The sequence below is a fragment of the Antechinus flavipes genome, chromosome 1 (assembly GCF_016432865.1).
Source record: "Antechinus flavipes isolate AdamAnt ecotype Samford, QLD, Australia chromosome 1, AdamAnt_v2, whole genome shotgun sequence".
Lineage (NCBI taxonomy): Eukaryota > Metazoa > Chordata > Mammalia > Dasyuromorphia > Dasyuridae > Antechinus > Antechinus flavipes.
In genome coordinates this window covers 78,978,445-79,266,802 of record NC_067398.1, presented here as the reverse complement: position 1 = coordinate 79,266,802, position 288,358 = coordinate 78,978,445, and the positions used below count along the sequence as shown (strand labels likewise).

At 40.1% G+C, this 288,358-nt stretch overlaps 5 protein-coding genes and 3 non-coding genes across 15 annotated transcripts in view; 3 read left to right on the top strand and 5 right to left on the bottom strand.

The window, feature by feature from the left end:
• Positions 1-26,812: 26,812 nt before the first annotated feature.
• PRKCD (protein kinase C delta) lies at positions 26,813-86,814 on the top strand. 3 transcript variants are annotated; one of them, XM_051984771.1, is made up of 20 exons: positions 26,813-27,820; positions 33,646-33,765; positions 66,033-66,105; positions 69,194-69,331; positions 69,776-69,975; positions 71,020-71,080; positions 71,623-71,785; positions 71,950-71,981; positions 72,502-72,587; positions 73,086-73,215; positions 74,272-74,372; positions 75,088-75,184; positions 76,087-76,190; positions 76,817-76,990; positions 78,056-78,147; positions 79,931-79,993; positions 80,467-80,605; positions 81,505-81,693; positions 84,200-84,328; positions 86,140-86,814. In XM_051984771.1, the coding sequence occupies exons 4-20, from the start codon at positions 69,217-69,219 to the stop codon at positions 86,296-86,298; spliced, it is 2,034 nt and encodes a 677-aa protein (XP_051840731.1). In that variant the 5' UTR covers positions 26,813-27,820; positions 33,646-33,765; positions 66,033-66,105; positions 69,194-69,216; the 3' UTR covers positions 86,299-86,814. The 3 variants fall into 3 exon arrangements, with proteins under 3 accessions (XP_051840731.1, XP_051840724.1, XP_051840739.1); XM_051984764.1 differs by lacking the exon at positions 66,033-66,105; XM_051984779.1 differs by lacking the exons at positions 33,646-33,765; positions 66,033-66,105.
• Positions 86,815-107,248: 20,434 nt separating this feature from the next.
• On the top strand, positions 107,249-238,296 carry CCM2 (CCM2 scaffold protein). 2 transcript variants are annotated; one of them, XM_051984743.1, is made up of 10 exons: positions 107,249-107,357; positions 201,798-201,971; positions 211,380-211,463; positions 215,261-215,444; positions 219,368-219,504; positions 220,419-220,554; positions 226,743-226,800; positions 227,935-228,061; positions 229,869-230,007; positions 233,708-238,296. In XM_051984743.1, exons 1-10 carry the CDS (start codon positions 107,328-107,330, stop codon positions 233,986-233,988), a joined length of 1,350 nt encoding a protein of 449 aa, XP_051840703.1. In that variant the 5' UTR covers positions 107,249-107,327; the 3' UTR covers positions 233,989-238,296. The 2 variants fall into 2 exon arrangements, with proteins under 2 accessions (XP_051840703.1, XP_051840712.1); XM_051984752.1 differs by lacking the exon at positions 107,249-107,357 and adding an exon at positions 186,053-186,161.
• A 4,477-nt stretch (positions 238,297-242,773) lies between these two features.
• Positions 242,774-259,321, bottom strand: NACAD (NAC alpha domain containing). The gene is made up of 10 exons (XM_051970667.1): positions 259,169-259,321; positions 246,919-251,253; positions 245,876-246,805; positions 245,604-245,759; positions 245,102-245,190; positions 244,138-244,221; positions 243,694-243,840; positions 243,441-243,572; positions 243,189-243,311; positions 242,774-242,878 (listed from the first exon to the last, which is right to left on the bottom strand). Exons 1-10 carry the CDS (start codon positions 259,233-259,235, stop codon positions 242,864-242,866), a joined length of 6,078 nt encoding a protein of 2,025 aa, XP_051826627.1. The 5' UTR covers positions 259,236-259,321; the 3' UTR covers positions 242,774-242,863.
• Positions 259,322-265,100: 5,779 nt separating this feature from the next.
• On the bottom strand, positions 265,101-277,579 carry TBRG4 (transforming growth factor beta regulator 4). Of its 4 annotated transcripts, none has more exons than XM_051984712.1 (11): positions 277,501-277,579; positions 274,552-275,020; positions 272,277-272,600; positions 270,881-271,052; positions 270,355-270,512; positions 269,703-269,813; positions 269,116-269,260; positions 268,612-268,848; positions 267,985-268,096; positions 267,650-267,764; positions 265,101-265,525 (listed from the first exon to the last, which is right to left on the bottom strand). In XM_051984712.1, exons 2-11 carry the CDS (start codon positions 274,945-274,947, stop codon positions 265,424-265,426), a joined length of 1,872 nt encoding a protein of 623 aa, XP_051840672.1. In that variant the 5' UTR covers positions 274,948-275,020; positions 277,501-277,579; the 3' UTR covers positions 265,101-265,423. The 4 variants fall into 4 exon arrangements, with proteins under 4 accessions (XP_051840672.1, XP_051840664.1, XP_051840690.1 ...); XM_051984704.1 differs by having other exon boundaries at positions 277,457-277,574; XM_051984730.1 differs by having other exon boundaries at positions 274,552-274,972; positions 277,457-277,571.
• Positions 267,352-267,488, bottom strand: LOC127546103 (small nucleolar RNA SNORA5). The gene has a single exon (XR_007949963.1). It is a non-coding gene; the product is annotated as a small nucleolar RNA SNORA5 (small nucleolar RNA).
• Positions 268,354-268,490, bottom strand: LOC127546104 (small nucleolar RNA SNORA5). Its single transcript, XR_007949964.1, has one exon. It is a non-coding gene; the product is annotated as a small nucleolar RNA SNORA5 (small nucleolar RNA).
• Positions 271,329-271,465, bottom strand: LOC127546102 (small nucleolar RNA SNORA5). The gene has a single exon (XR_007949962.1). It is a non-coding gene; the product is annotated as a small nucleolar RNA SNORA5 (small nucleolar RNA).
• Positions 277,580-286,621: 9,042 nt separating the features above from the next.
• LOC127553733 (erythroid membrane-associated protein-like) overlaps positions 286,622-288,358 on the top strand; it is a 9,554-nt gene continuing 7,817 nt past the window's right edge. Inside the window, exon 1 of one of the 2 annotated variants that reach the window (XM_051984682.1) lies at positions 286,622-286,740. In XM_051984682.1, the coding sequence (XP_051840642.1) occupies positions 286,716-286,740 (25 nt within the window). In that variant the 5' untranslated portion in view covers positions 286,622-286,715. The remainder of the gene's footprint in view (positions 286,741-288,358) is intronic. The other variant, XM_051984691.1, reaches the window with a different exon arrangement.

The following is a 288,358-nucleotide window of genomic DNA, read 5'->3' as shown; positions in this document are numbered from 1 at the left end:
CTCAGAAAATCTGGGAGCCCATATTGGGCTTAGTTTTGGGGGAAAGCCAGTACAGAGCTAACCCCTGTAAGCTCCCAGATCTTTAAGCTTTAGTCTGTATAGGAAACATACCTAGGACTTTGGGAGCCAAGTCCTGGACTCTTGCCAATAAAATCTCCCATCTAGCTCCAGGAAATATCTATAACTTATTCAAAGTTTATTCAAACTTAAGCAGGTAACATAATATATCTCCTACTCAAACAAGTAATAAGGTACATCCCCTATCTGATGCTCCCTTATTTTAACAGGTATCCCAAGATGTCTTTAAATGGTGACCAACCACTTTACCCAGACAGATGATAAGCTTTGTCCCTTACAAGTGACTATATAATCTCAGCAGGTATTACAGCTTGTTCTTTACTTGTGGCCAGTTTATATGAAACAAGTAACACAACTTATTCCTTATCTGTAACCACCTAACCTGAACAGATGATACAATTTGTCTCTTAACTATACATGAATGGATAATGGATAATACAGTTTGTCCCTTACCTGCAACCACCTTACCTGAATAAATTACATAACTTTCTCCTTCCTGTGACCACTTAGGAATAGGAAATATATAACTTATCCTTGATTTTTAACTACTTTATTTGAAACAAATAACCCAGATTTCCATTTTATCTATAAGCATCTTATTAGAAACAAGTAGCACAGAATATCTTTTACCTAAACAAGCCATATAGTATGTCCCCTCCCTACCGCCACCTTGAGAGGTGACACAAGGTGTGCCTTAGCTGTAATCACCTTATCTGAGTAGGAGACATATATTGTCTCTTACCTCTGACTGCATTACCCCGAAACCGGCAATATAGCTTGACCCTTCCCTGTAAGCCATATTTCCTGAGCTGGTCCCTTACCTAGAGCTTATCTGCACAGCTAAGGGGGAGCATTTCGTGGTGGTTGTTTTGTTCAGTCATTTCAGTTGTGACTAATTCTTAAATTATCCCATTTGTGGTTTTCTTGGCAAAGATACTGATGTGGTTTGCCATTTTCTTCTCCAAATCATTTTATGGACGAGGAAACTGAGGCAAACTGAGGGTTAAGCAATTTGCCCAGAATCATACAACTTGTAAGTGTTTGAGAACAGATTTGAATTCAGAGAGTTGAGTCTTCCTGAGTCTAGCTAGGCCCTGTACTCTGTCCACTGTGCCACCTAGCTGCCTATCAATGTGAGCCTTTACTGTGTAACAAATCTTGTTTTTTCTACTTCCCAAACATCTCTAGCATCTATCCTCTCCTCACTATTCACACAAACACCACTTTTATACAGGTCCTCCTCACCTGTCACCTGAACTACTGCAATGGCCTTCTAATTAGTTTTTCTATTTCAAGTGCCTTGTCATTCCGTTCTACTCCACTCTCTCCTTATGTTTCCAAAGTATTTTCCTTAAGTATAAATATCATTCTTCTACTCACTAGATTCCAGTGGCTCCCAATTGCTTTTAGAATAAAATGCAAATTCCTCTGTTTAGCATTTTAAAAACCTGGCCCATACTTTTTCCCCCATCCTGAGGCAACTGGAGTTAAATGACTTGTCCAGGGTCACACAGCTAGGAAGTATTATGTGTCTGAGGTCAAAATTGAATTCAGGTCCTCCTGACTTCTGGGCTGGTGCTCTAACCACTACACTACCTAGCTACCCCTCCTATCTCACCTCCCCCCGCCCTCCCCATACATAGCTTTTCAACCATGTTACACATTACTCTTCTTTCTATATACTGTCCAAACTGGTCTTCTCTATGTCCTTCATTTTTGAAACTTTCATCTCCATGTCTTTGCCCTGAATGTGTTTCATGCTTGAAATGCATTTCTACCCTTCCAGATTCATTTTAATCAGACTCTTCTACATGAATCTTTTTTCAGTTTTCCCAAGTGCCTTCCCAATCCCTCTCTCCAGTGACTTTGTATTTATTTCTACATATTTATTCTCTATATGCTTATATGTATATATGTTGTTGTTCCTTGAAGAATGTAAATTCCTTGGGAACAAAAACTGTTTCATTATTGTCTTTTTATTCCCACTGCCTACCACAGGATCTGGCACATAGTAGGCACTTTATAAATTATTGTTGCTTGACTGTGTCTCTTTCAAGCCTCTTTTTCGCGTTAAGGGTCAGATATGGATTTAATAAAAAGTAATTAGCATTTTATAGGGACATAAATCAATAGCCTCTTTATCCTCTTCATGAGCAATTTCTCATGTTGAAATTTTGGGTGATCATGGGTGAATTTGCTCCAATTTAGAGATGATGAAAATGAATTTCCTGGTACTGTGAACCTAATGGATTAAGTTGGATTGAATTGAGTTTTGGTTTAAGACTCTTTTTTTAGGATTGATCCTGGGGACTAGGCTCTAGGCTGAAAGCTCTAGATTAAGCTAGATTGGGCTCTGGGCTGGCTGATTAAATCAGAATTAGGTAACTTCGGTGACTCCTGGCTATCAAGATCAATTTCTATCTACACCTCCATTCCAGAGCATGGATTTCTACGTTTTTTTAAAGTGAGTCAATTCATCAACCATATAACTAACCATCAGACTGACTAGCATTAAAAAATATTATTATTGTAAAGCTTATGTTTCTATAGTACTTTAAGATTCAAAGAGTACTTTCGGAATCCAAAAGATATGAACATCCAATAAAATGAATCAATTCACTTCTTAGCTATGTGACCCAGAGCAAGTCACTTAACTCCAACTACCTTACAAAAAAGAAAGAAAGGAAGGAAGAAAAGTGAGTTGCACAAAGTATAGGATTATAATGGTGAAACCATGTGAAAAATTGATGTAATCCCTATGTTCTATATCCTAAGGATTTTAATGGACTGTGAACTTGCCATCAGTTAATAATAGCCCAAAAGAAGCTCCTTCAGGCTTAAATTATATTAAGACAAATACATCTACATCAAGGAAGGATTTACGTTTTTTGTGCTGAGGCAAGTGAGGTTAAGTGACTTGCCCAGGGTCACACAGCTAGGAAGTGTTAAGTGTCTGAGACTAGATTTGAACTCAGGTCCTCCTGACTTCAGAGCTGATGCTCTATCCACTGCACCATATAGCTGCTCCAAGATACTTGTTATGTTAGTAAAAAACCTAGAAACAATTGGGCGACTGTCTATTAGATAATCAACAACTAAGGGCATTGTGGTTTGTGAATATAATATTATTATGCCATAAGAAAAGATCAATAGGAGCAACTCAGAAACAATGGAAAAATTTTTATGAACTAATACTGTAGCCTAAAGAAAGCTTAACTAGGAGAACATGATGTTTTATAAACTCAATAAAGTAAAATAAACACAGTAAAAAAACATCTGAATACAGATGTATATAATGATCAATCTTGATTGCAAGGAATTGATAATGAGACATATTTCCCTTCCCTCCTTTTAATAGAGAATGTGTGGCCTCCAGGTAAGGAATGCTGCATACACTGTCATTTGTGAGCAATATGTGTTTATTTTTATTAACTACTTTACTTGGCAATGAGGTTTAAAGGTGTATGGGAAGCTTCAGGGTAGTGACAGTGATTATAAAAATAAGGCATCAATAATAGATATGTTTATGTATATATACACCAAACCAAAGGTTGTCATCTGGCTTCCTTCTATTATGATCAGAGTGCATATGAACAATTGCTTTCAGCTCTGGGTACCACAGATAAACTGCCCAGAAGGATGATGAAAGAACTATGCCTTATTTGTGTATTCTGAATCCCCAAACCCATTGATATGGGCCTCTCTCCTCATTGACACATCTCAGTGCTCCTGGTCGGCATAAAGGGAAGGTGGAACTCTTGAGAGGGGGAGGAAAAAAAGGTTCACTTTTTGGGGGGTTTGAGGGTTTCTTCAGATTCTCCAGTTTTAGCAAGAAGATGGACAATGTCAACTCTATTTCAGGTTATCAAAGGAAAAGATTTGGGGAAGAAATTTACATCAGAAGAGCTGGTAGTCTCCATCATGTTCTTGTGCTCAGCTTGCTGAGACTGCAGAGAACCCAACTTTGGGCGAGATAAGAGGATTCTTTTAATTGAACTATTATCTTACTGCCAGTGTGAGAGCTCCTACACTCTATATTGCCTGGTATATATTCATCTATATGTACTTTCTCTGATTTCTATTTTGTTATGATTTGGATAAATGGATTTATTTGTTACATGGTTGTGTGTTTATTGTAGAAATGGTATTTGGTGGGGAAGAGTCAGGCTTTGGATATAAAGCTTGGGATCCTGCTTTTCCATTAATGAAAGAGCAATTAGTTGTTAGTTTGAATTTGAAAACCTTATCCCCCAGATTAACACCATTTAACAGGAACAGATATTTATAATTCTAGCCCAGTTCTCCCTTTCTGTGAAGAGTAAAATGGTCAAACTCTGGCCCCAGTCCCCTGGTTCTCCTCCTGGTCCTAATCCAAGTAGTCTCTCTTTGAGACTATTGTAAGGAAGAGAAAAAACACTAGAGATGTCTAGTCTGTTTCCCCTTAAGCCACACAACAGCTCCATGCTACAGGTAGGGTATAGCCCTCAAAACATTAGGATTGTTGAAGGAGATGGAGATGTTTAGTCTGTATAAATGAGGCTTCAGTGTGTATTAATAGCTGTATTAATGTATTTGAAGGACTGACTTACTTTTGGAAGAAGGATTTGACTTGTATTTAGGAGCAAAGGATAGAAATTATAGAAAGATTTTGGCTCAATACAAGAAAAATCTTTAAAATAAGAGCTATCTCAAAGTAAAATAGGCTATCTTAGGAGGGACTGAATTCCCCATCCCTGAAGGTCTTGTAGAGGCTGCATGATCATCTGTCAGGAATGCTCAGAGAGGATTCTTAATCAGATATATTTTAAGTTAAATGCCCTTTGAGATCCCTCTCATTTCCAAGATTCTAGGATTCTAGGACTGACAGAGGAGAGCTTTTTTCTAGGAACCATGGGATGTGTGACTAAATAGGAATACCTGGGAAGAATATCTGCCCTGGGTGGGGTGTTCCTCCAACAGAAAGAGAAAGTAGGAGCCTGAGCCCTTGGACATTCAGGTAGCTAAGCTTGAAGGAAAAACTGAGCCCAGGCTTATGTGAGCAGATGCAAGACACACAGAAGCTGTCTCTATTTCAAAGTAACTTTGGTTTCAGCACAGCCCTGCCCACCTCTGCTTGCCAGTGTTGTAACAGCTGTGATTAACCCAGCATTGGGAGCTCCCACCTCCATTCTGGGCCAGTTCCCTCCTCTCTCTACCTGCTGGGGGCACTTAGGGAAGCAGAGGCGGCTTCCGTCCTTTCCAATGCTGTCGAAGCAAACCCCCCAGCTCTGAAACACCAGCACAAGACAAGGTTCCCCTGCTGGAGAAATTAAAGGTGGAGCGGGGGCTGGGCTCTAGAGAGAACCTCATTTTGGTATGGAGAGTTCTAAATAAGGCCAAAGAAACTGATTCTTCAGGAGCCCAGCTGTGGGCTACAAAAGGGAGTGAAGCAGATTCTGGCAGGGTAGAAAGCAAGGACGAAGAATCAGTAGCTATTGTCAGGGTAATGGCTTCTATTCTCTCTGTCATTCTTGGAGGGAACTTGGCAGAAATGACTAGCTCTGATTCTGATTCCATCCTTGGAGAGACCAGAAAGGGAGGATCCTTTGAAGCCTGTGTCCTGGATCAGCACCCAGCATCCTTTTTGCTATTTAGATGATCCCCATGTCTTGGAGTGCCTTAAATCTTCCCCCATGATATGTCCCAGTTCCTGGTTCCCTTCAGTCTATAATTTTTCAGAAATTTCTAATAGAGGGCCAACTTCTGAAAGCTCCAGTGATGGATGCCCATCTATGAAAAACTGTGTTTTAAAGGGACCTTGTCCCAGGTTTGGGGGCTGGGAGTTCAGATTCATAGGTCTATCTTGGGAGTGCCCTTTCTCTCTTTATCCCATTTAGGACTTGAGTCTAGGACCTTAATTTTCTTTTCTTTTTTTTAATTAAAGCTTTTTGGTTTCAAAATATATACATGAATAATTTTCAACCTTCATTCTTAAGATCTCTTTGGGATACAAGCCAGTAGTAACACTGCTGGATCAAAGGTTTTGCACAGTTTGATAACTCTTTGGGCATAGTTCCAAATTTCTCTCCAGAATGGTTGAATCATTTCACAACTCTACCAACAATGTATTAGTGAACCAGTTTTCCCACATTCCCGCCAACATTTATCATTTTTTTTCCTGTAAGACCCTCATTTTCAGAGAGAAAGAGACATAAACATAATTAGCAAATGTTTTTTAGCACCTTTCACCCTCCTGCCCTCTGTTCCTGGCCCACCAGCAATTCACCCATTCCTGGGAGATATCTTTCTCATACACCCCTTGTCCCTAAAAGAAATTGGATCTGAGATCCAGAGGTAGATTTCTTTGGTAGCTTGCCCTCTCATTAACAAATGGAGAAACTGAGTCACAGAGAAGGGAAGGGGCTTGAACTCAGGTCTCTGGACTCCCAGCCCAAGGCTCTTTCCATTACACATTGCTTCCTTGTTTGGCTTTTCCTAAGGAAGAGGATGCTGCTAGGGAATAAGGCTTGGGACACTTTGGGGAATAACTCAATGACAGTGAATAAAATGCTGGAACTGGAGTCAAGAAGATTCTTCTTAAGTTGAAATGTAGCCTCAGATATTTACTGTGTGACTCTGGGTAAGTCACTTAACCCAGTTTGCCTCAGTTTCCTCATCTGTAAAAATAAACTGGAGAAGGAAATAGCAAACCACTTCAATATCTTTGCCAAGAAAACCCCAAATGAAGTCATGAAGAACTGCACAGGACTGAAAAAGCTTCAACAACAATAACCACCATAACAAAACACTGACCAGTGACCTGACATGCTCAGTCCAAGTAATGCTTCTGACCCAGCTCTGGGCTCCACAAAGAAATATAGAGCACCTCAATAAACATTCTCAACAGCCCAAATTGTTCCTTAACATCTCTAGAAATTGAAATATAGAAGAAGCTAAACATGGAGGGGACAGGAGATGAAGGTCATAGGATCCTTGAGCTAGAAGGGACCATCTAGTCTAAACCCCTTCATTTTGTAGATTAGGAAACTAATATCTGAAAGAAAATATTAACTATTGGGGATGGAGAACTAAGCATTGTGATGGTAGGGGCAGCTAAATGGTGCAGTTGTTAGAGTGCTGGTTCTGGAGTCAGAAGGATTTGAGTTCAAATTCAGCCCCAAACGTATGAATGTACTAGCTGTGTGACTCTGGACAAGTCACTTAACCCCAATTGTCTCATCAAAAACACAAAACAATAAACATTGTGATGGAGAATGATCATCCCCAGAATGATTACTAAATTTGAAGCCTGAATAATAACAATAAACATTTGGTTTTGTCGAGTCATTTAAATCATATCAGATTCTTGGTGAACCCATTTGGGATTTTCTTGGCAAAGATATTGAAGTGGTTTGCCATTTCCTTCTCCAAAACATTTGATAAGAACCTCTTATGTGCTAGCACCATGCCAGATGCCGGAGATATGAACACAAATTTGAAATATTCACTGCCTTCTGGGAATTTATATTCCCTCAAGGTAGCTAGATTCCATCATGCAGACAAATAAATACGAAATATGTGACAAAGAAATATAAGATAGGTATGGTCTGCTTGCTTTGCCCAATGTATAGATGCAGCTAACCAGTGACTTGGATAAATAACTTTGGCAGCTGGATCACCTTTCCAAGGAAGACAATTTTTTCCACCTTGAGGGGAGCAGAAAAAGGGCCAAAACTGGGTACCTTTCCTTGCTTATCTCTAAGAGGGATATTAGGCTAGAATGATATCTTTTTGCTTTCTCAAGTACTGGTAGTCTAGGGAAAAGGAAAGCTGATTCTCAATTTACTCTTGAGGAAAAAACACTTTGGTTTAGACTCACAAATGTAGCTCTTTTTTTACCATAACTTACAAAAAGGCTCACAATTAGTGAGTAGCAGGTAAACCCATTTATCTAAGGAAAAAAGCACGCAGGAATTGGAATTGGAGTTCTACAAATTAGAATATGCCAAAAAATACCCAAGAGTAACTCCTCTGCTGAGATCTAGGTTATATTTTAACTCTAAACAAGAGAAAGACCCTGATCTTACCTAAAGTGGGGAATGAATCCAGATAGAGAATAGGAGTTAAGTGTGTAAGGTCTCAAAAATAGCAGAAAGCTCCAGTCTATGAGATCCAGAAAGAGCTGAGTTTGGGTTCAGGCTAAGACAAGAAGAGGGAAGGAGATCAAAACTAGCTCCTTTCCTTCCAGATGGAAGAGTTGTGAAATTTGCCTATTTTTTAAACTTAAATATGAAAAAAAAATCTAATATTTCATACCCACTAGTGCCTGCAATTTGCCAGAGCCAGACAGGGTAGGGGGATAGTAGTAGTTTGTCTGTGTTTTTATCTGAATTTCAGTAACATGGGAATAGCTGGTTTTTAGTGATTGGAGACTGTAGGGATGGATTTTTGGAGGGCTAAGATGCTGAGAAGATACCAAGGGAAAAAAACCTCTGTTTCCTTCTTCCCCAGGAAATTCCCATTCCCAGCTGACCTCCCATATTGCTATCTTTATCTCATATATAATTCCTTTTTTTTTTTAATTTTGAAGTGCTTTTTAATAAGCCCTATAATCTAAGAGTTTAATGTATTTATTTCCTAACCCTAATAATTCTTTGGAGAATTTGATAAATAGCCTTATTCTTTTTTTAATAATATTTTTTCATCCTCAATTGTGCACAAAAACAATTTTAATTTTTTTTTAATTTGCATTCCAAATTCTCTCCTACTTTATGAGATAATTTACTTTGTTACACATGTGCAGTCATAGAAAACATATCACATATACTTTCAACACTCAGGTACAAAGAGAGGTATACCACATATTCAGAGAAACATATTACATTCCCACACATCCTTCAATGTCATTAAAATATGTAAGTACTTACTCATTTACTAACAACTACTCAGACACAATCATTTCTACCCCAACCTTCCAGTTGGTCTTTCATTCACTAAAATATACATATACATGTGAATTGGATGTGGGGGGGGGGCAGTAGGAGGGCAGAGAGCCCCTGTAAGATTTTAATTATGTTTGCATTTGAAAGGATCAGGAAAGCATTTAGCTATGATTTCCCCAGACTCTTGTATGTGGGAAAACAGAAAAGGCTTTGGGGTTTTGAAAATGGGGGAACCCCAATCAGAAGGCTGTTTGGCAGTTATTAGGCAAATAACTCTTGCCTGGTTTGTGACCTAATCGTTAGGGGTTGAAAATTGGGAAATATGTTAAATGTTTTCTATTGGCTAAGATGATATCTCTGATGATAACCCAAGGCCTGGATTAAAAAGAGGAATCTAAGAAAAGAGTAATTTATTTTCATTAACTAGCTCTGAGGACTAGCTCTGAGCTCTGGTCACTGGCACTGAGACTTTCTTGCCAGGGAAAAGAAAAATCTCCATCTTGATGACTCTGAGAGAACACACAAGGGACACCCCCCCAAACAAAAATTTTCTTTTTTTTACCTAAAAGATCTGAAGAAAACATAATGGCTTTAAGCTAGCACCCACTCTTACTTGATGAAAATAATAGTCAATAATTCAGCTTTCCTTATATTTGGGTCTCTTTTTGTGAATTCATTATGTGTGTTAATTCTTCTTAATGATGCTGTGGATATTTTGGGGAGAGTATATCCCAGTTTTATGAGGGAAAGTTCTTGTGCTACTTTTCTTTTCAAGCTATTGAATTCATTTCCTTTAAATATTGTGTGCTTTGGCTATCTGTTAAAGGCAAACAATGTCAATGGGAGTTTTATTTTTAGGGAAAGTGGACCTACAGAATATCTCAATTTGGGGTAGCTGACTGCTGGGAGATTTGCTAAGAGGCCGGGTGGGTCTCTTAGGAACTATACATATATCACTCCCCCTTCCCTTTTATTCTCAAAAAATACCTCTATCTATTATTATTTATGTCTTTTTGTCCTTTGAATCAATTCCTAATGTAAACCCTGCCACTGAATCTTTTATAACCAGGAAAAATCAGAGCAAATTCCAAACAATACGTGATAGTGTGTGCAAACATCATACACCCATAATACCTTGCCTCTCAATTGAAAGGAGGGAGAGATATTTTCCTCCTTTTTTTTTTTTTTTTTTTTGAACCAAGACTGGTCATTTTAATCTGAATTTGGCACTATTTTAATATAATTTTCTTTGACCTTATTGTAGTCATTGTGTTCTTTTATTAATTATTCTATTATTATTCTAACCCTGATCTTCACCTGATATTCTCATATTCTGCTTAAGATGAATGAGATTCACCATCTAAACCTAGTGGGGCAACATAGGGATAATCTGGGTTTGAAGGTAAGTCTCTCAGGAATGTAATCCTGAGCCTTTTCCAAGGAGAATGGAAGGAGACAAGTCCCTAGAAAGTGAGTACAAGAAAAGACTGAGGTTGTCCTAAATTCCCCAATGTTCTAGTTCTAGTTCTAGACCCAGAAGTTACCCATAGCTTTCCAAGAGATGCCATTTACCCAAGAATCTCCTTGTGACACCATTCTCCATAAATTGCTCTTATCCTGCCTCCCTAAGCAGACTCAATTATGATCAATCAAGTTTAAGTGCCTATGAAGTACAACTCAGTTCAATTCAACAAATTGTTTGTTATTGCCAGTGGTGAGCAAGGTACTGACAAGTTCTAGGAGTACAAAATCAACGATACAACAACAACAACAACTCCAGCCTTCCATGCAAACAGGTAAATCAATTAATTTGCAGAAGGAAAAGAACATCAGCAAACCGGGGGGATCCCTAAAGGCTTCTCATAAGAGGTGGGTCCAGAGATAAATCCAAGTTTGAAAAGTGAGATTATAAAGATTATAAAGGACAACCTGAGAACTCCTACTGAATCTTTTTTTTTTAGTCTAGGACCCAGGTATAAGACCAAATCTGGGTCTTCTGAGTTTTGGCATAAACTAGGAAAAGCCCCAAATTTGAGGCTTTGAAACTGGGTTGATATATATCCTTTCCCCCCAATTCCAACTGCTCAGCAAGTGGCCTGACCCAGAAACCAAAGGGCCCAGAGTTCAGGATCTGCTGTTTCCAGCCTTCACATCCTGCTATTAACCTTCTATGTGCTCTTGGAAGAGTTGGAATATTAGAATTCTACACTATCAGATCATATAGGGCTATAGAGACCATTGAATTTAATCCCTTAATTGTTAAAGATGGGGAAACTGAGGCCTAGAGTGGATCCCCTCGTTTTTACCTATGGGGTAAAGCCTGGAGAGAGATGCAAAAGGGCTTGTCAAATATATTTATCAGATGATAGTTCTAGAAGAGAACCCAAGTTTCCTGACTCCCAGTCAAGACTCTTCTCACTGCTCCCTTGCCTAGGCTCCTAGATCAATCTGAAAGTCACTGTTATCCAGTGACAAGAGTGTTGATCTTGGAATCACAGAACCTGAGTCTGAATTCTGGTTTTGTTTATTTACCACCTTTCAAAGCCTCGATTTCCTTATTTGTAAAATGACTGGATTGGGCTAAATGACTTCTAAAGTCCCTTCCAGCTCTAGATCTTTGATCCAAGGAAATGAAAATAATAAGCCGTGCCTATTTACCTCATAGGGCTGTTATGAGTATGGAATGAGATAATAGATGTCAAAGTCCTTTATAATTACAAGAGACTTGTGTAAGTGCACTATTATTCCTTGGGGGTTAGCCTTCTCCTCTCTAGGCTCCATTTTTTAAGATCTGAATGCTCCTGGGGTGAAGGGAGGAGCAGGGATAACAACATCAAGACCATCAGCAGCATCACTGTATTTTTATAGGCTATAAGGATCACAAAGCACTTTATATATGCATTATCTAATTTAATCCTCATAGCAGACTTATGAGGTAAGTACGATCTGCATTATTATCTTTGTTTTAGAGATGAGGAGATTGCGGCTCCTCAGGGATAAAGAGACTTGTTTAGAGTCACATAGTAGCCTCAGGACTGTCAGATCCCAACTCACCAAGTCCAATGGCCTTTCCGATACTGCCATTGAAAATGCTCTCCAATCTTGCTCCCATCTACCTGACTTTCCAGTCAATTTCAAATTACTTCTCTTCATTGCCTGGAACTCTTTGTTTGAGGCAAACCAGCCTCTTTACTAGCTGTTCCCTATACACAGCATTTCCTGAGTTTTGGCAGAGTGGTCCTTCATCCCTGAAATATTCTCCTTCATTTTTGCCCTTAGATTACCTCCCATTCAAGGCTTTTCCTGATTTTCTGGTTGCCGTTATAATTATTTCATACACATACATTTTCTGTTTACTTATCTACATAAATGTTAAATCATTCCAGTAGAATATAAACTCCTGGAGAGTCAGAATCATTTTATTTTTGTCTTTATGTTCCCTCCACCTAGACCCGTGTCTTTCACCTCACAGACACTTATTAAAAGCTTGTTGTATGTATAAATGAAGGAATGAGTATGAGGACAATTACAGATATGCAACAAAGAACACAATGGAGACCTGGATTTAGGAGCAACCTCAAGAAAGGAAAAAGCTGAGAGGATAGGGAAATCAGAAAGAGAGAGAGAGAGAGAGAGAGAGAGAGAGAGAGAGAGAGAGAGAGAGAGAGAGAGAGAGAGAGAGAGAGAGAGAGAGAGAGAGAGCCATACAGAGAGACCCAGACAGAGACAAAGAGACAGAGACAAAGGAAGAAACTTGATTCCATCCCCATATTCTTTCTAGATGTCTTCAGCCCTGCTGCTCTGCCTTGTTTGGAGTTGGGAGGGGGCTCTTTGTGTCTCCCCCCTCAAATCGGGGGTAATCTGAGTTCAAGGTTGTGTTTCTCCCCATATATTGAGCGCTCCTTGAGGGCAGAGCAGTTTTCCTACTGGGACTGGAGAGGTGAAATCTGAGGCTCCTACTCCCTAATCCACATTTCCTGCCCTGGGACACTGGGTCTTCAGGGGTCTGCCCTGCCATCAGGCTGGGCAAAATAACAAATTTCTTTGCCCTCCACAGGCTTCTGGCCCCAGTTCTTCAACTAGAATGCCTGACACTGGTTGGCTGAGAGCCCATAAATCTAGCCACAGACCCTGTTATTTGTGGCTATGTATTCCCTAGCCTCATTAGGAGCTTGCTGGGGCAGAAGGTAGGGTGGTTTGAGGACAGCCTTAGTGGGCAGGGGTCAGGCAGATCCTTGACCCTTACAGTTGCATGAGAGTTGGTAGGAGCCAGTAACCTTCCTCTTCCAACACATATTTTTGTTTGCTCTTTCTTGCTCCAGGCTTTGCAAAGTCATCACTCTTGCAAATCTCTACTGCCCAGAGGTCCCCTATTTAGTTTTCTCTGAATGTTGAAAAAGGAACCCTCAGGGCTTTGCTTCATTCTCCCTCACCAGCATCTCAAGTGAAAACTTACAATCTTTCCCAGAATAAACTAAAACTAGGTAGAGCCTTGGCTGGGATTGGGACAAAGTAGACTGCTTTGTTGACTCTATTTTGTGGAGACCCTATCCCATAAGTGAATAGGAGGCACTTCCTTATCCTCCTCAAAAAAGCTGATGCAAGAAAGCCTCTGAGAGCTAATTCAATTTCAATTGATCAAGGATGGACAGAAGCAGCTACACCCAAAGAAAGAACACTGAGAAATGAATATAAACTCTTTGCATTTTTGTTTTTCTTCCCAGATTATTTATACCTTCTGAATCCAATTCTCCCTGTGCAACAAGAGACCTGTTCGGTTCTGCACACACATATTGTATCTAGGTTATACTGTAACCTATTTAACATGTAAAGGACTGCTTGCTATCTGGGGGAGGGGGTGGAGGGAGGGAGGGGAAAAATCGGAGCAGAAGTGAGTGCAAGGGATAATGCTATAAAAAATTACCCTGGCATGTGTTCTGTCAATAAAAAGTTATTAAAAAAAAAAAAAAAAAGGAAAGCCTCTGAGCTTTATACCTTGTAAATCACTATAAAAAACTGAGCTGCCATTGATACTGTTGACTAGATTGGATTGAGCATCTTGAGCATTTTTTAAATGAATTTTTAAAAGTATTTTATTTTTCCAAATACATGCAAAGATAGTTTTCAATATTCACCTTCACAAATTCTTCTTGTATTCCAAATTTTTCTCCCTTTCTCCCTCTCTCCCCTCTCCCTAAGACAGCAAATAATACAATATACATTAAATATGTGCAATTCTTCTAAACATTTTTTCATATTCTCATGCTGCAAAAGGAAAATCAGATCAAAAGAGAAAAAAAACACAAGAAAGTTAAAAAAAACAAACAAGCAAGCAAACAAACAAACAACAACAAAAAGGTGAAACTGCTACGCTTGGATCCACATTCAGTATCTATAGTTCTCTCTCTGGTTGCAGATGGCTCTTTCCATCACAAATCTACTGAAATTGTCTTGTATGGCCTCATAGTTGAAAAGAGCCAGGTCCATCACAGTTGATCATTATATAATCTTGTTGTTGCTGCCTATAATGTATCTTGATTTTACTCACTTCACTTAGCATTACTTTATGTAAGTCTCTCCAGGCTTTTCTGAAATCATCCTGCTGATCATTTTTAATAAAACAATAATATTCCATTACATTCATATAGTGTAACTTATTCAGCCATTCTCCAACTGATGGGCAGCTGCTCAGTTTCCAGTCCTTGTCATTACAAAAATGGCTGCTACAAACATTTTTGCACACATGGGTCCTTTTCCCTTTTTTATGACCTCTTTGGAATACAGGCCCAGTAGAGATATTGCTGGATCAAAGAGTATGCACAGTTTGATAGTCCTCCGGGCCTAGTTTCAAATTAGCATATTGAGTATTGAGAAAGACTTAAAAGGCAGAATTAATGATCTTGAAGCCAGGAAGACCTGAGTTCCTGTTCTGCCTCAGTCAAATACTGGTTGTGGGATTCTGGACAAGTCACTTAGCTTCTCAGTATCTCAGAAAACTCTCTAAGATTGTAAGTTACAGAGAAGGCATAAATCTGCTTTGATAAAGGAAGTTTCTTCATCTGGAAGTATCCAATATCAATGAAATCACAGGTTCAGACTGGTCTTATCCCTTTTGAACCATGCTAAAAGTAAAGAGAGAAAGCAGTTGAAGAGACAATTCCCACCCCCTTCCCCCCCAAAAAAAAGGCTTCCAGAAAACTTTCTAACCAATATGCAAACAAATGCTACCCCACAAATCACAAATATAGCCCAAGGATAGAATCCTGAGAGCAGAGGTTAATTAAAGAAGTCTTGGATCAGCTGCCTCTTTCTCACCCAGTCATTTCCTTCTATGTTTGAGATTGAAGACATGTGGTCATTTAACCCTTTGTGACATTGGACAGGCTTGATAGATTGAGAAGCCTCAGGGAATTCCCTTACACTCCTAATCTGACAACAATGTATATGTCTTGCAGCCATTTCTGTATTAAATTCTACAGTTTTGCTTGGAAGCAGAAGTACTCAGTCCAGTTCAATCAGCTAAGCTTGAGAAAGATATGACTCGGCTCTCTCATCCCTGTCCATCCCATTGTCTCTTAAGATTTCATACCTCCCTAGATCTCTGGGATGCCTTGGAAGCTCAAATGAGAAGGCTGGCCTTATTAAATTCTAAAGTTCCTTCCACATCTAAATAATCTTGATTCCTGGTACACTAAATGGAAAGAACCTACCCGTACCAAGCCATTTGAATGGGAGAGGATATGATGAGGAGGAAGGTCAGGCAGGGGATGTCCCACTCAGGCAGAGTACATTAGTTTTATCACTAGAAATCAGGGCTGCTGAATCACTTCTGAAAACCACACTACTACTTTGGAATAGACCCCCAACAACAACAACATAGCTAATAGCCTTTCTGTAATGCTTTCATCTTAGAAAAAAAAAGTTTACAAATAATATTTCATTTGACCCTTACAACAACCCAGGAGGTATTTTTGTTTCCAATTTACTGATGAAGAAACTGAGGCAGACAGCTGATTAAGTGATTTGACCAGGGTCATATAGGTAGATCTGAGGTAAGATTTGAACTCATTTTTCTGATTCAAGGTCCAGTATTCTATCTATCTATAGAACCTTATAGCTTTTCCAAAATACACCTCAGTTTCCACCCGACCAGGGAGATGTTCAGGCGTTATCTGCTCCCAAGTCAACTAGTCTACCATTTTAACTCCACCTAATCCATCTCTGTCTCAAAGTCCAGGAAATAGAGCAAAGTCAATATTGGGTGTCTGGTATCCAACTTCCAACAAGTTTTAATGTCTGGAAATGGGCTTGAAGATATTGTCACTGGAAATTATGATGGACACCACTGGCCCCATCTCTAATAACCTTATTACCCTGAGATAAAGATCTAGGCTGGCTCTCAAAGCCTGGTCATTTTACAAACATCTTCATAACATTGTAAGGTAAGTAATCCAAATGTCATTTTTATATAGTTTATACATTTTATAGATTAAGAAACTAAATTTAGAATTTAAGGAACTTGCTAGTTAAATGTCAGAAAGAGAAACAAATCCAAGTATTCTAAACAGACTTGCATATTGGACTGAGAGTCCTGAATTCTAATCTAACCTCAACACTTAATTAACAATTTGATTTAGGTCTTATCCTCTCTGGATCTCAGTTTCCTCATATATAAAATTCGGATAAAAATACCTATTCTGGCCATTGTGTCCAGTTAGTCTTACAAGAGCAATTAAGATAATATACCGAGAAGTGCCTTGAAAAGTCTAAAGAACTCTTGGATGGCAGGGCCAATTAAATATGATTAATAGAACCTCATAACCTCCTCCCATGTCTTCAGTAGCACCTTTACCCCTGTTTCTCCCCCCCCCCCCCATCCCAATCATCACTTGCAAGGAAGGTAACCATCAGCCTAAGGACAAGGGTTAGATTGCAGAAGGAACTTCAGGAAAATAATTAAGAAATAGTGAACTCTCTTTCTTCAACAATTCTCCTTTAGGAAGTTCAGAAGCCGCCGGTGGACCTCCATCCCTGGGGCTAGTGACTTTTGATTCACATCCCTCTCCAGGAATCAGAAAGTGATTGAAGGAAAGGGAATGGGGATGGAGATTTCAAGGACGGAACTGAACCAGCACCCTGACTCCCCGCCAAGAAGCAGGGTCGCTTATTCTTTCTCCCACAGGTCCCAGGTCTTATTCCTTCCTTCTCTTCCTTAAATAGTGTCTTTGAAGAATGTGGGTCTGAGATTGAGACCCGAGACTTCTGGGAGAAAAGAGGAAGGAGGAGGAGGAGAAATGAGGGGGATAGAGGGAAAAGTCTCAGTTTCTCCATCTTTCCTTCTATCTCCTTCTGGGGATTCCTGGCTCTCGTCTTCTATGGCTCCGTTTCGGTCTGCCTCTCTTCAGCTTTAATTCTGCTTCTCTGAGACTCATGTCTCTCAGACTCCTTCAGTCCCTCGGCAGATCCGTCATCGCATTTAACCAGGGCGGAGTGGAGTGGCCAGGAGGGCAGAGGAGAGGAGGTGGTTACGGGTCTGCCCCGCCCCTCCCCCAGACCCGGGTCTCAGAGGGACGCCCCGTCATTCCGCCTCGCCTCATAAGTGACAGGTGAGAAGCCAGCAGCAGCTCGAGCCCCCAGGTAGTGTCCCAGGAATAGCACCCCAGCCTTTATAGCTCAGCTGGGTTGCGTCACCGAGAAGGATATGGGCCACTCCCTCGCCTTGGGCTAAAAATAGCCTCCAATGGGAGCTGGGGGCGGGGGGCTCTTTGGGCCTTGGGGAGGGCTTTGGATGCCTCTCTTAGCGCGGGACATTGGAGTGTGTGGGCGCATCGTTGTGTCTGTCTGCATACATAATACGGCTCACATCTATGTAGCCCCTAAGAGTTTCCAAAACTTTTTTACATGCATGATTTCATTCGATCTGTGAAGAAGACAGATCAGGAGTCATCCCCATTTTATAGATAAGGAAATGCAGACTTCTGAAGTGAAGTAATTTGTCCAAGTTTACACAGTGAGTCAGTAACAGCCGGAACTAGAACCCAAGACTCTTCAACATTTTTTTTAACTTACTTATTTGAAACATTCTTTTGAGTTCCTCATTCTCTCCCTCCCCCCCTTTCCCATCTACTGAGAAAGTAAGCAATATATCAATTATACATGTGAAATTATTGAAAACAGATTTTCATATTGTCCTTATTTTGAAAAAAAGCAAGAAAAATAAAGTGATTACATTATAACTTTATTATTATTGTTATTATTATAGCTTTTTATTTACAAGATATACGCATGGGTAATTTTTCAGCATTGACAATTGCAAAACCTTTTGTTCCAATTTTTCCCCTCCTTTTCACCCCCCTCCCTAGATGGCAGGTTGACCAATACATGTTAAATATGTTAAAATATAAATTAAATACAATGTAGATTACATTATAACTTAATCTGCATTCAAAGTTCTTCTATTCTCTCTTTCCGGAATCAAATTGCATTTTTTTCATCATGAGTCATTTGGAATTGCTTAGATCATTGTATCGATCAGAGTAGCAAATTATTTCACAGTTGACCATCATGACACTCTTACTGTTGCTGTGCACAAGAATCTCCCAGTTCTTCTCACTTCATTTTGTATCTAAACGACACCCCACCTTGTAATTTCCCATATTATAACAGCACTCCATCACAACCATATGTCACATTCAGCCATTCCCCAATTGCCAAGCATCACTTCAATTTCTAATTCTTTGCTGCCACAAAAAGAGATACCATATTTTTGTACATTCAAATTCTTTTCTTTTTTCCTCAATATCTTTGGGATGTAGACCTAGTAGTGATATAGCTGGAACCCAGGCCTCTTGATCCCAAGTCTAAATTCCTTTACTTTGTATCACTATGCCTTTGGGTAAATAGAAATCATGATAGACTGCAAAGAACCCTGGGCTGGGAACTGGATATTTTGAATCCTAGTCTGGCACTAAAGTTAGATAAATTTACAGAGGCAGAGTGACATGGATGAATGAATGTAATTTGAGAATCAGAAGACCCAGATTCAAATCCCACTTCTGATTCATGTAGGTGGGAAAGGGTTGGGAAAGGGGAGGTATAATTTTGTAAGCCTGGATCATTTGCATAAGGTTCTTTTCATTGGTGGAAAGGATACCAATAGTGTAATTGTGCACTTGCAATTGTTTAGCTTGAACCACACACTGTGCGACTTTGGGCAAATTGTTTGACATCCCTGAAGGGTCTCAACTAGTTGTTTACTGAGGTGGAGATCAAGATCTATGATCCTCTTATTTCTTCCTCTCCAGATCTATTCTGTCCATCATCACTTAAATCTACATCACAGTTTATTGAGCAATTTTCTTAAAATGACTAGTCCAAATGTTATTGCCCTCATTTTTCAGATGAGGAAAATGAACTTCAGAGACTCGACCTTTCCAAGGTCACACAGCTGGCAGAACTCCTGTGATCTTTCCATCAGCCTCTTATGGGCAGATGAAATCACTGAAGTTCTCATCTGGCTCCAGAATTTTTTGTTCTGGGGCCTGATAGTGTGTCTGTCTATCTTTAGGGGACCAGAGAGCAGGACTGTGAAGGGCAAAGACAGGGACAGGAGGGAGAAGAAGAGGCAAAGGGAGAAGGGGAGAGGCAGTGATTGAAACAGAGATAGAAGGGGAATAGAAAAACAGAGGGGGGCAGCAGCTGGAGAGCTGGGTGAAAGTCAGGTGAGAGAGGAATGGGTGGTTTCTGTACTGTGAAGTCACCCCCAAGCCTGGCTTCATTCAGCTGTGAGTCATCGGGACCAGAGCGGGTTTGTAGAGAGAAGGGGAGAGGGCAGGACTGGTAACTATGTCAGGATCCGCCCTGGAGATCCCCAGCTCCTTTTTAAATATGAAAGACCTTTGTCCCTGGCATAACTCCTGGGTGAGGGAGAAAGGAACCCAGGAATCAGTCCCTGGGCCATAGAGAGATAATGCCTGGGCAGCTGAATGTGAGTACAGGGATCATTTTCTGATAAGTAGGGCAGCCCCAGTGAACTCCCCAGTCTCTGTATGACCTTCCATGCTCTAATCAAACTTTTGTTCTTAAGAGGGAAGCACAGAGGTTTCTCAGAAATTCAAGGTTATAAGGAAGCAAATGTTCTAGGGCTGGACAATTAATCAGCAAGCATGTATTAAGGACCTACTACGTGTCAGGCACTGTTTGGGGGTGGGATGGAGATATAAAGAGTAGTCAGTCTCTGAGTTTCCATTCAATAGTGAGAGGCAACATGTCCATTTATATATATCTATGTATGTGTATGTATACATACATACATACATACTAAATATGTCTATATGTACATATATATCTATGTGTGTGTACTATATATGTGTACATACTATATATGTCTTTCTCTCTCTCTCTCTCCCTCTCTCTCTCTCTTTCTCTCTCTCTCTCTCTCTCTCTCTCTCTCTCTCTCTATATATATATATGTATATATATATATATATATATATATATATATATATGAAATATACGAAGTACATATGAGGAAACTTAAATTGGCAGTTGGCAGTATAGGGAGCGTCCTAAACTAAGAGTTCTTCTGGGAAGGAGAATCTCGGATTTGCTTTCCAAGGTCCCAAACCTCTCACTGTCAGGAAATCCTTCCTTAAGTATCCACCTTGCCTTTCTTGCTGGTTCACTGAATCATAGAATATAAGATTGAGACTTTTCAATGCAACCTTTTCTTTTAACAAATGGGGAATTGAGACTCAGAGAAATGGGGGGGAAACTTTCTCCTGATCACATCATGTGCTAGAGACAGTACTAAAATCATTGTCTGCAGATTCTGAGCCCATTCTGGAAATGGAATGCCTCTTTGGAGTATATTTGAGTTTTATGATCTCAGATAGTTTGTTTTATTGTATTTATCCATCAGCCAAGACCTCTCTCCTGGATCCTCCCAACCACCTATCTCTAACCTCGGTATTATGGCTGGGCGATTACTATCAGGTTGGCTTGAGATCAAGTATGAGGTATCATTTCAAGTTACAGATCTGTTTCTTCTCCCAGTGTCTGATTCGGCAGAGTTCTTTTCTCATTGTGGATCTAATCTGAGAATCCAGTTAATCCCTTTCTTCAGAGGGAAGTCAGGTGAGAGAGGAATGGGTGGTTTCTGTTACTGTGAAGTCATCCCCAGGCCTGGCTTCAGTTAGCCTTCCCTTCCTGTGATCACAGATGGGATCACAAAGGGAAGGGAAGAGATAGACTACCTTCATCATGGCCCTCTCACTAGCTGATTTCCAAATGCTATTTTCTCGGCATGGACTCTGGGAGCATCCCAGCACTGGTACATTAGCCATCTCATCCTTGACTATTCCACTTCCCCCAGGGATAGGGACAGAAAGATACATAATGAAAAGCAGACAGTTGGACATAGGGATAGGAATGCAACAAGTCAGAGATGAGATTAAAGACAGAAATTGGGATGGGAAAAGAGGCAGGAATAGAAATTCAATTCAAGAATGGGAACAAACATAAAAAAAGGAAAAGAGACCGAGAAATAACTAATGATGAGGAATGATTGACCCTGCCAACTCCATCTTGGAGCTAATCAAGATTAATTTTGGAGGATTAATCCAGAATTCCCTTGACTCTGGCTCTGAAGTGGAAAGCTGAACTGTGTGGGGACTGACATATAAGAAATGTGAAAGTTTCCACGCAGTTCAACTGTATGGAGGAAGAGTTGAAAGATTAATATTGATTTATTGGATTGGTAATAGGAATTGCTCTACCTGCCCCTTTAGCCTAGGACTACACCCATCTAAATTCCATTTCCTTTGCCTCAACCTTGACCCTGTCTTAGTCCAAGACTGGAGTTGGGGAATAAATGGGCATGGAGATGGGTTGGGCAGAGAATGATTGAGTCAAAGGATCTGTGTTTGAATCACCAATCTCCTACTTACTGCCTAGGTGATCCTCAGTTGGCTATTTAAATTCTTTGGGCTTCAGTTTCCACATCAGTAAAACATTGGAATTGAATTCTAAGATCCCTTCCACATCAAATCTATGATCCTATGATCTCATTTGATCCTCACAATTACCCTCTGAAGGCAGATATTACTGTCCCCATTTAATAGATGAGAAAATTGAGGCTCTGTAATTTGCCCATTATTGTACAATTGTAAGTAGCAGAGCTAGGAGTCCTCCCAATTCCAAATCCTCCCTTTCCACTTCAGGGTGCTTTTTCTAGCCAATTCCTCTCTTGTCTTCCAACACCTCACCCCCAATCTTAAAGGGAAAGTTATGATGAGGAGGAGTCCTCTGTCCAGAGAAGAGTTTTTGTTAATGGCCTCCCTCCAAATAATCAGAAAATGTTTGGGGCCCTCAGAAATCATCTAGGCTAATCTAAACTTGAACAGGAATTATAGGATTGTGGTTTCAAGTTGGAAGGGACCTCAGAAGTCATCAAGTACAACTAGAAATTGGGCCTGAGGAAGTACATAGTTGTTGTCTAAGGCAGAATTTTTTTTATTATAACTTTTTATTTACAAGATATATGCATGGCTAATTTTTCAGCATTGACAATTGCAAAACCTTTTGTTCCAATTTTTCCCCTCCTTCCCCCCACCCGCTCCCCAGATGGCAGGTAGACCAATACATGTTAAATATGTTAAAGTATATGTTAAATACAATATATGTACACATGGTCATACAGTTATTTTTGTTGCACAAAAAGAATCGGACTATGAAATAGTGTACAATTAACCTGTGAAGGAAATAAAAAATGCAGGTGGACAAAAATAGAGGGATTGGGAATTCTATGTAGTGGTTCATACTCATTTCCCAGAGTTCTTTCACTGGGTGTAGCTGGTTCAATTCATTACTGCTCTATTGGAATTGATTTGGTTCATCTCATTGTTGAAGAGGACCACATCTATCGGAATTGATCATCATATAGTATTGTTATTGAAGTATATAATGATCTCCTGGTCCTGCTCATTTCACTCAGCATCAGTTCATGTAAGTCTCTCCAGGCCTCTCTGAAATCATCCTGCTGGTCATTTCCTACAGAACAATAATATTCCATAACATTCATATCCCACAATTTATTCAGCCATTCTCCAATTGATGGGCATCCACTCAGTTTCCAGTTTCTTGCCACTACAAAGAGGGCTGTAAGGCAGGATTTGAATATAGGTCTTCCTGTCTGCAACTATACAACATCTTTGGCAAGTAATTATGTAGCCTCTAGTGTGAGAGGAAACCTGTGATCTCCCAAGGTAGCGAATTCTGCTTATGGATAGCTCTTTTTTTGAAATGTTTGTTTTTTCTTTATGATGACTTCAAATCTGTCTCTCTGTCGCTTCCAATCATTACTCTTAAATTTACTATCTAGGGCCAAGCAGAATGAGTCAAATATTTCTTCCCTATGAGAGATCTTAGAATATTTGGATTGCTACCATGTCTAATTTTCTCCAGGGTAAATTAAAACATCTAGTTTTCAACAAACCCATGCTATTTTTTCACCACCTGTTCTTCAAGGCTTCACTCATGATTCACCTTCTTCATGGAGCCTTCCCTCCTCAAACCCAACCAGTCCTTGATGATCTCTCCCTCCTCTAGACTCCTGAGATACTTTTAACTCTCATTTGACCCTTGCCATAGATTTCCCAGTAGCTATTTTTTAAACATGTCATGTTGTTCTCCATAGCTTATAAACTTCTTGATGGCAGAGAATGAATTTTACTTATTTCTGAATCTTTGGATATTTAGACCTAAAAAGTGCTCAGTAAATATTTATCGAGATTGTTGATGATAACAATGATAATGATTTAAATAAACAGCTCTCACTTTTATTGGGCTTTCCTCACAACAAGCTCTAAGAAATTGGTAAGGCAAATATTATCCTCAATTTATAGACACAAAACTGAGACACAGAGACTTGCCCAGGCTTATACATCTAGTGCCAGAGCAAGGACCCCTGTGATACAACTATAAGAACGGTACTGTCAAATGACTACAAAGGTCATCTTGCCCAGTCCTTGTTCTCCAAACAAGAGTAAGCCTCTCTTGAGAGAGTCCTCTCAGGAATCTTCTAGATCTCTACCAAGGATAAAGATCCTTAGAAAAATAAGTCAGTGGTTTCCATTTAAAATCTCCAGGAACAAGGGAGGCTGAAAGATCAAGTTACCTTATTTTCCAATGGATTATTATGGATCTACATCCCACACATGCTACTGACTGAGGAAAAGTTGCAGTCAAAGAAACCCTAGCCCCTAGTCACTTAAAAAACTGCACACACAATCCAAATCAGAGCTGCTATACTTGCACATGGAGCAGGGATATTGGGGGAGTGGTAGAATACAAATGAAGTAGGAAGGTGGCTCATTCCTTGTAAATTCTTGCTGTTTTCTAGATGTAAAGCTGTGGTTGCTAGGAGAGAACTGAGAGGAAGTCAGGAAGTCAGAGGGCATTCCAATAGGAAAGATCAAAAGGAAAAGAGACAATGCAAAAGAAGGAAAGACAAGCAGGGAGAAACCCTGAAGTTCCAGGCCAGTCCAATCCTCATTAAGAGACAAGTTTCCAGAACTTTTTCTAGAAAAGTCATAGTTACTCTGGGATAAGCACTATTATCCTCAAAATTTTCCAACTATGCTTTTCTCCTCTATGGCAAGAGGCCTGTGCCTTGGACAGAAGGAACAAGAAAAAGAGGGACATGGGAGAAAACCCTGTCTTGAGGTCCTTTTCCCAGAGGGAATGAGCTCCTGTACAGCTTAACCTACTCAGGGTTGACCTGATTGGCTCAAAGGAGTCATTCACTTTCATCTCTGGGTCTCTGAGATAGATTGGCCCTAGAGGTTTATGAGTACATATAAAATTTGAGTCCTGTTCTCTATGCCCATCTCAGGAATATCCTCACCCCAACAGACTGCACCCCCCTCAAAAAACAAATAAATGACAATTGGGAGATATCTGGACCTTCCTTAACTTTCTTGCTATGTCCTAGAGCCTCAAGGTAGTCCTGTGCCTTAAATATGGACTTGAATGCACTTGCCTGATGCCACCCATTCTTTGATCAGTATTTTGTCTTCTCTGAGTTTCAGTTCAGTCAATTAAACATAAGCATATTATTGAATATTTACTGTGTATCTAGCTCTTCAAGATAGGCACTCTGGGAGATGCAAGAAAATAAAATACAAAAGTGTGGTAAATAGTTCAGGAAGAAGTCTTTGGCCATGTCCTTTCCCCTCTTATTTGTAAAATGATTGGGTTGCTCTCCAAGGTTCTTTCCAATTTTAACATTCAATGATTTTATAATTCTCAGTTCATTGTGAACTGAATTCATGGAGGAGATGGGATTTGAAGAATGGACAAAAATTCCTTCCAGCATGAAGTTGGGATAAAATCTCTTCCATTCCTGTCTCCACATCTCTTTCCAGAATCACTGTCATTTAGTGTGAATTCTATTGATCCAGTTGGAGTTTGAGTGGTGGGGTTAGGAATGACAAATCCGGGAGGGCTGGAGTACTTCTCTCAGAGACAAGGTAGTGGATTCAGGAATCTTTTGGCACTCTGGAGGAGAGCAAACAACTTTGATACTCTTCATTCCCTCCCCATATCCTTAAAATTGAGATAAAACCACTCCCCCCAATTCTCAAGCAAATGGGAATAGATGTCCCCTACAGAGTCAGTGTCTGGGAGCAGAGTATGGAGAAGAAGGGGGGGGGAGAGGAGGGAGGGAGAGAGGAAAAGAGAGGGAAGGAGGGAGGGTGGGAGATGAGGCAGAGAGACAGAGACAGAGAATGAGAAAAAGAGAGAGGGGGCAAAAAATAGAGCGAGAGGAGAAGAGAGAGAGAGAAGAAAAAGAAAAAAGAGAGAGAGAGGAGAGAGAGAGAGAGAAAGAAACAGAGAGAGAGAGAGAGAGAAAGAAACAGAGAGACAGAGAGAGAGAGAAACAGAGAGAGAGAGAGAGAGAGAGAGAGAGAGAGAGAGAGAGAGAGAGAGAGAGAGAAAGAGAGAGAGAGAGAGAGAGAGAGAGAGAGAGAGAGAGAGAGAGAGAGAGGGAGTGGAGGTAAGTTGTGACTCTCCTTTCCCCACTAATTCACTCTTAAGTATCTGTACTGCTAAAGAGGGGAGAACGATTAGTAAGAGTGACAGAGATGGGGGACAGGGGGACTGGGGGAGAAGAGACCGACAGAAGAGAAATGGAACACAAACATATTCCAAGAGAAACACGGAGGGAAAAGATCTCTAAGATCCCTCACAGCTGTATGAGGTTACTTGAAGACAGAACAGAGGCTGTAATAGGAAAAAGAAAGTGGAAAGAAAGATGAGGAAACACTTCCACACACGGCTAGAAAAAACTGATAGAGACAAAAACTTGGAGGAGAATGGATAAGGATAGACTTAGAGAGTCACACCGAGAGACTGAAACCCCAAGGTTCGGGGAAAGGGGTGAAAGAAGACTTTCGGAACTGAGACAGAAGGACTCATCTTGGAGAAGCTAGATATTCTCTACCTCCCCCGGCCCCGCGCGCCCCCCGCCCTCCCCAAACACTTCTGCAAGAGACAGAAAGTACGAAAGGCAGCCAATAGGGGCGGAGCGGCAGCCGAGTTGCAGTTTGGGGGGGCCGAGAGAAAGGAGGGGCCAGGAGGGAGAGAGGGAAGGAGGGAGACCTCAGTTGAAGAACGGGAGGAGGGGAGGGGCAGGGAGAGCGGCGGGCTGCAGGCCGGCCTCGGAGGCGGCTCTGGGAGGCTGTGGGCGGAACTGGGCGGGCCGCCGGGGTTCCCAGCACCTGGGTGAGGTCTCGGCCGCCCCGCCCCCCACCCTGCACTTCCTTGTGTGACGGTACCCGGAGCAAGAGGCAACTGGAGCGGCGTTCGGGCCCCGGAACCGAGCGAGAGAGGGAGCTTCCCCTGCCCCAGAGCAGAGGGATTCTGGGGTTGTGAGATCCTTCCAACAGAAGCAAAGGGACACCTCTTCCCCACCAAGAGATCCACTTCCCCGCCCCTCTCCCTTCCCCTCCCCCCCGTAGCCGAGAGACGCCTGGGCCAAAAGATAGCTGACCACTGCTCCGTGCAGCAGAACCGAAGCACTCTCCGAGGGAAGAGACTCCTTGGACGGAGCGCCCCCACTCCTGGGGCGGAGAGAAACCCCAGAGACCTAGAGGTTCTCCCCCTCCAACTCCTAGGGTGGAGAGACCTCAGAGGACTGGGCGATCCTCCGCTCCCAGGGCGAAGTCACTGCAGTCCTAGCAAACCCCTCGCTCCCGAGGCAGAGATACCTCAGAGATTCAGCGATCTCCGCACTCACGGGCGGAGGAAGCCCCGAGACTGAGAGACTACCCCGATCTCCTAAGCGCCAAGTTCCAGAGGACTGAGAGATTCCCGCCCCCCTCCGAGAGCGCCGAGACGCACCCTTGGGGCCTCAACACTCCCCAGAGCCGAAAGCCGGAGACTTCGCCCTTGCGATCCCACCTACCCCCACTCCTCTCCGGAACTCTGGGAGTCTGGGGACTGCAAAACTCCCCTGAAACTAAGAGACAGATTCCTCCCCCTCTCCAGCTTCTCTCCACCTCCGGAACTAAGAGGAGAGCTTCTCCACCCCCGACTCTCCTCCAACCCCTCCCGCCTTCATCGTGTGAAGGCCGTGAGAAAGGACTGCAGAGACCCCTCCCCGAAAGCTGAGACAACCCCCCTACTCCAGAGCAGAGAGCTCTCTCAGACCACTTCGGCCCGTGGTGTCGGGGCTAGATCCTTCGCAGCCAAGAAAGGCAACTGGGCCTGGAGAGACCCCTCCTCAAGAGAGGCAACCCCCCTTTCTTGGCTACCCGAAGGTAAGGAGGCAGGAGAGGGGCTAAGAATCCCTCGCCCCCGGGATTGGGGGATTGGGAGAGGAACCTGGGTTTTTTCAGGGTAGTCAGGGCTACCGGTCTCTCGTCTCAGGACTTTGGGAGTCTCAGGGACCTTCCGAAAGTGAACTAAGTGAAAAGTATGGCCGATGGCCCCTTCTGCTGATTTGCTTTCTCAGCGATCATTCTTCAGGCTTTCTCAGTTGTCAGGTCTCTCCTTGTGTCTCTGTCGTTCTACCCTTGAACCCTGAAAATCTGTCTCTCTCACTAAGCTTCAAACTTGGTGAAGCTTGAAAAACTGCTTCATCGGGCATCCCCATCCCCTCTCCCCAAAATGTATCAATTTCCATATACGTCTTCGTAATCCCTTCATTGAACCCCAAATTCATCATCTCCCCCATTATTGTCCACCAAAAAGAATCATTCTATTCATCTTCTCCTCTGTTGTCCCTCACCCAGCTTCCCTCCTGTTCCATTATCTCCTAGTCCATCATCCCAGTATTCTGATGTTTCTTATTCTTTGTTGTCTAGTCTGTAGTTGTCTGTCCATCCCGAATCCATTGCCCTCCATGTGTCATACCCACATCCATTGACCCCCCTCACATATGTCCCTTTATCCATTGCCTTAATATTCATTGTCAAGTATTCATGTTGTTTCTCTTGCCACATTGGTTCATTTGTTGCCGGTTCTGTCCCTTTTCCTCCTAGGTTTCCCTTCCTTTCTCTCCTTTCTCTTTTGTATTCCCACTTTTCCTCAAGTGTCTCCTCTATCCTAGTATCCTTCCTTCTGCCCTCCTTCTGTCTGTCTAATGTCTTCCTATTCCTTACTCCTTTTACCGTCTGGCCAAAGAGGAGACTAACTACCATCTTTTTCCATCTCTTTCTATGCTCCTGGGGTCTTTTTCTTCTTTCAACCATTTCTTTCTCCTTTCTTTTTTTCTTTGCCTGTCTCTTAGTTTACCAGTTTTCCTGAACTTAAAGGGACAAATGTACCCATTTACCCCCATCTTAGATGGAACAGTAGATGTGGGGCTACTCCACTCTAGACTAGAAGAAAGGGGATTTCTGGAAGGGAAGCTTGGACACTTCTTGATTTAATGAGTGGCCTGTCTGTGTGTTTGGGGAAGGGTGTAGAAAATGAACCCACTTATTCCTACTTGTGGAAATCATTATCATGCACGACCCTTTCCATTTCCAAGTTCTGACTCTATTCTAAGAAATGGAGTTTCCATTTGGGGAGTGGAGAAAAAGGATTTGGCTCTTATTTGACCATCTTTTCCCTTCCCTTCCATGCCTTCCTCCTCTCTCTGGCTTCCTCCCCAGATTGGCAGTAATAGGACAGATTTGTGGCTAAGGAATTTGTCACCACCATCCACTTTAATTTTCTTGGGGGTCTCCTGGGGGTTCTTTCTGTGTAATGTCTTTATACGTCTCTAGCTCTAGATAGAATCTGCATTTTTCTCTGTGTTCTTTTGGTTTCCTTTCTCTATATTCTTTCTGTCTCTTTGGATTCTGTTATCCCTATCACTGTGACTCCTGTTGGGAATTTAGTTATCAGGGTAGTTAATCAGTGCAAACACTGAATGCAGAGTTTATCCATGTATCCACCTGATGTGTATACATGCATGTGTGTGTATGTGTATTTGTGTTTCTTTTTTTTTTTTTTTTTTTCCTAGATATGTCCCCAGACATTCTATAGCCAGCTATGATCATGATCATTGGGAGGTGGAGACCAGGTCATTTGGGCTTCCTTGTGATAGACGTAGTTTGAACCAGAATACCTACTGACAGGCCAGCAGAGGGCGAATAGGCAACTAAATGTGTGGGAGGCAGTGAACATAAATGTGACTGTGCGTGATTGAGTGACTGTTCCTGTGTGGGTATGTCTGGTTGTGTGTGTGAGTGTGCATGACTGTACGAATGCCTGCAGTATTAGTGTATGAGACTTACTCTCTGTGAGAGTGTGACTCCATGCTTTTTTCTGTGATTGAGTGTGTGTGAACCAGTGACACAGTGTGTCTGTATGTATGCACATGTGTTCTTCTTGCACTTCTGTGTGTTTACAATGCTTGGAGAAAGTGGCTTCTCCAATGGAGATTTGAGTTCCCTATTTCTGGCCTCTTTCCTGTATGGGAGGGAAGGATTAGAAAGGCTGGGGTCAGCCTCTCAGGATCATGCTCACACAATTCAATGCGCCTTAAACCTAGTGTAGGGGAAAGAGAGTTCACCCCAAACTCATTAAAACCTAGTTCACATCTTGTCCCTTCACATCTCCCATTCACTGGCTTCCTTCAAATCCCAGCAGCAATTCCACCTTTTCCTGGAAGTCTTTTCCACTTCCTCTTGATTCTAACAACTCCTCCCTATTGATTATTTCCAATTTCTCCTGTTTCTAAAGATTTGCTTGCTGTCCTATTAGATTGTGAGTTTTTTAAGAGTTGTTATTCTTGATTAGTATGTTTTACTCTTCATGACCCCACTTGGGGTTTTCTTGACAAAGATACTAGAATGGTTTCCATTTCCTTCTCCTGCTTATTTTACAGATGAGGAAACTGAGGCTAACCATTGACTTGCCCAAGCAAATAAGTGCCAGGCCAGATTTGAACTGCCTTCCTGACTCCAGACTCTGTGCTCTATCCATTAGGCCACCTAGTTATCCCTTTGAGGGAGAAATTATCCTTTTCCTTTCTGTATGTGCCCACCCACAACTTATCACAATATCTATGAAATATAGTAAGTTCTTAGTAAATGCTTTTTGATTGAAATCTGAACTGATAAAAAGGAGTTTCATCATGTATATGAAGTTGCAGATCTGGAGTAAAACCCCTACAACTTTTCAGGCACTACGCATAACTCTGGGAATAGTCAAAAATGAAAAACAAAACAGTCTTTCCTCTTGAAGAACTTAGACTCTACTGGGAGGAAACTTGCATGTAGATAAATAAATACAGTCATTTCCTGGGGGCTAGAGAACAGCTCTGCTGACTGGAGGGATTGTGAGAGGCCTCTGGTGGGAGGTAGAATTTGAGCTCGACCTTGAAGGGCGCTAGTGATTCCAAGTACATTCCAGGCTTGGGGGACAGCCTGTGCAAAGGCATTGAGGTGGAAGATGGAATGTTGAGTTAGTTTCCAGTTTAGCTGGAAAAAAAAGCCTTTGAGAGGAGCAGGGTGAAATCAGCCTGAAAAGGTAGGTTGGAGGCAGATTGTGACAGGTTTGAAAAGCCAAAGGGAAGAGTTTGTAATTCATCCTTTGGGTAATAGGGAACCAATGAAGCTTCTGGGGCAGGGAAGTCACATGGTCCAATTTACTCTTTAGAAATTCCAATTTGACAGCTCTGTGGAGGAGGGAATAGAGTCAGGGGAAAGACTGGAGACAGGGGAGCCAATTCATATTCTTGAAATAGTCTTGGGGTGATGAGCACCTGACTGAGGATGGCTGTACTGTGAATGGAGATAAGGAGACAGGAACAAAAAATGTAGGTGTCTTCAAGACTATAATTAGATAGGTATTGGGGTATAGGGAAAACCAGAGACATAAAATAAAATCTTTAGATAATACCCATTTGGTTCTAAGCTTGATTCTTTTCTCCCCTCTTTTCCTTTTGCCTCTATGACCCTAAGTCTCAGTTTCTAGTCCCTAATTCTCAAGTGTTGCTATCGACTGGAGTCAGCATGGTATGTGCACGGATTTGGGTTCAAATTTTAGCTCTCCCTTTTCCTATCTTGGTGAGGTTTTTTTTTGAGGGCTGTTCTTCTTGACCAGCATGGCTTTCTTGGCAAAGATACTGGAGTGATTTCTGTTTCCCTCTCTAGCTCATTTTACAGATTCAATACTGAGGCTAACAGGTTTAAGTGACTTGCCCAGGCTCACAGATCTAGTGAGTGTCAGGCCAGATTTAAATTGCCTTTCTGACTCTGTGCTCAGTGCTGTATCCACTGGATCACCTAATTAGCCCTTTGAAGTAGGGATAAGCAAGTGAGATCACTTGCCTCAGTTCCTTCATTTGCAAATTTAGAGAATTGACTATAGGCTCTTTCAGTTTCCTAATCTGTGTTTCCAGAATTTCTTTGCCTGAAGAATGATGGAGCGAAGTTAACCCCAGAAAGGGAAACTAGATGTCTGGATGATCCACACATTGAGTCATTGAGCCCTGGATAATAGAGAGTAGCTGATTCTGGGTTGATTCTGGGCTATGGCTGCAGGGGATTGACACAATTTAGCAAGAAGAGATAATTAGAATTTAAATTAAAAGTTAAAATAATTTAAAGGTTTTTTTTTTTTAAAGGGAGAAATATGAGTCAGTGAATACAGTTCTGGCCCTGGGATTGGATCTGTGACCTTTTGGACTAGGGCAAAGGGGATGGGTGAGCAAGTGTGTCTGTGGCTTGGGGATGGATGGCTATGATGATCAAGTCATAAGCTGGGGAGTGGCTCATTCAGTGCTTAGCATTCAACTGCCCTGTGTTCTCTCCTGGCCTGTTAGAGAGAAGGGATCCTGGTTTAGATGTCTTTGTCTTCCCCTTAGTGCCTAGAATAGGGTTTGAATATTCATTAAAGACTTGGCATCATAGAATAAACATCAGAATATAAAGGGATCTTAAAGACTGTGGAGTCAGGGGTTCTTAATTTGGGATCTATGAACTTGTTTTCTTATAAGACAGACAGACAGACAGAGAGAGATATATAGACAAATAGATTAATTATTTCAGTAGAATTGGTTTTTTTTTTTTTTTTTTGGTAATCTTATGTATTTTAATTTATGTATTTAAAAATATTTTGAGAAAGGGCCCTTAGGCTTCATTAAAAGGTAAAAAGGGTCCATGACAGAAAAAAAGTATAACTTTATCAAATTTGAGCTCTCCTATTTTACAAAGATGTATAAAATGTGCCAGAGACCATGCTCTTGAAGATATGCCAGAGACCACTCTTGAGGATATGCCAAGAGACCATGTCCTTGAACATTGCCATGTCCTTGGACGCAGGAGACAAAGAGCTAAGAAGATTAGCATACACCCTAAATTCCTGAAGATTAGATAATGCGAATTCCTGGGGTGACATCACCTGGAGTACCTCTCAGATCGGAACCTCAACCCCATGGCCAGTTTTGACACCGGACTTGTGTAAATTGGCCAGAGGGGCCACCGGTTGGGACTCCCAAGATTACCATGGGGACACACCACCTAATCAATCTCGTAATGGGGCTTGGGGATGCATGTCCCCTTGGCACCGTTCCGTCACCACTCAATTTCCTACATGGGGATCCTTTTCACGATTTAACCCATCAGTTTCCCAATATCAGGTTTCTTCCCAAATCCACCCATTTCCAACTTTCTCTTTCCTTCTGACTACATACTTAAACAATCTCCTTAAAGAACTTTCCTTCCAGATGCTCCTTTGGTAAAGTAGCAGAAGGCAGTGGGGGTGGGTGACTCCTTCCCCCACCTCTTCACCTACTCCCAAAAGTCTTTCTTACACCTATCTGATACCAATCGAACCTTTAATTTCCCTTGCAAATCAGTCCTTCTAGATCACCTGCATTCCTCTTTCCTTTTCCTATCAAAAACCTGTAAGATTCAACCCTATAGAGAATAATAAACCTCCAAAGATCCACACATGTCCAGCAAAAATGAGACAAAACAAGTAAATGACTTATTAAAGCTCACAGCAAATCAGTCATAGAATAAAGGCGAGAATAAGCCCACATTTCCCGGTTCCTAGTTTGATACCCCTTCTATCCCTCTACTTGTAGATCCAAAGCTATTTCTGAAGTGGTTATCTAACTCACCTTCTTTCTGTCTTGACTCTATAGGTCTGGTGGGGATTGGATGCCCTTTGGTCTCACATAGTGCCAGCCCAGTCTGTAATTTTCTAATTCCTCATAATCATAAGGACCTTGGACAAAGAGTGAGGCTGTAATCGGGAACAACAGGTAATGATAATCCAGGGGCTTCCTCAGTCCCTGAGTAGTTTTTTCTCAATATTTTTTTTTTTGACTCTTCCTCTAATGTAAAGCCCAATGCTCTGGGAATCTGTTATCTATTTCTGGAATATCGTTTTAGAGAGTTGGGCCTTAGGATTCCAGCTAAGGTCGAGGACTGGGATGGGTTTGGGATTGGAAGTCCTTTAACTTCCCAGTGTCACTTTCAGATACTTTATGCTTGACATATGGCTTCTTTGCTTGGTTCTGGCTGAGCTTCCTGCTCCTCAGGATTTCCAAACACTGGGGTTCTCAAACTTTATACTATTAAAAATTATTGAAAATCTGTCCAAAGTTTTTGCTTATGTGAGTTTATTTATTTATAGATATTTTCCATCACCTCTCTGATGTCATGGTCCTTTTTGAGAACAAAGGACAAACAACAATAATAACAATTAGAAATAAAAATTACTTTTGATTTTATAGACCCTCTGAAAAGGTTTCAGAGACCTCTAGGATTCTCTGGACTACACTCGGAGAACTACTGGTTTAGAGGAAGGAGTTTGTAGCCTAGAAAGGAGAAGGATGGAAAGTTGAAAGATAAAAAGAGATGGGTGGAAGAAATTGTTTGAGATGATATGTTACCTTTCAGTCTGTGTGCAAAACACTGCCCTCTTCATTGGTCAGTGACCCCCAAAATCTGCTTCTCTAACCATGTAGATGAAGGATGCTTTTGCAGGCTCCCTTTGCTGGGGAGGGAAGCTGAAGGGAAGGTTGTACTTTAGGGGATGCAAGAGTCAGAGTGTTGGAACCTTATCGTCTTAGGATCAGAAACTTTTACAGGTAGAAGAGAACATAGAGATCTATTTCTTACTGAACATAAAAGGAAATTAAAACCCAGCTAAGGGACTAACTTGCTTGAGGCCATGGAATGATTTAATGCCAAAGGAAACTTTCCAGCCCCTGTTTGCTGACTTTCCGAATGCCTATTAACTGATTTTGTGCTTCTCTGTTGTTATATCACCCAGTCCCTAGGCCAACCCATAATATAAGAAGTATGTAGAAGTAAACTGGAGGGGGTCACTGGGGTGGGATGGAATTTAAAAGAGACCCTGGGAAGGGTCACAGACTCTTATCTTTCCTTCTTTAGCTTATTATCATTGCTATAAATTCTGCCATTACCAATTCATTCTTGCCCTTTCCCGGGTGCTTTTGGGAAATACAAATTTAGTTTAATCCGCAGAAGTGTAGCATATCATATCACTAATAGCTCAGAGTGGGTGAATTTGTCAGAAGCTTTCATTCATTTATTTAACAAATATTTATCAAGTACCTCCTGTTTGCAAGATCCATTCGAGGAAGACATTTTCTATTGAGCTATGGTGCCTCTCCAATTTATAGCAAATTTCATGAGGAAGGGGTCCTAGAAAAGCAGAAAGATAGGGAAAAGGAAAGTAGGAGTTTTAAACTTGCTACTTTGCAGTTTTGCTTGGGACTGCCCCAGTTCTTTTTCTTCCAGGAAGTCCTTTATAACTAGTTCTGTCTTGTTCTGGTCTTTCTTTTTCCTCATTATCATCTCAACAGATATGGGGATATAGTTATATGCTAGTTACTAAACATTTTGAAGTATCTTTCACATATGGAAGTGGGACGCCCTGTGTTTAGGGCAACTTAGAGTGGGGATTTTGCTAGTTATGTCAACTTTCTGGAGCCTCAAACCTTTCCAAGTCTTAACTTATCCTCTCTATCACCCTTGTCTCTTCCTCCCACCCCCCAATCATACTTCGATCCCATGCTTCTTTTTAAGTCTGGAGTTCTTCCCCTGCTTCCCCAAGACATAGAAAATGATACTGTTACCCCAGAAAGAACACCCAGTACTGATTTGGGATCAGCCTACCTGAGTGCTTTGGACTAGATTCGATCCTGGCTCACTCTCAGCTAGTCCAGAAGTTCTGCTCTCTTGAGGTCACACAATAGGTGAGTTGTGAGACTCAAACCCATACCTCCTGATTCCTATTCCCCACAATCTTTCCAAAATATTTACTGTACTTCAGCCGGCACTTCTAGCACTACATCTCCCAAACTAGGACAATGTTGACACCTTTCTCATCATCAGAACAAAAGTTTACAGGGTGCTTTTGCCTCTCTCCCTCCTCTGCCCTCATTCTTTCCTGTCTTTTCCCTTCTCCCTTCATTACCCCCCTCCTTTCCTTCTTTTGTTCTTCTCACCTTCCCTGTTGAGCACTGGTACACTCCACCAAAACAAAATCAGAACAGTAGTCTGGGGATCCAGAGCCAGGGCTCCATTGACTTTCCCTGAAATCTAGGCCCTGAGCTGGGGTCCTGAGAATGTAGAGAGGGGACAATGTTAAATCTTAGAGGGCTTGGGAATGCTTAGACTTATAGCAGAACAGAACCTTCAGAAGAAGGGAGATTGAGAAGGCATAGTCTTGGGTCATAGTTTAATGGGCCTAGAGAGCCAGACAGGGAACTCCCCACTGGGAAGTCTTATTCTGGTGATTCAAGCACTGGGGGATGGGAAAAGGGGAGGCGTGGCTCTCCAGAGCCTAAGACTTGGAGGGGAGGGTTCTGCCCCACTTCACCCTTTACTTCTCCCTTTTGCTTTAAGGAGCTCAATCGTCAGCTTTTCTAAACAGAGCTGAAGGAAGGAGGGAAGAAAAGTACGTATGCAGGTCCAGCCTCAGATTTTCCTTTCTTTTCCTTTATCCCATGTGAATTTCATTATCTAATGAGGTTAATTAGCCTTGGGACAGTACCATTTCTGCTACCCCCTACCCAACACATCTATGCAGAATAAATATAACATGTCCGAAGATGTATACACACACACATAAATACATTCCTTATGTATATACTCATAGAGCATGTGCACAGTCAATCAAAAAGCATTTATTAAATGTCCATGATATATCAGGCACCATGCAGAGCACTGAGGGTAGAAAGAACAAAAATAAAATCATTCCTGCCACCAAGAAGTTTACATGTTACCCAGGGAGACACTGTGCATATGCATGTTTATATGAAGAATACATGTTTATGTTTATTATGTAATATAATTGCACATGCTCATACAGGTACATGTGTATATATGATGCATAAATGACATTATATATAATATATTAATATACAAAAGAAATACAAAATGCAAGGTGATTTTTGAAAGAATATTTATATACATATGAATGTATATATATTTTAAAAAGAGGTACATGAAGTAAAGGTAATTTTTGAGAGTGTATATATGTGTATGAATTTATGTAAGTATGAAAAAAATACAAGCTCAGGGTTATTTTTGGAAGGAAGCTAAGGGGATCAGAAAGATTTCATGTAGAAGGTGGTCCCTGAGCTGGCTTTTGAAGGAAGGTAGGGATTCTAAGTAGCAGAGATATATGGGACACACTCTAGGAATGGAGTTTGCTTATGCAAAAGAACAGATACTGAGATGAAATGCACTATGTGAGAAACAGTAGATATATTAAGGGGAATAATATTTAATGAGTCTCCTTATGTAGGGAGGTTGGAGCCAGGTTATGAAAGGAGATAAAGGTCAAATTGAAGAATTTATCTTTGATCCTCAATATAATAGGGAACCACTGGAAATTATTGAATGAAGATGTTGACATGGTCATCTTTGCTTTCAGTAAATCACTTTATCAGCTTAATGGAAGCTGGATTAGACAGGCAGACATCTGAGTCAAGGCTTTTACAGTAGGTCTGATAAGTGAAGATCTGAATTATGATGGATTAAGGGGAGGAGTTGGTTGTACAATATGAGTGTAAGAGCTAAGAAAGGCAAGGCACAAAATACACGCTTAACACAGTTGTATGATCATATATTCACACCTGCTTAGATAGGCACACAGGTTTGTCACACAGACAAAAATTCTGGGATGTTGAGGTCACATCAACTTGGTCTTAGAAGACTTTTCTGGGAACATTGTGTGTTTTGAGAGCATCTATGATACGTGGGAATGAGTCAGTTGGTGGATTTGCCAAGTGATGAGTTCTCTTGTACATTTTGTCTAGGAGTATTCTAGTTAGTGCTCCCACTAACTTTCTTTTTTAAAATATATTAAAAATCATTGAAAAGACATTTGGCATGCATATATTCTTTAAAAAATATTTTTTAATGATAAAGACCCTATTATTACATAGTTTTTAGATGCACTGCATGACAACCCATCATTTCTACTGGTTTGTGAGGTTTGCCATAATAACTATTCAACTTAGCAAGTCATTTAAATCTTTTTTTTAAAGCAGCAGTGTTCACAAAGAATACATCCATAATGATCAATGTCCGCTATATAAATAGGACAAAGCTGTCAAAAAGTTGTATGGGTAAAATGACTATTCAAGTCAAAAGTCATTATCTTTCTGAAAAGTTTGCTGTGAAAAGTCATCCCAGTCATTTGCTGGCCTTTGGACCTTGCTTTTCTTTATAACAGTTTATTGCTTACAACTTTAGTATGATAACCCGGGGAGTAATGTTGGTATTTTTATGATCTTTTGAGTTGTGCTAATACCTTTCCCATCCCCCATCCTACTCTTCCCAATTCTAGAAGGGATTTTATTTAAAAGATCAAGCTAGGTTTCATCAGATGCTTTTCTAGGGTCATCACTGCTATTTTCACCTAACCATTTTTTTGTCTAGACCTTAGCATTTATCGACTACTTTAAAAGTTGATAATTACATTTCAATAGAATTGGTTTCCTTTGTAATCCTATGTATCTAATTTTGTGTAAATAAATTTTCAGAAGAAGTTCATTGGCTTTACCAGACTAGACCACTCAGGGGTCCCTAACATGAAAATAGCAAAGAGTCCCTGGTCTGCTGCTAGATAAAAATGACCAGCACTTATAATTATTGGTGACAGTAACAGTGATCAAGTTTGCACTCTTCCCAGAATTCCTCAGCTACTCAATACTCAGAATTCCTGAGCTCCCTGGGTACTAGCTACCCTGCTATTGCAATTCTACAGTTTTAAAGGAGAGAAAACTCATCTTTCTACCCCGGATGAAAGTTACCTTGGACTGAATGGAAAGAAACCTTGTTGCTAAGTCAAAAGCCACAGTTTTTGCCTCTTCTGAAGCTGGGCTCAGGAACTAGGGCCAGGCCAGAGGGTGGGATTCATGCATTAAGTGGAGTAAGGAGTTGACAGAATCATATGCAGCAGATGGAGGGGTGCTTATGTGGTGGGGTGCAGAGAAAATTGGCCCTATAGAGAAGTTAGAACATCAGAGGTCTACTGGTTGAGTAAGCTTTTTTGGCTTTCAGGGTCTTCTTCCATGAAATTAAAGGGTTAGATTGGATCTCTTAAATCCTTTCAAGACCAGTCAGTCTGTGATCTAAAAAGCAGTTAACCTGAAGTGGCAGCTCCTCAGATTTGTTAAGACAGCTGGAAGTATGGAATATGATTTCAGGGCACAAGGTTCTCCCTCCCTGAGATGGGAGTCTCTAATAGAAACGGAGGACTATGGGAGGAGTGGGTGGCTTTGGTTTCAAGAAAGTAGGAGGGCTAACTCATGGACGATATTTCAACCTTCAGACCCTGGGCTAAAGCAAAGGTAGGGCAAGGGGCAAGGGAGGATGAGGAAAGAAGCATCAGCTGCAGACCTGGCTTGTTCCTTCCCTACCCATCCTTTCTGTAGGTGCTATCACGTAAATCCTCTTTGTGGGATGCACTTGGGTTTTTTGTGGGGAGGCCAGGGAGCAATAGTTCCCACACTTTCCCCACTAGTTTTAAGGTTTCTTTTCCTACCTTTTTGTAGTGTGTGTTTATAAAATGTTGTGTATGCGGGATAAGTGAGTGTGATAGGAGAGTTGTAGTGTGTATAAGACTTATTTGAGGTTTATGTGTCCACATCTCAGTGTTTGGTGCTTATCGGAAATGTATGTACTACATGTAGTATAAGGGTACATGTGTGAATGTTATATATGATCTGTGTATGTCATCAATGGTCTGTGTTTATGTATAAGGTATTTTGCGTGACATGTGAAGTATATGGGTACTAGTCTGTCATATGTGTATAATATATGTGGAGTGGAAAATTGTACAATAAATGAGGTATAAGTTGTATGTGAGGTGTGTGTGTGTATATATATATATACATATATATATATATTTGTAAAAAAATATATAGAGAGAGAGAGAGAGAAAGAGAGAGAGGTACTCAGTATTGTAATTGTGGGAGTGTGTTTAATATATGTGAGTGGAAGATTGTACAATAAATGAGGTATAAGTTGTATTGTATGTGAGGTGTGTGTGTATATATATATGTATATTTGTAAAAAAAAAAAATATATATATATATATAGAGAGAGAGAGAGAGAGAGAGAGAGAGAGGTACTCAGTATTGTGATTGTGGGAATGTGTTTAATATATGTGAGTGGAAGATTGTACAATAAATGAGGCATGAGTGGTATTGTTTGTGGGGTGTGTATATACAGCATGTAGCATATATCTCACAATGTGGAGTAGTAGGGTGATTGTGGGAGCTGTTGGTATTACGTGTGGCGTTGGACTGTGTGGATGTATGGCTTGGGACTATAGAGTGGGCGGTACATGCATGTGGTCCATGGGCATGTGTGACTCTGTGGTGTGGGGGGTACTATGTGTGTTGAGCGATATTGTGGGGGGGCATGTCTACAATGCATGAGCATGATGTGTGTTGTGTGGGTCTGTGAGGATGGGGGGGCGTGGGTGGTACGTGTGGTATTGTGTGGGATAGTCTCTGTGTTCAGGCAGAGGAGCCTTGTGCCTCAGGCTGCTGTGGAGGAGGCTGCCCCGCCGCCCCTTGCGGAGAAGGCCCCCCCATCAGCTGCAGCTGAGTACCGTTGGTGGCTGAAAGCTGGGAGGAAGTCTTGGGGAGTGTGGTTACCAGGCTGTTGGTGGCCCCTTTACCCACAGGAGAAAATGCATGGAGGCAGGTGTCAGCCACTGGCATTGATCTCTCTTATCCCGAGCTTTGTGGTAAGCCCTCTGGAGCTTGGCCAGGACTTTTTTGGAATCCCACTCAGGTGAGAGGTATAGGGAAGACCAGAGAGAAGGGCAAAATATGTTAAAGAATCCTTGAAGGTAAATAACTTTTTGGACATGTATACATATATTGTATTTAACTTATACTTTAACATATTTAACATGTATTGTTCAACCTGCCATCTAGGAGAGGGGGTGGGGGAAAGGAGGGAAAAAGTTGGAATGAAGAGATTTGCAATTGTCAATGCTGAAAAATTACTCATGCATATATCTTGTAAATAAAAAGCTATTTTTTAAAAAGCTGATTTACCACTTGCTGGGTTAAAAAAAAAAAAAAAAGAATCCTTGAAGGTTTCTCTAGGGTCATGAGTGAGACTGAATTTCCTGATTCCAACCCCTACTAAGGATGTGACTGAGTAAAGCATTTCTCCTTTTGAGGCTTCCATTATATCATCTGTAAAATAGGTTGATAATACTTTTTCTGCCTCTCTCAGAAGGCTGATGTAGGAAAGGGCTTAGTAAATCCCAGATGGATATAGAAATGTGAGTGGTCACTAGTATGACTATTAATATTACATGTCCTTGAGGTTATTAGAAAGCGATCTTTATCAGCACCTCAAGAAGACTTTCCAATTTACGCCCAGCCAGCTCCCCACTTTGGAAATACTGCTGAGAGGGAGTGGGGTATCTGGTGAATTTCCGGCCCATATAGTTCCCCTTGGGGCTGAACTAGGAAGTGGTTTACAAGATGGTCAGTTCCTCATCTTCCAGCCAGCTTGCTGGCTCAGTGCTTTGGAGGAGGGCAGAGGCTGTCCATTTGCCCCCCATCCCCTGCCATGCCAAGTAATGCTAGGAAGTAACAGGCCAGACCAATTAGCTATGGCAGTGTTGTAACTCACTATCCTGATCCCTTAGACTCCAGGAGCAGGGCACAATGGGAAGTGATCTGAACTGTCTATACAGATGAAACTTTTTTTTTTTTACTATAAAATTGTTTATTAGATAAGGGCAGGAATTTGGTGCCTCTGGGGATACCGTTCCCCAAAACTCGGATTTTTCACTCAGTTATGTGTAATTTCCTGGGGTCATGAATCATAAATGAGAATGTTAGCATTGGGAGGTACTTAGAGATCACAGAGTCTAAGTTTATTCATTTTATTGAGGTAGGAAGAACTTTGCCCAAATGACTTGCCTAAGATTACATAAGTTAAAACCCAGGTCCCTCATTCCCAGCCCCATGTTCATTCCACTTTGTTTTGTTTTTTTTTAATGGTGTATTTTATATCTTTCTTGTGAGGAATGTTCAGGGATGAGAGAATGTAGGATATCCATCCACAGGTTCTCCTTCTTTCTCTCTTCCCATCTTGTTTTCCCCAGGGGCAAACTTAGAACTAAAAATACAAATTGCTCCCAAAACAAGTGACTCTGAGAGCCAGTGCCTTGAGGCTAGTCCTCCTTCTTCCTCAGACCCCAATCAATCAATCATTTATTAAATGCTGTATTACTGTATTTTAGACAATATGCTAAGTGCTGGAGATACAAAAAGAGGCAAATAGCAGTCTCTGCTCCTAAGGAGCTTTCAATTTAATTGGGGGAGGGAGTATGGAACAATATGCCAACAAATATATGCAAAACAAGTTATATATAGGATGTAGGAAATTATTGATGGAGAGAAGGTACTAAAATTAAGAGGGACTAGAAAAAACTTCCTATAAAAGATGAGATTTTAGTTGGGACTTAAAGGAAGCCAGGGAAGGCAGTAAGTGGAGTTAAAGAGGGAGAGCATTCCAGGCATGAGGAGCAACCAGAGAAATTGTCAAGAATCGAGAGAGAGTATGTTTTATTCATGGAACAGCCAAGAGGCCAGATGGTAGGGTGTAAGGTGTTAAGAAAACTGGAAAGGTAGGAGGGAACTAGGTCTTGAAGGCTTTGAATGCCAAACAGCATTTTATATTTGATCCTGGAGGCAATAGAGCCCATTTCAGTTTATTGAAACTATCATTTTAGAAAAGTGATTTCAGTGGCTAAATGGAAGATGGCTTAAAGTAGAAAGAGACTTGAGGCAGGCAGCTATTTTTTTTAACTTTATTCAAATTCCTTTTTATTGGAACAAGACCTGTGATTTCATTGGTGTAAAGAACCCTCCCCAACCTTTTAAAAAATTTTTCTTTTCTTTATTTATTTCATTTTTAAAAAGCTTTTTATTTACAAAACATATGCATAGGTAATTTTTCAACATTGACTTTTGCAAAACTTTCTGTTTCAAATTTTTCCTTCTTTCCCCCATCCCCTCCCCAGATTCTAGGTAGTCCAATGCATGTTAAATATGTTAAAATATATGTTAAATCCAATATATGTATACACATTTATATAGTTGTCTTACTGCACAAGAAAAATTGGATCTAGGGGAAAAAACCTGAGAAGGAAAACAAAATGCAAGCAAACATCAACAGAAAGCGTGAAAATGCCATGTTGTGGTCCATACTCAGTTCCCGTGGTCCTCTCTCTGGGTATAGATGGCTCTCTTCATCACTGAACAAGTGGAACTGATTTGAATCATCTCATTGTTGAAAAGAGTCAGGTCCATCAGAATTGATCATCATATTGTGTTGTTGTTGCCATGTATAATGATCTCCTGATTCTGCTCATTTCACTCAGTATCAGTTCATGTAAGTCTCTCCAGGTCTTTCTGAAATCATCCTGCTGGTCATTTCTTACTGAACAATAATATTCCATAACATTCATATACCATAACTTATTCAGCCATTGTCCAACTGATGGGCATCCACTCAGTTTCAGTTTCTTGTCACTACAAAGAGGGCACATTGCACATATGAATCCCTATCCCTCCTCTAAGATTGCTTGGGGATATAGGCCCAGTAGAAACACTGCAAATTAAAGGGTATGCACAGTTTGATAACTTTTTGAGCATAGTTCCCTCTTGCTCTCTAGAATGGTTAGATCCATTCACAATTCTACCAACAGTGTATCAGTGTCCCTGTTTTCTTACATCCCCTCCAACATTTGTCATTATCTTTTCCTGCCACCTTAGCCAATCTGACAGGTGTATAGTCCACCAGTAGCTTTTGCAATAATTTAGATATGAGATGATGAGGGAGTTCACAGGGGGAAGTCGATGAGTTTCATTTTGGACAAATGGAATTTAAGACATCTACTAGACATCCAATTAGAGATGTGTGAAAGGTGAGATTGGTCAGCAATGGAATGGGAGCGGAAAAAACAAATCAGCATAGACATGGCAGTTTAATCCATGGGACCTGATAAGCTCGTCAAATGAAATAATGGAGCTGGAGAAGAGAAGAAGGCCCAGGTCAGAATCCTGAGGAACATTATATTTAGAGGATATGCTCTAGATGAGGATCCAGCAAAGGAGACAGGATAGGTAGGAGGAGAACCAGGAAAGAGCAGCAACTTGAAAACTAGAGAGAAGAGACTATTCAGACGTAGAGAGTGACTAGTTGTCAAAAGCAGAGAAGGCAAGGAGAATGAGGATTGAGAAAAGGTCGTTGAAATTGGCAACTAAGAGATCACTGGTAACTTTGAAGAGAGTTGTTTGAGTGGTGTGATAAACTCAGAACTTGGATTGTAAGGGTTAAAAGGAGAATGAAAATAGAGGAATCTGTTGTAGATAGCCTTTTCAAGGAGTTTAGCTATGAAGGGCAGAAAAGAAATAAGGTAATAATTAATGGGGATGGAAGGGTCAAAAGAGGGTTTTTTCCAGGATGGGGAAGACATGTTTGTGGGCAGTAGGGAATGAGCCAGTGCATAGAAAAAGATTAAAAATAAGTGAAAATATGGAGATGACAGAGGGGGTGATCTGTTGGAGAATGAAATGGATCACTTGCACAAGTAGATGGGTTAGCCTTGATCAGGAGGAAAGCCAATCCCCCCTCCCCCCAACTCTCATGCATTCTTTCTCAGCTTTTCTGTGACTGCCCACTTGTGAATGAATGAGAAATCATGTGTAAGCCTTTCCCATTTGCCAGTCATTCTGCTAAGCTCTAGAAATACGAACACACAACTATCACAATTTCTGTGCTCAAGGAACTTACTTTCTAATGAGGAAAGAACACACGTGGAAGCGTGAGATGTGGGCAGAGAGGAATATTTTGGTTGGAAAGTTTTAAGGATGGTGTGAGTAGATTAACATATCGGAACAATGGAACCATTTTTTGTTATGGCTCCAGAGATAGAGAGAACTAGGTAGTAGGAGTTTGCGGATTCACATGATTGGGAGGTAGATGGCAAGGAAATAGGCAGTAAAGTGAAGCATGGCTGGATGAGATGTATGAATCAGGAGCATAAAAGGGAAGGATCCAGGATGGGAGTTTCAGGGCTGACAGCATCTAGGTATAGTATTTGTCTGGTAAAAATAGTCCTGGCAGTGAGTAGCATTGTTTTAGGATCTGCTAGTCATATAGCTGAGAATAGGAAGGAAGAAAAGATGCATTTATGTAGTGTCTACTATGTGCCCAACTCTGTGCTAAGTGATTTACAAATATTATCTCATTTGACCTTCATAAGAATCTGGGAGGGAGGTGATATCATTATCCCCATTTTGTGATTGAGGAAACTGAGGCAGACTGGGGTTAAGTGACTTGATTACACACATAGGAGGTATCTAAGGCAAGATCTGACTTCCTGACTTTCTGGTTTTCCTGACTCCAGACTGATGGATTATTCACTATATACCACTGAGCTGTCTGTAGGATCCTAAAGGAAACTGTCTTTGCCTTTTGGAAGACTTTTGCTTGCTAGGTTTTAAGGAAATGGCAGGGCTGAGACCTGGGGACAAGGAGCTGAGTTGTGAGATAGGACTTGGGATTAGTAGATCATAGATTTAGAACTGCAAGGGACATTTAGAGGCTAGGCAGTCCCTTCATTTTACAGATAAATTGAGACTCAAAGACTTTTGGTGACTTGTCCAAGATCGTGCAACTGAGACATGATATAACCAGGATTCAAATCCAGTACTTCCCAATGTATTATCACCATTTGTCTCAGGAATATGGTGATCCATGTTTTTCCTACTTTTGAATACATAGAGTGACTTGAATAAAGCTTACCAGAGTTTGCCTAGCACAGGGTTTCTTAACCTTTTTCTGTGTCAGGGATTCTTTAGACAATTTGATGAATCTTGTGGGCCGCTTCTCATGTTAAGGTTTTTAAATGCATAAAATAAAGTATACAAGATTACAGAGGAAATTAATTATGTTGAAATATAGTTATCAAGATGCTAAAAAATACAAACACTAATTTGGAGACCTTGTGTTAAAAATTTCTGGCTTATTGGAAGTTATGAAGTTTCTTTATATAAGAAATAAGAATAATATGATTAGCATATCAATTCATTCCCTTTTGAGAATTTAACTCATATTTATATAGTTGGCTGTCCTAAACATTTTCAACTTCTAAACAGCCTTGTTTATATTCTTTATTTGCCTGGAGAATAAAACTTAAGTTACATATATCCATTGCAAATATAGTATCATTCCTATCAAAATAAATTAATAGGGCTCCAATTATTGAAATTTTACTGTTTCTAATCAACTAATTAATCACTATAGATTTATTCAGCACCTTCTATATGCCAGGTATTGGGTTAAGCTGGAGATAAAAAGACAAAAATGAAACCATTCCTGTTCTTTACTTTACTTTACTAGAAGAGTATATATATATATATATATATATATATATATATATATATAATGTGTATGTGTGATATATGATACATCTATATGCTAGAATCTATAAAGTATAAAGTTAAATACAGAGTAGTTTGCAGGGGAAGACGTAGCAGTTTGGGGAGATAAGGAAAGACTTCATTTGGAAGGAGGCTGAGTCTTGAAAGAAGAAATGGATTCTAAAAAGTTGAGGTAAGAAGGAAGTGTGTAAAGTTAGGTTAGGAGGGAATTGTTGTTGCAAAGGTGACAGAAATGATAGATGAAGCCTTTGTATAAGGATAGACAAGATGGCCAGTTTGACTAGACCATGGAGTTCAAGAAAGGGAGTGATCCAGAATGAGGCTGGAAAGGTAGGTTGAGATGAGGCCCTCACTTGTGAAACAGGAATTTCTGCTCAATCCTTGAGGCAATAGGGAGCCACTGAAGTTTCTCCAGTGTGGGGAATGACATGATCACATCTTTAGTTAAGGAAAACTGGTTTGGTATTTGTGTGGAAGATATGATGGTAAGAGCAGGGATTTTCAACAATTAAAAGATTATTGCAATAGTCTAGCCAAGAGGTGACAAGGGCCTAAACCAAGATTCTGGCTGCATGAGTAAAGAGAAGAAGATAGATTCAAGAGATATTTAGATAGAAATAGCAAGTGATAAAAGCTGTTTGGAAACTTGGGGTGAGAGAGAGTGAAGAGTCAAGACTAATATCCAAGTAAAGAAAGAACCTGGAGGAAACTAGAAGAATGGTGGTTTGATTAATGGAAAGAAGAAAGTTTGGAAATGGATGGGTTTGGGGAGGAAAAAAGAATTCCGTTTTGGTTATGCTGAATTTGAGGTGCTTATGGGCCATCCTGTTAGAATATTCAAAAGCAGATGATGATAATAACAAGAACTAGCATTTATATAGCACTTTGATTTGCAAAGTACTTTACATAGAATTATCACATTTGGTAATATGAGACAAGACCTTGAAGCACTGAAGCCAGATGTATGGATTTATACAAATACAATTATCCTTCCTCTTTGAGCCTTTCCCCTTTGTGGTTTCACTATTTCATGGATTAATATAAAAAATTAAATGGGAGTTTTGGGGAAGTTTTATAGACGCTGATATGCAAAGACCAGCAAACAACACAGAAAAAGTTCAGAAACTCCAAAATGCATAAATATATGTATGGTATTGTATAATATGAACATACTTTATCTTTTAATACCATGATAATTCAGACTTCTTCTCTGACACAAAAAGAGGGCCTTAATGTGTATTTTCTAAATATGGGGGGTGGGAAGTGCCTTACTTCTAGCTCCCACAATGTGGAAGGAATAACTATATTATATATCCTGAAGGTAGGAGAAAACAGAGAAAAAGGAATCCAATTGTGTTTCATGGTATTGTATAACATGAACATACTTTATCTTTTAATACCATGATAATTCAGACTTCTTCTCTGACACAAAAAGAGGGCCTTAATGTGTATTTTCTAAATATGGGGGGTGGGGAGTGCCTTACTTCTAGCTCCCACAATGTGGAAGGAATAACTGTATTATATATCCTGAAGGTAGGAGAAAACAGAGAAAAAGAAATCCAATTGTGTTTCCCATTTTTGGATCATGGAATCCATAAAATGAGGAAGTTTGACTAGATGTTTCCTTTCAGTTCTAAATCTCTGATCTTAAATGTTACTCTTTGGGCTCTGGATTAACGGTTCTGGGTAGAAGGGGAGGCAGCAAAAGACTGTGGAAGAAAGGTGAAGGTTAAAGTCAGGGAATATTCATAGTTTGGATCCACATTTGGGTCAGGGAAGTTGACAGGGTATGGATGAGGTTTGAAGGTAAGCCAGGGTTATGATCTTGGTTTTGCATACTGTATAGGATCAGCAAAGCATTATTGTTCAGAAAAAGGTTGGAGGTTTGGGCCTGGGTTAGGCCTAGGGGTTTGTATTAAGGCTGGAGGTTACTATCTGAGAAAGGTTAGGAGGTTCAGCTCTGATGGAGGCATCAAGTCAATAAACTAGAATTAGAGGTTAGTGTCTAAATGTGAGGACCCAGGAAAGAAGATTCTGTCCAAAGATGTTGGGGGCCCCTTGGGTACATGTATGGCATTGAGCTGTGTCTGAGTTTGTATTTCACAACATCTTCTGGAAGATTCTGAACACTTCTCTGCCCATGTTGGGTAAACAGAAGCAGCTGATCTGGGCAATGACCCATGGGCTGGGGATACTGTGAGCCCAGATCTGATTCCTTGGCCTGGCTCTCTGACAAGTATATGGTAGCTGTGGAAAAGGAGTGAGGGATGAAAGTTTTGGGGTAGAGGAGGGAAAATCTGGATTTTTTTTTATTGAAGTTTGGTCCCAAGAAGGCAAAGAGTAAATAGGGAATAGTTCTCCCATGAATTATATGAGGAGTTATTAGAATATGAGGGGTTATTATTTTTTAAAAGCCATGGAGGACTTCCTGGAAGAAGTGATTCTTAAGGTAGCAAGATAGTTGTGGATGTGTGGCAGCTCTATTTTATTTAGAAATATTTATGGGGGTTCTAATTTCATCCTCTAACTTTTGCCTAGTATCAGACTATACCTATTCCTCTCTTCATTAAATTCAAGTACAAATACAAGAATCCTCTCTTCTTTGCTTTAGCTCCTCTTTTCCTCTCCTATTATTCCTTTCTCCCCACCTAATGGGGGCTTGGTTTCACTCTGTAAATGGCTGATGGGAAAAAACCTGCATTTAGACATTTCCTGGAGAGAACCTGGAGTAATGGGGGATCCCTTTCTGCAGACTCCTTTCTTGTTAAATATTTCTCTTTTATGTATATCTCTCCCTGGGTGGGCCCTTCTTTCTCTCTGTCTAGACAGAGGAGGGTAAGCCTTCTATACAAGGATTCTTCTTACTCCCACTTCCACCCTCTGCTGGGCCCCCTCTTGGTCCTGAAAGTTGAAAGCAACTATCTTTTTTCCCTTCCCCTAGAATCCGGAAATTGTGGCTTTTGCCTCATTAGACTGGCTGGAGGTACCCTACATGGACCTTGTTCCATGCTATCGACTGGGGAGGGGGAAGAGCAAGGGAACAGCTCCCCATATCAGCTGTATCCGGGCCACTCCTTCGCCTTATGAGACAGGGCTTATTCCATATGGCATTACTTCTATCCTCCCATCCTCTTTTCTCTGCTCTAATTCCTCTCTTTTCTTTTTTCTTCATTCCTTTCTCCCCTCCTAATGGGAGCTCAGTTTTACTCTTTAAGTAGCTGATGTGAAAAAACATGCATTTGGACATTTCCTGAAGAGAACCTGGAGTAAATGGGGCCCCTTTCTGCAAAGGTGTCTCCATCTTGTTAAATATTTCTCCATCTATACATCTTTCTCCCTGGGCTGGCCCTTCTTTCTCTCTCTCTGTTTTTGACTCTTATTTCTGACTGTATATTTTATTTTCTCTATCTTTCTCTATGTCCCTGTATCTGAAACTCCCTCCATCTTTGTTTCTTTTTCTGTTTCTTTGTGTCTCCATCTCTCTCCCCTCCCATGACTTTCTGTGTACTATGTTTATAAACAGGGAGAACTTTAAGGCTTGAAGATTTCCTGGAGTCTTTCTATTTTCTCTTTCCTTGAAGGTGCTGGAGCTGTTGCTGTTTTAAAAGCCAGAGGAGGAAAGCAATGGGGGAGGGAGTAGCTGCCAGCATGGGCAGTGACTGCTCTTGATGGGCTGCTCTCCTTCCTAATTCCTTCCCTCTGTTGGCTCTGGAAAGGAATCTGTATGCCAAAAAGTGTGAGTGTGGGTGTCTGTGGAGGTCCATCTCTGTGTGTGTGTGTGTGTGTGTGTGTGTGTGTGTGTGTGTGTGTGTGTGTGTGTGTTACTGTATCCAGTGTGTCTATTCCTGTATGTACCTATTTGTGTGTATGTTACTGTATCCACAAATGTGTAAATTTGTATACATGTGTCTATCCCCACAAGTGCCTATTTGCATATGTGTTACTGTATCCAGGAATATATATATTTGTGTACACGTGTCTATCCCCACATGTACCCATTTGAGTATATATTACTATATTTATGAAAGTGTAAATTTGGGTACATGTGTCTATCTCTGCACTTGCCTATTTGCATTTGGAAATGGGTGGGTTTGGGGAGGAAACTGTGTAACTGGGTTACTGTATCCAGAAATATATATATTTGTTTTTTTTTTCCCTGATGCAATTGAGGTTAAGTTACTTGCTCAGGGTCACACAACTAGGAAGTGTTATGTTTTTGAGGTCAGATTTGAACTCAGGTCCTCCTGACTTCAGGGATGGTGCTCTATCCACTGTGCCACCTAGCTGCCCTAAATATATATATTTGTGCACATGTGTCTATTCCTGCACATGCCTATTTACATGTATGTTACTGTATCCATGAATATATATATTTGTGTACCTGTATCTCTCGCCACATGTGCCTGCTTATATTTGTATGTGTTACTGTATCCATGAATATGCATATTTGGGTACACATGTCTATCCCCACATGTGCTTATTTGTGTATTACTATATCCATGAATGTGTCTATTTGTATCTATGTGTCAAATCCACATGTGCCTATTTATGTTTATGTTACTATATCCATGAATGTATAAATTTGTGTACATGTATCTGTCCCCACATATGTTTATTTGTATACATGTTACTATTATCTATAAATGCGTATATTTGTGTACATATGCCTATTCCCACAAGTGCCTATTTGTGTGTTTATTACTATATCTATAAATGTATACATTTGTGTATATGTGTCTGTCCCCACACATATCTATTTGTATTTGTGTACATGTGCCTATTCCCACAAGTGCCTATTTGTGTGTTTATTACTATATCTATAAATGTATACATTTGTGTATATGTGTCTGTCCCCACACATGTCTATTTGTATACATGTTACTATTATCTATAAATGAATATATTTGTTTACACATGTCTATCCCCGCATGTGCCTATTTGTTTGTGTTACTGTATCCATGAATGTGTAAATGTATTTATATGTATCTATCCCCACAAGTGCCTATTTGTGTACATGTTACTACTATCTATAAATGTATATATTTGTTTACATGTGTCTATGCCCACCTGTGCCTATTTATATTTGTGTGTGTTACTGTATCCATGAACATGTATATTTGTTTACATGTGTCTATCCCCACACGTGCCTATTTGTGTTTGTGTGTATGTGTGTCTGTATGTTGACATCTGCATGACTTGGTTGGTGTGGCTCAGGGAAAAATCCACAGCAGCAGTTCCAATCCTGCAGTCCCAGCCTCTGGCCAGTTTTCTCCTGTTGCTCTCTAACAGAGGCTGTTTTGTACTTGGAGCCAGCACAGGGCTCCCTCCCATCATGAGAAGGGCTTTGTCCCCTGGGGGGTGGAGTAAAGAGGGGGTGGGTGTGCCCATCACAGAAGCTCCCAGGCTGGTCCAGGAGGCCCTGCTTGACCCTTTTGCCTGGGCTGTCAATGATGGCTAATCCCTTTGTCCTGCTCAGGTAGCCAGGATGTGGTGAATATTCTCAGGAGCCAGACTTTCTTGATCATTAGGTTTCCCACAAACTGGTCCTCTTTTCATCCTTCTTCCCTTCCTTCGCTGCTTCCTATCGCCATTCACTGGGCTCCTTTCCTGTTCTGTTTATGCAGTTAGTTTCTTGTGTCTCCTCCACCTGGATAAACCTATACCCATCCGTTAAGGCCCACCTTAAGCTCTCTCTGTCTCTTCTGGGAAATCTTCCCAGCTTTCTCCAGCCAGTCCTTCATCTGAACACATGTTATGGCCAGCATTCTCTTCTGTATTGTTCTTTACTGCTCTGTGTACCCTGGAGACTGACGTCAGGGTCCCAGATCCTGAGCTTCCTTGGGCCAGGACCTAGGTCTCATCTTCTCTGTCTTCCCTTAGATCTGTGTGCCCAGATCTCAATGACAGTTCTCAAAGACTAGCAGTTCTCAACATTTGGCCTGGGGAACTTTTCAGAAGACCTACAAGATCAAAATTATTCATAATAAACTAAGATATTTTAATTTCTAGAATGGTAAATATCTATGGATGAAACCCACATAAACAAAATTCTTTGAGGGGAGGGGGAATTTTTAGGCAGGTAAAGGAATCCTGAGTCCAAAAAGTTTGAGACCCGACTCTCTGAGACTATAATCTCCAAACCAGTTGCCGGCTAGCATCAGTCAGTTTATGTACAGCAAGTCCCTTGTACCATAAGATCACAAGTCCTGATTTTTAAAAATGTATTCATCATGTTTTTTACCTGCTTTTTGGGCTGTGAACACCATGAATGCAAGGATGTATCAATTATTTTTCACTCAATTCTTTCTGAATCCCTTAGGGATTTTCTTAGCAAAGATATTGGAGTGGTTTATCATGTCATTTTCCAGCTCATTTTACAAATGAGGAAACTGAAGCAAACAGAGTTAAGGGTCACACAACTACTAAGTGTCTGAGACCAAATTTGAACTCAGGGAAATGAGTCTTCCTGATTCCATATCTGGCATTCTATCCATTGTAACATCACTGCATATATTTTGTCTGAATGGGGACTTCTTAGCCTTTTTTGTGTCCTGGACCCCTTGGGTAGTGTCAGCTGAAGCCTATAGCCTATAGAATCCTTCTCAGAATCATGTTTTTAAATGCATAAAATAGCATAGGATTATAAATCACACCAATTATGTTGAAATATAATTATCAAAATATTAGAACCCCAGATTAACTCTCTCTGCCCTAGAAGGCATTTAATGAATGTTTGTTCCTTTCCCTATCCAGACTGGGATGTCCCCAAGGATTAATCTCTGTCTCCTCTGCTCTCCCATAGCATGGAGGGATTCAAGATTGGGCACATGAGGGATGGAGAGGAAGCCTCGGGAAAGATTTGTGGATTATAGATTATTAAAGCCCAGATCCTTGGATTTTAGAGGGATGGAGTTTCACTTCTTAGAGAGTCAATCTTCACCACAACCTCCTCTGCCTTCTCCTCCAAACCCAGCTATCTCATTTTTGGCATCATTGTAGAACTCCCAAGGTCTTTCTGATTGAAAACTGTCCCATGAAGCCCAGCTCCTCCACAGGGGCACCCAGCCAGGCAGCTTCCTCCATCTCCTGGGACTGGGCAGCTCCCACTTGACAACCCGCCCATCTGCTGGCTGCCTGCCGGGTTGGGTGTTGCAATTCTGTACAGGGAACTAGATGAAGCAGAACAGCCAGGAAAGGTTTCCTATTTCTGATGTGTCCTGTCCATACAGTGGAAGGGAGAGAGATCTTGTTATTCCCAGGAGCCCCTCCCTCCCATATTCATTCATCAGCTCTTTTCTGAGCACCTCCTTATAGTATGCCCAATCTTGCTAAAAGAGCCTGTTGGGAAGACTGAAGATCCAGCCTCAGCCTGGGAAGCTGACTTCCAGCTGGGGAGACAGAGAATGCCAACAAATTATAGTAACTAGAGCTCACCTTTCATGGTTGTCTATTGTTTGCAAAGAACTCAAAATCCAGGCAGTCTAGGATTAATTTCTGAGGTTTTGGATTTCATCCTAAGGGTCTAAAGGAAGGAGAAAGAGATTCTGGAGTCTTCTATTCTCCTTCTCTGTCCCTCCTTGCCATTCCCAGCACAATTGTGCTGCCCAGACTAGAGCAAATATTTGCTGGCTGTGTGAGGTGCCATTTTCCCTAGATGTGTGCATTTCTGAGCATTATATATATACACGTGATGTTATGTGCAAATATGTATGAATATATATTTTTAAATTTTATTTTGTTAACTATTTATCAATTACATGTAAAAATGTTTTTAACAATTTTTTTTTTAATTTTGAGTTCAAAATTCTCTACTTCCCTTATGTCCCTCCCTACTCCTGGAAAGGCAAGCAATTTTATTTCATTTGTACATGTATGGTTATGCAAAGCATATTGCTTGCCTTACTCATGTAAGAAAAAACACATACAAAATAAAATAATAAGGATAAAGAACTTTTTAAAAAGCATAGACATACATAAATATTTTATAGGCATGTGGGTGCATACATATATGTATTTATGTGTATACAACTGCCAGTTTTCCAAAGGAGGTTATGTGGGTGAATATGCTGATCAATACAGCAAACTTTATTTTATTTTAAAACAATAGATTTTATTGCTATCTTTAGTTTTTAAATCATCCATATTTCCCCACATATTCCTCTCTTCTGTCCAAAGAGCCATACATTTTAATAAGTTCTATTTATTTATTTGTTAGATTTTGAATTACAAATTATCTTCCTCAGTAACTTCTTTCTCCCAACTCTACATCAGAGAAAACCAACATTTGAAATAGATATGTGAAACTATACAATATCTACTTCCACATATCAGTTCTTTCTCTAGAGGTGGATAGCATTTTCCTTCATAAGTTCTTCATAGTTGATTGAATGATCATATTATTCAGAATAGCTTGGTCCTTCATAATTACTCTTTGAACAATATTGCTGTTACTGTTTATAGTGTTCTCTTGGATCTGTTCATCTTACTTTTTACAATTTCATATATCTTTCCACATTTTTCTAAAATCAACCTGTTCATCATTTTTTATAGCACAGTAGTAATGTTTCATCACAATCATATACTGCAACTTGTTCAACTATTCCATATTTGATGGGCAATTTATTCATTTTCCATTCTTTGCCACTACAAAGAGAATTGCTATAGAAATTTTAGAACACATAGGTTCTTTTTTTCCCTTTTTCTTTGGAAACAAACCTAAAAATGCTATTGCTAGGTCAAAGGCTATACATAGTTTTTTAAACTCTGGGCATAATTCCAAATTGGTCTCCAGAATGATTGGATCATTTTACAATTTTACCAGCAGTGTGTTGGTATCCCAAATTTTCCACATCTTCTCTAGAATTTACCACTTTTTCTATCATTTTAGCCAATTAGATAGGTGTGAGATAGAGTACTTCAAATTGGTCTCCAGAATGATTGTATCAGTTTACAGTTTTGCCAGCAATATGTTAGTGTCCCAATTTTTCCACATCCCTTCTATCATTTGTCCCTTTCCCTTTCTATCATTTTAGCAAATTGGATAGATGTGAAGTATTTAAGTTTGCATTTCTCTAAACAATAATGATTTAAAGTATTTTATTCTTTTTTTTAAAAATAACTTTTTATTGACAAAACCCATGCCAGGGTAATTTTTTACAGTATTATCCCTTGCACTCACTTCTGTTCCGATTTTTCCCCTCCCTCCCTCCACCCCCACCCCCAGATGGCAAGCAGTCCTTTACATGTTAAATAGGTTACAGTATATCCTAGAAATGTACAGAACCCAACAGTTCTCTTGTTGCACAGGGAGAATTGGATTCAGAAGGTATAAATAACCTGGCAAGAAAAACAAAAATGCAAGCAGTTTATATTCATTTCCCAGTGTCCTTTCTTTGGGTGTAGCTGCTTCTGTCCATCCTTGATCAATTGAAACTGAATTAGCTCTCTTTATAGACGAGATCCACTTCCATCAGAATACATCCTCAAACAGTATCATTGTTGAGGTATATAATGATCTCTTGGTTCTGCTCATTTCACTTAGCATCAGTTCATGTAAGTCTCGCCAGTTCTCTCTGTATTCATCCTGCTGGTCATTTCTTACAGAACAATAATATTCCATAATGTTCATATACCACAATTTACTCAACCATTCTCCAGTTGATGAGCTTCCATTCATTTTCCAGCTTCTAGCCACTACAAACAGGGCTGCCACAAACATTTTGGCACATATAGGTCCCTTTCCCTTCTTTAGTATCTCTTTGGGATATAAGCCCAGTAGGAACACTGCTGGATCAAAGGATATGCACAGTTTGATAACTTTTTGATCATAGTTCCAAATTGCTCTCCAGAATGGCTGAATGTGTTCACAATTCCACCAACAATGTATCAGTGTCCCTGTTTTCCCACATCCCCTCCGACATTCCGCATTATCTTTCCCTGTCATTCTAGCCAATCTGACAGGTATGTAGTGGTATCTCAGAGTTGTCTTAATTTGCATTTCTCTGATTAATAATGATTTGGAGCATATTTTCATATGGCTATAAATAGTTTTAATTTCTTCGTCTGAGAATTGTCTGTTCATATCCTTTGACCATTTATCAATTGGAGAATGGCTTGATTTCTTATAAATTAGAGTCAATTCTCTATATTTTGGAAATGAGGCCTTTATCAGAACCTTTGACTGTAAAAATGTTTTCCCAGTTTATTGTTTCCCTTCTAATCTTGTCTGCATTTGTTTTGTTTGTACAAAAACTTTTCAATTTGATATAATCAAAATTTTCTGTTTATCTTAATTCACCCAACAAGGAAATTGCAAACCACTCCAGTATCTTTGTCAAGAAAAACTCATAGATAGTGTTGTTCTTAGGGTCTTAAAGAGTTGTACTTGATTGAATAACTTGACTGAATAACAATACATTTTCCTCCTGGCCCGGTTAACTTTATTTTGCATCAGATCAGGCTTCTCTACTTTCATCATCTTTGTCCTTTTTTTAAGTGTTTATACTATATTCTCTATACTACTATAGTGCCCTCTACTACATTCACCTATTTGTGTGTTTAGTTGTTCCCCATTTGATGGGCATCTACTTTGTTTTCTCTGTGTTCTTTAGGATAACAAAAGAAAAGTCAATAAGTGTTTATTAAACACTAAACTATGTGCAGAGCATTGTGCTCATCTCTGAGGATACTTTGATATTTTTGTAGACTTGTCATGTTGTCAGGATGGGTACTCCTTCCAATTGGAGAGATTATACATCATTTGTACCCATTACTTGTGAGACTCTTCTTTATGCCCTTTCAGAAATCCTCCATAGGAAGTCCATTCTATGACTGGTCACTTTCCTCTAGATCTCTTGACATTGGGTGAATAGAGCACATATCCACTCGTTATCTGTTTGCTTGTGTTATGTACCATTTCATTGTATTTTGAGCAGTTCAAAGTTTTAATCCTTTGGGAATGGTAATATTTCATGTCTCAGAGCAATTAATAATAATAATTGATATTCATATACCACTTATTATGTGTAAGGCACTATGTTGAGCACTTTGTAACTATTATCTTATTTGAACCTCACAATACCACTCATTTTATAGGTGAGGAAACTCAGGCAAACAGGAGTTAAGTGAATTATACAGGGTCACAGAGCTAGTAGATATCTAGGGTGTGGATTTGAATTTAACCCTTCCTGACTCTGAGCCCAGCATTCTATCTACTATTTCACTAGCTGCCTAAACCCTCACTATACAAATATTGATATTAAAAAGTTAGGCCTTTCAATTTCAGTAGATTTGGGATGGAAAATGCCATCCACATCCACAGGGAGAAGGATGGAGACCAAATGTGGATCGAAACATAATTTTTTTTTACATTTTAATCATATTTTATTTTTCTAAATACATTCAAAGATAGTTTTCGACATTTATTTTTGCAAAACCTTATGTTCCAAATTTTTCTCCCTTCCTCCTTTCTACCCCCTCCCCAAGACAGCAAGCAATCTGTTATAGGTTAAACATATGCAATTCTTCTAAACATATTTACATATTCATCAGGCTGTGCAAAAAAAAAAAAAAATCAGATAAAAAGGGGGAAAAAACCATGAGAAAGGAGAAAAAATATCAAGCAGACAACAATAACAAAGGTGAAAATACTATGCTTTGATCCACAATCAGTCTCTATAGTTTTTCCTCTGGTTGTGAATGGCATAAATGTATTGGATTTGAAGCATAGTATTTTTACCCTTTTTTGCTGTTCTTGTCAAGGTGACCTTGACCTATGACAAAGACATCTGTTTCTATCATTCCTTTGGATCTCTTGCTATCTCCATGCATTTCCTTTATCTCTGTTTCTGTTTCCATTTCTAACTTTCTCTGGCCTCTTGTATTTATGTATCTATGTTCTGTTCTCTGTGCCCATCTATCTCTGTCCATACAATCTAGGACCTTTTAGGGAAGGGTTCATACTTTTTCTGGGCAAGGTCCCCAAGGAGCTGAGGAGAGTGGGTGGCTCTTTATGAGAACCTCCCATGGACTGTCAGAAGAACACATCCTTTCCAAGGAATTGTTTTCTGCCTGCCGGGAGAGAAAATCTAGGTTGCTTCTCCCCTTCCCACCAGACTAGCAAAGAGAGACAGACACAGAGAGCCATAGTCAGAGGTAGAGAGACAAAAGCAGAGGAAAAGGAGAAGAAAATCTAAGAGAAATGAAGACAAATAGAACAGGATGTTGAGAATCTCATAGAAAGGCACAACAGAGCCTGACATGGAAGAACATGGCCAGAAAGTCATATGCAGAGCCTGAGATAGGATCATAGAACTTGATAGGCACATAGAGACAGGACAAGAGAGAGTGATAGAGAAAAATAAAGTAAGATAGACACACATCAGGAAAAAAAAAGACAGAGGAAGAGTTTCTGAGCTTGATCTTCTGTAGAGATTCAGGACTTTCTGGCCTTTAGTCATTAAAACCAGAACTATAAAGAAAGGGCTATTGATGATGGACTTTGGGGTGAAAACTGAGTGGGGCCTAAATTATTCTGATTTCTGAAGTAAGGGGAACCTTCTGTCTTTTTTGCTCTTTGTTGGCTCTGTGTGAAAGGGATAGAAATGGAGGCGGATAGTTATTTAGTTAAGAGATAACTTAATAATCTGGGTGGAGTCTATTGGGCTGGCATTTAAGTTCCCACATAGATAGGGTTGTTAATGAATTGAGAAATGAAATTGTTATTTAAGGGTTCTAGGTTAGATTTGGTTAGAGAAGCTTTAGAAGGATCAGCACACAAAGCTCTTACTTTATTTTTTCTCTATCACTAAGAAGGATGGGGAAGGCAAGGAGAGGATTGTTATTATTATGCACATTTTAGGAGCTTCCTCCATTCTATAGATTGCCTTTCCCCTTGTGAATAAGACCAGGACTGCAATCTTAGGTTTTTGAAGTAGTAGAAAGTGGGTGCTAAGATTCCCTTCACCAAGGCTCTGGGACAGTCAAGTCAAAGGGCATATAGGCCACTGAGCTAAGGCTTGTTCAAGGGTCAGAAAGATCTAGAAGCCTAGGAATTGGGGTTTTGGGATCAGGGTGAAAATTATAGGACCAAAAAGGCTGATCCTGTTATATAAGAGCTATAGAAAAGGAAGCAATCTCATATTTAATGTCATCCCCTCATTTTTTCTGATGAGAAAACAACTATCTGAAGGTCACTCAGAGGTGGGATTTGAGCACATTTTCCCTGATTATAAAGCCTGTGTCTTTCCACTGTACCATACATCATCCCAGATGGCTTTTGAATACTGATTGCCTCAGACCCAGAGTACTTCATAAGTACAGAAGACTTGTAAAGATGCTTCTTTCTGATCACAAAGAACTAACTTGTCCTATTTCCTATAAGGAATAATTAATTGTATCTGTGTCCACCTTAGGATTTTAGAGAGTCTGCTTAACATTTCTCTCACCTCAGAGGTTAGCAGGACCAGTGGGCATTATTCCCATTTTACAAAGCCGGTGTCTTACCAAAGGCCAAATGAAAAGTTTATTATAGAGCCCAGTCTAGAACTCATTTGTGTAAATGGGTGGGTAGGGACTGTAACTGGGAAAGATGAGCTAAACAATGTGTACTTCCCTAAGCCATGTAACAGATGTTAGTACAGGCCAGGATGGGGAAAAGAGAAGGGGGTTTCCTAAAGAGCTAGCCACTGAACTCCATCTATCTTTCCCATCCAGAAGTGCTCCTAAGGGTGGAACTAGATACAGGCTTGAGAAGTCAAAATTCAAATCCTGGCTTTGACCTGCTGTGTTCCCTCAATTTCTCAGCCAATTTTCTTGTCACTAAAATGGATGCATTTATTCCCAAATTAGCAGCTTGAACTCTAGACTCGTTTCTGTCCTTGACTTGCTGAGCAGCCTGCTCTTTGAACCTGAATGTGGGCTACAGATGAAGAGTTGTAGAAAAAGGCAATTAGATGTTACTTCAAAACTCTCATGTTGAACAAGATAGGAGCAGAGATTCCACAGAAAAGCATCTGTGCTCGTGAGACTTTTCTAAAATATTAAATTGGGAAATGATATGGTTGATATGTAAATAAAATCAATCTAACACTGGGATAGATCATGAACCTTTGGCCCGTTCTCATCCTGTGCTATTTTTGTCCATGCCTTACTATAAATCCTCCATCAAAAGGACGTACCCTACTCAGGATTCTGGAGACCTTCCTCTGGTGAATGTTATGTATATGGCTACCTGTGAAACACTTGCACTGTCTATTTATTGTTGCTTATTCTTGCTCCACGACTGGCTCACCATCTCTTACCAGTCACATGTATCTGTGGGAATGTTGCTATTTTGTTGCTAAGTGGTTTCAGGAGTATTTGGTTCTCTGTGATCCCATTTGGGATTTTCTTTGCAAAGATTCTAGAGTAGTTTAATATTTCTTTTTCCAGCTCATTTTACAGATGAGGAAACTAAGACAAACTGGGTTAAGTGACTTACCCAAAGTTATACACTCAGTAAGAGCCTGAAGTCTCATTTGAGCTCAGGTCCATCTTACTCCAGGGCTGCCATTCTATTCACTGTACCTCCTAGTTACTCCTATATGTGTGTGTGTGTGTACATGAGACATTTATGTGTATATGTGTCTATGTATTGTATATGTATATGTATATATGTGCATGTTTATATATGTATATGCAAATACTTTTGATGATGTCTTTTAATATCACCCCACAAATGCAAATCAACCTTGATAATAGGCTTCAGCACAGTTTTTCCTGTGACTGAAATTTTTATTCTTCTGTGATTGTGATATGCTTTGCAGCCATATGGCATTATGAGGAGATATTAATGTTTTAAAAAATGTATTTTGTTGGCAAAGAGCAGATTGGAAACATTGCATATGGCAGCTAGGTGGTAAGTTGGATAGAGTGTTGGGCCCAGAGTTGAGAAGACCTAATCTAGCCTCAGTTATCAACTAGCTATATAAACCTGAATAAGTCATGTAACTACTGCCTGTCTCAGTTTCCTCATCTGTAAAATGGGAATAATAATAGCACCTACCTCACAAAGTGGTTGTAAGATATTTGTATTCCCCTTAATATTATGTCTGGCGCATAAATGCTCATTCTCTTCCCCTTTCTCTGTATATTTCTTCAAGTTTAGTTCAGCCTAATCTCCTCATATTTAGTTTGGGGCCTACTTGATTGCAGTACACATCTAAGATATATATACATATATACCAATGCACTAATTCATTGGACTGACATTCGATTGCATACTGGGCAATATGCATTTAATCACCTGGTTTTTCCTATGTGAATTTCAGTCAAGTCAGTAAACTTTTATTAAGCACCTATCATATTCCAGGAACTGTGCTATATCCTGGGAATAAGAGAAAGGCCAAGGATAATTTCTGTCTTTAAGGAGCTTACAGTCAATATTGTATCACAACAAACTTGGAAGATAGTTGCTATTGTTATTCTCATTTTACTTTTAAGGAAAATGAGGCAGCGAAGGTTAAACGCCGTGCCTAAGACCACCCAGCTAGAAAGTGTCTGAAGTGTGATTTGAATGCATGACTTCCTGATTTCAGGCCCAGCAATCTATGTACTTTGCCAGTAGGTAGGTGTGTTTTGAGTGGCCAAAAATGCCACTGATGAAGGCTTATAGAGTCCTGGGCCTCAACGAAGTCAGAACAATGGTACTCACAAGAGATTCTAGAAAACCTTTCTATCTATAAGGAATGAGGCAGTTTTCTGCATATATTTTGTAGAAGAAATCCTCCATAATCCTGATAACATCTTTGAAGAGCTCTGAAGTGTCTCTGCTTTATGCTTGTTATTTTAACAAATCTATTTCTCACTGACATTTTTCATTTTTATATCACTTTCGTTCTCAAATATATTCTCTCTCTCTCCACTCTCCAAGAACCATCCCTTAGAACAAGCATTTGTTTAAGAGAGATAAAAGGCTGTTCAGCAAATCATCAGCTGTGTCTGAATGTATATGCTGAAGATTTCATACCCAGAGCCTCCTTTTTTTTCGAAGATACTTTTTCTTTAGTCTCCTCTGAGCCATATTTAGTTATGATAAACAATGTTCAGTTTCATATTTTTTTACTTTCTGTTTACATTGTCTTAGTCATTATGTATGTGCTTTTCCTGTTTCTTTTATGGTCATTATTGATCCTCAAAGGATTGTTGGACGAATCTCTCTCTAGTTGCTTCTACCAAGGAAACTTCAATGACCTCAATATATGTGTGAGGGACATCTTTTTGAAGGAGACCCTTTAAGACTTTTGCTCTACTGAGTCAAATGCTTCTTTGTAAACAACCAACAATATTGTTGCAACCAACCACAATTAAACAGTGAGCCCTTGTATTCTCTGGGCTTCTTAGTCACTTAGATGACTATGTTGTCTGCTGGAGAGAATGGTCTATAAAAGCAGGCCCTGTTCCCTTCTCATATTTCCATTAAGGATGCTCTTGATACTTTGACCACACTAATAAAGATTTTATAGAGATGTGAAAAGTCGACATGTACCATCAATACTTACTGAGAAGTAGCTTTGGGGGAAGGGGTATATTAGAACTATCTAATTTTTCTATCTTATTGTGGTCTTTCCCTCTTGTAGATATTTTAAAAACCTATTTCTGGGTGCCTTTAAAACTATCATGTCTCCTCACTATATACTTTCTGGCCATTTTTTCCTGGTTTCATGTTCTTGAATATCATTTCTGCTTCTTCATTATAGCTTACCAGGGACTGAGATGTTTGACTCTAGATAAGGTGAGCCATTGATGAGATTGCTAAGGAAATATTGATGGGCCCATTCTGTTTCACTTATATGTGTTGTCCTTTCAATTTCATCTATAAAATTTCTTGAAATAACCTTTCATTGGGTCTCATATTAATTTTCTGCAGGCTAATTATATCTTCTGATTTCAGATGTCTTATGAGACAATATCTCTTATAATATTAGTCTTTTGTGTAAGGTGTTGTAAATGAATATGCACTCCAAAGTAGGGTGACCTTGGCAGCTCGCCTTCTCCCTTTCCTTTTAGCAATATTTTTATTTGATGATATCTCTAGGTTCTTTGGGATCCTTCATGTGACTCTTTTAACTATGTTTATAGTGATAATCAGTCAATATCTTTATCTTTATCCATTTCCTATTTTTCAGAAGAATCAGCAGTTTGTCCAGATAGATTAGGCTGAAGTTATAATTGCACATAGTATTTTCCCATCTTTAATCTTTCTTTTAATTTGATATTAATTTCTGCCTTTGTTAACAATGCACATAGACTACTGATTCTGAAATGACTGCAGTTATCAGCAACTAGCTATTTCCTGTCTGTTATGATATAATCATTTTTTCTCATCTATAAAATAAGGGGTGTGGCTTAGATGACCTTTAAGATCCTTCCCAGCACAGAATCTGTGATCCTATGAAGAACAGTTACATCATGTTATACCAGTTATCTAATATCTATCTACGTTAGCTATCTTGTCAGTTATAATAGAAATACTCTGTAAAACCTAATGTGGTTTAAACCTCAGTGATCTTGAGCATTAGCTCATATGACCATAGTTGAGCAAAGAAGAAGAAAGGGGAAAAAACGAAGAGAAAGATTTGTCAGTAGTTCTTTTTGGAAACATTCGTTATGGAAACGAAGTTCTTATAACAAAAGTATTGTCCCATTATCTTTGCCAAGAAAACCCCAAATGGGATCACAAAGAGTTGGACATGGTTGGAAGGACTAAACAACAACAATGACAACAAACATAATGAGGAGAGATGATCTAGTACTGTTCCATAAAGTTGTTTTGTTTTTCCTTGGATACACAACGAAATCACAATGAAATGAGTAAAGCTCACCTCCTTGAGGAGAACTGGAGGTTCATCCTTCCATTCAGATACAGCTTCCTTGGCTCTTTTGTTTCATTTCTAGTGAGTACAGGAGAATTAGGAGACAGTGAGATGATACAGTGAATAGAAGCCTGGATCTGGAGTTAGGAAAACCTGAGTTTCAAGCCTCAGATACTTGCCAATTCTATCACTCTGTACAAGTCGCTTAATATCAGTTTCCTCAAATGTAAAATAAGGATCATAACAATGTCATCCTCCTAGATTATTGTCAATGTCAATCATAGAGATAATATTTGTAAAGAGCTTAGCCCTTTAGAAGGCTAAGTTAGAATCTATATAAATCCTAGTTATCTCCCACCATTTCATAATGAAGTTATCATAGTGGGATTTCAAATTATCTATCGAAGATAGTTATTACAAATGATTTTGTTTGTTTGTTTTTGTTTTGTTCTGAAAATAGACTTCATTTCCTCCATTTTGTTTCCAATTTCCTTTACCTTTCTTTTTCTGGGAACTCTTCTTCCATAATCTAATATCCCCATATTTTATATTTTCTGTTCCTTTGCCTTCTGTGACCAGGTACATTTGGTAAGCGTCGGGCTTGATTTTCCTAGCTCTAGAATTCTTTGATTAATATTATAGCAAACTAAACTGCTTTGTCCTTGGAAGTGACTAGGCAGTACACTAGAGTTACTGGACTGTGACTCAGGGAAACAATGGGAGGGAGAGGAAAGGTGAATGAGGGAAGGGGACTCTGGGTCTACCCACCAATGCTGAAAAGACTGTAAGTTCATATTCATACTGTCAGCCTGGAGACCTCTTCATTAGATCCCAGTCAAAGGTGGTATGGTAGAGGGGGACATCTTTTATCCTTCCCCCTCCCCCATCTCTAACTTTCAGGCTGCTCTCATAAAATTTCTTTTCCCCTATGGGCTTTACTGAGGTCTTCCTCAGATGTCTCTGTGTGGCCTTGACGTGACCCTGGCTTCTCAAAGGCTATGTCAGCAGAAGGCAAGCCCTGACGGGTCCTACCAAACTGGAAAAGCTTTGGGAATTGGCCCAGAGAAGGACTGTTTGTGAGCCTCACTAAGTGCAAAGAGGCACCAAAGAAGATTTTTTGACCATGGCAGCTTGTAAAATTGCCTGTTGAACTGTGAAGAGGCTGGTCTTAGATTAGTTGGAGGGAATGCCCACACTGATGAAGTTATTGCTCCTGGAAGCATCTTTCTTCAAGGCTCTCCTGAGTATCTGCAACCTGATCCTGCCTCTATTATATATGGAGGAAAGTAGCCTGGATAAGTCAAAAAGCTTTATATTGAGGGTTTTTTTTTTTAAATTATTGCTTTTTTATTTTCAAAATATATGCAAAGATAGTTTTCAACATTCACCCTTACAAAACCTTGTATTCCAATTTTTTTTCCCTGCTTTCCTCCCACCCCCTCTTCTAGACAGCAAACAATCTATATATTGAGTTTTGAAATTAATATCCTAAGCAAAATTTAATTGAAATGGTTAGTTTTTCCTGAAGACAAGTGAGTTACAGGGTGAATGGAGAGCTATTCCCAGTTGAATTAGGTAGAGGGAAGAGGGACAAGGAAACCAGCCCAGGAAGAAAAACCATCAAGGGCTGATTGTAGTCTCTTCCTCCAGCCCTCACATCACATCAGAACTGCTCTTCATGTCTTGCTTGTTTTTTTCTTCCAGGATTGGGGGCTCTTGTATTGCTGGTCCATGATCTCACTCCAAGATTAGCAACCCCATCTTTGTCACCAAGTAGGTAAGGGCCATCAGTCTCCACAACTTGTCCCTGACTAGATTGACCCACTAACTTTCTAGTCTATCCATCATTATCATATCTCTTTAACCCCAATCTCAGCCTCCTGCGTCTCATCCTTTACTCCCCCAAGACAACATCTAACTGGACTCCGTATTGTATCTCCCTGGAGTCCACACTGGCCCTTTATAGTTCCTAGATCATTATGAGTCCCTAGATTCTCCTTTCTCCAAGATCCTCAAACTCCTTTTCTCACCCTTTCCAAAGGGCTTCCCAGCCCTCTGGCTTCTAAATCCTTTCTCCCACAATTGTGGGAGCAGAGGTAGCAACCAGATTTGGAACACCTTCAATTCTCTTCCCTGACTTCCAAAGGAGAAATATGTAATGAGAAAGTCAATCCCTACATCAAGAGTTCTTAAACTAGGATCCATATATAGATTTCAAGAGGTCTATGATTTGGATAGGAAATCTTTATTTTCCCTAAACTCTGACTGAAATTAAGTGTTTCCTTCAAGTATTTATAGCATTCTGAGATGGGGTCTATGGACTTTGTTAGACTGCCAAAGGGGTCCGCAACACGGAAAGGTTTAAGGCCCCCGTCCTAGAAGGAACAAGGCTATGTTTCCATTGCTTTCCTGAGTTCTAAGTCTTGATCAGTGGAGCTTTTGACTTTTTTCTTTCCTGGAATAAGAGCCTTTGGTTCTCTTATTGAGTTTGTTGCAAACTTAGAAGTCTCTTTATAGACACATGAAGTTACGTTGAACCAGCCCCAAACCCATTCCTCTTCCATCCTTACACCCATATATCCAAGGCTGAAGTCAACATTCTAGAAGCAGGAATCTCAAACTCACTCATTATTCACTAAGTTACCTAATTCATCAGCTAGCCAACAAGGTGGCTCAATAGGTAGAGTGCTGGGCTTGACTTAAGAATGATCTACTTAAAATCTGTTCTCAGAAAGTGTGATCCCTACCAATGAAGTTGTCATGAGTATCAAATAAGAATATTTTTAAAGTGCTTAGCATACCCTACCTCTATTTTTATATGTGAACTCTGTAAATCTCTAGGGGACAAGGGATTATATAACATGACTTGGCAATGGTAGTAAAGGGAAAGGGTTGTAAGCAGCTTAAACAGGAAAGAACTGTTTCTAAACTCTAGGTTCTAGTCCTAGCCCTATCTATCACTAATTTGCTGTATGACTTTCTCTGAGCTTTTATTCTGTAAAATGGGGACAGTTATCTTTACTTTCTTCTGTCATGGAGCTATTATGAAAATTTTGAGTAGGAAAAGCTGTTATAAGTCATGTAGACCTATCTCATTGATATGCATGTTGTGGACATAAGAGGACTTTAGGAAATACTGAGTGATGATGGATGATTGTGTCAGGGATCGTTACTATTATTTTTGTCTCCCAGATGAGGAGCTCAATCTGATCTCTGCTACACCAGTCAAGGAAAATAAGAATCCATCTTCCTATCCCCCCTGCCTGAAGCCACCTGTGTGACTTACCCTGAGTTTCCTAGCTAAAATTCCTCTCCCAAACTTCCTTAATCCTTCTCATGGGTATTGGGTCTTCCATAGGATTATGGGATCCAAGAATGTAAGAGATCATCTAGCCCACTCCCTTTATTTTACAGATGAAGAAATACAGGCAGAGACTTGTTCAAAGTGACACAGATGTGAGAGAAGACAGGAAAAATCAGACCTTCTCCATGGCCATCCCCTGATCTCAGAGAGAAAGGCTTGCATTTACAGCTTTGAGTTGTCTCATTTTAAGGAGCTGTCCCAGCATTCTGAGTGCTCTCTGGGCCATGCAGTTACACAATATCTTCCAGTTGTATGGCTCCTTGATTGTCAGTCTCCCTGGCAATGGCTTTGGACCAGCTCCTCTCTTCTCTTCCACCAATTACTCCCCCCACTTCTGCCATTGCCAACCTCTTCACCCTTTCCTGACTCAGTGAGATTGTATTGATAATAATAATAGTGATAGTAATTATTTACATTTATAGAACGCTTTTAAAAAAGTTTCGATAGTATTTTATTTTTCCAATTACATAAAGATAGTTTTCAACATTTATTTTAGTAAGTTTTTGAGTTCCCAATTTTTTTCGCCCTTCTTCCGAGCTGAAATAAGTTACACATGTACAATCATTTTAAATATATTTCCATATTAGTCATGTTGTGAAAGAAAAATCAGAACAAAAGGGAAAAACCATGAGAAAGAGAAAGCAAATAAAAAGGTGAAAATAGTATGGTTCGATCTGCATTCGGTTTCTACAGCTCCCTCTGTGGATACGGATGCCATTTTCCACCCAAAGTCTATTAGAATTGTCTTAGATCATTGCATTGCTGAGAAGAGCTTAGTCTATCATAACTGATCATTACATAATCTTTTATTACTGTGCAAGCTCTTTAAGGCTTGAAAGAATGCTTTCTCCACAGCATCTCTAGAAATTAAGCAGTACAACTATCTTTGCATGTATTTGGCAAAATAAAATACTATTAAGAAAATTGAAATAAAATAAAATAACTATAAAATGTTTTTAAAAAAGGAATTAGGCAATACAATTGTTTGTTGCTTATGATCACACAGCAGTCAAAGGCCTAAACTGGGGCTCCTGACCCCAAATCTAGAGCTCCACCTGCTCTGCCATGGCTGATTTTGGTCTTTGAATTCTTCATCTCCGAGCTAGAGAGCCTCCTGAGAGGCAATTTACATTTGAGGGAAATGGGAGGCAATGTGGCATTGTGGAAATAGAAGTGAACTTGAGTCAGAGGACCTGGGTTCAAATCTCTCTGCTTTGATCTTCATCACTTGCTTTGGGCTTTAATTTCCTCATTTCTAAAAAAAGGGAGAGATTAAACAAAACAGTACCCAAGGTATCTTTATAAGATCATTGTTTCTTTGGTGATTTCCCCTAAGGCCCACAGTTGGTTAGTGTCAGAGCTAGAATTAGAATCCAAGGCTTCAGATTTAAGGCTCTTTCCATTACACCACACACGTTTCCTTTTATCTTTACTCTCAGCCATAAATACACATTGCTTCTTTTCCTGTCCCTGTGGGCCAACCTTATTCTTTCTCTAACAGGTGTGTGACCAGTGTGATCAGCCATGGCCCCATTCCTACGCATCTCCTTCAATTCCTATGAGCTCGGATCCCTGCAGTCTCCTGAGGAAAACTGCCAACCGTTCTGTGCTGTCAAGATGAAGGAATCACTGACCACAGGTGAGAGGGAGCCTGAGCAGGAGCACCTCAGCTCGGGAGAAGCATTCGGTTCTGGGCCCTCACAAGTGTGGGATCCTGCAGTTGGAAGGGGATAGAGAGGGCCCCGGGGCCAGCCCTCCGGCCCCAGCATTCCTGGGTCCAGGAGACAGATGGGATAGAAGGAAGGGACAGGTCAGGATGGTGGTGGAGACCTTGCTGGGGGGGACTGGGCAGTGGTGGAGATCTTGCTGGGGGTGGGACTGGGCAGTGGTGGAGACCTTGCTGGGGGGGACTGGGCAGTGGTGGAGACCTTGCCTATAATGAGATTGTTCCTGGTGAATAACTGAGTGGAGTGAGTTATCCAGAACTAGTTTGGGGAACAGGGGAGATTCCTTCTTATGAGGGAGCAGTGAATGAAGATGCCCTATGCCCTGTGCCTCCCCCCCCCCACTATGTGTTCCTCAGAGAGAGGTAAGACGCTGGTCCAGAAGAAGCCCACCATGTACCCAGATTGGTCCTCCACGTTTGATGCTCACATCTATGAGGGCCGGGTCATCCAGATTGTCTTGATGAAGGCGGCCGAGGAACCCCTGTCGGAGGTGACCGTGGGTGTGTCGGTGCTGGCGGAGAGATGCAAGAAGAACAATGGCAAAGCCGAATTCTGGGTGAGGAGTTCTGCCCCGTGGTGATCGAGAATCGTGAGGAATGGGCACTCTGTGGATACTTGTGAATTAGGGGGCTTTCATGGGCATCCACAGAGTACCCATTCCTCACGATCCATGAGATCCATGTGGATGATGTGTTCTTGTGTCTGTGTGTTACGTGCATGTCGTGATAGCCGATAGGAGCCACGGGGCTTTGCTCTCCCCAAGCAGAGATGTCTCAACAGGAAAAGCCTTTATAACTGTCCGTTGCTCTGCCCCCAGTGAGACCTGCTTCAGGCAAGCTGGAACGGGGGAAGGGGCGATGTGAGACAGGACCTCCCCTCCCCTCAGCAGCTGAGGGCAGAGCCTGACTTCATACCGAGTATTTCTATTTCTGTACCTACTTCTGGTTGCCATAGTGGACAGAAAGAGTGTAGAAGAAGACAGTTGGGGAGGACAAAGAGGGAGAAAATAATGAGGACTCATTGGGGCGGGGGAACAAGTACCTTTGTCCAGAGTGGGGCCTGCAGGAGAGTCAGGAAGGGAAGGCTCCCTGGAGGAGGTGAGTGTCTTAGCCAAGCCTGTTGGTCTGCAGGTGTGAGCCTGACCAGTGTCCCGGGTCCAGAGGGTGTTTGGGGGGCCTTCTCTCTTCAGGCTGAGGGCCCACTGCCTCCGCTCCGGGCTGTTCCTCTCATTGAGCAGCTGGTGGGCGGGGGTGGGGAGTTTCCCTTCCTTCTCATTCTGTTCCTGGGTCCAGGCTGGGGTTAGAATCTTTCACTTCCCTAAATGTAACAATACCTCCTGGGGGATGGGGACCCTGCCTTCCACTTCCGAGACCCTTTTCTCCAGACTGGACGTCCCTCTGGGGGAAGATGTTTGATGGGGCTGCAGTCTGAGGGAACGGAATGGGGGAGGGGGTGGGGACCAGTGATTGGGTAGGACTCAGAATGCGGTGTCTGGATTGAGAAAGAGGCCGAGGGATGGAGGCCTGAGGGCCCCGGGCTGGCTGGCTTTGGGGACTCCTCCACCCCTCCTTACCCTCCCGCCTCCTGCTTGTCTCCTCAGCTGGACCTGCAGCCCCAGGCCAAGGTTCTCATGTCTGTCCAGTATTTCCTAGAAGACACAGGTAAGGGATGGCTAACCAGGGCCTCCCCCCGTGTGCCAGGGCCCTGCTGGAAGTGGTGTGGCGTGGGGGGTGGACGAAGAGGTCGAAGACGGAGCCCAGGGCAATGACAAACGCTGTTGTCACCCAGACTTACTGAGCTTACTGGTCCCGAGCCTCTAGGAGGACAGACCACCCCGTTTCCTCTTCAAGTTTGGCTCCGAGGGGGTGGGGCAGAAGCTTTTGGGGAACCAGTTGCTGTTGCCTACTATGAATTACCCAAGTGGACTTCCCTCACCCTTCCCTACCCCAGGACTTTGCACTGAAGTCTCCTCTGAGGCTGACTCTCTCCACCCACTCCCATCTCTCATTTTCCTATTCAGAAAACGTGAGTCCTCCTGTCCTTACCCCTCAGCCATTGGGTGACCTTCTCCTTCTGGTTTTCAAATGAGATTTAAGGAGAAATGCTCGCAGGGCCTGTCCTGGCTCTGCTGTGCTATAATTTAATGACTCTGGAATCTCCTGGCTAAGGTGAGAATGACTCTTCTGGCTCTCCCTCCCCCCAGATTGCAAGCAGTCCCTGAGGATGGAGGACGAGAGCAAATTCCCCACCATGAACCGGCGGGGGGCCATCAAGCAGGCCAAGATCCATTATATCAAGAACCACGAGTTCATTGCCACCTTCTTTGGCCAACCCACCTTTTGCTCAGTCTGCAAGGACTTTGTTTGGTGAGTTGGCAGGGAAGGCTCCCAGGGGGAGGGGGGAGTCTTGGTGAGGGGATGAGTTGGGGAGGAACTGGGAGGAGGGATTAGGGCAGCTCCTTGGAGGCTAGACTTCTAGGGGAGGTAGCAAAAGTCACCCCTCACCTGCTCTCTCTGGTCTGGTTTTTCAGGGGTCTTAACAAGCAAGGCTACAAATGCAGACGTAAGTATGAGTGTGTGGATGTGTGTATGAGTGTACGTGTGTGAAAGTGTAAGCTATGGAGAAAGGAAAAGGTGCTGCTGCCCAGTAGCCCTTCTGTAGCCCCCTTCCCCAGGGTCCCGGCTCCCCAGAGAGCCCTGCACTGTACTCCCCCCAACCTCCTTCCTCAGGATCTCATGCTCTCTACTCCTAGATGGGGTTTTCCATCCACCATGCTCCTCTCTCCCTCCATGGCCTTCTCATCCCCTATGTGTCCCCCCCACCCCAGTCATTATTTCTTCTTCCCTTCCACTCCCCCCGTCCCTCAGGGCTTCGTGGTAACCAGGCAGGCAGGAGTGGGGAGGGGAAAAGAATCAGTCCTTTGGGCCAGATGCCTCCCTGATGGTGTGGGAGGCCACTGGGGAGGCCAGGAGAAGGGGAAGCTTTGTGCCTGGGGGCTGGGCACTGTTGGGCGCCTGCTCACAGTCTCTGCCCCCTGCCCTGCATCTCTTCCCACCCCTTACCCTGGCCTTGCCTCCCCAAGAATGCAACGCGGCGATCCACAAGAAATGCATCGACAAGATCATCGGCCGGTGCACGGGCACGGCGGCCAATAGCAGGGACACCATGGTGAGATGTGGGGGGCAGGGTGGGACCATGGTGGGGGCGGGGCCAGGGAGGGGAGGGGGACAAACCAGGGACATCAGAGTGACCGCAGTGAGACCGCCGGGGAGGGGCCACTGATGCTTCGGATTAGGAATCCTCTAGGAATTCAGGGGCTCGGGGTTGTGGCCAGCACTCACATAGAACCTAGTCCTTTACAGCGGCTGCAGTGGGGGAGGCTCTGAATGGTGCTGGATGTCCCCGTCTGAGCCTTCATGGCCGGGAAACTGGCCCTCCTGGCGAGGGGCTGGTCCCAGCGGCCTCTGGGAGGTGGGCGTAGAGACGGCATGAGGTTTGGCTTTCTCCCACCCCCAGGGCCCAGTGCCATCCACACCTTCTTTTTCCCTGAAAGTAGCATGGATCAGGGCCTTTAAGCCCCCGATGGCTCTGACTGCCACAGGGTGGGGGGCAGAGGGCTGGGAGCAGGGGGCAGGGACTCACCGCGTGTTCCTCACCCTCTCCCAGTTCCAGAAGGAGCGCTTCCACATAGACATGCCGCATCGCTTCAAGGTGTACAACTACATGAGCCCCACCTTCTGCGATCACTGTGGGAGCCTGCTCTGGGGTCTGGTGAAACAGGGATTAAAGTGCGAAGGTTTGTGAGCAGGAGGCGAGGGTGGGTGGGGCGGGGGGAGGCAGGGGGTCCGAATCCCAAGCCCGTCCCTCTGACATCCAGGTAGAGAGGTCCGGGAAGTAATTACGCCACCCTCAGAGCTCTGAAAGGGGTCAGGGCTCTGCTCAGTGATGGCAGGTCCTGCCTGGGGAATCATCCACTGAGGTGCTGGTTGAAGCCATGGGCGTGAAAGAAACTGAAAAGGCCTGAGTGAGAGGAGAGATTTCAAAGCCAGAGCCTTGGGGAACATCCACATTGGGGAGTGAGGAAGTGTAGTGGGGAGCTGGTAGAAGTGGGAGGTGGGCTCTTGGAAGCTGTAGGTAGAGACATTCAAAAGAAAGGGGGTGCACTTACTCATTAGTTGCCAACCCTTTTCACTGAGATGATAGAGCGCTGGTCTTTGTGTCCAGAAAATCCAGTTCAAATTTTGCCTCAGATGTTTATCTTTCAGGCAAGTCACTTAACCCCTCTCCTTTTTTTCATCTGTAAAAAGGGGATAATAAAATGGCGCTTTCTTTACTGGGTTGTTTTGAGAATGGAATAATATAAGGGGATAATAATGGCACTTTCTTTATTGGATTGTTTTGAGGATGGATAATATAACATGTAAAGAAATTTGCAAATCTTAAAAGTGTTACATAAATATTAATTATTACAATTATTTTTCATTATGTAATGCTACCTCTTGGATAGAAGTAGGTCAGAGGGTATGTAAATTTCTCACCTGAAATCTCATTTCTTTGGGGAAGGAAGGAAATATGTATTTACTGATCACCTCAAGTAGGCCGGTCACCGTGTTAGCAACTTTACAGATTTATCTCATTTGACACTCACAACACTCCTGCATCTCTATTTTGCAGTTGAGAAAATTGAGGTAGACCGAGCTTAAGTGACTTGCCCAGTGTCACACTGTCAATAAGTATGTGAGACTAGATTTGAACTATAGAGCAGCTCTCTAGCCCTCTGGGGTCTCCAGAATGCGAATGCAGATGGGATTCAGGGAAGATTCCAAACTCCTGTATTTTCTTTCTCCCCTAGACTGTGGGATGAACGTACATCACAAATGTCAGAACAAAGTGGCAAATTTATGCGGCATCAACCAGAAGCTGTTAGCTGAAGCATTAAACCAAGTCAGCCAGGTATGGAGGGGAAAAGATCAGCCTCCGGGCTGTGGGGACTGAGCAGGGGAGAGGTTTTACTGCTAGGACAAAGGGAAGCTCTGACCAGTACTGATCAGATAAGGACAGATAATCCAAGAAAATCCAACCCCAATTTGCAGAATAGAAAATTTGGGATTTGGAGGATGTGTGTTAAGTTAAGACCAAAGCTTTCTTTATTCAAAGAACTCCCCAGAACATTTCAGGGCTCTGAAAAAGTTAAAAGAAGAATCTTGTAGAGGGGTGGGAAAAGTGCTCAGAAACTTAAATAAAAATCTTAGAAGGCAAGTCATTTAACCCCTCTCCTTTTTTTCATCTGTAAAAGGGGATAATAAAATGGCGCTTTCTTTACTGGGTTGTTTTGAGGATGGAATAATATAAGGGGATAATAATGGCACTTTCTTTATTGGATTGTTTTGAGGATCTACCAGAAGTGAAATGAACATATCCTGAGAAAAATGGGGCATCAGTGGGAAAATGGGATTTAGTGGAGCCTTTTCAGCCATATAACCATTGAATAAAATGGAATAAATCTGTTGAACTAACAGGGTTCCCCCCATGAGCAGCTTTGGAAAGTTGTCTTAGTCGTGGAGTCAGGGTTGTGGGGGACGAGGATCTGCTCTTCCCTCCAGCTGCTCCCTCCCCTCCTGGTGCTGTGGACCTGGCTCTAACTGCTGATTCTGCTCCCTTTCTCTAGAAGTCTTCCCGGAAGTCAGATACAGGGTCTCCGGACAATTTCGGCATCTATCAGGGCTTTGAGAAGAAAGCAGAAGCCTCTGGAGAAGATATGGCAGGTGAGTGTCAAAACATAGACTCCAATTCAGCTAACTTTTTTTTTTTGCTGAGACAAGTGGGGTTAAGTGACTTGCCCAGGGTCACACAGCTAGAAAGTGTTAAGTGTCTGAGGTCACATTTGAACTCAGGTCCTCCTGACTTCAGGGCTGGGGCTTTATCCACTGCACCACCTAGCTGCCCCCTTCAGCTAACATTTACTAAGCATTACTGAGTACAATGCAATTGGGATGCAAAGGCAAAAAAAGAAGCCATCCCTGCCAGTGAGGAACTTACATTCTTTTTGAAGGATACAACATATATCAATATATGTACAATATAGTATTATAAGTATGTACCAATAAATATACCCAAGAAAATTTGAGGAGGTAGAGACCATTGTTGGGGCGATCAAGAAAAGTTTCATAAAAGAAGTAATACCTGAACTTAAAGGAAACAAGAATTAGAGATGCAGAAATAAGGAAGAAAGCAAAGGGGATAAACATCTCTATAGCACCTAGAATGTGCCAGGCACTGTGCTAAGCACTTTACAATTATTATCTCATTTGGTCCTCATAGTAACTTTTATCACTGCTATTATCACTATTTTACAGATGAGGAAACTGAGGCAAGTGGGTTAAATTACTTATCTTAGGTAACAATAGTAGTATTTAGGTTGGATTTGAATTCAGGTCTTCCCTACCTGTGTTCTCTACCTGCCTCTGTCCAGATAGTTTATGGAAAGGTGTAGAGTTCAGAAAACTGTGAATAGTCTAATCCTATGGGGAGCAGCCAGGCTTGATGGGAGGCACCTTCTTAAGAGTCCCTTCGGGCACTTCTGAACCAAGTTAAATGCTGGTGGATGTTGGCGTGCGAATCGGGGTCTTGAGTGAAGATCTGAAGAGTTTACTTTCTGTTCCCACAGATAACGGGACCTACGGAAAGATCTGGGAAGGCAGCACGCCCTCCAAGTTCAACATAGACAACTTCACATTCCACAAAGTCCTGGGCAAGGGCAGCTTTGGGAAGGTGAGGGGCTAGAAGGGAGCTGAGAGATCCCTTTGTCCAAAAATGTCCCCAAGAGGCTGTACGTTGCAAAGCCAGCATGCTGGTCCCATGGTTAAAGCCCCAGGTTCTCCTTGGCAGTGGAAGGAGCCCCCATCTGCATATGGAGAACAAGGGGTTGATTAAATTAGCTAATTCTGGGGCTGCCGAGAGAAGTTAGAGTTTGAAGACGGGTAAGAGAAAAGGGGGAGCTGACAAAGACAACTTCCATGGGGTCATCTTCTCAGTCTTAGTTAGGGTAGAGAATTTGTGAGAAATGAGACACTAGTTAATACAGGAATCATCGGAGATCCATTAGAAATGATCCTCAGAAAATGTAATTGTGAGGCAGTGGGAAAATAGGATTGATTGATGCAATGTCCATCTACACACAGTTTTTTACGGATCTGGACAACTGTGTCATGAAGCGTTATGCATGTGTGTTGTTGGGAATGTGGGTCAGGTGTGGGCAGGGGTTTGGAGGGGATGATGGGAGAAGGGTCTACCGTCCCCCGCCCCCCTTTGGGACCAAGGTGAAATTGCAGACTGCAGGCTCCTCTGCCTCCTCTGTCCTGCTTCAGTTCCCTTGCCTCTCTTCCTTGGTGACTCAGGTGCTGCTGGCCGAGCTGAAGGGAAAAGGGGAGTTCTTCGCTGTGAAGGCTCTGAAGAAAGATGTCGTTCTGATAGACGATGATGTGGAATGCACCATGGTGGAGAAGCGAGTGCTGGCGCTCGCCTGGGAAAACCCGTTCCTGACGCATCTTTACTGTACCTTCCAAACCAAGGTACTTTCCCCAGTCATGTGTCCCGTCCTCTCCACTTAGCCTGCAGGATCCCCGTGCTTAGAGCCATGACTCCCCTTCAGGGAGGGACATCTCAGAACCAAGGATTTCTGAGTCTAGATGTGGATGACCGACCTGCCTTGGAGAGGTCTTTCCCCTCTCCGAGCCATCCTCGTCACTTTCCAACGCAAGAAACTTGTATGGTTTCCAGAACTGTGCTGGCAAATATTTAATAACCAGTTCTATGGAAATGGGAAGGGTGGGGAATATGTGTGTGTACACTTTTATATTTAATCAGTATTTCCTCCATCACTTTTTAAAGTCTAGACAGTCAACAAACTAATAAATCAACTGATTTATAGTTTGCTGATTTCCGAGATGTAAATTTTAACAACCAGCTCCTGTTCAGGCTGGCTCCAGCACACCGCTCTCTGAATGACTCCCTATTCCTTCTTGGATAAAATATAATCTCCTCCTCCTGGCATTGAAGTCCCTTCACAGTCTGACACAGTCCAGGCTTACTTCCATATTTCTCTCCTTCTCATACTCCATTCCTACCAGACTTGTTCCTAAACTTGGACAATCCACGTCACCTTCTTGTGTTGGCAAAGACTGTCCCCATGCCCAGACTGTTCTCCTTGCCTCTGCCTTTTCAGCTTCTTTCAAGGCTTCTCTCAAGTGCCACCTTCTCCAGGAAGCCTTCCTCAAGGCTTCCTACATCATCCTACACTTCCTGAAGCAGTAACCATATAGAAGGAAGAGTAACCAGCTTTCTTCCACAGGGTGTCCCAGAAGTTTCAGAGCAGTTTTATTTACTGTTGTATCCATCTCACTCCCTTCTTCCTCGGCTCCAGCAGAAGATAAGCTCATGAGGGGAAGGGACTATTTTTTGTCTTTTATCCCCAGTGCCTAGGGCATAGTTGACAAATAATAAGTTCAATCAACTTGTTTGTTTTTGTTGACTTGTTCAGCATTGCCCATAGGGGTACTCCATAGGTGATCTACCTACTGTCCCAATATGCTGGGCTGTGGCCCCTAGGTTCACCATCCTTTCTTTTTCCTGGCCAGGATCACCTGTTCTTTGTGATGGAATTCCTCAATGGAGGGGACCTGATGTTTCACATCCAGGATAAGGGACGCTTTGACCTGTACCGAGCCACGTGAGTGATGGGCCAGCCATTCCTGAATGATGGGAGAAAGATTCCCCTTGCTTAGTGGAAAACATTGCAGAGGTCCCAGATCCTTCATTGCCTGACCTTTCTCTCCGGGGAAGCCATTCTTACCCTGGTCTCAGTCGAAGGGATCAGGGTTAAGGGAGGAAAGAGTTTCACCAGATAAAGTATTCTTGATACCCTTCAGATCATCCCCTGTTAGAAGCCTCAGTAGACTGACAATGAGCCCATGAGCAGAACTATTGGCTTTATATGCTAGCCTTATCTCAAATTAACTGTGACCTTTAAGGGTCCCTTCCCATTCTGCTCCTTAGTTTCTTCATCTATTAAAAAAAAAAAAAGTGAGGTTGGGAGATTGGAAGAGTTGATCTTAGAATCCCTGATTTTCCTGCTCTGATGTCCTGTGTTTTTTTTTTTTTTTTCCTGGAGTTGCAGAGGAATGATAACTCCTTAGGTGCATAAAGGACCTTTTCCTTTCATGTTCATTCTCCTCCTGGATCCTCACACCAAGAGGGCATGCCAGAGATGATTATCCCCTTTTTACAGATGAGAAGAATGAGACGCAGAGAGACAATAATAACACCTTGCATTTATATAGCACTTTCACACAAATTATCGTATTTGATTACACAGTCACATATTAAGCTGGGACCAGGTTGAAACTAGAAGTTGGGCTTTGACTCCTGACTTTTGTCCAGAAATGTTTCTTTGGCACGAAATTTGGCTAGCCTCAGTGTCAGGTCCTGCTTTTGAGGAACTCAATCATCCAGTTTGTTTTAGAAGAGGAAAAAAAAGTCATCAATCTTAAGTTGGAATGGAACACTGAAGCAATTTTCTTTTGGGGAGAGAGAGTTTAGGATGGGATTGGCCCTTAGCCCAGCATGATTTCTGGGGTCCAGTCTGAGCTGTACTTCCATAAAACTTCTCTTGTGATGCTGTATGGATTCAAGCTTCACTTCCTCTCCATGGTTTTTGGTTGGCCTGGTAGTGACAGAAAGAGAGGGGTGTGAGTCCTGGGATGAAAGAGAGGCGAGATTCAGGCAGAAGTGGCAAATCTCTAAGCCAGTTCCTATCTTTTCCCATTCCCATGATGCCTGAAAGAGCCCCAACCTGCTCTTATAATCCTAATTTATCCCCCATAAACTTAACCCTCTCCCTTTGACCTTAAACCTCTGCTTAATATTCACAGTATTTCCTTTGCCGTGGCTCTATTCTGTGGGAGTAGAGCCCACTGCTTATGGTCAACTCCTGTCTTGCACCTAATTTTCCTGCCACGACCCCAACCCCAAACAGAGGATCCAGCATTTTCTGATGGCCCTCCTCTTGGCTTTAATCCTCTTCCAATAACGATAACTTCCTCCATAGCCTTAACACCTTTCCACTGACCTTGCCCACCGACCCCAGCCCACCCCCCACCACCTCCACTACTGGCCATCCTGCTCATGGCCTTAGCTGCTCCCTCCATATCCCTGACCTTTCCAGATGAGCCTAACCCACTGTGACTTTAAGCCTTCCAGTGGACTTAGCATCCCCATCACCATGACCAACCTCCCCGGGACCTTAATTCTATACACCATAGTCCTAACCCCTTGTTGCTTTTAACTCCATAGTTAACTCTCTGAAGGCCATCACTTCCTCCTTGGGGCTTTAATCCCCTGCATGCCCTGGACCATGTTTTTCTCTTTCACCAAGACCCTCAACAGCCCTGACACCCCTCGTAGTCCTTCCCACTTTCTCCGAGAGTGACCAGCTCTCTGCCTCCCTTGGACAGGTTTTACAGTGCTGAGATCCTGTGTGGTTTACAGTTCCTACACGGCAAAGGCATAATTTACAGGTGAGTCATGGGCTGGAAGTGGCCGGAGTGGGGGCTGGGGATGCAGGGCAGCTGGGAGACCCTTCCTAGCCAGGGGTTGCCACCTCCCCAGCTCGGAGTGCAGGGTTCTGCTAGCAGCAGATGCTTAATCAATCCTTGTTGAGGTGAGTTAAAGCCAGGGCAGACAGGCCAGGTCCAGCAGACCTTCCTGGAGGCCCAGGGACAAAGGCCCGTCCCCTTGAAGTAGGGAAAGGAGAAGGAATCCATTTAATCACTCTTCCTCTCTTCCATGACCCACATACTCCCCATAAGGAGAACTCCTTTCTCAGGTGTCCTCTGCCTGTCTGTCTCTCCTCGGCCTCTACTGCTCTGCTTGGGAAGAGAATTCGGACATCTCTGCCAAGGATAGAGAAGATGGGAAGCTGGGGACCTGATCTCCTCTGCTAGAGCAGGCTGGCTCACTGATCCCTTTCTTTAATCACACTCTCTCTCAGGGACCTCAAACTCGACAATGTGATGCTGGATAAAGACGGCCATATCAAGATCGCCGATTTTGGGATGTGCAAGGAGAATGTGGTGGGGGAGAACAGGGCCAGCACCTTTTGTGGTACACCAGACTACATTGCCCCCGAGGTGAGAGTGGGTCTGGGCAGTAGGCGTCCCTGCCCCAGCTAAGGAGGGGAACCTACTCTGTGACACTCAGAGCATCAGTTGGTTCAAGAAGGGGTCTTTCTTCCCCAGCTTTGGCCAGGCCCTAACAGGAAAGCCCCAGAACCATTGGAAGCCCATCCCCAGGACTGAGAGTTCCTCTGCCTGGGGATTTCTCAGCATCTGTCCTATCTGAGTCACCAGGGGGCCACGGGGAATACCAAATATTTGCACCTTTGACCAGCATTGCATACTATATATATATGGCCGGACTACATATCCCCACCCCCAAATGCTGGACTTAGTGTCCCAGAGCTGGAGAAGCAGCTGCCCTTTCTGTGTCCCTGACCAGCTCCAGGGCTCTGAATTGTCACCCAGTGGGATACCTGGACCTTTTGCCCCTTAGGTCATTCTGTAACCTTTCTCTCTGGGCCCCACATCTCCCTGCTCCACCAAATGGATAATTCAGCTTTGAGAAAGTGATTTGAATTCAGGGACAGGGGCAGAGGGATTAGTTTTCTGGTGCTTTAGCAGAGGAGGTAAAAATGCCTGAGATGGAGGAGGCCTTAGGAAGGATGATGTAGAAAAAAAGCTATTGATCTAGGAGTCCCAAGATATAAGTCCCAGCCCTGCCTCTGCCTCCAACTTGCTGAACTAAGTTCTTTTCTCTCCTCTGTCTGGGACTCAGTTTTCTTCTCTTTCCAATGAGGAGGCTGAACCATATGACCTCTTAGGGTCCCTTCTAGCTCCAAAGGGACTCAGGAGTCTCAGTGGGGACGACTGTGAATAAAAGGGAGTTAGCCCAGTATCCTCACTATTCCATGCCCATCCCAGAGGCAGTTCCTGCCCACCCTGGCCCCAGCCTTTCTACTTCGCCCCTACAGATCCTGCAGGGCTTGAAGTATACGTTCTCAGTGGATTGGTGGTCCTTTGGCGTCCTCCTGTATGAGATGCTTATTGGGCAGTCCCCCTTCCATGGCGATGATGAGGATGAACTCTTCGAGTCCATCCGTGTGGACACTCCCCACTATCCACGATGGATCACCAAGGAATCAAAAGACATCCTGGAGAAGGTATGGAGTCCCCGACTGATGGCAGGAGAGCATTGTCAGGGAGAAGGAAGAGCCTAGACAAGGATTGCAAGGTTGGGAGGAACATAATAGCTAATAAGAGCTAGCATTCACAATTTAAGGTAGATAGTGTTTTTTCTTTACAACATTCCTGAGAGGTGGATGTAATTATGATTTCCATTCTACAGGTAAGGAAACTGAGGCAGACAGATTATGTGACTTGCCCAAAAACACAAAGCTAGTCAGAATCTGAAGCTAGATTTGAGCTCAGACTTTCCTGACTTTTCCAGGACTCTAACAGAGCGAATTAGCTGTCCAGATCAATCAGTAAGCATATATTGAGCTCCTACTATGTGTCAGGCCTTGTGCTAAGCTCTGGGGGATACACAGAAAGGCAGAAGACAGTCCCCCACCTTCGAAGAGCTCACAATCCACAATCTTGGACGCTGCTCTCCAAGGCATGAAACTCATGAGAAAGGAGGAAAAGAAGCAGAAAGGGCCTGAATTCCCCTTCTTCCCTTTAAGGACAGCATCTGTTCTTGGTCACGGGCAGGAATTGGGGTTTGGACTCCTTCCAGAGGCATGACCCTCGGTCACTACATGCTCCTTAGAGCCGTGACTCTCTTCAAAATCCAAAGCCACTGAGCCGGGTTAGGGGGGAAGAGCGGCTGGGGTTGGGGCAGGGAAGGAGCTGCAGGAAAGGAGGAGAACGTTTATTTTGGAGCAAAGGAATCATCTCAAGAGCACTGGGGAGAGGGTGGGGTTAACCTACTTAAGAGAACAGTCTCTTCTTATAAGCCCTCAAACTCTTCCAAGACCGCATTTAATTGAAGACAAATAATGCCGTTGGTTCATAAGCATTCATTAAATCCGGTCTGTGAGACTGCCACCTGGATCGTCTTTGTTAGCCCTCATTCCATAAATATGGATGTATCGTGTATTCATATAAATTCCATAATAATAAAGCCACATGTCTTTAGAAATATTCCATTATTCCCAATGTCAGCCAGTTTGGCCTAGTCACCCCTGAAGTTAGTCTGTCTGAATGAATGACGTTTGGTTCTTCAACCACAATTGCTTTTTACTCATTGCCTGGAAGGATCATAGACTTCTGAGCTGGAAGGAGCCTTAGAAGTCATCTAGTTCTCCCGCCACCATTTTTTACAGATGAAGAAATCAAGACCCCGAAAGGTTAAGTCAGTGACTGGCCTAAGGTCACACAAGTTATTGGTAGAAGAGCCAGTGTTTGAGCTTGGGCTCCCAATGCCAAATCTAGATTCTTTCTGTGGGCATTTCATGCCATCTTTCTAATTACCAAGGTAGCCAGGTCCCTCCTGTGTGTTCAGGTACTGACATATACAGAGAAGCTCAAAGCACAAAGTGCCTGCCTTCAGAAAGCCCACAGTCTAAGTCAGGAGACAAGTCACCCACATATTACTCCCAGAATTAGTTACAGAGATGGATTAAGGATTCCAGACGATAAAGACGACAAGAGCTCAGAAGAAAAAGAAAATCACTTTTGTCTGGAGATGGTCAGTATCCTTGTTAGAGGATACAGATTTTGAGCTGAGCTCAATTCTTCTAAGGTAGAATTTATATGGGTAAAAAAATAAGGATGAGCATTATTATTATTTTAGTAAAGTTTTTTATTTATAAAACAAATGCATGAATAATTTTTCAGCAATGATCCTTGCAAAACCTTGTATTCTAAATTTCTCCTTCTTTCACCCTCTCCCCTAGATAGCAGGTAATCCAATACATGTTAAATATGTTAAAATATATGTTAAATCATATATCTACATATACATATACACACATTTATACAATTTTCTTACTGCACAAGAAAAATCAGATCAAGAAAGGAAAAAACTGAGAAAGAAAACAAAATGCAAGCAAACAACAGCAGAAAGAGTGAAAATACTATGTTGTGATCACATTGAGTCCCCATAGTCCTCTCTTTGGATGTAGATGGCTCTCTTCCTCACAAGATTATTGGAACTGATCTGAATCATCTCATTGTTGGAAAGAGCCACGTCCATCAGAATTGATCATCATATAATCTTGTTATTGACATGTAGAATGAACAAGGATGAGTTTTCTAAACTGGTGGGAATTACATCATACAAAATAGCGCACATTGAGTGCCTCTTCTCCTTCCGACCCCATCAATAGGATTATTTTGAAGATTATCTCACTTAGATGATGGATATAAAGGTCCTATGTAACCATGAAGCATTATAGAAAAATAAATGGAATCGTATTTCCAACAAGAACATCTTGACTCACTTAGGGGTGACCTTAGTCACCCCTGCACACCTGCTTCCAGATAAAGCTTCTATTTCTGGCTTCCATGGGGAAGATCATGGCTAGCTTCTTTGATGCAAATCTCACTCTGTCCATCACTTAAGTCCCCCAGTGATTGATTCTTGCAGTCTGTTCTCGGCATCCTTGCCTGAGCTTGAATTTATATAATTTTCTAATACAACTATGATGTTCTTTTGGGTTGCAGCTGTTTGAAAGGGATCCCACCAAGAGACTAGGAGTGACAGGTAATATCAAAGTTCATCCATTCTTCAAGACTATCAACTGGACTCTTCTGGAGAAGCGGGAAGTAGAGCCGCCCTTCAAGCCCAAAGTGGTAAGTGGGTCCACTGCCTTGTAGTTACTAGTAACTTGGAGTTACCATCTCCAGACTTGAGGTTTTCTTGCCTTCCCTCCATCCACCACTTCTTCTGTTTTTACCATCTCACCTCCAGTCTTCTCTGACTTTTCCCCCTCTGTCCCTCTGTTCTTTCTGGCTCTTCAACTGAGCAGGTTTCCTATCCCATCATTCAAGTAAACTCCATGAAGGCACCAACTATTTAATTTTTGTCATCATATCCCCAGACTTGGAATATAATAGGTGCTCCACGAATTGATTTGAATTAAATGAGAAGATAATTGGTGATTGAGTGCCCACTTGTACCTAACCTCAAGCCAGATCTTCTGGAGGATTCAAATTCACATAGAAATCAGATTCTTGTCTTTAAAGAGCTGACAGAGACCTAGGTGTGTAGTGGCTAGAGCATCAGCCCTGGAGTCAGGAGGAACTGAGTTCCTCAGACACTTAACACTTCATGGCTCTGTGACCCTGGTTAGTCCCTTAACTCTGAATGCTTCAGCAAACATACACACAAACTGACAGTCTTCCCTGGGAAGGGGGAGTGGGGCAGATATACATGAAAAGCCATATATATATTGCCAGAGTTTTATATCTCTGTGAGATGCACTACCACCACCACGGAGCCCCCTTCGAGATCCGTCGTTTTCCTTTCTCTGCTATTCCTTTTAATGTAGATTTAGCCTCCTAGGCAGGAGACAGAGTGGGGATCAATCAGATCCAAGCTGTTCTTCTGTGACATTGCCCTCTCCTTTTACAATCCTCTGTTCTGATACTTGGGCTTCCCAAAAGAATTAGGCAAGCCTTTCACTGCAGAGCAGTAGACCTTTATGTAGCCTGTTTGTAGCACCTGTTGTTTGATTTGAGACACCTTAGGGTGAGAGCGTAGAAGGGGAGATAAAAGGGATAGCAGTAGAGCCCCTGCTACCTCCCCTGCCCAAGTAGGATGTCAGCCACCACTTCCAAAGTTAGAACAGTAGCCATCCCCACAAAGGCACCGGGGCCAAGACAACTAGGAGTGGGACTTGATGGTGGGGGGAGGATGTAACCAGAGTTTGGCATGAGGCTTCAGGCAATGGCAGCAGGAGGTATGAGAAGTCACCCATTTGGATTTGGGTTTCTTACCACTCCTCTTGGAGTTAATAGATGGGACTCCCGGATCTATCATCCTTTCATACATGAGGGCATCTCTCAGGGATGCGGAAAAGACAAGGGGTTTTATGGGGAAGGGAAGGGCATCTCACATTTTGAGATTGGTTTTCCACCTTTGACATTACAAGGGGGGACAGCAGCGGAAGGTTTTATAACTAAAGGAGCAGATTATAACTAGTCCATCTAGTTAAAAAGTTATACCCAGAAAACTATAGAGGTTTTCTAGTCTTCCATATCTATTATTCTCTTAGGTACCTAGGCTCCTCTTTCCCTTTCTCTCCATTATATTCTACTTTTTTTTTAAGCTTTTTATTTTCAAAACATATGCACAGATAATTTTTAAACATTGATCCTTGCATGGCCTTATGTTCCAAATTTTCCCTTCCTTCCCACCATCCCCTCCCCTTGATGGCAAGCAATCCAATATATGTTATACATGTTAAAATATATGTTAAATCCAATATGTGTAAACACATATTGTTCTTCTCTTAGGAGAGATTCTAGGATCATGGCCATAGCCATGTTGGGGCTTATGGGAGGGGAAAGTACGTGGCCTTTTCCTGGCCAAACATCCTGCCTCCTGCTCACTCTGATTTCTCACATCCTTGACTCCTTTTCTTCATACCTCCCCATCACAGAAGTCAGCTGGTGATTTCAACAATTTTGATCGTGAGTTCCTAAGCGAGAAGGCCCGCCTATCCTTCAGCGACAAGAATCTCATCGATTCTATGGACCAGACAGCCTTTGCCGGCTTCTCCTTTGTCAACCCCAAATTTGAGCGGCTCTTGGAGAAATGAGTGTTTTGTGGAACCCTCTTCCCCCTTGGTCAGAAGCCCACCAGTGCTAGCTAGCTAGATGTACCGGTCCCCCAGGGTGAACAGGGCTAGGATCTCTCCAGGCCCCCTCTCAACCCTCTCCTGGGCCCCCATAATATGCAACAGTGTGATTGTAATTATTTCTCTAGCTGCTTCTATGCCCATAGGCAGCAGGTCTTTTGCATGATTGGGGTTTTAGGTACCTTCCTCTGTGAATCATGTGTGAATTTTCTGCTCCTCTCATTGAAGAGGGAGATTGTAAATCCCATGTTTTGTTACTTGAATGTAGTTATCTATTGAAAATATATATTATATATAAATATATATATATATATGAAAAGCTGTATATATTGCTCCATAGAGAAGAAACGTGTAAGGGAACTGGTGATATGTTAACTTTTTTTTTTTTTTATAAAAACACACAAACAAAATCCAAACATAAACCATAAGGCCTCTTGGTTCTATTATTTATGTCTCCAATAAAACAATGGAACAGTCTGTCTGCCCTTACAGTGTTCTTCTCCACAAATTCTTTGGCCACTGTTACATTCTGGAACCCACCTAAGGGACTCGGAGAGTTCCCTGCCCTTGTCTGGGCCAGCTGCACTCGGACCTTGGAGTTGAGTCAGCCTACCTGCCAGGTCCGGCATCTTCTCCACCAGCTGGACATACACTCTCTCGAGCCGTGCAAATGTTAGTGTGTGTGTGTGTGTGTGTGTGTGTTCTTACTAGATCTGGTTGGGAAGAAGAAAGCCGAGTTTAATTAGACATCATTCCCCGTCTTGTGTCCCCTACCATTCTCAGGCAGGGATTGTTTATGAGAGGCAAGGGACATGTCTGGATCTGCCCTCAGGGAGAGTATAGTCTGGAAAAAAACCAAATTGCCGGACTCTGTCCTAGGGAGGAAACAGAAAGAAGTGAAAGCCAAGGAAAAGCTCACAGTCTATCTAGGTTGTAGATTGGCAGAAATACAAGACTGGTGAAGAAAAAAAGAAAACTAAGAATAACTAGTACGATTTGCTAAGTGGCCAGTGAGTGGGATGCAGAGAGAGTTGTAATTCAGAGGAAACAGAGATCAGTGGGAACTGGATTGATCAGCAGAAGCTTTCTGGATGCCCCCAGACTTGAGCTGGCCCTTGGAAGAAGGATGAGATTTGGAAAGAAGGGAAGGAAGGAGCGTTTTAAAGAGAAAATATGAGGCAAGAGCTCAGAGTCCAGAATGTTTGCAATCTAGGGAGGGGGTAGAAGGGTGGAAGGGCCAGGAGGAGGGGGAGGTGGTGATGGCTCACTGAAGTGCTGGGTCCATGTAGGGGCAGAAGGGAAGTCCAAAGAAAGAAGGAGGCTCCAAGGCAGCTAACTACACTCTGGTCCAGTCTTCCTCATGACCAATCACATTAGTTGCCTAAAGTCCAGTGTTAGGTGTGGAGTCTGTCTCAGGACAGAGCCAGACGATTTCCCTTTTGGGTTTCTTTTGGGGGTCTGTCTCACACTCATCTGCTACCCCCCAAAAACTAGAGAATTGGGGAGCTTGTAAAGACCAGAAAGGAAGCCCCAAGACCCCTTGCATCCTGCCCCAAAGGACCACATTTTTCTTTTCCCGAGAAGACTCAAGGAGGAAAGCAGCCGCTGTCGGCAAAACTTTCAACATCTGGCAACCACAGAAGCTCATTTCCTGCAACCACATTTTTATGGGCTGAAGTACAAGTTTCCATGGCTGGAGTGAGCCAGAGCCTGGGAGTGTGAGGCAGCCAGTGGGGTGGAGGGCCGGCAGAGGACTGGTGACCAGAGCCAGCCCAGCCCAGGCACTCACCTGGTCAGCTGCAGGAAACCCCAGGGCCGAATGGGGGAGCAGGCTCCACTTTAACTGGGAGCCCTCTACAAGCTGCTGGTTTGTGCCTGAGACCTCAGCCCTGCCCCCTCAGCCAGCAGCAGCATCTCCACATGTCCCATCCAAGACCTGAATCCCAAAGGCCCTGTCCTAGCTCTAGGACATGGGGTAGCAATTGCAGTGGGGCTGGGGCTGGGGAGCAAAAAGGAAATTCCAGCTGTTGGAACCTACAGCCTGACTGGGGACTCCTGGGGGAAGGGGTTGAGAGGAAGTTTTTTTAGGTTTAATGCTGTCAGTGCCAATCAATGTCCAATAAAGAAAGCCTCAGGGGAGATGTGACCCTGAGGCTGATCCAGATTCATCTTGTCAGATTTCCCAGGGATGCAGTTTTCTAGATATGGAAGAGGAAGGACTGGCATGGAGTTAGTAGACATAAAAGGGGTTGGGGGGGGGGAATAATTACTTTTGGTGGTGGTCCCACCCATACTTGCCTTTGCCTGGTCTGGAGGCTTCTAGGAAGTCAGGGTCTGGTCCCCTCTTCCCATGTGGAGTTCTTCACACCCTGTTCCCCAACTGAGCTGGTGGTAGGGCCCACAATAAATCTGGGGCCCCCAAGGTCTGGGGGAAAGGACCGGCCATTAGTGCCAGTGGAGGAGGGCATTTAAGAGTGGCCCTCTGCCTTTGGACCTGGAATGTGAAGCCTGGGTTGTACCTGAGAACTGCAAGATGACTTGGTCATCTTGGGGGGACCAGGATAATAACGAGTTCATCCTTTCTGTCTCTGGTACTTGGAGGACTCCTTGGGGCACAGAGGAGATGGGTTGAGTTGAGACAGATACAAGCACAGAGATGTAGTTGGGAAGATCAAATACTAATAGCACAAAATGGAACTCTTGGGATAAATTGAACTAGAGGACACATCTTCCCTTCCCACCCCAACATGCACACTCTCCTTCCCCAACACAGTGGAGATAGAAAAAGACTCAGAGAAAAAGCAACTTATACAGACAGAGGCAAAGAGAGAGGATGTAGTTTGTGGGATAGGGAGGTGGGCCTTGGGCCAAGGCAGGCCACATTCCCCTCAGGCATACCCCTCACCGCCCCTTTCCCATCCTGGGGGGTGATCCAAGTGTGGCCCTGACCACAGAGGAGTATGACCTCTGGCACATAGCTAAGAGGCTAGATCTCTTCCTTTCTTTTCCAAAATGTGAAATTCCAAAAAGTCAATTACAAAGATAATAAAACACACATATCATATTTAATGGTCCTTTCCAGTTCTAAATCTATGACTCTAGAACGATTTGGGTGAGGAAGGGCAAGGATGACTATCCCAATTGTATTGGCCAGAGTTCCTTTCCAGTTCTAAATCTATGACTCTAGAACGATTTGGGGGAGGAAGGGCAAGGATGACTATCCCAATTTTATTGGCCAGAGTTCCTTTCCAGTTCTAAATCTATGACTCTAGAACGATTTGGGGGAGGAAGGGCAAGGATGACTATCCCAATTTTATTGGCCAGAGTTCCTTTCCAGTTCTAAATCTATGACTCTAGAACAATTTGGGGGAGGAAGGGCAAGGATGACTATCCCAATTTTATTGGCCAGAGTTCCTTTCCAGTTCTAAATCTATGACTCTAGAATGATTTGGGGGAGGAAGGGCAAGGATGACTATCCCAATTTTATTGGCCAGAGAAACTGAGGCCCAGCTGGGAGAAGTGAATTGTTCAAGATCATACAAATCTCAAGGGAGAAAAGACTTAGAGCTGGAAGGAATTTTAATCCATCTCCCTCATTTTGTGAATAATAAAGTCCCGTCCCAACATAGATCAGATTCACTCTCATTAACTTTTTTTTCCTCTGTAGTTCAGGAAAATTGGAGTAATCAGGGTAATGCAGGTGGTATAATGGCACTGATACAGTCCTGATTAGGGGCTAGAGATCCTGGGTATATTGGGCACAGAGAGTCCCTTAGTATCCAGGAGAAACAGCTGCATCTAGGAGTTGCCAAACCATCACCCCAGGCATTCTGACAAATCACCCACAATGGTCACCAGCCAATTTGGTCTAACCCAACCTTCTTCCCAAGCCACGAAGACTAGAGCTACGCCTGCCACTACACTGACTTCAGGAAATTCTTCTCATAGTTGGGCTCTAGTCCATGCTTTAATTTGGGGGAATATAGACATGGGGTGAGCATACCCGGGAAAGAATGTTATAAAAACAATGTGAGTACATCATCTTCCATGTCTGTGTTAATATCTGTTTCCTGGGGGTGGCAAAAAGGGCAGACACCAGGAGGACCTCAGATACTTTCTAATTCAAGGAATTTTCCAGTGATTTTCAGAGAACTGTAAATACTTCTCCTGTTTACTAAAAAAAACAGAACTGAAACATATTCAACTTCCCACAGTCACAGTGTCAGAGGACCCTCAGAAACCATTTTGTCCAACCACATCATTTTACAGAAGGGAAAATTGAGGTTTAGAAGCAAGAACATTGCAAAGATGAAGTGCCTTACCCCTGATTATAGAAGTTAGTTTAGTGCTGGTTCTAAACCCTAGTTCATCAGATTTTCTTTCTAGGGGCTCAAGAAAACTCATTTTATATCGCCAAATTAATTTTTCAGTGTCTCTGTAGCCCAAGAATGAAGTCTCCCCCCAACTCAGAAAGCCACCTAGCTGCTATTCTGTACCCAAGAGCCATTGCCAAAGTATAAGATGGAACCTCTCTGTGTACCCAGAATCCTCTGGGGAGGACACTGACACATTTTTACTAAGTCCTTAAAATCTTGGAACTTAGTTCAGTATCTGACATTTTCACAAATGCTGGTGCTGTTAGACCTTTCTCATTCCCATAATACTGAAAAGTCATCTAGGGACTATCAGTCACAAGCAAGTTTCCTTTGCATCTTTCATATCTCTGGTGTAATGTGTTCCTGAAATGCTGGCTGGGAAGGGAATTTCTGTAAACCACAACCTACTTTCCCCCTGATTATCATCATGAAATGGAGATGCATTTTCATGAGGGAAAATAATTGCCCATAAAACACTTACTAAAATAGCATCAGTGAAAATAATTTTAAAGAGAATCAATAAAAGATTTTTAAAATACTCAGAAAAACATTTTCAAATGAAATTGAATGTTGTATAATTATAATCACCAAGCTTAGACTTGGAAAAGACTTGAGAAAATGTATTTCCCTCTCTTTTCTGCACAGGTGGGGAATTGTGGATTCATAATATTGCATATTTTGGCAGACATGGTCAGTGTGTTGGTTTTGCTTTTTTTCCTTTTGTTTTTAAATCTCTGTTACAAGAGTTGTCTTGCTGGATGATAGAAGAAGGAGAGATCCTCAGAAATGAAGATATGTAAGAAACAAAAGACAATAAAAATAAGATAAAAATAAAATAAGCCATATATAGTCACATATATTTTTCAGCTTTACATCTCTTTGGGGGAAAAAAGAGATGTATTATGAACCACTAGTAATCATAATATATTTCAATATTTCATCCATGATCTTATTGACAAAGTCTATGAGTCTTTAAGAGCAGGGACTGTCTTTTGCCATTCTATCACTGGTCTCTAAAACAGTACTTAATACATAGTAAGAACTTACTAAATGTTTATTGTCTCACTGATACTGATCCTTTCTCCTGTGGTGCAGAACACAAGCCATCCACACCCTTTCATTATGTATGGTCTTGCTTGTTCATATTCTTTGTTTAATTCTAAGTTACTGATCAGTATGCTGAGTGAGGGTCTTTCTTGGTATCTCTTGATTTGATGGCATGTAGGATGGCCAACAATTATCCCTCAGATACTAATCATTATTTACTACCTGGTTATTTAAATGGAATCTGCCTCATTAGAAATACATACCTTGATTCAGACCAGTTCCAATGGTCTTGTGATGGAGAGAGCCATCGGCACCCAGAGAGAGGGAGTGTTTTCATTTTTTGTTGTTGATGTTTGCTTGCATTTTGTTTTCTTTCTCATTTTTTTCTCTTTTTGGTCTGATTTTTTGTGCAGCATGATAAATGTGGAAATATATATATTATATATATGAAGAATATACATACCCTTGAGAGTAGTGATTGCTTACCTTTTGACTTTATATCCTAGAGCTTACCATGCATTAGGCATGTTTTATAAATGTTTACTAAATGATAGCTGACCAATTGATTGACTATACAGTATACCTGTTTCATCTGCTCATATAGTACACCTGCCAGCATACTTTTTAAAGCCAAAAACCATTTTAATATTCCAGTAATATACCTTAAATGTATAACATTGATTATAAACAAATATACAACTTTTACACAAAACATTGTTATTATTATTATTTTTGGCAAGGCAATCAAAATTTAAGCAACTTGTCCAGGATCACACAGCTATTAAGTATCAAGTATATGAAAAAAGATTTTTACTCAGTTCCTCCAGATTTCAGGGTCAGAGCTTTATCCACTGTGCTACTTAGCTGCCCTTAGCATCCTTCTAAAGTATTAACTTGTGTGGTGCAGCTGAGGCAGGGCTAAAACAGGGAAAGACAATAGTATCCAAGATGCCTGGAAATTGGTGAATAAACATACTATGGAAGAAGAACTCCAATTCTGAGAGGAGTGTTGGCCACTAGGGCAGATTATGCCGATGGAATCGAGGAAGATGAAAGACTTTCACTTCATGTCTTAAGAAACTGTTCTGCTCTTTCAGAGCTATTCTTTAGTTAAATCTGTTAGCAGGTTGAGTAACTGAATACATAGATCTAAATTCCATGACAAGTTTCCAAAGACTTTTCCAATTGAATAAAGGTAAAAGCAAGCCAGTCAGAGGAAGTACTCTTAAAGCCAAGTTTGTGTCAGTCCCCGGATGATTGGAATATAGGCCCCATGGAGGATATGTTTGCTTTCCTCCTTCCCATTTCCTGGCACACGTGGTAATACTGTAAAGCAGGTTGTACACTTGGAAATGATGCTGCAGACCTTCCTCCTTCATGGCATTGAGAAGCATTTTGTACATTGTAAAGCTCCATTGCCCCATGGACAGAATCCTGGAGTTACAGGACCTCAGTTTGAATGTTGGTTCTGCACTTCCTTTCTGTCTCATCTTCGAGTTACTTCCCCCCGTCTGCTCTATAAAATGACGGGGTTGAATTGGATGACCTCCAAGGTTCCTTCCAGCTGAATCTTGGGATCCTAACTTATTCCCTTCACTTTACTAGACTGTAAACTCCCTGACGGCAAAAAGGGCCTTGTGTGTAACAGGCTCTCACAAATGTTTGACCAGTGAGCTCTAAACAAGGGAAGGATAAATAAGACCTTTACCAATATTCCTCATGGTGCTTGGGGAAGACTGCCTTGGAGGCCATGTACCGATGGAGAGGTGACTGTGCTCATTCCTGCCATTAGTCATCTCTAAAACATAAGGGTACCACTTACAGATATGCTTCATGGATGGATGGCGCTGTACTGATGAGAAGTGTTAGCTATCCTGCTTACTCCCCCCTCTTCTTTCTGAGGAGCTTGTTTACTCTTCCCTAAGCACTCTTCCTCAGCTCCTTCTCTGTCAGAGGGAAGGGTAGGGGTAGATGAGGGATCTCGAGGGCAGAAGTTCAGACTCCATACCAACCCAACAAGTCAGCATCCATGCAAACACTGCTGACTCATCCATTGCCCACTACATCCCAATATAAGCATTTTTTTCTGCCCTGGTAAGTTGTAAAAATGAATATAGTTTTCTCTTTTCAACATCAACTCTTAATCAGTAGATTGTGGGCAAAATATAACTGCTGTTTTGAAGTCTTCCTCTCTCTCCCCCTCCTTAGTGCTCCCCAAATGTCCCTCTCTTCTCCATTCTAGCAAAAACCCACATAGATCAGCAATGCAGCCTTTTTATAAGGATTGTCCTCTTAGTAAATAGAAAGATAAAGAGACTTTTAAAAGAGCAAATATAAAATAAGAATGGATGGGCTCAAGAATCCAAACTGGTTCTGTCAATGAAGCTCCTGCCTCCAAGTATAGAAAGAATCAATCACATCATATTGATCTTTGGAGACTGGCTATGATTGACATACACTGTCCTTTTCACACCTTTCCCCTTTTCTATTCCAAATAGATTCTTCTCCGATGTATTCTTTGCTTCTCCTTCCTCCAATCTTTTATTATGGGAAGAACTATCTTGTCAAAATCTATGGCAAATCTCTGGCTCTGGGCAAACTTTCTTGGAATGAAGAAGGGAAGGATCTGGGAGATTTTTCTCAGCCTCCCCCAGGTCAGCAGGTAGCCTTCTCTGTTGCTCTCATTGCCTTAGCAATACTAACTCAATGCTATGTAAAAAATAAGAATCTCTGTGTAAACCTTAGAGTGCTGTGTAGATGGCAATGATTTGGAGACCTTTGAGGGAGAATTTTTGCCTGGGGATCCTTCAAGGGATGGGCGGGACAGAGGGCTGAAGGGTAGGCCAGCCTACAAATGGTTGTTGTTGCTGTTCAGTCCTGCCTGACTCTTTGCGACCTCATTTGTAGTTTTCCTAATAAAGATACTGAAATAGTTTGCCATTTCCTTCCCTAGTTCATTTTACAGATGAGAAAACTGAAGCAATTACGTGACTTGTCCAAGGTCACACAGCTAGTAAGTGTCTGAAGTTGTATTTGAACTCAGATATTTCCGATTGCTCAGTGTTCTACCCATGTTTCCCCAATAATAAGACACTGTCTTATTATTTTTTTGGACAGAAAAACACCAGAGGGCTTATTTTCAGGGGAGGGCTTATTTTAATGAACATTGACAGCAATTTTAATAAACAGGTAAATGTGAACAAAAAAAAGTACCTTTATTCAATAATGATCATGTCATCTTCTTCAACAATATCGGCATAAGTGTCCATACCCTGAATTCCATCCTGGATGTCTTACGCCTCTATTTCCTTCAGAAGAAGTGGACCCAATCTGTCATGTCCAGCAATATAGCTCTCTTTAAATGAACATGTTTGTCCAGGTAACCTGCTCATAGTGCCTTGGCGACACAGCTGTCAGTAATTTTATCCCGACTTCTTCATCCAAGTCATGACTTCTTGCAGACAGGGCTTCACAAAGTTTCCACGCTGATTTCTTTCCATTCTATTTTCAATGTAGTCATTGACTTCCATGCGCAAATGGTCCTTGAATGGCTTGTTTATTGCAATATCAAGGGTCTGGAGATAGGCAGTCATTCCTGCAGGAATCATTACTTGATCTATTCTTCTCTCTTCAAGAAAGTTCTTCATTTCTTTAGCGCGGTGAGTACTGGCTGAGTTCTTCTTTTATCCTCCATGATGCCCCCTGAGTTCTTCTTCTATCCTCCATCATGCCCCCTGAGTTCTTCTTTTATCCTCCATCATGCCCCCTCACTCCCACTTACATACCGGGTTTTTATGTTGTCCTGCCTCAGCTCTCCTCCGCGGCACTGCTCTCAATGGCGCCAGCAAGCAAATCACTGGGGAAGAACAGGATGACGCACTCACTGCTGCAGCTCTGATTGGATGCAGCTTGGAGCGCAGCGTGCATTTCACCGGGGCGGGGGTGGGGGGGGTGGGGAGGTGCATACAGAGGGTACCGTAATGTAGTGTGTAGCGCAGGGGATCACCTTCACTACAGTAGCAATCTCAATAGGGCTTATTTTCGGAGGAGGGCTTATTTTAGAGGAATCTTACACAGTAAGGGGAGAGCTTATTTTCGGGATAGGTCTTATTATCGGGAAACACGGTATCTATTGAGCTACCTAACTTCTCCTGCCCCAGGTGTTAACATTTTCCAAAAGTATTTGTATTTTTAAAAAAGCATCCCAGAGAGGTAAAGAAAATCACTCTCTAAAGGTGGAATTTTAAATACTATGGCATCTGGGTGAGAGACAGATTTCTCAACAAGAGCAGCCAGCTAAAAAATTTTGTGTTCTCACCTATTTTACCTCCTAATGTCAGCTCTGACAGAAGGTTTATTGGGGGATAGAAGCAAGGACTGGGATAAAAAAAATAGCTGCTGAAAAGTCCACTCCTCAGTCACCTATCATATTGTGTAATAAGTCACTAAGAACAGCAAAAAGGTACTAGACTGTCCTGGTTTTCTTTGCCCAGATGCCGATGCATTAACAGGGAAAATGGGGGTGGGACATAGGAACTCGGGGTTGATTGTAGATTGAGAGGTGCTGCTTCCAAAGCTTGGGGGTAAAGAGGAGTAAGGAATAGAATTGTATTTTTGGTGGGGTGAGACAGGGACAAGTGGGATCCAAAATCCATTTAATGGAGAGTGCAGTACGACTGAGGAAGGATGTCCAGCACTGCATTTAACTGATTCTTAAATAAGAAACAAATTTGTGAATGAAAATTAATGGGACAGAGGAGACTTTAAAAAAATAAAAACAATCGCTTCTCGGCCTTTTGGCTAAGATCAAGTGTAAAAAAATAAAAACAAATCACAAAAAAAGTTCCTCTAAGATAGACCTCATCCTCCCTCCATAGGATCTGTTAGAGACAGGAGTAGTTCAAAATCTTGACTATTATTCTAGGGCATGGGAGGTTTCCCAGAGACCTTTTCCCTAGTCATCTGGATTAGATAAAGCCCAAATCATTTCCTGAATTTGTATAGCTTATCATGCTTTTAAACTAGATCCTTTTATAAGCATTGTCCGATCTTAGTCAGCAAGTATTTGCTGAACTCCTATTGTGTGCAAGGGTCTGTATGAACATTCTATGAATGGAAAAAGGGAGGTGGATAAAATCCTCAGAGTGTTTATAACCTACATAATAACAGTGTTAGGTAATTAGGGAAAGACTTTATTCTGCTTATTTGAAAGATGAAGAATTCTGGGACTCAGAGAATCAAAGAACCATAGTATGTCAATGTGAGAAAAAATCTTAGGGGAAAAATGAGTCCAACCTTATTTTATGGATGAAGAACCTGAGCACTAAAAACACGAAGGCATTTATTCAACTAGAGAGTACCTGAGCTAGTATTCAATCCAGGTTCTCTCACCCCTAAATCTGGTTGTTTTTTTTCTCCCCCTTTACATCATGGACTTTAGAGAGATTCTAATACTAGAATTTTACAGATAAGGAATTTATGCTTGGATGAGATCAATGCTATCATTGAAGTACTCATTCTTATCTGCCATACATATCATTCAGTATCGAAGGGTACTCTGAGGTAACCACTGCACTCTCTCTGGCTGTTGGAGAACTCATTGCTCCTCTCTTTTTAGCTCCAACCTTTATGGGTTTAATGATGGTTCTAGCCCTATCCTGCTAGTTCCTTCATTTTGTTACATCTTTGACTTGGGCTTCTTTGATTAATTTATCAAACATAAAAAAAAATTTAAAAACCACTAAAAATAAAGTAAAAACCAAATGCACCCCACTCATAAAACATGTTTCAGACCAGTCAGCAAACTGTCTTCTACAGGTGGGTCTAAAACCTAGAAGCTAAGTATTGCCCAGCCATTCCCACGGGGAACCAGTTAAGGAATCCATATAGGTTTTTTTTTTGGTTGGTTTTTTAAAAACTCATGGTAAAAACGGAGTAGAATTGTGCCCAGCCCTTTTCTGGGTCACCTCTTCAGGGTCACAAATAATTTGTTTTCTTCTTCAATTTTCTCCCATCTCTAGACACTAGAGAAAGGCATCAAGTGTGAAGATGAAACGCGAAGGGCATTTGATATAAAAGTAGTTGTCTATGCTTGTTCTAATATTATGCTACAAGGGGAAATGTGTGAAATGTCTTCATTGTGTTATTAAAAACAAAAAAGAATACAAGAGAGATATAACAGGCCAGCAAGAGGAGGGAGACAGGAAAGAGCAGTGTGCCCCACAGATTCTCCCAGAGGAGGTAGGGCAGCAAGCCCTGAGAGATATTAAAAGAAATTTGAGGGACACTCTAGAGATATGGAAAAGGAGGTATTGATATAAGACCAGGCCACATGCCCTCTTGTCAAGTATCCCAGAAGAGTTTCATTTGCTTATTAGTATTTATTATTATTAATCAATCCAATAATCATTCATTAAGCACTAACTATGTACCAAGAGCTGTGCTAAGTGCTGGAGATACAAAAAGAGGCAAAAAAAATCCCTGTCCTCAAGGAATTCATAATATCATAGGGGAGAAATTTATAATTGCTAACTACATATTAACCATAGTTATGTATTTATTACTATATATGTTATAATTATTAACTAGAGCTATCATTATTATAATACTTCACATTTAAGTAGCTTTTTATAGTTTAAAACATTTTTTTTAAACAAACATCCATATGAGGCAGGTAGGTTAGGGATTATTTTACTCCTCTTAAGAAACTCCACCCGAGTTTCCACAACTAATTAATGCCCAGAATTTGTGATTTGGGGTCTTTTGCACTTTCCTGGCCGGATGTTGCTTTCACCAACATGATAAATTAGGCTGTCCTTTTTGTCTGGGAAAGATCAGGAAGTCTGCTTCAGTTCTGGCTAACACCCAAGGTGAATAGCATGGCTTGGGCTGCCTCAGTCATGATTTGAAAGTAGCGAAGAGGTAAGCAGAGGCAGTACCATTATGCTGAGATGGGAATCCTTAGAATCCAGCGGGAGATTTAAATTCAATCCACCATTTTAGGTGGGTTCACAAAGCCACCAATAAAAGGCCAGTGGATCCAAACCTAACCTATTTTGAACACAAGATCAAGCCATATTAGGATAATAGACTCCCAGAAGCTGAAAAATAGCTCATTTTGAATGAACAGATTTGTTCAAGGTCACAGCAAATGGTAGAACCAGTAAGGTCCAGAGCCTCTTGATTCTCATTCATTCTTTCCCCGCATTAAACATAGTGTCAAATGACAGCAACTCTATTGCCTGCCCTGGGCCTATTGAAACTAGTCATCCTTCCAATCCCCCCCAAAATTCACCCCTTTGATGAAGCTTTTTGTGATCCTTCTGACATAATATTTCCTCACTCTGACTTCATCTCCCAAATGTAATCTAAGTTTGAAATACCTTGAGTTGTTTTTCCCTGCCAGACAAGGACAGAATATGAAATGGACTAGGAGCTGGATTGTCCATGATTCTTAAAGCAAATGGAATTGCTTAAGATTGTTTAATGTCATGCAACAGTAGGCCATTTAAAAAAGTCTTTACAGAAAACATGCCAAACATACCAGAGGTACAAAGAGACAATGAATTGGCAGCATGCAAGCTGCCATTGTGGCCGTGGTCCAGAGGTGACAGTGGGTGATGATGGAAATAAATGCCAGAGAGACCCTTGTGTGACAATCTTGCTAAAGCATCAGGTTCTGGGAGCCAACAAACTGGCTGGGCATGTAATGAATTGGAACAAAGGCTAGCACATGCTCTTTGAACTTTGTGATCAAATACTAAGGTGTGGTCCCCCCTCCCCCCAATGCGGTCTGTGAGCATCGGGTACAGAAAAATTGATGAAGTTGAGATTTCTGATGTTACTAGGAGGAAAGGGGGTGCCATAAAGCTAATGTTGCTAAGTTTTCTTCAGTTTTAGAAAATGTATATTTAATGCACATGTGAGTGAATAATTCAGATTTTGTAAAGTACGTAAGGGAACAGGAAGATGTCTCCTTTGGGAATGGAGGCACAAATCTAAATAGCTTAAGCTAACTTGTCAATTTTATTAGGAATCTAGTTATATTTCAGATAAAGATTGGGGGAAAGCGCGAAAAAGAAAGTCCAGGAGTCTTATACAAAGGGACTATCAAGTAGTTTAGGGCTTGGTCCGCCATCTGTTGGCAGATGTAAAAATTGCACATTAAGTAGCTATTCCATCTTCCTCATCTCCTAGGAGGCAAAGATATTTTCCCTTGACATTTCCTTAATTTGATTCAACATTTATTTAGCCATTACTAGATTATTGATAGGAAATGCTTTTGATAGGGACTTCAGTTGAATGCCCTTTGTGTATATGTATGCATACACACATATACATATACACATATTCATATACATATAAACATGCATAAATATATGTGGATTATGATCATTGTAATGAGGATAATGAGCTTGGTACAGAATTGAAAAGAAGGAATAAAAGCAGGACTTCTTTTTTTATACCTTTTTATTTACAAGATATATGCATGGGTAATTTTTCAGCATTGACCCTTGCAAAACCTTCTGTTTCAACTTTCCCCCTCCTCTCCTCACCCCCCTCCCCCAGATGGCAGGTAGACCAATATATGTAATGTTAAAGTATATGTTAAATACAATATATGTATACATGTCCATACAGTTATTTTGCTGCCAAGAAGACTTGGATTTTGAAATAATGTAAAATTAATCTGAGAAGGAAATCAAAAATGCAAGCGGACAAAAGCAAAGGGATTGGAAATGCTATGTAGTGGTTCACACTCATTTCCCATAGTTCTTTCCCTGGGTGTAGCTGGTTCAATTCATTACTGCTCTATTGGAACTGATTTGTTTCATCTCATTGCTGAGGATGGCCATGCCCATCAGAATCGATCATTATATAGTATTGTTGTCGAAGTATATAATGATCTCCTGGTCCTGCTCATTTCACTCAGCATCAGTTTGTATAAGTCTCTCCAGGCCTTTCTGAAATCATCCTGTTGGTCATTTCTTACAGAACAATAATGTTCCATGACATTCGTATACCACAATTTACCCAGCCATTCTCCAATTGATGGGCATCCACTCATTTTCCAGTTTCTAGCCACTACAAACAGGGCTGCCACAAACATTTTTGCACATGTGGGTTCCTTTTTCTTCTTTAAGATCTCTTGGGGATATAAGCCCAGTAGTAACACTGCTAGATCAAAAGGTATGCACAGTCTGATAACTTTTTGAGCATAGTTCCAAATTGCTCTCCAGAATGGCTGGATGTGTTCACAATTCCACTAATAATGTATCAGTGTCCCAGTTTTCCCACATCCCTTCCAACATTCCACATTATCTTTTCCTGTCATCCTAGCCAATCTGACAGGTATGTAGTGGTATCTCAGAGTTGTCTTAATTTATATTTCTCTGATTAATAATGACTTGGAGCATCTTTTCATATGACTAGAAATAGTTTCAATTTCTTCGTCTGAAAAATTATCTGTTCATATTCTTTGACAATTTATCAATTGGAGAATGCTTTGATTTCTTATAGAGTCAATTCTCTATATATTTTGGAAATGAGATCTTTATCAGAACCTTTGACTGTAAAAATGTTTTCCCAGTTTATTGTTTCCCTTCTAATCTTGTCTGCATTGGTTTTGTTTGTGCAAAAGCTTTTCAATTTGATATAATCAAAATTTTCTATTTTGTGATCAATAATAATCTCTAGTTCTTCTTTGGTCACAAATTCCTTCTCTTCCACAGGTCTGAGAGGTAAACTGTCCTATGTTCTTCTAATTTATTTATAATCTCATTCTTTATGCCTAGGTCATGAACCCATTTTGACTTTATCTTGATGTATGGTGTTAAGTGTGGGTCAATAAGGCAGGACTTCTTTTGAGAAACTGCAAAACTTTTTAAAAGTTTCCCACAAAAACAAAGGCACATCTTTTAAATACTAACATTTTGCCAGCATTTTCCCATGGCAAGGAGATCTAGAACATCACTTTTTTTAAAGTATGAAAGGCTATTATCACACAAAGAGCAATGGAAAGGCACAATTGTGAGCAAGCTACAATATATAGAATCAATAAGAAACTCTGAAGAAATGGAGAAAAGCATGGTAACAAAGAACTATATGAGAAGAAGAAAAGACAGGTCATGTGGCAAGAGCAAGGGACCATAGGTAGTAAGAAAGGGTGCTCTACTGGCATCCCTTCAGTATCCAGAGAAATTGAGGAAGGGTCCTTTCCTTCAAGATAATCCCAGAAATGAAGAACGAAGTGATTGTTTCCTCTCTTGCCTCAATCATAAACAGATATCAAATTGAAGATTTCAGAAGACAGTGTTGAAGGGTATACATGACCACAAAAAAGGAGAAAATCTTCCCGCTTTCTGGTGACCCAAACCACTTTGGCTTTGAAGGCAGCTCAAGTACTCCTCAATAAGTGCTACTAAAAGGCAGCTTGATCACTATTCTATTGTCAAGTTTCCTTTGACTACTGAGCCAGTTATGAAGAAGAGGGAGGACACTGTAATCCTGGGAGTCCTTGTGAATACCAAGGCCAACAAATACCAGATTAAATTTGCTGTAAAGATATAATTGTAGTCAAACTAAACACACTAATCCAGTATGAGAGAGATGAAGGCCTTGTTCCAACTTGATGCTTTAGATGTTGCCAACAAAACTGGAATCATCTGTACTATGTTTCACTAGTATTGTTCTACATACATGAAAATGTCTCCAGTATCAAGGAAGGTTACCACCAGCATGCTAGGTGGATCCTGTAAATCGAACATTATAAAGAACATGAACAAGAATCTCACAGGATGGGTGGGCATGGATGGACTACGATCTGCATTGTTGGAAGAAACCCCTAAATTGATGTGGGAAATGTCAGTGAGTACTGGAATATGCCTTTCCCAAACATCTTATCTTGAACTTGGGATAGCAAGAGGTTCTAGAAACTTTGGGGAGTTTATATGTGAGCCTTAGAATGTTTGTGTAATTATAGATCATTAAATCAATTTAAGGTTATCTACCTTAGCCCTGTAGGAATCCAGTGAAGCTGTAAAAAAATGCTTATGTGGCAACATTGAGCATTCCCCCTGCCTTTTTATTTTTCAAAGTTTTCTGGTAGAGTATTATGAGAGATCCCAGTTACTTTCCTTTATGGAACTAGTATACAACTTTGTTAAAAAATACTTTTGTATACCTTATTGAAGTATCAATGCATAGTCTTGTTAAAGTTGTTGTATATTTTACTCATGTGACATTTTCCAAATGGTGGCTACCCAAATATTAGGTGTTCAGTGGTGAGACCAGAACCTCATTAAAATTATTTAGAAAAAACACAAAGATTGTTATGATGAAGATTTTGAAGGGATATTTTAATATGTTATAGACTCTTTGAGAAGAATGGTATAAACTACTGGTCAAAGTATTCAAGACAGAAGACAGCTCCATCACTATTTTATGAGCTTCCTGGATCTGTGAGACATTCTCAGATCCTGAAAGAAATCAATGACAAAAGCAGAAATTGGAAATTAGTTTTTAAGCACAGTGCCTAACACATAGTAGGTACATATGGTCTGTTGAACTTCCCAGAGGTTGGTGAGAGTTGGATACAGTTTAAGAGGCCCTCTGAGAGCCAATAGAACACCCTTCTTTTTGGGTGGTCATCCAGTGATGATGTAGACATTAATTCAGCATGTGGTTCAAATTGGTATTTGTGCAGTATGGGCTAGGTAGGGAAGAGCCAATGACAATTAAGGTTATTTTCATGGAGAAATGGACCTTTATCTGGAAAGTCTTTGATACTAGACCTGACAAGACATAGATGTTAGACAAGTGTGGCATAATACTGGTGTAGAGAAATATAGGTTATTATATTAGAGATCCAGTGCTCTTGATTTTGTATGCACATTGAATTCTTAACAAATTGGACTCATGTCAGTCTCTCAGGAATATAAAAATACTCATCGGCAATCAACTTTAACCCCAAAGTGCCAACTGTGTTACATGAAGATGCATCTTTGCACAACATTTTGATGGGGTGAATAGACCCCAGCAAAAAGCCACATCTGGGTTGACACATCCAGGTAGGCCCCAGGGAAGATATTGACAGATTTACCTTGTTCCTAAGTGAGCCTTTGTAGAACTTCTTGCACCCACAGGATTATCTTGTATAAATAGAGCTATCTTGAACTGATGCCCATAGTTACTGTATACAATCAGGACACCATGCTAGAGATGTCAAAGCTAGGAGATTATTTTGTGTAAACATTTAATGACCAGTTGGCTTTCTGAGGCTAACAACTAGGACTCAACTTTGAGTCCTTTCCTGTAAAAGGTCCAATCTTTCTCTTTATAAACGACAAGTTCCAATAAAGAACTTAGACCATCTTATGGCACCATAATAAACTTTTTGCCCCTTGACTCAAAGATGCCCTGAGCCTGTGAATTCTTTCTGTATGATTCCCACCTTCATGACTTCTTATACCTCATTAATTTCAGGGATCAGATAGCAGATAGAATGTGACCAGTTATTGCAGAGATATGTCAAAGATTTCAGTTGTCACTCATCACATGTTCCCTGGCCACATATGTTCCCTATTTATCTTATGACTTCATATAGGTTAGCCATGTATTTTCCTGTGTGTATTCAAGGATGATCCCTACATATGTCCATTCTGAAGGTATGTGTATTTTTGAGGTTATATACCATGTTTATTGGGGAAATGTTTTATTGCTATTTTTTCACTTTTTTATTAGATGCTTTTGTTTTTAACTAATTAGGTCCTCTGGCTAATAAAAGTAAACATATTGATGGGAGATGGTTGTGAATGGGTGTAGAATTCATCTTCAGAGTACCTTGAAATTCTGATAACTGTTCTAGAATTCTATATTGGGATATCAATATTCTATATAGATTGGCTATACCAGATAGCTCCGTGAAGGTTCTCCAAGGCCAGTTTCCCTATAGTCTGTTTATATAAGGAGTATAGGACCATATGTTTGTCAAGGATGCTATAACAATTGGAAGGGATTTATCAAGTCTGCTGCAGAGTGATTCCTTTTTTTTGGCTATAACATCCTTTAAAACCATCCATTAGTTTACTGAAAGCTGTCATTTGGATTGGTTTGAATACACATACTAAATAAAAGTATTGAATACATAAAATAGCCACTAGGTGGAAGTGTTGTACAATTTAGGGATCTCATCCTGGGCTCATCAGTCTAAGAAGGCTACCTACAACTCTATTCTTAGGATCATACTTTTAGAGCTGGAAGGATATTCCCCTATATGATGAAACTGAGGTCTTAAGAAGTGTTTTTTGCCAAGATCTTAGAAAGGTTAATTATCTGTTCAATTAACTCCATTCATTTAAATCTTTAGTTATTCATGGGTATATACTTATGGGTAACCATAACCCTTTCATCATGCTGGTGAAACTTATGGACCCTTCTCAGAATGTTTGTAAGTGCATAAAATACAGAAGGTTATAGAGGAGACAAATTATAATAAAATAAAGTTATGATACTTGAAAAAAATTCACTTAAGGTTAAGAATTCTCCCTTGATTAATGGAAAGGCTACTGGAAATGAAATCACAAGACCTTTTGCTTTTCTAGGTGTACCGCTAAGAGGATTTACTTTTCTGGGTTATAGGTTCTTCACCTATAACATCCCCAGGAGCCAGAGAGCACAGGACCCAAGAGGCTACAAAGAAGCCTCAATTTCCTGTAGTTGTTAGTGACCATTGGTTATGGACTTTATAGGGGTGAAGGGGAGTGGGAAGAACCCTACCTCGTTTTTGCTAATCACTGGGAGCCAAAAAAATTAGAGAACTGGCTGATCAGATGTCAATCAGCCAATGTAGCCAAGAGCAAAAGGATGAAGCAATAAGGTATGTTGGAGAAAGGCGACTTGGGGCTGATTAGAAGCTCTCTGCCTTTACTGGGAGATTTACTGGAAACTACACCCACTGTTTCCTATTGCCCATCTGACTAGTTCCTTTCCAGTTTCCCCTCTGAAAGCACGAAAAAGAAAGTGAAAGATGAGGGCAAAAAGGAAGGAAAGAGGAACTCCTATCACTCTCTTGGCTGTGGTCGCTGAAGCCCGAAATTGGGAGCCAAAGTTTACTTATTAAATGTTTATTTGTGTGTCTCTGATAATTTATTCTATAAGGAAACTTCCTCATCACCAGCTTCTGGTTTCCTTGGTCCCGACTAAAATCCCACTTTCTTCAAGAAGCCTTTCCAAACTACTCTGTGATGTAATACTAGCTCCTTCCTTCTATGAGTATTTCCAATTTATCCTCTGAGTAGGGTTTCTTTTGCCTTTCCTGCACTTAGCGCAGCGGCTGGAAGCAGCAAGAGCTTTACAATGCTTTTCGACTGACTACGGGCCAAGCATGGGAAAAATGGGAAAAGAAGCTTACATTCTAATAGAAGATAGCACAATAATGTGTACACATATGCAGTTTGCAAAGCACTTTCCATGTCATCTTGCGTATTACGGAGACATAAATTTGCATAGTAAAGCAAACATATTTTCTGCATTGGCCAAAAAAAAAAAGTCTCATGGTGCACGGAGATGCTGCCGCTCCCGGAGTCGAACTCCCAAGCCATGAAAGACCCCAAAAGGCGTGCGAGCCTGCGGAGCCAACCGCAGCCAGCAGCGGACGCGCCAAGCCCGCCCCCCCGGAGGCCACCCACACACTCATCAACGGTCAGTTTTCCCCGAGGAAAGACGGGAGCTTGGAGCGGAGGGGGATGTGCTCGGGCCTCCTCAAACAACCCTGAAGGGAAGGGGCGGGTAGAGGCTGCTTGTGGAGGCCAAGAGTGCGAGAGTTTGAATGGGTAGCTAATGTTCCGAGCGCCCCGCTGGGATAGAAATCTGGGACGTAAACCTTGCGCCTGTACAGCCCATGCTAGACTCTTCTCTATACTGCGCCTGCGTTCTTCTCGTTCTCGTTCCCCTTCCCCCTCTTTCTCATCCTACGGCGCCGCCGCAGGCCCCGGCTGCGGGAGGACTGAGGTCAGTCCTCCTGGGCGCGCAGGGCCGGCTGGGAACTTCTACGCCCAAAAGATGGCGGTAGGCTTGAAAAGTTGGTCCCCGAGTTCGCCGCCGCCGTCGCCCCTGAGGAACCCTGCGCTCGCGCGGAAGGAAGGACCGCGCGCGCCCGGTTCGGGGCGGGGCGGGGGCACGAGCTGGCGCGCGCCTAAGGGGCGGGGAGCGCCGTCCAGGAGGAGTCCGATAGGACGGGGCCGTCAGACCCGGAAGTCGGGGGTGGAGTGGAGGGGGCGCGGTCTATCCCATTGCGGACCGGGGCGGAGACTGTCCCCGTTGAGCCCTAGGGGCCGGGCCGGGCCGGGCCGGAGAGGGCGGGGTTGGGGGGGGTGGGCGGTGACGGGCCGCGAGCACGGCGGCTGCGGCCGAGGAGGCGGAGGCGGCAGCGGCGGGAGCGGAGGCTGTGGCTGGTCTGTGGGAGCGGGAGGGGGCATGTAGCCGCCGTGGCGGGGGCGGGGGCGCCGAGCCGCGGCCGGGGTGCCCCTGGGGGGGGCCGCACGGTTGCCAGAACTACACACATGAGACATGGAGGAGGAGGGCAAGAAAGGGAAGAAGGTAAGAATCTCGACAGGGTCCTGAGGAGACCCAGAGAAAGGGGCTCCAAACCAGCAGAGGGGGCCGAGGTCCCCGGGAGAAGGGGAAAAGGGCCGGGGCGAGGGAACTCCAGGGAAGGGGTTTGAGGAGACCAAGGGAAGAATCTTGGGCTACTAAGCGGAGGGTCCTGGGGGACTTCTGGGAGAGCGTCCGGGAATCTAAAGGACCTAGGAGACTAAGGGGGAGGGGGAGAGGACCGAGGGAAGAGATTCTGGGGGTCTAAAAGAAGAAAGGGTCCTAGGAGACTCAGGAGGGGATCTTGGGGCATTCATGGAAGAATCCTGAGGGACTAAGTGAAAGGGTCTTGGGAAACTAAAAGGAGATGTCCTGAAGGTCTAAAGGAAGAAAAGGTCTTGGGAAAACCGAGGGAGGGAGGTCCTGAGGGTCTGAAGGAAGGAAGGGTCCCCTCCCCCAGCGTGGGGGGAGGAAAGGGGACTGGGATAGATCCTTCGTTGTTAGTGGGGAAGGTGGGGGAAATTTGGGTTTGGTGTTGTGGGAGACCTCCAGGGTTGGGTCGCCGTAGGAGGCGTGGGTCCACGTTGTGGGGAGGGGGAGCTGAGACGGAGCGCGCCTCGGGCATCCCGGACAGCGGCGAGCGCTCCGCCTGGGTGGTGTCGGGCTGTTTACTGAGGAGGTTCGCTCTGGGAGGACGGCCGAGATAGGCGAATCCCTTCGGATAGAGTAAGAAGAAGGCGCTCCGAAAAGCTGGGGGCTGATGGAGAAAAGCCTGTGTGGGCGCGGGTTCTCTGCGTGGCCCGGGAGAGGAAAGGATCCGGGAACAGTCCGACTTGGCCGCGCGTACCCGGAGGGAAGGGAAACTCGCCGGCTCGGAAGGCGTCTGGAGGCCCCCAAGTTCTGTGACTTAGTTAAAAAGCATTTCCTCGAAACACAGCAAATGCCTTACTCCGAGGCCCGCTGCTGTCTTTTACAAAGCCTTGAAATTAACCCCAAATGTTGGTCGGCTCTTTCCCAGTGTGTGTTAGCTACGTATGCTCCTGACCAAGGGAGGCGGAGGAAGTAGTGGTCCTAGGGGTAGCTGATTGTGAAGGAAAAGGGAACGAGTGGTGGGATTTAGAAAGTTCTTGTGAGTTTTGTGGTTCAGCCAAATGGGTAAAAGGTTAGCAGTGTTTCAAACGTTATTTTCCTGACCTTAGTTTGGGATTCAGGCCAGAGCAAAGGATTTGCACTTTATTCTATGTGACCTAATAACTTGTTAAATGTAACATATCTGGACAATCAGTTTGAGTGGAATTTGTAAGATTCTTTGGCAGTTGAGTTGGGAATACAGCTAATGATCCTAAGGTTCACCAGGGTCCTAGTTTTTGCAGTTTTAAAAGTTTACTTTAATCACAGACTTGAATCAAAAGGTAGAATAGCTCACTTTGTTCCTAAGAATAAAGGACCACCATCTATAGTAGCTTTTGACTATAAGTGAAAGATAGGTGTTAATAAAATGCATGTTTATTTTAATAAAAAACGATCTGAATTGTCTGCCTGCAGTTTTCATATTTCATATTTATCTATATATGCCGATGAATACACAAAGATTTAAAACAAAAATCAAGTTATCTCCCACATCCTTAGTTTTATTACTTAGTGCACATCTTACTGTAGAGTTTGTCTTTTTAATTAATTTTTGCCTCTGATAGAGGGTGGCCCACATAAGATAGGTCTCACTTGAATCTGTGTATAATATTGAGTGCTAGATATAATGTTCCTGATGTTTTCTTCTGTCTTTTTTTTTTTTTTTTTACTTTTGCAGCTAAGAAAATGTGTTGCAAATTACAGTTGAAATTTTTTTTTAATTATAGTTTGGCAGACAAAAGCCCCCAAAGACCTTTTCAAGTCACAGGTTTTCAACTCTAGAAGTAATTGAAAAACCACAGAGGAGAGATGACTGTCTAATAATGGCAGATCAACATGAAGTGAAAGAAGAGAATCAGTTCTAGGTTTGTTGTTTTTTGGATTGTTGCAGTAACACCTGTCACATAAAGGTTGTTAAAATTAACTTACAAGGGCAATGCTTTACTTACAGTAGCCATCATGTAGAAAGGTGGCAGCAAAGAGTGCTAGGAACACTGCTGAGGATGGGATGGGATTTTTCTTTAATATAATTGGTGTGCTGGTCCACAAATGGGTCAAGGTTAGAACATGGGGAGAATCTAAATGACAGCTAATGACAACAGCTAGCATTTAGATAACGTAAGATTTGCAAAGCACTTTACAAATATCCTCACAAGGGTTGCAGTTACAATTATTATCCCCATTTTGCAGATAAGAAAATTGTGGCCTTTATCAAATTGAGTGCATCCTTTGATCCAGAAGGGTCTCTACTGAGACTTATCCCCAAAAGATCATAAAGAAAAGGGATCCACATGTGTAATAATATTTGTAAAAGCTTCCAGAAACTGGAAACTGAATGGATGCCCATCAACTGGAGAATGGCTGAATAAGTTATGGTATATGAGTGATATGGTATATTATTGTTCTGTAAGAAACAATCAGCAAGATGATTTCAGAGAGGCCTGGAGAGACTTACACGAACTGATGAACTGATGCTGAGTGAAGTGAGTAGAACTAGCAATAGCAAGATTATATGATAATCAACTCTAATGGACATGGCTCTTTTCAACAATGAGGTGATTCAGGCCAATTCCAAAAGATCTGAAATGGAGAGAGCCATCTGTACCCAGAAAGAGAATGTGGGGACTCAATGTGAAACACAACATAGTAGTTTCACCTTTTTTTTTTTCTCATTTTTTTTTCCCATTTTGATCTGATTTTCTTGTGCAGCATGACAATTGTGGAAATATATAGAATTACACATGTTTAACATATTGGATTACTTGCTGTCTAGGGGAGGAGGAGGTGGGAGAAGGGAGGGAGAAAAATTTGGAACAAAACGTTTTGCAAGGATGAATGTTGAAAACTGTGTTTGCATATGTTTTGAAAATAAAAAGCTGTTATTTAAAGAAAAGAAAACTGGCCAGAAGGTTAAATGACCTGCCCAAGATCACTTAGCTAGTAATTATCTGAGGCTGCATTTGAATTTTGATCTTCCTGGTATCACGTCCATCACTTTACCCATTCTGCTACCCATTTGTCTCAGATTCCCTGTTCAAGCTGTATTATAATTAGTTTAGACCTCTGAGTAGTTGCTTACATAGTAAAACATTTCTCTCTAAGAAACAGACCGGAATATGTGATAGATGAGTGAAAAGTTGGCATATTTTGTCTTATACGCTAGACTTCATATGTTTCAGAGGAAGAGTAAGAAGGATCTTGTAGTCTAGAGAATGTCATCTTAGGAGGGAGAAGATATTCAAGAATGAAAAATAGTTGCAAAGAGAATAATTCTCTTGAAGAAAATTGGGAGTTGTCTGAAGAGACCAATGTGGATTTACAGAACTTACCAACTCTTTTAGATTTTCAGAAGATAATATACACAATATGCAAGCAAGGATGAGATACTAGAATGCATATTAAGGTATGACACGTTCCTATTAGAATAACACTGCTAAAGCTCCTAAGGACTTGAGGCTAACAAAGCGCTGAGGACAACTACGGTCTTTTAAAGTATACTGGAGAAAAGAAAGATAAATAAGGAATTGGACCACTTTTCAAGGTGCATAAGATGAAGATAGCTGACTACAGAGAGGTGGCATTTGTGCTCCCATTTTTCTTTGCTACAGAAAATGATCTTTTAGGAGGGAAAGGACAGAATATTGGGTTGAATTTCAGATGATGAAATTTTTAATAGGTACAAATGTAAAGTCTTATGCTTGGGTTCAAACAGTAAACTTCATAAAATTTGTGGAAAAGTGTAATTCATCAATAGTTTAAAAAATATCTGAAGATTTAATTAGACTCAAGGTTCAACATGAGTTAGAACTGTGAGATGGTCAGTCAAAAGGCTAAAATAATCTTTGGTCTCAAGAAGAGGGAATCAGATATATTCTAGGATGAGGAGGAAATAGTCCTGCTGTTCCTTACCTTGATCAGACTATGTCTACAATACTGTGTTTCACAATTCTGTGTACCACCTTTAGGAATTATTTTGGTAAATTGGAAATCTCCTGAAGAGAATGGGTAGAATGGTGAAGGGACTCGAGTCCATTTTATGAGGATTGGTTGAATCAATTAAGCATTTAACAAACCCCTGCTGTGTGCCAGGAATTATGCTAAGTGCTATAAATAAAAACAGAAGAAAAAAATGAAATCTTTATATAAGGAAATACATCTTTAAAATTTTTTAAACAATTTATTATTTTCCCAATTACATGTAAAGATGATTTTCAGCATTCATTTTTGTATGATTTTGAGTTCCAATTTTTTTTTCTTACCTCCTTTACCTCCCCCCTCCTCAAGACAGCAAGCAATCTGATATGTGTACATTCATTTTTAACATATTTCCATGTGAGTTATTTTGGGAAATAACAATCAGAACAAAAGAGAAAAAACACAAGAAAGGAAAAAAAACAAGAAAAAGAAAATACTATCCTGTGATCAGGATTCAGTCTCTCTGGATGAGGGTGGGATTTTTCATCCAAAGTTTATTGGATTTGCCTTGGATCACTGAATTACTGAAAAGAACTACGTCTGATTGTCGATTGTCGATTATTACACAGTCCTGCTGCATACAATATTTTCCTGATTCTGCTCATTTTTCAGACAACATCAGTTCATGTAAATACAGACTACTTAACTTCCACAAGTGGAATGGGCTACCCTCAGAATTAGTTGATTACTTACCCTTTGTAGGAAATGTTCAAGCTAATTGCTAATATTTATGTAGCACTTATTAAGTATTAGGTATTGTGCTAACTTTACAGTTATTATTTCATTTTATATAACAACCTTGGGTGGCAGGTGATATTATTATCCCCATTTTACAGATAAGGAAACTGAGGCAAACACGTTAGGTGACTTGCTCAGAGTCATACAGCTTGTGTCTGTGGCCAGATTTTAACTCTGATCTTCCTAACTTCAAGTATGGTACTCTATCCACTGCACTATTTTGTTTCCCCATGTAAAAAGATATGTAACTATTGGAATGATTGAAATATTATTCAATATTGAGATATTGAAATGTAAGTATTTCAATCCTGAAATTTTGAGATTTGTTATTGAGAAATAAGAGAACATATATAATAAAATGTTCTGGAGATTTGAAATTAAATAGTAAAACTTTAGTAATTGTGATATGAAGGCAATGATAAGACAAGGTTGAAATACTGATACCATGACTATTTTTCATGTAGTCAGAGAAAAGATTCAATGATCTCTCCTGAATGGTATTAGAATTTATTTTCACTTACTAGCAAGTTTTCTTGTTTTATTTTTATGTAGGCCAGATCATTTTGGGCCATGCTTATCAGAACCATGACACAGACCATTATATATTATTAATTCAATATAGCATGCTAAGGTTATTTTAGCAAAAGTTTTGCCTTACAAGTGTTAGTCAACCTGAAATCATCCCAGACTCTTGAAATTTGATCTTAGCCTTTTCTCAGAACTTGGTAGACTACTAGAGGTATTTAAAGCTAACACATGGAATCACACTTAAACAATAAAGTATTTTTTTAAAAAATTTTATTTATGTAGTATGAAAGCTTTTCAAGACTTGATATTGCTAATTACTGTAGCAATAAAAAATAAATACATATACATAAATATAAATTTTTTAAACTTTCTACTTTTTTGATTGTTGCTATAAGCTTCACATGTACATGCTGCAATATTTCTATCTTGCCTCTTTGCTTTTATTTATTTATTTATTTATTTTTGATTAAAACTTTTTATTTTCAAAACATATGCAGGGATAATTTTTCCTTTTTTTTCTTTTTTAAAAATTTTTCTTTTTCTTTTTTTTAATTTTTAATAGCTTTTTATTTACAAGTTATATGCATGGGTAATTTTACAGCATTGACAATTGCCAAACCTTTTGTTCCAATTTTTCCCCTCCTTCCCCCCACCCTCTCCCTTAGATGGCAGGATGACCAATACATGTTAAATATATTAAAGTATAAATTAAATACAAAATAAGTATACATGACCAAACTGTTATTTTGCTGTACAAAAAGAATCGGACTCTGAAATATTGTACAATTAGCCTGTGAAGGAAATCCAAAATGAAGGTAGGCAAAAATATAGGGATTGGGAATTCAATGTAATGGTTCTTAGTCATCTCCCAAAGTTCTTTCGCTGGGTATAGTTGGTTCAGTTCATTACTGTTCCATTGGAACTGATTTGGTTCATCTCATTGTTGAAGATGGCCAGGTCCATCAGAATTGATCGTCATATAATATTGTTGTTGAAGTATGTAATGACCTTCTGGTCCTGCTCATTTCACTCAGCATCAGTTCATGTGAATCTCTCCAGGCCTTTCTGAAATCATACTGCTGGTCATTTCTTACCGAACAATAATATTCCATAACATTCATATCCCACAATTTATTCAGCCATTCTCCAATTGATGGGCATCTACTCAGTTTCCAGTTTCTAGCCACTACAAAGAGAGCTGCCACAAACATTCTTGCACATACAGATCCCTTTCGCAGGGATAATTTTTCAACACTGACCCCTGCAAAACTTTGTGTTCCAAATTTTTCCCTCCTTCCCCTCATCCCCTTCCCTAGATGGCAAATAATCCAATATATATTAAACATGTTAAAATATATGTTAAATCCAATATATGTATACATTTATACAGTTATTTTGCTGCACAAGAAAAAATCAAAAAGGAAAAATGAAAAAGAAAACAAAATACAAGCAAACAACAAAAAGAGTGAAAATGCTATGTTACAAACCACAGTCAGTTCCCACAGTCCTTTTTCTAGGTGTAGATGGCTCTCTGTCTTCATCACAAGATCACTTTAACTGGTCTGAGTCACCTCATTGTTGAAAAGAGCCCTGTCCATCAGAATTGATCATGGTATAATTTTCTTGTTTACCTGTACAATGATCTCCTGGTTCTACTCATTTCACTTACCATCAGTTCATGTAAGTTTCTCCAGGCCTCTCTAAAATCATCTAAGCAATTATATTTTTTAAAAATGTAAAAAAAAAAAAAAAAAAAAGGAGGGGGTGCAGCTAGGTGGCACAGTGAATAGAGCACTGGCCCTGAAGTCAAGAGGACCTGAGTTCAAATTTGGCCTCAGACACTTAATACTTCCTAGCTATGTGACCCTGGGCAAGTCACTTAACCCCAACTGACTCAGCAAAAAAGTAATAAAAAAAAAAAAACTTTGTTAAATGGAATTGATCTTTAGGAGAAGGAGGAGGAGGAGGAAGATACAGGAAGAAATTTAGTAAATATAAAAACAAGACAAATTATTTTTTCAAAAATAGCTTATAGCTTCTGATCTCTGGTATTATGTTTACTTCAAAATTCTTCAGCAGAGGTTCTTAAACTTTATGTCACAGATTCCTTTGGCAATTTGGTGAATAGACTCCTCCATTCCAAATAAATGTTTTTATATGCATTCATATATTCTTTATATGCATAAATACATATGCATATAAATATGCATATATACTTTATATGCATCAAGTAGCAGTAGTAACTGATTTTGAATATTGTGGAGTAGGATCCCACTGCCTATATACTTTACTGCTTGTTTTCAGCTAAAACTAGAAACTCAAGTACAAATTGGAGGTCAAATGTCTTTTTGGGGTTTCTTTTCATGCCCAATAAACTGTCTCTTGAGCAGATTGGCTGACATTAGTTCACTTGCTTAGAAGATAGTGTCATAATATACTTTTCTAATATAAGCTCTCCCATATCTTAAATTAGCACAAGGCATATACAGAAAAAAAAAAAAAAAAAAGGAGGAACAAACAAAAAACAGTCCCTAACCTCAAGGAATTCACATTCTAGTGAAGGAGACATTCGAATAGCCAGGGATATGCAGTGTAAATGGGAGGTAATATCAGAGGGGAAGGGGGTGGTAAGGGAGGAGACTTGGGAAGGTAATCTGATTTGTCTTGAAAGCCAGGGGAACCAGGAAACAGGTGAGGGGTTATAGCCAGGGAAGAAGAATTAGGGGACTGTGTCCTACTTAAGAAATAGTAAGGGACTAATGTTTTTAAACTCTTAAGAGTAGATGGAGATGAATTAATATAGAAGAAAACTGGAAAAATAGCAAAGGGCCAGATTGTGAAGAATTTTTAAAGCCAAATAGTATTTTCTATTTGATCTTGGAGGTTTAGTAGGAAGCCAGTGGTATTTTTTTGAATGGGGGATAACTTGTATAGATCACCTTATCATTGATACTGGGAGACCCACTGAAAGACTGGTGTGAGGTAATTAAGATCTCACAGATAACTTTGCAATTTGAGATAAAGGGAAGGATTCAAAAGCCCTTGTGAAGGGAACAATGGCCAGATTTGGCAAATGTGTCATGAGATTGAGAGTTGAAGGTGGCATTAAGGTGGTAATGGTAATGCCCTTAATAGTAGTAAGGAAATTAAAAAATAGAGGAGATTTTTAGGGAGAAAGAGAATAAGTTCTGGATTTTGGATAATCTTAAGTATATGGTCAAAACAAGACTAGAACTTAATAGGCAAATCTCTACATCAGCAATTTTCTTATGCATTTTCTTTCAGTAAGCAAATCTATTTTTAAGATAGGGCAAAGACATGGAGATGGGGGGAAATATTTTAGTGTATAAGAAATAGCAGGTAAGATGAATACTGAAAAGATAGGAAGGAGCCAGGTTGTCAAGAATAAATGCCAATTAAAGGAGTTTAAATTTGATCCTAGAAGTAAACTATAGTTCATTGGATAAGTAGTGACACGCTCAGACCCACAATTTTAGATAATCATTTTGGCAGTTGTATGGAGAAACTTGCAACAGGGTGATCAGATTTGTCATTGATTGTAGAGTGACATTGGCAAATCGCTTAATCTTTTTGGACCTGTTGTTTTCTCATATTGAAATTGAGGATTTTAGCCCATTCAGCTCTGAAAATTGATAATTTTGTGAATTGAGGAGGGCTCTGAAGCCATCCTTGTGATGGTCATTTATTGTTGGCTCAAGACTTAGGATCAAAACCAAAGGTGATAAGATGTTCTTCTTGAACTTTAATTTTTCTCATTCATCTAAAAAAAATCAAATTAGAGAATTGGGGATTGTAGGTATTTTTTTTTAAATTGGAATTTATGGTTTTGGGTACTGGGGTAACAAGGTAGTGAACTGTGTAGGGAATAGAGAGTAGATATTCCTCTTTTGAATGTTAATGTAACTGCACATTATTAGAAAGGGTCTGTGCCCTTGGCATATTGCTTTTTTTGTTGTTGATTTTGCTGCCTTTATTCTTCCCTAGGTCCCTTTCTTGAATAGCTGTCACTGAGACTGAACAACATTTGTTCTTCAAATAGCAAGGTTGAACTTGTCAGTCTTGTCTTGGACACCTTTCCCCTTGCTAGGAAGCATTTAAGTAGGGGATAAAAGACAGGATTTTTTGATTAATTATATGGACCACAGCTAAAATTCAGGGTTTTTGTTTTGTTTTTCCTAAATGAAACTGACTTTTATTACTTCATTGTTATGGCAAGAATTAAATCTTATTTCATGTGAGTAATAAATGAATGAAATAAAGATCTCTTTCCGTTTGGATTATAGTAAGAATTTTGGAGTTTTAAGATGGAGGCAAGGAGTCATTTGCAAATGAAGGAGGCAAAAGAGATTTAGGAAGGATGAGAAGAGAACTTAAGTCTTCCTGTATTGTCACTACCGTTGAAAAAAATACAACAAAAAATTTCACAATTTGTCATAGGTCTCTTTTTACTGATGAATAAAATGTCCATTGTACAATATTTTTGGAGGAATAATTAAATAGCTTTTATTCAATTCACTGATGCTTACCCATGACATTTTATCTTCCATGTCAGCATCTTATTGCTTATCATGCTTCTTGTGTGTTCTAGGAGGTATGTTCAGGGACACATCTGCTGCTGTATATTCATAATGTATCCCCTAGCCAAAGGACTGGAGATCTGTGTCCCAGTTCTTATTCTGCTACGATATAATTATATAATCCAGGAAGAATCACTTTACTTTGCTAGGCCCTAATATGCTAAGTAGGAATTGAGTTAAGTAGTTACTGGAATCTGTCCCAGCTTTTGGGACTCTAGAATTGTTGTATTCTTTTAGATTTTAAAAATGTGTTTAAACTTTTGATGCAGTATAAACTGAGCAAGCTGATTTCAGAAAAGTCTGGAAAGGCATGAAGTGATGCTGAGTGAAATGAACTGAGCCAGGAGTACATTGTATACAGTAACAGTGAGATTATATAATGATCAACTATGATAGATTTGGGCTTTCTCAGCAATGCAATATTCTGAGACATTTCCAATAGACATGGGTTGCAAAATGCCATCCGCATCCAGAGAGAAACTATGAAGACTCTATGTGGTTCAAAACATTATTTTCACTTTTTTGTCTATTTGTTTTTTTCTTTCTCATGGTTTCCCCCCCCCCTTTTGGCATGATTTTTCTTTCATAACAAAATATGGAAATAAGTTTAAAAGGATTGTACATCTTTAACTATATCAGATAACTTATAACTTGCTATTTTGGAATGAGGAGCCGGAAGGAGAAAAAATTTGGAACATATAATAATCTTTAAAAATGAATGTTGAAAATTATCTTTATATGTATTTGGAAAAATAAAACACTCTTGAGAAAAAACCATAAAAAAGAAATATTTCTTGTTAATAAAAAAGATAAATTTAAAAACCAGACACCCTGACCACCCCCTTTCCCCCCAAATGGAAGGACAATATAGCTAGCATTTAATTACATGTTTCTTTATGGAGATTGAATACAAAAGTGCCCTAAGTGACTATTATAGAATTTTATAAAAATTTTGGATAAATAAGTTAGCTTAGACAAGTATAAATAAATTGCTTAATATCTAGGGAACAATATTTATTTCACTTAAAAGAATACTAAACACCTACCTTGCATAATCATAGGTGTTAAGTTTAAAAGACAAAAAATAGAGTAGTCGTCTCTACCTTCAAGCTTCCATTTTACTGGAGAAACTTATCAAGAAAAGTTTTGAAAAGGTTCTTTGTTGAGTTGCTTACATAAGACTTTCATTTTCTTTAGAGCTGCTAATTCGACTGTTTAAATGCTTTTAAAATTATTTATCATAATATGGAAATAGTTCATAATCATTCAATAATTCAGCATCTACTAAAGTCATCTGGCACAAAGTAATAAAAGCTTATCAATTGATTAACCAAAGAAAACACTTAACTTATGATAAGATCTGGAATAGATTTCAAGATCTGAGAAAGAAAAGTCATGAAAAAAATGATTTAGAACTGGAAAGGAACTTAAAGATTGTCTGATCCAAGCTCATGTTTTACAGATGAGGAAGCTGAGACATAGAGAGAGTAAATGACTTGTCTGAATTTATGTAGGTAGCAAGTATCAGAACTAGACAAAAGCCAGTGTCTTTGGACTCCAAATTTATTGCTCTCCTCATACCATTTTGGCTCTTTTGGCTCAATATGAGGAAAAAACTCAGCTGTCCTTGGAGCACCATATCACAGAAAATATTCGTGATCCCCCTGTTACAGAGGCTGAGATAAAGGATTAGATGAGCTAGTTCTAATTTCTGTTAAACATGAATGTTTGCTAAGTGTTTTCCTTTGTAGTAAGTTGGACAGGTTTTTATTTCACAGAGAAGAAAATTAGTGATTTGGAGGTGAAATAAAGTGGCTTGCCCATAGAATGTAAGAGCCAGAACTCAGACTCTCTTCCCTTGATTCCAAGATACAGGCTCCTCTTAACCTGTTTGATTCTTGTCCATATTTTTCTATTATCTTCTCCCTTGCCCTTTCCACCTTTTCCTCTGTCCTGAGCCTCCAGCCAATGACCTGGAGACTTTTCCTGTGAACTTTTGACATTTTGAGAGCCCCAATGAAGTGCTGAGTCCATCTCTCTTATCCCTCAATCATGCACATGAGCAGCTTTCCTAATGTTGATTCTTGAGCATAGGTTAACGTTGGATAAATTCTGTAACTCATTCATTCCCACCGTGGATCTTTTTGTGTTGCCTTTTTGGTCACCCATTATTTTAATTCTCCAGAGATGGTGTTCCAACATCTACATCAAACAAAATATTCTGTGAAGAATATTAGATTTAAATTTTGAGTCTTCAGTTTAGATCCCAAAGAACATATGGTGAAATATTTCCCTATTCTCAGTAGAGTTGAGGAACTCTAGGTGCAAACTTTTATTTCCTATCAAATATAATCATTTTATAGGTTGGTCTTACATATTTTTTTCCCTTTGTTATAAGAATGTTCAATCCAGGGAGGGTGGGTGGGGATGTTTTGACTGTATAATGGTTTAAAAAACAAAAGACATCAGTAAAATTTTCTGAAAAAGTAGTCTTTTTTCTAGGGAGCACTTTGAAATTGTTAAAAGTAATGCAAAATTTCCCAAATGTGGTCTACCCTTTTTTCTTCCTTCTTTTCAATTCTTGTTCCTACTCATTATCAGTTTGCATTGCTTTTATCATTGTACATCCTAACTCAATGAATTGAACATCTCATTGCTTGCCAGAAGTTGGATAGTAGATATTTTTCATCTTTTCAGTTTTTCTTATATGGAATGTTAGGCCATTCTCATTAATTAATGATCATGAGATTAACTGAAGGAACTCCTGTAAGTAAACGTTCTGGAATTGATTCTGTGCTCCCAATTATTATTTGTCAGTAATATCTGAGGACTTCACCAACTACAGGGAATTCCTATTCCCTTTGGACCCTGTATAATATACCTTTTCGGGTCTTTATGCTTTGATATTAATGATGTCATCAAACAGTTATTTCTGTGGTTGAATTCATCACAGAATATTGTATGACCTTAACATATGTATGAGAGACTGCTTGTTGGAGGAAAATTGGAAAGGTGCATCTACTCTAGCAAGTCAGATTTTTTTTTGCAACCAACAAACACATGTCTGGAATTTAAGTCACTAAAGATATCTTCAGAAGAGTATTATTGGTGTAAGTCTACCTGTTACCTTTTCATTTTCTTCAGTTATTCCCTGAGTAAGTTTGTGCATTTTCAAAGATGAAAAAGTAGGTATATGAGCTTATAGTTATTGATGTTGTCAATTGCCTTTTGAGTGTTTTTCCATTATTTGTGTTATCTTCTCTAGCCTAAAATCTGTATATAGAGAATATAGTACTTTAAAGATTGTCAACATTTTGTATACAAATGAATTTTGTTTAGCCTTTTAAAAAATGTCTAAAGAAGACTTATGCAGCTCTGAAGAGGACTATTATTTTGACACTGTTGTCTAATTTGAATAAACACATTGAAGTTTTTCAGGGCCTATGGTGTTTGGGATATTATAAGCCTGTGGCAGTGGGTACTATTCATGCTCATCATCCTCACTAATCTCACAAATTAGTTAAGTAGGACACATGAAGAAAAATAATATTACAAAATATTATTTAGTAAGTAATGTGATTAATAATAACAGTAATAATGGCTTATTTAAAGTTTATAAAGTACTTGGCAAATAGCTTGTTTGATCTTCACAATCTCATGAGGAAGGTATTTTATTGTCCCTATTTCACAAATGAAGAAAACTGAGGCTCACAGAGATTGAGACTTACCCTGGGTCATCTGTCTAAATAAATATCTGAGGTGGGATTGAGACAGATCTGTTAGGCTTTCAGACTCTAAATATTGTATCACAGGGGATGGTACAGGACTTCAGAGGAAAGAGTGACCAATGATGATTTAGGCAGTTTAAATACCAAATGAGTAATCTTAAATTGGAGAAAAGAAGATCAAAGAAGGTATTGGATTGGAAAGGAAGCCAGTAGATGATAGAAGGATAGAGCTCTTCAACATTGCCTTGTCAAAGAGAATACTCTGGAATGGCAAGGATAGAGTAAACGTAACTGGGTGGGGGTGGGGGTTAGAGAGGCAGCCTGGTACACTGGATAAAAAGTTGGCACCTGGAGTTAGGAAGTTTGGAATTCAAATTCTAACCCTGATGTTCTGGTTTATGATTCTTGGTAAGTCACCTAACTTCTCAGTACCCCAAACAACTAAATTGCAATGTGGCTCCTGATATTAAGAGAGGGTTCCACAAACCAATGAAATCACATCAAAGAAAAAAAAAATGAGGAAAGGATTAAAATTTGAGATAAGAGAATACCTAGCTACCTTTTGAGCTCCCTTCCCAGGTTCAGAATCTTGACAGAATGGATAAGCAGCCATTGCTAAACCACCTGGTCATCTTGGTTTCTGAAATAGAAGAAAAATGGGACAGATCTGGAGAAGGGTAGATATTTCAATTTTTAAAAAAAGAAAAAGTAACTTTATCTAAGCCATTGATTTTGATGTTAATTCCTGGCATAGTTTCATTAAAATTCTTGATTGTAAATATCTAGAAAAAGAAAAAAAGAATCGTTAAGAACCTAATATGGCTTCCATCAAAAAGAGATCAAGTCAGCCTGGAAACAGGGAGACCCAGTTAGAAAGCTGCTATCATAGTCCAGGTGAGAGATGAGAAGGACCTGAACTAGGTCTGTGAGTGGAGAAAAGGGGACAGCAGGAGAGATATTGTGGAAGTAAAACTGATATGATGTGACAGCTGACTTTTGGGGGAATTAAAAGAATGGTAAAAATAAAGGGTGATTCCTGAATTGGGAGATTAGGTTTATTTAGAGTGAGAGATAATTGAGTTTAGTTTCAAACATGTTAGCTTTGAAATCTCTCTGAGATGTGTTAAGTAAAGATATGCAGCAGGCTACTACCTGAAATAAAGAACTGATAAAGAGTTCAAATAGAGAACAAATGGAGAAATAGCGATTTCTGGAGTCCCTTCCACATTCCATTGCAGGGAAGTAAAACATTTCTTAAACAAATACACATAATCAAGCAAAGCAAATTCATTCAGTAACTATACAGAAAATGTATGTGCTTCATTTTTCATTCTAAATCCGTTACCTCTCACGGTTAACAGTTTTCATTAATGGGTCTCTGAAATCATAGTTATTGTAGTGATCATAGTTCTTACAGTTTTCAGAATTAGTTGTTGTTAGTATGCAAATTATTCCCTCAGTTGTGCTCATTTCATTCTTCATCAGTTTTCAAAAGTTCTCAAAATTGTCGTTTTGATTATATTTATTTTATAGCATAAATTGTTCACTGCATCAATTCATTTATTTTTGTATGCCTTTTGAAATCGTGTATTTCTTCATTTCGTAGAGCACAATAGTACTCCATCATATTCTTATACCACAGTCTTTTCAGACATTCCTCAATTGATGCTTACAGAAGATCCCCACAGTAGGATGTAAATTTTTTTAATTAAAGCTTTTTAATTTTCAAAACACATGAAATGGATACTTTTTCAATATTAACCCTTGCCAAACCTTGTGTTCCAATTTTTCCCTGCCTTCCCTCCATCCACTTCCCTAGAGTAATCCAATATATGTTAAATATAGTAAAAAAAAAATATATATATATATATATACATATATATATATAATCCCATATATGCATACATATTTATACAATTATCTTGAACAAGAAAATCAAAAAGGAAAAAAAACAAGAAAAAATAAAAATGCAAGCAAATAACAAAAAGAGTGAAAAATGCTAAGTTACGATCCACACTCAGTTCTCACAGCCCTCTCTCTAGGTTCTCTTCATCAGGAGATCATTGGAACTAGCCTGAGTCATAGGATGTAAATTCTTGGAGGGCAGAGACTTTCTTAGTTTTGTCTATATGTCCCTAATGCATAGGACAATACTTGGCTTGTGGTAGACACCTACTAAATTTTTTTTATTATTTTCCTCTTCCCTTTTTTTCTTTTAAAATGATCCTCCTCTTCAGTATACTACAGAAGTATCTTTCTGGAATTATCCTTACTTTGATGTTTTAATTCCTTCAGGTTTTATAGATTAAAGATACTAGCAAAGCTTCGGTATAAATATCTCCAGATTGGACATCTTGGAGTTTAATCACATGTGAATAATTTTTTCTCCCATAAGTTACATAGTATAATAGAGCAAACATTGTACTCTTAAAGTAAGAATTAGTTTAATATAAGCTGACACTTAGAGTTGTGTAATGTTGAGTAAGTTACATCCCTCCTCGAGTCTCATTTTCCTTATCTGTAAAATGATACTTTTCCAACCTACCTTATAGAATTATTGTGATGGAAATGTTATATACAGTTGAGTCCTTATTATCAATCAGCAAACATTTATTAAGCATATATTAATTTCCAGGCATTCTTCCAGGTTATGAGGATACAAATATAAACAAAATGAATTTGTTCCCTCAAGTTTATTGCAGAATCAGTGTGTATAATAAATATGAAGAAAATATAAGGGAGGGAGAAGATATTAGTACTTTGGAGAGATCAGGAAATGCTTCATGTTAAAACTGGGTGATGAGCTGCATTTTTTTTTAAAAAGAGTGGATTCAGTGAGGTAGAGGTGAAGAGAAATGCCTTCAAGGCCTGGAGGACAGCCAGTGCAAAAAAGCAACAAGATGAGAGATCTAAAATCTGTGTAAAGTCAGTTTGGTCATGTTGCTGAGTATTGTAGGAGTGTACAGTTGAGAATGGAAAGACAGATTGGGGCTAAGTTTGTGAAAGTCTTTAAAGAGCTTAAATACAGATTATATTTTATATTTTGTCCTAAAGCAATAAAAAGCTGTTGGAGTTTATTGAGTAGGGAATACCTTAGTAAGACTTGTGCTTTAGAAAAATCTTTTCCAGTGTGAGAATGAATTAGAGAGTGGAGAAACTTGAGGCAGGTATATCTGTTTAGGAGACTTTCAGTCTTCAAGGTGAGAGGCTGAAATTAAATTAGCATATATATATACAGCTGCATGTTTATATACAGTTAGTCCTGTTTTGTTCAAAGATACCATACAGCTGTGATTAGTAATCCTACCTTCATTTCTGGAAATATTGCAAATGATTAATAAATCAATTTTTATTTATAAAGAAACTGCATTTTCTCACATGTCAATCTTTGGAATTACTGGTGAGTGAAACTGGATTATTGATTTTTAAAACTTTTTATTGGTGTTGTTTCTTACATCATCGTAATTATCCCCAGGATTCTCCCTCCCAGAGATCTATTCCATATAACAAATAGTATTTTTTAAAGAGGAAAAAGAGTGCCCCTCCCCCACCCCTCAGATATTTGGAAAAGTATCAAAACATTTACAATATGTAACACCTGTGGACCTTCTACCTATATGAAAGGGTAGATCTCTTCATTTGAGTTATGCTTGATCTTTATAATTTTGTTACATTTGCATTAGATTTTTTGTATATGTCCAAAGATATGCCAATCAGGGCTGTCTCAAAGATTGTTGTGATTGTCTTTAATGATGCTTCACATTATTCTATACAAACTGGATAGTCTAGGAGAACTGACCTGATTATTAGTCTTCTGGGTTTTTGTTGTTTGTTTGTTTTTAGCAATTTCCGAGAATAAACTAGGATTCACATCACTTTGATATTCTAGATCTTTTGTTTTTTCCAAATAAGTCCTTTTATTTTACTGAGTTCTATAAAGTATTCTCTTAGTAATTTCATTATCATAACATTAAAAAGTGTAAAGTAACTTTGGTGTACATAGTATTGAGTTTTTGTTATATTGGTTTGGTTTAACCATAAGCATGAATATTCTTCCAGTTATTTAAATGGTTCTTTTTTTCATTAAGGAGCACTTTGTAATTGAATCTATAGAAGTCTCTCATGTGCTTTTGAAGATCAATCCCAGAAATTGTATACACTTTTTGGTTATTTGGAATGGGGTTTCTCTTACTATTTTTACTTATTGGATTTTATCATTATATAGAAATGCAATTACTTTTGAAGAATTATTTTCTAGCCCGCAATTTTGCTGATCCTATTAATTGTCTCAATGTCTTTGCTGGATTTTTCCAACTATATCCTTATATCATCAGCAAATAGATATAGTTTTATTTCCTCTTTATTACTATTCCTTTAACTTCTTTTTCTTATCTTATATTGCTGATGAATTTGGAACTGAAGATTGAGTAAAAACAATCATTAAAAATAAAAAGATTTTTAAAAAGTAAATATTTCTTTAATAAAGCTATTAACACAATACCTTACACATGGTGTTATATAGAAATTAGTTCTTTTTTTTTAGTTAACAGGCAGAATTTTCAAAAACAAAATTCTTAAATGTTGATATCCATAGGACTTTTCCCAAATTCCATATCCATAATCCCTCTTCTGTACTAGGAGGAGGGAAATGCATTTCATCATTGTTTCCCAGGATCAAAATTGGTCTCTATAATTAGTAGGTTGAATTCCTTAAAGTATTCTTGTTTACAACATTGTATTCATCATGTATATTGTTCTCTTCACTTCATTCTATATCAGTCTATGTGAATTCTCCCATGTTTCCATGAGTTCCTCATTCCATTTTTTCCTATAGCACAATAACATTTCATGTGCCAGTTTGTTTTGTCATTTCCCAATTGGTGATTCCACTTTTTCAGTCTTTTATTGTGCGAAAAATGCTTCCGTGAATATTTTGTTTTATATGGTTCCTTTCTTGATTAAATCTTTGACTTCCTTAGGGTGTTTGAGTCAGAGGAATAAACAGGTCAGTGAATTTTATCCATGGCTGCTCCAACATTGACATTGTTCATTACTTATCAACTTTGAGATAATTTGTTTTTAATTCTAGTACCTTTCACAAAACTTTCTAAAATACTAATACACTTCTGGAAAGGTAGTATGCTACACCTGTCTCTCTGCTTTTGGAACATGATGTTCTTTGGCTAGAATTGTGTTCCTTTGTTCTAGTCTCTATTGGTCATCAGTCAGGAATTTCTTGTTTTATTCTTGGTTTTTTTTCCTTCCTTTTTCTTTTCACTATTTTCCTAAGAAGCAAGTGATATTTGCTTATGAGTGAGTGGGCATTTATATTTTGACTTTTATAGGCTCCTCAGACAATAAAAAGAATACAAAAGATAGTGTTAGTTGAGACACTTTTAGGAGACTTATTGGAATGTTGTGAACTGAAATACTGAATGTTGTGACAGTATTTCAGTTCAGCCATAGGATGATGAGGTTCAGGGTTCCTGGAGGTCAGGGAACCAGATGAAGAAGTTCAGCTCCCCTCGGTTCAGGGAGCCAAATGATGAGATTTGGGGTTCCTGGTTGTTAGGGGGGTCAAATGAAGAGGTTCGGGGAACCAAATGAAGAGAGTAGTGTCAGGGTCCCCTTTGATTCCCCTAGCATTCGGCGCAGGGCGGGGTGTTGGGGGAACCCCTTTCTGGTGGCACAGAGGTCCTTCATAAAGGAATTTACAAACCCGAAAAGCTAGACTGGCAAAAAGAAGTTTATTATTGGCATTGAGAAATCAGCCTTTGCTATGCATGGAAAAAAAAGACTGAATTCCTTGGTGGCAGAGTCCTGACAGAAAGTAGAGTTTCCAGCAGAGAACTACCAACAGAGAGGTATAAAGTTTTGTTAGGGAAATAGATGAGAAAAAGATAAAGAGGGGATAACACTGAAAGAGAATATCATTTCAATGGGCTATGCAAGGGGAGAGAGGTTCCTTGGCATGGCATGGTATGGCATGGCATGGCATGGCATGTTAGGTCCTCTGCAAGGACTGAGCTTCAAGTTGCCTCTTTTAATTGAAGCCTTGCTCTTGATGGGGGCTGAGAGCAGTTTCAGCTGGAATCAGAATAGAAAATCTTGGAATTGAATGAGTGTCTCTGGATGAATTTCTAATTCAGTGGGGTTGGAATCTCTAGCTCAGTAGGAGTGGTACTCAACTAGCCCCACCTTGATATCAGAATGAAACCACTTTGTCTTGATTCCCTGGGGCTGGTCTCTCAGGGGAGAGCTTTTTCTGAGGGAGTTCCCAAGCTTTCCTCCCAAAGTCCGAAAGAGTGAAAGATTTTCTGGGCTCCCCTGATCAAGGACAGGTATAATGCTATTTCTTTTATGATGACCTTCAGCTGGCCTACTGAGAATCCTCAAAGACTTCTGTTTCAGAATATTGTAGAAAGCATAGGAGTAATAGAACATAACTCCTACTTTATTCTAATATACCTGATGTCAAAAAATGTGTTTATTTAGAAATGATCAGGCCACTGAGAAGATATCTTGCTAATTTGATAAATAACCTGAACCAGCTGGGGGAAATCTGAGGACCTGAACTGAGTTCTAGGGCAGTGCTGTCTGGGAGCAGTTTAAATAATGATTTGATATAACAATATTGACTGACATATATATCATGTTTTATATTTATAGTTGGGGATTACATTTAGAACAAGTACTTGGTTTTCAGTTTGCTTCAAGTTACCTTAATTGTTTTGAACTGGTTGTTTGCAGCTTATCAGTGAATAGAGAGCTTTATATGGTTGTTTTCTAAGCTGAGTTGTTCTCATAATCATCTTTGTCATTCACTCATTTTTAAGTTATTTCTGACTCTTCTTTACCCCCAATTGAGATTTTCATGGCAAAAATACTGAAGTTCACTTTACAGATGAGGAAACTTAGGAAACACAGTGAAGTGACTTGCCCAGGGTCACATAACTAGTGTCTGAAGCCAGATTCGAATTCAGGCTTTATGTCCAGTGCTCTTATTCACTGTGTCACCTAGTTTAATTATTTGGAGAGATTTAAATCCTATAAGGTATCTATTTCAATCACTTTGTGAACTAAGAGAAATCCATGAATCAGAATTTTAACTTGTATATATTTTCATTTCATATATTTAATTTTCATTTTAATTTGTCAAAAACAGTTTTAATGTATTTTCTGCTTCCAGTTTGTTAGAATATTAAGGTTTTTGTTTCCTTCCCCCTCCCTTCCCCCCTCCATCCTACCCCTAATTCCCATCCCCTTCAAGGTAGTAAGGGTTAAGTGAACTGTCCAGGGTCACACAGCTAGTAAGTGTCAAGTGTCTGAGGCTGAATTTGCACCCAGGTTTTCCTGATTCCAGGATCTGGGCTCTATCTAGTACAATATCTAGTATATGTTTTAATGTCCTTAGGGTTATTGTTTTTGAGAAGGCAAGTCTACATTGCTCATTATATCTGAAATATCCATAGATTGTGTGGAAAATGAAAAATTTTTAGTTCATATGGGAAAAAGTTGCTTTACAAACAAGTAAAAAAGTGTCTCTTTAATATATTCATGCTATGATATCATCAGGTCCTCCATTTTATGCTGTGAATGGAACACTGAGTTTGCACTGGAGAGATACAAAAGAGATATCAGATGTATTCCTTGATCTTAAGTATATATTCTGGGAAGATAAGACTAACATGCATAAAAAATTTAGGTAATGATACAAGATAGTTGTTTTTAATAGTGAATAGTGTGAGAGAAATTGTAATAGGAATCCAAATAAGGTAGAGCTGTGCAGGTTGGACAGTATTTGGGGAAAGTTTCAGAGCTAAGATCTGAAGTAAAAAGATCTAAGAGGTTAGGCAGCTGGATGTCATAGTAGAACCTGAGTTCAAATTCTACCTCAAACACTTAACACTTAATAGCTGTGTGACAATTATTCCTTTTGTAATTTCCTTGCAAAAAACAAACAAAAACTATCTAAGAGTGTGTAAACATTTTCTCATGAAGTATGCATTTATTTCAATTAGATCTTCATTACAGGTTTCCCAGATCTTTATGAATTTTCAGTTTGTTAATTAGAATATTAACGATTTTAATAACTTAGAGTTCTCTAGAAATTTAATAAGCTTGCCTTATGTATGTTGTGTGTTGTGTCATAAAAGTCAATTAAAAAAACCTTTTTTTTTTTTTTTTTTTTTAATGGAAATGGGACCAAGCAATAGATCATGTAACATACCAGTTAGGGATTAGAGGTTTCTCTTAAACTAACACTGGAGTATAATTGTTCATTCAGCAGTGAAGATTCCTAATAGCACTACTATTTAATTCATACTTCTTTATCTTTTCAAAGAAGTTCCTATAACAGATTTTTTTTTATCATATGCTCCAAACTGAAGGTCTATAAAGCTGTTGTGCCAACCTCATTGTTGTATAACTGTAAAACCTGGATAGTATACCAGCACCATGCCAGGAAACTGAATTGCTTCCATTTGAATTGTTTTAGAAGGATTCTGAAGATAATCTAGCAGAATAAGATACCAGACCCTGAGGTCCTGTCTTGAACTAAATTCCCAAGTATTCAAAATCTACTACAGAGTGTGCAACTTCGTTGGACTGACGACATTATTCTAATGCCAAATGTACGCTTGCCAAAAAGACTATTTTATGGAGAACTCACACAGGGCAATCACTAGCATGGTCAGAAAAAGCAGTACAACAACACTCTCAAGTTGCCCTTAAGAACTTGGAATTGATTTATGACATGGAAGACACTGGCATAGGACTGCTCAGCATGGCGTGCCCTCATCAAAGAAGGTGCTTTTATGATGAACAGAATAGAATTGAATTAGCTCAGAAGCAACATGAGATGGATCAAGTTAGAGAATCCACTCCAAATGTTCATAGGGACTATTTGTACTCAACCTGTGGAGGACATTCTGGGCTTGTATTGGTCTGATCAGCCACAGTCAGACATACTAACTTGACTCTAACATAGTGATGTCATTTGGTCCTCTTTGAGAACAAAGGACAACAACCAAAATTAAGTAAAAATTCATATAGATTGTGTTTATAGAAGCTCCTTAATCTATTAATTTAAGAATGGAAAAAACATCTACATATTTTAGGTGTGCAGAATATTTTCATAATCCTTTTATAGGCTAGTACAAATATTATTCTTAGATTATAAGTACAATAAGCCTCAGATTTTCAATTACCTAAGGTTCCACAGTTAATAAAACTAAGATTTGAATTCAGATCTTCTGATTCAAACAAATTTTTTCATTACATTATGCCACTCTTTGCCTATCAGAAACTGAAATTAGGTTAAATTGTCATCACTTGGTTCTTAGAGAACTCATATTGGTTCTTTGTTAGCACTGCCTCTTTGTCTAAGTGCTTATAATTATTTAATCTTTTCTAGAATTTGCTTAGAGGTTGGACTTCAATTTTCTTACAACCCTGTTCTATTCTTTCTACTTTGAAAATAATCCTTTGTCCTAAAGAAACAAAAACAAAGCAGGAGTTAATTTACTATTTTATTTTAACACTGTACTGTCTGCTTTAAGCAGTTGGCCTATCTCTTCTAAGTATTTTTTTGGCTCTAGATTTTGGGTTATGTGCGCTTTCTGATTTCTTTAAATAGCCTTTTAAAATTTGTATTCATCAGAATTCTCTTTATGGCTGAAATGGAGTCATTTCTTCATTTCAGTGAGTATTTCTTCCTCATTGTTATTTGTTCAGGATTGTGTTGTTTAAAAGAATCTCTTTTTATGGGTTCATATCATTTTTCTGAATTTCTTAAAATTACATTCCTAGATAATGTGCCCAACTATGTGCAGAGTTCCTATTTGTGGCTATAAAAAATTCTAAAACTATAAGTCACTTTCTCTTAACTTTACAGTCACCTTTATCAACTTCTCTAAACTTTATTGTTACCTAATTTTTTCCTTGATTAGAATTAATTCTAATCCTGTGCCATCCTGTGTTCTGAGGGGTGAAATTGTTATTGAGGCAAATAAAACATGTATCGGATTTTGTGACAAAATGGAGCAGCGTGAGATTTTTATCATTTGTCTTGATATTTGAAATTCATCATTAATGTCATATCTTATCCTGGTGTTGATATTGTATGTTTCAAAAAAAAAAAAAGTGTAATGCACATCCTTTACCTAGCTAGGATAGTTTGTAATCTGTTCCCATTACAACCCTTGGGTAGTAATTTCATGGGAACCAAGGGAGGAGAGCACTCATAAGTAGCAGCAAGTGCAACTGAGAGCAAATGAATAATGACTGCATAGAAATGGTGGTCTCAGATAGGTAATGGGCTGCAGTGATTTAAGCAGGTAGCAAACGTGAGAAGGGAAAAAATAAAGGTTGTAGACACAAGGAGTTTAATAATAAAAGGACAGATGGTAGGTAGAAGGGATAGCCAGACCAAGTGAAAATATTTTCAAGCTATATTATTTTAAAAGAACTAATAGGGGCAGTTAGATAGTGTAGTAGATAGGGTGCTGGCTTTGGAGTTAAGATGACCTGAGTTCAAATCTAGCCTCAGACACTTAACACTTCCTAGCTGTGTGACCCTGGGCAAGTCACTTAACCTCAATAGCCTCACAGAAAACCCCCCACCAAACGAACAGATAAAAAGAACTAATACAGAATGAAAGACTGAAGAAGCTGAAGATGGGTGGAGGTGTGACTGTGGTCACAAAAGTCAGGAAGAGGTGACATCTAAGATTGAGTTTTAGTAAAAAGGAGGGGATATTCTCCCTTGAAGATTTGGGGATCAGCACAAGGAAATAGGTGGGAAGACAGAAATGTCTTTAGAATAAAGAATTGGAAACAGAAAATTAATTATCTGATAAATCTAGTAATTTCAAAAGACTTTTGCTAACATTGCAGCATTGTTTTCCAACCAAGTAAACAGAAACAGAAAGCATGAGACTTGTCCAAAGTCATCTAGAATGTGCATGGTAAAACTGAAGACAGACAGGCATCTCCTCCCATTGTCTCTCAGGCATAAATAGTATTATAGAGTTTGGTCTGGATGTGGCCTTTTGGCTCAGTGGCCAGACCAGCTGCTTCCAGATATATATATATATATTTAATACAGAATACAGAGGGAGCTGTAAAATCTTTTGATATAAGCCTCTGTATTTTTGGCAGGAATGTAGGTCAGGAAGTGAAGAAAATTAACATGAGTATAGATGCCAAATTTATCTCAGCAGCCTGAACATGTGAGCTATGAAGGTAAAAACCTAGTCACTTTGCCTTTTATAAAACAAGCTACAGATGGTACATCCGAGGAGCTTTGTTCTTTCTCTACTTTTTGCCTTCTCCAATGATGACTATCCCAATGCAACTAAACTGGGAAATTACACAGGTAAGAGCGTTTGCCAATTTATTTCATAAGCCCAAAATATTTTAGTATTTTAGATTTTGGTAATTTGATAGATGTGAATGATATCATCACCAATGCTGATCTCAAAAAAAGTTGTTTTTGAAAGGTGTACAACAGAATATCATGGTCTCGTAGCCAGTCTGTTATTGAACCTTTCCAAACCATTGGATTCAGAAAAGAGAGTCTATTCCTTGAATTTTCGCTTGGTTATTAGAACTTACGCTTCCTTACCAGAGCCTACAGAAACATGAGACCAAAATTTCAGTGGAGGCTGACTCAAGGTAATTGTAGTAATCTATAGGTAATAGGTAGTCAGTGTTTGTTCCTTTATTCATCAAATATTTTCTGGATGCCTATGTACAGAGCACTCTGTAACTGTGGGGAATTAAAAAAGGATAAGGCATTGGGCCTGGCTTCTAGTAACCACTTTGTTTGTTGAGGAAATGGGCATATGCACAAGAAACTATAGCATAAAGTAATATACAGATACTCTCTGCTTGATGTCATTAATTGGTGGGATTGTTTTCCTCGCATTCATGGCATGTGTTCCCCAAACTCAAAGTAAGATTAAAGAATAGAGAAGCTTTTATTGGTCAGATGAAGAGGGAATAAGCAAGAGGAATAACCAGCTTATTTCAGGAACAGTCCCTACCACCAACAAGATGGCTTCGATTCTGATCGAAATTGCCACCTTTTTTTGGAGGGGGGGTGGGGCATTGAAAGTAACTAATTGCCACTTCCTTAAGAAGTCAACTTGTTTCCTAACTGAGCTTCTGGAAAAAATTTGGGAATAGAAGATGTAGCAAATGGTTTTAGATGTGCTATGTCCAGTTGCACCCTATAAGTCAAAGGCATGTTTTTGTATTGCAACAATCATTGTTATATGTGTTGAAATCTGTTTGGGAGGTTTGGGATTTTTTCATAGGGTTTTATGTTTTTTCCTCCTTAAGATAACAAAATCTTGTTGATAAGTACTTTGGGGTTGTAACAAGAAAAATTTAAGAGTCGTTGCACTAATCCTTTTTGTAGGACTTGAACACTAAAGGAAATGGTTACTCCCTCACAGCTGGCTTCCACATGGAAGTAGATCCCTGCTTTGTACCCATGGGATTAAGTGGAAAACCATACCAACCTGACTCAGGCGAAATTGAACTCTTCCAACATGAATCATTCTGAGTTTATGAGTAAGGATTATGTTCCATGCTAACCAAGGATTGTAGCACAGACAAGAGGCCAATCTGTTTCAGTTTTCATCTCTGCCAGAAGGGTAGCATTTTGTTTGGACCTTGCCAAGTAATGTACAAAGCAGGGGAGGAAGTTTTAGAGCATAGTTTCAGTAGACACTTTGTATTTTAATTTGTGGGTTAGAAATCTGTGGCTAACTTAAGAACTAGCAGAACACTGCATGATTAAAATTAGTCCAAAGGTGAAAACTGGAAAGTGTCTCTTGTGGCAAACTCTCTAGGAGTAATTGTATGTGGAAAAATTGCTGCATATATACTTATTATATGCTCTTTTGGATTGGCAAAGGCACTTGTGCACTTGCCAGAGAACCTGTACTTTTAAATCTGCTCCTAGGAATTTGTAGCCACAAATGACTTCATGATGTTGTCAGGTGTGGAGTTTGAAAAAAAAACTGGGGAACCCAGAGAGAAATGAAGTGAACCATTGGTTGGAGAGAATATGGTTTTTAAAAAAAATTGAGACAAGAGAAGTTGTCAGAATGTAAGAACTTACAGTCTAGTAGGAAAAACAGAACAAACACAAAGAAAATTAAATTAACAATTTGAGTTAAATGGCAAGAGAACAATATAAGCTTCCAACCTCATCATTCAACTGAAACTTCTTTCTCCATTTGTTACCATTGATTTCTTAATTGCCACATTTAATGTGGCCTTCGACATTGTCAGTCATTCTCTTCTCCTGAATAGTCTTTCCGCCATATATTTTTTGTGATATTGTTCCCTCCTGCATTGCCTCCTATTAGTCTCATCCATTCTGTCTCTGTCTCCTTTGCTGGATCTTATTCCAGGTCATGCCTATCATCAACCAAGGAGTTAGACCCTTAAGGATTTGGTTCTCTTCTCCCTCAATACTGTCTCACTTGGAGATCTCATCAATTTCTATGTATTACATCATCTCTATATAGGTGATTCCCACATTTATTTATCCAGCCCTGATGTATCCTCTCTCCAATCTAGTTCATCTTTCACAAATCTCTCAGATTTCATAGATATTTATTGAGCATCTGCTATGTATGGGATACTATGCTAAGTGCTAGAGATTTAAAATAGTGGGTAGGGGAGACATAGGATAGTATCTGTCCTCAAGAACTCCAATATTGGAGACAGCATTTGGAAATAAGCCAACACCAGGGAGTGGATTAGAAGATGAGGTGCAGAGTGGGGAAGATTACCTGGTGTGAGTTTTGGAGTTGTCATTTTACAGAATGAGAGTTTTGGGAGAAGTCCAGGGAAGCAGTTGGATGAGAAATGATCAGGAAAATTCCCTGGATGTTCTCCTTAAAAATGACCAGGAAAGAGCTCCCAGTCTTATCCCCTTTTCTTCCCCCTCCCCACTCCAACCAGAGGAAGAGAGGGGTCCTGGGGGGGGTAAAAGGTACTGAGGTGGAGTGAGCACTAGAGATAAAGAAGTCCAGAAAAAAAAACAGTGTGTGAAATGATCACATCAGAGTGCAGGTCTGACCTTGTCACTGTACCTGCTAAGTAAATTCCATTGGCTTCTTTTCATTGCCAAGATCCAAATGTTTTCTATCTTCTAAAGTCCTTTACCACCCAGCCCCTTCCTAACCTTTCCAGTCTTCTGACACTTTACTCTCCTCCATGTACTTACTCTATGATTCAGCAACACAGGACTTCTTTCTCTTTCTCATGCACCCAGCTCTGTGCCTTTCTGCTGGTTATCCCTCATGCCTGGAATGCTCTTTCTCCCCTCATCTCTGCCTTTTGGATTCCCTAGATGTCTCCAATACTTAGCTGAAATTCCATCTTTTGCAAGAAGATGATAATTGTTTATTGGTGGTTGTTTCACCTTTCACCAAGTGCCTTCCCTCTGTAATGACTGCCCCCATGGATAGATCCTGAAGGTATGTGTTTGTAAGTTATCTCCTCCATTGGAATGTGATCTCCTTAAAAATATTTTTGTCTTTTTTTTTTATCTTTGGTTTTCAGCACAGTGCCTATCCAATAGAGATAGATTGGGGTGGGGGGAAAAGGGAGAGTGATGTGAGGATGCTAAATTTAAAAGTAGAAGGATGAAACTAAATTGTGAAGGGCTTTCATTGCAAAACAAGAGTTTGTGTTTAGTTTTAGAGGCTATGGGATCGCTGAAACTTTTAGAGCAGATAAGCAGACAAACCTTATCATGCTTATCAGAGATAAGCAGATATCTCTGAGGGGGATTAATCAGAGAAGGGTAAAGAAGCCAGAGAGACCATTTATGAAGTTTTGGAATAATATGAGTGAGAGATCATGTAGGCTGAACTAGGGTAGCTGTAGTATGACTAGAGAGAAGAGAACAGGTATGGAAGTAGAATTGGCAACTAATTGAATATGGGAGGGGAAGGGGAAAAGAACATCAAGGATGATTTCAAAACATAAGTGACTGGTGCCCTTAAACAAAATACAAAAATTAGAAGCTCATGTTTCTGAGGAAGCAATGAATTATGCTTTGGACATGATGATTTTTGAGAAGCTTCTGGAATATCTAAATGGAAATTTCCAGCAAGAATTTGAAGATGTAGAATTCAGGAGAGAAATGAAGTCTGGAGATGTAAATTTAGAAATAATACATAAAAATGATCTATCAATCTGGGAGTTGGTGTGGTCACCATCAGAGAAGGAAAAAAAGAGAAGAGCCAGAACAGAGTCCTAAGATACACCCAAAATTGGAAGAAGTGGGACATGGATAATGATTTTGCAAAAGGATTCTGAGAAGGGGCAGCTAGGTGGCACAGTGAATAGAGCATCAACCCTGAAGTCAGGAGGACCTGAGTTCAAATGTGACCTCAGACACTTAACACTTTCTAGCTATATGACCCTGGGCAAGTCACTTAACCCCAATTGCCTCAGCAAAAAAAAAAAAGTATAGAATGAGAAACTATCGTAAGAAACTTCATCCACCTTGCTAATATAAAATAGCAAAGACGCTCACTGGCAATAGCAAAAGTGGTCTATCAGAAGAGCTAGTGCCCGTTCAACCAAACAAAAGATATAAGCCTCTCTTTGTGACCAAAAACACTTGTAATGGTAAGAATTTGAATCCAAAGGCAGCAAAAATGGAGGACTCCCCAAAGAAAGTTCTAGGATTGTGGGAAAACCCCATTGGAACCTTGGAAATTATAAAGAATGACATTGACTAGTGGAATGGCAGCAGCATTCAGACTGGGATACCTAAACCCTAGGAGTTCGGATTTCTCACTACACTACCCTAACTAAGATGCCATAAAATGTCCTGAAGATTCAGTGTTCTGAGCCTCAGAGACTCAGTCAGGATAACTAGCTTCAGAAAATAGAAATTATCTCAACCACCCAGATAAAAACCAAATAGGACCAACAAACCCACCCAAAAGCATAGTAGAGGGAAGAGCACAAAACCCTAATTCAGAGAAACGAAGCAAAAGATAAAAGTTCTAGAATAAGGAATTAGAAAAGAAATAACCTAAAAATCTTCATCACATACTTCCGGGAAATTAGAATACTCAAACAGAAATTAAATGATTTACTGAGACAGCAAGAAATGTTAGAACAAAATTAAAAAATTAAAATTAAAATCAGAAACAAAATTAAAAGATTAAAATCAGACTTGGAAAATGGGATGAGATATTTTAAGAATCATCAGGCTACCTGAAGAAATATGGTTTAAATTAAAAATAAAAAAGAGCCTGGACACTATCCAGAAACCACAAAATAAAAGTTTCCAAGATTTATTAGAACTGGAGGATAAAATGAAAATTTTTAAAAATTCATCAACAAAAAAAACAAGCAGGACATTGAAATATTTTTTAAAGTACAGTGGAGTACAGAAGGAAGCACAAACAAGCAAGATAATTTTGAAGATAATTTTAGCTGGTTGAATTTATTAAATAATTTTTATTAAAGTAAGCAACACAAAGTGTGTGTGTGTGTATGTGTGTGTGTGTTTATATATTTCTATATCCAACTTATGCTTGGATATTTTTGATTTAAAAAAAATTTTAAAGATCTTTTTAAAGCACAAGTAGTTTGAAGAGAAGAAAGAATGGAAGTAGGGAGACAAATTAGGAGTCTGGTATAATAGAGTCTCCTTGGGCCTTGAAATAGATAGTGTCTATGTGAGTCAAGAAAAAGGAACATAGGAAACATTGAATCAACAAGTCTTAGTTGCTAATTGGATTTGGAAGTTAAAGGAAAAGGAAGAGTCATGAATGTATCACTGTCAATTCTAAATTTTGAATCTAGGTAATTGGAAGAATGGTAATACTATCAACAGTAACAAGGAAGTTAAAAAGAGAAATGGAGAAAAGAGTTCTGTTTAGAGCATGTTGAGTTTAAGATATGCCTATGGTACATTCCTTTAGAAATGTCCAATACATAATTGGTGATGCAGGATTGGAGTTCACAAGAGCTGAAAATAGATTGATCTAATATAGTAGTCATCTGCATAGACATTTGATTCTCACCCATACTCTCCTCCTTTCCCAGACATAGATTGGCTTTAGGAAAGGGATTCTTAACCTTTTTTGTGTATGTCATAGATATCTTTAGCAGTCTGATGAAGGCTATGAATTCCTTTTCAGAATAAGATTTTAAATGCATAAAATAAAATGCATAGGACTACAAAGGAAACAAATTATATTAAAATAATTCATCAGATCATTTTAAAAAGCACGTCCACAAACCTAAGGTTAAGAACTCCCAGTCTAGGACTTTGACATTTTCCCTTCATTTAGGAGATCTTGAGTGTCTTACCCTGCTAAATCACTACTTCTTGTTTATTAATAAATAATGGACATAATTCTTTAGAATACTCATATTCTTTTCTTTTTCCTTAGGAAGGAATAGGCATAATAGTAATCTGCAGGGCTACTGAGTGGCTAAACTACTTTGCCAGGGAGTTGAGGAATAATAGCTCTGGGTCTTGAAGAGACTTCGGAACCTGTTTAAGTCCTTTACTTTTGAAATAAGGAAACTTGAGACAAAGGATCACACAGATAGTAATAAGTATTACTAGTGACAGAATTTAAACACCAAGTTCTCGTAACTCTTGAGCTAATTCTCTTTTTATTAAATCATTTTGCTTAATCAAAATATTTAGCAAGTGAGAAGTCTAGGAGCAAGAATTATCAATAGACACTTACTGAAAACCTCTTGGGTACAAGGGAAAGAAGGCTGAATTTGGAATAAGAGGACCTGGGATTAGTATCTTGACTCTGCCATTTACCTGTGTGATCTGGAACAAGTAATTTTCTCTCTAGTCCATAGTTTCCTCATCTGTAAAATGAAGAGATTTGACTTGCTGACCTCTTTGGTTCTTTTCAGGTCTTAACCTATGAAGTTGTGATTGCAGTAGAGACTGTGAGGAAAGTAAATGGACCCAGCTCTCAAGAAACTTATGAATAGGGTGGGCCTTAAAACATGTATAAGTCTTAGATAAGTAAAGGAATAAGAATAGTTCATATACATAAAAACTGTAGTAATCAAAAGTGGAGAAGCAGTAATGCCCACTCTATTTTGGAGGAAAGTATAATAGTATCCTATTTCTTTCATTCTTGCTTTTTTTTGACCCCCCTGTTATATGTTGGCCTTTTGAACAAGAAGATAGTACTAAAATACTAGTAACATACACCATTTACCCAGTAAAGCAATGATAAGACCAAGAATAGAGTGTGCAACACTTAAGTTCCTGTTTTGGATTCTAACCATGGGATTACATTCTTACCCTATTTTCCTTAACAAAAAAAATTTGTTTATTTTGGCATTCTATAATTATGTTTAGTTGTATGTAGAAAGTTAGGCCCCCAAAAAACCTTTTACATATCCCCTTCACTCTCGTATTGTTGGCCAACTCAGTTAAGCTGTATTAAAATAAAATACCACCACCATTGTAGGTGCAGAATAGACTTTTTGTTCTACTGAATAAAATGAATCTCTTTAATAAAAATGAAATATATGACAAATTTTACAAATTATTACAAGCAAAATTATTCTTCTATAATAATACAACAGTAATGATGTCATAAAAATCTAAAACTTGGCTTCATCCACTGAGATAAGAAACATGGGGGAAATATAGAGTGACCAGGCTTGGAGTCAAGAAAACAGCCTCACAAAAAACTTGAGTTCCTTGAAATTAAGTGAATGCCCATCAGTTGGAAAATGACTGAATAAGTTATGGTTTATGAATGTAATGGAATATTATTGTTCAATAAAAAATAATGAGCACGCTGATTTCAGAAAAGCCTTGAAAAAGTTACATGAACCGATGCTAAGTTCAGTGAGCAAAATTAAAAGAACATTGTACACAGTAACAACAAGATTATGTGAAGATCAACTGTAATGGACTTGGTTCATCTTAATAATTTGGTGTTCCAAGGCAATTTCAATAGGCTTGAGTTGGAAAATGCCATCTGAATTCTGAGAGAGAATTATGGAGAACAAATGTGGATTGGAACATAATATTTTTACTTTTTGTTTTTTCCCCTTTTTGGTCTAATTTTTCTTGTACCATATGAGAAATATAGAAATGCACATAACTGATCTATATAAGATAGCTTGCTGTCTTGGGGAGGGGGAAAGTAAGAAAGGGAAGGAGAAAGTGTGAAACACAAAAGTCTTACAAAAATGAATACTTAAAATTATCTTTACATGTATTTGGAAAAATAAATTATTATTGAAATTTTTAGAAATTAAAGTAAATTAAAATTTTAAAAAAGGCCGAGTTTGAATTTTGCCTCAGATACTTAATGTGATTTTAAGCCATTGAACTTCACTGATATTACCTTCCTCTTCTGTAAAATGAGGAAGTTAACGATGTCCTCTGAGGACACTTCCACCTCTAGATCTATGATATATAGATAATAACATATACATTATATGTGATAAATACTTGGAATTCTTAATAAAGGGAGCAGCCCTAATCTGCTAATTTCATTCAGATTACCCTTGACATTTTCCTCCGTGAAGAAAAACTCCCTAATATATATTTTAAAAAAAAAAAAACTTAATGAAAAATTTTTTAAGATTGAAATTGTAAATTCCAGTGTTGAGTTGTATGTTTATGTAAACAAAGAAATGCTAAGTATTTCATTATCCACTTAGGAAGAGAAGAGTAAACAACTTTTAGTGAGTCTTCAGACATCAAAAGACCTCAGGTGCCCCTAAATTCCATCATTGAGAATAGGGGTAGGGAAGGTGAGAGTTGTTGCTGGGTCACCCTTTTTAATCAAAAATATTTAAAAGTTAGTAGAATACTGTTCCTCTATTAGTATGGTGTCCCCACTGCAGTCTTTACCAGGCATTATGATGAATGTCTTTGAATGTCCTAATTTATCCACTTCTTGTTCAGAGCCATATTCAGTTATTCATAAAATAAAAACGTATTGAATGCCTCTTACAACCAAGACCTTGTACTAGAGGTAGAATATCTGCCTTCAGGGAGTTCACAATCCAGTAAAGGTGAATGGAGTGTTTATTCAGTAATTTATGGTTGTGAAGAGACTCAGAGATCATCCAATCTGACTCATTTTACACTTTAAGAAATTGAGGCCCCAAGAGGCTGTTACTTACCCAAGATCCATGCAACTAAGAAGTGGCAAATCCAGGGCATTTTTCTCTAAATCCAGGGCTGTTTCCATTATCACATCATCTTCTGTAAAAACTAACATAGAAAAGAGCATTTTCTCAATGCCATTTGTGGGACATAAAGTGCTATAATGCCTCATTGCCAGAGAGGTTTTTGTCCCTACTAAGAGAGTGGAAGGAAACTAGATTGACATATCTAGAGAGGGCCAAGGTACTTTTAATTTACACACATGTGCCAGATTTTTGTGATCTGTCATCTTAGATGCAGGCTAGTCAAAAACTTTCCCAAAACAAGCTTTTCCTAAAGTGGTAATTCTTGAGTGGATCTGCCTAACAGTAGTTAGGATTAAGTCCCAGCAAACAAGTTGCAGTTAATCATTGTTTTGTTACTCCCCAATAAGCTGCCACCAGGGAATTTGCTAGCAACTGACCTTCCAAAGAGACAAAGCAGATTCAGATTGTTGAAATCTCTCTGTCTGTTGACTGAACCACATGCTATTCAAGTTAAAAGGAGGAAATTATTAGGTGAAACTAAGACTTTAAAAAGTGGATATGAAGAGAATGTGTTTTATCAGCCTTTTAGAGCTTAACAGTTTAGAGGATGACTGAAAAGCTGCTCTCTTTTAAAAATGTTTCTTTTTTGCAAGCCTGAAAATTTTTTTTTAAAGGAAAAAGTCTGAAATGAGAATCCAGATCATTTCTGGAGATAAGAATCTTGCCTGTTGCTTTATGTCCCCACTTGTTGATTTCCTTTCTTGGTTTGTTAGGGTGGAGTTGAAAAGTGGCCCTTTTTTTCCTTCTTCAAATCCTGTCAGAGATACATAGGGAATTTGGAAACCAAGAATAGAGTGAATAAATTTCCTGAGAGCAGTTTTTTCCTCCCCCCTCCCACTCCTTTAAAAAAAAAATCTCTAGACAATTTGTGGGAAGGCTCTAGGCTTTTGGTTGCCTGGAATAGGCTAGGGTATTTCAGTAAGGATGAATGATTAGCAGCAAAGTCTTATGTTCTTTACCAGTTCTGGCCTGGCAACGAATTAAGGGCTTTGGGAATTCCTTTCTTGGTATATAGGATTATGGTTTCATTTTTTGTTATTGTTCAGCCAGTGGCCTGGTGTTGAAAGTATATTTCATGAAATAATTTTTGTCATATCTGGGATGTCCACCCCTAAGAATTCCAGCTAACTGGAACAAAATGCAATAGTTTAGAAAGGAGAGAGCTCAGGTATTTAGCTTGTAGGTTTTAGAACCTTTTGAGGGTCAGTTAGATACGGTCAGTGCTCCACCTGTTGGGGAAATCCCTTACCTCCTGGGCCTGATCTCCTCAGAGATAAACTTGAGGGTATTAGATCTTCCAGCTTTAAGATATTCCATCCACTGTTTTCAATATTTAAAAATTGCTTTTAAAATTTTTTAAAAATCAACCAAACAAAGGGCATATAAAATGTCTAGAATAATTTAAAATGAGAAAAAAAGTTAATTCCAATATAGAATTCCAACACGAAAGCCTAATCTAAGCAAGGGATTTAGGATGATGTCTTTTAGACTCTTTCCAAGCTTGGAGATTATGAAGGATCCTGGGAGTTATGGGAGGGAGAATGTAACAAAAGGGGGTTACTTTGGGCAAGTTACCCAACTTCTCTGGTCTTTAGTTTTTTTTATTTGGAAAAGAAAGTAATGTTCTCAATAACCTGTGAGGCTTCTTCCTATCCCAAACCTATCATCTTTTTAATGATTATTATGATTATTATGCCACTTGTATAAGGGGATTGTATAATTAGAGTTGAATTCTATGCTACTTGATTCTAATCTTAGCATTGTCACCTCTTATTTGGTTGAAAAATAAAAATGGAAGTGAATTTGTTGTTAAGAAGATAATACAGCTTTTGAAATTATTCTATTCCCTACTGACCAATTCACCACATATGTAAAATAGAAAATATATGTCTTATATGTCTTGTTAACATTTTAAATAATCGAGAAGCCATATATCTTTCATTGAAATTAAAATTTTAGCTGGTGGGATCCTTTTCCAGTGTTTTTAGGAAAAGTATTCCAGCATAAGACCTAAGTCCTAAAATTTTGTCTGATACCAGTTAAAAGCATGGAAAATTGTCATATTGATTTTACATGAATGAAATGTTAGAACAGAATGTTAGCTTGTGTTATGGAAACCATCTTATTCTGGATTTCTCAATCATGTATTCCAAAACTTTAAAATGGAGTAGTCACAGAAGTTATTTTCATGAACCTTTGCAGTTAGAATTATATGTTATGTTTGGAAGGCCATAAGGAAATTGCCACACCTCTTCTTCCTGTTCAATCTTTCCTCTTGTTTCCCTCCCTTTTCCCCTGTTCCTCAAGACATTAGATATATATTGCTTTGGAGTTTTTAGTTGATGTCATATTTTGGCTTATATGTCTTTATATTAGTTGGAGTTTTCTGTTCAGCTAGTACATTTTGTTGATGAAAGCATTTTCAAGATCTAAAAGGTAACCTAATTAAAAATGTAAATGCCATAAATGGTTTTTGGAATTATCTGGAGGTAGTATGGGCGAACCTACCTTTAATTTATTTGGTTCTGAAATAAATACCATTTTTCAGAAAACTTACATTGAAGGGGTAGTTAGATGGTCCAGTGAATAGAATACTCGCTCTGAAGTCAGGAAGGAGCTGAGTTCAAATGCAGCCTCAGACAGTTAACTCTTTCTAGCTGTGACACAGAGATCAGACCCCAATTGCCTTACATGCCCCCCAAAAAGAAAGAAAATATGCATTAACTTTTCTTCCCCTTCTGTGAAGTCCAGGACATGGTGAAAAAGTTTTTGTAGACACATTTAGTGTCCTTGGATTTTTAAAATATGCTGTCACACTACTGACATGGTTAGAGAGCTTACTTTCCTAATCATGTTCTCTTATCTCTTTTCCTTTCATTTTGTACAAATATGATGATAGGCGAAGCAAAGTTACATAAGGTCAGAATTGAGTGGTGTTTTATGGAACTAGTGAGAGTAGACAACATGGAGTGAATAGCGTGAATTTGGGCAGAGTGGGAGCTGGCAGCTGGGCTCAGCTGATCTGAGTCTGGATGAGTTAATGTTTGCATAGAGTATGGTTTCTAAAGTTATTACACATCTCCACTGGTTGACACAGCTTAGGTGGTATGTGCCTTTTAGTTCCTTTGAATTCAGTTCAAAGCTGACTAATCCCAAGTTCCTTCTTTTTTCACAAACTATGTGGAGTTCACCTTAGCTGTAGTAATCTCTCTTGTTGATAGCTTGATTCCAGCAAATACTGATAAGCATGAAGCATAAAATGAAGCACAAAATTATAATTTTTGTTACCTTTGGATGCATGACAAAAATTTGCTACCTTTATTTGCCTCTTTAAGAAAAATTTGTAAGTAATCCTTCCACTTAGCTGCACCTTCCATTTTCTTGTTTCATTCATATTGAGAATGTCAAGATTGACAAAATTCAGTTATTCCAGGAAGGTGCTTACTTATTTGGCCGAGGATATTTCAACTTTACAAGGATACCAACAGCTAAGTTATTATCGAGAGGCAGTCTAAAAGCTATTTAATTCTTAGCATTCTGCTGCCATCTCTGAAGAAGCAGAAGGGGGCTGCAGAGTATTGAGGACAACTTTGTATTTGTCTTTGTATCATGGATTGCTGTGGCCTGCTGGTGATGATCCTTTTCATACCTAACTAGTTCTTCTCCTTGGAAAGCTAACACTGCGTTATCTTGCTAGGACTGTACTTGAAGCCTCTCATGCATGGTAGAACCTGCCAGAGGTTGTACTTTTCCTGGCAGAATTTCTAAAAATCCAGGGTGATCTTCATGCTGCCTTGGAGCACTGGAGTAAGGTTTTGTGGAGGACTGTTTTTAAGTCTATACAAATAATGTGTTGTATGTCTTTTCACACTCTACAAATTCAAACAATATCTTACACATGGTAAAAGTTCAGTACTAGCAGTTGAGACTGGGAATGGTATTGCATATCTGTAGTCCTACTACTAGGAAAGATGAGGTCTATAGATTGGTAGCACTCTAGAGTTTTGAGCTAAAGTAGAATTAAAGTTGATTATGTGTCCTAATTAGGTCCAGCATTGATATGGCAAATCTGGGAGTGGAGGACCACTGCAGTGAATTGGCCTAGGTCAAGAAATAGTAAGCTCATAAACTTATTAATTCCTCATAAACCACTTGAACATGGGCAAATCACTTAACCCTGTTTGCCTCAGATTCCTTATTTGTAAAATCAGTTAGAGAAATAGCAAATCACTCTAGTATCTTTGCCAAGAAAACTCCAAATGGGATAGTGAAGAATTAGATATGAATAAAATGACTAAACAAGAAGTCAGAAAATGGATCGGAGTTAAATTTCTGTGGCAGTCATTAATGGGATCAAGTTGTGACTGATTTCCAGTCTAGACAAAATAGGAAGACAGACCAAAAAAAATACGAACAGCTGAATAAATTAATACATAGAATGTTCTCCAGAAGACTCAAGCCTATGTCTCCAGAAAATATAGTAAACACTGGACATAGCAAGCATTAAACAAAAGAATTAAAATTGTTAACAGATATAAGATCAATTTTAGACCATATTCTGTAACAGATCGTATCTTCATCATAACAGGATTGACTGAAAGGTGTAAAGGAGACTAGACCAACCAGGTATGTTTATTGTTTACTGATTACAAAGAAATATTTGAATCCCTGGAATAAAACTCAGTTTTAAAATTTTCTTCTCCAACTAGGTATCTCCATTGCATATTTTAACATTATGGTTCTTTGATACTTGCAACCACAAAGATAACTTTGTATAAGGATTCTATATAATTACCAGTATCGAGAGAAATAAAATAGAAAAACAAAACTTCCTTGACAGGGTAAATATGGAAGAGGGGTTCCTTAGAAATGATGTGGTACTCCTGCTATTTCTGGTTTATCAATGATATTTTATATATTTTTATCAAGATTCAAAGATCAATCCATTATCTTCAGTGATTGTCTATGATGTATGAGGGCATATAATAGATAAACAAATGAATATAGTCAGGATCATTTGAAGAGAAAGGATAGAACACTGATAATTGAGGATGGGAGTGAGACACTATAGATGGATTATAATTTAGTCCTAGAATTGAACATGAGGAAAAGAGAAGGCTGTTTTGTATAAGAGAAGCCATGTAGCCCTTCTAACCATCACAAGCTGCTTCCTATCAGAACATTCCAATTTTTTAGCATTAATATGTTCTTTGTGAAATTATGGGGTTGTGAAGTCTAGAGCATCAAAATCCCTGAAGATCTCAAATTATGAGTTGCGTAGAAAGATAGCAAGGAGATAGTGAATGTAAGATGCTCTAGTCCTTTGCTGTGACTTAATTAGATTATAATTAGATGAGCCTGAAATGTGAAGTAATAGGACTTTTATTTAGTGAATTTTAGGAAGAGTTGTATAGTTTAGTGATGCTCATAGTAGCAAAGAGGGAAAGACGAAGTAACAGGGACATACCACAGCTTCTACACTGGGACAGTAGTTGAAAGGAACCACATTGAACCAAGAGCCATTTTGTGGTGTTATATATTTAATTGATTGCCATGGTCTGATAGTTTTACATTGTGATCAACCTTCAGTTGATGAGCAATTCCATTTTTAAATAAAGACCAATCTTCAGGCAGCAATACAGTCTTTGATTGGTCCTGTACTTGGATCTATTCCAGTGTGGTAAAATCTGCCACAAGTTGTGTTTGTTTCCCTTAGCAGTATCTATAAAGAATCTAGAATACCTGCATTGAGGCATTAACCTAGGACTTTGAGTGAGTAGGGAGATTATAAAATAGCAATAATAGCTGACATTTTAATAGCACTTTTCTCACAACAACTCTTTGAGGTAAGCTACAAGTATTAGCATTCCCTTTTTAGAGATATGCAAACTGAGTCTCCACCAGCTGGAGTGCCTGTCTTCCTATCTGTGATCTTACAGCTTAGTGTTAGAGCCAGATTTTGAACAGAGCTCTCAGAGCTCCAAATTAGTCCCTGAACAAATTTCCTATGGTAGTTGTCTGAAGAATGACCTTGAGCATTCCTATTTACAAAAAAAAAAAAAAAAAAAATCCTGTTTCCTAAAGTATTGACATTCTTCCCACTTCTTTGTATATTTATAACTATCATAGATGCAAAAAGAAAAGGCAGTGGAGAAAACAGGTTATATGAATCTTTTATTTGGATTAAGAAATACCAGGACTATTCTAAAAATAGCTGCCAAGGGAAATTCCTTTCCTACTGTTCTAGAGGAAAGCCCAATCTTAATTGAAGGCAAAAAAATAAAAAGAAAAAATAGACATTTTTTTAGGCCAAATCTTTTTTTTTTTTTAACTTTTTAAAAATTTTATTTTAAATGTTTATCATCTTTTGTTTTTTATATTACCAGCATTTTCCAGTACAGGTCTCTGATACTCTTTCCAGAAAGCCATTTTTTTTTTTTAAATAATAAAGAATTTTAAAAGTCAGGGAAAATAAGTCAACAAAACTAACCAACATATTATCAAAGTCTAACATTATCTGCTGTGGCCTACATGCATAGGCCCCTACCTCTGTAAAGAAGGGAAGGAGTTGCTTTCTCATATCTCTTTGGAACCAAGCTTGGATATTATAATTTTGGCCTAGTTTAGCTTCACTTTGTTTTGTTATTCTTTCAATTTGTATTGTTCTGTTCTATCTTCTTTAGCTGCTTTTTCTTACTTCACTTTAAGTTCATTCTTCCCAGATTTCTCCTTCTATTCATCATATTCATTGTATCTGACAGTACAACAATATTCCATTTTACATTCATCTATTTTGTTAACAATTCTTTGCTATTAAAAAGCATTTTATAAATGTCTGTGTATATGGGACTTCTATCATTGTCTATGCTGGGGTGTGTTTTCTGAGAAATGGAATATCTAGGTCAAGATATATGAACAGTTTAGTTAATTTCTTCACATAATTCCAAATTGCTTTCCAGAATTGTTGGACTATTTCAGAGCTCTACTAATAGTGTGTTGTTATGCTTAACCCTTTCAAGTATTTCTCATCTTTTGCTATCTTTGACAATTTGTTGAGTGTGAGGTAGAACTTTTAAATTGTTTTGATTTACATTTCATTTTATTATTAGTGATTTTGAGGCATTTGATTAAATATAAAATCTTCTGTTTTGACTTTTAAGTAGCCTGTCATAAACCGGCCCTCTTTTTTACTTTTCCAGTCTTCTTACATTTTACTCCCTCTCTACATGTTTTATGATCTTGTCCATTTTTTATTAATGTGGGCCTTTAACATTAACATGTTATGTCATGGCCTAGTACATAAACTATAAACTCTTAGTCCTGGCATTCAAGGCCTTTCACTATCTGCTTACCCATTCTTCCCGGCACAGATTCTTATACACATCCCTCCTTTTTTTAAGTTAATGAATCTATAATTTTGCACATATTGGAAATTTCCAGTGAAGAATTTCTTCCCGTTTTATATATTGGAACACAGTCTTTTATAGAGTTTCCAGGAACACAGTGTTTAAATGACTTGTCCTGAGATTGAAATTCTTTTTTCTGGTGGTCTGCTCTTTCTATTACAGTGGTATCAAGCTCAACTGGAGCTCCTGTGGGGCTGCATATTGACTAGTTTTAAAATACAGTATTATCTATTCTGCTTCAGCATGGATTGATGATGGTCTGTTGAAAACACTATGAAAATGTCAAGATTTGGTTGCCCAGAGAAGTTCATCAGTATAGTATTTATTAACTTTATGATGGCCTGCTTGCCTGGACAGTGGACAGTGCTCTTGAGCTTTCCCAGTCACCAATGGAATGAAACAAAGCTGTATGCTTGCTCCCATGCTTTTTAGCATGATGTTTTCAGCCATGTTGTCAAACCCCTTCATAGAGGACGTGGAATCAAAGTCAGCTACTGCACTGATGGTAAATCCTTCAACTTGAAAAGGCTACAAGCCAAAACTAAAGTGGAGGGAATATTGGTACATGATTTTTTTGTTTGCAGATGATTGTGCATTCAATGAAGCCTTGGAAGCTAAGATGCAGCAAAGAATGGTTTGATTTTCTGTTGCTTTTGCTAATTTTTGCCTAACAAGTAACTTAGAAAACATAGGTACTCCATCAGCCAGCACCACATCATCCATATGTGGAGCCATTAGTTACAGCAAATGGCAAAGTTTTGAATGCTGTGGATAAGTTTACCTATCTTGGCAGTATACTTTCCAGGGATGTCCACATTGATAATGAAATCAACACACACATTGCCAGAGTTAGCTCAGTGTTTGAGAAGCTCCAAAAGAGAGTGTGGGAGAAGAGAAATATTAGACTGACTATCAAACTGAAGGTCTACAAAAGCCATTAATTGCTTGTGAAATCTGGATGGTTATCAGTGCCATGCCAGGAAACTGAATCATCTCCATTTGAATTGTCTTAGAAAGATTCTGAAACTCACTCTTGCAAAATAAGATTCAAGAAACTGAGGTTACTTTCTTAAACTAAATTCCCAGTCATTCCAACTTTATTTTGTTGGGTTGGCCACATTGTTTGAATGCCAAATGTACACTTGTCAAAGAGATTATTTTATGAAGAACTCAAACAGAGCAAGTGCTCACATGGTGGTCAGAAAAAGTGATACAAGAACACTCTCAAGGTTACTCTTAACAATTTTAGAATTGATTGTATGACATAGGAGACACTGGCACAGTAACACCTAGCATGCTGTGCCCTCATGATGTGTTCTGTGAGCAATGCAGAATTTAATTAGCTTAGAAGCAATATGAGATGCTCAAAATTAAAAAGTTCATCCTAAGACTTCATAGAGACTATTTGTGTCTGATCTATGACAGAGTATTCTGGGCCTGTTTTGGTCTGATCAGCCACGTTGGTCACACTGTAAATTGATTCTAACATAGTGATATCATTTTAGTCCTCTTCAAAAATGAAGGACAACAACCTATACAGTGAAAAGCTAGGTAAAGAAGAAACTCTCAACATTTCTTTCTCCTCCACTCCATAATTATGAATTGGGGATTTTGAAATATCTAAGATCAACTATTCATCACAGTGCTAGATATGATATATTATGTGTTCATTTTTCTTAAGGCAGCTTCATTTATGCCATAAGTATGCAGGGAAATTTTGTTATATCAAACTGAGAGGTTGCCCAAATTCTTTGATTATAACTGGAATTTGGTGGAATTTCAGTGTCTTGAAAAAAGTAGGCTATTTGCTTGCTTAAATTTTGTTGTTATATATATATTTTTGCTAAATTATATCAAAACTACTTTTTAAAAGATTTTGAATTGTAAATTTTTCTCTCCTCCCCCTTTTCTCAAAATGGTGGGCCATTCAATATAGGTTTTATATATGTTATGTAACACATTTCCATATTAGTCACAGTTATGAAAGAAGACACAGATCAAAAAGAAAAAGAAAAAAGCATGCTTTGATCTGCATTTGGAGTCCATCAGTTCTTTATCTCATGAGTCCTTGATACGTGTCTTGGATCCTTGTGTAGTGGAGAAGAACTAAATCATTAGTAGTTGATCATCATACAGTGTTGCTGATATTATGTACAATGTTTTCCTGGTTCTGTTCGTTTTACTTTGTATCAGTTTGTTACAATGCCTTTGAGATTTTTCTGAAATCTGCCTGTTCATCATTTCTTAATGTACAATAGTATTCCATTACATTCATATGCCACAGCTTGTTCCCGAACTGATGAGTATCTCCTTAATTTTAAACATTTTGTCACAAAATATTTTTAAAAGGGCTGCTATAAATATTTTTGCACATGTTAAGTCTTTTCCCCTTTTTTATGATCTCTTTGGGATTGGGATATAGTAGCGGTATTGCTGAATTAAAAGGTATGCATAGTTTAGTTGCCCTTTGCATATTTGCTTAAGTTTTGGAAATTTAATAGAGATATCAAAAACCATATAATCCAATCCTCTTGTTTTACAAATGAAGAAATCAAGGCCGAGAAAGAGATAAAAATGATTTGCCCAAAATTAGACTGTTAGAAAGGATTTTTCTCTCAGATTTAAAAGAGACAGGAGAATGGGGAAATGAAGAGAGGCAGAGGGAGAGAGGAGGAGAGCACACTCATCCTAGTTAGGCAAAATATCCATGTTATGTATCCTTGGAAATGTTAGTCCTTCCTTCTCTCTGCATGTGTACTCTGATTTCTTATTTCTTTCCCATTTGTACCATCATTGGGGGCCCTCCTCCTCCCAAAAGTATTTCCTCTGGAACTTTGAGTTTGAGAAGTAGATGTCATTCTCTTGGATTTGGTCTTTGGACTGGCACTCAGCCCTTTCCTTATGAAGCCAATAGACCAACCAGTTCCAGGAAAGGGCAGTTCAGTCTAAGGCCATTGAGCTGTTTTCAGCACTTGGTCTGTAATATTTTGAAACTAGAAAAAGTAACTTGACTTCTATGTTACTTTTTCCGGCTGCTGCTCATCAAATACTTTCTAAGGGCTGTGTGAGTGGCTGGGTTACTTTTTGTAGAAAGTGTATTTGTCCATAACATGTAAATAGCAATTCTTGTATTTATTTCAATTGTATTTTAGGAATGTTGGCTTATTTCCCCATAAACTTTTTCAAGAAAAGGCTGATTAAATCACTTATTACGGATGTTCTAAAGGGGAAGATGGACCACATGACCTCTAAGGTCCTGTTTCCAGCTCTTAAGCTAAATTTATTTATTTGTTGTTTGTTTTTTTTTATTTATTTTGGCTAATTATGTTTGTCTCATTTTTCTTATCTGTGAGATAAGTGAGTTGAATCATTGAAGCATCTCCAACTTTTTCTTAAGTTCTCTGGAACTTAAGAAAGTAATTGTGTGCATCTGGAGCTGAGGAGGAGGGAAGGAAATAGACTTGGGGAGAAGGAATTTGGACAGTGTCCTTCGAGGTCTACCAGTAGATATTAGTCTTTTTTCTTTTTCTTTTTCTGAAGCAATTCTGATCTCACAGCTAGAATTTATTTGATCTGAACTCAGATCTTCCTGACTTCCAGGCTGGTCCTCTATCCACTGTGCCACCTAGCTGCCCCTTAGATATCAGTCTTTTGACGAGTCCTGAATTAGTTTATCTAACTCCAAAATTTTATAATTTATGATCCACTGTATTTGCTTCATATCTCCTATCAAGAGGATAGTGATTAGTATAGAAGTGCATCTTAATTAACAGTACATTCTGAGAAAGGTGAACTTTATATATGTCAATCAAGAAACATTTATTAAGCACTTATTATTTGCCAGGCACTATGCTAAGAGGCAGAAGACAGCCCCTGTTCTTAATGTGCTTACAATATGATGGCAACAATAATTTTTTTATATATGCTTTAGACAACAACAAAATATATAATAAAACAACAAAGCAATCTACATACAGGATAAATAGGAAATAATTTAAGAGAGGGAAGACACTAGATTCAAGAGGAGTTGGGGAAAGCTTTCTGTATGATTTTAGTTGGAATTTAAAGCCAAAAAGGACAGGCATGGGGAAAAGCTTGAAAAAATGCCTGGAGTCAAGAGATAGAGTGTCTTGTTTATGGAACAACTAGAATTCTGGTGTCAATAATAAAAAGAGTATGTATTAGGGTATAAAATGTAAGAAGTTTGGGAAAATAGGAGGGAGCTAGGTTTTGAAGGGCTTTGAATACAGAACAGTACCTTGTATTTGATCCTGGAATTTATTGGGATGGATATTCACACTATGAGACCTTTCATTGAGAAAAATCACTTCAGTGACTAAATGGAGGATGGGTTGGAGTGAGGAGAGACTTGAGACAGGCAGAGTCCCACAGCAGCTATTTCAATAGTCCAGGCATTAGGTGATGTGAACTTGCACTAACAAGGGTAACTGTGTCAGAGGAGAGGAAGGAGCATGTCCAAGAAATGTTGCAGAGATGAACTTGACAGTTCTCAGCTGTAGATTGGATTTAGAGGGTGAAAGACGGTGAGAAGTTCAAGATGACCCTAAGTTGTGAGCCTGAAGGCCTGGAAGAATGGTATTGCCCTATACAATAATAGAGAAGTAGGAATTGGGAAAGCTTTAGGAAGAACGATAATGTTCCGTTTTAGACACTGGGTTTACATTATCTACTGTACATTTAGTTTAGGATGTCTGAAAGGCAGGTGAACATGTGAGATTGGGGCAGGATAGGCAGATTTGAGAATCATGAGATCACCAAGTGAAGTGTAGTATATAGGGAGAAGAGAAGAAGACCAGGACAGAACCCTAAGAGAAACCTAAGGTTAGAGGGTGGAAACTGGAGGAGGATCCAACAAAGGAGACCCAAAAGGATTAGATAGGTAGATGGAGAACTAGGGAGAGCATTGTCCCCAAAAAAACTTGCCCATGTGTATTTGAAATAAGAGGCATGTTGATAAATTGTTTACATGTTGGGGATAGAAAAAGCAAAAAGCAGTAAAGAACATGTAAATGTAATGGAATATTACTAAACTCTTAAGATATACCAACTATGAAGAATGTAAAGAAACTTGAAGAGACCCGTGTGAACTTGATACAAAGTGAAGACAACCTATATTTGAAAGATAAAGAAATCAAAACTAAACCCTTAATAATTATGAGCTTGTTTCTTCCCGAAGAAGTGTTTGGAGAATTTACATTACCTTCTTTTCTTTGCTGATGGGGGAATTATGGATTTAGAGCATTACATATAATATTAAAATTGGTTGATTTGCAGGTCAATTTTACAGAACTTTTTTTTTCCCATTAAGTAGTGACTGGATGAGAAAAGGGGGAAAGAATATATTGGGAAATAAAGAAGTATAAAAATAAATGGCAAGTTTTTAAAAATAATTGAGAGGCATGGAATGAATGAGAAAAATGGCAGCACCACCGAGGGATAAATAGGTGAAAGAATTGAGGGAACAATTTAAAGGGATTATTTAAGGTTAAAGGTGTTTGAACTAAAGTAAATAATAAGTTTAGGAGTAAAAGGAGGAGAGGCAGCTAGATGGTTAAAGTGGATAGAGTACTTACTATTCCTGGAGTCAGGAGGGCCTGAGCTCAAATCTGAACTCCAGTAGTTGTAATTTCCTGAGGAAATCATTTAACCCCAATTGGTTCCATTAAAGAAAAAATAATTTTCAAGCTAAAAAATGAGAAGATTAAAAATTTGGGATTCCCCGGGTTTGATTAATATATTTTCTTGATTAGCTATCCTGCTGTAGATTTTGTCCTACTAGCAATTTCTGTGCCTGGGGTGAAACTGCAGGAGGTGGTATTTGATAAGTTTCAAAGGTTTCTAAATTACTAAAGTATAGGGAAGGGATCCCAATGGTTCTTTGGTTTCACAAAATACCACAAGAGAGAAGTTCCCAACATTCAGGCCAGGTACTCTCAGGAGAAATGCATCCTAACAATAGATCCTGAACAGGCATACATGAAAGAGATCAGCACTTGAATGTATAATCTTCTTTTACAATTCTACTGTGAAGAAATGTGAGATGCTCAGAATTAGAGAAGCCATCCCAAATGTCCATAAGGACTATTTGTGTCCAGTCTCTGGCAGAGTATTCTGGGCTTGTATTGGTCTGATCAGCCAGTTGAACATACTGTAACTCGACTCAACATAGCTATGCCATTTTGGTCTTTGAGAACAGAGGACAAATACCAACAAGCATGTAAGATAGAAATGTTTTTTGTTGTTGTTGTTGTTGTTGTTGTTGTTTTTTTAAATTTCAAGTTCAGAAAAAAAAAAATTAAAAGAAAGAACAAAAACGTCCTCCAGAGTTTCCTAATTTATATGACCTTCCATCTCTACTGAGGAAATGGAAGAAACAAATCATGATGCCCTATAAATACCTCTGCCCACATCTTTAAGATCACTTTACAGATTCTATTTCCTCTAAAATTGAAGCTTAATTAACTTAATTAAGGATATTGTAGACCCTTAGAAGGAGAGACAATGCATATCAGTGATTTTATTGTACACTTGGTATACTGGATTCATAACAGTTATTGAACTTTAGAATTTAAAGTTTTGGGAAAGGTCAGCTCAGATGGGCGTGATTAATGAAAAAATTAATGGTATGTAGCCTAATAAATGCACAGGTAATCTTCAAATAGTAGTTTCTGTTTTGGTATGTTTGTGCAGCTGTATAGCAACCAGCAGGGGGTGGGAGTGTGATAAATATGAACAGGAATAAAAAACCAAAGTTTTATTCCTGTCTCCTTTCTCTTTGCCAGTTCTCTTATCCCCATCTGCCCCAGCCCCAGAATCTTGTAGGATTCCATAGTGCCCAGAATGAGAATGGCTAAAAAAACTTAGTAAACCACTGTGTCCTCATGAACTTGGCAGGGAACTAGCTTAGTGAGCTAAGCATGAGATTGGAAACAGCTGGCCTCCTTGGAGTCACAGACTTCTTTCCTGCTAGTTTACAAATTCATCTAAGGAGAGTACCATGCTCTTATTAGGGTGGGTGTCTCTTGAGCTTAACCTTTTAAAAATGTTTCTTTACTCGTTATTGACTTTGAATGCAAACTTCATAAGGCACTATCCTTGGGAAAAGGTTTTTCTTTCATAAAGAATTGATATAGGTGTCATTTTTCCCTCCTCCCTTAGTTATTATTCTTGACTCACAAATAAATTAGATTTCAGGGATAACACATGTTGTTCAGGATCTGGATGGAGAAAATTATGGGAATATTCTGAGTATTCTGTAGTTGGTTGCTTGCTTGCTTTTGTAATCTAAAATTTTCTTCTGGCCTTTTCTAGTAGATTAGGCAATATGGTTTTCATTTAGCTGGAGGACATTCTATATATTAATTTGTTCAGCTATTAATAATGATCCTTTACCACATATAAAACATTGGCACATTATAGGATGTGAAATGTGACATTTGAAAAGTTGAAGAGACATAATTGTTGGGCCATCAGTCATTTTATTTATCATACTGACGTTTTATTAATAAAAAGCATAATGATCATTTGTCTCTTGAGCCAAAGATAATCATGGCGGTAGGTTCACAATTTATGTGTCCTTGAAAAAGCAGTTATTTCTGAGGATCGCAATCAATTCTAATTGGTTAGCAATCAATGAGAAGAATTAATATTACAATGGGAGTTGAAATCATTCTAATGGGGGGAGTAGTGTAACTTCATTTCACTTACTTCTAAATTGCCCAGTCTTAGACAATCTATCAAAGAATTTATTCCCATCCAAACTTGAGTAGAATACAGTGGGCAGGAATTCACCTAGAGAAGATGGTCTAGGTGGGGTAAATTTTTGGCAGAGTTTAGTAATAGCCTTCAAAGATATGGGGACTTTGAACAAAGAAATGGGATAAGGAAAAATTTTGGATGTGCCTCCAAATTGTTTGTTAATATTAATTTCTCTCAGAAACATATGTGTAATAACATATTTACATAAAAGTCTAAAAGCAGTTCTCCATAATGCTTCCAGTGCTTCATAGTAGCATGTAGATCACCCTGGATTTTCAGAAATTGCCAGGAAAATGACAATCTCTGGCAGGTTCTATTATGTAGAAGAGGCATCAAGCATAGCCCCAGTAAGACCACACAGTATTTGCTTTTCAAGGACCATAGATATGAAGAGGTTTATCACCAGCAGCTGACCACAAGTTGCCCTCAGTTCTCTGCAGGAGCCTTCTGCTTTCTTCAGAGGTGTCAGCAGAGGATGCTAAGAATTACAGTTTTTAGACTATCTCTAGACAGTACCTTAGCTGTTGATACTCTTGTAAAGTTGTAAAATATTTGGCCATTGATAAATGAGTGAGTATAATTGTAGCTTATAGCCACACCCTTTGCAGAGGATAACTAGGTAAAGAAATTTGATGAAGAACTCAAGACTTCAAATTACAGTGACATATACTTTGATAACCCACTGACTTATAGAAGACTACTTATAGAAGTAGGAAATTAAGGTCAGTGAAAAAAATGTGTTGGAAACTCTGGTTCAGAATAGACATGAGAGAGGCCAAGGACTTACAGAACCTACACAGCATTCTTCTAACTATGCAACCTCAGTGTTTTCTTTGAAAAAAAAAAAAAGAAAGAAAGAAAGAAAAGAACTTGAAGGTATTGACTTTAAGGAACATGTAAGTAATATCACAAAAATAAAATTAATTAGAATTTAGTAAATAAGAAATGTTTCATTATTGATGTGGGACTCATTTTCCTATCAGCTGTTCTAACAAGTTGGGGCTGGCTGTATACCAAGAAAAAAAATAATACAAAACTAGAAGAAAAACTAAAAATGAAAGAAAAATAAGGCTTGAAATGAAAATTCTCCCAACCTCTTTAATCAATTATTCGCTCAAAAAATCGAGAATGGACAAAGGAAATTGGTAACAATATGACAATTTCATGCAGAAGTTTACCTAATGATCTCCCAATATAGTCATTAATTTACAAGAGCTTGAAATTGAATGGGATAAACTTAGTGAAGACCTCTCATAAGAATGTGGCCTCAGTCTATGCCCTAATTGTGACTTGAGACTTTGCAATCACAAGTTGAGCTACAGCTAAAAGCTGCAAGTGTTCTGCTCTCCCTCCCCCTTTCCCTCCTGTTAGCATTAAGTTGTTGATATGATAAGAGTGTGTCATTGGCTAATATTCTTTGTTTCTGGGGTAGATTTTGAGTTAGAATGTAAGCCTGATCTCCCTCAGCCGACAAGAGAAAAGGTCAGAAGGGGATCAGGGCTTCCATTTTAGGGTCTCTATAATCCTGTGTTTGCAGCTTGTACTTTGCATTCCTTTACTGATGACACTTTATCTGTTATTAAAGATCCTAATAAATCCTTTTCGCTTTTTATCTTGAGGGTCTCTGATTTTATTTTTGGTAAGGATTAGTGCCCCACACAAAATTTATACTTAGCAGACTCTTGTTAAGCAGAGAAATTTGTTAGCATTTAGGGTACAGAATCATTTATAAATCTTACTGAAAAGGATGTTGAAAGATTGACTAGTGTTACCTAAAACCAGCACGAAGGAATGGAAAGGGAAAAAAAAACAGTTTAAAACTTAGCAAGAGATTCAAATAGTCAATTCGAGGGCATTTGTAGATGAAATGAGAGGGAAGACAATAAATAGACAATTGATGGAAAAGATCTTGAACAAAGTCTTTTGACCATTTAAGGCCCTGAAACCACTACCTTTGGTCTCTAATGTTACAATTGTTGATGTGAAATAGAAAAGCTGCTTACCACAACAAAGATAAGAAAAGATCTGGATTTAAGTATACACAGAAGAGGTCCATGCTGGAGGCATCAGTTTTGAGGGCATTGAAGACTAAAGAATGTCTGAAGAAGGGAAAGATGCTTCAAAAGCAAAGAAAAACCTTGGACCTTAATTTATAATAATTTTTAAAAAGGCAACAGGAGGAAAAAAATCAATAACTGCAGATCCATATTCCCATTTTCCCATATGTATAAAAATATTATGAATATAATCCACATATCCCTTGAGGCCGTTGTTGATAAGGGTAGTAGCAGAGAATAGTCAGGCTTTTACTAGAGATATTACATAGTAGACAACATCTCTTATATTTAAATTGACCCAAAAAGGATCCTACTGAACTTATTACTTCTTTATTATTCTTTAAAAATTGATTTGACAGAATAAGATCACCTTAATTTTTTTTATGACAAGTTATCATTCATGAACATGTCAAAATTATGTCAGACTTCTTGAAAGATATACAGACAGACATAACATTGTTTTGGGCTCTGATCAATATAAGGCAAAGCATAAAATAGATATGTGCCTTCCAAAGATGATTACCATTGTCATGGAAGAGGCCCAACATAGAGTCCAAATTGAAGAAGAATTCCTTATGGTTTAGAAGAATTTCTTTGAAAGTTCCTGTTTATGTACATTTTTCCATTTCTAGTGTGTCCCAGAACATTGCAAGGCCTAAATGATATTTTTTTAAAAAACTAGACCTATGATTTCATTGGCATAAGGAACTGAGGAAATTGTAATTTCTTTGTATTAATGAAGATCAGTAACAACTCTTTGAAAGTTTCTTAACTGTCTATATAGAATGAAGAATGCTAGACTATGGTATTTGGTTGAGTGAAAGACAATAACCTTTATAGCTGGACTATCAGTTTATATCCCTTGAACAGATACAGAAAATAATGATTTGGGGACACAATTGAAATGGAAGAGCTGAAGGGAACCTTTGTCATTCAAGAGAGAGAGAGGTAAAGTGATTTCCTTGAGATCCTTGAGTAGCTACTGGTGAAGCTACAATTAGAACTCTGGTCTCTAGAAAGCTTGTGCAAAACACCTTTTCCCCCAGTAGTTTCAGATTTTTCCTAGACTAGACACATTTATTTAAAAAATCATTTTGGAAGAATAAATGGGATATAGTCTAATATTCAGAATACCATAGCATATTACAAAGTTTTGGTAAGATGAAAGAAATTGCTTTGATATGCTGGGTAAAATGGGTTATCACAGCAACTTTTCTCTTTTTAATAAATTTCCGTTACTAATTTTACTTTCTACCAATTCTGCTTTCTAGCTGTGATATATAGCTGAACTCTTCAAGTGAAATTATTTCCAGAAGAAGGCAAACAAGCCTCATTTGAGTTGTTTTTTGGCAGAAACTTTGCTTAGTTGCATGCGTATAGTCTAAATGTCTGCATATGCTAAGTTTAGAGCCTTAAAGGCCTGAATGAAATCTTGTTTTTAAGTGGTGACAAAAATAACCCATTTTCTAAATCTAAATGATATTCTAGCATTGGGAAGCATTTATCATGGGAAACAAAATGCAAGTTGCCATAGCCTCAGCCCTGTCTATATGCAAAGGAATGACTCTTCATGTTTCAAAAATTAGAAGACTATACACACAAACTTTTGAATGAGTTCTGTAAGAGCAAGAGTTATATCTCTTGCCATTATAGGATACAGTCTTTTGTTCATAGTTACTTAAATATTTGTTGAATGAATGAAGTAGAAGTGTAGACAGATTCCTTTGTTTCCTTTGGCACTTCGGCTTCATACCTAGATATGAAAAATGCTAAACTTGTCAACAATACTTAATAGAAAAGAATTGTGTATGCATCTTTCCTTTCTTCTTTCTTATCTTTCTATCACCTCTGTTTCCTGTAGTCAATCATGTTTTTCACTCTGTCCCTAAAAATGACACTAAGTAAATAAGACAGTTAAAACAATCTCTATTTCTGAAGTGAAATGATGTCATTTAACCTGTGAGGCTTCAAATAAGGAGAATGGCTTTGGAGGCATATTAAGCCTCTGCACTTCAGCTTCAGGTGGTCTTATGTTCAAATCTTAGTTCCTATTCTAATTGCTGTGTAATTGTAGGTAAAACTTCTCTGAGCCTCAATTTCCTGTAAAAAAAAAAATTTGTGAAATGGGGAATATTGTTGTTATTTGGCCATTTTTTGCAGTTGTGTCCAACTCTTTATGATCCCATTTAGAGTTTTCCTGACCAAGATATTGGAATGGTTTGCCATTTCCTTCTCCAGCATGTTTTACAGATGAGGGAACTCAGGCAAACTGAGTTAAATTACTTGACTACGGTCACACAGCTTTTTTGTGTCAGAGGCCAGATTTGAACACAGGAAGATGGGTCTTCCTTACTCCAAGCCCAGTGCTCTATCCACTGCACTGCCTAGCTGCCCCTCATAGGTAGTAGGAAGCCACGCAATCAAATCTACACAATAAGATTGGTTTTTTTTTTTTTATATAATACATGTGAAAAATGTGCTAAAGGAGAGAATAATGTGGAAGTAGAAAGATCTAGAAAGAAGCTATTTCCATTAAGATCCAATCTCTTATTAATAAGAGTTTAAAGGATATGAACAGAAATTACAGGCTATAATCAACCACATTAAAATATGTTCCAAATCACTAGTAATAAGAAAAATGCAAATTACCTCCTACATGCAAAATGACAAAGATGACAAAAATTGAAAATACCCTGGGCAGACAAGAACAAGAATATATTGTTGATGGAGTTGGGAAATGGTTTGACTATTCTAGATTTTAATATTGAATTATGTAAGAAAAATCACTCAACTGAACTGTCTTTATCCTGGCAATTCACTTCCTGAGCATATACCCTAAAGAAGTCTTCAAAAATAGAAACAAAAGTCTATGTACCAATATTCATAGCTGGAGCCATCATTTCATGAAAGACTCAAATAACCCATGCTTACTTCTCTCTTCTCTCGTTGGAGCTGCCTCTGTTCTTGAGCTCTTATCTCTAATTGATGAGCCCCTGGATAAATTTACCATTTCATGAAGTATCCATGCTCTTTCTCTCCTGAGTCCACTTCTGACTGGACGAATTTAGGGTTCTCATAGCTGTAATATGCAATCCTTTTAAAACTTCTTAATTAACTCACTGTCTCATTCATCATGCTTTCTGCCATGTTGTCTCCTCTTTACCCTGTCTCACACAAAGAAGTGGCAGGAGATTGTTTTTAACCCAGGTTAATTCCTCTAATTTACATAAGTAACTCCATTCCATTTGTCTGGATTATCTCCTCTTATCATTCCTGCACTCTCCATTACCTTCAGTCTCTCCAAGTATACTGGCTGCTTCACCACTGCCTGCAAATGAAAGTGTTTCTCTCCTGTCCTCAAAAAACTCACTTGTTCCATCCCCACTGTTATATCATATTTTTCTTGCCTTTTATGGCATGAAAAATTCTTGAAAAGGACCAGCTGTCTTCTTTTCTCGTATTCTCTCCTTAAATGTCTACAATATTATTTCCTACCCCCTTATTCCTCTAAAACTACTGTCTTAATTGTCATCCTTTTTGACCTCTCTTGAACTTCTGATATTGTCATTCAGTCTCTTCTCTTTGATTTGCTCTTCTCTCTAGAGAAGATGTATCTTCCCTTTCCTAGTTTTCCTTCTACATATCTGATTATTCTTTCTCAGACTTCTTTGCTATATCTTCACTAAGTCACAGCTATTAACTATGGGTGTTCCACAGGATTGTCCTGTGTCCTCTTCTCTCCTATACTGTTTGATTTTGTTGATCTTATCAGCTACCAGGAATTCAATTATTATCTCTATGTTGATGATTCATAAATCTATTTATGTAATCCTACACTCTCCTTTGACTTCCACTTGGGTATCTCCAACTACCTTCTAGATAACCGCTTTAAAAATACAAGATGTCCAAAACTGAATTCACTATCTTTCTCTCCCCCATGACCATTATCTTTCTACCCCCACCCTCCACACTTTCAAACTTACCTATTATCTTTTTGAAATTTAAAAAAGTCTTTTTCTTTTAGGTTATACATGCTTTTTTGCATATTTCTATATGGATCATATTGGAAGAGAAAAATCAGAACAAAAAGGAAAAGCCACAATAAAAAATTTGTTTCTAAAGATGAAAACATTATACTTTAATCTGCATTCAATCTTCATAGTTCTCCCTCTGGATGCGCATGATATTTTCCATCCAAAGTTTATTTTAATTGCCTTGGATCACTGAATTGCTCAGAAGAGCCAAATCTATTGGAGTTGATCATTACACTGTTGTTTGTGTACAATGTTTTCCTGGTTCTGTTAGCTTCACTCACACTCAGTTCATGTATGTTTTTCCAGGCTTTTCTGAAATCAACCTGTTTATCATTTCTTATAGAACAATAGTATTATGTTATTTTCATATACCACAACTTATTCAGCCATTCCCCAACTGATGGGCATATACCTGTTTTCCAGTTCTTTGCCACTACAAATAGAGCTGCTACAAACATTTTTTTGCACATATGATCTTTTTCTCTCTTTGTTATTATTCTTAAGGGCACCACCATCTCCTCAATCACTCAGGCTCCTGGCCAAGTTGTCATCATTGGTTTGTATCTCTCATCTTTCATATCCAATGTGAAACCAAGGGCTTTCAATTTTATTTTTATGGCATTTCTTGTATGTTACGGGGCAGTGAGATAATTAGTGGATAGAATGCTAGTCTTGGAGTCAGGAAAACTCATCTTTTTGATTTCAAATCTGACTTCAGACACTTACTAGCTGTGTGACCCTGAGCAAATCACTTAACACACTATTTGCCTCAATGAGCTAGAAAAGGAAATGACAAATAACTCTGGTATTTCTGCCAAGAAAACCCCAAATGGGGTCATGGAGTCAAACATGAATGAAGATAACTAGACAACTTTCTGTCTAATGATACTACCACCACAGTACCGGACCTTATCACCCTAGATTATCTAATTGGCCTTCTGATTAATCTCCTGCCACGTTTCTACCTATTCTAGATTGTCTAAAAGTGATCTTCCTAAAGCGTAGATCTGACCATGTCATCATTTCTGGCTTCTTTCCTCCCAGCCCCCACCAACTCAATAAATTCTAATATCTCCCTGTCATCTCCAGGGTCAAATATAAAATCTTTTGTTTGGTGCTCAGAATCCTTCTCATAACCAGTTCGCTCCTCTCACCTTTCCAGTCTTACTAGCACCTTATCCATCCCCACTTATTCCTTATTCCTCAGGCCATCAATACTGGCCACCTTGGTCTTCTTCACTTCATCTCTTATGTACAAACATTTCTTACCATTATCTTTACCTCCCAGTAAAAATCCCACCTTCTTACAGGAAGTCTTTTGGGATCTCCCTTAATTCTAATACTTTCCCTCTTGATTAATTTCAATTTATCATATGTGTGTGTGTGTGTGTGTGTGTATAACTTTTTTGTCCATAGTTATTTGCATATTGTCTTCCCCTAGTAGATTGTGAGCTCTTTCAGAACAAGGACTATCTTTTACCTTTCTTTGTGTCCCCTATGCCTAGTAGAGTCCCTAGCATATAGTAGGTGCTTAATAAATGTTCACTTCCTTCTCATGGTCAGCTTTGCCCCTGCCTTCTAATTCTCATTTTTGTGTGGTCTTTCATGTAAGTTCTTTGAGAGTAAGAGCTGTATTTCTGCTTATGTTTATATGTAACATCTGCTGCCATACCATGGCCCACACCTGCTTTAGCCAAGTTGATATTCTAGTCCATCAAAACACTTTCATATTTATAAAACAAGGTAAACTTAGTTTTCTGATTTTAAAAATGCATATCAGAAATTTATCGTGTATTGTTTCATCGATTCTTCTTTGTTTTGCATCAAATTTCCCCTGTACTCTTGTTCCTCCTCATTTTTCCTCCAAAGTGGGGCTAAAAGGAACATAATTATTGATTACAAATGAACAAGGACCTCCATGTTATTGTATCAACTGAAACTCTGTAGGATAATAAAGTTTTTTTTTTAAATAATAGCTTTTTGTTTTTAAAATATATGCAAAAATAGTTTTCAGCATTCATCTTTGCAAAACCTTGTGTTCCAGATTTTTCTCCCTGTTTTTCCCTTACCTTCTCAAACAGCAGACAATTCAATATATGTTAAAACATGTACAATTCTTTTATACATAGTTCCGCATTTATCATGCTAAACAAGAAAAAAATCAGATCAAAAAGGGGAAAAAGTGAGAAGAAAACAAAAAGCAAGCAAACAACAACAAAAAAGGTGAAAATACTGTGTTGTGGTCCACACTCAATTCCCCACAGTCCTCTTTCTGGATGCAGAAGTTTCTCTCTATCACAAGTCATTGGAATTGACCTGAAGCACCTCATTGTTGAAGAGAGCCAAATCCATCAGAGTAATCTTGTTGCTGTGTACAATATTCTCTTGATTCTATTCACTTCACTTAGCATCAGTTCAAATAAATCTCTCCAGACCTCTCTGAAATCATCCTGCTGATCGTTTCTTATAGAACAATAATTAATAAATATTTATTGAACATCTCATATGCCATGGACTATGCTAGGAAGTGCTTAATAAATGTTCACTTCCTTCTCATGGTCAGCTTTGCCCCTGCCTTCTAATTCTCATTTTTGTGTGGTCTTTCATGTAAGTTCTTTGAGAGTAAGAGCTGTATTTCTGCTTATGTTTATATGTAACATCTGCTGCCATACCATGGCCCACACCTGCTTTAGCCAAGTTGATATTCTAGTCCATCAAAACACTTTCATATTTATAAAACAAGGTAAACTTAGTTTTCTGATTTTAAAAATGCATATCAGAAATTTATCGTGTATTGTTTCATCGATTCTTCTTTGTTTTGCATCAAATTTCCCCTGTACTCTTGTTCCTCCTCATTTTTCCTCCAAAGTGGGGCTAAAAGGAACATAATTATTGATTACAAATGAACAAGGACCTCCATGTTATTGTATCAACTGAAACTCTGTAGGATAATAAAGTTTTTTTTTTAAATAATAGCTTTTTGTTTTTAAAATATATGCAAAAATAGTTTTCAGCATTCATCTTTGCAAAACCTTGTGTTCCAGATTTTTCTCCCTGTTTTTCCCTTACCTTCTCAAACAGCAGACAATTCAATATATGTTAAAACATGTACAATTCTTTTATACATAGTTCCGCATTTATCATGCTAAACAAGAAAAAAATCAGATCAAAAAGGGGAAAAAGTGAGAAGAAAACAAAAAGCAAGCAAACAACAACAAAAAAGGTGAAAATACTGTGTTGTGGTCCACACTCAATTCCCCACAGTCCTCTTTCTGGATGCAGAAGTTTCTCTCTATCACAAGTCATTGGAATTGACCTGAAGCACCTCATTGTTGAAGAGAGCCAAATCCATCAGAGTAATCTTGTTGCTGTGTACAATATTCTCTTGATTCTATTCACTTCACTTAGCATCAGTTCAAATAAATCTCTCCAGACCTCTCTGAAATCATCCTGCTGATCGTTTCTTATAGAACAATAATTAATAAATATTTATTGAACATCTCATATGCCATGGACTATGCTAGGAAGTGCTTAATAAATGTTCACTTCCTTCTCATGGTCAGCTTTGCCCCTGCCTTCTAATTCTCATTTTTGTGTGGTCTTTCATGTAAGTTCTTTGAGAGTAAGAGCTGTATTTCTGCTTATGTTTATATGTAACATCTGCTGCCATACCATGGCCCACACCTGCTTTAGCCAAGTTGATATTCTAGTCCATCAAAACACTTTCATATTTATAAAACAAGGTAAACTTAGTTTTCTGATTTTAAAAATGCATATCAGAAATTTATCGTGTATTGTTTCATCGATTCTTCTTTGTTTTGCATCAAATTTCCCCTGTACTCTTGTTCCTCCTCATTTTTCCTCCAAAGTGGGGCTAAAAGGAACATAATTATTGATTACAAATGAACAAGGACCTCCATGTTATTGTATCAACTGAAACTCTGTAGGATAATAAAGTTTTTTTTTTAAATAATAGCTTTTTGTTTTTAAAATATATGCAAAAATAGTTTTCAGCATTCATCTTTGCAAAACCTTGTGTTCCAGATTTTTCTCCCTGTTTTTCCCTTACCTTCTCAAACAGCAGACAATTCAATATATGTTAAAACATGTACAATTCTTTTATACATAGTTCCGCATTTATCATGCTAAACAAGAAAAAAATCAGATCAAAAAGGGGAAAAAGTGAGAAGAAAACAAAAAGCAAGCAAACAACAACAAAAAAGGTGAAAATACTGTGTTGTGGTCCACACTCAATTCCCCACAGTCCTCTTTCTGGATGCAGAAGTTTCTCTCTATCACAAGTCATTGGAATTGACCTGAAGCACCTCATTGTTGAAGAGAGCCAAATCCATCAGAGTAATCTTGTTGCTGTGTACAATATTCTCTTGATTCTATTCACTTCACTTAGCATCAGTTCAAATAAATCTCTCCAGACCTCTCTGAAATCATCCTGCTGATCGTTTCTTATAGAACAATAATTAATAAATATTTATTGAACATCTCATATGCCATGGACTATGCTAGGAAGTGCTTAATAAATAAGAAATGAAGACAAAACTAATGTGTGAAACTCAGACAAGTTCAAATATATATATCTGTATAAATATCAATTGGGAATGAAATGACTCATAGACTGTGATTATAAGAAGAGAACCTCGTGGCTATCAATATTAGCTGATGACTGTTTCCTAGTGTTACTATTGATTAATGATATTAGTAACAAATATTTGTTAATAATAGTTTGCATTTATATGATTCTTTAAGGTTTGCAAAGAACTTATTAACATATAGTATCTCATTTGATCTCATAATAGCCCTTTAAAGTGGGTGCTATTATTTCCATTTTACAATTGGGGAAACTTGAGACTGTGGTTAAATGATTTGTTGAGAGTCTCAAGTCTACTGTATTAAAGGCAAGAGTTTGCTCCCTTGGCAGTGTTTACAGTGAGCCTGGCTTATTGGTTATTTATATATGTACTTCAAGATAGAGGAAGGGGTGATAAATTCGAGTACAGTATGGAATGATTAGCTTATGATTTCATTTTTCTTACAAATCTGGTACTGATAAATCTCTTAGAATTGGGAGAGAGTTGATAAAGCTCTTTTAAAAAAAAACTACTTAACATTGTATATTCATAATTTAATCAGAGATTATATTTAGGAGGGATATTAATGCCAGACATTTTTTCGCCCTTATAATGATCTTGAAGTAGAAATAAGGCTACTAGATTAGGTCACCAGTGTTTTATCTTGCCCTTATTTCTTTTCTTCTTCTCTACTCCAATTGGTTCTTTCATTACTCTCCTTTTTGTTCTCTCAAGGGTAAACAGTAGCACTTGATGTATCTGCAACTTGGTAAGAATTGCTGTTTAAATGTAGTTATAGTCATTAACTTCTTAATTACAAGTGTTCTTTAACAAGTACCACATTTTTCATTCATTGGGAATGACAATATTAAAGAACAGTTTTTCTAATATCATATCTAAAGTTCCTTCTGTAGTATACTATAATTCAATCAAATCACATTAATCACTGTAAAACCTGTTACTTCTGTAAAATGGGATAATAATGCCAAAATCCCCCTTTCAGTGTCAAACAAGCTTAACTTAAATTAAGTACTTTGCTTACCTTAAAGTTCTATTTAAATGTTAGCTCTTATCATTTAAAAAAAAAAAAAAAAAAAAAAAAAAAAAAAAAAAACAGTTTAAAACTTAGCAAGAGATTCAAATAGTCAATTCGAGGGCATTTGTAGATGAAATGAGAGGGAAGACAATAAATAGACAATTGATGGAAAAGATCTTGAACAAAGTCTTTTGACCATTTAAGGCCCTGAAACCACTACCTTTGGTCTCTAATGTTACAATTGTTGATGTGAAATAGAAAAGCTGCTTACCACAACAAAGATAAGAAAAGATCTGGATTTAAGTATACACAGAAGAGGTCCATGCTGGAGGCATCAGTTTTGAGGGCATTGAAGACTAAAGAATGTCTGAAGAAGGGAAAGATGCTTCAAAAGCAAAGAAAAACCTTGGACCTTAATTTATAATAATTTTTAAAAAGGCAACAGGAGGAAAAAATCAATAACTGCAGATCCATATTCCCATTTTCCCATATGTATAAAAATATTATGAATATAATCCACATATCCCTTGAGGCCGTTGTTGATAAGGGTAGTAGCAGAGAATAGTCAGGCTTTTACTAGAGATATTACATAGTAGACAACATCTCTTATATTTAAATTGACCCAAAAAGGATCCTACTGAACTTATTACTTCTTTATTATTCTTTAAAAATTGATTTGACAGAATAAGATCACCTTAATTTTTTTATGACAAGTTATCATTCATGAACATGTCAAAATTATTTCAGACTTCTTGAAAGATATACAGACAGACATAACATTGTTTTGGGCTCTGATCAATATGAGGCAAAGCATAAAATAGATATGTGCCTTCCAAAGATGATTACCATTGTCATGGAAGAGGCCCAACATAAGAGTCCAAATTGAAGAAGAATTCCTTATGGTTTAGAAGAATTTCTTTGAAAGTTCCTGTTTATGTACATTTTTCCAGTTCTAGTGTGTCCCAGAACATTGCAAGGCCTAAATGATATTTTTTTAAAAAACTAGACCTATGATTTCATTGGCATAAGGAACTGAGGAAATTGTAATTTCTTTGTATTAATGAAGATCAGTAACAACTCTTTGAAAGTTTCTTAACTGTCTATATAGAATGAAGAATGCTAGACTATGGTATTTGGTTGAGTGAAAGACAATAACCTTTATAGCTGGACTATCAGTTTATATCCCTTGAACAGATACAGAAAATAATGATTTGGGGACACAATTGAAATGGAAGAGCTGAAGGGAACCTTTGTCATTCAAGAGAGAGAGAGGTAAAGTGATTTCCTTGAGATCCTTGAGTAGCTACTGGTGAAGCTACAATTAGAACTCTGATCTCTAGAAAGCTTGTGCAAAACACCTTTTCCCCCCAGTAGTTTCAGATTTTTCCTAGACTAGACACATTTATTTAAAAAATCATTTTGGAAGAATAAATGGGATATAGTCTAATATTCAGAAGACCATAGCATATTACAAAGTTTTGGTAAGATGAAAGAAATTGCTTTGATATGCTGGGTAAAATGGGTTATCACAGCAACTTTTCTCTTTTTAATAAATTTCGGTTACTAATTTTACTTTCTACCAATTCTGCTTTCTAGCTGTGATATATAGCTGAACTCTTCAAGTGAAATTATTTCCAGAAGAAGGCAAACAAGCCTCATTTGAGTTGTTTTTTGGCAGAAACTTTGCTTAGTTGCATGCGTATAGTCTAAATGTCTGCATATGCTAAGTTTAGAGCCTTAAAGGCCTGAATGAAATCTTGTTTTTAAGTGGTGACAAAAATAACCCATTTTCTAAATCTAAATGATATTCTAGCATTGGGAAGCATTTATCATGGGAAACAAAATGCAAGTTGCCATAGCCTCAGCCCTGTCTATATGCAAAGGAATGACTCTTCATGTTTCAAAAATTAGAAGACTATACACACAAACTTTTGAATGAGTTCTGTAAGAGCAAGAGTTATATCTCTTGCCATTATAGGATACAGTCTTTTGTTCATAGTTACTTAAATATTTGTTGAATGAATGAAGTAGAAGTGTAGACAGATTCCTTTGTTTCCTTTGGCACTTCGGCTTCATACCTAGATATGAAAAATGCTAAACTTGTCAACAATACTTAATAGAAAAGAATTGTGTATGCATCTTTCCTTTCTTCTTTCTTATCTTTCTATCACCTCTGTTTCCTGTAGTCAATCATGTTTTTCACTCTGTCCCTAAAAATGACACTAAGTAAATAAGACAGTTAAAACAATCTCTATTTCTGAAGTGAAATGATGTCATTTAACCTGTGAGGCTTCAAATAAGGAGAATGGCTTTGGAGGCATATTAAGCCTCTGCACTTCAGCTTCAGGTGATCTTATGTTCAAATCTTAGTTCCTATTCTAATTGCTGTGTAATTGTAGGTAAAACTTCTCTGAGCCTCAATTTCCTGTAAAAAAAAAAAATCTGTGAAATGGGGAATATTGTTGTTATTTGGCCATTTTTTGCAGTTGTGTCCAACTCTTTATGATCCCATTTAGAGTTTTCCTGACCAAGATATTGGAATGGTTTGCCATTTCCTTCTCCAGCATGTTTTACAGATGAGGGAACTCAGGCAAACTGAGTTAAATTACTTGACCACGGTCACACAGCTTTTTTGTGTCAGAGGCCAGATTTGAACACAGGAAGATGGGTCTTCCTTACTCCAAGCCCAGTGCTCTATCCACTGCACTGCCTAGCTGCCCCTCATAGGTAGTAGGAAGCCACGCAATCAAATCTACACAATAAGATTGGTTTTTTTTTTTATATATAATACATGTGAAAAATGTGCTAAAGGAGAGAATAATGTGGAAGTAGAAAGATCTAGAAAGAAGCTATTTCCATTAAGATCCAATCTCTTATTAATAAGAGTTTAAAGGATATGAACAGAAATTACAGGCTATAATCAACCACATTAAAATATGTTCCAAATCACTAGTAATAAGAAAAATGCAAATTACCTCCTACATGCAAAATGACAAAGATGACAAAAATTGAAAATACCCTGGGCAGACAAGAACAAGAATATATTGTTGATGGAGTTGGGAAATGGTTTGACTATTCTAGATTTTAATATTGAATTATGTAAGAAAAATCACTCAACTGAACTGTCTTTATCCTGGCAATTCACTTCCTGAGCATATACCCTAAAGAAGTCTTCAAAAATAGAAACAAAAGTCTATGTACCAATATTCATAGCTGGAGCCATCATTTCATGAAAGACTCAAATAACCCATGCTTACTTCTCTCTTCTCTCGTTGGAGCTGCCTCTGTTCTTGAGCTCTTATCTCTAATTGATGAGCCCCTGGATAAATTTACCATTTCATGAAGTATCCATGCTCTTTCTCTCCTGAGTCCACTTCTGACTGGACGAATTTAGGGTTCTCATAGCTGTAATATGCAATCCTTTTAAAACTTCTTAATTAACTCACTGTCTCATTCATCATGCTTTCTGCCATGTTGTCTCCTCTTTACCCTGTCTCACACAAAGAAGTGGCAGGAGATTGTTTTTAACCCAGGTTAATTCCTCTAATTTACATAAGTAACTCCATTCCATTTGTCTGGATTATCTCCTCTTATCATTCCTGCACTCTCCATTACCTTCAGTCTCTCCAAGTATACTGGCTGCTTCACCACTGCCTGCAAATGAAAGTGTTTCTCTCCTGTCCTCAAAAAACTCACTTGTTCCATCCCCACTGTTATATCATATTTTTCTTGCCTTTTATGGCATGAAAAATTCTTGAAAAGGACCAGCTGTCTTCTTTTCTCGTATTCTCTCCTTAAATGTCTACAATATTATTTCCTACCCCCTTATTCCTCTAAAACTACTGTCTTAATTGTCATCCTTTTTGACCTCTCTTGAACTTCTGATATTGTCATTCAGTCTCTTCTCTTTGATTTGCTCTTCTCTCTAGAGAAGATGTATCTTCCCTTTCCTAGTTTTCCTTCTACATATCTGATTATTCTTTCTCAGACTTCTTTGCTATATCTTCACTAAGTCACAGCTATTAACTATGGGTGTTCCACAGGATTGTCCTGTGTCCTCTTCTCTCCTATACTGTTTGATTTTGTTGATCTTATCAGCTACCAGGAATTCAATTATTATCTCTATGTTGATGATTCATAAATCTATTTATGTAATCCTACACTCTCCTTTGACTTCCACTTGGGTATCTCCAACTACCTTCTAGATAACCGCTTTAAAAATACAAGATGTCCAAAACTGAATTCACTATCTTTCTCTCCCCCATGACCATTATCTTTCTACCCCCACCCTCCACACTTTCAAACTTACCTATTATCTTTTTGAAATTTAAAAAAGTCTTTTTCTTTTAGGTTATACATGCTTTTTTGCATATTTCTATATGGATCATATTGGAAGAGAAAAATCAGAACAAAAAGGAAAAGCCACAATAAAAAATTTGTTTCTAAAGATGAAAACATTATACTTTAATCTGCATTCAATCTTCATAGTTCTCCCTCTGGATGCGCATGATATTTTCCATCCAAAGTTTATTTTAATTGCACTGAATTGCTCAGAAGAGCCAAATCTTTGTAGTTGATCATTACACTGTTGTTTGTGTACAATGTTTTCCTGGTTCTATTAGCTTCACTCACACTCAGTTCATGTATGTTTTTCCAGGCTTTTCTGAAATCAACCTGTTTATCATTTCATATAGAACAATAGTATTATGTTATTTTCATATACCACAACTTATTCAGCCATTCCCCAACTGATGGGCATATACCTGTTTTCCAGTTCTTTGCCACTACAAATAGAGCTGCTACAAACATTTTTTTTGCACATATAATCTTTTTCTCTCTTTGTTATTATTCTTAAGGGCACCACCATCTCCTCAATCACTCAGGCTCCTGGCCAAGTTGTCATCATTGGTTTGTATCTCTCATCTTTCATATCCAATGTGAAACCAAGGGCTTTCAATTTTATTTTTATGGCATTTCTTGTATGTTACGGGGCAGTGAGATAATTAGTGGATAGAATGCTAGTCTTGGAGTCAGGAAAACTCATCTTTTTGATTTCAAATCTGATTTCAGACACTTACTAGCTGTGTGACCCTGAGCAAATCACTTAACACACTATTTGCCTCAATGAGCTAGAAAAGGAAATGACAAATAACTCTGGTATTTCTGCCAAGAAAACCCCAAATGGGGTCATGGAGTCAAACATGAATGAAGATAACTAGACAACTTTCTGTCTAATGATACTACTACCACAGTACCAGACCTTATCACCCTAGATTATCTAATTGGCCTTCTGATTAATCTCCTGCCACGTTTCTACCTATTCTAGATTGTCTAAAAGTGATCTTCCTAAAGCGTAGATCTGACCATGTCATCATTTCTGGCTTCTTTCCTCCCAGCCCCCACCAACTCAATAAATTCTAATATCTCCCTGTCATCTCCAGGATCAAATATAAAATCTTTTGTTTGGTGCTCAGAATCCTTCTCATAACCAGTTCGCTCCTCTCACCTTTCCAGTCTTACTAGCACCTTATCCATCCCCACTTATTCCTTATTCCTCAGGCCATCAATACTGGCCACCTTGGTCTTCTTCACTTCATCTCTTATGTACAAACATTTCTTACCATTATCTTTACCTCCCAGTAAAAATCCCACCTTCTTACAGGAAGTCTTTTGGGATCTCCCTTAATTCTAATACTTTCCCTCTTGATTAATTTCAATTTATCATATATATGTGTGTGTGTGTGTGTGTGTGTGTGTGTGTGTGTGTGTGTGTATAACTTTTTTGTCCATAGTTATTTGCATATTGTCTTCCCCTAGTAGATTGTGAGCTCCTTCAGAACAAGGACTATCTTTTACCTTTCTTTGTGTCCCCTATGCCTAGTAGAGTCCCTAGCATATAGTAGGTGCTTAATAAATGTTCACTTCCTTCTCATGGGCAGCTTTGCCCCTGCCTTCTAATTCTCATTTTTGTGTGGTCTTTCATGTAAGTTCTTTGAGAGTAAGAGCTGTATTTCTGCTTATGTTTATATGTAACATCTGCTGCCATACCATGGCCCACACCTGCTTTAGCCAAGTTGATATTCTAGTCCATCAAAACACTTTCATATTTATAAAACAAGGTAAACTTAGTTTTCTGATTTTAAAAATGCATATCAGAAATTTATCGTGTATTGTTTCATCGATTCTTCTTTGTTTTGCATCAAATTTCCCCTGTACTCTTGTTCCTCCTCATTTTTCCTCCAAAGTGGGGCTAAAAGGAACATAATTATTGATTACAAATGAACAAGGACCTCCATGTTATTGTATCAACTGAAACTCTGTAGGATAATAAAGTTTTTTTTAAATAATAGCTTTTTGTTTTTAAAATATATGCAAAAATAGTTTTCAGCATTCATCTTTGCAAAACCTTGTGTTCCAGATTTTTCTCCCTGTTTTTCCCTTACCTTCTCAAACAGCAGACAATTCAATATATGTTAAAACATGTACAATTCTTTTATACATAGTTCCGCATTTATCATGCTAAACAAGAAAAAAATCAGATCAAAAAGGGGAAAAAGTGAGAAGAAAACAAAAAGCAAGCAAACAACAACAAAAAAGGTGAAAATACTGTGTTGTGGTCCACACTCAATTCCCCACAGTCCTCTTTCTGGATGCAGAAGTTTCTCTCTATCACAAGTCATTGGAATTGACCTGAAGCACCTCATTGTTGAAGAGAGCCAAATCCATCAGAGTAATCTTGTTGCTGTGTACAATATTCTCTTGATTCTATTCACTTCACTTAGCATCAGTTCAAATAAATCTCTCCAGACCTCTCTGAAATCATCCTGCTGATCATTTCTTATAGAACAATAATTAATAAATATTTATTGAACATCTCATATGCCATGGACTATGCTAGGAAGTGCTTAATAAATAAGAAATGAAGACAAAACTAATGTGTGAAACTCAGACAAGTTCAAATATATATATCTGTATAAATATCAATTGGGAATGAAATGACTCATAGACTGTGATTATAAGAAGAGAACCTCGTGGCTATCAATATTAGCTGATGACTGTTTCCTAGTGTTACTATTGATTAATGATATTAGTAACAAATATTTGTTAATAATAGTTTGCATTTATATGATTCTTTAAGGTTTGCAAAGAACTTATTAACATATAGTATCTCATTTGATCTCATAATAGCCCTTTAAAGTGGGTGCTATTATTTCCATTTTACAATTGGGGAAACTTGAGACTGTGGTTAAATGATTTGTTGAGAGTCTCAACTCTACTGTATTAAAGGCAAGAGTTTGCTCCCTTGGCAGTTTACAGTGAGCCTGGCTTATTGGTTATTTATATATGTACTTCAAGATAGAGGAAGGGGTGATAAATTCGAGTACAGTATGGAATGATTAGCTTATGATTTCATTTTTCTTACAAATCTGGTACTGATAAATCTCTTAGAATTGGGAGAGACTTGATAAAGCTCTTTTAAAAAAAACTACTTAACATTGTATATTCATAATTTAATCAGAGATTATATTTAGGAGGGATATTAATGCCAGACATTTTTTCGCCCTTATAATGATCTTGAAGTAGAAATAAGGCTACTAGATTAGGTCACCAGTGTTTTATCTTGCCCTTATTTCTTTTCTTCTTCTCTACTCCAATTGGTTCTTTCATTACTCTCCTTTTTGTTCTCTCAAGGGTAAACAGTAGCACTTGATGTATCTGCAACTTGGTAAGAATTGCTGTTTAAATGTAGTTATAGTCATTAACTTCTTAATTACAAGTGTTCTTTAACAAGTACCACATTTTTCATTCATTGGGAATGACAATATTAAAGAACAGTTTTTCTAATATCATATCTGAAGTTCCTTCTGTAGTATACTATAATTCAATCAAATCACATTAATCACTGTAAAACCTGTTACTTCTGTAAAATGGGATAATAATGCCAAAATCCCCCTTTCAGTGTCAAACAAGCTTAACTTAAATTAAGTACTTTGCTTACCTTAAAATTCTATTTAAATGTTAGCTCTTATCATTTAAAAAAAAAAAAGTTTTCCTGTGAGCCCTATTCCAGAGATTTCCATTAGTGAGCAACAGTTACTGAATGCCTGCTTTGTGAAGAATCTTGAGCAGAGAATGTCAAACTTATGTAGTTCTTTCTACTACTTATAGTGGTAGGGTAGTGCTAAGTATTCAAGAAATTCTTGTTCAGTATCTCAAGTGTAATCCACTTTCCTATCAACAATCCCCCAAGCTTCTATCCAAGGTCTTAATTGAATGTTGCTTCAGAGTTGATTGAGTAAAAGAACAAATATTTAGTGATCTTAACATACAAAACTGTATTTAGAATTTGATCTCTTTTCTTTTATGCCAAAGGATTTTTTTTATTTTTAATTTTCATTCCACCATGTTATGAAATGGGGGATACTTTTCTTTAAGGTGGTTCAGCACCCTTTTATATTTGGAGGAGTCTGTTTTTAAGGTTTATTGCTCCAGCAGTAAGACACTAATTTCATGCATTCTTTCTAGCTGAATGAGAGAAGAAAGGAAACTGAAAAAGATGACCCAAAGAGAGACATTTGGGGAAATTCCTTCAGAAGTGGGTCATAAAGTGTAAAATCACAGAAAGGATTTCTTGAGCTGAATTACCCACAGCCAAACTGAAGAAACTAAAGAAGGTGTTTTAACACTAAGCAGCTAAATACAACTATCAGAAAGCTTCTGAGTCCAAATCAAGATTCAGGATGAGTTACTAAGGTCAGCTCCCCGCCTTTTTAAAAATAAGTTGAAAATTTTTCTGAGTTCAGAAGCAGAATGGTATAGCAGATATCATGCTACATTCGGAATCAGGAGGATCTGGTTTCAAATTTCTCTTATGTATTCATAGGGAAGCAAGTCCCTTAATCTTCCTACGCCTTTTCTTATGAGCTGGGTCTGACTCAGGTCATTCATTTCCTTGGTGTTTATATTTGATATTGTTACTTACAGGACATACGATAGTTAACAGAAGATTTACTTAGTCATAGCAGTTGAAAATTCAGCTTCATAAGTTCCACTGTTAGCAAACATAATGTGGAAAAAGAATTAGGAAAAGAGAAAGAGAAATTCAGATATGTAGAAGAACCAAGACCAGTGGCACAGAACAGAGGCTTTAGGGAGATCAAGAGAGATGAGGTTTGAGAAAAGACCATTAGATTGGCAACTAAGAGATCGTGAGTAACTTTGGAGAGAACACTTTCTATTAAAGATGAGATTGGAAGCTAGTCTGTACAGTGATAATATTCCTGATTATAACTCTGGTCATGGTAAGATGCTGGAGTGCCTTCTCAACCATCAAAAGAGTATTATTATTTTATTGTCAGTTTTAGTATAATGGAGTTTTAATCTAATATTTTAAAAACCATCCATTTGTGCTTATATATGATAATTCTATCTATTTGGCCTCTTACTTTGATTTCCTCTCTTCCTTGGCAATGTCACTTAATTCTATAACTTTAGCTACCTTCTCTTTATATAAATAACTCTCAAATGTTTATCTCTAATCTTTACTTGTTTTGAAGCTTTAAATACATATCTTAAATATCTTAATCTAGGCCCTTATTCCTATCAAAATTACTTTCAACTAGGTCTTAAAGCTTTCCCTTCCCCTTCTAAGATTGATCTTCCTATGTACAGATCTTATCAAGTCACCACTTGGCTTAAAACTTTTCAATACTTCCTTGTTGCCTTCAAAATAAAATTTAAAATTCCAGCTCTAGAATTCAAAGCCTTCTATCATCTAGAATAATATACTATCCAACCTTATGCATCTTATCACCTTTTCCCCTCTTCATGTCCTGCTTTGCCCTACTTTTGTGCCTGTGTTCTCTTCCTCTCAGAATGTCTGACCTGTCTCCACACCTATCGTTTGTTTCCATACGGGGAAATCTTTCTTTCTTTCTTTTTTTTTTTTTCCTTTTTTTTTTTAACAGGTTGAAAGCATTTTACATTTATTATCTCATTTAATCCTTAGAAGAGCCTTTCAAAGTATGCTGTTGTTATTTTTGTTGTTCAGTTATTCTTGTTATTCATTTATTCTCAATAGAACAATTATTGTGACTATTGGTGACCATAGAATATCAGGCCCTTCTGTTATGCATTATGTCAGTGTCCATCTGTTTTATCCTCTCTCATACCCTTCTCATTTTAACTTCAATATTTCCCATCATCAGGCTTTATTTTATTTTATTTTTTAATGAGTTCTGTCTTCTCATTATGTGGACAAAGTACGTAAGTTTCATCTTCAGTAATTGTCCTTCCAAAGAATAGCCTGAATTACGTCTTTAAAGTAATGAATGATTTGATTTTTTGCCATCCTAGGGACTTTGTAAAGTTTTTTTTTTTTTTTCCCCCAGCACCATAGCTTGAAGGTGCTGATTCCACAGTGCTTTGCTTCCCTCATCATCCAACTCTCACAGCCATAAATATCAAATAGTTCGCACTTAAACCTACTATACTGACAAAAAAAATGTCCTTCCCCAAGATGGCGGAGAGGAAATACACTTCTGTGTAATCTCCGTGTTTTTCTCTCACTATTCATTTCATTTCATGCCTCTGAATTAATGCTCGACTGAAAAAAAACCATACAATTACTTACCAAGAGAAACCATCCTTGAGACTCGTCAAGAAAGGTCTGTTTTTGCGCGAGGGCGGGGACGGTATTTGGAAGCAGTCTGCGGGCAGCAGCGGCAACCAGAGCACAGGTGGCAGCTCAGAACCGGGTGGAGCGGAGAGGGGGTAGGACCGCAGCCGTCTCTGCGGGGAGAGCTTTGCTACAGGAGCAAGTCGGCAGCCCAGCAGAGAAGCTAGAAACACCGGGGGTGAAGAATACAATCCCAAGCAGCTGGAGTTTCTCGAGACCTGGCCACCCCTCCCCCACAGTGTCTTAGCCCGCTCGGATCTCAGAGCGCTCGGATCTCAGTGCGCAGGCGCCATAGCACAGTAGGACCTGTGCCTCACGAATACCCTGCCCCTCCCCCAAAGAAAGCAGCCTCCATTCAAGGGGTTTTTTTTCCTTCTGTTTCTTTGATAGTTTGTCTTTGATAAATAGACAGAATGAGCAAGAAACTGAAAAAGAATTTAACCCTGGACAGCTTTTATACAGATAAAGAGCAGACTCCAAACCCTGAGGAGACTAAAAACAAACAGTCCCCAGGTGAATCCCCGAAGGAAGAGACCTTATGTCCCTCAGCACAGATGAATCTCATGGAGGAAATTAAAAAGGCTCTCACAAGGGAGCTAGAAGAAAAATGGGAAAAGGAGAGGGAGGCTCTGAAAAAGGAGAGGGAGGCTTGGCAAAAGAGCCTGGAGAAGTCAGTTAAAGAGAGAGTGGATAAAGAAACCAAATCCTTGAAAAATAGGATTAGTGAACTGGAAACAGAAAACAGCTCTCTAAAAAACAAAATTGGCGAAATGGAAAAAAATTCCACAGAACAAAAGAACTTAATTGGACAATTAGAAAAAGATCTTAAAAAAGGGAGTGAAGAAAATACCTCACTGAAAATCAGGGTCGAACAATTGGAATTGAATGACTCGAGGAGACAAGAAGAATCAGTCAAGCAAATCCAAAAAAATCAAACAATGGAAAAGGATGTGAAATACCTTCTGGGGAAGACAACAGACCTGGAAAACAGATCCAGGAGAGACAACCTGAGAATCATCGGACTTCCAGAAAAGTATGATGAAAAAAAAAGCCTGAACACTATCTTCCAGGAAATTATCAAAGAGAACTGCCCAGAAGTCATAGAAACAGAAGGTAAAATAGACATTGAAAGAATTCATCGATCCCCTACTGAAAGGGATCCTAAAATCAAAACACCAAGGAATATAGTGGCCAAATGCCAGAACCCTCAGGCAAAGGAAAAAATACTGCAAGCGGCTAGAAAAACCCAATTCAAGTATCAAGGAGCCACAATAAGGATCACCCAGGATCTGGCAGCATCCACATTAAAGGATCGAAGGGCCTGGAATATGATATTCCGAAAGGCTAAGGAACTTGGTATGCAACCAAAAATAACTTACCCAGCGAGATTGAGCATCTTTTTCCAGGGAAGAAGATGGACATTCAACGAAATAAGCGAATTTCATCTATTTCTGATGAAAAAGCCAGAACTTAACAAAAAATTTGATCTACAAGCACAGAACTCAAGAGAAATCTAAAAAGGTAAAGATTAATCTTGGGAACTATATTTCGGCTGTAAAGATGTATAAAGAATACATGTATACCTTGTTCTAGAAACTAGTTGTGGAAAGGACATTGTACTAGAAAAAAGGGAAAGTGGGGGTACTACATTTCATGAAGAGGCAAAGAAAACCTAGTAAATCTGAGAGAAAGAATGGAGAGGAATGAAAATAGTGAGTATTTTACTGCTTTCAGAATTGGCAGTAAGAGAAGAATTTTAGACATATTCAATCTATGGTGAAACTTCTCCCACCTCATTGAAAAGTGAGAAGGGAAAAGTGAAAAAGGAAGGAATAAGCTAAGTGGAAGGGAATACGGTAACTGGGAGGGAAAGGGGTAAGTTGGGGGGGGGAACTCTAAGGGGGGGGAGGGATACTGAAAAAGGGAGGGCTGTGAGAAGCAAGGGGAGCTCACAAGCTTAATACTGGAAGGGGGTAAGGGAGGGGGTAAGGGAGTAAGAAGGGAGAAAAGCATAAACCGGGGTTAACAAGATGGCAAGTAATACAGAATTGGTCATTTTAACCATAAATGTGAACGGGTTAAACTCCTCTATAAAGAGGAAGCGGTTAGCAGAATGGATTAAAAGCCAGAATCCTACAATATGTTGTATACAGGAAACACACCTGAAGCGGGGTGATACATGCAGGTTAAAGGTAAAAGGTTGGAGCAAAATCTACTATGCTTCAGGTGAAGCCAAAAAAGCAGGGGTAGCCATCCTGATCTCAGATCAAGCTAAAGCAAAAATTGATCTAATCAAAAGAGATAAGGAAGGGCACTATATCTTGCTAAAGGGTAGAATGAATAATGAAGAAGTATCTATATTAAATATATATGCACCAAGTAGTGTAGCATCTAAATTCCTAAAAGAGAAATTAAGAGAGCTGCAAGAAGAAATAGACAGTAAAACTATAATAGTGGGAGATCTCAACCTTGCACTCTCAGAATTAGATAAATCAAACCACAAAATAAATAAGAAAGAAGTCAAAGAGATAAATAGAATACTAGAAAAATTAGATATGATAGATCTCTGGAGAAAATGTAATGGGGACAGAAAGGAGTACACCTTCTTTTCAGCAGTTCATGGAACTTATACAAAAATTGATCATATATTAGGACATAAAAACCTCAAACTCAAATGCAGTAAGGCAGAAATAGTGAATGCATCCTTTTCAGACCATGATGCATTGAAAATTACATTCAATAAAAAGCCACAGGAAAGTAGACCAAAAAATAATTGGAAACTAAATAATCTCATACTAAAGAATGATTGGGTGAAACAGCAAATTATAGACATAATTAATAACTTCATCCAAGAAAATGATAATAATGAGACATCATACCAAAATGTATGGGATGCAGCCAAAGCGGTAATAAGGGGAAATCTCATATCTCTAGAGGCCTATTTGTATAAAATAGAGAAAGAGAAGGTCAATGAATTGGGCTTGCAACTAAAAATGCTAGAAAAGGAACAAATTAAAAACCCCCAATCAAACACTAAACTTGAAATTCAAAAAATAAAAGGAGAGATCAATAAAATTGAAAGTAAAAAAACTATTGAATTGATTAATAAAACTAAGAGTTGGTTCTATGAAAAAACCAACAAAATAGACAAACCCTTAGTAAATCTGATTAAAAAAAGGAAAGAGGAAAATCAAATTGTTAGTCTTAAAAATGAAAAGGGAGAACTCACCACTAACGAAGAGGAAATTAGAGCAATAATTAGGAGTTACTTTGCCCAACTTTACGCCAATAAATTCGACAACTTAAATGAAATAGAAGAATACCTCCAAAAATATAGCTTACCTAAACTAACAGAGGAAGAAGTAAATATCCTAAACACTCCTATCTCAGAAAAAGAAATAGAACAAACTATCAATCAACTCCCTAAGAAAAAAACCCCAGGACCAGATGGATTTACATCTGAATTCTATCAAACATTTAAAGATCAATTAACTCCAATGCTAAATAAACTATTTGAAGAAGTAGGGATTGAAGGAGTCCTACCAAACTCCTTTTATGACACAGATATGGTACTGATACCTAAACCAGGTAGGCTGAAAACAGAGAAAGAAAATTATAGACCAATCTCCCTAATGAATATTGATGCTAAAATCTTAAATAAAATATTAGCAAAAAGATTACAGAAAATCATCCCCAGGATAATACACTATGACCAAGTAGGATTTATACCAGGAATGCAGGGCTGGTTCAATATTAGGAAAACTATTAACATAATTGACTATATCAACAACCAACCAAACAAAAACCATATGATCATTTCAATAGATGCAGAAAAAGCATTTGATAAAATCCAACAGCCATTCCTAATAAAAACACTTGAGAGCATAGGAATAAAAGGACTTTTCCTTAAAATAGTTAGGAGCATATATTTTAAACCTGCAGTAAGCATCATATGCAATGGGGAAAAACTGGAACCTTTCCCGGTAAGATCTGGAGTGAAGCAAGGTTGCCCACTATCACCATTATTATTCAATATTGTATTAGAAACACTGGCCTCTGCAATAAGAGTAGAGAAAGAGATTAAAGGAATTAGAGTAGGCAATGAGGAAACCAAACTATCACTCTTTGCAGATGATATGATGGTATACCTAGAAAACCCCAGAGATTCTACTAAAAAGCTATTAGAAATAATTCATAATTTTAGCAAAGTAGCAGGATACAAAATAAATCCCCATAAATCCTCAGCATTCTTATACACCACCAACAAAATCCAAGAGCAAGAGATACAAAGAGAAATTCCATTCAAAATAACTGTTGATAGCATAAAATATTTGGGAATCTACCTACCAAAGGAAAGTCAGGAATTATATGAGCAAAATTACAAAAAAGTTTTCACACAAATAAAGTCAGACTTAAATAATTGGAAAAATATTAAGTGCTCTTGGATAGGCCGAGCAAATATAATAAAGATGACAATACTCCCTAAACTAATCTATTTATTTAGTGCTATACCAATCAGACTTCCAAGAAAATATTTTAATGATTTAGAAAAAATAACAACAAAATTCATATGGAACAATAAAAAGTCGAGAATCTCAAGGGAATTAATGAAAAAAAAATCAAATGAAGGTGGTCTAGCTGTACCTGATCTAAAATTATATTATAAAGCAGCAGTCACCAAAACCATCTGGTATTGGCTTAGAAATAGATTAGTTGATCAGTGGAAAAGGTTAGGTTCACAAGACAGAATAGTCAACTATAGCAATCTAGTGTTTGACAAACCCAAAGATTCTAAATTTTGGGATAAGATTTCATTATTTGATAAAAACTGCTGGGATAACTGGAAATTAGTATGGCAGAAATTAGGCAAGGACCCACACTTAACACCACATACCAAGATAAGATCAAAATGGGTCCATGACCTAGGCATAAAGAACGAGATTATAAATAAATTAGAGGAACATAGGATAGTTTATCTCTCAGACTTGTGGAGGAGAAAGAAATTTGTGACCAAAGATGAACTAGAGACCATTACCAATCACAAAATAGAAAATTTTGATTATATCAAATTAAAAAGCCTTTGTACAAACAGAACGAATGCAAACAAGATTAGTAGGGAAGTAACTAACTGGGAAAACATCTTTACAATTAAAGGTTCTGATAAAGGCCTCATTTCCAAAATATATAGAGAACTGACTCAAATTTATAAAAAATCAAGCCATTCTCCAATTGATAAATGGTCAAAGGATATGAACAGACAATTTTCAGATGAAGAAATTGAAACTATTACCACTCACATGAAAGAGTGTTCCAAATCACTATTGATCAGAGAAATGCAAATTAAGACAACTCTGAGATATCACTACACTCCTGTCAGATTGGCTAAGATGACAGGAAAAAACAATGATGAATGTTGGAGGGGATGCGGGAAAACGGGGACATTGATGCATTGTTGGTGGAGTTGTGAACGAATCCAGCCATTCTGGAGAGCGATCTGGAATTATGCCCAAAAAGTTATCAAACTGTGCATACCCTTTGATCCAACAGTGTTTCTATTGGGCTTATACCCCAAAGAGATACTAAAAAAGGGAAGGGGACCTGTATGTGCCAAAATGTTTGTAGCAGCCCTGTTTGTAGTGGCTAGAAACTGGAAAATGAATGGATGCCCATCAATTGGAGAATGGCTGGGTAAATTGTGGTATATGAATGTTATGGAATATTATTGCTCTGTAAGGAATGACCAGCAGGATGAATACAGAGAGGCTTGGAGAGACCTACATGGACTGATGCTAAGTGAGATGAGCAGAACCAGGAGATCATTATACACTTCGACAATGATATTGTATGAGGATGTATTCTGATGGAAGTGGATTTCTCTGACAAAGAGACTTAACTGAGTTTCATTGGAGAAATGATGGACAGAAACAGCTACACCCAAAGAAGGAATACTGGGAAATGAATGTGAACTATTTGCATTTTTGATTTTCTTCCCGAGTTATTTTTACCTTCCGAATCCAATTCTCCCTGTGCAACAAGAGAACTGTTTGGTTCTGCAAATATGTATTGTATCTAGGATATACTGCAACATGTTTAGCATATATAGGACTGCTTGCCATCCTGGGGGGGGGGAGGAGGGAGGGAGGGGGAAAAAACGAAACATAAGTGATTGCAAGGGATAATGTCGTGTAGAAATTATCCTGGCATGGATTCTGTCAATGCGAAGTTATTATTAAATAAAATAAAATTTATTATTAAAAAAAAAAAAAAAAAAAAAAAAAAAAAAAAAAAAAAAAATGTCCTTCCCAAGAGTCATGAAAGATGGCGATTAGGAAAAACATAGCTTTGATTATATGGACTTTTGTTGCCAAGTTTTAGTTTGCTGTTCAGATTCTGAGGAGCAAGTGTCATTTAAGCTCACGCTTGCAATCACCATCTATGATAATATTTGAGTCGAAATCTTTCTTTTAAGGACAAACAGAATCCCTTTGCTGATTCCCCTCACCTCTATGGCTCATCTATGGAAGAGGTTTATTAAACTCTATTAAGTTCCTTTTGTATGCCAGGCATTGCCAGGTTATGGGAACCCATAGACAAAATTAAGATCTTTGCCCTCATGGAGTTTAATACCTATTTTTTATTCTCTAACTGTAATCTCAGAAGCAGAGGAGTTAGGAAAGAAAATGGAAATGGAACATTCTCTGTACTTGGCCCAGTAAGGGTTCTGAAATTGAGCATCCAGTATTAACCAGTCAGCAGTACACAATGTTAACTTGTTAAAAATCTACTCTAAGAACGCAGTCTAATCTGAATGAGATTTTTGATAGCACTTTTTTAGTGTTGATCCATATAATTCCTTTATATAAATGCACGAAAAACTTAAGCCTACCAAATCTATCAATAATACTACTAGTGATAGACGGGGAAAGACTAATAACAGAGCTACATATATTGAAGGCAATGATAAAAATGTCTATGTTTATGCAATTTGTTGTACACTTAGGCCTCTTTGGTTCCTGTCAGTGCTTATATGGGATTGCCTGGCGACGATGCTTTTCTGTTATGTGTGTGAGCAAGAATTGGGGGTTTTGTAGAAGGAAACTGTGGTTATTCTTCTTCCTGTTCGTTTACATGTTTTTGTCTGAGAGAAGGTTAAAATCTAGCTCTGTGTTTTTTTTTCATGAGAATAGAGAAAAACTCATAGTTAACCATTGGTAGAGTGGAAAGAACAGGAATTTTTTTCCAAAGAAGTTACCCTCCGATCACTTTTAGAAACCCAATGGGGAGTGAGGTAGGTGCAAATGAGAAACATAAAATATCCTTCACGTGTTTGGTTTTAAGGGATTATTTTTATACTCTCTAACTGAAAATTCATATTTAAATTTCAGGGGATTAGGTTGTTACAGTTGTGTTGGGAAGTTGGGCTAATCTTGGAGTCTCTTTTGCTTTGAAAATTTTTGATGATGATAGTAAATGAATCATTGTTTTCTGCACTAAACAGTATATTTTTCTATAGTGAAAATAATGAGTATGTAGTTTCAGTGGTTTGGACAGGTACTCTTTTATGATATTAGGAGTTTACAGATACTTTTTAAAAAAATTTACTCCATTTTATTATTGTTAATGGTATGGTATAGTTGATGGATAGAGAGCTTATATCTGCCCAGGGTTTTATGATAAGAAATTGAGGCAAAACATCAGGAAGCAGATTGCTTTTGGTTAAAACCAAAATTAACCAAATTCCATGTCATGGATGAGGTGACTCAGCTGCCTACAGGAAATTTAAAGCTATTATAAAATAGTTCTTGAATTTTTGCGACCCTGAAGGTATTATTAAAACTTTTTAAATGAATGTGGGCAGCACTCCTTTGCACATTGAAATCGGTAATTAGTAAATATTTGTTAATCGAATGTAAGGCATCCTACATTAGAATTTTGAGGTAGTTTAATCACTATGGCATAATATACCATCCAGAAAAAACTAAATTAAAACATAATCAGTAGAAAAAGCTTGTAATTTTAAGAATCATAGCATATCATGAAAGCCTATTATAATGAAGAGTAATACTAATAAAAACAGAAGGATAGTGTTACTCAGAATTTCAAAAGAAGAAAGTTGAAGAATTTTTTGATTGTCTGTGGCATGGTATAAAGGACAAAGTATCCTTCCTGGAAAACAGCTATTTTTGTTGTTTGCAGGTTTTGAAGTTCTATGTAACAACAACATTCTGATGATTAGGTTTTCTAGGTATAGTGCCTAATATGTTAGGTGCTTAGTATGAAAATTAGAGTCATAGATTGTTAGAATTTAAAGGGACCCCTCCAAATGACTAATCAACCCAACTCATTTTAAGATAAGGAAACAAGTCTATTTGCTGGTTGTTTGATTAACTTATTTCACTTTCAGAGCCAGTAGGCTTTGGCCAATATATTTGTATCTTTGAATTTTTGTGATTGCTATATTTTTGTAAATGCAACAAACTTTGTAAAATGTTATCTTTTGTTTTTATATCATATTCATTTTCTCAATATATTCTTCTCTCCCTCTTCTAGAGTTCTCATATGATCAATAATAATAAAAAGGAAAAAATAATTAAAAGTAATCAGCATATCAAACAAGTTCAACATTTTTATTCAGTCTTCTGCAAAGAAAGGAAGAAGGTCTCTTTTCTCTAAGGTTGTTTGGTTATTATAATTTCACATTGTTCACTTTTTATTATTTTTTTCAGTAAACATTTGCCGAAAGACTCTAATGCTAATTTGTCTACAGACACCGTGTAACCTTGGGTAAATTAGTTAATCTCTGTTTACCTCAGTTTCCTCAACTATAAAATGGAAATAATTATAGCACCTAATTCCCAGGATCATATCAAATGAGATAACACTCACTTAATGCCTAAATTGGCAGGATATCTAACACTATAGTAGGCATATGCATGCTTGTTGAATGAATAAGTGTGTATTCCATAGTACAGAGGTAGTTTTGAGTTCAAGGAATAGCTAATAGTACAGTTTAAGGTTGTCAGGAACCAGATTATGGAGGATCTTATTTGCCAGGTTAAGGAAATTAACAATTTGTGTTTATGCTATTGACAATTGAGAAGCCATAAAAGTTTTTGAGCAGGGGAGTAATATAGTCAGACCTATGCCTTAGAAAGTTTATTTTGGGGGTAGCTAGGTAGCATAGATAGAGCCTCAGCCTTGGAGGTATGAAGAACTGAGTTCATATGTGAACTCATCTACTTTATAGGCAAGTCACTTAACCCCATTCCCCTTCCTGCCACCACCCCCCCTCCAAAAAAAAAAAAAAAGGAAATTTATTTTGGTAGCTCTATGGAGAGTGGAAAGGCTGGAAGCAGGGAGCAATTCGGAGTTTATTAGCTTTCAAAGTGATACATCATAAGGGTCTATACTAGAGCAGTGGTTATGTGAGGGAAGAGAAGGGAGTGGATATAAAAAATGTTATGAAAGTAGAATCAATAAGGCTTAGTAATCAATTGGATAACCAGAGTAGGGGGAAGAAGAGTCAAGGATAGCTGAGGTGACAGACTCTTGGTGACTTGGAGAATAAATCCCACCCCCACCCCCAACAGAAATAAGAAAGTCTTGAAGGAGGGGCAAGATTTGTTTTTTTAGCTTTGGAATGGGGTGGAGGGAAGGAAGGGGACAAAATATTGTTGATTTGTTGAGTTTAAGTAGCTTATGGGATATCCAGGAGTAAGTATACTGCAGGTAATTGACTAGAGTTCAAGTAAGATTGGAACTGGATGTCTATATACATTTAAGAGTCACCTACTTAGAGATGTATCTTTGGAAGCAAAAGAAACCATTTAGAGAAGTAGACTGTTCAGAGCCTGAGGAAGTGCCAAGGGGATGGGAGCTGGGAGAGATGGATGGAAAATGAGCAGCCTAAGAGATTGAAAAAGAGGCTCAAACTGGTTGGAGGAAAATCCGGTAAGTGTCAAGGAAGCTAAGCATCTTCTGGGTGAAAGATGACCAATAGTTTCAAAAATTACAGAAAGGTCAAAGAGATTAAAGATGGAAAAAAAAGTCCATCAGATTGAATGGGTAAGAAGATCATTGGTAACTTTAGAACAGGTTCAGTTGAGTGGTAGAGTCAGAAGCCAAAAAACAAGATTTTTAAAATAAGCTAGGTACCCTCCTTCCATTTCTTTCTAGTTCCTTTTTTTTTTTGTGTATGTGTGTTGTCTTCCTCCATTAGACTAATAAGATCCTTAAGGTTAAGGACAGTCTTGACTTTCTTAGGATCCCCAGTGCTTAGCCTAGCATAAAGTAGGTGATTGATGAATGTTTGTTGACATTGACCTACCCCAGAGGATTCATCTTGCAGTGACCAATAGAGATACATTTTACAAAACTCTTTGTAAACTTTACTTAAAGCATAAGAGAAGTGATAGCTGCTGTTGTTTTCTTTTTAACAACCTAATTATCATTTCTGGAAATTTTAGCTATCTTTTAATTTGCTACCCTGGAAAACTTAACAAATGTTTCTTTCTTTCTTGAGTTGTAGGCTCCTTATGCTCTATCTCCTTTTTATTCTGTTTCCTGGAATTCCACTATAAACTGGAAGATTGGGGAGGGCGGGGAAGCTAACATCCCTCCCCCCCAAAAGAAACCCAGCATTGTATTAGAAGTACATGCTTTTGTACCTTGATTCATAGGTTCTCTGAGATCACTCAGGATTTATCACTTTCCCTGAGGACTTTTGTCTAATTGAGCTCCTTTCCTTTACTTTTCAGTTTTTTCACTTTTCAGTTCACCTTCCATTAAATTGCCAAAATAGACTTTCTCAGGCACGGATTTTAACCATGTCATTTTTTTCTGCTCAGAAACTTTCATTAACTCCCCCAATACAGATTCTTCAGCCTAGCATCTAACGACTCTTTTATATTCTATCCCTACCCCTGTTCCCCATTTCCCACCTCTTCCTTTCCCCTCCAGCCCATAATTCTCATTTGATCCAATCCTATCAGGAATATTTTTAAAAGAAAAAAAAATGATTTTTGTTTGAAGTTTCTAGCCTGGCTTTACAGATGGAGGAAATGCATGTTTGATAGGCCCTTTTTCCATGTTATTGATGGTCATGAATAGCATTAGTACCTATCAATGGATCCTTGGACAGTTTTGTCAATGTACTGTAGTCCTCTTGAGTGGGAGCTGTCTCATACCATCCACCATCTAGACTTGGATATAGTCATCTATATACTTCACTCTGTATGACCACAACCACCAGAATCAAAAGTTCAGAGTCCGAATTGGAGATCAGGCACAGCCCTCATCATTCAGGCAATTGCTGCCAGGAATTACAAAGTACATAAATTCCAAGACTTCCTTTGTCCTAATCCTAATCTCACCTCTTCTTATGTAGCCAGATCTTGCTCCTAAGGAGCTTCCATTCTTATATTCTTTTGGGAGAGAACTTCCCCCTGAGTATTCTTTGATGTCCTTGTGGGTTTCAATTTTCTAATTTAAGTTTCATTTCTCTAATTTAATTTTTATAACTGTGGAAACCAAATAAATGTTCATCCATTATTCACAACTTCCCAACAGACTTTTCACCAATCACCTTATGTTTACTCTTCCCCTCTTGCCCCTATTTAATTCCCCTTTCCATTTCTGAACATATTGAGATATATGAATGTAATGGAATAGTATTGCAGTAAAAGAAATAATGGTTATAAATTTAGACAAACAGGGAGTATCAATTTATTCCCCTATGGCTCTATTCATCATATTTATAACTTTCCAGACCAAAACACCCCTTTCTGAACATATTTCCCTATATTTGTTCTCTCCCCCATTGGACAGGCAGTCAATTAAAGCATTTATTAAACACTTACTGTGTGTCAGGCATATGTGCTAAGCACATAAAAGCTCTGCCTAGCTTGGAGGAGCTCACAATCTAATTGGAGAGACAACATGCAAACATCTTTTTATAAACACACTATATACAAGATAACCAATAGTGTAAAGTACAAGAATTAAGAGGAAAGCTTCCTGTAGAAAGTAAGAGGTTAGCTAGAAAGAAAGCCAAAGAAGCTAGGACATTGGAGATGCATAGGGAAAACAGCCAGTGAAAATTCCTGGAGCTGGGAGCAATGTCTTGTTCAAGGAACAGTAAAGAAATGAGTTTCGTAGGTAGCAGAAACCCTGTGTATGGGCTCTGAGCACAGGTTTAGTGCATAAAAAAATCTGTGAGCCCTGAGTAGCAAATTTATATAGTTGTAATTACCTGAGTGGGATGGATCAAGGGAATTTTATGGAAAGCAGAAAGGAAGGAAGAACAGATGGCTGGAAAGGAAAGATCTGTCTCTGTAGCTTTATATCCCAAGCTAGGATTTGCAAGTTAGCAAGTTAACACTGGGAGTAGAGCTAGATATCTCCATTGATTTTACAGTAGCTAGTTACTGACTTGCTTATGGTTAGTAAGAAAACTTAAGTGAAAAATTATTTTATCACAATACCTTATATTCAGTAGTTCTGTTTTTCAAGTATGTTTTACGTACTTAGGAATGTAGAAAGACACTTGTGATTCTTTTAAAGGAAGCTAGTCTGGCCCATCACTACCCATGATTGCTATTGCTATTATCAGCAGCAAGGATTTTTTAAAATTTATTTTTCAGAGTTTTATTGGTAGTTTCTGATTTCACAGATTATTTTTATTTTATTCTACCCTCAAAATAAACCTTTATTTATAGAAAAGAGTAGCTTTTTAAGTGAAACCTGCAGATTGCACATCTATACATATTTACACAACGTATACTGCATTCTATATTCATAACCCAGTCTCTTCACTAAGTCTCAACTGAAAATGTTTGTTTCTTCAGAATTTGACTTAGGGGCATGCTGGAGTCAGCTTATACCAGTCAGAAAGAGCTGATGGTTAAATTTTCATTATGAGCATTTACCATTTGGGAAATTGAAATCAAATCAACATTACCTGTGTTATATTCAATTTTTATTTACTTTATTAGGCATTTCCTAATTACATTCTAATTTAGTGGACCAAATTTAACACTTATGGCCTAGGCTTAAGAAAGTGATCAAAGAAAATGTTAATAATACAGATTAAAATTTGGTGTTAAATGTTTACTAAGCACATCCTTGGTTTGACTGGCAGCTTTTTAGTATTGCTACCAATCTTTGTATTGTCAGTGTGATTATTGATTCCTTTAGTTAAAATTTCTCCATTTAACATCACTTCATTATAAGTACTCATTTTTGAGGCAGCTAGATGACACAGTGGATAGAGTGCTCCTTGGAGTTTGGAAAACCTGAGTTCAAATTCAGACTTAGGCACTTGACATTTATTAGATGTGTGAGCTTAGATGAGTCATTTAACCCCATTGCCTCATCAATATTAATAATAATAATAATAATGTTTTCTTGTGTTTGTTTGAAATCTTAATTATTGTTTATTGTTAGCACAGTATTATTACCTTATATTTATACACCTCAATAATTCATATACCTCAACTACTTTTCTATTAATAGGTGCTCATTTAGTTTCCTGATTTTTGCAACTACAAAAAGTGTTTTTATGGATATTTTGTTATATATGGATCTTCTATTTCACTAACTTTCTTAAGGGGTATAAGACTACCTTTCCTTTGTTTTCTGGGGGGGGGTCTCACATTTAAAGTACTAATAGTCAGTGAATGTACAATAACTAATTCTTAGGCATCTAGTGTAGAGGGCCTTGGAGTCACAAAGACAGGTATCAAGTATCACCTTGGACACTTACCATCTCTGTGACCCTGGACAAGTGATTAATTTCACAGATTTTAAGTTGCAGAGGAAGAACTGACCAGCATTGATAAAGCAAATTTATCTATCTTTACCAACAAAATCAGAGTTGTAGTCTCTATCCTGCTTGTGTCATTGTAGAAGCAGGAGAGCATTCACTACACAGGACTGCGAGCTATTTTGTATTTTTCTTTTCTTATGGGTTGGCTTAGCCATATAATTCATCATTGAATGGCCATCCTGTTGTTAAGAAGATTCTCTTTGTGCTTTGCTAGGCTTATCCTCAGAAAGCAGACATAGTTTGTTACCAAAACTGTGCTTTCTAGGCCTTTTTAATATGAAATCTGCCAGAACTTGCTCCGGGAAGGAAAAGGAAACAAGCATTTATTAAGCATGTATTATGTGCCAGACACTATTCTAACAACTTGTCTCATTTGAACCTTACAATAATCCTAGGACATAGGTGCTGTGATTATCCTCATTTAATGACTTGCTTAAGATCACACAGCTAGTGTCTGAGGCTAACCTTGAATTTTGGTTTTCTTAATTCTAGGCTCAGTGCTTTTTATATTGTGCCACCTAGCTACCACTCTACTGGCATTACCTTTAAAAATCCAGGATTACCTCCAAGTCAAGATGAGACATTAGAACTTTTGGAGAAAGTTTTTTCTATTGTTCACCTTCCCAAAGGACTTTGTACCCTCCAAATGGATCTCTAGAAACTATGCTGTTTCTCCCTGATCTCTGAGAAGGAAAGAGATAGTTTGAGAAATATAAATAATATAAAAGAAAATGAGGTCAATAAAAATCAAAATGTAAGCTCCTTGAAAGCAAGCATTGTCTCATTTTTGTGTTTGTGTCCCTACTACTTAGCATGGTCCCAGGTACATATCAAATGCTTAATTGTTGGTTTTTCATTCATTCATTCATTTTTCATATACCAAGAACAAATTTCATAGAACATTTAATCATCTCTTTTTGTACTGTTCCATAGTGAGCATTTGTAAAAAGATCACTATGAAAATAATTGCAGATGATGTACTTTTTTTCTTTATTTTTTTGTTAACATTTTAAATTATCTCCTTTCCCACCCTGCATTAGATAAGGTTACCATTTGATTCATATCTATAAATATATATAAAACCATATTATGCATACTTCTATTTATCAGTTCTTTCTCCGGAAGTGGGCAGCATTTTTGTTAATAGGTCCTTTATAGGATCTCCTTGTTCTGAGTATTTATAGTACTCAGAATAACTTGGTTGTTCACAATTATTCTTTGAACAATATTGCTCCTACTGAATACAATTTTCTCTTTTTTTCTGCTCATTTCCCTTTTAAATATTTCATATGATTTTGTATTTTTAATCAATCTGCTCATTATTTCTTATAGCACAGTAGTATTCTATCACCATCATATAACCCGACTTGTTTCTTATTCCCCAGATTATGGTTATCACCTCAATTTCTAGGTCATAATCACCACAAAGAGACCCACTACAAATATTTTAGAACCTATAGGTTCTTGTCCTTTTCTCCCGATCACCTTGAGAAACAAACCTAATAGTGATATGGCTGGGTCAAAGGATATACAGTTTTATAATTCTTTGGACATAATTCCAGAATGCTTTCTGAAATGGTTGAATCGGTTCATAATTCCACTAACAATGTATTAATGGCCCAATTTTCCCCATCCCCTTCAACATGTCATCTTCCCCCTTTTATCATTTTAACCAATCTCCTTAGTGTGAAGTAGTCCCTCAAAAATTGTTTTACAAATTTGCATTTCTCTAATCAGTAATGACAGTGCATTTTTCTATATGACTATAGTTTTTTTTTATTAAAAACTATCTGTTCATGTCCTTTGACCATTTATCAATTGCAGAATGACTCATTTTTATAAATTTGACTCACTTTTCTATATATTTAAGATATGAGACTTTTATTTGAGAAACTGTATAAAATTTTTTTCTGCAATTTTTTGCTTTCCTTCTAATTTTGGCTACATTAATTTCATTTTTATAAAGTCCTTTTAATTTAATGTAATAAAAATTACCCATTTTATGTCCCACAATTGTCTCTTGTTCATAAATTCTCCTATCTATAAATTTGATGACTAATACCTTCTATGCTCTTTTGACTTACTTGTGATTATCTCCCTTTATATCTGTCATATATCCATTTTGACTTTATACTGGTAAATGGTGTAAGATATTGTTCTATACCGTTTGAATAAATGTGGGATGTAAAATACCATCCACATCCAGAGAGAAAACTGTGAAAATTGAATGTGGGCCGAAGCATATTTTTTTTGTTGTTGTTGTTTGTTTAATTGTTTTTTCTTTCTTGTGGATCCTTCTGTTTTGGTCTGATTTTTCTTGTACAACATGACAAATATGGAAATATTTTTAAAAGGATTGTACATGTATAATCTACATCAGATTTGGGGAGGGATAAAAAAAATTGGAATACAAAATCTTACAAAAATGAATGTTAAAAACTATTTTCACATGTATTTAGAAAACTAAAAGGGAAAAAAAAGATATTAGTCCATAACTAATTTCTGCAAGACTGCTACTTTCCAGTTTTCCATTTTTCCATTTTTTTTTACCAAAATGAGTTCTTATCAGTGTCATTAGACTCTTAAAAATAAAAAATGGACAGTGACATAAAACTACTATCATTTCCTTTAAAAGTGTAAATAATATAAATCAGACAATATAGTGAGACCAAAAGAACCAACGTGCTTCTTCAGCCAGGGAATATGTAGTCTCTTTGTCTGTTAGAGCGATAGGGAAAGCAAGGGCAAACATTGAGTTAGAACAAATTTATTTGTGAAATTTATCCAAAGGGTGGTAGAAGATTATGAACAGTATTATTTCTTAAAATGGTTGACCAAAAAACAAGTTTCCAAAAAGCTTACACAGAGACTCAATTAAGCAAAGTCATCTAAAGGTCATTTAGCAGTGAAGCTAGAAGAACAACAGAGAAAAAGTAGAGAAGATCCCCAAATGGACACTTCCAAGATAGCCAAGGTTGTACTTTATGAGGAAGTAGTACAAACAGCCAGAAAGAAAAGCTGGAAAAAGCAGAGCTGCAGGACTAGATCTAAGGACACTGAAAGAAGGATGGTTTGTACTTAAAACAGTAACAGTGTTGAGGATTGTAAAGGAAACCAACCAAGTTCAGCAACCCTTTATGTACCTCTCCAGAGAAAACTGGCAAACCATTCTTTAATTACAACTCCCTTTTATCTTCTGGTTTCATGTATGTAAATATTTGTATTTTTCAGTTCCCTAATAGTGTGCTGAGTCATTGGTCATAGGACAAAGCTCTCACATTTAGAGACCAGTAATTGAATTAATGCTTATTGATGTCTAAAAATCATGTGATTCTTGGCACATTATCCCTTTTTCCACTCCACCCCATCTCCTACCACTATAACTGCTAATGTGTAAGGGGACTGCTTAGAACTTGGGGCCATTTTGTATTTTTCTGCATTTCATGGATTACCATGCTTAAAAATTTTGTTTTCTAATTGTAAGCCTACTAATGATGACACTCAGAATGTAACTGGGCCCTTATAAATATCTAGACTAGCCTTTCCATTTTGAGTTCCAGAAATTTGTGCTCTCCTAGAGCCTTTGAGAACTCAGTTATTTGGTCTTCCTGCTTTAAATCTCTTCTTCACTCTAAACCATTTTCTCCATTCAGTTCCCAAAATAAGTTCTTTAGAGTACAAGCCTGACCACATTCCTCCCCATTCCATAATCTTCAATTGTCCCTATTAACTCCAAAATCAACTATAAATTCTTCTTATATTTAAAGCCTTTTGCAGCCTGATTTTTTTATATCTTTCCAGTCTTTTTACACTCTTCTCCCTTCAATATAGTCTATGATCCAGCAGCTCTGGAGTTCTTATTATTCCTTGTATATAATGCTATCTCTTTCAACTCCATGCATTTTCACTGGGTGTCCCCCATGTCTGAAATGGCCATTCTCCTCTTACCTCATGATTTTTACTACATTCTGCAGGAGTTCTTTCTAGCTCCTCCCATTGTCGCCCATTCTCTGAGATGACTTTACATTTATGCTCTATATTTCTTATATGTACATAATTGCTTAAATGTCTCCATTATTTGAATATAAGGTCTTTGAGGACAGGCAGGACTATCTTTCTTTACATCCATAACACTCAGAGCACACATGTTCAGTTGTTTTTCAGTCATGGCTGACTCTTCATGATCCTATTTAGGGTTTTTTCAGCAAAGTACTGGAATGGTTTGCCCATTTTTTTCTCCAGCTCCTTTTATAGATGAGGGACTGAGGCAAATAGGGTTAAGTGACTTGTCCAGAGTCACATAGCTAATAGTATCTGAGGCCAAATCTGAACTCAGCAATATGAGTTTTCTTGACTCCAAGCCCAGCACTTTATCTATTTTGCTACCTAGCTATCCTTTGAAGAAAGTGAGCCGTTAAGAAATGCTATTTGTGTCTATAGTAATTGAACAACTAAGAAGTGTCTTATAGGGAACAAACTGTAATTTCCTTGGGAGCAGTAATTTGAATGAGTGAATAAGGATATCTTATATAAAGAATAACTCAAGTCAGTTTAATCTGTTTTTTTTTTTTATCAGTGACAGTCCTGATAGAGGAGAAATTACTTTATTAAGCTTTATTAAAAATGTTATGGCAATCTGAGGAACTGGGGAAGTATAGTTTAAGCATTACAACATTTAAATGATTATTTATAACTTATAGATGGGAGGCAACTCTTCACAATTATGTATTATAATATGCATAGTCTTGAAATGTTTTATAAATATTAGTCATGATTCTCATCATTTTGCAATTAAATATTTACTGCTTTATAATATAACTATATAAGTTGCTTTAGGGTAGCTTATTGAAGTAGAAGGAAACATAGCTTACTTTTCTTTGAATCTCTTTAGTTGCCGTAGGATTTCATCAGTGTCTGAACATTGAGGAAAAGAGCAGATTAATGCAAGCTTTGTCATATTTCACCCTTTAGCAAGTTGCTTTAATAAACTTTTTCAGAAATGCTTTATATTCAATATTGGGAGTACCTTACAAAGATTATAGCCCCTGTAGAAATTTGTCTTCATCATATAATTTCAATGACATCTTAGCCAAGCCCCAGCAGAGACCCATATGAAATATTGTTCAATTTTCTACTCATTTGGCATGTACATAACATTGTTTCTATGGAATTTCTTCTAAAACTGTTTTCTTAGAATTAACTCAAAGATCTACTAAAAATGCTGGAATTCTATGATCATGAAAAATTCTCTTCTTAAATGAAGAAATCACTTCATTGAGAGAAAAGAATGATACAGCAATTATTCAAGAAAATTTATGATGGGATTAAAGGGGTCACCCTCCCCTTTCCAATAGTCTAGTTGAGGGGAAGGAGAAGAGTACATTTGCTACCTAAAGACCAAATCACAGTAGTTTCCACATAAGAGTCTTTATTAAACCTTCTGGCTTCTCCTTATAGTTTAGTATCACCATGATTCTTACAGGTTATGGACATTGATAGGCTTTTACACAACTAGCCTATTTTTTAATGTTTTAACAACTAGCTCTTCAGAAACAAACCAAAAAAAATGCCCCACAACTCACTTTTAAGTGTAAATATACACCAATATTTTCTCCATGGCTTCCTTGAGTATCAGTAATCAACAAAATAATAATTAAGCCCTGACTTGTAATGTTTGACATGTCTGCATTAGGTTAGATCTGGTTGTCAGCACAGTCCTATAAGACATCTTACTACTAAATGCTAATTTTTTTTCAGGTCCCCTCCTAAATAAATTATCTCAAAATTCATATCTATGTCACAATATGATGCCATTGAAAGCTTGGCTTTAATAAAAGGCTCTGTCTTCCAAATACAAGATAAATCTCAAGTTTGAAAACAAAAATTCAAGGACCAAATTGTCATTCCACTCCTGTCAAATAGCCTTACACTGTATGGGTTATGGCCAAGCAGACACTGAACCATTCAAGGCCACTGTCTGTTTGGCATGTAAATAAAACCCTGTATTTAGCATTGAAAGCCCCTCCAGACTATCTTCCAGGCAGAATGATGACTTCCTTGCTATCCCCTTTGCACAAGCTTGTTCCTTATTCCTCCTGTGACTGTGGTGAGGAGACTAAGAAAGGCAAAAAGTCCCAGCTTATAATGGAGGAGACAGCATGAAAAGACCACCCATACCCTGCATATACCCACACCACACCACCATCCTTGGCATCCCTAACCCGTGTCAAAACTCATCTCCCTTACTACTTCCTCTACAAAACACACTGCATCTTTCTAAATTCCCCTCCCCCACCCAAGTTACTTTGTAAATATTTTATATTGACTTATATGTGTAATTGTTTCTTCACAATAAAATGTAAACTTATTAAGGACTGGAATTACTTTCATTTTTGTCTTCATGAACTTCACGCCTAGTATCATAGTTCAAGTGTAATAAGTGTTAATTGAGTCGAACTCTCTGGAAATGAATAGGTCTCAGGAACAACTTCCATCTCCAGTAGGGCAACCTGATCAAGACATTTAGTTGGTTACTATCAGCAACATAAAAGCAGTGGTTGCTTAATAAATACTGTGTTGATCTTCCAGTTGAATAACCATCTCTAATAATTTTTCACAAAACAAATTTTGAACCAACAAATTAATAAACATTTCTTAACTGCTAATATAACAGAAGAGTCCATATTGTACATTATAGAGATGATTCCATCTTTTCAGCAGGGGGGAACTTAGTGATTTTAGAGTAGGAAAAGTAGGAATGGATATTCATCTAGACATAAATAAAAGTTCTGCCTCCTGAATGAAGAATTCAAAGAGTTATGGGGATATACATTAGTAGGAGCCACTTGTGGAATGCTAGCCAAGATGCTTCAGCAAAATTATTGGAAGTGATTATTCAATTGGTCAACCAATAAAGTATTTCCTAAGTATCTGAATGCCAAACAACAGGAATACAAAGACAAAAACCAAACTGCCCCTGTCCTCCAATTTAAATTCTACAGTAAGAGGAAAATAGTATGTATATAAACAATCAAAATGCATTTACTAAGCACTTAGAGTGTGCTGGAGATATAGTATCTGCTCTCAGGGACCTTCCCATTCGAATGGGAAAAATGATATAGCTAGCTAGCTAGAAGCTATATAGAGTAGATAGGAAGTAATCTGAGAAAGGAAGATACAGACAGCTGGGGAGGGCCAGACAAGAACCCTTGTAGAATGAGCTGATACTTGAAGGAAGCCAGGAAAGAGACCTGGGTGAGGAGGGAGAGCATCCAGGCATGAGGAGCAGCCAGTTCTAGGGCACAGAGTCTGAAGGCAGAGTTGTATTCATGGACCAACAAGTCAGCCAGGTCAACTGGATCACACAGAATTTATTGGAGAGTAAGTGTGAAAAAGCCTGGAAAAGTCAGAAGGAGCCAGTGCCAAAAAGAGGACTTTCTAACTTTCTCTTGGAGAGATTAGTTACATGTTAATGAGAGAGAGAGACAGAGAGATGGAGAGGGAGATGGAGATACATTAGGAGCTGGGGCCTAAGGAAGAGAATCTAGTCCTGAGTATGAGAAAAAACAGAGGTTACTACAGTGTACATAAAGAAGAAGAGCATTCCATGCATTGTGAACAGCTAGTGAAGAAAATGGAAAACAGAAATAGTGTATGATGAACATCAGGAAAGCTATTAGAGATACGACATAGATTGCATAAAGGAGAGAAACATGTCAAAATACTGGAATGAGTCAGATTGTGATAAACTTTAATTGCCAAAAGAGAAGTTTATTTACTCAATCTTACAAATATTAAGGTGCCAGTGGAGTTTATTATACAGTACAAAGGGTGACATGTACATGAGACCCATGTTTCAGGAAAATCACTATAGTTGTTTGGAAATTGGATTAGAGAATTAAGGAAAGACCAACTTAAAAAACAACAACAACACAAAGTGATTATGTAAATTAAAACCAAAAGGGCATATTTGAGAGACAGGGAAGATTAAAACAAGGTGAGGCAATTGATTTGGATATTTGGAGGTGAATGAGGAATTGAGGACTGATTACACCAAAGTTGAGGAGATGGGTGTCAGGGAAAAATAATGGTACTTTCTGTAATAATAAGGAGGTTCACAAGATAGTTTTGGGATAAGAGATAATGAGTTGTGTTTTCAATTTATTAAGTTTGAAATACTCAGTTTAAAGTCAGTTAGTGATGTGGGATTAGAACTCAGGAGAGAGTTTTAGGTTAGAAATAATAGAGATATAGCTATATGTAGATAGCCACATCTATGTATCTCACTTATGTGTATAGTACGTGTAATATGCATAGAGATGTAAATTGAACTGGAGTTGTTGAGATCTTTGGGAGAGAACATAGAGAAGAGAAAAAAGTGCTTTCTGAAATGCTTTCCTTGCCAGATTAATTCACATTTCTTGTGGTTTTCTAATGGTAAAAGGCTCTATTTGATCAGCTTTTTTTCCTTTATAGTGCCATTGAGAATGAAATACTTAGCCCTGTTCTGCAATGTTGTGTTTTGTTTTTTTTTTAATTCCCTTAGGCAACATTCACAGTTACATTTAGAGAGCTAAATGCTCATTTAGATAATGAATATGGAGTGAGAATGAAGTCTTGTCCTTGGTACATTCTGTTAATTTTCAAATAGTTGCAGTAGTTGGGCTATGTAAACTCTGCTTTCTCAGTATCTCCTAAATAAAATAGATGAGAAATAGAGTATATACTTTTGATCCCTCAGGGGAAAAAATAAAGCAAAACTTTTTTTCCTGCCTTCTTCGCAGCTATATTTCTTATACTTTGAAAACTGATTAATAAAAGCATGACCAGACAACTAAATAATAAGAACTATTTATTAACCCAAAGGCAGCACCAACAGCCTTGCATTTAATCTTAGCATTCTGTATGCTGAGGACCAAAAGTCAGTGTTATGTTGATTATAGACTCAATATTTTTTCCCAATAGCCTGGTGATTGCCTGTTCACAGTTAACTAGGGAATCCCCTAGTGTCAGTTTGAATTACTTATTCATTAATCTTATCTATGATAAAATAATTTTTAAATGTCAGAAAGCCAAACATTGCCCTCTTTTTTCCAACAGCCTGGAATTGTGTCGCCCTTTAAGCGAGTTTTTCTAAAAGGAGAAAAAGGTCGGGATAAAAAAGCCCATGAGAAGGTTACAGAAAGACGCCCTCTTCATACTGTGGTGCTATCTCTGCCTGATAGAGTTGAACCAGATATACTGTTGAATGACTATATTGAAAAGGAAGTGAAGGTAAGTAGTGATGGTAGAAACAGGAAAAAATGTTCATTTAATTTTTCACCCAGTCTATTTATGTGTGCAAGTGGACTTGTAAGATAAAAAACACTTTTTAACCTCAGTTGACCCTAGAATTTCATTGTCATCTAACTGCAAAATCACGCCCCATCAAAAAATTTGCTAATTATATAACTGTGATTATTCTTTCTCCCACTCCAAGTCAAAGGCTAAGTATATTATATTTTATCTCTCCCCCAGAGTTCTTTGGTAACTTCAAGTGGGGTTTGGTGGTGTCTGATGTCTGCCTTTGGCTCATCACCAATAATGCTCCCTCAATTTTGTGAGGGACCCTGATTCTCTTTAATTACTTAATAATCAAATTACTTTTTACAAAGGAATATTTACTTCCAAATTATAGAAATCCTAAGGGGCATAGTCCTCCTAACGTATCAGCCTCTGGTGAACAGAAAGGAATTCGTTTAACAGCTGAATTTAATTCTTATTTGGCATAGTCTCATTAAGTTCCAAGACGAGAACCCCACAACTTCTAGTATAGGGGTCCTCCGCTAAGGTCACCAAGGCTTGAACTCCCAGATCCTGGTACTCCTGACTGACCCCCAAACTGAAAAAGACAATTAAAACAAACCAAAACTAGAAATCTTTTTCACAGGGTCTAAAAGATGGGATATGGAGAGAAGATAGCCTTGCCCCTATATGCATATCAGAGCATAGTCAACTAATTAAAAGAATATTACTACTGAGAAATTTATACTTAAAAGGAAATTTTTATTAACAAGAGCTATTGCACTTAGAAAAGAAGCTTCATCTGTTCCCTTTGCCTTGTCTTACTTAATCTACAGATTTTTTTTAATAATCCATGTTCATATTTTTAGGATCGATATTATTTAATTGGTCATTTGTCCAATAAATATTTGTTAATCACCAACTAACCACAGCCATGTTTAGCTTGGCTTGCATTATAGACTTCTGAATTGATCATTTCTGTTGAATTTTATCACTGGTAGAGGTAATAGCTAGTAAATCACATTGTGGATATAAATTTAGAATACTCATTAATAGATTTTTAACTTCATTCTGTTTATGTTTTGCTTTTACTTCATCTTCAGTTGTCTATTAGACATTTCAAACTCGATGATCTAGAAAAGTCTTAAATTCATAAAATCTAGAACTTAACTCATCAACCTTTCCTCTCTAAACTCTTTTCTCTTCCAAACATTCCTATTTCTGTCTAGATGCTTTACTACCATCTTTCTATGCTGTCAGGATTGTAATTTTGATATTAACATCAACTCCTCATTCTCCCTCACCCCACATATGCAGTCAACTAGTTGCCAAACCCTATTATTTTTACCTATATAGCATCTTGATCAAGCCTTTTTTTCCACTTTCACAGCTACTCTTGTCTTCTTTGGCTTCCCAGAGCTTGAGAAAAAACTGAGGGATGGAGGGATTGGAGGTCATGGTGAGGATGCAATACAGGATTTGGAGTGAGAAGGCATAGGGAGAGGTAGAAAGATATTAGATTATAATAGATAAAGGGATTTCAGAGTTCATGAACATGATGAAAAAATTATTATATTTTAAAAAGAAAGAATAATAGAAGTTACACCATAAATCTGATGAGAATTTAGGAAAAACTCTTGCTGTTTTATTCCAATGTCCTATTAAAAAGCCACTTTCTGTGAGCATTATTTCCCCTAGGAAGATTCACCAATGTGCTCTTTGGGTTTCCCATTGCCACCGGTGCCATTCTGGATATTTCATACTCAGATTCAAGAGGCTTTCCCAGAGCTTCTTGATGGTTCTTGAACTCAGAGTTAATCATTAGCCTTTAATAGAAGTATAATGTTAACCTCTCAATTAGTATATTGTATAACACACAGACATTCTGTGATATGTGGACTTTGCCATTCCATCTAACAACAAAGAAGCCTAGTGGATCTCATATGATGGATCCTTAGGAAGTCCTACATATATTTAGCATCAAGAAGATAATGCCCAATCTTTAATTCTCTAGGGAGCCAGAGGAAACTGAAATCGAGAAATAGACAGGTTGGCAGAGGTAGTTTTAAGGTGAATGAATAGTCTCAGCTCTGAAATTCATTGCAGTTCATCCTGAGATTATAGATTGGTCCAAAGAAATCTAACAATCTGAGCAATGCAGTCAGCCATTCTTCAGACTAGCCTTCATTCTGTACTTAAGACCAGCCTTCCATTCCAGAGGCTCAGGTCCCCAGATGAATGAGAAATACTATGGAGTAATTTCCAGGGAACCAGGAATCATAGGAAATAGAAAAAGACGCGGAAATGAGTAAGTTATTAAGTATTTACTGTGTGCCAAGTGTTGTACTAAATGCTGGGGTTATGAAAAAAAAATTTTTTTTTAAATATAGCCTGCATCATTTGAAAGGAGGAAGCAGTATATAAGTAGGTACATGTATGATATAAACTGAGTAAATGGAAGGAAATCTGAAAAAGGAAGGCACTATCCCCTGAGAGGGACTAGGAAAAACCCACCACAGAGGGGAGAGATTTGAACTTAGTCTTGAAGGAAACCCTCACTTTCTTCTTTATGATCATCATGTCCCTCAAGACTTAGTACCATACTCAAAGATTGTATGTAAAGTTTAGCAAATAACAGTAATAATGGATAATTTTTCTACTGAAAGAGTGTGGAAGAAGTCAGAGACCTGACCAAACTAATGAGAAGGTTGGGTGGATGGGCTGTCTTTCTTGGGGGATGCACACAACATATGACAACCTGCCAAAGCAAATCAGATCTATCCCAGCCATTGCCCATTTCTGCTGATTCTCTTGGAATGAATAACATATCATAAAGGCAGGAAAAAACCTTAAATGTATCTCCACTGAATTTGAAATCCTGAGTTAGGAAATGAAAGGACTTGGGGCAAAATAGAGGATGGCAGAGATAGGTAATAGGTTCACCTTCCAATTGAAAGTTATCAAAGGGCATACATGAGCGCTGAACACCTGGTTACTTAGCATCAAAGAGCAGGATTTAGTTTAGTGGAATATCATTTGAATATCAAAAGGATGGTCTTCTAGCGAAGGGTAAAGTTCATAATAATGATGACAATTTCTTTTTGTAGAGAACTTTATTGTTTCAAAGTCCCTTATTTCATGCAGGCCTCACAGTGTATCTGTAAGATGGGTAGGACCCTTATAGAGGAAACCCAAGTCAAGAGCTAAATGGGTAATCCAGCATCAAATAACTAGATAGTGATAGAGGTCAGAGTTGACACCTGGTTTTGGAACTCTTCCATCCAGTGCATTTCCTTTTCTGCTGTACTTTTTCCCTAGTGCATCTTCTGAAAACTGGAAAGAATCTGTTTGGCAGTTATGACTATAGAGTAATAATGAATTGTAGAGAATTATATTACTAAAGAAATAACAATTGATACACATCTGATAACCACTGGTACATATAGATGAAAAAATACTTTTCATACAACTGTGACATGCACAAGGAGTACCAGTGTGCCAAGTTATTCCTCAGTAGATAAAGTCTAGCGCAGGTACTTAAGATGGACAGTGAGTTGAATCTAGAACTGAATAGGAGGAGAGCAGACTGAATCGTATTTGGAAAACTGTGGTGTGCTTTTAATAATCCCAAGCTACTTTCTGGCACAAAGACCCCATTTTTTTGTTATTGTTATTTTCTTTAAACACAAATGTCTTCCCATTGATGTGTGTTCATAAATCCTACAACATTACACAGAATTTCTGAAAAATCTGAAATGTAAGTAATCTTTAGCAACGGCAAATGCTAGTCATTAGCAGAGTACAAATTATTTCCAGTGACTACATATGTGCAAGAAGTAACAGAAAGACAATAGTTGAGGAAATATATGTTTGAGACAATTGTGTCAAGAGCTTGAGATAACATACGACTGATTTTTTAAAATTGCTATCTATAAAATGTTTAATAGATAGATAAATAAATAAACAAACAACTAACTAACTAGCCTAAAGGAAGATCTCCATCCTATTGAGATGCTCTTTGGAAGAATACCAACAAGCCAGGAGGCATGGATGAGTTGTGATATGCTTCTTTGGAGGGAACAGCAACACTGACAAGTTCATATTGAAGTAAAGAATTTTATGATGTGTAGTCTTGTTCATGGGTTCATGGCATAGATAGTTGAGAATGAAAAGGAAAATAATGAATTGAGTTGCTTTCCTGTGTCAACAATTGTAGTTTGTTTACAAATGATCCCTGTGATGGGTCTGCTTCTAATTTTATAATATTTCACCTAGGAGGCTGACTTTAGCTCCTACCTTACTGATTGTTGATTAGTTTTAAAACATTTGCTTTATTCAAATAAAATGTCATCCTGTATGTAGGCTATCTTCTGATAAATTATATCCCATATGTGAATCAATATTATTTATTAGTCACCTGATCATTAATTAATATTAAATGTATGTTCACAAAGATGATTGTCACTTGCATGAAGGAGACCTAGACCAGGTTAAAGGAAGAGAGAGATGCTCCAGCTGTGCCTATTTATAGAGGACTTGGTGCTGGGGTTCATGGACGGACAAGAGCTGCAGGTTTGCATGTCCACATAGATTTATATGAATTGATCCCCAGTACTAGTCTTCATTATCACTGTACTTTTCCAATACTTAGAAGATGAACTTGATTCCAACTAAAAGTTGCTGTCTCAGTGTCTTCATCTTCTCTCTCTTCTTCAAAATTTCCCAGCGTTCTAGAGTCAGCAGTGCTACAATTGGGAGGGATAGGCCAACCCCTCCTCCTACAAAAAAGGAAACCTAGACTTTGTCAGCAAGATTAGTGTGAGAGTGCCGGCCTCCAGGCCAGACTCCCTCAGCTTCAGTCCCCGGCATCCCTGCCACCCTGCTCTTCTCCATGTCAGAGTTAGAAATGAGTGAGTGGGGATGTGATGCAGTGGATGAAGCTCAAGACTTGGGACCAGAACGCCTGGCTCAGACCCCACCTTGCAGAGCTGCCATTTTCTAGTCTGTGAATATTCTATTGGTAAAACAGTAAGTCAGTTCTAAACATCCATTAATCCCATTATTGGGCATATATGACAAGGAGGTAAAAGAAGTATTTTCATATATACCAAGATATTTCTAATAATATATTTTGTATTAGCAAAAAAGAGTGGAGACGAGACTGGAAAAAAATCAGTTACAGTTCAGTAGAGAGCAATTCAACAAACTACATGAGCATAAAGGAACTATAGAAACATAGATTTAGAGGCTGGGAAGGGCCTTTATATTGTCTAGGCGGTCTCCTTTAACTCAGACCCAAATAGACAAGGGTCTTGCTTGAAGGCTTGACATGGGGATACACTGGAAAGTTGTGTTGTAAAAAGATAAGTGGTATTCTATAAAACTTAAATCCTGGGGATCTCTTATTTTCTACTGAACCACATTTTTTTTGAGTATATTATAATACATATAGATCATCTAGTACAAACTATTTTATAGATCATGGCATTTTTCAGTTTGGTTCTATTGTTCTTTCTTTTAAAAAAAAAATTAAATGTTAGTTTTTCAATCAGTGAAAATCTACCTTTTCTGCTTTCCATTTATTTCCTCCTCCCCATTGAAAAAGAAAGAAAAACAAAATCTCTATTACAAATCTAGATAGCCATAAATATGTTTGTATGTATGTGTACATACCACCACATATTCAAACAAAATAAATTCCTGAACTGGCCAGTCCAAAAAAAAAAAGGTTCAATCTGTGCTCTAAGTACATCATTTCTCTTATCAGAAGATAGGGAACATGTTTATTTTCATGTTTATACTCCATTACTGTCCATCATTCATTCCAACCAAACTGAACTGTTATTTGTTATTTTTCACATTCATCCTGTACTTTTATTCATCCTGCATTTTCAAGGCCTGTGTATATGTTATTTCTCTTTTCTTGACCTTTATTTCTGAATTTCTATCTCTCCTTTAAAGCTTAGTTGAAATTTTACTTTCTCCATGTCTTTTTTTCTGATCTCCCAGCAGAAGTTCTTTTCCTTGTAATTCTCTTATGGCATACATCTCTGAATCTATTGGCCATTTAAGACTTAGCTAAAATTTTACTTCTCTACTAAAGCCTTTCTTCACACATTCAGTTAGAAGTAATTTCTTGCAACTCTCTTATGGTACCTGTTAGATCAGTCTGCCTTATTTTATAGTTGCACTAATATCATCTCCCCAGTAAAGATTTTTTTTAATTACTTGAAAAGCTATCCAAATCCACTTATATCTTATTGATTTCTAAAGATAGCTCTCTTCCCTCCCCCCAACTTAATGAGCCATCTCCTGTACAGAAGATAAAAAGAAAAATAATTCAGTTAAACTAACTAAATCTGACAGTAAATACAATGTCCAACCAAGCTTTAATAAAAACTCCTTAGGAACAAAGACTGGCTTATTCATTTTTATGTTGCCTGTCTCTAGAAAGGATTTTCAGACAGAGGGCAGTGTTGAGACATATGATATAACATATAAACCCTGATGGTATCATTAAGGATACGATATGTTGGTCATGTGGCAAGACAAGGAATAAATAACAAGTGGACAATCACATTGCTCCTCAAGTAGTCTTTAAGTGCTGGGAGAAAGCAAGAAAGGTTGAGAAAGCAAGAAAGGTTCCTTAGCACAATGCCTTTCACATAATAGGTACTTAATAACTGTTTCTTGACAGACCATTTGACAAGTGGAAGACCCGGGCAAGAGTTGAATAAGCTGGGCAAAAATAAATCGATTGTGAACTGCATTGCTGGAGGAGACTTCTAAATTAATGAAATCTCAGTATTATTGTGAATGTCTTTCAAGCCCTTTTAATTTAACTCTTATCAAGTTGGTATTTTCTGTAAGCTAATTAACAATTTCTTGATTTATTCATTTAAAATTTGAGTGCCTTCTTTACAAAAGAGACCATCTTTGGTATTATGGGGGATGTAAAAATGAATAAAATGTGGTAAGCCCTTATAGCTTAAAGATAATAAAGAGGAGATAAGGTAAATGAGACTATAGCCAGAAAATAGTTCAAAATAAAATATGCAAAGAAATTCTTGAAGTAGTTAGTGTGTTCTTTTTATTTTATGTTACTCTGAACGTGGCAAACATCAACAAGGATGAACATTATCTTAATTTAGAAGAGAATTGTATGAAACAGAAAAAAAGAAGAGTATTGTATATGAAACCATAAATCTCTATAATTCCACTCACAAGAATTTTTTTTAACTATTCCTTTTGAGCATAGTTCAACAAAACAAGTCCATAAAAGGAGTATATTTTAAATTATAGGCATCATTCTATAGCTCTGCTCTATTCTCTCTCTGTCAAGACTTGATATTTTCCTTATCAACCTTCTGGAGTCATCAGTCACTTCATTGATGAAAGTTCTTGACTCTTTCAACGTTTCTGTGAATTATATTTTGTCATTTCTGTCCCCATTTCACTGCTTCCATATGCTGTACTTTGTTCAGCTGAAGCCAATTGATAGTTAGCCGTCTTCCCTCCCTCCCCACAAAGTATTGGCTACTATAAAAAACACTATTATGAATATTTTTGAACAAATCCATTCTTTTTCTCTTTGCTCTCTTCAGGTTATTTCTCTGCTTAGTGAGTTGGAGTATAATTCCAACTTGCTTCCCAAAATTTTTCCCCCAGTTTACTCTTTCCCCTCTAATTTTAATCACAATAACTTTGTGTGAAAACTTTTCTATTTTGTGCAGTCACAGAATTTGAGTTAAAGCAGCCATCTAATCCTAAGCATATACAAAAGGAATCCTTGCTGCAACACATCAGTGTCTAGCCACTGCTCAAAGTATCTGCTATGTGCCAGGTACTGTGCTAATAAGCAGTTTATCAGTATTCTTACAATAGCTTTATGACATAGGTGCTATTGTTATCTTCATTTTACAGAAGAGAAAATTGAGGCAGACAGAGGTGAAGTGGCTAGCACCTGTTTGGGATCAGATTTAAACCTGTTTTTCTGACTCCTCAGCCAAGTATTCTATCCTTTGTACCCCCTGAGCACAGCACCCCCAGAAGCCCTCCAGTCACTTTTTTGGTATTGAGGTATGATGAGGACAGAGTGCTGTATGGGATTATCACTTCGCTCCTCCAAAGTGCAATGAATGAATCAAAGAAAGAACTGTTATAGTACTAGTGGAAAATGACTAAAGATATAGAAGGTATCTAACCTTCACATATTTAGAATCTTATTCCCTCTTCATCCCTGCTGATCAGAGCTTTGATTTCCTTCTAGGCTTAACTCTCCTCCCAGTTTCTCCATGAAGCTTTCCCTCCCCCATTGTTAGTACTTTGTCTCAAATTACTTGCTATATTCTTTTTGATTGTTGCTGAGGTAATTGGGATTAAAGGACTTGCCCAGGGTCACACAGCTAGGAAGTGTTAAGTGTCTGAGACCAAATTTGAATTTGCGTTCTCCTGACTTCAGGGCTGGTGCTCTATCCACTGCACCACCTAGCTGCCCCTACCTGCTATATTCTTAAAAGCCCATATGGGATAAACAGATTTAAAGCCAAAATATTTCATTTGTGTTATATAGAAGGCACAGGACCCACATAGGGCTTTTCCTTTAATAAACACTTAATGCATGTCTGTTGAAATGAATAAAATTGTTCTGAGACTCAACAATAAAGACATTGGTGTAATCTTTGAGTCAAATTAGCAGTGAAAACCAAGAAGAACAGCACACTACTGGGGTCTGGTGCCTGGCAGAACTTACCACCGTGTTTGAAGACAAGGTGTGAGCACCTACTTAATTTTGGTTTGGGGGGGGGGGGTTAACTGGTTTTTGAATCGACTTTTCTTCAGCACATAGATTTTAAGGAAATGTCACTAACTTCAGTGTCATCAAGAACAAAAGAAAGAAAAGTAATAGTGATAATATTTTCCTTCCCCCCCATAATCCAGTAAGGTGCTTTGTAAATCTTAAAAGTGCTACATAAATGTCAATTTCCTAGCCAGAATCACTCTGGACCAACATCTAAATATTGTCAAACTGTACAGATGCAAAATTGAAATATAGCATTATTTCTTTCTCAGTTTTTTTTCCCTTCTTGATCCGATTACGTATGCATATATTGGATTTAACATTTTAACATATTTATTGTTATTTCATTGTTCACATAGAATTTTGGTAGATACACTATGTGTCATTCCTAGGTCTAAGAATGCTTTGTTAATTTATTGAATTGAAGATAATTCTCTTTTCCCTTTTTTGTCCATTACCAAATCCTGCTATTGTATTGTTTTAATAATGAATTGCATTTTTGTGCCATTAAGAAGCTCTTTTTAGTTATTTGTAGAAGGAGATGTTATATGTGTTCTTAATATTATAAGGTGTAAAAGAAGTTCCTTTTTCTGTTTCAGTATTTAGGCCAATTAACATCAGTCCCAGGCTACCTGAATCCCTCCAGTAGGACTGAAATTCTACATTTCATAGATAATGCAAAGGTGAGTACCATCCTACTATAATTTTTTTTTATTTGTTTTTGGTTTTTAAAATTTATTAGTTTTCAACATTTATAATATTTTGATTTCCAAGTTTTTTCCCTCTACTCTCAAGGTGTCAATCAATCTGATGTAGAAATATGTATAATCATTTATTAAAGAATAATTGGAACAAAAGGGAAAAGTAACAAGAAAAAAAGAAACACCAGAAAAGTGAAAATCACATGTTTCAGTCTACATTGAGACTCCATAGTTCTTTCTCTGGATGTAGATAGCATTTTCTATCATAAGTTTTTTGGAAATGTCTTAGATCATTATATTACTGAAGAGAGCAAAGTCTGTCTATACAGTGTTGCTATTACTGTCTTATTATAATCTTTGATTCACCCGACTAGAGGATAGATAACCTACCATATATACTCGAGTATAAGCCCAATTTTTGGGCAGAAATCCCCTCGGCTTATACTCGAGTCACTAGATAAAACACGTGTAAATATCCCTTTGAATGCCCCCCTGCTATGTAGTGTACAGCATGAGTGCCGACTGTGATTCTACAGGGCCAGCTGTTGCTACGGTGATGTGGCTGTTCCTGTAGTATCACAGTCAGTAACCGGACTGTATACTAATGCTGGTAACCGCTCTACATACGTATACCGGCCCCCGCTCTCCTCCTCTGCGGGCACCGGTGCGCTACCTAAACCTACTGATATAATAAGTTTTCCCAGATTTTTGGATTAAAATTAGGGGCCTCGGCTTATATTCGGGTCAGCTTATACTCGAGTATATACGGTAATTTAGAATCATCAAGAATAAACTATTAGTAATTGCTAACATGGAAACTTTGATCTTCAGAAGAGATTTAAAAAGATTTATGCATATTTTGCACAATAAATGTACTTGTTAGTTAACTGTGGTCAAGTTGAAGAGGTGCAGTGATGTCAGAGCTCATCATATGTGTCACATGTGATAACTCTACAAAATCCAAATTCTTTCTCCTTCTCTTTATTCCCTCCCCAAACTTAAAAAAAATTTTTTTTGATGTAATACCAACCTTGGCAAATTTAACCTTTTTAGGCTTTAGTTTCCTCATCTGATGGATGAATGAAAAGAATAGATGAGTTGTAATTTCCCTTGCATCTCTAAATGCTGTGATCTTTTGGTTCTATTCTAAAAATTATCCTATTAATTTGTAAAGGCTAAAAGTACAAAAATTACAAATCACCCTTAGCCTGTAAAATGCCATATGAACTCCTCATTGATATTTAATAAAATTAAAGTTGTTTTAATTTAACACATAGCTAGTATTCAAATATAGAAATACATATATTTTTCCATTGTGAAGTATGAATGAAATAATGAATTTATCAACATATATTTAAATTATTTTGCTTTATGACTTTAAAAAATAGATTGCTACACTACCTGAGGCAGAAACGGGCTTGGGATGAGAATGGTCCTTTGATGTCCACTGTCCACAGTAGGAAGAGTTATAACCCAACTTTTTATTTCTTCTTATAGCAGTTCAAAGTGTAGTGACTTATGCCTAATGTAATGTAGACTAAGGAAATAAGTTAACCATTTGCAACATTCTACATGTCCCCCAGTTCCCCAATATAATTTGTTAGAAAAAAATCCCCAGTAACAGCTTCATTATGTCAAGTATATTATACCTACTATGACCCTAAGAAAAGAAACCCATGACTATATTAGAACTTATACCCAAATGAATTTTATTCTTCAAAATAGCCACTTTGGGAGGCGACATATATGCCATAGATGCTGCCATTACTCATTGCTCTCAGCACTAGTTTAGTAAACATACAAGAAAATTAGTTCCTTTTCTTTGTAGTCATTATATGATCTAATATAAATAAATAAGTTTATTTCTATTAGAATATATAAAATATTATTTATTGTTATAATTATATATTATTATGTATAATTATAATAAATAATATGTAAGTATTATAAGTATTATTAGATAAATATAAATAATAAATCATTATATGATTTAACCTTTCTAGGCTTCAGTTTCCTCACCTGATGAATGATTTTAGTGTCTGCCATATGTGAGACACTGTGCTAGGAAAGTGGTGATACAAAGATATTGCAAAAACCCTGATATGTGTGTGTGTGTGTGTGTGTGTATGAGAGAAAGAGAAGAGGAGGATAGAGGTGGAGAGAGAGAATGTTTATATACACATATGTATGTGTATTTATTTTTAAGCTATTATACAGAATGGACTGTTACACATGAAAAGGTGCTCTAAATCACTATTGATCAGAGAAATGCAAACTAAGACAGCTCTGATATACTACCACAAACCTCTCAGATTGGCTAGGATGACAGGAAAAGATAATGCTTAATGTTGGAAAGGATATGGGAAAACTGGAATACTAATACCATTGTTGGTGGAACTGTGAGTGATCCAACCATTCTGGAGAGCAATTTGGAACTGTGCTCAAAAGGTTATTATACAGTGCGTACCCTTTGATCTAGCAGTATTTCTACTGGGTTTATATCCCAAAGAGATCTTAAAGCAGGGAAAGGGACCCACAAAAGTGTTTGTGGCAGCTCTTTTTATAGTGTCAAGAAACTGGAAACTGAATAGATGCCCATCAGTTGGAGAATGGCTGAATAAGTTATGGTATATGAATGCTATAGAATATTATTGTTCTGTAAGAAGTAACCAACAGAATGATTTCAGAGAGGCCTGGAGAGACTTACATGAACTGATGCTGAGTGAAATGAGCAGGACCAGGAGATCATTATATACTTCAACAACAATATGATGATCAATTCTGATGGACGTGGCCCTCTTCAGCAATGAGATGAACCAAATCAGTTCCATTTGTTCAATAATGAATAGAATCAGCTGTGAATGTTATAGAATATTATTGTTCTGTAAGAAGTAACCAACAGAATGATTTCAGAGAGGCCTGGAGAGACTTACATGAACTGATGCTAAGTGAAATGAGCACAACCAGGAAATCATTATACATGGCAACAAGAAGACTATATGACAATCAATTCTGATGGACATGACTCTCTTCAACAATGAGATGAGTCAAACCAGTTCTATTTGTTCAGTGATGAAAAAAGCCATCTACACCCAGAGAAAGGACTGTGAGACCTAAGTTTGATTCACAACATAGCATTTTCACTTTTTTTGTTGTTGTTTGCTTGCATTTTATTTTGCTTCTTTTTTTTTTTTCTGGTTTAATTTGATTTTTCTTGTGAAGCAAGATAATTGTAAAAATATGTATGCATATATTGAATTTAACATATTTCTACCATGTTTAGCATATATTGCACTACTTGCCATCTCGGGGATGGGGGAAAAGGAGGAGAAATTGGAACACAAGGTTTTGCAAGGGCTAATGTTGAATAATTGTCCACGCATATGTTTTGGAAAAAAAAGACTTTAATAAAGGGTGGAAAAATAAAAAGAATGGACTGGACTGTTAAAAGTCTAGGGAAAAAGCCTGGTCCCAAATTACTTTTCTGTTTGAAAAAAATCAAATGTTCTTTAACAATTGATATAATGGCCACATTTGTGCAAAAACAAGAAGTGAAAAAAAATGTTTTGACTATTGCTTTCTTCAGGGGAATACTTTGAAAAGAAATTCATTTGGATGTAGAAGTTCTTATTAAGTTTGTTGAAAAAGATCAAGTTACAAGAATTTATAATGTCACCTTTTACACATAGAGTTCTTCCTTGGAGAAGAAGTTCAGATTTTTTAGCCTACTCCCAAGACGAAGAAGCTCCATTTTCTGACGGCCCTTGGTTTTCTTTCAGAGGGCCCATCAGCTTCCTGGGCAGTTGACCCAGGAACATGATGCTGTGATCAGTCTCTCTGCCTACAACGTAAAGCTCGTGTGGCGAGATGGAGAAGACATCATACTCAGGGTTCCCATCCATGACATTGCAGCAGTTTCCTATATCCGGGATGACTCATCGCACCTAGTGGTGCTGAAAACAGGTACTTTCAGAACCAGGTTTAAATAGTGATCCTTGGGCAAAATCCTTCTGTTTCTCCCACTATTCTTTGTCCTCTCATGTGCACATCAAAGCTTAACACTTAAGAAATGTTAACACTACACTGATGGCTTTCAAGGTACTCTTTTGAGGGTTTATTATAACTGTGAAAACTTAGACTGCTATCAAAATAATAACCTTATTTGCCTATACTGGGACACTGACAGGTCTTATTCTGTCCTTATATAGCATAGTAAATATCCTTACATAAGCACCACATTTCAGCTGTCTGCCTTCTGTAGACCCTAACCACTATTTGAATTTAAGATAAAAGCAGTTTTATTAAATAATATGTTTTTACATTGTTTATTTAGAGTTCTAAATTTATGTTGGTGGAAGTAACTAGACCCTCCTTCTGGACCAATTAACTCTATGCTAGGCTGAGATTACCCTTGATACTTATTTCTTTGAATCAAAAGATTAATGTGGCTTTAAACCAGTGAGTTTGAACTTGTCAGGTCATAACAGTGCCAGCATACAATGCAAAAAGAAAATCATTTTATATGTTTAGGATGACATACAGTTCTGTCCCTTAGTTAATTTCTTTAAAATTTGAGATTTGCTATTCATTTGGGACACAAAGGCTTTTGTTACAATGAGTCACCTCATGGCATACTATTTTGAGCTGTATATATGTTTGTATGTCACTAGTTTATATGGTCATAGGAGAATAATCCAGCTTGATTATTCATCTATCTATGGTGAATCCAATTGTGGTCTTAAGCCACAGGATAAAGTTGGGATGGTTTATGGAATCAACCACTAGAAATTGCAGCCCTGTAATTTGGCCTTTATGTTCTGTACATCAAATGTACTTTTTGTTCTTGGTCTTTGTCATATTTTCTATGGTGGAAGATGGCCTACTTTCTCCTTCATTAACTTGTCCCTCCCAAACTCCCTTCTCTTTCTATCCATTTTCTGTAAGAATAAGCCTTAGGGAATGCTTTTCATTTAACAATAAGGGCATCTTCTCTCTTCCATTTTATTATCCCTCTCCATAAAGTCATTCTACATTTTTAAACACCATATGTTCTTGGAGACCATATCTTAAAATGGATTACTAAATGATAAGACTCTGGCCATACATATTCACTTATTACCTAAAGAATGAAGGTGGCAAAAACAAAACAAAATTGAGGTACAGTTCTTTTAGACAATATCAGATGCACAAGTGACAACAAAAAATTTGGAGATTATGATCAGGTTTAAGCTTCTTCACTAGTTTTGGTTAATATGCTAATTCACATCTTACTATACTCCATGATTACGTGTAAATGACAAGACACCATCATTGTTTGATTATGGCTTCAAGGATAGAGGCTTCCTCATAATAAGTTGTAGATAGAAATACATTCTTGAGTTCTACAAAACCATTTTATTAAGGCATGAGGATTTATGACACCAGCAGAACTACAACAGAATCTCTGCATCAGAAGCTGCAGAACCTGATCCATCACTAAACAAAGTTATGAAATACCTTCTCCTCTGTGCCAGGAGTTTGGCAAGGTGCTATGAATATGCAGAATAGCCCTTGCACTCCAGTGGAGGAGAGAGTGTGCATATATGGAGATATATACAAAGCCCCATTCAAAGTAATGAAGTTGGACTGGGGGGTGGGGGATAGAAGGGAGGGAGGAGGGGGAGGCACAAGCCCTGGGAGAACCAGGAAAGGTTCCACGTCGAAGGTGGGCCTGGCGCTGAATCTTCAGAGAAGCCAGGACTCTTAAGAGGCAGTGAGGGGACTGTATCCCAGGCGTGGAGGATACTGATTGCAAACATAGGGATTGGAAGGATAGTAGGAGCCTCAGCTTCTCATGAAGGCCTGGAGAAAAGGCCTGGGTTCTGCTTCAGGTTGTCTGAGGTGATGGACAGGACATGTAATTCAAGGTATCTAGTACTCAGCAGATTAAGGTTCATTATCTCAATCTAAGAGTCCTGCTGGGGCTTGATTGGACCTCTGGTGTGGAGCACTCCTAATTGAGGAAAGTCCCTCTTTCCAGGGCTTATCTGTGATTTCTCTGTAAGCTGTTGTCTTTATTAAAGAGTTGCCAAGGATGTGGAGGGAAGCTGAGAGACTTGCTTAAGATCACACTGATGGTATGGATTAGAGATCTGAAACCAGCTATGAATCCACTACCCCATGCTGCCTTTCTGACATCTGTGCATAAAGATGATTCTAGAACCCATGAGAAAGGTGATAAGGTCGCCAGGTGTCGGAGACAGAGTAGAAAGAGAAGATGATCTTATAGATTGTGCCACAGTTTTGTATGAATTCTCTATAATCTGCTGTTGTTTCCGTCTTCTATTTGTCTTCCTCTTTTTCTTCCTTATTTGGAATAATTCTCTGAGTGTCTTCAGAGTTTCATTCTCAAGAGTTTTTTATTTCTTCTGGGCTAACTTCCTATGTAGAGTTTTAGTCCATAGAACTACCTATCTACCTATTTTCTGAGTTTTTTGAAATTTGTTCTCCAAGAATCCAGGACACCTGTCAAGTTTGACAACCCCCCCCCCCCTTTCTTCTCTTCCCAGGTGGAGAAAGAACTTGCCTTCAAGGTTCCCAGCATTATCCATTTAGCAACAACATCTATCTTGTCAGTAAGAATCAGAACCAGAACAGCAATTTCCTTTCCTTGCTTCCATCTTTTGTTTTAAGTTGGTAACATAGAGGAGTTTGTTTTAATGGTAGGAGTAGAAGAAGGAAGGGGAAATGACCCAGCTTTGTCTAGTTCTAGGCAGAGATTTAGGAATCTTTGGTTCTGGTTCTCTTCCTAGTTCTATCCCTGTTCCTGCTTCTGGTTTTACTTGAGTTTTCAAGAGAGTAACAAATAAACTCTTTTCTGGTGTCTAGTTCCAGCTCTTAGTTTATTCTGAATACATCATTGGTCTTGTTTCTGATAAAACGTAAACTCCTTGAAGGAAAGAACCATTTTATATAGACCATGTCTGTAGCATTTAGCATAGTTACTTGTACAATGGCTACATAATGTTTATTGAATGGATTTGGATTGAATTGTTTCCCTTGATTATCAATATGATAAATATTAATAAAAATGTTTTCAAGTTTACAAAGCAGTATACAAACATCTCCTTTGAGCCTCTCAAAAATCCTGTGAGATAACTTTACTGTGATGCCCATTTTATGGATGAGAAACCATTCCCCCTTTCTGGAAACTTCATCAGATTCCCTGTTGTCTGCAGAATAAATGTAAATTCCTCTACCATAGAAAGTTCTTCATAATCCAGCTCTACATCAAAGGTGTTAGACATGCAGCCTGCTTGTGCCTGTAGCCAAATCAGATTAAAATGTAACCATATTTAACAAAATGAATTAAAATACAATAAAATGTGGATCATATTAATATATCGTTTTCTAAGACAGTATGTAGTCTGTGGGATCCTTATGTACGATTGGTTCAGTGCTCCACCCACACCCTGATTCTATTTGAGTTTGACAGCATTTCTTCAGGTAGATGACAAGTTATTCCTCCTCATTGTATTCAATCTTGTCTGTTTTTTGTCCTCCTTAATACAACCTCCATCTTCTGCATAGGCTATTCTTCAGTCCTGGAAGGTCTCTCTCCTCTCTTGTACTTTTGGACTTTGTGGATCCTTGAAGTGTTTATTGATTTCCTCTATTGTTAGTATTTTCTTATCAAATTGTTTTTATTTTGCCAGTATCTTGTAGTCACCTACTAGAATTTAAGCTCCTTGAAGGCAGACCTATTTTTGTATTGGTTTTCTCGTCAGTGATCCAAAGGCCTCAGAACCTAGTTCCAGAGAAGAGTTTCAGCCTATTCTTAGGAACAGTGCTTGTGCCTTTTTCCTCCCACTCTGTTCATTAATCCTGTATTATCTATGTGTTCCCAGCTCAGGACCCTGGAATCTCCCCCAGCCAGAGCCTATGTGCAGAAGGCTCTAAAACGCTCACCTCTGGCTCTCTGTCTGAAAGCGGAGTGGTACCCGTTGAAGCGTGCTGCTTGGTAATCCTGGCCACCGAGAACAAAGTAAGAGGGGAGCGAACCAGGAGCTCCTTTGGTATCCTTATCCTGGGGCACGGACAGCTCATCATTAGAAAAGTCACAAGTCAGAGAGCAGTCTCTGCATGATGCCGGGGGTAATTTTTTAATTCCTCAGGCAGTTGGCTGTTCTCTTTTACTCCTCTCTCAGGATACCCTCTTGTTGAGTAGTTGGCTGTCAGTTGTTTTGAGCAGAGAATGGTTCTTACCCAAACAAGCCTTTACTCTAAGCTTTGTGATTCAGAGTTTGACCTCTATGATGCAGGCTAAATTCAGTTTAAGACTAAGGTGAAATATGACTGGCTCCTCTTCTCATTGACCTCTGCTGATAGCCAAAGCCTGAATAAGCAACTAAAAGCTAGGATTTTTGAAGAAGATTCCAATCAGATCAGCACATATTTAGTAATAAATTCTGGGCATGGTGGAAAATACAAAGAGGTAGAAAGCGTGATCCTCACTTCCTAAAGACACCTCAGTCTATGGGAGTTAATGAGACATAAAAGTATAAAATGACATTAAAAGATTCAAACAGTTTAAGACACTAATAGATGAGCTGTCACAAAACAGATTAATGAGAGAATTATGTAGATAATAATTGATGTAAGCACAGAGCCCACCTTAGGAAGGCTTCATCCAAAAGGTATTAGAGGAACCTCCCCTGAGTGGTAGGCAGGTAGGAAAGAGCATGCAGGGAAGGTGTGCTGCTTAGAGGACAGCGAGCATATTTGTTTGGGTGGAACAGAGATGGTCTTAGGAAGGAGTTTTGGGGCCAGACTGGAGAAGCCAGGGGACAATCCGAGTGGCCATCACCCCTGACACCGTCTGCGTATGGCACTGTTCATAGCATCGTGCGTGATTGGGAAGGGAGCCAATTGAAGTTACCATCTCTGCCCTGTTTGCAGGTGGCTGCAGAAGAACTCTGCTCCCTGCTCAGCCAAGTCTTCCAGATTGTTTACACAGAGTCCACCATAGACTTCTTAGATCGGGCAATATTCGATGGGGCCTCTACACCCACTCGCCAACTGTCCCTGCACAGCGGTAGGTAGCCAGATTCGGAGGGATGACACCTGGGGGGAAGGGGGGGGGAGGGAGTTGGCGGTTGGCCCAGGGGTTCTTAATCCTCAGGGTGGGACCTGACTTCTCAGCAAGTGTTCCCTGTTCCGCTTCAGACCTTCCTAAAGATACCATCTATCTTAGCACTAGGGTGAATAGAAGACTGCAGCAGAAGAGAAGCGGGGCCATTCTGTCAGCATGCTAAAGGGAGCTCTCTCAGCCTATTGGGTTTCATCTAACCAGGGCAGAAACAAAAAAGAATGGATGGAGAAGTAATGAAGGAAAATCATCAAGCACCTAATATGTGGTCAGCAGTACAGATACAGAAGTTACACAGTTCTTCTTGAAGAGTTTATATTCTAACAGCAGGAACTAATAATTAGAGTCTTACCTGGAAAGATAGAGGTTTTGTTAAAAAGGCAGGAGATAGTTGATTAATCATCTCTGTCCCAGCAGCAATGGTAGTATTGCTTTGATTGTTGCTTCCAGAGGCAAGGGGAATTTGCCTACCAGGGATAAAAAGATTATAGAGTATCTGCTTTCCTGTTTAAGGGGATGTGAGTATGGGAAGCTAGGAGAGAAGCGGAGGTAAAAGGGGATATAGCTATCCTTCATAGGCTGCAAAAAGACTTAGGCAACCTAATTCATTCCAGGAAAGATATTCAGACCATAAAAGTTCACTTTTACATAGCACCTTAAAGTTTGCAAAGCACTTTGCAATTATTTCACTTTATATTCACTTAAAATCCTGGGGAGTCAATAAGGGACTGAGATGTGACTGGCCCAGGGTCCCACAGTTAGAAAGTATCTGAGACTGGATTTGAATTCAGATCTTCCTGACTCTTAGTTACCATTATTTTCCCAAATAGTTGGATAGTCACTTTTGCCAGTTTGATGACAGTGAGATGAAATCTCAAAGTTGTTTTAATTGGAATTTCTTCATTATTAGTGACTTAGGTCATTTTTCCATACGGTCATAGATGGCTTATAATTCTTCTTTTGAAAACTTCCATAACCTTTGATGACTTATCTACTGGGCAAATTACTGAAATAAAATTATTAAAATTTTGAATCAGGGACAGTGCTTTCCTTTTGGTACATTCAGAAACTAAAGTGTTTTTTTCCATCATTCGTGTGAGCTTAGGTGAATTTGGAATTGGAGTAAACTGAGTTCAGATCCTGCTTCAGACAGTTACAAGCTGTGTGTGAATGGGCAAATCACTTAATCTCTGTTATCAACAGTTTCCTTCATCAGGTTAAAAAAGGGATAAAAATAGCAGCTACCTCACGTTGTTATTGAGAAACAAAGACTATAACAAGTAGAGTCTTTTGCCAACCTTAATTTGTTCTTTAAATCTTGGCTGGATTTTTTGTTTGTTTTTAAAAACAAATCCCAGTGACAGTAACCCCTGAATTTGAAGTTCTTATCCAAGCTCTATAAAAATATAAACTCACATGCTTTATAGACAGAGGCACAGCTTTATAAAGTATTAAAAGACCAAGCTAGACATCACAGAAGCTCAGGTCTGTTCATTTATCACCTATTTAAAGATTATCAGACATAGCTAAGGTTGTTTAAAATACATCATTAATTTTATTTGTTACAAAAAAGAGTTCGTTTGGGCTTAGAGGTGGGAATAGCAAAGGGGAAATGACCATAGTATAAAAACAAAAAGGCAAAAATAAAGTTTTGAAAAATCAATGAGCAACTAGCATTTTTTTAAACTAAAAATTTGTGTGCTGTGCACTGTTCTAGGAGCTGGGATTTATATTTGCATACAAAGATTGAGACAATCCCTACTCTTACATTCTAATGAGGAAACCATCTAGATTTTTCTCTGTCTATAAGTCTATCCATCTATCTTTGTATCTGTAGCTAATATTAGCTACATCTATTTCAGTCTATTTATATCTATGTTGTTTTCTTATTAGAACATATTCAGAATTTTCCTATATATACACACACATTACAAGGTTGTTGGAAAGGGAAATAAGTTTATTTATATGTCCAAAACATTTCAGATAAATTTTCTATAAATGTTATCTTCTAGACCTACAAGTTTCTCAAAGTATTCATTATCTGCCTCACACTCTTACTCTTGCCAGTAGAGGTCTGTCAAGGTATTGAACTGAGTGATAAAAACAAAATACAGCTTCAGCTCAGTTGATGAGCATTCATTTTGTTTTTACTTGTTTGCTATCACAAAAAGTTCTGGGTAGAATATTTCATTATACACGTGGCGTATTTATCCTTGAACTCAATTCGGATGCCACTAAGGAGGGGAGATGACTGGATTAAAAGGTATGAATTTTCCTGCATCATACTAAATTGTTTTCCAACTCTATCAGGAGTCATCTTTGCCAGCTTTTTCTGAGATGAAATCTCTAGAGTTCTTTTAACTTACATTTCTCTTATTATTAGTGATTAGAACCTTTTTTCAATATGGTCACAAATAGTTTACAATTCTTTGTAAAATCTCACATCCTTTGGCAGTCTGTTGGGGAGTAGCTCAGTCTTTAAGTGAACTACTTATATAGATTGGATAGCAAACTTTTTTCCTACTTAATTTTAACTTTTCACTTTTGTTTATTTTGGTTGTATTGATTTTGTTTGTACAAAAGATTTTTCTTTAATGTATACATTAAAAGTTGAATGTCTTGTTTTTTGTGTTGCCTGATTTGGTTATGAAGTTTCTCTCTTCCCTCTCTCCCTCAATTTTTTTTTTTAATGATGTGATGTTTTATAATCAGATAAATTAATCATTTAGAGCTTGTTGTGGCATATGATTGAAGATATTGAACTAAACTTATTTTCTGCTCTGCTGACTTTCATTTTTCCTATCAGTTGAATAGTACCACAGTAGTTAGTTTTCTTGAGTTTATCAAATACTGTGGTATTGAATTCATTTATTTCTGGATCTTACCTAGTCTATTGGATTAATTACTTGCAGGAGTTTCATCTGGAGTGGGAAATATGAAGTTATTGCAAACTCAAGAGATATCTTCTATCTTGAGTTAGCTAAAATCAAGAAGCAAGCCCTTTTGAAATTTCTTCTACGAAGCCCAAGATTTCTGACCTATTTTCTTTTGCAAATTCCAGATTATAAAAAACTGTGGGCAATTAGGTGGTGCAGTGGATAGAGCACCAGCCCTAAAGTCAGGAGGACCTGAGTTCAAATCTGGTCTCAGACACTTAATACATCCTCGCTGTGTGACCCTGAACAAGTCACTTAACCCCAATTACTTCAGCAAAAAACAAGCAAACAAAAACAAAAAAAACTGGAAGGTTGTTTTAATTTTACTTTTCTCCTATAAAATGATAACTAACTTATCAAAAAAAACTTACTACTTAAAAATTTTAGATTGTGATTCAATTTTTGTTTGTTCTTTAAATGATGGAATTCCTAATAAGTATTCTTAGTGAACTTCTTTCTTCTGTCCAAATTCTTTTGTAACTTTACCTTAGCTTTTCCCTTCATGTTCTCACGTATATTATTTATGCTGTTTTTCTTGCCCACACTATACATTGATGTCTTTATTGGACTTCTCTGACACTTCCTCAAAGGCCCCAATCAAGAGATAGCTCCTCCTTGAAGCTTGACCGACATTTTATTATCTAAAATTCCTCTGGATTTCTCTAATCAGCACTTAAAATTTGTCGTGTACAACCTAATACTAAACTATATTCCTTTGTGGAGGAATGTGAGTCCTATCTCAGTTATCACTAAGCATTTGTTAAGAGCCTTCTATGTGCCACGCATTGAACTTATACTGACTCTACAAATATAAAAGTGAAGTAGTCCGTCCCCCCCCCCCCTTATATTTTGTCTGGTGGGACAGCAGGTTCACATAAAAATATACTTGAAGTAAATGGAAAGTGATTTTTTTTTATTCATCAGTCTTTATTAAAATATTTTCTTACTTAGCTCAAGTTCATGCAACTTAATGAACAAAGATCAAAGGCTACAAATAGATCGTTTACTTTTAAAACTTGAACTTCTCAGTATGCTTAATTTTTTTTAATTAAAGGTTTTTGTTTACAAAACAGATGCATGAGTAATTTTTCCAACATTGACCCTTGAAAAAACCTTTTGTTCCAAATTTTTCTCTCCTTCCACCTAGCTGACAATCCATGTTAAATATGTGGAAATACATGTTAGAACCAATTTATGTGTACATATTTATACAGTTATCTTGTTGCACAAGAAAAATCAGATCAAGAAGGAAGGAAAAGAAAAACTGAGAACACAAAGTGCAAGTAAATGACAACAGAGAGAGTGAAAATGCTATGTTGTATTCCACACTCTGTCCCCATGGTTATCTCTCTAGGTATAGATAGTTCTCTTTATTACTAAACAAGTGGAACTGGTTTGAATCCTCTCATTGTTGAAAAACGTCATGTCCATCAGAATTGATCATTGTATAATCTTCTGCCATGTACAATGACCTCCTGTTCTGCTCATTTCATTTAGTGTCAGTTCATGTAGGTCTCTCCTGGTCTCTTTGAAATCATCCTGCTGGTCATTTCTTACAGAACAATAGTATTCCATAGCATTCATATACCACAATTTATTCAGCCATTCTCCAATTGATGGGCAACCACTCAGTTGTGGAAGGTGATTTTTGAAAGGGAGAGTACTGGAAGCTGTGGGGGTCTGAACAAAGATTTCTTATAGAAGGTGGCTAAGTCTTATGGGAAAATAGAGATTCTAAGAGGTAGAAGTAAGAAGGGAGCACACTCTAGGTATGGATGGTAGGAAATAAAGTGTCACTTATGAGGAACAGTTGTGAACTGGGTCTAACCATTTGGAGCAATTTGGAACTATAAAACTCTGTATATGCTTTGATCCAATAATAATTCTATTGGTAAGTCAGTACCCCAAAGAGACAAAAGAAAAAGGGAAAGGACCTATATGTGCAAAAATATTTATAGCTGCTCCTTTTGTGGTGACAAAGATTTGGAGCCTGAGGAGGTGCCTATCAAATTGGGGAATGGCTAAATAAGTTGGGATATATAATTGTGATGGAATTACTATATTGCTATAAGATACGATGAGGGAGGGGCAGTTAGATGGTGCAGTAGATAGAGTGCTATCCCCGAAGTCAAAAGGACCCGAGTTCAAATCTGGCCTTAGACACTAAATATTTCCTAGCTATGTGACTCTGGGCACTTAACCCCAATTGCTTCAGAAAAAAAAAAAAAGGAAAAAAAGAAATGAGGGAAATTATTTCAGAAAAACCTGAGAAGTAAAGTGAGCAGAACCAGAAGATCATTGTACACAGTATAAACGGCAGAATTATAACCATGATCAATTGTGAGTAGTTTAGTTATTTTATCAATACAGTGATCCAAGACAAATCCAAAGGACCCATGATGAAAAATGTAGTCCATCTCCATAGAGCTAACTGATGAACTCTGGTGCAGATTGAAGCATACTTGTTAAACTTTGTTTTTCTTGCCTTTTTTTTTTTTTTTTTTTTTTTTTTTTTGCAACATGGCTAATATGGAAATTCTTTTGTATGACTCCACATGTATAATTGATATATTGCTTGTATTCTCAATGGATGGGGGAGGGGCTGGAGGAAAGGCAAGTTTGGACCTTAAAATGTAAAAATGAATAAATAAATGATTGAGGCAGAAATTGTGGGCTTGGGCCAGGTTGTGAAATATCTTGGATACCACAAAGGAGAATTTATATTTGATCCTAGAGTTTATTGAGTAAGGCAGTGATGTGGTCAGACTTAGGTCCTTCCCTGCACAACTTTGTACCCTCCACAGAGCGTGGTAGAGTGACTTGTAGGTAATAGACACTCAATAAGTATTTGTTGCAATCATGTCAGTTGAAGTTTGTTAGCTATATACAAGGCACTGGTCTAGACCCAGGGGCAACAAAGCCAAAAATGAAGCAGCCCCTTCCACCAAGGGGCTTACGGCTTGTGGTCTGTTGGATAGGGCAGACATACCATTTGCACAGTTCAGTATATTCAAGATAATATTTGGAGGAAGAAAAGGGGGTGGGGGGTACAGAGAGGGAATTGGGGAGAAACACCCCAAGGAAAGACATCTCTTTAGCATAAAGCTAAGTACTCCAAGATCCATCCAGGACTTACTGACAACTTGAGAAGTACATTCTCAGACCCAGCTTTAAAAGTTTATTCCATTTTCCTTGCAGATGACTCTTCTACGAAAGTGGACATGAAAGAGGCCTACGAAAGTGAAGCAAGTCCTTTGTGAGTAGATACTATACCCCAAATTCTGTACTGACCCTTGGAAGCGATGCCAGGCCAGGGCCATCTGGCAGTGGGGATGCTCTTCTTCGCGCCTTTTCCAAGCGTTCTCCTGATACATTGTTGGTTGAACAAACTTAGGGCAGAATTTAACAGCCTACATCATGTGCCATCTCTCATGCCTAAAGATGACATCATTTATCTGCTGCCATTAGGCTATATATTCTTAACTGTCTCCAAGAGCAGCCACTTTCTCCCCAATCTGCCCCTTCCCCCCCCCCCCATGTTCATGCCATCCTGGGCCAGCACTCTGGGTCCTTTCAGCCAAGAATGCTCCTACCTGAAGACAGCCATCTTCCCTGTTACCATCCTAAAAGTTAGATCTATCATGAAGTTGCAAAAGTCTCTGGTATGTAAAGTTACCCAAACCCGTTTGGAATCCAAAGGAGCATTTTTACCCTGTCAGGTGCACTCTGGCCTGACACAAATAGCCAGTGTGCCTGCTTTGTGGCATGGCAGCCGGCTGTGGGCCCTTCCCGCTGCATGAACCTACGCAGATGCCCCATCCCCAGCCCACACGTGCCCCGAATAGCTCGATAGCTCATGTTCAGAGCCTGATGAAGGTGGCGAGGCTCCGAATGGGGTGAGAGGAGGCGTGGATGCCGAGCCCACGCACAGGGTCAAGGCGACTGGTTCCAAAGTAGTGTTCTTAATCCACAAGCCCCAACACTGAATGTTGCACATTGCCCCCAAGTTAAGAGAGCCTTTTCTTGGAGTTTAAGGACCATTCCTGTCTTACTTTCACTTTATTCTCCTTCACACCTCTCAGGTTTTAGCCATGCTGGACAGCTGCTCTTGGCTGGCCTGGGGACACTCACATAGGCCATCTTCCACGCTGGGCGTGAGTGTTTGTGTCTCTGCCTGGCCAGAGAGCGGCTTGCTCCTCTCTGCGCTCATACACAGACAGGCACAGCTTCTCTTTCCTTACCCAGCTCTAAGCACCTGCAGGCAGAAAGTTTTCCCCTGTTTCTATCTGACATGCACCGTGCCTTCCAAAGCACCCTAGATATTTGTTAAGTTTAATCAGCTCATTAAGCGCCAGACTTTGATCACATGTATATGTTGTTGCCGTTTCAGCTTGGTTTTGAATACAGGGGGCACCTCATCCTCTTCCTTCACACAGCCATCTCCTCACATCAAGACGGTCAGCGAGAGCGAGCTGAGCACCACAGCCTCCGAACTGCTGCAGGATTACATGATGACGGTACGCCTCTACTCCGAATCCCCCTCCCCCTGGGACCAGGGCAGCCTTGTTAATGCTCAGTCACGTTGGGGTTCAGGCAAAAGATGCAAAGCAAACAGTCGGAGGTGTTTAAAGGTGAAACACAGCCCGACCCTCATCGGCCTTGTCTGCCAAGACACAGGGGCCAGGGTTAGAGTGGGGGATGGGATGAGCTCAAGAAGTATGGCTGTCCTTCTTCAGGACACAGAGCTTCCTCACAGAAGAACGTTGTGGCTGATTGGCTTAGTTGGGCAATAGATCATTGCCTTCTGGAGGAACTGACCATTGACAGCTAGGTTCAGGGAGTAGAAGATAAAAAAGAAGAGAGATAATTTGAAGGGTAGGGAAACAGAGTTAATGAAAATAGCATAAATTAGCTAGAAAGAACACTACATAAAAGAAGGCTTTATTCTGAATATTCTGAATTTCATCACCTTATCACAACTAAAACAGAATCCTTGTCCCTAATTAATGCAGGGGTAAAAATAGTTACTGATGAGTTAGAGTGAGTACCAAGTCATACCCCAAATTTCTCATTTCATTCATTTTACTGCCAGACTAAATGAAAAATAGTAAGTTTCGGGTTGGGGAGTAGAGAGGAGTTGTTGGAACTGGTTGCACTTTGGCAATTTCAATATTTATAAATCTGGTCTAGCAAATCCATCAGTCCATACTTGACCAGAGAAGTCTGAGGCCTTGTGGTAAAGATGGACTTTTGCCTGAGGATAAAACAGGTTGACATCTCGGGATTTGGTGGATGCCCCCCACCTCACTACTTTTTCTCCATTCTTTCTGTACTCTGTAAGAAAAGCTGACCTTGAAAGATTTCTTCTTCTAGAGACATGTAGTGCAAACATCAAAACAGGAGCTAAGAATGTACAACCATGTTTGTTTTGCTGTAAGACTTAAGGGCACAAAACAGTGAATACAGAAATATTATGTTGGGAATAATGATACCCAGTTTACCTATTAATTTCTCTTCTTTTTTCCTGTGTGACCTTGGGCAGCATCCTCTCTAGATCTTAGCTTCCTTCTCTGTAAAATGGAGGCCTTCCCCTTCTGATCTATAGCTGTGCTGCCATGATTCTATAAACCAGTTTTCTGTTAGCCCCCAAATTCATTTCATCTGACTTGTGTGTTCTCACCATTTTTCCAATGAAATTCACTGGTCATTCTCCCATTAATGATAAAAGTTCTAGCACCTTCTACAAAATGATTTACTCCAATGGAAAGCCAAGCCTTTGGCTTTCTCCTCTATTTCCCAAGCGAGGCCCTTTCCCCAAGGATTCTACTTGCTTAACCAGGGAAGCATTGAGGGTCGAGAGAGATTGGCACCATCTCAAGTCAACTTTCAGTTTACATGAATGAAAGAAAAAGCATGTGCTTAGCACTCGGGCCAAGTCTGGGAAATTTTGCCTCTTTGTCCCCATATTTTGTCCTGGTCTGACAATGACACGGATTTTCTTGTGGTTCTTTTTTGGGTGCAATTTCCAAGTAGTTCAGTTATAAGGTGAGGAAAAAGGGAGAGGGAAATTGGAGTCATTTCTGATATATTCTGAGGTTTAGTACTTCCTTAGAAATAAATAGTATTTAGGACCTTATTTTTCTCTTCTTCTACATAATTTTTTTTAGTAAAAAAGTCATCTTCATGTATCTCCAGACTTCCTGACTTAGCTCTAATTGTCATGGTGTTGACAAGACACCATAAGCATTTAATTGGGTAATCACAGTTTTGCTTCTCTCTAGTGGTGACTAATGGCACTGGTCTTTGGTTATGTTCTCTTGGCAGCTGAGAACCAAGCTGTCATCCCAGGAGATTCAGCAGTTTGCCATGCTGCTGCATGAGTACCGAAATGGGGCCTCTATTCATGAGTTTTGCATCAACCTACGGCAACTTTATGGAGATAGCAGGAAGTTCCTGTTGCTAGGTGAGCTGGAAAGGCTTTTTATGTAAATGGTAACAATAGAGTGTGTATGTCTGTGTCTGTGTCTGTTGTCCCATGGTCCTGCCTAACCTTTTTCAAAGAGTCAAGAAGTTTGGCCATCGAATGATAAATTTTTCAGCCTCAGTAATTCATGAAAGGGTCTTTCCCAGGAAGATTCAGAGGTTGGGAAGAGGAAGTTCCTGGTTGGGAGGGGAAGAGAGGAGGGCAGGCAGAGAGATTGTGATCCTGAGCCAATAGCTGTCTCTCCATGTGTCTCACTTGCCAGCCAGTCTTGGTTGATGGGATGGAATCATTTCTATAGGACAAGAGTTCCAAACCTGGGAAATATTTTAAACCTCATTTGTGAGGCAAGCTATCTTAAGAATGGGTAGAAACAAGTCCTCTATGGACTCTCCAATGTATCTTCCTCCCAAATTTAGCTGCCCGTTTTTAAAAAGTAAAAGATGCTTTCCATTTAAATAATACTGTTACCTTTTCTACTTATTTCATTCATCTGTGCAATCCCTCTAGGAGATACTTGGGTCACACATTTAATAATCCCACTTTATAGATGAAGAAACTGAAGCTCTTAGAACTTAGTGCCTTGCCAAAGGTCAATGGAACTCATCTTCTGAGTTAGATTTGGAATCTGCATCTTGGAACTCTCAGGTTGTCTTTCCTCATGGAATTTGGCTCATGGAATATCAGGGCATTGCTTGGCTGCAGACATGCTTACCATTATGGAATTAAGTAGCACTCAAACTAGTCTTGTTACTTGTTGATATTTTTCAGCATTAAGAAATTATTGTCTTGTAGTGGGAATAAGAAGTAAAGCTCCATATTAGGAGCCTTAGCTTGAGTCCCAGTTCTACCACTGATTACCTCAGGAAACTTCTTAATCTCTCAGTTTCCTAACTTATGAAATGGGTTTAAAGTAGAACAGCTTTGCAAAGAGAGTCAGCAATTGATTACGTGCCTAAGCCCAAGAACCTGTTTTTGCTAAGCTCAGCAAGATCCATCACCAGAAGTTAGCCATTGGTGATCACTGGGTCTCACAAAATAGGCCACCTACTCTTGGAGAGTTTGTTGTCTGTCATTGCCTATGAACAGCCCCTATGAGCAGCTCCACGGAGCATGGAACTGTTACTGCTGATAGGTCTGCCTGGAGACCTCTGGGGCCCTCAGTATCTCTCTGGGGTCCCAGCCTCTGCAGAGGGAAGCAGCACTGATCGTTAGCTCCAGCTCAGGGAAAAAGGGTCTCAACGGTAGCAAAGAAGGGGGAAAGAACTCTGAACACCCAGCCACATGAGTGACCAGAAGTCTTCAAGACCAGGTTAATCTGGCACCTAATCAGAGCCTTGGGGATCATATAATCTCAGCAATATCTAGCTCTGTATTGTGTGCCACTCTCTGCTACCCAGACCATAGCCTCTATCAGACATCCAAGGCATTTCCAGTGATATGTATCAATAGGAGTAGATCTCCATACTGTGAAACCTTTTGATTTTTTATAAAGATCAAGGCACCCCCTTCTTCAAGAAACCTCCTTCCAACTACTCTAGCCTATGTAAAGTATTTCTTTCTTGGAAATCTCTTGCCATTTGTATCTGTATCATCTTGATTCTATATTTTTATATTGTTTTCTATTTCAAATGTTTTATTGCCTGTTATGAGTCACTAAGATTCTGAGCTTCTTGAGCCCACCTTCCTTCTTCCCAAATATTTAACACTTCCTAAATACTTAACATGGCTGAACACATAGTAGGCATAATAAATATTTCTTGAGTTAAATTCCTAGGAGTGTCCAAGAAGACCAGAGATACACCTAAACCTAATTTCTATGGAAAGTGAAAAAATAGATCCTACCAGGGAAGTCAGCTCTTAGAAGTGAATTAGTAATGAAGAAGGTCTCACAGGGACCTGGGATTAAAAAATGAGCCACCTGGATAAAATTAAGGGGCACCACATAAGTGGGCCTGAAAAGGTTTTGCTATTTTTTCAGATGTTCAGCAATCAGTTTATTAAGTTTTCCTACTTTGAGCAATCTTACCTGGTACATTTAAATCTGACTTATTTTTCAAATTTTGATTTTCACTCCACTACTCCAGAATCATCTACTGTTTAAAGTAAGATGTACCTGTAATCATTTCAGTGGTATCTATACTCTAATTAATTAGACTCTGCTTAGCTTAGTAATGGTACTGTTTTAACCATCAGAGGGAGCTCTTGTTCCCATAATACAATAGAAATTCTGTGGAAATGCAACTTGAGCTAAAAGTAAAATAAGTAATCAGGCCAGAACCTCACCTTTGCAGATTTCATGCTCTCTTGCAAATTAATGGAACTTTTCACCAATATTAATACACTAACAGATCATGGAAAAGGGGTGATTGTTTTTGCATATCTATTTCTTTGTTCAGTGAATCATGAAATGGGAGGGAATGGTAGGGGGGGCGCGTAGATGTCTTGCAGTCATGGGTGGGAGCAGTTCCCACTTGACTTGTTTTTTAGCAGCATATCCCAAGCCCATGTTGAGGCTGGGCTTGTAGATGGTAACAGAACTAGGGTGTTTCACCAAGATATGGCAATGAAGCTCTAACTAGTTTTGTATAAGATTGACCTCTTGCTAGATGCTACTTTAACAGATGGTGATTGGTAGCTTGTGGTAAGAGACTCTGTGGCCCCCAAAGCAGCCAGCTCCCTTCCTCTCAGCCTTTCTTTCTCCACCTGGTGTTTAGCATCTTTGATAGAAACCACCACAACCTAGGCTAATATGGCAGAGGGCAAAGTGGAGGAAATATGGACCTGCCCTAGGATGGTGGAAGGGTTTAGAGTTAACCCCTGAGGCCATGCACATGCCAGAATGACCCCTCTCTTTCCTAGTCTGTAAAATGAAAATCAGCTTTATCAAGACATTGAGAATTATTAGTAATATTTTGCCCAGTCTGTAAGATACCTCTTAAAGAAACCCAGAGTAAGGTCTCATATCCAGTAGCCAGGTGTGATATTTCAATCACAGTAGGGTTTGGATCACAGACCCTGGGTCCTTTGCCCAAGGGTCCTTACTTCCGCAGACAAGTACACTAACCTAGAGAAAGGGCGCAGTGTCCTGGAAACTATTGGACCAGGAGTCCAGAGACCTGGGTTCAGATGCCAGCTCTGGGATTAGGCACAAGGCCCTGCCTTTCTTTGAGCCTCATTTGTCTTGTTTGAGCTGATGAAGGTAACCACCTTCCTCACCAGATTTGTCTGAGAAAAGCTCTTTGTGGAGCATGATGGGTCATATAGCCAGGAGCAATGATTACTGAGTTGTTGGGAGGGAAACTGTGACTGCCAGATACCCTCCAGTATTGCTAAGTTAAGGGAGTTTGGCTCTGCCTTGTGCCTGCGGAGCTCGACTTTGGGCCTGACCCTCCCTCTCGGGCCTCAATTTTATCATCTGTAAAGCCAGTGGGACTAAGTAACCCTTCCGATTCTAAATCCTTTGAAATCCTGGTTCCTCTCCTCCCCCTTGTCACAGACTTACTTCTGTTTTCCATTCCTCTTGGGATGTTCACATTCTGTCCTGTCCCTCCCTAGGTGCACCTGTCTCCTACAGTGCTAGAGACAGGACAGTGGCTCAGAGGTAGAAGTTCTGAAGCACTAGTGAGTGTTACTCGTCCTTCCCATTTCCCCCCACTTCATTCTGTCCATTCTATGCCAGGTCTGAGGCCTTTCATCCCAGAAAAAGACAACCAACATTTTGAGAACTTTTTGGAAACGATCGGAGTCAAGGATGGCCGGGGCATCATCACCGACAGCTTTGGAAGGTACCGGCGGGCAATGAGCACCACATCCAATTCGACCACCAATGGGAATGGAGCCGCAGGCAGCTCAGATGACCAGTCTGCGCCATCCGAAGGGGATGAATGGGACCGCATGATCTCTGATATCAGCAATGACATTGAGGCCCTTGGCTGCAGCATGGACCAGGACTCTTCATGAGAAAAAAGCCTGGAGGAGGGGAGGAGAAACAGCTCTCATGCCTACAAGGGACCTTCCCCTCCTTCTGGCTCTCCCTCCCCCGTAGCTGTCGTCCCAATCCTCAGAAAAGGTTCTAGGGGACCAGCCGTCATGTTGAATCCCTTGTTTCCTTCACTGTTGGTGGGAATCAGGAGGGTGTCATTAGATAGCATGGATGAGCTAGGACCCTTCTACTGTGAAGAAATGAATTTGTGCCAGGATTGGGGGCCAGGAATATGGGAGAGCTTTGCAGTTGTCCAAACTGTCCATGTTCCTTGCTCCCACCCTCTACCCAGAAGGTGCCTGGGTGGAAGTGTGTCAACCAAGGTATGGCAGAAGGATGGGGAAAGGAGCTGACTTTGTGAAGAAGTGGCTCACTTTGGTTCCTCTGGACAGTTTACCGTTTTGCACATGATGTTCCTGTTGTAACTCTCAGAGACCTTTTTTGAAAAATGAAGTTTATCACAATGTGAATAATTTAAACCTCTTGTTGTCAGACACATTTCTAGTCTAAATGGGGAGATTGTATGTGCCAAGAGAAGTACATTTTAGGTATAGGCATTTCCCATTTTAAATGGTTGCCCAGGGCTATCTGGAGTATGGCACTGGGGAGTTTTCACTGACTTCTGCCCCCATCAGTCCGCAGCACTAATAAGATCTCATGTGCCAAAGAGGGGAGAATGCTGTTATCTCTGTTCCCTGAGAATATCCCAGCCCCATTTATTTATGCCTAGGAGACACCTGTTCCTGGAGAATAGGGGCTTGGTCAGGGTGGGGCCAGGAGAGAGCTTATTTGGTGGTGGGGCAGTCTCCACTCCCTTCTTTGGCACAGCAGTTCCCTGGAGGCCCTGCTGCTTCCTGGAGTGGGCAGGAGAAGGCGTGGGAGGGATAGGAGGGCTCTAAGGAAGTGCTGGATTTCAGTGCAAGGAGCTCCTCGGGCTGGCTTGTTCTGGTTGTTCCTTATTAGGACTGGGGGTGAGATGGTGGCAGTCCATAGGATCGGTGGTCAGGGTTCTCTGAGGGACAAGGAGATAGAAGGAAGTGGAAGACCAAATCACCTTCAGTTAACTGGGTGGCTTTACCTTTGCATGAGGTATATAATATAATGTATATGTAGTGTAAATATGCTCTTATAAATACACCTATTTTTTTAATCCATATGCCATACTGATACCTGCTTGGGAAGCCAGCCTTCCCAGGGTGGTAGGACTTGCTGTTCTCCTGGAGTAATAGCCTATTCCTTAATTTATACTAGGGTTATATTTTTTACTCATTTTTAGATAAAGCTTCCCGAGAATTTGCTAAGGGACAGTCACAGCTCTCTTTTCATTCTAGGGTAAAGCTCTTAGTGCATAGCAGTCTTCTCCGATGCTTTCCCAGGAAGATTCAGTCCAGCAACTCCTTGCGACTCCCTTGTGCTTTTTTCCATGTATTTCTCCCCCTCCACCCCCCCCCCCCAATCATCTCACCATACTCCTTCTTCACTGTCTCATTCTCCTGCTTTTGTTCTCTTTGCCCTGGCCTCCCCCTCCCTTTTACATGTGAGCATCGGTGAGGGCCTGGCCGGCCATCTCTAACCTTTGTGCATGTTAGGTAGCTGTGAAGGAGGCTCACAGTTTCTACTTCTGTGCCTCGTTGCTCTGTATCTGTGTGGATGGCCTTCGCCCAGGCTAGCACCCAGTCCCCAGCCCAGACCTTTACCATTTGAAGTAGCATTTTTGGACATAGGATCGGGGATTGAGAGCTGGACGGGGCCTTCAGGGTCATCTGATCAGTCTCTTCCTCAGTAAAATGAAGCACTTGAAGACCACAAAAGTTAAATGGCTTGTCCAAAGTTACCTACTCAGTGAGTAGCCAGAGACTAAGGACCACAGGCTCCAGATCCAGCATTATTTCTGCTTCACCACACAGCCTCCCCGCCATAATCCGATGAATCCAGTGGATCCTGGGCTCTCGGACGGGCCAAAGTAAAACCGGCCCGAGATAAAGGTTCATTCTTCTTGGGGAGGGGAAAGGGTCATCATGCCAGGGCTGAATCTCAAAAGCTAAGCCAAGGTAGCAGTGTGGATATTTTTCATTTTGATTCCCCTGTTTGGAGGGGCAGGATTACTGAGAACTCATGGGTATGTGCTAACTCCTCCCCATTCTTTGCCTCCTCTCATAGACCTTCCTCCCTTCCTTATCCTGGGGCCTCTCATTGATAACTACAATCTCAAGCACTTCCTGTTTAACCATGAGCTTCTTTCCCCAAGATGGAAAGCTTCTCTGCCTATTCATCTCAGTCCCTGTGGTAGTTCTCAGGTAAATTTCACAGAGAAGGTAGATAAATATGAAATCTAGATTTAAATTGAAAACTCTACCTTGGTGTGGGCTGCACATTTCAGCACTATTTTATCTATGCATCCCCACTAACTTCCTGTCTCCTAGGAGTGCTCCTCACTCAGCAGTTGCAGTGGTACCTCTGGCACTGACCCAGAATTTTCACTTCCACAGGGAAAGTGGTAATGGTGCCTAAAGTTCAGGAGAGGAGTCAGCTCTGAAGGGAGGAGAGAGGAAGAATCATAATCCATTAAACTACCTAATCTTTCTGGAAACATCTTAGATTCAGCCTTCTCTGAGTCAGATAGGAACCATTACTCAGGCTCATCCTTGCCTGAGCTACAGAGATTTAAAATCCCAAAGCCCTTCCTGTGGTTGGGGAGGAAGAATACAGAGTAGCAACAAATACCCCCAAAGCTCCATCTGGACTTAAGCTCTTTAGAGATTTCCAGCATGGCTGTCCTAGGGGTGCCAATTACATTATCTTTCCCTTTCTGTATTATACACCTCAAGGTTTTGGGGGTTGGGATGGGGAGGGGGCAGTGGCAAATGTTCTTCACAGTGAATTGGGCATTTGATTCCGTTGTCTGCAGTTGCCAGTAAGAAGTTACCAGTGCCATTAGCTCCAACCTAGTTACTAGCTAAGATCCTTTAGCCAGACTAGAGTCCCTGTGATCAATTGTTTCTGTCATACAGAATAATGGGCAAGGGGACAGTTCCTTCCTTCTGCCCAAAGCTAGAGCCTAACAGCTCTTAACACAGAGTTGAGCTAAATCCTTTTTGACCGTGCATATGCAATGCTCTCCTAGGGCACTGAAACTCAGAGAGAATGAAAGTAGGAGGGTGGGGACAAAGAATCTTGCCCTTCTGGAGATTCTGCTCCCCCCACGGCTTGAGGCAAAGCTGGATGAGATCTCTCCCACTTTAAGCAAAATATGAAAAGCCAATTTGACAATGAATAAATTAGAGCATGGCTGTTCACTTTAGAGAGGATTCCTCTTATTAGTAAGCTTCCCTGGTGCATTTAAGATAGGATATAATTCACAGAAATTGGATTAACACAAAGTTCATAGCACCTAGCATAGTGCTGGTCACATGGTAGATGCTTTGATATATACTTTTGGGGTGGTTGGTTATTTGGAGTGATCAACTCATTGGGGGTGTAAATGAGGGTACCTGTGTTGCTGGTGGATCCTTACCAAAACCCCAGCTTGCTAGGGGCTTCCCCAAAACTTTGGCCATTAGAATTGTTAGTGCCTTTGACGTCACCGCACTGGAATTAGTATACGTTCAGCTGACAAAGCTCAGGCCGTGACAGGTTGGAGATGATTTTCCAGAACTGACTTCAGGGACTTGCCTGTTACACCTGTAGCCTTTTTTCATGTGCCGAGCGACGTGACTCAAGAAGAGCTGCAGTATTTTTGTATTGGTGGCCATGGATTACTGGTCACTGAGCACAGAGTTCTCTGAATACTGGGCTATTTGAATAATTGTCTTCCTCTCTCCCCACCGCCATGTCCTTCCCTGGCCCAGCCTTGACCAGGACTCAGTAAGTTTTTGAAACTGAAATTTGTCCCCAGTGCCATGCCTGGGGAGTGAAAGGGGGTGGGGGGAGGGTGGGGATTGGATGGGAGAGATGCCTTTATTTTTTATATGGTCTCTAGATTTATATACAAAGGTAATTTGCCCTGTGGGCTTCTGGGAATGGGGACAAATCAGGGCCCTAGAGTTTGAAAGTACTTCAATCTCCCCAAGTGGGCTTCATGCTGGTGGGGCTGAGAGGCCTTTGGCCTCTGACACAGTCACCTGAGCCATTAGACATGTCCTTGAGCTTTTGTGTGGGGTTGTGGGAGGTGGGGGGCAGCTGTGTGTATGACATGATGTTCCTCACCTCATTTGTACACGGTTTTGTATGTATGCTTTCTGTATGGAGTATTTGTTACAGGTAAATATATTCCAGCACCCAACCTAGCCCTGCTTCTTTTCCTGAAGTCCCATCCCGCCATTGTCGTCCAAGAAGTGACCTTTGGGTTGTGGTGTGTAGGCCACCAGTCTATAACGGGAACAGTCCTTCACAGTTGTTCCGTCCACCCCCTCATTGGTAAAAGGAGGCCATTGAGGCCCAGTGACTTCATCCCTAAGGTCCCACCAGGTAGTAAGCTGAAGGGCCAGAATTGGAGCCCCAAAACTGAAATCCAGTAGATCCAAGTAGGGTCCTACCCAATCTGGACTTAAATCAAGGGGGAATACAAAGGCTCAGTAGAGGGAAGAGAATGGGACCATAATTTAGTTCTCTGGTAGGGATACCCGGGAAGACACTCTCAAGAGTTGGGAACGGGGGCCTCAGAATCCTAGCCCAATTGGTAAATAAACACGAACCCCTCTTAAAACATGCCCTCAAAACAGGTTTTTTCAGTTTTTATTTCCAGACTTCCCATAAAGGAAACCTACTTTTTCCAACTTCCCTTGGATAATTGTTAGGACAGGTTTGTTTGTTTTTTTTCCACCTAGTCTAAACTTTTCTCTCTGCAATTCACCTGTGTCTGCCCTCTGGTCAAGAAGAATAAGACTAATTAGTTGACAGACCTTCAAGTACTTGAACATAACTTCCAGGATTTTAAATATCCCCAGTTCTTCCCATTGATCGTGACATGACAAAATGTACAGGCTCCAACTCTCTTGGGGATCTTGAGTTTATCACTCTTGCTTTTTAAAGCATGACACCTAAAATTGGACACCTCTTGATGTGTTCTGGTCAGAGCAGAGTCCAACGACCCTCGTTAAGGTACCATGTAGTCTGTAGTCCACTCACAATCCCAGGTCTTTTTCAGATGAAATATCAAATAGATCTAGAGACTGACTTTAATAGTTCTGGGTTCAGCTTTACATGCATTGTATCTTACTTGATTCTCCTCAAAGTTCTACCCTAGCAAGATCTTTTGGGAACCTGATTCTGATTCAACCTTTCTAGCTTTGATTTGTTAAACATGCTGGCTATGTCTTTATCCAAGACATTAGGAAATAAAATCATTTAACAGCATGGGGCCAACCACAAATGCTTTGGGGCATTCCCCTGGAAATCGCTATTCAAATAGCTTGCAAATATACCTGATCATACATATGCTCACTTGGCCCACATTTTTCTACCTTTCCCCAGAAATAGTATGTGAGTCTTTATCAAATGCCTCACTAATATCTTGGTAAGTCTAAAGGATTCCCTGGTCCATCAGACTAATAACTCTATCAGGGGGAAAAAAGGAAGTTACCATTAGACACACAGGACATACTTTTTTTTTTTTTTTTTTTTTTTGGATATTTTTCTTCACCTTCCTTTCCAAAGTCATTCTTTTACTCTCCCTTTCCAGTAAGTCAGCCATCCCTTAGCAATAAACAATTGAAAAGAAGGGGGAGGGGGGATGAAACTGTGCCTATCAAGTGTGACAATATACAGTGTCTCAAACCCATATTTCCTCAATTTTTTAGAGAAGGGGGTGCATTTCCCAACACTTTTTTGGGACCACACTTGAGAATAGCCTTCTCTAGGTGAAGCCGTGTGTGGGTTTGGGGTTTGGTTTTTTTTGGCGATCACAGCTTCTTTTCCTAGATGTCTAGAATACATCGTAGAACTTTTCCTAGGACTCAGTTACTTAGAGGTTTCTTTTTTTGAAAATCAAAAAAATTCACCTTGTTACAGTCTAACCCCAACTCTCCTATTTTTCCAAGAGCTTTCCAAGTCACCTACTGTATCTCAATAATCGCATCTTTCACTTTTGTAGCTAGTGAGATAGGGGACAGAGCTCTGCAGTTAGGAAGACCCAAATTCAAATCTAGTCTTAGGCACAAAGTAGGTGTGAGACACAGATTTAATCTGCCTCAGTCTCCTCATCTATAAAATGGGGTAATTGTCTCCTAAATAATTGTGAGGATACAAGTGCTAATTTTCTAAAATACTTTACATGAATGCTAACTATAATATTATAGGGGCCTAGTGAAAAGCTTATTAAAGGCAGGAAGGCACTGCTTTCTTGCTCTCTTTTTACTTAGTATTAACTTCCTACTCACTTTGTTTAGTCCTTTCCAGTTCTTAGTCATAGAAAACAATCAAATTTATAAGTTTGGTATAACTTCTGTTGCCTGTTATGCCATCTACTCTGGCCGAAGTTCTTCTTTTCCCCAGGATAGCTTTTCCTAACTCTCTCCCCTTTAAATTATCTTTAGCATTCCTTATCAATCTCAACTCATCCTGAACTTTAACCCTCCTGACTCTCAGCTTCCCGGATTGTCCCATACTTTAGTATTAATTTTCCTCGGTATGTTATGGCGCTCTGAGCAGCCACATCTCCGTTGTTACTCCTTTTCCTCCATATTAGAATTATTTCTCTGTCTTCAGTTTCTTTCTTAAAAGCATCCCATTCTTCCTGAACTGACTTTCCCTGTAGAATTTTAATTGATGGAATCTTGCTTGTTCTTTCTCTGAATCCTTTGAATTTGCCTACCTAAAATATAGAGGACATATTAGGTCATGTGCACTTTCTTCTCAGAGTTCTAGGGTCTTGGTCAGATTTTGCCTAGTATCTCCTCTGTCAAAAATCCTAAGATGGAATAGTCAATTCCCCGACACTGCTCACAGGAACTGATTCCTCCTTGTTGGCAAGGATCAGTTCCAGAATAGGGTTTCCTTTATTCAGCCCTCTACATACTGTAGGATTAAATGATCATAAATACAAGTCAAGAAATATTGGTGATTCGACTTTTTGGCAGAGTGAGTTCCAGCAGATGTCTAGATAATTTAAGTCCTTCCTCATTATTATAGCAAGCCTTGTGCCAGCCTTGTGGTCCTATTCCAGAATTCATCTATTTCTCCTCTGACTAGAAGTGCTTTTCCCTCTTTTCCCCCAAAGTTTGCCAGTCTCTGAAGTGAGCCAGTAATATGTCGTTCCCTGACTGAGAGGACAAAGAGCTGACAGTCCTCAGATCTCACATCTTTCCACTGTTCTTTCCTTAACAATCTCCCCCCCCCAAAAAAAAAAATTGCCTAACTCTGAACTGGATCTGTCATGAAAGTCTCCCACCTCTGACTTGGAAGGATCCTCACACCATGCACCTAAATTCTAGTGATTAAAGCAATCATCATGCTTTAAATATCCTAAGCTTTGTACCTGCTGCTGCCCACTAACTAGGGATGGATGACTGGCCGCATTTTCACTGACCCCGAGTTTCCTCCTGTGCAAGATGAAGGGGATTGAACTCCCTACTAGCTGATCTTTTTGACTCTGACTTCTGAGCCAGGGATTGAGCTAGGTTAAAAGTTCTAATAGTTTCCCCATGGGTTTGTGGGAAGAAATAAAAACTCTGGGGGGAGGGGGGAGAGTTGATCAAAAGAAAAAGGAAGACAACAGACACTCCAGTCCTGCCTGGGTCCTGAAGTTCCAGGAAGACTGCAGTACAGTAGAACACACCTGCCTTGCAGGCAGGATTTAAGGGTTAAAATAGTACATTGATTGAAAATATAGGCCACATTTCCCCTTCCCCCCTTCTAGCTTTTGTAAAACCTAACTCTAAATGGTGTTAGTATAGATGGAGAGATTTTTTTTTCACGTGATAATTTTAGCCATATGGTCTGCAGTGGGTCTATATATATTTCCCCAGGGTCTAGAAAAGGAGAGATTCTCTCCCTCGCTCCTGGGCCCCTACTGGTCATCTGCGGATAGAAGCCCTAGGATGTCCTCCCGGCTTTGAAGGGAATCCATGCTCCCAGAAGGCTGGCTTCTGCCCTTAGCTCAGCCCTAAAGGAAATGACCTGTGAATGAGCATTAGCACCTGCCAAGGCAGGGTGGGACCGGGGAAGGGAGAGGCCTCCTCCTAAAAGCCTGCTTCAGGAAGCTCGTTCCCGTCACCAGCCCCCCTCAGACCCAAGCCTTCCAGCCGGGAAAAGCCTTTTTTGCTCCTTGCAAGAGGAGCAGAAAGATGTTAAGACAGTTTCTGTGAAGCCAGACCCTACCTGATTTCCCCTCATGCCCACACCCACCTTTGCCCGTGGGCCAACGGAGATCTCCATAGCGAGTTCTCCAAGAGTCGGCCCAGGATTCAGGGGGAGTAATTTGCCCGGACAGCCTTGGGAGGAAAGGAGCTTTGCCCTCACCTTCCTCTCCTGCCCACCTACTCCGCAAGTTCAGGGAGCGAGGGGAGGGGAAAGACCCACGGGGGAGGCAAGCCCCAGACGCCCCATTACGCCCATAGCCCCGCTAGTCCTCCTCGGGCCTAAGCCCCCCCTCGCCCCTCAGCCGGGAGGAGGGCTTCCTCCTAAAGTCGGAGCAGCAGGCCCGGCTCCGAGTCCAAGCTGCGCCACGGGCCGGTGTCCCGGAGCCAGACCCCGCCCCTCTTCTGGAAAGGCGCCCCCCGGGGAACTCTTGGGCGGGGCCGGGGGAAAGGAAGAGCCACTGCCGCGGGGAGTGAATACAGGTTTATTGAGCAGCATTAAGTTGAGGGATGCAGGGGCAAAGGGGAGTGGGGTGGAGCTGGCCGGGCAGGGCAGTGGCTACATGGTCAGCTCCTACGAGAAAGGGACAAAAAAGAGACATCAGGGCTGGGGGCTGCAAGCCTCGTGACGCCGCAGCCCCTCCTGTCTCCCCCCACCCGGAACAGAGCTGCCTGCCAGACCGGGCCTTTCGCGGAGCAGCGGCACCAAGGGGGAGGAGGCAGCCGCGGTCAGGGGAGGAAAAAGCCCTCCAAAAGCAGAGGCCGGGACCTCAGCCGGCCCGACATGCTGCCAACGGGGCGGGGGCGGGGGCGGGGAAGGGCAGAAGCTGGGGCTAGCCCACGGCCTGAGCTCTGGGCTCGGCCTCCGCTGCATCCATGCTCACCATAATGGCATTGACGATGTCGTTATTGTTGTGTCTCAGCGCCCGGACGGCCTTGGCTCGAGACACGTTGGCCTGCGCCATCACCAGCTCGATGTCGCGCACCTCCAGCCCGGTCTCGTCCACCTGGCGACAAGCGGGAGCGGCTGGGCCCGTGGCCGGGGGGCCGCCGCGACTCCCCCAGATCCGCCCACCCCCGCGTCTCCGGGACGGCCGAGACCCTCCGAATGGCCCGGCGGCCCCCCGGCCCCTCACCTCCTCCTCCTCCTCGCTCTCCTCCTTGATGCTGAGGCCGGGCGCCGTCTCTGTGATGATGGGCGAGGGCTCAGCCGGCACTTTAAACTTCTCGGCTGCTGCCTTGTGCACTTGCTGGGATAAGTCCTCGATCTGCGGGCCGGACGGGGCGGGTAAGAGGGAGGCCCAGACTGCCCATCCTCCGCCTTTCTGGGCCCGAGGACCAGCTCCGCGGCCCCGGCCCGGACCCCCCCTCTCCCCCGCCCAGGCTGACCTTAGCCTCCCCGAAGACTATGTAGATGTCTGACGCCGGACTTTTGAAGACATCAGGCTTGGAGATGACAAAGAGGATGTTCTTGGACTTCCGGATGGTGATTCGGGTGACTCCGTGGATCTGCCGAAGGCCCAGCTTTGACATGGCCTGGTGAGGGAGAGGGCGTGAAGGGCGAGTGTAGGAGTCTGGGGCACAAACCCCCACCCTCCGCCTCCTGGGGAAGGAAATCCTGCTCCGGAGGCCAAGAAGAATCATTAACCCCGAAAGGGGAGGAATTTTCCTTCCATAGAAGTTAAACAAGAGCCCCCAAATGGACTGGTTTGATTTCCTTCATGCTGTTTGTAGACCCGGACCTGACCATTTGGCAGAGGAGATTTACAAGTTCCTGGGGCTTAGGGCAATGCCCGGCCTCCAGAACCCCCCCACCCCCTCTCCCCAGCTCACCTTTCGGGCCTTCTTCTCGCTCCGACTCTGCTTGGCTTTATTGGCTGTCTCCTCGCCACTTCCCACGGAGTGAGCCAGCTGAGCCTGCGGATGGGACGGAACCAGAACTGGATCAACACTGCAGCCTGTTTTTTGACATCCAGGCCTTGGGTACCATATAAAATGTCAAGAGGAGGCCGGATGCAGACCAATGGAGGAGTCCAGAGGCCAATTTCTCACAACAGAAGCCCCCAGGGAAGAAACAGGAGGGCTGAAGGAAAAAAAACCAACAACCCAAAAACCCCTCCCTTCACAATGGTTATTGCCCAATTTTCCACCAGACCCTAATTGCTTCAGGACTCCGATTGGAGAGTCAAATTAAGAAAAGGCCTCCAGGGTCATGGAGTGTCTAGTCTGTTGTTTTTGTTTTTTGAGGGGGAGAGGATGAGGAAAGTCAGTGCTTGTCCAGAAGGAACTCCACAGGTTGAAGAGGGCTTGACTTAAGAATCCGAAGGCTCAGGTTTGACGTTTGGATGCCCCCATGGATGGAATACTGGACTAGGAGTCTAGAAGGCCCGAGTGCAGACACTAGCTGTGTGACTCTAAGCAAGTCATTGGATTTCTGGCTGCCTCAGTTTCCTAAACTATAAATAACAGTTCCTACTTCGAAGGGTTATTGGGAGGATTCAATAGATAACAATATGGGTTAAAAGTCCTCCAAAGCCGCTATTCACCACAGTGACTTTAGGCAAACAGCACAAGCCCTCCAATCAAAGTTTTCTTAAGTAGATGGGGAATAAAGCCAGAATTAGGTACTTCAGTGGGTAATTGAAAAAGAAAAGTGCTATGTAAACTTTAAAGCAATAAAAAAGAATTTAAGTTGTTCTGGTTATTCTATCTACCTAGAAAGAGAAGTCTCAGAGGGAACATCCAGAGATAAGCCCATTTTCAAGAGTGATTAAGATGGAAGGGGAGAGAAGGATACCTGAGATGGTGCAGTCTGTGGTTCAGTGCTATCTGGGTCCTCCAAATCGGGAAGAGACTCCCCATTACTCTCAGAATCATTGCGGGATGCTGGGGGTGAGGAAAGGTTAAAGATCAGAAAGAGTACAAAAAAGACTGCCTTCTTGTCCGAATAAGAAAAGCCCCCTCCCCTTTTCTAAGGGTGTCGCTTCTTCCTCCTCAATCTCTAGGCTCCCAGATGGACCCTTGGGGCACAAACTGTCTGGGAGTTTGCCTGTGACCTCATGGCTGGTGGAAGGGACAGGGCTCCTCGAGGGCTTCCTCTGGCCCAGGATCCCATGGCAGAGCCCCGGCCTCCTGCTGTGCTAAGCAGAGAATCCTGGCCAGCCGGGATGCCTCTGGCCTGTTTCTCACTTGGGCAAGCTCCGGGCCTCAGCTTGCTCGGCCTGTTTTACCTAAGGGGTGGGTCACTGTGAGACTCCCCGGGAAGGCCCCACCATCTCCCCCGGCCGAAGGACACTCACCGCTGCGGTGGGGGAGCGCCCCGGGCGCAGGGCGCAGGGCCGAGTCGGCTGCCAGCCGCAGCTCCTCCAGTTCTGTGCATCGGGAAAGGGGTTCTGCCTCGCTCGAGGAGCTCGAGTGGGACTGCACCAAGGCCCGCGCCGCTGGCCGCTTGGAACCTGGGGAATTGACAGTGGGGGATGGAAAGGCCGGAGCGGAGAGCCAGCCTCCCTCCTAGAGATGTCCCGTTCTCAGCTCCCTGCCCCGGCGCCCCTGCCCGCCACCCCCCGCTCACCTTCTCTGCTCCGCCGGGGCCCGGGGGGAGAGGTCGCATCTCCCGTACTGCACTCCTCCCGCCGAGCAGCAGCCGGCCCTCCTCTGGGGAGAGTGGGGGCCCAGAGCCCTGGGCCAGGGGCAGGGCCTGGAGGCACTTGGCTGGGAGTGGGGGGGTGGGGAACCACCTGAGGGGCAGACCCCGCCGCGGGAGCCTGCCCTGCCCAGAGCCCCCTGGAACACGGGCTTGAGATCACCTCAGCAGACCCTCCTGGGGCCTGGTCTTTGGCATAGGGGACCACTTTTGAGGTTGGTGTTCTGGGGGACACTAGGGCTTGACCTCTGGGGGACCGGTGCCGGGGAGAGCCTGCTTTCCGTGCTGCTACTGTGCCCAGGTCTGAGGGGCACAAGGCCAGTGGGGGGGTGTTCCCTGAGACAGCCTGGGTCGAGGAAGAGGCCGCTCCCTCCACCCTACCCCCTTCTTGCTTCTGGGCCACGGGAAGTGGGGGGCCCTTATTGCTTGAGGCCTCTGGGCTAGAAGGGGACTGGGGAGCCAGTGCGCTGGGCGTTAGAAGGGGGGCAGAAGAGGTCTGGGGCTCCCTGAAGGGGGGCACAGGAGCAGCAGAGCGGGGCTGCGATTTCCCCACTTTGTGGTTCGGGCCAGCTGCCGGCTTGGGCGGCTTCTCCCTGCCCAGGGGGCTGCGAGGCAAGGGCCTCTTCTCCCCGGAGGGACCTTCTGGCTCTTCGGGGGAACAGTCAGCTGAAGACAAAACAGAGGAAGGAGCTCTCTCCGCCAGATGTTTGGGGCCTCGAGACTGGTCAGTGTCCACCAGGGGCAGAGGAGCAACAGCCAAAGTCCCTCGGGCGGGGGCGTGAAGGGGAGGTCGGACGGCGCCTTGGGGGATGAAGAACTGGGTCCCTCCTCTCCGGGGCTGAGGAGGGGGGCCCGTTCAGTGAACTGCCTCAGGTTAGCCTTCAGCCGGGAGCCTTTCCCTGGGGCACCGCGGGGCCCCTTGGCTCTAAGCACAGGCTCAGGGGCTCCCCTGGCTTCTGGGATCTGCTCACGGGGTAAAGGCTCCTGAGCCAGCCCCTCTGGGCACTTTTCCTCCAGATTAGATGGGGCCTCTGCCAGTAACTCCTCTGGAACATCCATGTGCTCCAGACTAGCTCCAGAATTGGGCTCTGGAGAGCCAGTCTCCTCGGAGGGTTGGAGAGCATCCGGTGACCCCGAGACATTGTCCGTCGTGGTGGGAGAGGCTGGGGGATGCTCTGAGCTCTCGTCCTCAGCAGCAGGGCCCTCGCGCTCCAGAGGGCATGGAGGACTCGGAGGGGTGCGCTCCGGGGAGCCGGGGGGACGCCCTTCCCCACTGAGGCCCCTTGGCGGGGCATCCTCGGAGCCTTTAGAAACGACCGCATAGCTCTGCTCCGCCAGAGGCTCCCAGCCTTCACTCTTAGCGGCCGGCCCTGCCTGCCCCGCAACGCCTCGGCCTTGGCCGTCGGCCGGCTCCCGAGCCTCTGGTGGAGCTTCTCTCTGGGGGCTCAGCGGTTCAGCTCCCTCCTCTGCGCTGGCACCGGCAGCAAGAGCCCCCCGCGCGTCCAGCCCTGCAGTTGGATCTTGGGGGCGCTCTGGTTTCTCGCCCTCCTCCTGCCTCACCGCAGGGAGGGTCTCCGCTGTTGGCAGGGGGCTCTCCGCCCGAGACATCCCCAGGCCTAAGGTGACGCCCGCCTCTTGTGGAGGGTGAGGGGGCATTGCTGCAGCAGTGGGTTCTGGGCTCACTTCTTGTGATGTCTGAGACGTCACAGCATGGGGTTCTGCACCTGCTGCTTGTAGGACCGGAGGGGTCACTGGCCCAGCAATGTGGTCTAAACCTACTGCTTCTTGTGTGGTCTCACATGGCATCGTGGCAGAGGGTCCCTCTTCTCGTCGGGTCTGAGGTGCGTTCTTGGCAACGGGTCCTAGGTCTCCCTCTTCTTGTCGGGTCTGAGGTGCGTTCTTGGCAACGGGTTCTAGGTCTCCCTCTTCTCGTCGGGTCTGAGGTGCGTTCTTGGCAACGGGTTCTAGGTCTCCCTCTTCTTGTTGGGTCTGAGGTGCGTTCTTGGCAACAGATTCTAGGTCTCCCTCTTCTCGTTGGGTCTGAGGTGCATTCTTGGCAATGGGTTCTAGGTCTACTGTTTCTTGTTGGGTTTGAGATGCATTCTTGGCAATGGGTTCTAGATCTCCCTCTTCTTGTCGGGGCTGAGGTGCGTTCTTGGCAACAGGTTTTAGGACTACTGTTTCTTGTAGGGTCTGAGATGTGTTTGTGGCAATGGGTTCTAGGACTGCAACTTCTTGTTGGATCTGAGAAGCATTTCTGGCAATGGGTTCTAGGTTTACTGTTTCTGGTAGGGTCTGAGATATTTTTGTGGCAATGGGTTCTAGGCCTACTGTTTTTTGTAGGGTCTGAGATGTGTTCTTGGCAATGTATTGTAGGTCTACATTTTCCTGTTCGTTCTGAGATGTCTTCACAATCATGGATTCTAGATCTGCTGCTTCTTGTGTGGTCCGAGACATCAACGTGGCAATGGGATCTAATCCTACAGTTTCTTTTAGGGTATGAGATGTCTTCATGGCAGTGGGTTCTAGGTCTATTGTTTCTTGTTGGATCTGGGATATCCTCATGGCCATGGATTCTAGATGTGCTGCTTCTTGTTGGGTCTGAGATACCCTTGTGACCATGGATTCTAGATCTGCTGCTTCCTGTATAGTCTGAGATGTCCTCATGGCAAAGAGTTCTAGATCTGCTGCTTCCTGTGTGGTCTGAGATGTCCTTGTGGTCATGGGTTTTAGAGCTGCTGCTTCATGTATGGTCTGGGATATTTTCATGGCCATGGGTTCTGGATGTGCTGCTTCTTGTAGGGTCTGGGATGTTTTTATAGCCATGGGTTTTAGATCTGTTGCTTCTTGTTGGGTCTGGAATGTCCTTGTGACCATGGGTTCTAGATTTCCTTCCTGTTGGGAATGGGAGGAACCTGTGGCCATGCATTCTAGATCTGCTGTTTCTTGTAGGTTCTGCAATGTTATCATGGTAATGGGTTCAAGATTTGCTGCTTCTTGTATGGTCTGAGATGTTTCTGTGGAAATGGGTTCTAGGTCTGCTCCTTCATGTGGGGTCTGAGGGGTCACTAACAGTGCAGTGGGTTCTAGGTCTGCTCCTTGTGGGATTTGAGGGGTCACTGACACTGTAGTGGGTTCTAGGTCTGCTCCTTGTGGGGTCCGAGAGGTCACTGGCACCACAGTGGGTTCTAGGGCTCCTCCTTGTGCAGTCTGAGGGGTCACTGACACTGCAGTGGGTTCTAAGTCTGCTCCTTGTGGGATCTGAGAGGTCACTGACACCACAGTGGGTTCTAGGGTTCCTCCTTGTGCAGTCTGAGGGGTCACTGGCAGTGCAGTGGGTTCTAGGTCTGCTCCTTGCAGGATCTGAGGGGTCACTGACACCACAGTGGGTTCTAGGTCTGCTCCTTGCGGGATTTGAGAGGTCACTGACACCGCAGTGGGTTCCAGGTTTGCTCCTTGTGGGATCCGAAGGGTCACTGATACTGCAGTGGGTTCCAGGTCTGCTTCTTGTGGGATCCGAGGGGTCACTGGCACAGCAGTGAGTTCCAGATCTGCTTCTTGCGGGATTTGAGGGGTCATTGGCACTGCAGTGGGTTCTAGGGTTCCTCCTTGTGGGGTTTGAGAGGTCACTGACACCGCAGTGGGTTCTAGGGTTCCTCCTTGTGGGGTCTGAGAGGTCACTGACACCGCAGTGGGTTCTAGGTCTGCTCCTTGTGGGGTTTGAGAGGTCACTGACACCGCAGTGGGTTCTAGGTCTGCTCCTTGTGGGGTTTGAGAGGTCACTGACACCGCAGTGGGTTCCAGGTCTGCTCCTTGTGGGGTTTGAGAGGTCACTGACACCGCAGTGGGTTCTAGGGTTCCTCCTTGTGGGGTCCGAGAGGTCACTGACACCGCAGTGGGTTCTGGGTCTGCTCCTTGTGGGGTCCGAGGGGTCGAGGCCATGGCAGCAGGCTCTCCCCCTGAGCTGAGCCCTGGGCCCTGGGCCGGGAGTGGGGCAGGTGCCGCCTCCTCCTTGCCCGTGAAGCCGTCCCCAGCCTCCGGGGAGCCGAACCAGAGAGGGCCCGGGGGCTGAGCGTGGGGCTCCTCGCTGTAGAGCCGCTCGTCCTCCTCCCCGGCGTAGGAGGCCGAGTCGGAGTCAGAAGAGGCGGCCGACGTGTCGTCCCGGAAGGCGAAGGCCTCGTCCACCCCCTCGTTGATGGAGGTCTCGGACAGGGACTGCAGGAAGGAGGCCGAGGTGCTGTCGTCCTCCCCTTCGCTCTCTGGGCTCGGCGCTTCCTCCTGGGGCAGCGCCATGATCTCCACGGCATCGGCCTCGAAGATCAGACTGCCCCGGAAAGGCAGCAAGGTGGCCGGGATCATGGGGTCGCCGCCCGGAAAGCCGAGGCCCGGGAAGGCGTCCCCCCCCTGCCCCGGGCTCCAGGAGGAGCCGCTGTCCCCAGAGAGGCTGGACTCGGAGGAGGGCAGGTCCCGAGGGCCCGCCGGCAGGAGCTCCGTGTTGTCCGAGTCGGAGGCCCCCCCGAGGGAGCTCTCCTGGCCCCCCTCCTCGTTGGGGCAGAGGAGGGAGAAGTCCCCGCTCTCGGGGGCGTCCAGCCCCTCGGTCTCCACGAGCAGGTTGGGGGAGCAGGACGGGGATGTGCTGAAGCTGCTGGAGGAGGCCCAGCTGCCCCCCTCGGCGGTGATGTAGGAGCCCGAGGGGGAAGTGGGTGGGGAGCCCAGGAGGTCCGCCTCGGCGTCGCTGAGCTCCTCGCTCAGGCAGAGAGAGTGTGTGAACAGGTAGGAGCAGGCCAGCTTGGTGGGGGTGGAGGGGGCTGTGAAGTAAGGGTCCGGGTCCGGGCGGGGGGAAGGCACAGGGAGGTCGCCCTGAGAGAGCAGCTCGGGGGGTGGGCTGGGGCCAGCCCGCTTGCCCTCCAAGTCCCTGAGCTCTGAATCCGTCCCCGTCAGGGGCGCGGCGGCCGGCGGCTCCTTGGGCAGCTCCGGGGGGGCCCGCTGGGGCCCGCTGCTGCTTGTTTCTTCGCCCATCACCACCCGAGGCTCCAGACTCTGCAGGATGAGGGGCTCCTCGGGGAGTCCTTTTGGGGGCCCCACCACGGGGCTGCACTCTCCCAAGGCAGTTCGGCCGGAACTAGCGCTGCCCGCTCCGGCGTCCGAGCTGGCCCCCTCTGGCTGCGGCCGGTCGCCGCGCTTGGCGGGGAGGAAGGCCAGGGGGAGAGGGGCCGGCCCTGGAGTCAGGTCCCCCCGCATGGGCAGCTCCTCGGGCGTGGGCAGGTCCCCACTGGGTGTAGAGGCAGCAGCATCCTGGGGTTCGGCTGTGGAAAAGAGAAACGAGATGTGAGGAAGGGAAGACACTGGGGAAAGGACCAAGAGGAGGGCCTCGAGCCGTGGCTTCTCAGAGCCCAGGCCCCAGAACGGCGCGGCCAGGATTCCCGCGCCATTAGCAGGCGGCGGCAGCCCGGACAGGCCCTTTGTCGCCCCAAACCCCGGGCTTCTCCTGGGCAAGGGGAGGAAATGTTTCTGGAATGACGGACAGAAACAATTCTCGTTGGGCGGCACTTCCAGGAGCGGCTCTCGCCACAGCTTTCAGAGGGAGGTAGTTCCCCTCAAAAAACATTCCTGTAGGGAGCCCCGTGAGGTGGCGAGGGGCTGGCTGTTACCCAGGAAGCCGCAGACCCGGAGAGCCCTATGCTACCTGCAGTCACCCAGAGAGCGTCCTGAGTCTAACTCAGGTCTGACGCCGAGCCTAGCACTTTATCCCCGAAGAAACAGCTGGGCTGGGACACACGGTTCCCAAGGCGTCGGGGACAGACTGCAAGGTTCTCACCTGTTCTCTATCCTAATTTTTATACGATATCATATATATATATATAGGATATGTAAACATATACCCAATAATCCTGTTATTTCCAGGTTATATCGACCACCTGGATGCAGAAAAGCATTGTGCACGCGCGCCAGGTCTTTTGCAGCTGACAGAGTACAAGGCCTGGGCCAAGGTGAGGAACCAAGGTTCTGGTTCTGGTCCTCCTCCCCCTGAGGCTCTGCGGCTCTCAGCAGTCTGCAGGCCAGAGGGCCCAGCCGGGAGGAAAGCCTCGGAGAAAGGAAGGAAGGAGGGGAGTCTGGAATCCCGTCCTGCCCCTACCTCCGTGTCTGACCTTTACGCTGGGTCAGGGGCCTTGGCAGAACACGACCGCTGGCACTGGATGCTCTGAAAAAGCTCCTTTCTGGTTTTCCCCCCTATTTCTTAGGATCCCATCGGAATGTGTGATCCAAACCATATAGACAGCCCTGTGCTCTGACCCCCCAAAGTCCTAAGGGCTCCCCTTCCTTCTAAACCGAAGCTGCTGCTGTAGCTTCATCCCTTTAAAAAAAAAAAAAAAAGCCCAAGCTCCCGTCTCAAATAACAGCTGCAATCTCTCAGCTCTTCCCTTCCCCCCACAAACCAGGAGAAAAGGGGGAGGGGGAGGCAACCTAGCTGGGCTTCCATCCCTTCCATCTCCCTCCCACTTCCCCAGTCTTCGGAGCTCTGCTCTAGCATGGGGAGGGGGAGGGGAGGGGGGGGAGGAAGTGGCCAGCTCTCCTAAGCTCCCTCTGCCCTCGGGAAAGGTTAGGAACAATCAGAGGCTTCTCCAGGGGTCAGATACCCAGGGAGAGAGGAGGGAAGAGGCCCAGGGTCCCCTCTTCTTCCCCTTGCCCTCCCCTCCCCCTCTGAGCATCTGCTTTATTGTAACCTCACTAGGGGACAAAGAACAGAGGCTGGAACTTAGAATCTTGGAATTGGGGGAAGGACCTTAAAAATCACTTAGGCTCACTGGGTCCTAAATGAAGAGCATCTGAAAAGGGATCTTCGAGGTCCAGCCCCCTCGTTTCACCAGATGAGGAAACCCAAGGTCCAAAGTGACTTGTCGAGATTACAGAAGCAGGATTTGAACTCGGATCTCTCCATTACACGCCTCCCATCTAAAAGGGTTGTGTGTTCGCTGTACGTATTTTAAAGATGGGCGGAGAGAGAACAAAAAGCTGGAGACACAGCTCTTTCTCCAGGACATCCCATGGATTTCCCCTCTCTCATCCCGGCCTCCGGGACAGCGGAGGAAGGGGGAATCCCTGCCTCGGAAGGCAATGGGAACAGAAAGTCCCTTTCTATTCTGCTTAAATCTGAAGGGAGCTTCCATCTTGTAAGCTCCTTGAGGGCAGGCGATCTATCATTTTTCTTTCTCCTCAGCATTATTAATGCACATAACGAGCATTAATAATAAATAAGATAAAATGATAAATGCTTGTTGAAGTGAATTGAGCAAACGACTGCCTGTCGGGAAGCTATTCTCTGCTGGAAATAAGGAGGATCTCACCCCAGGGACCAGGCTGCCACGGCAGATGGAGGAAGCCGTATGCATCTCAGCAGGAGATGGCCAGCCCAGGCCCTGACTCAGCGTTTTACCCTGGTTGGAAGCTGGAAGGAGGCAGGGGCCCCTCTCCTCACACCAGAGGTGTCTCACCTTCCCTGGGGTCAGTCCGCATCCCATCAGCCCTGGAGTCGGTCAGAGACAAGCTCACCAGATTGGGAGGTGGGGAATAGGGAGACCCTGCACCCTTCCCCCCAGCCCCAGCCACTAGGTATTAGCATCCTATTAAGGCAGGCCAGAGGCAGCTCCTCAGTTTGCCAAAAAGCCCTAGACTCTAAGGCAGGAAGACTGGCTTAGAATCCCAGGATTCTGTTCCTCCCGGCTTCCAAGGGTAGCTCCAAGAAAGAGAACCTTTGATATTCAAATATGCATAAGATCAAATTCCCAGGTCATTCCCCTACAGACCTTTGGTTAAGCAAGTGGGAAGGGGGAGGAGGAAGGGAGCACAGTGGGCTAAGGAAGGCCTTTCTGAATCACTAAAGTGCAGATAAACCCAGAATTGAGTGGAATGAGTTGGACCTGGAGTCTGGAAAGTCTGGGTTTGACGACCAACGTAGGCAGTTAATAAATAGCTAGGTAGAAAACATCAGCCCACTCAGTCTCTGAACCTCAGTTTCTTCATCTGGAAAGGAAGAAAGAAAGAGAAAAGAAAAAAGGCAGAAATGAGGGAGGAAAGAGAAAAAGACAAGCAGAAAGACAGAGACAAAGAAAAAAGGCAAGAAAGAGGGAGGGAAGGGGGAAGAAAGGAAGAGGTAGGAAGAAGGAAAGAAGAAAGGAAAAAAAGGAAAGTCTGAAGTCCCCATCAGCTCTAGTCCTAATATCTTAAGTCATTCAACCTCACTCCATCTTAGTTTCTCCATCTGTAAAATTGAGATAATCCATTTAGTACTTAGTAATCTAAGGAGCACAAATGTGTCATGGTAGCTCCTGTGCAGTCTGACCCTGCTGCTAAAACCCAGAGCATTGATCAGAAAGTTCAAAACTCATGCTCTTAATCCAACAGTTTATTTCACTCTCTCTTTTGGAGCCTGGAAAAAAATTTTTTAATCAAGGACTAGAAAACACAAGTATAAGCAAACCCTTCCCCACTTCTAAGTAATGCCATTTTGGGGTGCTAATAGTCCCTAATAAAAACAGGAAACAACTCTTGAATAACACTTGAAGGAAACATTAACTTGAAGATGAATTACTGCAGAACACTTTAGCCATGTAATTTTAAGCTGCCCGGAGAAAAGAAATTCTCTCATACTTCTAGAGCAGGTACTTTACATCTTTCCTAACAACCTTGGGAGATAGGTTAAGCAGTATAATCTCCCTTTTTAGGATTAAGGAAACTGAGCTCAAAGACCACAGGTTAGAAAATGGCCAGCCCCTACCCCTACCTTTCCCCATTCAAATCCATCATTTCCCACTAAGCAGGCTGAATGGAGAGCTTATCGGCAAAGAAGTGTGGACCACCTAATATGTATGTTGCCAGGAAATGGGCACATCAAATCAAAGAGAATGTGGGAGAGCTGCTTTGAGTGAAAAACGGGTAATATCTGGGGTTCTTTTCCCAGCCTGTTTGGGGAAGAAGGAGCATGCTAGAGAAAGTCCATAAACCATCAGGACAGCTACCACGGTCCTAACTTGAGAGCGGCTGTTCATTGTTCCCTGTCTTGCCATAATCCTTCATTTCCTTACCACATCAGCAAGGTACCCTGCCCCAGGATGGAAGAAGTGGGGTCCCGATGCCTACGTGCCATAGCCCAGACGGCCACGACAAGGGGTCCCACCTTACAGCACAACTCCCACCTCGAGTCATCTTCCACAAACTGGCCAGGCAAAGGAGGTAGGGACAACAACGGGTCCTCTTGGGGCAAGCCAAGGTAAAGCCATTAGCAGCCTCAGTTGACTCGTTATAAAACGAGCAGGTATGACTGGATACTCTTAAGTTTTCTTTCTTTTGCCAGCTGACAGCTACAGGAAAAAAACTCCCGCTAACTTTGTCATCAGACGCCGAGGGTTCAAATCCCAGCAATACAACGAATGAGCTCACTTGACTTGGGAACCACTAATAAAATGGGACCGATAGCTCTTATATTACTGACCTTTGGTGACAAAAAAACCAGGAGCCAATACATGTCACCTGTGATTATTCTTCGATACCACCTTTTCCCCGCACCCCCACCTCCCTGTATCTCCGGCTCTGTGCTGTTCTTGGGGAAGAGAGGGTCAGCTCAAAACAAAGCCCCCAGTGGTGGGGACAGGACAGGGCAAGGGAGGAATCCAGGAACCTGAGGGCCTCCCCGGTAAACTGGGTATCCTCACTCCCTCAGGGAGCCAAGTAACCAGGAGAGGGAGGGAATCACCCTGGCGGGAGGAGGCGCCCTCCTGCACCCCCGAAGTACTGGCAACTGAAGACCAGTGGAGCGGCCGCAAGCCCAGGGCCAGTTCCGGCCGTAGGGGCAGCTCCCCCCTAGCCCCACCCTCGGCGCAGGCTGGCCAACTCACCAATCGGCTGCGTCTGGTCCTGGGGACTGGCCATCCTGAAAGGGGGGTCGGGTCCTCACTTTGAGACTATTCCTAGCTTCTGCTTGAAAGGGAAGAAACTCAGGGGGATCAGGGAGGGATGGGAAGCATCCGATTTCTCAGGGACTGAGGAAACCGCTGAGGGCGAGTTTGAGGCAGAGCTTGGAGAGACAGCGGGCTGAGAACTTAAGAATCCCCAGCGACCTAGGGGTGGGACTAACTCCCAGCACCTGGAAGCCTCTGTAGCCTCGCCTTAAAGGATCTTGGGAGTGGGTGTGGCTGACGGACGAACTTTGTGAGAAGGATGCGGGGTCCCGGCCCGGCGGGGACCGGGGTCTGACTCGTGGGGAGATGGGAAGCGCGTTCGCCAGTCGGAAAGGAGAAACTGCCTCTCCCCATTCGCTGCCCTTTCCCCAAAGAGCTGATCCTCTGGCTCAGAAAATTGCCTTGGTTTCTCTCTGTCCCCTGGAGTTGGGGTTAAGAAGATGAAATGAAGTTGTCCTTCCCCTGCCCAGAGCTTTGTGCCCAGAAAAGGCACTATGAGGGTGGGGGTGGGGGAGACAGAGACAGAAAGCAGAGAGAGGGAGAGAGACAGAGAGGGAGAGAGAGAGCTGTAATGGAAGGAGAGACTCAAGGTTAAACCCTAATTCTGCCACTTACAACTTGCCGGACCCCGAGCAACCCTCTCCCTCTAAGCTCTCTTATCCACACACGGTGATAATATGCACATGACCGCTCTCATGGGCATGTTGTAAGGCTCAAACTACAGAGTGGGCTGAAAGCATTTTGTAAATGGGGTGGATGCCAGCTGCCATCGTTAAGATGGGTTCTGGGAGGTTGATGCTGGCAGCCGGCCTGAAGGCACGAGAGCCCCAGCTAATGAGAAGAGGAGAAATGGGGAAAGTAGAGGGGTTTCAGAGAAAGTGGGGGAGGGGAGGGGATTTGCTGCAAGGCAACAAGGAGAATTGGTGGTCTTCTTGAAACCCTGGATAGTCTCCTGATCCAGCTGCCCCCTCGTCCACCCTCCCCCCAATTGGATCTCTCCTTCCTATGGGATTTGAAGAAGCAAGACATTATATAGATAGGGTCAGACCTGAGTTCAAATCCTCTTTCAGACTGGACAAACCACTGGATCTTCCCGGCCTCAGTTTTCTCTATCAGTTAAGTAGGGACTAGAGCATTTATTTAATTTAGGATTGTAGTAAGGATCACTAATGAGATTGTGTGTGTGTGTGTGTGTGTGTGTGTGGTGTGTGTGTATACATATACATATATATATATATATGTTTGTAGATATGTATGTGATATGTGTTATGAACCCAACTCAGGATTGTAGTAAAGATCCAATAAGATAATTTGCGTATGTGTATGAAGTGATAATAATCATGTATACATATATATAACATATGTGAATATATATGAAGTAATAATAGAGTAATCATTTTGTAAATTGTAAGAAATAGACCCTGTTCCTTACAAAGCATATGGCTTCAACATTGAGATTTTTGTAGAGGTTTCCCATTCACACACTGGGTGCTGAGGGCTCTAGGAGCCAAGTACTAGGTTTAAGCTGGCTACACCCACCAAAAAGGGGTCCCAGGAGTGGGAGAGATGACTTTCCAAGACAAGTCTACCATTTGAGTTAGGGGAGGAAGGGATATAAGTGTGTTAATGTTAGATTGTCCATGTGCACTCTCTTGCCTCCTCCCCTCCTCCCATCAGTCATATAAGCACTTTGAGAAAAAATCCAATTTCTGCCATTTGGCTCCTGGGAGCCCAAGAGGAAAATACCTTAGTGGGGTGGAGCCAGTCCTGGCTAATCTGGGATGGGTAATAACTGGGCTTTGGAGGATGCTCCTATTCCCAGCTCCCTTCCTCAGGACTTTCTGCCCCTGCTTCCAGTTCATTAAAGATACCATTGCTTGGTCCCCTAGGCAGACCTCCTTCTGGCCCTATCATTTGATCATTCTTTACTAAGAATGGATGTTCCAAAGGTTTCCTTAGTTCTGTCCCTTCCCTCAGGTGGGTTTCTTCAAGACCCACTTTTCTTTCTCTCCTGGTCTTTCTCCAGTCCCCCTCAAACTCAGTCCTTTCTCCAGTTGTGCGCTCCAACTTTGCACAGTTCAGATCTTCATGTCTGTCTTTGCCCCCAGCCTCTGTTCTTTTTTTTCTTTCTTGAGGCCCTAATGTTGTTCCCCTTCAGTTCCAAGGCTAAGGGTGCCTCCCTCCTATCCCTACATTTGTAGGGAGCTCCGGAGATGCCCGTCCTTAAACTGGCAGTTTAACTGGTAACTTACTCTGCCCTTTCCAATTTGTGATATTCTTCCTCCTTTCCCAAAACAAAACAACCAAAAAAAAAAAAAACCTAATAAGCCAGTAAATTACAAATGGAGATGGGAACTAGGGCTTGTGAGGTTCAAGATGGACCATTTGGGGAACCCTCTTTTGTCTGGCTCAAGATAAGAGGGGCAGATAAACTATGATTTTGCCCAAAGCATGTTCCAAGGATGCTCCAAGGGATAGAAGATCCTGGGAAATACACAAGTCTTGCTCCCTCCCTAATCTGTTACTTCTCTTAAGGGGTTCCGTGGAAATCTAAAAGTGGAAGTCTGTAGGAAGCGGTACCCTGAGGAGTGCCCTTAAGCTCAAGGGCAGAGAGAGGGCTAGGGCAGGGCCAAGGGGACAGGAAGGAGATGCAAATCTTCTTAGCTCCACAATCTCTCCACCAATCACCTCTCCCAAACAGGCTTGAGGCCTAATCCATTCCTCCTCCTGGGGTTACAATTCCACTCTTCCAGTCACCTCTTTACTCTTCCCTGTAAGAGCCTCCTCCCCAGCCACGTGGGTGTCACTATCCCCCCAGGACCCCCTGTCCTTCCCCATACACCTTCTAGCCCAGCCAAGGTGGAAGGAGGAATGATGGGGACAAGGATGGAAGATGGGCTAGGAGAAGGAGGCTTAGCCTGGAAATTAAGCCAAAGACCGGAGCCCGACAGGGACTGGAGGAGAGCGTGGAAACCAGGGAAGGGGCAGAGGCAGGGAGGGCAGAGAGCTGAAGGAGAAAGGGGAAGGAGAATGGGCAGGGAGGCAGAGAGCGGCGCTGGGGGATGAGGAGCACCACAGGGATGCGCGGAAGGATGCCAGAAGGGCAAAGGATGCAGGGATGAGGCGGCGGGCGGCAGGGAGGGCTCGGGGCCGCGCTGTCATTGTCCCCTCCCTCTTGGCTCCTCGGACCCCAGCCCGGCAGCCTGGCCCTTCCTCCCTGTCCCCTCCCGTCCCCAGGTGCGTCCCCGCTCTCTCGAGTTCTCACCTGTGCGGGGGCCCGGGCCGCCCCCCGCGGGCAGCAGCAGCTCGGCGCGGGCCGCCTCCCCGGGCATGCTGGCTGGCTGGGGGCCTGGCGGGGCGGACTGGGGGGCCTGGCGGATCCGCGGGGCGGCCCCTCCCTCCTCCCCGCCCTCCCCGCCGCTGCCTCCTGGCTGCCAGCTGGGTGGGAGTGAGTGTGTGTGTGTGCGCGCGTGTGTGCGTGTGCGCTCGCGCGCGTGTGTGTGTGCGCGTGGGGGGGGGGGTCAGGCCAATGATGTCACCGCTTACTCCGTCCCTCGGCCCCGCCCTCCACCTCCCCCCCGCCGGGTGTGTGCCAGGCACTGCAGAGCCCGCGGTGGCGGGGGAAGGGACGGGATGGGACCGGGACCGGGGGTGGAGGGAGGCGTAGGGAATCGGGACAAGGAGCTGGAGGAAGGATGGGGAAGCATCCGGGGAGGCTGGAGGGTGGGAGGAAAGGCCGCGCGAGGGTCCTCCTGCTCCCCCCCACCCCGCCAGTGCTCCACCTTGGCGTAACCTGTCCACGGTCGGGTGCCCGTGCGGGCGGCCCGCGCGCGTCCAAGTTCGCAAAGGAGCCCAGGCCCCAGAGCTGACTTGGGGCGCCACGCCATGGCTCACCAGCTCCAGGCTGCTCCGTCATGCCAGGGGCAGCTTGGCCTTCGGCGGCCGACAGAGCGGAGATCAGATCTAGCCTCTGACACAAGTGTGCCTGTGGGAAAGCCCCTGTTTCCTCATTTCTAAAAGGGGGACCGTAATGTGCATGGGTGGTAGCGCCTGTAAAAATAGGTCCTGTCCAACGATCTGCATTAGACCTATAAGACATGAGAAATCTGAGCCTCTGTTTCCTTGTCTGTTAAATGGGCACCATAATGCTTGCTTACCACTCTCATGGGGCTATTATGAGAAAAGTTGTTTTTCAACTTTGTCGCTCTATTTGAATGTGAGGTATTATTAACCCACAATTAGAGCTTCTCCTTCCCCTCGGAAAAGAAAAAAAAAATTAGCCTGCTTCTTTTGTTACTGATCTGCCTCACCTCCTATGCTTACCCAGAGCATCACAGAGGAGCACAAGCACCTCCCTACCTTGGCCCCGACAATCACAGAATTTCCCTCTGCCCCGATGAGAAGCACTCTTCTCTCTCCAGACATCAGCATCTCTAGAACCACTGGCGCTTAGCGGTTTAAGATAAAGTGCTTGTTCCTGAGATTATTTTATTTGAACCTCACAACAGTCCCATGAGGTAACCATTCTCACCCTTGTACAGTTGGGAAAACAGATTCAAAGTGACTTGTCCTTTCTCAGTGTCAATTGATGTCTTCAAACCCTGTTCTTTCTGGCTCAAAATCTAGTGCTTACCAAGGCCAAGAAGATACTCTCCCTCCCCTCTCAGAACTTGTATGCAAAAGTTACTGTATGAGGGGGCTGGATTAGCTGAGGGGTGACCAGGTGCAGTGCTAGAGCGCTCCCCTTGGAGTCATGTTGAGCTATGACCCACTCTTTGACTCCAGTTGGGATTTTCTTGGTAGAGACACTAGAGTGTTTGTCATTTCCTTCTCTAGCTCATTCTACAGATGAGAAACTGAGGCAGAGTTAAGTGACTCATCCAGGGTCACACAGCTATAAATGTCTGAGGCCAGATTTGAGTTCAAGACGAGTCTTTCTGACTCCAGGCTCGGTACTCTTTCCATTGCATCATCTAGCAACCCCTCATGAAAACCCAAGTTTAAATCTTACCTGATACTAGTCTTGGTATGTCACTTATGGCCTTGACAAGTCACTTAACCCATTTGCCTCAGTTTCCTCATCTGTAAAAAGGAGATTATAATAGCACCTAATTCCCAGAGTTGTTATGAGGATGAAATGAGATAATTGTGAAGTGCTTAGCACCAAGCCTGGCACATAGCAAATGCTAATGTAAATGTAGATATATAGGGAAATGACAGCTAACACCTGTTCCAGCTGTGATTTCACCAGAGATTGGAGTAGGGGGTGGAAGGACAAAGCTTAATCAAATTTACCAATCAGGTGTGGCTGGATCTGAAGCCTGGAGTCTGACCAGATTTCCTTTATCCCTAGCTGGCCTTTCCTTAGCCACTACTGATTTTCTGGGTTCCTTCATAAAGTTATTTGTATGGAAAGAAAGATTAAGATGGTGCTAAAGATTTGTGAGGCAGGCCAAGAGCCTTGTCCTCCAGAGGAATCTCTGAACAAGTTAACAGCAATGCATTCACAACCTGTGCTTACTTGATAAATTTTAAGTCCTCCAATAGGTAAAGGAAAAGGTCTCTTCTCCTTGTCCCTGGAAAATGCTGCCAGATATAGGATGAGGCATCTTGCCCTCAGTGGATACAGAGCAGGCAGACTGTTTCCAAGAATAAACTTGGGCCCCAGAAGTACAGGGGAAGGCTTGGATTTAAAGGTAACCAAGAGCCCTTCATTTTGTACTGGGCCCCATTGAGGGAAGATAATATCTCCAAAGCCCTTCAATTGCAGACTAAGGGTTTTTTCCAGTATCCTATATTGACTCGTTTTTCTGCATTGCTATGCTGAGGGGAAAGGGAACCAAAAATAGATTATCAGCATCCTTAGTTCTTTTCCCTGTCGTGTAGCTGGGGCTAGGGAGGATTTGGAAAGGGGTGTGAAATGGTGGGAAACAACTCTAAGTAATAATTAGCTCCTTTCATCTACGAGCCAATGCTACACTATAAAGGGGTGGAGCTCAAGAGATTGGTCCTCCCAATCATCCAGTAGTGGTCACCATGGAAACCACTTCCTAGTTGCCTGGTAACCATAGGGCCCAGCTGCATCAGTAGCCATTTCCAGAGCAATGAGAAAAGAAAGGAGGTAGGGCTCATTGGGATCAGGTGAGGGAGGAGGGCTCTTGGGCAAAGATCAAAGATTTAAAAGGCTGCAATTAGTCAGATAATTTTCTCCTCTCCCCTCCTCCCCAACTAAGAGAACTCTCAGCTGCTATTGGAAAACAGCACTGAATTTGGAGTCAGAGGTCAGGTTTGAGCTGTTATTTTTGTTGTGTGACCTTGGGTAGGTCACTGCTTGAGGGGGGAATTCAGTTTTCCAATCTGTGAAATTATATTTTCCCAAGCTAAATTCTAATAAAGGCATTTCTAGTTCTCTTTCACCCAGAAATCCACACATATCCACAACTGGACTCTTCCCATTTTTGTATTTCTATGCCTCTCTCAGGGAGGAAATTTATCATAATTGTTTTTTCCTTCTCTTCATTGAGATCAGTGTGAGGTAGTGAGGGTGCTGGATATAGGAAGACTGCACTGAATCCCATCTAGAATGCTCAATTGAAGTCTGGTGAAATTTATGAATCCTTTCTTTCTCAAAATTAAAGTTGATAAAGAATGCATCAAAATTCTCAGGATGTAAATGCACAAAAATACATAACAAAGTGATTTTTATCAAAACTCACCAAAATATCTCTTAAAACATTTACAGAAAAAAAAAGTGAACATCTCTGCTCCAGTCCAGTTCCATTTCACAGATAAGATTCTGGCCTGAGCAATTGTGATTTGCCCAAGATCATAGCAGTAGTCGTGACAGAGGTAGGTTTTTGTGGTATAGAATGCAGATGCAGCCCTCTTTCCATTCTTGTTGATCAACCCTTTCAGCCTTCCCAACCACTCCATCCCAGATCTGTCCTAGTCATCTGCCTAAAACTGAAGCCACTGAAATTCATCCCTGCCATTAGGTGAAGGCCTTAACTTCTTTCCCTGGCATTCAAGGTCTTCCATGTTTCTGGACTCTTTCCAACCTTATCCTACTGAACACATTAACCTGGGGATGAGCAATTATGCAAGATACCATCCATCTTCAGTATCCATTGGAGGTCAGAATAGCAGTGAGATGTGTGTCTGAGAGAGACAGAAACCGGGAGAGAGACACCGGGTGGAAGAAGAGACAGAGTCAGATGTGGGTAGGAGAGAAGAGAAAGGGGAACAGGTTAGACTCATTTTGGCCAGTAATTAGCAGTTAGAATGCAGACTGGTCTTTTCGAAGACTTCATAGGGAATCTGGTTTCCGAGACCAGATAGCCATTTGTGAGGTCTCTTGAGATTCCTTAACCTGTTTCGTGTTCCTGCCATTAGCAGATCATTGTCCCTTCCCTCTTCTTCCAAAGACCAGTCCAATTGCCACACAAGCACCTATAACAAAACCCCACCCCTCAGAATGCTTCTTCTTTTATAGCTCTAGGTCCCACCTGACACAAAGCCTTTAACAGTCATCTCTAGTATGACTTTAAACCTGTTTCGGTGCCTGGTTCAGGATGTTTAAAGGATCTGGTAACCTAACCAGATGAAGGTAAGGGCAGCATTTGTGGGAGTTCAAACTAGAGATTTAGGATACACATTTAATTTGCATGTTTTCATGAGCACCTGACATTACCAAAGGAAGTTTATTTTTTTTAAGATCATAATGCACTGGGAAATGCTTCATCCAGAAGGAAAGGAAAGACAAAATCACCATACCCAAAGACCCAGCTGAAATCCCAGGTCCTTTAGTGCTGCTTTCTGACCTCATTCTGGTTGTTTTAAGTCAGTCTTTCCAGCTGTAAGATCCACGTACAAGTCTCAGCTTTTCCATTTATTGGCTGGGGGTTTGTACAGATCACTTATCAGCCATTTGCAAACTGTACCATGTTGTCATGTACCACAAGTACTTTTAACTTTAGGATTATTTAACATGTTACCAGTTTTTTACATTCATTTCCCCAATCTTTCCTGAAGGAAAGTAGCTTCACTATCATTCCCTTTCCACACTTAAAAACACAAAATTCATGTTACTAGATTGAACATATTGAAATTGCTTCAGAGCATATAGAAATCTATGCAAGGAAGAGGCTAGGGGCAGCTAGGTGGCTCAGTGGATAGAGCACCAGGCCTTAAGTCAAGAGGACCCGAGTTCAAAAAATCTCAGGCGAACTTTCTAGCTGTCACAATCTCAATTGCCTAACCACCAAAAAAAAAAAAAAAAAAGAGTAGGCTAGATGATAGGAAACTGGAGGCATTAGAAAACCCCAAGATTCTGTGACATTTGGGATGTGTATATGTATCTTCCCTGTGAAATGAGAATATTGGTAATAATCAGGCTCTTCTTTGTCCATCTCCTGAACGATGACACTCCCTTCTCCATTGAGAAAAAGATTGTAATGTTCTTGAATTCCCCCTTTATTCCAGAATACTCGAGAGTGGCCCAGGAAAGAAATGACTATTGATCACTCTGGAATCCCAAATTTTAGAATATCATAGCTTTTTTCTTGAGATCCCATATTTCCCACTGTCTTAAGTCTTAATTGCACAGAGGTGAGATATCCCAATTTGGACCAGTCTTTAAGAAAGAAAAGGCAAGTGTAGGACCAGGACACAAAGATCCAATTCATAGGGTCTCAGACCTAGAAGAGACCTCAAAGTGAGGATAAGAGTCATAATTTGGGCCTAACAATTCACCTTTATGTCCTTACACCTGATATAAGGAGCCTGCCCTGAAGCTAATTTCCATTATTCCCTTAGGAGAAAGGAGGCCTTAGCCTCTGCTCCCTGCAGTCTAGTAGGGGTCTGGACACACAAGCAAAATGCCTCAAAGAATGCTGGGGAGGGAAGCATCAATGACTAAGTGTCAATTATTAGGTGTTGCAGCACTGCTCCATTATCATTTGATCCTAACAACCTTGGGAGGCAGGGCTATTATCCCTATTTTATAGGTAAGGAAACTGAAGCAGCCAGTGATTTGTGCCCAAGGCCCCAGAGAATCACCTAAGGCTAGATTTGAACTCAAGTCTTCCACATACTCCAGTATCACCCAGATACCTCTCCTGTTGAAAGGACAATGTCAGAGGATAACAACCCTATGGAGGTCTTCTCTCCTCATATTTCCTACAATGCACCATCCCAGATTCACAACTTGGAGGGAAACCTTTATTGGGGGGATTGTCCTTTACAATGAAGGAATGATGGTTAGTCTCCCCCCGACCCAGGACCGGGTGTTCCAATAATCCCTATTCAGCAGCAGCAAGAAGTCAGGTCAATGAGGAGAAAGGCCCCAAAACAACCAGCATAGAGTGCCCAGGAAATGTCCTTGCGAGGCAGAAATAAGTGCTGCCTGAGGTCTCTGGGAGCAAGATTGGGCTGCTGGGTAGGACCCTGGATACATAAGTTCCTCCTTTGGATACAAACTGTTCCAATGAAGGACTGGCATTATCCAAGGTTATGAGGTTGGTCACTTGGCCAGATCTTCTGCCAGCGCCTTCCCCATCTTGTCCTTGAGGTAGGCACCCTTCTGCCATTCAGACTTCAGTTCTATCCACTCATAGTACGGAACCTAGGGAAGTCAAAGAGCGGTCAGGATGGCCTTTCTCAAGTGAGATCCTTTCAGTCCACACCAGCTCTTCCAAACCCCTTGTCCCATCTAAGGATGGCCCTATGCTCCACCCGGAGGAAGGGGGCCCAACCTCGTTTCTTGAAGAGTCTGCCTTGGCCTCTTCTCCTTTGAACCTCTCTTCTTAGTCATTCTTTCTCTGGCTTTAGGGGATGAAGAGGTTTCCCTTTCCAAGGGTAACTACTTGATTCGTGCCTTTACTTTGTGATTCTCACCCTTTCTTGTCCCTAGCAACTATTTGCCCACACACTTTAACCACCCCCATGAAAGAAGACCCACTCAGACCTCCATTTTCCTAAAAATGAGCTACCCCCCCAAATCCACATACTCTTCCTTTGATCTGAAAGGACCTTGAGTTTGGATCAGTCCTATCCAGTACTCTACACCAAGATGCCTGTTGTACCTTCAAGCTATCCATGCAGTGTCTCCAATTCACTCCCACATTTCTAGGGTAATAGAAGCTGCTCTTACCAGCACAGAAGTCAGGAAGAACAAAGTTCAAACACAAAGTTAGACACTTTGTGATCCTGGCAAGCCACTGACCCATTTTGTCTTTATTTCCTCACTTGGAAGATGACGTGGAGAAGGAAATGGAAAAAACTCCAGTCTCTTTGCCAAGAAAATTTTAAATGGGGTCATGGAGAGTCAGACATAACTGAAAACTGAATAGTGGCTACTCAATTTTCATGTCTTCTATGGCACGTTTTGTTCCAAACCCCAAGATTTATTGCTCAACATTGGATTCTGCAGATGATCTCCTCCTACCTGAGGATGACCCTTGACACCCAGAAAGGTCCCTGATCTAAGGCATTAGATCTGCTTTTCTTGTCAACTTTAGCACCGCCAATGGCTTCATCTGTGACATCTGTGCTGGTGACTTCCATGTCTATTATCTCCAGCCCCACTCTTCCCACAACTCCAGTCCTATATTTGTTTCCTGGACATCCACAGATTCCACTTCTGAAACATCTCAGGACCCTCCTCTCACTCACATCACCCTCATTAAAGGTCAGAGCAGCAGCACTCAATAGATCCTTTCTCCTAACTGGCCTCCCTGCCTCTAGGTTCTCTTTTTCCTATCACTGCCCAAGTAATCTTTCTAATGTGAAGCTCCAAACCAGATTTTAGACATTTTAGACCCCAGCCAAGTTGCCAAACCAATCACAGCCAGGAAGAGGAAGATCTGGAAGGGGGATAGCAGCAAAGAAAGGTGGGTGTAATGCCATGTGTGAACTCCAGCACATTAATGTTCACATAACACAGCCTTTGGTGGCTTGAAATGAGTTGTTTAAACCCCCAGGAGGATTCTAGGGGAAAAAAAAAAAAACAGCTGAGCCTCAGTCAAGGGCTCCTGATAATGCTAAGTACTCCCTAATGTTTCACCTCCATAACTGTTGGTCTTCTTCAAGGGCTAAACTCTAAGAGACTTTCTGACTCCTCCCAATACAGAATATAAAACTTTGTACAGATCTCACAATATGACTGAGAACTGGATGATGCTGTTTCTTCCTCCAACTACTAGCTGATCCCTCGTTCCACAATCCAAAATTCTTTTTGATTATAGTGTAAGTAAAGACCCTTGCAGGTCAAGGTAGAGTGAATGAAAGCTCCATCAAGCATACTCCATCTACAGAAAAAAACTACTAGAAAAGTAAGATATAGGCAAAATAGTCAAGAAACAGGTGAAGGAGCCAGCTGATAAGAGCAGAGCTGAATGGGACTAATGTAAAGATTGATTTGCTGGAGAGGAGGAATGCCCTTGTCCAGCTCAGTGTCTGCAGCAAAATTTTATCCCCAACCCCCAGGAAGAGGGACTTGGGGCCCATGAGCTACAGTGTTGTTGTGGCAGCTGTTTCGGCCAGCTCCCACCATGAAAGGGGCAGGTGCTGAATTTGACACAGCTGCAGGTCTGAAAGGTTTGAAACTATCTACAGCTCAGTTTGAGGCATGTGTAAACACATGGAAATCTCTCTTTGGTCTCTCCTCTCTTCTGCCAGCCCATGGAGGGTCTAGGAAAACCCAGAGGCTAGGGCTTTGAATGACCACAGCCCCACTAGGTATACTCACATCAACCAGCAAGAAGCCAGCCGCCCGAAGGTGCCGCTTGGCCATGACAAACCGACCCAGCAGATCCTTGCTTCGGCTGTTGAAATTTGGGAACTCCCAACGCAGAAAAACCAACCTAGAGAACAAGCAAGAGGGGGAAGCTGAACATTAATCCATGAAAAGAAATTCATCTTCCTCAAAGACAAAAGGAAAAATAAGAGAGGGACGAAGATAGAGAGCTATCTCCTGCTCATGTTGTAAACCAAGGCCAAACCCCACCTTCTGCTGGGGGTGGGGGGAGCCTTCCCCTTTCCCAATGATGTTGCACACAGAGTTTGGAGGAACAAGCGCATTACCTCTTGGCACCAGGGGGCAGAGGACGAGTTCCAGTTGGCTGAGCCAGGTGAGGTGCCAAAAAGTCCTTCATGGGCAGAGGTTGATTGTCTACATCAAGTACCAACTCAGCATCTGGATAATGGGAAAGCAGGAGGAATTAGAATGGGAACATAAGGTGTAAGGAGTAATGGAGAGTCACTGAGTTGGAACTTCCAATTGAAATCAAAATTCACAAAGGAAGGCTATCCTGAACACTGAAGCAGCTGAGATAGGGCTGTATCTTAGTGATTTGACCAAACTACACATTAACTTAAGAGGCAGAACTGTACAGGATAGGCAAATATAAAGAGAGGTAAATGTCTGGGAAAGAGTGATACTCTTGCCCAGCCCAGTGTCTGCAGCAAGATTTTATCCCCAAGTCCCAGTAAGAGGGACTTGGGGCCCATGAGCTACAGTGTTGCTTTGGCAGCTGTTTCGGCCAGCTCCCACCATGAAAGGGGCAGGTGCTGAATTTGACACAACTGCAGTAAAGAATCAAATATTTCAATAGAAGCTCTAGAGGTCCTCTAAGAAGATTTAGATTTGAAGTGATAAAAAGGGGGGAAGAGTATTCATGAAACCAGGTAGGAGAGGATGAGCAGGCTCACCTAGCTCCCAGCCATACTGAGTGATTTCTCCAAAACGGACCTTGTCATCACTCCCCAGCCACCCTTTCAGTATCTCCTGCAGATCTTTCTGCATGGGTGTCTTGGGTGTGGAAGCTTGAGGGTGTAGGGCCACTGGTGGCAAGAATGGCCCAGTGTACTCAGGATGCTCTAGTTGAGCGGTAGCATTGATGTGGATCAGCTTCTGGCAGGTGTTTTGGTTCTGAGAGAACTTGCCATCTGCAAAGGACAGTACAGGAAATGCTCAGACACTGCAGGTTATCAATCATCGGGAAGTTAATTTTGGAGGAAGATCCGGACTGCAACCCTGGAATAATCCCACCATGGTGGGAACCACACAGGTAATTTTCCACTGCAGGGATAAAGTTGTCTGTCAGGGCTGAATCTGATCCTGGCCCATGACCGAGTTCAAGAGAGAGAATAGAGACAGAGGAGGTACTAGGCTATTTCTCCCAATCATTCTTTCTCACCTCTCTAATCCCTCACCTAGAAACTGGCTATGAAAATCCTGGCAAAGAACCTCTTGTAGCTGTTTCTTCTGTACTTGCTGTAGTATACACAGGGACCATACCACATCAACTTGCAGGCCAGGGCTCAACTTGTCCAGTTCTGACTCCAATTTCCTGTGTACCTGGAGAAGGGAAAAGATGAGGATCCTTCTCTCTGTGCAGCTAGGAACACTCACTGATGTGACTCGATGAATTTGTCATTCAATTTAAGGCTGAAGGCAGTCTGCAAAAGATATGAGGTCAATCCTGACCTGTTATCTTCCTAGGATGCCAATTCCTACTTTACTTGTCCCCCTTTATAAGACACTACCATTTTCTCAGGGTATTTCCCCCCATACCCACTTCTCTCTTATTGTCGTTTCTACATGTCCATAAGTTTGAATTCTTTAGGGTTTATTTAGGAGGAAAATTAAGAAATACTCTTTTTTTTCCCTTTGAACTCTTCTTCCTCTATTCAACAGGGCACCACTGCCCCAGTTAAATTAGTTCTTCATTAGTTTCTAGAACAAAACCACATGTATGCCCACCTCCCTGACCCTGCTTCCCTCCAGAAAGGGGAAATACCAAACTGAAGAACTGTTCTTCTTGCTCAGGATGGAAGTTCAGACGAGCAAATGTCAGGATCATGTTACTCAGCTGAAGTGGGGTGAAGTCATCTGCCTTGTTTATTACGTACTGCGGACCAGAAGAAGTAGGGTAAGGTTTCCTAGCTTAACTTGATCTTCTCATTCTTTATCCCATTATCCAAAAGGCAATGCACCTGACAAGATATGGATCTAGTATCTAGTCTTTTCTCTCAAAGACATGGATTACCATGTCCCCAAACACTTAAGTTCTATAGCTCTTCCAGAAGGGTCATCTTTCTAGAGGTTAAAGTGTGCCTGTCATCAAACCCTGGGCTCCCAAACCCTGTAAGGGCCTATATATGCATAAGAGGGTGACCTTGATCTTATTTATGGTTAAGATTCTCAAGAAAATTAATCATCTATGGCTATTGGCTTGTGTCTCTTGGAGATACCTCATATACCAGTAGTGAGAGCAGAGAGAAATCTTTAAAGAACATTCCCTATTCAGTCTCTAAACCAGGGCTGGCCCATAAATCCTCCTCTTTGCAAATTTCCAAGTTTTACATAAATGGCAATCATGATTATTACCTAAAATGTACCTCCTAGACCTGGGGTGGTATAGTTTCTAGTCCATCGGAACTCTTGCTTACCTGGGCAAAGGCTTCAAAAAGAGGCAAGTTGAGCCACTTGAGGAAGGCAAAGGACTTAGAGCACTGAGTTACATCACTGGGTGTCATACTCGACACCTGGGGCAGCAGTTCAGATGCAAGCTTCTGAAATATCTGGGTTTGATGGAAGTTTAGTTTTCCTTTAAGAAAAAAGAGACCACAGTAAATTTGATGGCAGAATCACTGAGGGAATGAGAGAGAGGAAGCTGGGCAATCCAGAACAGGAGTTGCTGAAGCCCCCCTTATTTATTCATTAGCCCAGCCCAGACCCCAGGAATTTTGGCCCCTTTCTCCACAAACCAGAACTGCTGTTAAACTGTTTATCCTGAGGCAAAGGGAGAAGGCTATGTAGGGTCTCGGGACTATAGTGTTTCTGTAGTAGCCTTTTAGCCATCAACTGATGGGAGAGGAGTGGAACAAATACTGACTTGACCAGGAGAAAAGAACAGTAAGAAATGATAAGGGAGTTAGTTCCTTGCCCTTTTCATAACCACTCCCATCGCCTTACCATAAGCATATGCAAAGTCAATAAGCATTCCTCTTGTCAAGGCAAAAGGTTTCTGAGCCAGGTGGTAGGAGATAGCTCGAAGTAGGGGCACTGAACGCCGGTTCTGAGAAGCCAAGATCAGCATCACTTTTCGCAGGTCTTCGGGGCCAAACTGCTCTGCCAACTCCAGGAACTGTCAACCACAGCCACCCAGGGAGGTCAGCTAGCTGGGCAGCTGCCATTCTCTGCTGCACCAAGATTGGGGGAGGGGGGGAGGAGCTAGAGAATTGGTCTCAATCCAGCACCCAAATACTGACTCCCCACCCCAGCCCCAATGAAACTGCCCCATGAGATGTGCTCATCCCTATGGGACAGAACTGTCATATTCTCATTTCTAAGACATTTCCATCATGAACCTCTAAGAGCAGGGAAAAGCTAGTGCTTAGGATCCCAGACACACAGAGAAATCCAATGTCTGTAGCCAAACTTATCCCCAGGTCCCAGAAAGCAGGACATGGGGCCCATGAACTACAGTGTTCCTGTGGCAGTCTTTTGGGCCAGCCCTTGCCATGGACAGAGGCAGGTGCTGAATTTGACAAGACTGCAAGAGCTGAAGTTGCAAAGTCCAGTGGACTAGGAGTTAAGGAGACCCAAGCCTGAGGCAATTTGGCACTGCTATCAATATTCTAGTTGACTTTGGGCGAGCTAAGGTTTCTTTAAATCTCTTTCCTTATATGTCAGCTAAGTATAGCTTCGACCCTACCTAATTCATTATTAATGAGATTACATTAAATAGGAGATGGGAAGTTGTTATAGAAAAAAAAAAAAGCCCTCTAAAAACATTCTGCCAGGGTCTCATGTTCTTAGACCCCATATTACAGCTAGTATAAAGGGCTGAAACTCTGAATAAGTGCACTTGCATCAGATAATGTCTCTATTAGCATATGCTTGGAATTGCTCTTCTCTCAGCTAACACTGGCTCAATGTTTGGGGTTAAGAGAATTGTAGCTAAGGATTAGGGGGTAGAGTGAGGGAAACAAAATGAGGAGGAGAAGAGTGTGGAGATTCTGGACTCTAGAATCAAGGAGGGATCGGATCCTTGGCAAAACTCCTGGCAGTTTGTTCTATCTCCTTCATTTCTCCCACTAAAGACCAAGGACTTTTGCTTATCCCGAGGCCTCCAGGGAGCTAGTTTGGACTTTACAGGTAGCATAAAAAGCCAAGTCCAACCCTCAATTACAGATTCAGATGTAGAGCCCACTGTTTCCCAGAATGCCATGCTGCTTGTACTATAGGCCTCTGTCCATCTGAGACCATGTACTGAAATACTAAATAACACTTCTATTCCTGCATGAGTGAAGATGGACAAACTCCCAGGGGAAGGGAAATATGTACTTCACTCCTCATTTCTCAATACCTTGTCCTCTAGCCGGTCCATTAGGGCCCCTGAGAGGTGCCCCACTTTCGCCATGAGAACCACCACAGTGCGGCAGTCCTCAATCTCTGTCCAGCGGCGCTCCAAGTACATCAATAGTTCTGTCAGGAGTTCCCTTGAGGCCCGATCCTGCATGTAGGGAATGCTTGTCTCTGCCAGAAAAACCAGGTTCTTATATTTAACTCTGCGAAGCCTCCAGCGAACCTCTTGTTCCACAGATAGCAGGGGCTTGAAATTCTCTGGAAGTTGCAATGCATAGAGGCTCCGGAGCAAGTTCATAAGAGTTCCATGCCAGACTGAGGATACCTGGGCCAAGGAAGGAAGAAAATAATGTTCTAGTCTAAAATATAATTAAAAAGTAACTAGAAAGTAGATTGAAATAGTGAGAAGACCTTGTAATCTCCTGTTTGGCTTTTAAAGTGCTTTATAACCTCATTCTTCTGATCTCATAATATCCACTCCAACCTCAGCACGCATTTCCTAAGGTCCAGTCAAGATGGTTTTCTAGCTGTTCCTCTCAATGACACATTCTACCTGTCAACTCTGTGCCTTTGCATTGGCTATGGCATGCACTCTCTCTTCCTCCTGCTCCTGAGAATCCAAGGCTCTCTTCAAAACCCCTGGACCACTGAAGTTCTATACACACATTCTGACACTCAATTATACCATGACTTTTCTGGCTATGAAATATTTCACATCTGTGGCTAGATTGAAAGCTTATTCCATAGTAAATATTGTAAACTTTTCCTATCTCAATTTGACAGCTTCCTATTTTGTCAATAGCATTAAGACCATCTCAAAAACCCTACCTTTCCTCTGGCCACATGATGGTTTTTAAAATCTTTTTTCACAAAGGCAAATTCCACAATCTGTATTCATCCTACCCCAGCAGGCACTTCATCCTTCCCATTCACTTTCCCAGGTCCTTTCCATCTATCTGGAAATGTGCTGAGTCTTTTCAACACCCTTAAAAGACTTCTCTAGTCTATCTAGCTTGTGTTCTCTCATTACTTCTAATCCTAATAAACCATTCTTTTTTTCTCAACCTAGTTTTCAATCCTCAATTTATTAATGACTGATGGATGGATCAATTTAATGTCTTTTCTCAATATAAAACAGGTATGTATTGAAAATTGACTTAGGCTCTGCTACTTCTTAGTCATTTAACCTCTCTGAGCCTTTATCCTCAGCTGTAAAATTATAATGTAGACTAGATGACCTTTAAAGCCCCATTTAGTCCATGACTTATAACTTCATGTCCTCTTTGCAGCATCTGATACTGCTACCCTACAGGATATTCTCTCCTTTCTTGGCTTCACAAACACTACATTCTCCTGTTATTATTATCTATCTAACCAAGGAGTTTAATCTGGTTCCTTTCTTTTAAAATATTTTGTTAACTGAATTTTCTATCTGACCTCTTATTTTAGGCACTTAAACATATGATTTTGAGGATCCCATAAGTTTCACCAAACTGTCACTGGGACCTATGATATACAAAGTCCCACAATGAATTCATTAACTTTACTGTTTCCACCTATGGCACCAAAAGTTGTGGATCATGTTGCCAAATCATGTTGACTCTGTGTCCACATTTTATATCCTTCTCTTCTCCAATCTTACCATTACCTATCTAATATAAGTCCTTGCCTGGATTATGCAACAGCTCTTAAAAATCTTCCTTTTTTCCATTCTTATGCTCCTACAAATCAACCCTTCACCATCAGATTAATCTTTTACAAAGACTCGGTTATGTCAAAGTTCAAAACTATTTTGTGACTTCTCATTGCTCAATGAATCATGCTTGATTTTTTTTTTAACATTCAAGAGTTTCCACAAACTTGTACCACTAACTTTCTAGCTTTATTTCCTATCTATCTCTAAATACCCTTAAGCAGTACTATTCTTTCACATGCTGGGACCATAGCTTTGTTCACATTATTTCTCCTCCTGCTGAATTCCAAATGATTCTTTAAAGCTCCTATGTCCTCAGTTACCCTACCTATGCTTTGAATCAACTCAAATTTTAACATGTTTTTCATCCAACATTGTGGAATATATTTATCAGATTCTAAGCTCCACAAGGACAGATTATCATCCACTCTCCCAAAACCCAGCATGTCTTCCCACAATTTATGAGTTTAGTGAGCACCTCCTCATAATCCACAGCTTGCTCTATTTTTACTGACTAAGGATAGTTGTACTTGAATATGCAATCCCAAATGCTTGGTCTAATATTACACATCCTATAACCCACCTGGCTGTCCATAGTGCGGAAGAGCTTCTTTAGACGGACATCATTATCGAGTAAGTTTTTGTCCAGGTGCTTATCCACCAAGAGGCGAGAAAGTTTAATTACCATGAGAGCAGCATGGTTATGATGAAGCTTGTACCTACTATCAAGTAATTCTAGCACTTCCTCAGGGGTGGTAGCCTCCTCAATCTTCTGGTCGACTTCTTGAGAGGGTGGGTAGGGGGTGAACACTGGCTCCTTATTTAAGAGTTTATCCAAAGTAGAGAAAGCAGATCCACGTGTGGTAGTCATCATCTTGCTAGGAATACTGCCCAGCCTTAGTCTACCAATTACAGTTAAGGATGAGGCTTGCTGGGTGGCCAAGAGGCAGATGCAACGCTGCATCAGGCGAGATGCCATGATGCTCTGGGCAGGGACACGTTACCTGAAGGAGAAGTATAGCACTTTCACCTCAACTCAAACCATTTAAGACCTGTTAAAGTAAGAGAAAGAAATTGCAAACCTTAAAGCAATGGACTTAAAAGCTGGGAGACTATCATTATTTAAGTCTAAGTCTGTGTAGTTGCAGGAAAACGGTTTTTCATTTCAAACAGGGAGAGTTAGACTAGATTCCTTATAGCTAGGGTTCTTATTATTCCTGGGATAATATATGTGTAATTCTTAAACTATTTATCTTAAAGGTTTGATTCAACTCTCAAGAGCCATTTCCAAGCAAGGCCTTGAAAATACAGACAAAAAGCAAAAAAGCCAAGAGTCCCGTCTTCCACAGGATTTTCTAGGTGTGTGGAACTACAGAAGGCCCATGTGGGGACAGAGTAGACCAGTTTGGAGTATGAAAGAGAGGATGAAAAGGAAAGGTTGAAATCAGCCTATAAATAACAAGGAAGCCTTGGAAAACATTAGTGCAGCAGCTCCATTCTAGTAAGCTCAATTTGGTGCTACAGGACACAATGGGAGGCAGCATTTTCTCTAAGTGTAAAAAAAAAAAAAAAATCAACATGGAACTATGATTAATAATAAGAACCCAAAAGAAAAAAGACAGAATAAAAGAAGCTGTGAAATAATTGGTGTGGCTAAGGACCGCACTATGATTTGGGACTTTCACTTAATCTCTTCTGGCCTCAGATCATTTCTATGAGAGAAAACTCTGATATAACAAAAAAATTATAGGGGGACCTTGAAGAGGAAGTGACCATTTCATCTTAGACAAATGCTGAGAAAAGAGATCAAATCTGGGAATAATGTGCTGTGCACAAAGATATCCTGTGGGAAGACCCCCTCAGACTTCACCATGCCTTAAGGTAGATTTTTCCTAAAAACAAGAGCTACCAAAACTGGGAAGGACAGCCCAGGAAGTGCAAAAAATCATGGAAGGTTTTATCTGTTATACAAGATAATTTGAGATAACTTCCAACTCTATCACGCCTAATAAAACAAATAGCTTAAACATGTAATTGTGTCCTTCTGCACTTTCTAGGCCATATGCAGATGATGAAAATTCAAGTCAACAGCCACTTGCTAGAAACGAAACTCCTAAGAATGGACAGTAGATACTGTGGCCAATCTTGACCTAAGAAACCCATAAGTAGACTCCCAAATTTAGCCACCATGACTCAAAATGGGATCTGTCCTATCCCAGACCATGCTCAGATTTTTCCAGTAACAAAAAGCAGGAGGGCAAGCAATCTACAACTATTAATGTTTTCAATAAAACTGTCTTGAAAACTATCGTTGATCTGACTACAGATCATACTCCTAAAACAAACTGCTTGAAATAAAAACCAAAAGCATATAAGCTATAATTCTCCATTATATACAGATAAATACTAAAAGAATTCGTGTTTTTGAGGGTAGAGACCATGTCTTATACTTTCTTTTTCCTAGTTCTGGGAAAAGGAAAAAAAAAAATGGAGAGGGGAATGTGTTTACCTTTGACACTAAGAACAGATTACGGACAAATCTGATTTGATAAAATCCAAGTTTTTGATACTTACATACAATCGAGAGGTAGCACAACACAGCAGGAAGAGTATTATATTTGGATTCAAGATCTGGATTTGAATCCCTGCTGTCACTAATTACTAGAGAAGCCTTTACTTTCCATACCATGAGGCAATACTAAATGACCTTCAAAGTCCTTTGGTTGGACTCCGAGTCCTGCATAAACAGGAGCCCAGGAACTCCTGCACCCCACCTTTTATTCCCGCTTAGGATTTTCTATAACCCCTTTCCTCCGGGGTCTAGGAGGGGCTGAAGATCGGGGAGCCCGGCCAAGTGACCTTGAGCCAATCACTGCCCCCCCCTCTCCCGCCCCTTTAACCATAGCCTTTTCCTCTTTCAAACCGGAACAAAGGGTTGAACCCTGAAGTTTCCTGTAAAGTTCTGAAGCACCCAAGGCTCGGGATGAGAATCTACATTTTCTCAGGCCGCCGGCCTTTGGGGGCTCAAGGATCTCAGCGCGCTAAGTAGCCTTTGGAGGTCACAGGGTCTAATCCACGCATTCCGGTGCGCGGAGGTGCAGGGACCTGGTTAAGGTCACAGGCCACGTGGGGGCAGAGGCAAAAATGGGTTTTGATTCCACGTGGCCTATAAAACCTCCCCTCCCCCCTTCCACCCGGCCCTTGCTCCCCCGCATTCCAAGACCGGAAGCCGGGGGCGCATGCGGATTAAGGACACCAGCCGGGTAGCTAAAGGGATCCAGGGCGGCATCAGCGTGAGGGACGAGCCAGCACGATAATGTCCCGCTCGCCCGGCGCAGGGAAGGCGGTCCCCACCTCAGGACTCCCCATAAACTCGGCCTCGGTCTCCCCTCCTCAGGTCCTGTGTTCCCCGTGGCCTCCTCTGCCTCCTCTCGCCCCTGCCTGGCTCCCTTTCCCAGTCCCTTTTTCCTCCCCCGAATTGTACCCACCCGCTCTCCAGAGGCACGGCCCCTGGACCTTCACTGCCTCTGACCTCCATACGTGACACGCGCCGACCCAACGAAAGAAGGAACCACCCGTCGACCGCGAGGCCACTTGAGCGAGCGTCGCGCACGCCCGTAACGTCATACGGCGCGCGACAGCCGGAAGTGAAGCCTTTTACTTCCGGGCAGAAACTTGGGGCCGGCTTCTGAGAAAGCAAATGAACCTTGGAAGGCGGGGGTTATGGCGTGTTCTGAGAGCAACGAATCCGTTTAGGACAGGGATGAGGGGGAGGGTCCTTTTCAGGAAATATTAGTGCCAGAGGAGTAATAATAGAAATAACTCCTATCTCTAGAAATTTACGAAGCGCTTTCTTTGGAATAACCTTGTGACGTAAGCCACAAGAATTTTAAAAAGGAAATTAAAATATATGCAGTACAATTATAGCTCTTTTTAAAAAGTTATGATTTTCATCTCCATTTTACAAGTAAAGAGGGTCGGAGAACTTCAAGTGACTTGCCCCGGATCATACAGCAAGTGTCAGCTTGAGCTAGATATTGGCACCATTTTACCAAAAAAAAAGAAAGAGTGGGCCTCAAAATTCTGCGTCTAGTTGGTAGTTTTTCTGGTCAGCCTTTACATGTGAAAACAGTGCAGACTCCCGTCGTTTTGAGTTGAAAACTGATGTCACTCCCATATTTTTAACACCATCAGTACAGGGCACTCCTATCTAAAATAATAAATTGCCCATGTCTAATCAGTATTGGATTATTTATCGTCTACGGAAGAGGGTGGGGGCCAGGGAGGAGAAAAATTTAGTTTTACAAAAGTGAATGTTGAAAATTGATCTTTGCATGTCTTTGGAAAAATAAAAAGCTTTTTTTTTTTTTAAATAAAAGAACAAATCCTTTACAGAAAAACTAAAATAACATTAAGTAAAACTTTCAAAGGCCCTCCTTTACCAATGTCAGTTCTTGGTTGCCAACACTTTATTTTAAGGAGTGTTGAGAGAGCGTCGGGGCTGCAGTAATTAAGACCCTGCTACTATTTTTTCAGAATGTGTTTTAATCTATCCATTAGAATCATTGAAAAATATATTTTTTAAAGTAGGTCAAACCTATTAATCTGAGAGTTTTTCCTTAGTGAAAGGTAGGAAAAAGGAATTTTTAATTTGGGATTGAGAGGGAAATAGATTCTTATTAGAACAAGGGAAGTAGATCCTTGTTAGAACAAAGGAAAGTCAGTCAGCCAGCATTTATTGTGCACCTAATAGATGTCAGACACTGTGCTAAGTGCTGAGGATAGGAAGAAAGGCAAAACAATCCCCTTTTGAAATTTATTATGTTGAGATGAACCAAATCAGTTCCAATGGAGCAATAATGAACTGAATCAGCTACACCGAGTGAAAGAACTCTGGGAGATGACTAAGAACCATTACATTGAATTCCCAATCCCTCTATTTTTGTTTGCCTGCATTTTTGATTTCTTTCACAGGCTAATTGTACACTATTTCAGAGTCTGATTCTTTTTGTACAGCAAAATATACTTATTTTGTATTTAATTTATACTTTTATATATTTAACATGTATTGGTCATCCTGCCCATTCCTTCCCTTCTAGGGAAGGGGGTGGAGGGGAAGGAGAGGAAGGAGGGGAAAAATTGGAACAAAAGGTTTGGCAATTGTCAATGATGTAAAATTAAAAATTTTCCAGGCATATAACTTGTAAATAAAAAGCTATTTAAAAATAAATAAATAAAAAAAATTTATTGTGTAATAGGGAAGACAGCATGCAACAGCAAATGAAATATATGCAAAATAGAAATAACCTCAGTGGCACTGCATTAGCATAACATAGATATAGTTATAAGCCATTATAGCTCAAATTTATATAGCGTCTTAGAGCTTAATAAAGTTTCTTTGTAACATCTTTGTAAAAGAGGAAATAAATTTTTTTTGCTAATTTTATAAGGAATCAGGGATGTAGAGGTAAGGGAACTGGCTCAAGGTCATAGCTAGAAAATGTCTGAGCAAACTACTTGAACCTAGATTTCCTGAATTCATCTCCTCAATCATCGTTCTAAGCCCCTCTGAGATAAAAAAAGTAAAAAAAAAGTTGTGTTTAGTTTGTAAATAATGCACTAATTGATGGATATTTTTGAAAATGCTGGATCTAGATTCAAAAGATCTGAAATCGTGGTTCCATGTACAAACTGACTTGCAGCAAGTCACTTCACCTATTTGGGTATCAGTTTACTTATCTGTAAAATGTTGGGCCCAGTGATCTCTAATGTATCCATCAGTTAAATATATCCAATTATCCTTTTTTTTTTTTTTTTTTTTTGAGTTGGGGAAGGTATTAGGGTATGAGTTGATGAGGAATGATAATTGTGGAGTAGGTTGTAAAAACAGGGAGGGGTTTTCAGTAATGTTAGCAAGCTCTAAATAGGTTCTGCTTGAGATGTAAGAGACAAAGTCAGAAATGGTCATTCAGTGAAATTGAACCTTCTAAAAATCAACCTCAAATGAATAAAATCAACTGTGTAAAAATCTTTCCTGAAGTAACTACTTCGAACATAAATCAAAATAATTCAGGACTTGAAGGGATGTTGGGGATCATCTAAACCAAGCATTTTTAACCTTTTTTGTATCTTGGGCATTCTGATGACATCTATGAACCCCTTTTTACAATAATTCATCATATACATACATACATATATATATATATGGAGGGAGAGGGAGAGAGAGAGAGAGAGAGCTAGCTACAAAACTTTTTTTAAAGTGCTCAGTTTAAGACCAATCTATTTTAACAGAATAGGAAACTGAGGCCCAGAAAGGAGAGGTGATTTGGTCAAAAGATGGGCCTTGAATCCATATTAAGATGAAAAATGTAGAGTATAAATCTATAATTCTGGAAATTGTAATAAGAGCTGATGTTTGAATGATTAATGAAGAATATTGAAAAAGGAGAGTTAGAGTATAAATATTTTGCTGATGCCATGAGTTGAGCTGAGCTCATTTGGCATGATGGTAGCGCTATGCAGGAGCAATGTCTTGTCCTGAGTCACTGGGGTATAGGGGAAGTCATTGGATATTTTGCCAGAAGAAATAAACAAATATCCAGGGAATACTAGGAAATGAGAAGTGAATGAAACAATTCCAGCAGAATTTGCAGTTTGGGGAAGGGAACATACATTCATATAGCACCGTCTCTGTGCCAGATTCCATGCTTATTTGATTTTCACAATAAGCTTCCAATGTAGAGGCTGTTATAATTTCCATTTAGTATTTGAAACTGAGGATAAATGTCTTGCTCAACAGCATATAACTAGTGCCTGAGTGGATTTGAACTCATGTCTTCCTGATTCCAGCTCTAGCGCTCCAGTATGGTACACAGGATGTACTTAGTAAATGATACTTGTATTAAAAAACAGAAGGGGTGTGTGTGTGTGTGTGTGTGTGTACATATATATTATATATGTCATCTTCTCATAGACATACACAGTAATTTACATAATTCCTTCTCCCAGGGATTTTCCAGATTACAACTCTGAGAAGTCTAAGAGAGACTGTTTCTCTTTAGCTTATATAAGTTCTGTATTCTAGTCTGATAGCATTTATTAAGCTCTTGCTATGTCAGGTTCTGGGGTAAGCCCTAGGAACAAAAAGAAAAGTCAACTCTCTCTACTTTCAAGGTGCTTATAGTGAAGTGGGGGAGAAAACACATAAAAACTATATACAAACAAGTTTTATGTACAGATAAAATTGAAGATAATCAACAAAGGATAGCCAATAGCATTAAGGAAGATTAGGAAACCTTTCTTGCAAAAGATAGGATTTTAACTGAGAGTTGAAGAAATCTAGGGGAGCCAAGAGGTGACAAGAGAGGTTCAGGTATGGGGAAGAGCCAGTGAAGATATTTGGAGATGGGAGATGGGAGTGGTATATGTAAGTAACACCTACTGGGTCAATGTCACTAGATTGCAGTGTACATGGTAGGATTTAATGTGTAAGAAGACAGGAAAAGTAGGAAAAAACTAAGTTGTGAAGAGCTATATAAGCTATGTAGGATTTTATATTTGATTTAATTGAAGGTAATAGACATTGGAGTTGATTCAATTGGCAAGTGGGAAGATGGGGGTGCAATCAGACCTAATTAGCCCTTTAAGAAAATCAGACATTTGCATGAAGAATGGGACCATAGTAGGGAGAAGTTCCATGCAAAGAAAACAACCAGCAGCCTTCATGGACTTGTAATAGGGAAGGGTAGATGAAGGCTGCCCTAGATTAATAGTAGTTACTGTAGTTCTTTAATTCTGAATGAGGTTTCCCTTCACTGAAACAGATTTTAATGTTTCAGTAGTACTTGGAGTTGAGTTCTAGGGGTAGCCCTGTGGACTATTCTAACATTAGCTCAGTAGCACCAGATGATTATTTTTTTTAAATTGTATTTTATTTTTCCAAATACATGCAAAATTGGTTTTCAACATTCACCTTTGCAAAACCTTGTGTTCCAAGTTTGTCTCTTTTTTCCCCCCTTCCCCCTTCCCAAAGACAGCAAGCAATTCGATACAGGTTAAACACATGCAATTCTTCTAAACATATTTCCATATTCATCATACCACAACTTAATTCTAGGACTCAAGCTGTATCTTAGCTTTGTTTTTTAGCCACTCATTACTTACGACCCCAAAAGGAATCTAGAAATATAAATGATTGAATTGGGATTGATCATCATAAATCAAGGTGGAGTGGTAGAGTGGGGGAATTCAATTTGAACAGCAAAGAATTTTTGGAAAGGGAAGTTAGATCTCCTTCTTGCACCTTTTCCTTGAAGATGCTGAATCTCATGAGTGTCCAGGAGGAGAGGCTTCTTGCCAGGACCAGGTTAAAGACTTATCCTAACTAAAATAATACTGTTACACTCCAGTTAAAGAAAAAACGGTAACACTCAGCTAAATCAATGGCTGAATATTGTGCGTGGTGATTGAGTGAGTGATTTGATTGATTTTCTAGCCTTCAGCTACTCTTTGCTGCCCTCTGCTGGGTTCTAGTTGTTACGTGACTTCTTTCCCTGTAGTCTAAAATTTCTCAGTACTCTTTTGTAATGTAATAATACCTCAGCCAGCTACACAGAAGCCAGTGGCTATTTTAAAGGTTGTCCTCTGAACTCCTTTTCTCCTCTTCTTCCCTAAGTCTAAATACTTATCAAAGTTATGGTCCAAAATTTCTCTTAATTCCTGTTATATCTCTGGGCTAGAAACCCATTTTCAAATCATTTAATCATCCCCTATACTCCACCCCCAAACTGCCAAGTAACTGGGTAGAGCTGGGGTAAAGCTATGCAACCTCTTTAATATCCTTGTGATTCAAATTGAAAACAGATGTGAGGGCAGCTAGTTGATGCAGTGGATAGAGTACCAGCCCTAAAATCAGGAGGACCTGAGTTCAAATCCGACCTCAGACACTTAATATTTCCTAGCTGTGTGACCCTGGGCAAGTCACTTAACCCCAACTGCCTCAATGAAAAAGAAAACAGATGTGGCTGGTGAAGCTGGCAGTGCACAGCTAGTTTGGGGAACACTAAGTAGAAAATCACAGTTGATTTCAAGTAAGGTCTTTGTCTGAAATAGTATTCTATTACAGTAGCAATTGCTGGTTGTGCTTTTTCCTCATAGACACAAACCAGATGTCCTCTGGAGATACTTTAGCTATCAGTGTCCTTTTTGGACTAGCCATATTTTCTCCCTATAGGCCTACATACCTGCATTTTAGTTGCTGTCCTCCAAAGACATTTAAAATGTGATAATACCTCAAATAACACCAGTAAAGAATGAATGAATTAAAAAGAAACCATTTATTTGCAAAGCACTAGGGATGCAACACTGGAGACACTGCTATTTCAGGACTCTTGATCATCTGTCTATTAAGTTGCTGTTGGTTGATGGGAGGGCAAGCCTCATTCTTGAAAAATAAAGGACCAAAATTTGGTGCATTTCAGATCATGTGACCAATAAACTGATGCACTAGAAATTTTCCCTGATCTTCAAAACCTCTTAAACATCACTGAAGTAAGAATTATGTACAAGAGGTAAAAAGTAGTTATAGTCTTCTTCATAAGCTAAAATGCCAAGAATCCTAAGAAAGTACAATGGAATCTACAGGCTTATACTCTATTTTACTATACCTTTATTTTGCAACTATTTCCCAATTACATTTTGATTTGGTTCCACATTCAAGAATAATTTGCACACAGCTGTGGCTATATATTTAACAAATACCTCTGTCCTGTATCATGTTAGGTTCTAATTTGAATCACAGAACAGAACAGTCAGAAAGCTGACTTTCTTTTCGTGGGACCATCATTCACCTACTATCTCACATTTGTAACACTGAAGTTATCTTTTATTCATATCCATTCGTTTCTTTTCTTGTTCTATCAGTTATAAAGTTGTCAATTCTAACTTTCTCATATCAGGCCTCTCTTCTTTCTATTCCCATGCCCACAATCTTGGTATAAGCGATCATTTCCATCAGTTTGACTATTGTGATAAGTCTCTAGGCTACTAGGATTCTTCAGACCACTATCTCTTTCTTTCAGCAATTCCTTTTCTGTCTTTCTAGTTTCTGCTAGAATATCTCACTTGTTTTTAACATTTTGTGGCAACAAACAATAGAATTTGACTCTTGTCCTCTTCCCCTCTGAGAAGGTGGTGGAGGTATAGGAAAACAGTCTTGTTTTCCTTGTAGTGGCATGCTACTCTGTAATAATGCCCAAGGGACTGGGGCAGAGTACCAGTATTTGTATGAGGTTCCACAAGGCCTTAAGGAAAGGGAGCTGGAAGTCAGCTGAGTTCAGTTCTGACTTTCTAGAAGTCACTTGGGGAAGAGACGAAGGCCAATAAAATGTGAATTCTCTAGAATAGAAGGAAGATAAGGCAATTTTGAAGTTCAGCCCTCTGGTAAACGGACACCAAAGGACAATGATTCAGGAAGTGAACAAAGGGAATATAAGGGAAAAGAAAAATTGGCCAAAAAAATCAGAAGGAAGAAAACCCAAATAAAAACCTTGAACAGAAACAAATAACAGGAAAGATGATAACAGAAGGAAAGATGGCTTTTAGTATATTTAAATGAGTCCAAACATCTTTAAATATAAAGACAAAGGGAGAACATATCAACATTAGATGAGAGAGAGGACCTTATGGATTGCCAAGAGAGTGCAGGATATAGCTGAATGTTTCCAAACAATTTTAAAGGAAAGTAGAAATCCTGAAAGTAGAATTCATGGCAGAAATAAGTGACAATAAAAAGACTTAAATCTATGGGAAGTTTTACTAAAGAAACAAAAGAGAAAACCACTGATTTGGAATGCAAATAGACATATAAGTGGAAGATAATCTGGAAGAAGAAAAGCAAGAAACAATAACTTTAAAAGAAAACATCTCTTTAGAACAAAACATTGGTCTTGAAGATAGAATATATAGAGACAACTATGAAATGCTACAATGCTAGAAATAATAAATGAAAACTGTTCAGAATTGAACATAGAAAACAAAGTACTGATCAAAAGAATCCACAGATCATTTCTGGACAAAAACCCTATGCTGCAAATTCTAAGATACATAGAATTAAGTTAAATTTAACTACTCCAAAGACTAATTCTTCAAGCAATCAAGAGAAAGACCTTCAAATATAAAGGAAAAGAAATTTGAATAATGCAAGACTATTGTTCAACAACTAGAAACCAAAGTAGAGAATGGAATAATGTATACAAAAAATCAAAGTAGTTCAAGAGTCAACCCAAGGTGATAAACTAAGAAAACCTGAGCCTAATTATCAGTGAAAAAGATTTTTTTTTTCTTTTGGCTCAGGCAATTGGAATTAAATCCATTAATTTGCCCAGGATCCAAATTAAATTGCCCAGGATCACACAGCTAGGAAGTATTAAGTGTCTGTATTAAGTGTGCGTATAACCTATATGAACTGATGCAAAATGAAATGAGAAGAACTGGGAGATTGTTATACGCAGTAGTGGGAACAGCTTTTAATAAGTCAGCTTTCTGACTGTTCTGTTCTGTGATTCAAATTAGAAGCTAACATAATACAGGACAGAGGTATTTGTTAAATATATAGCCACAGGCTGTGTGCAAATTATTCCTGAATGTGGAATCAAATCAAAATGTAATTGGGAAATAGTTGCAAAATAAAGGTATAGTAAAGCATAGCTAATGCTGATAGGTAGCTTTCTGAGTCAATATATATCTGCAGAGATCCTTATGTTGATTTAATGGCCCTTGTTTCAATTTGAGTTTAACATCAATGTAAAAGTTACAAGGTAATACAGTAGCTAGAGCAATAGGCCTGGAATCAGGAAAGCCTGACTTTAGATCTAGCTACGTGAAAGCACATCACTTAATATTTGTCTGCTTCAATTGTAAAATTGGGATAATAGCACCTACCTCATAGTGTTTTGTGTGGATTAAATGGGATATTTTCAAAGTGCTCAGGACAACGCCTGGCACATATTAGGTGCTTTTAAAACTGCTTTCTCTTCTAGTGGAAATAAACTAGCCAAACAAGTGCTCTGGTTAGTCGATCTTTCTCTGATGCTAACTAAGCAAGAATCACTTAACTTTTCTTAGCTTCAGTTTCCTCATTTGTCAAATGAGATAATCATTTCTACTTAGCCAAACTTCCTGCAAGTAAAGAACAAATATGCTTAGCATAGTCCTTGACATAAAGTAGGCCATTAACAAATAACTTCTATGGAAATATTAGATCTTATGTTTTATTTGGTTAAACAGTTTTCTAAGAACACCTTATAAATCAATAAACATTTATTAAGTAGCTCCTATATGCTCTGCATATATGATACAAAAGAGGTAAAATACAGTCATCCCTTAAGGAATTTTATAAGTTATTGACATTCTCTTCCAGTTCAATAAATTCATGGACTTTCAACCATAAAGCATGACTAGGAAGCCTTCTGGTCTTTTAATAAGATCCTGCTTAATGAACTAGTACTAGGAATGGCAATAGAAATAGCATTAGAAATTGGTTCTTCAGTCTTATCAAGAGCTGCCACTGATGAGTCAGCAGTTACTTTCTCCCAGCAGAAATTTTGGGTACATTGGATGGGCTGGGATAGTGGGTTGGTCTTGTCTCAGAAGTCTAGTTCAGAAAAGAACATTGCTAAGAGCAATCAGAGAGATTGAGAGGCACTGGAGGCCTAGTCCAGCTGCTGGAGTATCACATTGAAAGGAAATATGGCAGCCAGGTGGTCCCAGAGACGTGAGTTTGCTTCTGTCTTTTGGGGGTGGTTATGGTAATTGAGGCCTAGAGAAATCAGATAGTTGGAATAGCTGGAATAGCAGTGGTAGGAGCAGGGAAGGGTAAAGGGATAGAGTGACTAAGCAAGGGGAACAGGTTCTAGAGGAGTAGACATAACTTGTTATCAAAAACACTGATCTAGATCTAAGAGATCTAATCTAGTGGTCATATGACTTTGATCAGTAAAAGCTTTTTTTGGGCTTCAATTCCCTCACCTGCTAGATAGGAATAAATCATATCTAAATTACCTCACAGAGTTGTGATGATCAAACGAGAGAGATGCTTTGGAGAACACTTTGAAAAATATAAAGTGCTTTAAGTACAAGGTGTGTTTATGCAGGCATCAGAGTTTAATATGCTAGCGTGGGAGGGACTGTCTAGGACACAGAATTTTTCAACTGTTGTGGTAGGAAATATTCTAGAATTGAGTACTAATCAACAGATACTCAGCAATGACTATATTGTAGACATTATACTGGATGTTGTATGATGCTTCCAATAGTGAGGATGTAAGGCATATTCCTTGCCCAGTCCAGGAGCTTATTCTGGTTGGGAATGGAACAGATCATTTGAAAAACTAAAGAACAAAATTTAAGTAAGAGTTCAGGATAACCGTAGCTCACATTTCTAAGTTCATGGCTTCTCTGAGAGCAGCGATTTTGGCATCTCATTCTTTATTTCTTCCTAACTTTCCCAAATGGCGGAACTCTGTATTATCTGCACAGCATCTGAGCAGATTGAAGCATGATATTTTTTTCACTTATTGCGGCTGTCCCTTCAACATGGTCCAGAGAATCTTGGGCTTGAGCCTGGATTCTATGTTCTTGGTATCAAAGACAACGAAGATGATAAAAATCTTCCCTGCTCTCACTTCAATAACTCACATTTTTCTGGCATTTTACATTTCACAAATTCCTCACAACAACCTGGTAAGCTTAACAGTGCATATTTGCCCCAATTTGACAGATGACAATAATTGAAACTGAGGGAGGTTAACTATCTTCCCCAAATTCACATGCTTTCAGTATTGAAGATCTGGTTCCAAATTCAGTGTTCTTGCTATCATACCTTGCCATTTCTTCCTCTCCCTTATTAGGCTAGGAGTTTCCCAAGAGCTGGGACTCAGACCTCCTCCTAGTGTGGTGTGGTCCCACGTAGTGTCTTGATAGATAGATTTGTCAGTGGTACCAGAGAAAAGGGAGGGACCAACTGGGAGGTAATTGATAAGAGCTTCCCAACTCCCATTACTTTGTTTGCCCTTGTAGACCTCTTCCCTATGCTGCTGGTAGTTTCCTTGATCAAACCAATTTAAGATGTTACTTTCTTGCTTCTCCTCCTCACATTTTACCTCTAAACTTACCTACAAAAAGGATGTTACAGATGGACAGGAGGTAAAAAACATCTGCTGCAATGTGCAATATGTATATAACCAATAGATAGGATTTGGATTAGTGTGCCTGAGTTGTGGGGAGAGGGTAGATGAGGTGGGTGGTGAGAATGGGGAAGGGAGTTTAACATAGGGGGGAAATTGCATGAGCAAAATCCTAGAAGTAGGAATGAACATGACCTGTTAGAGAGC

What these genes read in the sequence shown, in the direction of transcription:
- PRKCD (XM_051984779.1), top strand. Translation starts at nt 69,217, where the DNA reads ATGGCCCCATTCCTACGCATCTCCTTCAATTCCTATGAGCTCGGATCC. An exon ending in GCAAGGCTACAAATGCAGAC is followed by an intron (nt 71,982 to 72,501) that starts GTAAGTATGAGT and finishes TGCCTCCCCAAG; the next exon opens with AATGCAACGCGGCGATCCAC. An exon ending in CCAATAGCAGGGACACCATG is followed by an intron (nt 72,588 to 73,085) that starts GTGAGATGTGGG and finishes ACCCTCTCCCAG; the next exon opens with TTCCAGAAGGAGCGCTTCCA.
- CCM2 (XM_051984743.1), top strand. Translation starts at nt 107,328, where the DNA reads ATGGAGGAGGAGGGCAAGAAAGGGAAGAAG. An exon ending in AGGGCAAGAAAGGGAAGAAG is followed by an intron (nt 107,358 to 201,797) that starts GTAAGAATCTCG and finishes TTTTTCCAACAG; the next exon opens with CCTGGAATTGTGTCGCCCTT. An exon ending in TCCTGGCCACCGAGAACAAA is followed by an intron (nt 219,505 to 220,418) that starts GTAAGAGGGGAG and finishes CCCTGTTTGCAG; the next exon opens with GTGGCTGCAGAAGAACTCTG.
- NACAD (XM_051970667.1), bottom strand. Translation starts at nt 259,235, where the DNA reads ATGCCCGGGGAGGCGGCCCGCGCCGAGCTGCTGCTGCCCGCGGGGGGC. An exon ending in GGCTCAGGAGCCTTTACCCC is followed by an intron (nt 246,806 to 246,918) that starts GTGAGCAGATCC and finishes AGGCAGTTCACT; the next exon opens with GAACGGGCCCCCCTCCTCAG. An exon ending in AGAGCGAGGAGGAGGAGGAG is followed by an intron (nt 243,312 to 243,440) that starts GTGAGGGGCCGG and finishes GCTTGTCGCCAG; the next exon opens with GTGGACGAGACCGGGCTGGA.
- TBRG4 (XM_051984712.1), bottom strand. Translation starts at nt 274,947, where the DNA reads ATGGCATCTCGCCTGATGCAGCGTTGCATCTGCCTCTTGGCCACCCAG. An exon ending in TTTTTGAAGCCTTTGCCCAG is followed by an intron (nt 269,814 to 270,354) that starts GTAAGCAAGAGT and finishes TCTGGTCCGCAG; the next exon opens with TACGTAATAAACAAGGCAGA. An exon ending in CTGGCTTCTTGCTGGTTGAT is followed by an intron (nt 265,526 to 267,649) that starts GTGAGTATACCT and finishes TGACTTCCCTAG; the next exon opens with GTTCCGTACTATGAGTGGAT.